The sequence below is a fragment of the Orcinus orca genome, chromosome 17, assembly GCF_937001465.1.
Source record: "Orcinus orca chromosome 17, mOrcOrc1.1, whole genome shotgun sequence".
NCBI lineage: Eukaryota > Metazoa > Chordata > Mammalia > Artiodactyla > Delphinidae > Orcinus > Orcinus orca.
The window spans coordinates 29,244,163-29,463,788 of NC_064575.1; the positions used below are offsets into that span (position 1 = coordinate 29,244,163).

The 219,626-nt window shown below is 36.7% G+C and overlaps 1 protein-coding gene across 1 annotated transcript; it reads right to left on the minus strand.

Annotated features, from left to right (window-relative positions):
• Positions 1–318: 318 nt before the first annotated feature.
• On the minus strand, positions 319–143,224 carry CNGB3 (cyclic nucleotide gated channel subunit beta 3). The gene is made up of 19 exons (XM_004276144.2): positions 143,114–143,224; positions 139,685–139,766; positions 125,098–125,224; positions 79,782–79,786; positions 76,567–76,698; positions 74,691–74,819; positions 73,602–73,810; positions 65,976–66,026; positions 63,162–63,248; positions 60,084–60,148; positions 59,229–59,351; positions 50,705–50,846; positions 46,105–46,264; positions 42,464–42,561; positions 30,832–30,915; positions 21,423–21,541; positions 4,491–4,637; positions 4,080–4,254; positions 319–1,561 (listed from the first exon to the last, which is right to left on the minus strand). Exons 1-19 carry the CDS (start codon positions 143,222–143,224, stop codon positions 1,301–1,303), a joined length of 2,307 nt encoding a protein of 768 aa, XP_004276192.2. The 3' UTR covers positions 319–1,300.
• Between the last annotated feature and the right edge of the window lie 76,402 nt (positions 143,225–219,626).

Below are 219,626 nucleotides of genomic sequence, written 5' to 3' on the forward strand. Positions count from 1 at the left end.
TCTAGTGATTAATTTTACATGGTTTGCTGAATGCATCTATGTTGTAGGCTTTTTGGCTAATATAATTTGTTAAAACACTCTGCAAAGTGCTGTTACAATGACCATCTTCTGGGACTTAGAATAGCCTTATTATACAGAATTTAATATTATACCCTAAGGGCATTTATCAGAATGGAATTCTATATGTATTATTACTTCTGACAGCAGCCTGGCTCTTTTAGCCTCTTCACAGCTTGAGACTTTGGTAATTATGCTAATGCTAGCTGATTCATGAGGACAACTTCCTAAAGTGCACTTAATTAACTCGGAGATTTTGTAAACAGCTGTACATGTAGTTTCTGCAAATTGCAGGGATATGTCAATCTGACATGTGTACAGTCTGCCTTCCTAACCTCGTTACTTTTTACTAAAGCTGAAAACAAGAAGCTCAAATCTGACGTCTTCTGAAGTGAATGCTTGCAAAAGTTTCTGAGAAATGTCACTTTAGCCTCCATGAAAATGGGGACAATCTGATTCCTCCTGTTTGAGTCTGTTGAGCCAGATGAGCCTTTTAAGTTGATATGAGGGAAAATATTAAAGTTTGTTTCTTTAGCAAAGGGTACAGTTTTTCCAACTTGTTGCTGCAATGTGATTTTGCTTGTGGATTTGTTAGTAATGCTGACCAGCAGTGCCCTTCAGGGGACTCCTCTGCAAGTTGGGTTTTACATCCATCGGCTCCCTTGCTTGCTTCCCTTCAGTCCCAGCTGCTGGGTTGATTTGATACTTGACTGACTCATCACCCTACCTCGAATGAAAGTCACCCAACTTTTGACATTTTATTAAGATCTCATACTCCCAAAGTAAGAGACAAATTCATATACATGGAACATTTAACCAAGACTAACAGTGCGATGCAAGACTTTAACACACACACACAATCACACACACACACACACACGCGCAATTAAGAGAAAAAGTTAGTGAATCATTTCAGAGCCAAGACCAACCTAATCAAAATGGAGAGAAGAAACATCATCAAGAAAGAACGGAAGAAAAATAACCTACTATGTGCAATTAGGAGAAATACCAATTGTGCAAAGCTAATGACAATGGAGAATAGGGATGGTTTTTTTAATAATCTTCTTATTGCCAATGCAGAAGATCACACTCTCTAGGGTAAATCCTAGAAACTAAGCTAGGGATTTGCCTATGGTTTCTCAAGGGTCCCGGCAAGGTCTTTTCCTCTCATTAGTTTAAGCTACCATCCTGACTACAATCTCTTTGGGAACTAACTAGATTGTATCTAAAGATAATCAAACATTTATGGCTTAGCCTTTTCTTTGACTTCAATCAGCAGAACCTCTTCCCCAGCCTCCGCAGAAGGAGCCATGCTGATGATGAGTGATTGACGGGTAGTTCCTCTGGGTAAAACTGCCCTTCTAATTGACTGGTGTGCTTCCTCTGCTGTAATAGAACTTGTTCGACATTTGGATGTTTCAAGTGGTTTCTCTGCTGGCTGTCTTCCTTTATCTTCATATTTTTTTCCTTTATCCTCTTCTCCTTCAGAGTTTTCACTTTTTTTCTAGAAGCAACAGTTATTGAAAAGAATTGGTATTGAAATCATAATCAAGGACATTGGAGTCTTTTGATTAATATGCAATAGCTAAGGATCACCACTAAGACAAAGACTGTCTGAATTAAGTTAATAAGGGAATCATGTCTGCCATTGACTATCATTTAACTAAGTTTTCTGATGTGCTGGAGAATGGGGCTGAGCTATCACATTTGAATTCGGTGTTAGTCTACGTCGCGTTTTTGTCCCTACCAAGGAATTCACTTCCTATTGACCCTCATGGTCTCTGAATTATTAGACTTAGTGCTCAGGACTCTTTGCTTTTTAAATATTTACTTATTTTATGAAGATGAAATTTTAAATATTTATCTTTTAATAAAAAAGTATTAACCAAATACCATATAAATACTCTAGAATCTCTGGTGTTCCTCCTGCATAAGTTCATGGGAGAACTTCAGGGAGAAATTCATATCTCTTTCCTAGTACAGTCTTCTCCATTTGTCCAATGGGCATTTGATATGGCTTTAGAACCTATTGTATTTAGTGTCATCTGTAGAAATTTCATAGTAAAAAATATACTATGCTCTTTACTGGTGATGCTTGAGATCAGTTTGAGAGAAGCTTGTACCAGGTATGAATGTGTACATATAAAGTTGAGAGCCTTACTTAACATACTGACTTACATAGTTCTTTAACCCCATAAGCCTTTTACACAAAGTATTATTTCCGTGCCGATTAAATAAGGCATTTGGTATACACTGATTTTCATTGCAGTGTTGTGTGTGTGGCAAAGGATGAGGCAAGTTTTAGTCTCTTGAGTGTGACTGACTTTTATAATATTTGCTTTACCAATTTCCTGAAAGAACCACAGCCTCCCATTTCCTACAGTTTTAGAGATAGCATAAGGACTAGATTCAGAAAACCTGAATTCCTGCTGTTTTTCCGTATCTGCCCTCATAAGCTTATCATGAGAATCAAAGAAATATGAAAAAAAAAAGAAAAGCAATAACATTTGAGTTTCTTGACATTTCTAGGAATTGGGAGACAGCTTAGTGTAGGTGTGGAAGTCTGAATACCCGAGTAATAGCTTTTGCTCTATCATTGATTGTGATCTTATCCAAATACATTAATCTGGATCTTAGTTTCTTCATCTATAATATAAAAGCTTGGATGCAATCTATGTGGTTATTTCTGACTTTACATTAGTGATAGTAATTGAATGAATATTAGTGAAAATGTTTATTGGCTTACTGGTAAAATGTCATATATTTATAGGTATATATGTATGTCTATACATATACAGTTGATCCTCATTATTCATGGTAGTTTTGTTCTGTAAAGCTGCCACAAACACTGTTAGCAAACCCTGACCTATCTCTCCTAGGGGTAATGCAGGTTTAGGTTCCTACAAGCCTCTGGCTACAACATTTTTGTCAGCTGCTCAATACATAGCCTTGTGTTATGTGCATTTCTGTTTAGAGACACCTTATTTGATATATATTGTTTATTCATTACACTGAACTCACAGCCAACAGTACTATGACTCATGCCTGAATGAAGCTTATCTAACACACATGTTTCTCTGTAAGGCACATCAGAGCATTTTTGTGCTTAGGAACACTAGGTGGTGCTTTGGCGATATGCTTGGGGGCCATTTTTTTAAAATTAATTTATTTATTTGTTTTTATTTTTGGCCGTGTTGGGTCTTTGTTGCTGCATGGGCTTTCTCTAATGGCAGCGAACGGGGGCAACTCTTTGTTGTGGTGTGCGGGCTTCTCATTGCGGTGGCTTCTCTTGTTGCGGAGCACCGGCTCTAGGTGCACAGGCTCAGTAGTTGTGGCTCCCGGACTCTAGAGTGCAGGCTCAGTAGATGTGGCACACGGACTTAGTTGCTCCGCGGCATGTGGGATCTTCCCGGACCAGGGCTCGAACCCGTGTCCCCTGCAATGGCAGGTGGATTCTTAGCCACTGCGCCACCAGGGAAGCCCCATGGGGGCCATTTTTAACACTGTTGTGGGGGGAGAGGCACAAAAATGCAAAAAACATGGCAATAAATAGACCATGAAAAGATCACTTGTTTACAGTGTGAGAGTTGAAACAAGAAGGCAGAGTGTCTCCTTGTTCAACCTCAGCTGGGAACATGTGCCTCCAGCAACTTAAATTTTTTGCTGCTCTGCACATGTATGTCTGTGAATGACCCCCAAAACACCATAATTATTGATTTTGAGGTTACAAACACATTTTAGTGAGTAGGCAGATTCACAAACACAGAATCCACAAAAATGAGGGTCGACTGTATTTATGTATATATACATTAAAACTATCCATAATAAACCTGTGAGGATTAAATGTGATGTTATGTAGGCATACAGTAAACTAATAATAAGTGCTGTATATAAAGTATTAATTATTTGCATTAGATGAACCCAGATTATCCCAGTGTCTGAGATGGAATTAAAGTAGGAGCTTGTCTGGTCTTTAGTCCAGTGGTCTCTGTTACAGCCCTCCTTTCCCTCTGCCTTATTACCAGAACGGTTTGTTCTCTCTTCAGTGCGAGTAGTCTTGCAAGACCTGCTTTTCCTGAGCCTCCCAGGAGAGCTTTAAACTTTTTGGGTGTCTCTTGTTTTGGTGGGAAGAGAAAGGCAAGTCCTTTATTTGGACAAGTTGTCTCTGTGCCTGGAGCCTTGTTCTTTAGAAGCACTCTGTGGACAAGACAGAAAGGCCATTTCAGATAGCACTGTGAGAGTTATGGAAAAACTTACCAGAAATACTATCATTTCTCCTAATCTGTGAAGTTTTCAATGTATAACTGCATAAACAGTTGTTTGTTAAGTGTATCTCATGGGTAAAGTTGATTGTACCCACCATAGCACAGTTCTCATCTTAGATTTTACGAAGTAAAACCAACTCCTCTCTAATGGGGTTTTAAAGGTTATACCTGGCTTTCTTCATGAGGAGCTTTTCAGAATCTGGATAATGCACTAGAATTTCTTGGAGGGTCCTTTTGTCCAGAGTTAAAAGATTGGCAAAGCCGTGGGCCACCACGTTGGCAGTTCTACGGTTTCCTCCTCTTGCTGCTAGAAGGCTGTAAGAGAGAAAAATGAATCTTTGCCACCAGTTTCAATCTTCCTCCACCAAAATCTTAAAAAAAAAAAAATCTAATATTAGAACCATTTATACTGCTTCAGAGATCATTCCCTGGATGTGAGAGTTCAGATGAGTGTGCAGAGAGAGTCAAGATGTGGTGGCAATAGAAGTGGCAACAGATTTCAATGCATTTTGCATCTAACTCCCACCTCAAATCAAGGCCTTGTAGCCATCAGAGCCCTGGGAGATTCTTCCTCCCAGATTCCAGAAGTGCAGACTCTCTTTGGACTGGGTATCCTCCATTTGCTCTTTCAGACTAACTTTTCATCCTTCCCGATCCTCTTTGCACTCCAGGAAGCTGACCTCTGTGGGCTTGATCTCTGATTTTCATTTGGGTTCAGCCAATGGGAAATACCAGTAGGAAGTCAGAAAGCAGGAAGAGAGTGGAGTTGGCACGTTTCTTCCCCCATACTTCCCTGCCAGGTCTTAAGTTAGCAATGGCTGCAGTTTCTACCAAAATCCACAGCTCCTGGCCATCTCCTGGAAGTACAACTCCCACAGATTTCTTTCTGGGCTCTGGTAATGTGCCCTGCCCTTGTCCCCTTGAGGCCTGGCTGTGGAAACAGCTCCCTTGTAGCTAGCTTCGAGATATATCACCATCTCTTGTTGGGTAGTCTTAGATTTTCCTTCTAATTTCCTTTGATTGGCTTCTGTCAGTAATTCCTTTATTAAAGTCTTCTTAGTTAACTTACTTAAGTGTACCTTCAGTTTTTTGTCTGGACTCTGACAGATCAAGCTCTGACATCAAATCTTAATGATACCCTGGTTACATTAGGTGAATTTAATCTCTTCCTATATGTAACTCCCAGATCAAATATTTTCTCAGTATCATAAATTGCTCTGTAGTATAGTCATTCTCATACAACTTCCCACTTGGAATGTTAGAGAATTCTGGACTTTATATCTCTCAGGGACATAGCTGGGGCATTTTGTGTTTGGGAAGTAACCAATAAATAGTTATAAAATAAATGAACACTCGAGTGAATAAAACAAATGAATATAACTTCTGTCATTCACCAATAATCCGGAAAATAAGGGTTGGTCTTTGAAAGCAAGACAAGAAAAAACACATTTCAAATGTGTAAAAAAAACACTACAGGCTCTGCAGTGAGATGGTAACACGAGATTCAGTCTCTCAGAGTCAACCATTTAGAAATGGAGAAAGAAGGCTCACATTAATAAAAAACAATCTCCAGAGGTGGAAGGGACCGAGAAAGCATTCTGGCAATAGGAATGTTCACGTTTTCACAGCCCTGCCTTTGGGGGCAATGAGATGTGAGAAGCTACGTGAGTGCTGTGCCTGAAGATTGATATCAGACCATGTGTATTTCTCCAGCCGTTGTTGCAGAAAAGGGAACATTTTCGCTGGCTGTTAATCATTAAAAAACTAACATAAGGTTTCAGCTCTGACATGTAAAGAGCTTGGAAGTTGTCACTCCTGTCCTTACAACACGAAAAAGTTGAACAAACTGAAAACCAGTGACTTTTCTCAGAACTGTCAAAGAACTGAAGTTGCAGGGTCAACTCCCATCCAAATCTGGGGAGACAGGTGAATGCAGAAAGCCACAGCCAAACCTGCTTGCCTGGAACAGAAGCCCTTGGAGCTGTAACTGGTAGGAATACCTAAATGGTAATTTCGACAAATTGCTGTACGTTGAGAGTGAACTATCAAGAGAGGGAGAAACTCTGAGGGCCACAATTATGGGGAAACTGATACTTTTATAGGTTTTACCTTGAGAAACTTCAGCAGATTCTCATGATTGAGAGCCAAGAAAGATCTGCTTGTTGCTCGGGCAGTAGAAGGGGATAATTAATCATTGTAAAATACACCCAGAATATATTTGTTCTCCATTACAAAGGTCTACTATCCAGGGGAAAATATTACCAGAGTCTTATCCTAGCTGGAGGAAGGGCATTTCTCTCATCCCAGGCACCTCTGGCCTTCCTGCCTAAGGGGATAAGAAACACCTGTGAAGATCACACCCCAGGGATATAGATCCATTAAAAGACTTAGATTTAATCATAAAGTTAGAGCTTTCCCCCATACCTGAGCACTATACCAAAGGGGCTTCTGTATGGTAACATTGGGTTATAACTGCAAAATGCAGACTTTCTCTGAAGAGCAGTACTGAGGGAAGGCCAAAGTCAACAGAGGAGATAGAAACAAGGTCACTAGAGAAATTTAGAAGCTCTAGCACCTACAGCTACAGCAAACATTAAACACAGCCCAACTCCTAGCCAGATTAATATAAAACCTCATTCTAAAGACCTGTTTACCTCAGTTCCTACTACCTATTACGTCATGTACAGCTTTCAACAAAAATTACAAAGTACACTAAAAAGCAAGTAAAATACAGGCTGAAGAGCTAAAGAAAGCATTAGAACCAGACTGAGATATGACACAGATGTTGGAATTATCAGACAGAGAATTTAAAATAACTATGATTAATATGTTAAAAGATCTATTGGAAAAAGGCATCATACAAGAACAGATGGGTAATGTAAGCAGAGAGATAGAAATTCTAAGACAGATTCAAAAGGAAATGTTAGAAATAAAAAATACTATAACAGGGCTTCCCTTGTGGCGCAGTGTTTGAGAGTCTGCCTGCCGATGCAGGGGACACGGGTTCGTGCCCCGGTCCGGGAAGATCCCACATGCCGCGGAGCGGCTGGGCCCGTGAGCCATGACCGCTGAGCCTGCGTGTCTGGAGCCTGTGCTCCGCAACGGGAGAGGCCACAACAGTGAGAGGCCCGCGTACCTCAAAAAAAAAAAAATACTATAACAGAAATGAATACTGACTTTAATGGGCTCATCAGTAGACTGGGCATGGCGAAGAAAAGAATAGATGAGCTTAAAGATAGGTAGTAGAAAGTTCCCAAATTGAATGCAAAAAGAAAAAAAAGGAATGGAAAAAAAGAAAACCAAAAATCCAACCAGAACAGAACATCAAGAACCACAGGACATTTTCAAAAGGTATTTTATATATATGATATATACATAAACATACATCATTCTCTAGTATTAGAAGAACCAGCTGAAGTAATAATGGCCAAGAACTTTTCCAAATTAATGACAGACAACAAATCACAGATCCGGGAAGCTCAGAGAATACCAAGCAGAATAAATACTCCCCCACCCCCATTCCTAGGCCCATCATATTCAAAGTGTAATAAACTAAAGACAAAGAAAATCTTGAAAAGAGCTGAGGGGGGAAAAAAGCCATACATATAAGGGAACAGGAATAAGACTTATAGTGGACTTTTCATCAGAAACACTGCAAATAAGAAGAGAGTGGAGTGAAATACCAAGTGTTGAGAAAAACAAAATCACCAACCTAGAATCCTATGTATAGTGAAGTTATCCTTCAAAAGTGAAGGGGAGATGAAGATTTTCTCAGAAAACCAAAAACTGAGGGACTTTAACATTAGCAGACATACCCTTAAAGATATTGAGAGAAATTCTTCGGGAAGAAGGAAAATGATACAGATTAAAAATTTAGGTCTACATAAACAGTGAAAGACATGGGAGAAGGAATAAGCAGAGGTAAAACGAAAGTCTTTTATTTTCCTTATTCTTAATTGATCTAAAATATGACTTTAAATAATAAAGTAACACTGCATTGGGTGATTGTAGCATATGGATAAGTGAAATGAATGATATCAGTGTCTTAAGGGTTGGTAGGGAAGGGCTGTTATAATGTTCCTGCACTATGTGTGAAGTGGTATAGTGTTAATGTGAAGGTAAACTTAGTTTAAAATGTGTATGGCAAACACTGAAGTTTTTTGAAAAGAATTATAATTGATAAACTAAGAGAAAAGAGAAAATGGAATCTCCTTTCCTGAGGTTCTCCCCAAGACAAGCTCTGCCTTCGCCCTTTTTTTAAGTAAGAGAAGTAAATTTTACTCTGTCATTCATCCATCCATCCATCTATCTATCTACCTACCTATCTTCCTGCCTATCTATCTATGAAATGGATGTTAATATTTGAAGGATAATGATTGGATGAGCCTATTTCATTCACATTCCTGTCGCCTTGGACATAGGGCAATCCAGTATTTAGGCAGGGCTGGATGGCACTGGGGAGCTTAATTTGGACCTGAGACTGTCTCTGTGTGTGTCAGACTATGAGAGCAGAACGGAAATAACATATTTAAATGTCAAGTTATTTTGAGATTTCTCAAGCTTTAATTAAACTTGCCTACAGGTTACACATTTGGAGTGCTTGATGAGTTTTTGAACGGAAGAAATAGTCTGTCTGCCAGATGGATTTTGCCCAAACTCTCAGCAGTGTTTAAAATAGCATCGTTTTTTTCCCTCCTGTCCACAAAATGCTTCTCCAGCATTCCACCAATGGAAAGTTTCACTCATTAAATAGCTTAGTAAGAAGATCCCTAAATATTCCCAAGCCCACATAGTTTCTGAAAGAGCACGTGCTGGAGGACAAACAGCCGAGGTTAATGGTAAGTGTCCCCAGGTCAAAAATACTGAACAGAGCAATGGCCCAGGAAACAAGGGAATGGATTCTAATTCTAGGTCCACCTTTGTTTGCTGTGACCTTAAAAAAGAACTTAAGGACCTTTTAGATTTTTACTCCAATCATGTATTTATTAAGTGCCTATCATGTATTCAGCAGGTAAAGTAGTGCAAAAGGAAAAATAGTAAAGCATGGTATGGTTTGTGGAAAGAGTACAGATTTTGGAACCAGATAACTCTACGATTTTATTTATTTATTTATAATGTTTAATTTAAAAGAATTTAAATTGAACTATAGTTGAAATCTACCATTTATTAAGTGTATTTCTGAGCAAGATACTTAATCTCTCTTTTGGATTAACAAGACCACCTTTTAGTACCTTCTGTACTATAGGTATCTGATTATCTTTAGGGAGAGATAGGTGTGTTGTTGTTTTTTTTTTTTCTGTACGTGGGCCTCTCACTGCTGTGGCCTCCTGCGCCGCAGAGCACAGGCTCTGGATGCGCAGGCTCAGCGGCCATGGCTCACGGGCCCAGCCGCTCCGCGGCATGTGGGATCTTCCCGGACCGGGGCACGAGCCCGTGTCCCCTGCATCGGCAGGCGGACTCTCAACCACTGCGCCACCAGGGAAGCCGAGAGATAAGTGTTTATAGACCCCTGACATTCAATTATGAAGGTGTAATTAGGTAAAACTCCTGGCTGAGAAGTTTTAAACCCTAATTTGGGGTATGTAACTGTAAGAACTAACAATAAGTATAATAAATTTTATTACACAGGGTTCTCCAGAGAAACAGAAAAAATAGGACATATACAGATATATATAAAAGGAGATTTATTATGGGAATTGGCTCATGTGGTTGTGGTGGTTATGGAGTCTGAGAAGTCCCACAGTCTGCCATCTACAAGCTGGAGGCCCAGGAAGCTGGTGCTGTAATTCATTCTGAGTCCAAAGGCCTGAGAAGGGGAGAAAGAGGAGTCTCTGGTGTAAGTCGAGGTCTGGGTCTGAAAGTCCAGAACCAAGAGCCCTGATGTCTGATGTCTGAGGGCAGGAGAAGATAGATGTTCCAGCTCAAGCTGAGAGAGCGAATTTGCCCTTTCTTCACATTTTTGTTCTATTCAGACCATCAGTGGATTGGGTGATCCCTACTGCATATAGTATACATATAGTACACACATATAAATATAATATGCACATGTGCACATATACATATAAACAAATGTATATATACATATAAACAAATGTATATGTATTTACATATACATATACATTTCTGTGTGTATATATCAGAAAGAGCTAGAATATTCAGATAGTCCCTAGTCAGTCATTCATTTCCAGCTTTTTTCCAGGGCTGCCACATACAGCATCATAAATTGTGCACTGCATACACAGACTATAATGTGACTGGAACACAATGTGCACAGCCCTTTTTCACAAAGCTAGTTTATCCAGAAAGCACTCACAAGGATAAGTAGAATACAAAAGAGCATAAGTTGAAAGGAAGAGCAGAAGAAAAACAAGAATGGAAACATAAAATGGGGTTCATGCAAAAATGCAAACTTTGTTACAAGAGGGCTTCGAATTTGGCTTTGTCTCCTATACCATAAAAATCGATGGATTCTTAGTTTTAAGACAGAAATATATGCTGAAGGGCTTTAGTAGAGAGGCCACCATGTAACCTGGTGGACAACATGTTCATATTCTATTATAGATGCAAAACTAAGTTTGCCAGCACTGTTTGTGATGTGGTCCTCAGTAAAGGCTGTGTGTCACTCCAAAGTCCAGTTCCATAGGAGCAATGCTGCGGGTGGGAAGGGCAGTCAGTACAGTGCATATCAGATACTCATCTCTCTCTTTGTTTTCAGTGGTATCTAGAATATCTAGAGAAAAATCATCCTCTTAAACATTACCTTCCTCAGCTGGACTTTTGATAAATAGTTTTTTTCTATGAGTTTGAGATTGTACAGACCATTTTACTTTGGAGGCCAATCATGCAGAAGCATATAAGGAATTCACTGTATAAATTGAAAAGAAAAGGAAAAAAAGAAATTAGTGATAAATTAGAAGTGTGTGGCAATAACATACTCCATAATGACCTAGATACGATGCCAAGTTCTGGGGCTATAAAGATGATTAACATCTGTCCTCAAGCCAAAAGGGAACCCTCCTACACTGTTGGTGGGAATGTAAATTAGTACAGCCACTGTGGAAAACAGTATGGAGTTTCCTTAAAAAAACTAAAAATAGAGTTACCATATGATCCAGTAATCCCACTCCTGGGCATATATCTGGGAAAGAGAAAAGATCTAATTTGAAAAGATATATTCACCCCAGTGTTCATAGCAGCACTATTTACAATAGCAAAGACATAGAAACAAACTCAGTGTCCATTAACAGAGGAATGGATAAAGAAGATGAGATATAGATATAGATGTATAAAATGAAATATTACTCAGCCATAAAAAAGAATGAAATAATGCCATTTGCAGCAACATGATGGACCTAGAGATTATCATTTTAAATGAAGTTAAGTCAGACAAAGACAAATATTATATCACTTATATGTAGGATCTAAAAATTAGTACAAATAAACGTATTTGCAAAACAGAAACAGACTCACAGACATAATACACAAACTTATGGTTACCAAAGGAGAAAGGGGGGAGAGATAAATTGGGAGTATAAGATTAACAGACGCATACTACCATATATAAAATAACAAAAGGATTTACTGTATAGCATAGGGAACTATTCAATATCTTGTAGTAAACTATAACAGGAAAGGATCGAAGAAAGAATATAGATATACACATATATGTATAACTGAATCACTTTGCTGTATACCTGAAACTAACACAATATTTGTAAATCGACTATATTTCAATAAAAAAAAAATCTGCCCTCAAGCTGTTTGTAATCTAGGAGTGGGATAAGCGTGGGCGAGGGTTGTCTAGTCGACTAGCAAATATTGATAATAACATTAGTAATAGTAGTATTACTAGCTAATATTTTTAAGTGCTTACCATGAGCCAGGTATTTTTCTAAGTTCTCTTTTGTATCAACACGTATAATGCTTTTCAATCCTATGAGGTAATTATGTATTATTATTACTCTGTTTTAATTGATGAAGAAATGAAACCTCAGTTGAGGACCTCACCCAGAGCCACACAGCTCATTGTTGTGGAGTTGGATGCAAACCTAGACAGACTTCTTAAACAGATAAACACAATTCAGAATGATTAATGCTTTGATAACTGTAAAAAAATGAGAATGTTTCCTAAAATGAAGAAGTTTCTTGTCTAAAAGCATACTCTCATGTAGAATCGTTTCCTATAATAGAAATAAAACTATGAATACTATCTATGGAAAGAAGATCAATCACATCCAATGCTGAGTGAGAGATTACAACTTCATATATCTGTTCTCATTAAGCAAATTTCCAACTGGATTATATTTGGAGTGCAGGAGGTTAGGTGACCTGTGTAGACTTCTATGAGATATTCTTTTACTCTTTTCAGTGTTATTGGAAAACACTTTGTTGCTTGAAAATTTTTACCACTTCACTAAATATAAATCCTAACAAAACTTTTGTGGGTGAGCAAATATCAGAGGATGTCCTCGTGTCACCTCTGCCCAGACTGCTCGCTCTTCGCAGATACTTTGATAGTCATAAAACCACTGCAAGGCAACACATGTTAACGTAGATTTTTGAGAAAAATCTCTATGTATGGATTTTTATCGGAGTTAAAGAGTTCAGATTTCACAGATACAAAACAGTCCTCTTTCCCCCAGGAAGTCTTGATTTCAGAGTTGAATTGGCCTTAGAAGAAGTGGATAATCAGGATTTCCCTGGTGGCGCAGTGGTTAAGAATCTGCCTGCCAGTGCAGGAGACATGGGTTTGAGCCCTGGTGCGGGAAGATCCCACATGCCGCGGAGCAACTGAGCCCGTGCGCCACAACTACTGAGCCCGTGTAGCAACAGAAGCCACCACAATGAGAATCCTGTGCACCGCAACCAAGAGTAGCCCCCGCTCTCCACAACTAGAGAGAGCCCACAAGCAGCAATGAAGACCCAACGTGGCCAAAAATAAATAAATTTATTTTTTAAAAAAAGTGGATGATCGATGAAGAATCTAGGTAAAAATTCTAAAGAAGAGGGGAAAAAAGGAATAACATGCACAGTTTATTCCTTGCCCTCTTTATTTATATCAAGTACCCAGGAGGATATATGATACTCTGGCTGGAAATTACTGTATCAAACAAACTAATATTCTAGCTTAACTATGTGTTTCTTTGGGGTCAAAATAGCTAACGATGTCATATATTAATGACCACATGAAACTGGTGAGGTAGGTTCTTACCTACACTTACTGACATGGAAATTGAGGTCCAGAATCTAGTGAAGTGACTTATTCCAGAACAAATACTTACGAGTTTCATTGCAGAAATTCAAATCCAAGACCAGAGCTGACTTCAAGTCATGGAGTCTTTTCTTTACACCCTAAACTCTAATGCTGCTAATGAAGCCATTGTTATTGTTCTAATGATAGAGATTTGCACATGGATATTAGAAAAATCAAGGAGGAAGCCAGTTGGGCTGGTCGTGATAAGCTCTACCAATGTCTGACAATCAGATTCTTTACTCCCTCTCTGCTATTCCAAATGGTGGTAAAGAGCCTTGATTTTCATAGAATTAGAGTCACCAGATGAAGTCAGTTTAGGAGGAGTCCTGAGAATATTTGAATACGTGTTTAAACAATGGTACTGATAATGTAGTGGTTCAGAGGAATATTGTGAAACTTAGGTGAGGTTTGCTTTCTGCTCTAAGCAAAAAATGCTACACAAACAGAGACTGTATATTAAAGAAGGTAGTGAAAAATATAAACACATATTTTAACACAGGTAGTATGCACAGGATTGAGCCAGAAAAAAATGGAAATGAAAAGTTTTCTCCCTCAATATTTATCAATCTTCTTACCCCTGCTCATACTTCCAATGTATCTACTATTTCTGTCTTTTAGGAAAGGCAGGGTAGTGGGTGAAGGAATAACAGAATTATTCTGATGAAGAATAAGAATATGGAATTAAAATAGTCCAAAAAACTAAAAGTCTACCTTGGTACTCTCATTTTGAAAACTGAGTACTCAGGGAAAATAGGCAAACATTGCTTGGAGGGAACAAAGAGGTTTAAAATTATTCTTCAAAATATTTGGCCTCTTCACAATGGTATAGAGAAAATATTTGTTAAATATGCAGAATGGGTGATTTGACCAATATAGCTGGTGAAAAGTCAGAACTTAAATACTTTAAATAAAAGCCAGATTATCTAAAACATATATCACTGCCTGAATTCTGCCCAATAACTTGTTATATATGATGAAAAAAGGATATTGTACAATGAAAGAAACGCAGAAAATAAATATGATCACGTTTGTGAAAATAAATAGGCCCAGAGAAAATTAATTGATTTATCAAATATTTATTGAGGACCTATTATTTTCTAAGCACTATTTAGAGAAATGCAAATTAAAACAACTATTAAAGTGCAAAACCAACTGAGAATAATGAGGTAATATCACTGGTACTAGAGAAAAATAGCTATACATTGCATGTTGTATCTTAAATTGGTTCAATTTTTCTAGAAAATCATCTGCCCATATATTCCAAGAGTTATAGAAATGTTTCTACCTTTTGACCCAGTTATTTCATTTTGGGGAATAAACTTCAAAGAAATAAAAGAAAAGCAAAATGGTCTTACAAAGATAAACGTAGCAGTCCTATTTTTTTTTTTTTTTTTTTTTTTTTTTTGCGGTACGCCGGCCCTCACTGTTGTGGCCTCTCCCGTTGCAGAGCACAGGCTTCAGACACGCAGGCTCAGCAGCCATGGCTCACAGGCCTAGCCGCTCCGCGGCATGTGGGATCTTCCCGGACCGGGGCACGAACCTATGTCCCCTGCATCGGCAGGCGGACTCTCAACCACTGGGCCACCAGGGAAGCCTGCAGTCCTATTCTTAATAATAAAAACTGACAAAAAGGGTACGAGGCTGAATATGCATATTCATGACAAAAATGAATGTTTATTAGTACATTTGCAAAGATAGAAGATAATTACGTTAATTTATTTATAACAATGACTATTTATTAGGCACTTATGTGCGCCAGGCACTCCCCTGAGGGCTGGGGATCAAGTGCAGATCGGGTGTGGCGTCTGCTAGGGACTGTGTCTGTGTACAAAATGGAAAAATACAGCCTCTCTGGCAAATGCAGTCCTATAGGTGTAAAGTTTGGCCAGAAAAATACCCCCTTTTGCAAAGTAAAGGGCACCTGTGCATGAGGGGGAGTGTAACAGCGGGGCTCATGCTCAGGAGTGGAGTGCAGGCTGCATTCCAGTTCTCTCAGGCCCTGCCTGGACATCCTGATGCAGAGCACAACTGGCACAGCCATACATTGTAGTCCTGGTGCTTATGAGTTAGTGAGGAAGGAAGAAAGACACTGAAGAAATAAATGCACCAGCAAGTGCGTGATTACAAAGGTAAGTGTTCTGAAAGATAGGAATGTAGTCCAACTAGAGAATATAGCAAGGAGACCTGGGTGGTCCCTATAATGGAGAAAAAGAAGTCCTGAAAGTAGGTGAGATTAGGTTAAAGGGGTGGGAAACCTATATGGGCCGAGGTAAAAACTCCCCATGGCTGCTATGGAAAACAGTATGGAGATTCGTCAAAAAATTAGAACCGCCATATGATCCAGCTATTCCACTTCTGTATGTTCATCCAAAGAACACAAAAACTAATTTTAAAGGATATATGCACTCCTATGTTCATTGCAGCTTTATTTACAATAGCCAAGATATGGAAACAGCCTAGGTATCCATCAGTGAATGAATGGATAAAGATGTAGTGTATATACACAATGCAATACTACTCAGCCATAAAAAGATGAAATCCTGCCATTTGTGACAACGTGGATGGACCTTGAGGGTTTTATGCTAAGTGAAATAAGTCAGAGAGAGAAAGACAAACACTGCATGTTTTCACTCATAGGCGGAATATAAAAAGCACAAACAAAACAAAATAAATGAACAAACCAAACCAAAACAAAACAAAAACATAGATACAGAGAACAGAGTAGTAGTTACCAGAGGGGAAGGAGGGTTGAGGGAAGGCAAAATGGGTAAAGGGGGTCAACTATACGGTGACAGATGGAAGCTAAACTTTTGGTGGTGAGCACACTGCAGTATATGCAGAAGTCAAAATGTAATGTATACATGATACATATAATATTATAAACCATTATTACCTGAATAAAACAGTCTTTAAATTCCAAAATTAGGAAAAAATAAACCAACTCTCCATGGCTGGATGGCATGTGGCACATTCAAGGAACTAAAGTCTGGATTAAGGAGAGCAAGGGGAGTGGGCTACACCCTACAGTAGAGAGGTAGGCAGGGGCTAGACTCTGCAGGATCTTGTAGGTCAGGCAAGGACTTTTAGATAAAAAAGAACATGTGAAAACATTGAGTGGTTTTAAGCAGGAGGGCAATGACATGATCATACCTGTTCGTGAAGGATCCCTCTGGCTGCTAGTGGGGCCTGGATTACAGAGGGTGTGGTGGTTGGAGTGGTAGACTTGGAGCAGCCCTGCAGTTGTCCAGTGAGAGAGGGAGGTGGTGTGGACGGAAGTGGGGTCAGTGGAGAAGGTAAGGTGCAAACAATTGGAGACACACTTTGGACGTGAAATTGATAGGTCTTTGAGGTGGACTGGCCATGTAGGGTGAGCTGAAGGAGTGTCAAGCAGACCTTTTCTTTTTCCCCAGTAAATTTCAAAAGTTAACAATGTAAAAAGGTTAGTATTATATTAGTTTCCTGAGGCTGCTGTAACAAATTACTGTAAAACCAGTGACTACCAACAACAGAAATTTATTCTATCACAGTTTTGGAGGCCAGAAGTCAAAAATCAAGTTGTTGGCAGGGCTGTGCTCCCTCCAGGGACTCTAGGAGAGAAGGCTTTCTTGCCTCTTCCAGCTTCTGGTGGCTCCAGGAGTTCCTTGGCTGTGGCTGCATAACTCCAATTTCTGCCTCGGTCTTCACACGGCCTTCCCCTCTTCTCCCTGTGTTTGTGTGTCTTCTCCTCTTCTGTCTCATGTGAGGACACTTGTCATTGGATTTAGGGCCCATCCAAAAAAAAATCAAGAATGAGCTCACCTTAAGATCCTTAGCTTAATTATATCTGCAAAGACTCTTTTTTTTTTCTTCTTTTTTTCTAATAAGGTCACATTCACAGGTTCCAGGAGTTCGGGCATGGATATATCTTTGTGGGGGCCAACATTCAACCTACTACAGGCATTATGTGAATACTCCTTTACATACACCCTTGTACAGGCTATCAGGACTGACCTTTGTGCACACATATTGTCTGCACACATTTTTTTCTCCACATGTCATTTGAGAAGCACTGAAAGGTCTGCCTTCAGTTCTCAAATAACCTCAAGCAGTTGCTCAATCTGAAGGATTGGTCCTTGTGAAGGCTTTGTACTCCATAACATCCTGCGTATGCTCCATCATTGAATGCAACCCATACATTTCACCACCTAGTATTGGAATCTTTTTGTTTCCTTGTCTTTTGTTTATAAGGCCCTTGAGGGAAGTGATTGTTTCTTGCTCACCATTCTTGTTCACCATGCCAGGCATGGCCTTCTTTGAGGCACTTCACATTATACTGTAAGGCATAATGAATATAATTTTCTGCTTTTTTTTTATCAAATCACAATTAACTACTTAATTAATCAGAAATTTCTGAATAGCACCTGCAAATTATTTTGAATGGAGGCAGAATATCAATGAAAATCAACACATTGTACAGTTTTTATATAGCTGCTGGTGACATAAAGATGGAAAGTTTTAGTTCTTACATTTTAATAGCTTAGTCTGTTGAGGAGATCCATTTGAATGAATTGATTATAAATTAGTGGTAATTCCTGTAGTAAAGTCACTAATGAAATACTATGAAAGCATAGAACAAGGAGCAACTAGTTGTTTGGGGGGGGTTGGTTAGAGATGGCTTCAGAGAGATGACATCTGAATTGAAGTCTTGAAAGGTGAATAGGTATTTTCCAGGGGGAGGACATTCCAAAGGGAGATGAAACCAGTAGGGATTTCTATTGAAATCATAATAGCACTAGCAAGGATAAAAATTCAGATGCATTTCAGGAAAAGTGAGATTTTAACAGATGAAGAAGGAGGATAGGAAGTGGTTAAATACATTCGGTGAATAAGACTTGGCAATAATTGTAATTGTGAAAACAAACAGTGGAGTCAGTACTGCTACAAGGCTATCCCCTGGCAGACCCTGAGTCTCTCTATTAAAAATGGGGTGTCTGAACTCCTCAGATGTTAATTGGAAATGTGGTCTGCGTTTTCTCCATGACAGGCTGTAAATTTATATTTTAGTCAGTGCTTTGCTCTTTTGGATTAGTATATAATGTCCTTGAAAGCCCTCAGTTCTTTTCTTTCTTATTTTTTCCTAAGAAAAAAGAACCTTCGTTAAAAAGCTACATGATAGTGCTGGATTTAGCTCATTTTAAAAAAGGTCACAGGTTTTTTGAGTAGTAAACACAATTACTAGATCTTTCCAGTATCTAGATGTTTGGCAGGCATGCCTCCATTGCTGGAATAAATAACTAGAGCTCCAGGGGCATATGACAGCTGTGGGCCTGTGAAGCCTGAGGGTATCTGGGAAGAGGCAGATGTATCATATTTCTCCTCAACCACAGCCAAGAAGAGAATCAAGGCAAAAACCTCCCTTTTGCTTGAATCAGCCAGATTACTGAGCGAATTTAGAGCTTGTCTGGTCTACTGGTTTCAATTTGGCCTTAGAAACCCAGTGGGTAATAGGAGATTTATTTGAGAAGCTGCTGTCAAGAATTTAAGATTCCTTTCAATTGCAACTCAGCAGCACCTGGATTGTATTCTTAGAATATTTCCTACTGTGATGATAATATCAGCAATTAACATATTTGTATTTATAAAGCTTTATTCAGGGAGTACTCAACCCTTGGGAGAGGTCAGCTAATTAATTTCTGCAATGTTTGAGATTAGACTGTTGCTTGTTTTATGACCTTGAAGATTACAGTGATTATTAAGTCACTAAAATATTAAATCATTTTTGCAAGTACTCCTAGTAAAGAAGCGATAGAAAATAGGCAAAGAACACACAGATCTGGACATTCTGAGAAGTGTTTCCACCACTGCCCCAGAGCAAGACCCTCACACAAGTGCCCACCCAGTTTTAAGCAAGGAGGAAAAATAAAAAAGAGAAGGCACATTATCAACAGAGAATTAACATGATTCAACATTCTAAGGAAACCCTAATTATGCTAATATAAAGTCATCTGAAATTATTCATATCTCTGGAACTCTGAAGATAACTTCTTAGCAGCTATGAAATCAGAGGTTGGATGAACCACCTTTCTTCTGTGGTGTGGTGGAAAGATCACTAGGCCCTGATCCATGAAGCTCGTGTTTGAATATTGTCCCTTTCACTTACTAGCTATGTTATCCTGGGCCAGATAATTGACACCTTGGAATTGCAATTTTTCCAATCATGAAATGGATATGTTAATAACTGCCTGACAGTGCACTCTTGTCTTTACCCTAAGAGACAGCATCCTAGTTCAAGACTCCATCATCTTTCACTTGAACCACCGCAACTGACTTCTAATTGATCTCTATTTCATTCTCGTTTCTTTACTGCCTCTTTTCCACATAGCTGTTAGAGTGGTCTTCTAACATCATAATTCAAATTGTATCATTCTTTTGCCTAAAATCCTCCATTGGTATCCATTGGTATTTAGAATAAAATACAAATTCCTTACCATGGCCTAAAAGGCCTGTACAGTCTTGTCTTTGAGCACCTCTTTGGCCTCATCTCGCCACAGTGTCCCTTAGTCTCTGAACTCCAGCCATACTGACCTCTATGATGTTCAACCAGATACGCTTGCTCTACCTCTAGGCCTCTGCCCTTGCTATTCCATCATATGGGAGGCTCTTCCCCCCATGTCTGGATGGCTGCTCCATTTACTCTCTCAAGTCTCAGTTGGAATATTATCTGTCCAAAGAGGTATCCCTGACCATTATATGTAAAGTAGCATCCCCAGTCTCTAACAATTTTTACCTCTATAGCAGTTATCACAATGTGATTTTATCGTCTAGTTTATTTATTGTTAGCTTTCTCCCTCAAGACTGTAAGCTCTTGTTTACTGTTTTCACAGTACATTCCCAGAGTTTAGAGCAATACCTGACCGTCTAGCATGTACTAGGCACTCAAAATAAGTGTTTATTGGATGAATACATGAATATGTTTAAATACAATAATACATATGGAATGTTTAGCCCACAGAATGCTTGAATTTGCTGTCTGTAGTGTTAGACCTTTGTATCCATGGCTTGTGCATTCACATATGGGTCGTGCAATCCAGTTTATTGAGTCCTGGTGTGTGGAACCCTCAGATGAGGGACCCACAGATGCAGATGGCTGACTCTACTACGCCATTTTATTTTATTTTATTTTATTGCGGTATGCGGGCCCCTCACTGTTGTGGCCTCTCCCATTGCGGAGCACAGGCTCCGGAAGCGCAGGCTCAGCGGCCATGGCTCACGGGCCCAGCCGCTCCGCGGCATGTGGGATCCTCCCGGACCGGGGCACGAACCTGTGTCCGCTGCATCGGCAGGTGGACTCTCAACCACTGCGCCACCAGGGAAGCCCTTCTCTTCTAATTATTAAGATGAAGGACAAAGCGGTCAAGTAACAAAGGAGCAAAGATTGTAAGTGGTGGTACTGGGGTTTGGACTCAGGCAATTTGGTCCCACAATGATAATCATTATCACTCACCTACTCAAAACTATTGTGTTAGCCTGGCATTCAAGTTCTCCAACAATCTGACGACTAACTCTCCCAATCTCCTCTTTCATCATTCATCCATTCATTTATTCACACATTCATTATTCAACATATATTGAGCATCTACTTTATGCTAGACACTGACCTAAGTCCTGGGCCTAAAGGGCTGAATGAGCTAGTTCTTTTGGGGAAGGGAAAGGATAAATAGAAATGTGAAAATCCTTATTTTATCAATGCTGTCAGCACAATCAAACCATTGGTGAATTTGAATGGGAACTTTACTTATTTTATGGCCCAAGACTTTTCTTTTATAACAAATGACAGACTTTAATATTACAAGGTGTCTTTTCGATACCTGATTTCTCCAAACACTGCTCCAGCTTTCAGAGTAACCAGAACTTGAGCGCCATCAGCTCCTCCAAGAACTTGGACTTTTCCTTGCTTAATGATATACATTTCCTTGCCAATTTCTCCCTATATGCCAAATGTAAAGAGGAAATGGTAGTCACTTTATTCTCGACAATTATGCCCCAAATTAAAAGATATAAACTCTTTTAGAGGAGTAAATGTAAATGAAAGAAGCAAGGAATAGAAGTGTAATAATAATTATCTTAAGACCTGAGGTAGTTATGGACATCAGTTTGACATAACATGTGAAAGGAAATTACAAGGAAAGTGATACCTTCTAGAACCTGAGCACTGTGTGCCATCACTGGACAGGCAAAGATACTTCAGTCAGCACATTGTTTTAAGAATGGGATTGGAGAGAGGAAATAACAGATTGTAAGCATATTCACCTTAGCTTTGGTGACGGCTGCTATGCTTTGAAGAAGTTGCTTAGTTTATCCAAAGAACATGGGTTACAGTCATCTAAAGGTGAACTCTACTCTTCTGCCTATAGTACTGAGGTCTGATTTTAGTAATTGGGGCGTATGAGACCCTTAAGCTATTATTCTTCTTCCATGTTGAGAAGAAAGTGTTACTGCAGCAGGTTTATATATATCTTTATTGGAGTATAATTGCTTTACAATGTTGTGTTAGTTTCTGTTGTACAACAAAGTGAATTAGCTATAAGCATACATACATATATCCATACATATGGATACATACATATATCCCCATATCCCTTCCCTCTTGAGACTCCCTCCCATCCTTCCTATCCCAGCCCTCTAGGTCCTCACAAAGCATGGAGCTGATCTCCCTGTGCTATGCAGCAGCTTCTCACTAGCCATCCATTTTACACTTGGTAGTGTATGTATGTCAACGCTACTCTCTCACTTTGTCCCAGCTTCCCCTACCCACCCCGTGCCCTCAAGTCCATTCTCTATGTCTGTGTCTTTATCCCTGCCCTGCCACTAGGTTCATCAGTACCATTTTTTTAGATTCCATATAAGTGCATTAGCATATGGTATTTGTTTTTCTCTTTCTGACTTACTTCACTCTGTATGACAGACTCGAGGTCCATCCACCTCATTACAAATAACTCAATTTCTCTCCTTTTTTGGCCGAGTAATATTCCATTGTATATATGTGCCACAGCTTCTTTATCCAATCATCTGTCGATGGACATTTAGGTAGCTTTCATGTCCTGGCAATTGTAAATAGCACTGCAATGAACATTGTGGTACATGTATCTTTTTGAATTATGGTTTCCTCAGGGATATGCCCAGTAGTGGAATTGCTGGGTCATATGGTAATTCTATTTTTAGTTTTTTAAGGAACCTCCATACTGTTCTCCATAGTGGCTGTTTCAATTTACATTCCCACCAACAGTGCAGGAGTGTTCCCTTTTCTCTGCACCCTCTCCAGCATTTACTGTTTGTAGATTTTTTGATGGTGGCCATTCTGACGGGTGTGAAGTGATACCTCATTGTAGTTTTGATTTGCATTTCTCTACTAATTAGTGCTGTTGAGCATTCTTTCATGTGTTTGTTGGCAATCTGTATGTCTTCTTTCGATAAATGTCTGTTTAGGTCTTCTGCCCATTTTTGGATTGGGTTGTTTGTTTTTTTGATATTGAACAGCATGAGCTGCTTTTGTATTTTGGAGATTAATCCTTTGTCTGTTGCTTCGCTTGCAAATATTTCCTCCCATTCTGAGGGTTGTCTTTTCATCTTATTTATGGTTTCCTTTGCTGTGCAAAAGCTTTTCAGTTTCATTAGGTCCTATTTGTTTATTTTTGTTTTTATTTCCCTAACTCTAGGAAGTGGGTCAAAAAGGATCTTGCTGTGATTTATGTCATAGAGTGTTCTGCCTATGTTTTCCTCGAGGAGTTTTATAGTGTCTGGCCTTACATTTAGGTCTTTAATCCATTTTGAGTTTATTTTTGTGTATGGTGTTAGGAAGTGTTCTAATTTCGTTCTTTTACCTGTAACTGTCCAGTTTTCCCAGCTCCACTTGTTGAAGAGGCTGTCTTTTCTCCATTGTATATTCTTGCCTCTTTTGTCAAAGGTAAGGTGATCTTAAGTGTGTGGGTTTACCTATGGGCTCTCTATCCTGTTCCATTGATCTATATTTCTGTTTTTATGCCAGTACCATACTGTCCTGATTACTGTAGCTTTGTAGTATAGTCTAAAGCCTGATTCCTCTAGCTCCGTTTTTCTTTCTCAAATTGCTTTGGCTATTTGGGGTCTTTTGTGTTTCCATACAAATTGTAAAATTTTTTGTTCTAGTTCTATGAAAAATGCCATTGGCAATTTGATAGGGGTTGCATTGAATCTGTAGATTGCTTTGGGTAGTATAGTCATTTTCACAATGTTGATTCTTCCTACCCAAGAACATGGTATATCTTTCCGTCTGTTTGTATCATCTTTGATTTCTTTCATCAGTGTCTTATAGTTTTCTGCATACAGGTCTTTTGCCTCCTTAGGTAGGTTTATTCCTAGGTATTTTATTCTTTTCTTTGCAATGGAAAATGGGAGTGTTTCCTTGATTTCCCTTTCTGATTTTTCATTTTTAGTGTATAGGAATGCAAGAGATTTCTGTGCATTAATTTTGTATCCTGCTGCTTTACCATATTCATTGATGAGCTCTAGTAGTTTTCTGGTAGCATCTTTAGGCTTCTCTATGTATAGTATCATGTTATCTGCAAACAGTGACAGTTTTACTTCTTCTTTTCCAATTTAGATTCCTTTTATTTCTTTTTCTTCTCTGATTGCCGTGGCTAAAACTTCCAAAACTATGTTGAATAATAGTGGTGAGAGTGGGCACCCTTGTCTTGTTCCTGATTGTAGAGGAAATGCTTCCAGTTTTTCACCATTGAGAATGATGCTGGCTGTGTGTTTGTCATATATGGCTTTTATTATGTTGAGGTAGGTTCCCTCTATGCCCACTTTCTGGAGAGTTTTTATCATAACTGGGTATTGAATTTTGTCAAAAGCTTTTTCTGCAGCTATTGAGATTATCATATGGTTTTTATCCTTCAGTTTGTTAATATGGTGTATTGCACTGATTGATTTGCATATATTGAAGATAAACCCCACTTGATCATGGTGTATGATCCTTTTAATGTGCTGTTGGATTCTGTTTGCTAGTATTTTGTTGAGGATTATTGCATCTATGTTCATCAGTGATATTGGCCTGTAATTTTCTTTTTTTGTGACATCTTTTTCTGGTTTTGGCATCAGGGTGATGCCTCATAGAATGAGTTTGGGAGTGTTCCTCCCTTCAGCAGGTTCTTTTTTTTTTTTTTTTTTTGCGGTACATGGGCCTATCACTGTTGTGGCCTCTCCCGTCGCGGAGCAACAGGCTCTGGACACGCAGGCCCAGCGGCCATGGCTCACGGGCACAGCCGCTCTGCGGCTAGTGGGATCCTCCCAGACTGGGGCACAAACCCACGTCCCCTACATCGGCAGGTGGACTCCCAACCACCGTGCCACCAGGGAAGCCCCAGCAGGTTCTTTTATTCAGTTCTTGTTTATCTCTGGGGACTCTGGAGCCAGGGCAATGACATTTGTTCAATGCCTTGAGAACTAAACTCCTGGAACGTTCTCATAGACACTGGTTAATGTTATTCTGTATGCCTCAGGCAGTGTGGCAGGATGTACCAGGCTGTCAACACTGTTTAATGTAAACACAAAGATTTATGGTGTGTGATTTGTATCTAGTTTGGAGTCTGAACAATGACTGGTCATGTAGCTATGTGACCAGCCCCATTTAAAAACTCTGGACTCCAAGCCTTAGACGAGCTTTCCTAGGCAGAGATATTTTTCTCTTGTCTCTATGGTCCACAGTAGGAGATAAAAATGCATTCATGTGAGCCTCTCAGAAATAGGATCTAGGAAATCTGCACCTGATTTCTCTAGTCTTTGCCTATGCATATCTTTTTCTTGCTGTCCCTGCATTGTATACTCTGCCTTAATAAATCTTAAGTGATAAATATAACTTTATGTTGAGTCATGCAAATTACTAAACTAGTGGGTGGTTGTGGGACCCTTGGAACACATCTCACTCCAGGATCCAAAAAACATAACTATGTTTTACAAGAGATCTAAATGGCACTTGGGTGAAGAAAAGCTTTTAAACTTTAAATAAGCCAGTTCTCATAATACTAGGCAAACTATTTGGATAACAGTACCTATATATGTCTTAGTGAGTTGAGTCTTGATCACCCTGAGCTATTAAAAATAGCATAAATACAATAAATTCTCTTATATTTGGATCAGGAGGGGGCTGGATTATTTGAGTTCATAAAACATTCTTGTCAACCATATTTTCAAAGGAGTAGAATACACTAAAATTAATTTAGGATTAAACAATGTTGATTATAGTTTATGCTCTGCAATGGCTGAGACAATGTCTACTTTGTTCCACTGCTGAGCATAGGAATTATGACATAGGCACTCATTTATGAATAATTTATAATTCAGCTATTCTCTGGGAAGTTTTGAAATTCTTTAATACCAAGGGTTATTCTCCTGAACATTACTTATTGTCATATTATAATTGTTAGGTTAAGTTTAAAGTTTTCAGACTCTACCTCTTAGTTAACATCTGTGACACTGAAATTCTCATTTTATCTCCCCATGACTTTTATGAGGAAGCTAGAGTAGGTATTATTATTTCCATTTTACAGAAAGAAAATAAAGGCACAGATTGGCTTACTGGCTAATATTTGGCTGAGTAACCGTTGCTCCATGATAGTAAATAGAAGCAAAAGGAAGCCTAGAATGCACATCTCCTAACTAAGCAATGCAAAAAGTATACTTAAATTTTGCATTGTGTATTTATACCTTCTATAAATAGATATATTTATTCCCAAATGTAGATTTAAGTAGAAATTCCAATACAGATAGATCTAATTATAGTTATTTCCACATTATCAGTGCTAATAATACATCTTGCATTTGCAAAGTACTTTTTTTTTTTTTTTTTTTTTTTTTGCAGTACGCGGGCCTCTCACTGTTGTGGCCTCTCCCGCCGCGGAGCACGGGCTCCGGACGCGCAGGCTCAGAGGCCATGGCTCACGGACCCAGCCTCTCCGCGGCATGTGGGATCCTCCCGGACCGGGGCGCGAACCCGTGTCCCCTGCATCGGCAGGCGGACTCTCAACCACTGCGCCACCAGGGAAGCCCTGCAAAGTACTTTTAAAATCATAATATCAGATTTTACATTGCTCCTTATTTTAACGCCTGTGTTTGTTTTATCAGAACATGCTACTTTGAGGCTTCCCTGGTGGTGCAGTGTTTAAGAATCAGCCTGCCAATTCAGGGGACGCGGGTTCGATCCCTGATCTGGGAAGATCCCGCATGCCGCGGAGCAACTAAGCTCGTGCGCCACAACTATTGAACCTGCGCTCTAGAGGCCGCAAGCCACAACTACTGAGCCCACATACCACGACTACTGAAGCCCACGCACCTAAATCCTGTGCTCCACAACAACAGAGGCCACTGCAATGAGAAGCCCGCGCACAGCAGAGTAGACCCTGCTCACTGCAACTAGAGAAAGCCCACGCACAGAAGCGAAGACCCAACACAGCCAAAAATAAAATAAATAAATTAAAAAAATAAAGGAACATGCTACTTTATAGCTGCAAGGTATTTTCATAGATATTAACTCACTTATTTCTTGCAAAAATCCTAGTGAGGTCAAATAGGAAAGATATCATTATTCTTATTTAAAAATTGGTAGTAGAGACTTGAAAAGTTAAGTGTCTTGGGCAAACGTACAAGGCTGGCAGATGATAGCATTAGAACTAGCAACACCTATGTCACCTGATTATATTATATGTACAGATCATATCTAATGAATCCAATATCAAGACTGATCTCTTTAAAACCAACACAATATCTATGAATTATTTTAAAAATGAGCGAAAGTGTCTAAAAATTAGCTTTTCAAGAGATACTCCAAGAAGTAATGATTAGGACAGGGTCATATTCCTTAATTCTCTGCATGAAGTAATTCTCAAGGAACTGGAATGATTTTTCAAAGGCAGTTATTACAAATGACTGGAGGTAGAAGTACATAATGGGTACTTAAATATAGTTCAGCACTTTTAATTATTTTTTAATGGTCATTTCAATAATTTTCCAAGGAGATCTGGCATAATCAACGAACCAAAACTTCCACTATTTCTTGCATATTTCTAGGCTAATTTAAAACTTTCCTGAAAGTGTAATTGGCATTCAAATGAAGTAGACATTCCTTAGAGAGCAACGTCTGACAGCATGTGCAAAATAAGATCAAACCAAGCTCTTCTGGTCGGTTTATGTACTAATTTGGAGAAAGTGTAGAAATGCAAGCGCTTCATGTAACCCTTAGTGAGAGAGCACTTCAAATTTTCGGGGTTCCTGTGTAGAAGGCTATTTCCAAGGCTGACGGGCATTATGATGCTCAAATTAATTCTTGCAAATTAATCCTGGGAAAATTCCTAAGTACTCTTTGAAGCAGTCCAAACTACCCACTTGGTAAGTTTAGGAGCCATCCTGAGGATTAGATAGGTCAGCAAACTCAGTCCTGAGCCCTGCCATTTCTTCAATTATTTAAACAACTGCTAATGGAACATGTTTTCTTTCGTTTTTTTTTTTCTTCTTCTTCCATTTTCCTACAATGATTTGGGGAAATGATAAAAAACAAAGCTGAACTTGGCTGTATAAAATCTGGACAAGTAACAACTTTTCACCTCTGTCTATGTCTACTCTTAATTAAATCCCTTCTTTAAAACAGAAACAAAGAAATGTGGCTTGGAGTCTCATGTCTTTTCATTTCTGCTCTTCCCCCTGCTTATTTTTTCCTTCCTTCATTTGTGTTCACTGATCTGTTTTTATTATTGAGTGATGGATGCGATGTGAGGAAGAAATTAGAAATGAGAACGCTGCATCTACTCTGCATTTCACACTTTGTTAAACAAATTTTCACTGATTGTGGGCCCAGATGCTAAAGTTTCTATGAGTTATCTCAATTTTCAGTCCCTGCTGCTATTGGAACAAATTGAAAGGCCATTTTGATGCATTAAGGTCATGTCATCCTAAATGCATCACTGCCCGAAAGGGGTCCTTAAACTGAGCTGTGGTTTGTATTTCCCATTTTAATGAAAATGATTTTATATCATCAGTATGCCCACATTTAATCTGGACTAATTTGTGTGGGATTCTAGATTCCTGGTTTCATTAATATCACAATCTCTATTTTTCCTCTTTACCTCTGACAGCTCCTACTCAGTTGCCCTCTGTGATTCTTCTTCATTGACCTCTTCCATAAATACTGGTATTCTTCAAAGTTACAGCCTTGGTCTTCTTTATTTACCTTTTCTTGAGCTTCTTATGATATCAGTTTCCATCATATGCCGGTTTCCAAAGATTTACCTCCAGTTCTGTCCTCTCTCACGGGCTAGACTGATTTCCACCTGTGCACTAGGTATCTCTACCTGGATGCCTTAAAGTACCTTCACTCTATTTGACTTTGTCTTTCACCATTATCCTAGTTGATCATTTGCTTCCATTCCTTAAACAAGTCAAGTTCTGTCCTGCCTCATGGTCCCAAGTCTTCATCTAAAATAGTGTCCTCTCCAGTTTTTTTTTTTTTTTTTAAACTAGAGAACTATTTCTCTTCAGATTTTCACAAAGTTCATGCCTGACAGCTTGACAATCTCTCCCTGTCTGAGTCCCCCAATCTAAAGTAAGTGCCTTTGCCACCACGCACTCTCCTGGCAAATTGTTTTTGCTGCATAGAAACTTAGCACATTTTGGAGTTACACAGTAATTTTATTTGTTTATTGTTTGTTTCTTCCACCAGGCCAGTGATACTCAACTTTGGCTCAGTTTATAATCATCTGGGAGCTTTAAAAATATTGATATGTGGTCTCCACCCAGACCAATTAAGTTACTGGAGATGGAGCCCAGATTTCTAAATTCAGGTGATTCTGATGTACACTGTGAATTGAATACCCTGGCACTAGACTGTAAGCCCTTGAAGGACAAGAACCACCTTTTTATGCTCACTGCTGAATATATCCAGTACCCAGCACAGTGCCTGGCCCATAGTATTTCAAAATTATTTATTGAGTTTCACTGAATAAATGATACTAAAATTTTCTAGCTTTTGACTTATTATAGTTCCATACACTCCCTCCAAAGACAGAGTCCCTTCCTTTCTGCCTTGACTCATGTGAATTCTTTCCTCTACCTGGAATGCCTGCTTCTTCTTTCTCCTGGTTCATGCTGATTCATTTTTCAAGACTTAGCTTGACCAGCATCTTCTCCAGGAAATCTTGCCAGTACCCCAGTGCAGAAGTGTCCTTACTCTGTGTCCTACCACAGCTTGTGCTTACTTCTACCATCTAGCACATTATTTTGGAATAAGTACTTCTTACCCTCACTCATGTGTGAACTCCCCAGGGTTTTGGATCATCTCTCATTTCTTTGAACTGTTCATCCTTCTCTACTTTTTATTTTGATTATTGCCTTCACTATTGATTTAATATCTCAAGATGTATCTCAATGTCCCAAGGTCATCATTCCTTCTCTCCCCCTTTGAGTTAGTAATCAGAGATGTGCAAAATTGTTTATTTTAGAGTTATTTGTAATAGCAAACACTTGGAATTGATTATGATATATTCATAGACTGGAAGATTATGCAGCTTTAAAAAGGATGTTGTAGATTACTTAATAATATGTAAAATGTTCCCATGATATATTGTGACATGACAAAACAAGTTTCAAACATAAGCGAGGTATGGTGCCAATTTTATAAAACAAGCTCTAACTATCCATCAGTCGATATAAAAAGATAGGTTGAAATATATTAATAATGGTTATTTCTGGGTGGTGGAGTTTTTGTCTTTGTGCTTTTATGTGTTTCCCATTTTAAAAATAATGAACATGTATTACTTTGTAATCATAAAAAGCACAGTAAAATTAAAAAAAAATGGCATTGATTATTTACTAACTGGGTGAGCTACATGGAGGTAACTGATAGCTTGCTGAAGACATAAAAAGGGCAGAACCACCTTTCACTTCTGTAACTTTTCCCTCCACCTTAAGTATTTGGAGTTAATGGGGTGTGACAATTGATGATTTACATTTACACAAAGCAACTTTTCAGACCACCCACACTTATATCCTATAAGTAATGAAATCCATATTGTCTTGTTCCATTTTGAACTCTGAGAGCACATTATAGTTTTACAGAATTGTATATCATGATTATTTCCATACTATGGAATTCACCCTGGACAAATTTTGTTTAAACTATTCTCTTGCCTTATATCTGAACTCCTCAGATGTATTTATTAGTCATGCATTAGAAAAATAGCATGAACTCACCTTTCTGCAGACAAAGTCACCAGGTAAATAGACAATGGATTTCAATCTTAGCAACATGTCATAAATCATCTGTGTATCACAACCCTAAAGAAAAAACAGAGAAAAATAATTCTCATAGACACAGCTAAAAGGCCAATATTCCAATTGATTTTAAAATGCAATGGAAATAAACAGTAATAGATGTTGTCTGTGTTAACATTAAAATATTAGTTGCCAGTAGATATGGACTTGTCTTGACCCAGAATTTAGAAAAAAATACCTATGATATGATGGCTAGAATTTAGATCCTGGTTAGATATATTCAGGTTTGAATCCTGTTTCCACTACTTATTGCTATGTATCTATGTATCTCATGCCCTCATTTTCTTAATCTGTTAAATGGGGGTGAAAATGTTACTAATCTCATAATGGTAAAATTTTACTCATATAAAACTTAACATAATGCTTAGTAAATGATAGGTATTAAAGATTACGGTAATATAGTGAACGATTGATTATTAATATATTAACACTGACAGATAAAAATCTTTGCTGAATATTTTTCTTTTTAATAACATCTTTCACACTATTGTTAGATATTATTATTTAACTTTGCAAGCTTTTATGTTTTTCTTCCCGAACTTAATTGTCATCTTCTTAAGGCAGAGTAACTGTACATGAGAGATACAAAAACAATATCTGTTAAACAAATGACTGTTCATCTCCACTTCAATAGTGTAAGAAACAAATTTGATTTATTAGAAAATGTGTCTATATTTGTTTTCTGTCTAAATAATTGTAATTTATCTATATGATAGGCTAAAGAAAAATCTGTAGATGCTTCAAAACTCTCACTTTACATAGCGATTTTGAATCTTCTGCTTTCATCAAATATTTTTATTTTTTCCTCTCAGAGCTGTTAACATGTAGCAGCTTTCCTTTTGTCTGTCCCTTAGGGGAAATTATTATTTTGCAGAGAACTAATCCTAATCAGTAGCAGAGGAAGGAGGCGGAAAAGTAAAGGACCTACCCCCAGTTTGTGGATTGGCTAATCATTCCTTTAGCAATCACAGGTTTCCATAATGATTTTGGTAGCAAACACTTGACCTAGATCCATATGAAATTTAAACCTTGGGGTTGCTTGACTGATAAGGAGAGTTAATGATTTATGATTGAAGTATTTTCAAGTAGCCATGGGTAAGAAGCATTCAGATGAAATTGAAGTTAGAATTTTAAAAATTTATTTGAGAAACTATAGCTTTTGGTTCTCTCGGATAGAAAGAAAGGCAAAAGCCAACAGGAATACCTTCTTAATACAGTCCAACAAATATTCATGAAAGCTGCTATGAGCAAGGCTTTGAACAATGCCCTTGGTGCAATCAGAGATGACAGAGAGTAAGTCTAATTGGGATAAGGTTTTAAGTATACAGAAAAGCTGTAATTTGTGGTAAAAGTTAATCATATCATAAGATATCCCAGGTAGGTATCCATACAACTTTCAAGAGGTGGGGCTATTACTTCTGTCTTGGAGTGGGGATGAGAGAGAGGGGAAGCATCAAGAAGGTGCTCGTGTGGGTGACACAATTTGAGTCATTTGAAGATGAGTATGATTTTTATCTGCCAAGATGCACAAAGGTCCTTTTAGGCATAGTGAAATGTACATTTTCTTTCCTTGTCATGTATTTGTTTTGTGCAAAGTATATAATTGTTATTTATATTTATTTTATCCCTACCATGTCTCATAGGTTATCATATTTGCTAAGGCAAATGACAAAGATTAATTTCCTTCTAAAAATTATTTTGTTTTTAGTAAAAATTCTCTAACTATATGGCTCATGTGCCCTACTTCTTTTAATGCTGTCATTGATTCACAGTAATTTCATTTCAGAAACTGGTGTTCTGATCACTCAGAACTCTCTTAGGAAAAAAAACAAACTGGCTTGATTTTAAGATTCTGCCCACTAAAGAAAGTTAGTGTCCTTGATATTTTACAGAAAATTCATTAGAAATATATTTGGAAGTTCTTAAGCTTAAACATGTCTAGAATATCATTGCAATGAAGGTAACTCTCAATCATTCATATCCATGGAGAATAATAGCATTATAAATGATCAGAAAGAGAAGATATTTTTTAAAAGCCCACTTACATTTACTTTCACAAGCACAGTTTGATGTTTTCGGCATTAACTTTTAATTATAATTTGTAGGCCAAAGTAAAGTTTTCATTCCTTGAACAATTCCTGCTGGAATGAACTTTGATGAAAATTCCCAACTGTATTAAATTGTATTCATAGGAATTACTAATGATTTTAAATGCTGTTTTCCTATGGCAATAATTCCATAAATGTACAAAGATGTGAGTGGCAGTATTATTTTCAGTACTGAAAAAACTGGAAACAACAAAATGGCAATCTGTGGACAGGTAAAAATATTGAAGATTTGTAGGTTGCAATACCATAAAGTGGTTAAAATCAATAAATCAGTTCTTTCTCTCTCTAGATGTGATTGAATTCAACAAATAATGTGGTCTGCACAAAAGCAAGCTATAGAATATATTCATTATGACTCCAACTATGAAAAAATCTGTACAAAATACTACTACCGGGCTTCCCTGGTGGTGCAGTGGTTGAGAGTCCACCTGCCGATGCAGGGGACACGGGTTCATGCCCCGGTCCTGGAAGATCCCACATGCAGTGGAGCTAGGCCTGTGAGCCATGGCCACTGAGCCTGCGCGTCCGTCCGGAGCCTGTGCTCCGCAACGGGAGAGGCCGCAGCGGTGACAGGCCCGCGTACCTCAAAAAAAAAAAAAAAAAAAAAAATACTACCTGTAATTGATGTTTATATAGATAAAAAGTAAAATAAAAATGAGTATTGGAAGGACATCCTTAAAATCATTTTAGTGGCCACCTCTGAGGAGGGAGAAAGGAGAATAGAACTGGCAAGAAGAATTGATGAGACTTTAACTTTTATTAATATTAATAAAAGTAAAGTAAAACACGCATCCCAAGATTGTTTGTAGGAACAAAATCCTCTTTGAGAAGGAACACATTTCATCTTTTCTCTTCTTTCAGGTTAGCTCACTGGCAGAAAGCACTCTAAAGAGACCCAATTAATGGAAGTGTTGGAACAAATTAGGAGATAAGTCTTAAAATAGATTGACAAACAATTAGTACTTTCGTCAGTAGAAATGCCCAAATACTTAAATGGAGAACTGTTAGCTTATGGCTTGGATTTCCTCAGAGAAAAGCATTTAAACCATTATAAATGTGAGTTTTTATCAATGTACTTGCATAGAATATGTATTAGCTATGTAAACAGAACATAGCAGTTGTATGTAATAAAAAAATTACAATTTAAGCTTCACCAACTAAGTGATTCTTTCCCCTAATGATTGCTTTGTGGATAGGTGCCACCAGCCTTGGGGCAACTGTGATTTATGACTAGATCCTTCCTTTCTGTATTTTGGCTTAGTGAAATCAAGTTTGCCTTATGAAGTCATTATGTTTTATGATGTATTTGAGAACAGTTATCTCCTCCCTCCCCCACAAAATGACTATTTTCTTGAGATACAGTGTGCTCCATTATCGTATGATAAAAAAGAATTACATCCCAGGGCTAGCATTTTTTTCTTTATAATGCAGCTCCATTTCCTTTATAGAAGTAATTAGGAAGACTTCTGATTCACAGAAAGAGCCCAGTCATTGTTTCATAAATGTTCCTTTTTTTTGTAAAGTGAGAGTACCTGTGTAAATGTCAATATTAACATTGTATCAACACAACATTTGTATTACATTTTATTTTCTTATTTTCATCTATTTAATTCTTTCATCCTTTCTGTGATGCTTGGCATTAATTAATATATTGTTAACACTCTTGGTTTTTAGATGAGGTAACAGAGGCTCAGGCAGTCTATTGACTATTTCACTAAGGTCACATATGCAAGAGATGTCAGAGGAAGAGACTCATGTGTGTGTGTGTGTGTGTGTGTGTGTGTGTGTGTTTGATCTACATTCTGAGCAACTCAAGGGCAAGATTTGTATATTAGTCGCTTCCATATGCCCAGGGTCCTGCCAGGGCATGGGGCATGCCAGGCACTAAATAAATATGGCCTGATGTATAGAATGAAGTTATTAGAAATTATTCCTTTTTCAACAATGGGAAATTCAGTGCTGTATAAAAACTGTGTTACAGATTTGAATAAGGCTTTTGGAGATTTGAATGAAGTTGGGAGAAATTTTATTTTTATTCAAAACATAACCTATACTTTAGATGATGGGTCCTATACCCAGGAAGTTCTTCTTTTAATACTTGCAAGCTCTGAATGCAATTGTAAAGTTGGTAAAATTTACCTTTGGATGTTTACTTTCTCAGTCCTGAAGGATTCCTTCATTTCTAGGCTCATTCCTCCTTAAGTTCTTCGGAAAAGAACTTAAGATATTATCAGTAATATATAACTCACTGTAACTTTAAGTCACCCTCAAGTATAAACAGTCTTCAGGGCTCTTCTCAGCTCAGCCTTGTTTATTATAAAAGGACATGCTTTGTCACATCTTAAACTCCATTCCCACTAAGCAAATGATGGGTAATATGTCTAGGGCAGGAATTCTGAATCCAGTTACCCATGCTAAAGTCAAATGTGATAAATAATTTGCAAGGTACTATGATGTCATAACTTATTGAATTCTAAGTGATATCAGACCCAACCTTATGCTTAACATTTGCAAACACAAGTAAAGTCATCTCCAACAAGCTTTCCTGAGAACTGACAATAATTCTATTTTTCTAGGAGCCTCAGTATCACATAGTCAAAGTGAGAAGTCACAAGTTGGATGAAACCCTGAGGATGAATCTAATCCATCTTCCTATGATCAAGCACAGCTACACACTGATTTTACCTGTGTGAAAACTCCCCTGTGACTGAATCAGTTTTATTTCTCAGTAATAATAGCAATAATAACAATATAACTTACTATATCCAAGGTATTGAGATAAACACTTTATATGTTTTGAGTCACTGAATTATCACAGAACAGCTAAGGATGTCATCTTATTTATATAGAATTTCCCCACACTTCTGGGAGGCAGTAGAGAGCAGGGACTATATGCGTGCAGTATCTGGGGTACCCCACTAGTGCTTTGGACAGAGTAACTGCTCAGCATGTGTAGTTGAATGGAGTTCATCTGGGTTATAAGTTTATTGTTCAAAATACTTTAAAAAGTCTAGACACAATACCTTATTATGTTTACCACCAGGGTTAAAAATAAAGTTAAAAATGAAATGTAGTAACCCTCCCTGTAATGCTCTGATTTCAGGCCCTTGGAAGGAAATATGTGATTAGGATGTCACTGACAGGGGACCCTTGTGTGAGGGGAAGAAATAATTTTGCCATTCCCATTTCATTCCTGGCTCAGTCTGCCACTCACATACAAAATTCTTTCTCCACATATTTCCTATCACTGAAGTCAAAGCCTTTCCAGGCTCTACTTGCCATATAATGACAATGAGTCACAGATCCCAGTGAGGTGTCCTGTTTGGGATGGGTTCTCCATTTTTACCAAAGCAGCGTATTGTGCTTTCCTTGACAGACTGGTGGTACCAACATTCCCATTTTGGTGTCTTTCCTTTCCATTAAGCAGGGCGCTCTTTTTCAGTTTCTAAAGGATGCAATTTAAATTCTAGACACTAGGTGGCGCAACAGAACTTTTATTAAATTTTCTCTTATTTCTGGTAATTTAGTGGTAGAGGCAAAATGTGATTTCCCTAGCATTTAATTTGATAAAACGTATTTAAAAATCAATATAAAAATAATAAATCATCAGAAATGAGGGGAAATTGCCCAACCTCATAGAAATGAATCACTCCTTGTTAGGTTAATACTTGAGCTTGGGCTGGAAAAACATGCAATCTGAAAGGAAGAGAATTATTTTTGTGAACAATTTTTAAAAAATGACTATTCATCTCTAAGCTCTTTAGAAACTCTGATCACCCCATGTAGAAGTAGCAGATCTTACTAATTAACCATAGTTGATTGAAGCAAAGTTTTGGTGAAATTCTGTGACTTTAATTCTACCTGCTTTGATTAAGAGGGAGGAAAAAAAAACACATGAGATTCAAGGTCTTTTCTTAGTAGGAGAATAGCACAGTCTGTGTGAAATTAGGTATCGGTGTGAAACTAACTGGCATGCCAAGTCTAAGTCTGTGAAAATCACCAAAGGATGGCCTTGAGCTTACATTGCTTTTTTTTTTTTTTTTTTTTTTAACATTACATTGCTTTTTGACTCTAGGGAAAATTCTCAGCGTCTTATCACTTATCCAGACAGGGCTGGTGGAGAACTGAAAGGTGGCTTCATTGAAGGGTTAAGACTGTAGACTGTAGCATAAGAAAAATCAGTGCTCAAACCCTGTCCCGTTGCTTCTAGCTCTTTGGCCTCAGTCAGGTAAGTAGTTTGTACTTTCTGTAAAATGGGGTTGGGGTTGGGGTGGGGGTGGGGTGTTCATAAACCTTTTCTCAGAGGCTTGCTGTGAGAATTAATTGAGAGAAGGTAACAAAGAAGAAAACACAGTGTAGCACACAATGAGAACTCAGTAAATAGCAGCTATTAGGTTTGAGAAGATACAAGTATCAATTTTAAAATTGGGGGGACTTCCTTGGTGGTCCAGTGGTTAGGACTTGGCACTTTCACTGCCGTGGCCCTGCGTTCAATCCCTGGTCAGGGAATTAAGATCCTAAAAGTCATAGAGTGCGGCCAAAAAAAAAAAAAAAAAAAAAGGAAAAAAAAATTGGTCTTAGCAACAGCTTGGTTTCTTTGACAATTATATTCCGTACAGCTTGACAGTGTTTGGGGGGCTGTGACGGTTAACTTTGTGTCAACTTGGCTAGGCCATGGTACTCAGATATTTGGTCAAATACAAGTCTAAATGTCATTGTGAAGGTGTTTTTTTTTTTTTTTTTTTTTTTTGCGGTACACGGGCCTCTCACTGTTGTGGCCTCTCCCGCTGCGGAGCACAGACTCTGGACGCACAGGCTCAGCGGCCATGGCTCATGGGCCCAGCCGCTCTGCGGCATGTGGGATCCTCCCGGATTGGGGCACGAAACCGTGTCCCCTGCATCGGCAGGCTGACTCTCAACCACTGCGCCAGCAGGGAAGCCCGTGAAGGTATTTTTTAGTTAAGATTAACATTTAAATCAGTAAACTTTCAGTAAAGCAGGGTACACTCCGTTATGTGGGTCAGCCTCATCCAATCAGTTGAAGGCCTTAAGAGAAAAAAGTCTGAAGTTCCCTGAGGAAGAGGGAATTCTGCTTCTAGACTGTCTTTGGACTTGAGCTGCAACATTAACACTTCCCAGGTTCTCCAACATGCTGACCTGTCCTGAAGGTTTTAGACCTGTCAGTCCTCATGATTGCATGAGCCAGTTTTTAAAATAAATCTCTCTTTCCCTGTCTCTCTCTCCCCCACCTTCTCTCTCTCTCTCTCTCTCTCTCTCTCTCTCTCTCTCTCTCTCTCTCTCTATATATATATATATATATATATATATATATATATACACACACACACACACACATATCTCACTGATTCTGTTTCTCTGGAGTACCCTGACTAATACAGGGGCCATGTGAGTATTGGGTATAGCAAGGTATATGGTGACAGTACTGGGAATGAAGGATCATGGACAGTATGGACCTCCTTCATGTAACATTGTCCATATTATAATTTGTGATACTCCAGCATTACTTATATTACTTTTGTTAAAGCATTAGGATACTCACTGTTCCACTAATACATAAACAAGTTTCACAAGGCTAAAAGGAAAGAAATATAAGCACATTGTCCTTTTTGGAGTATTAAAAATGGAATACAATGCACAATTAAAGTTACAGACATATTTCTGGAAAAACTGAAGCAAGTTTATTTAGCATAGAATTATTATCTGGTGCTGCATTGCAAACAAATTCTACTACATCTATATCCCTTCACAAATTTACAAAATGGAGAAAAGTCCTTGTGAAATTTTTGACTGAAGGTCCAAGATACAAACTTAAAATATTCTTTAGGACATCTTAAACTAGGTATTTGTGAGTTAAATGATTTTCAAGTACCTTTAACTTATCCTAATCCTGAAGATTGGGAAGACACAAAGCATGCCTGCTAGCCTCCAATCTTGGTGTCAGATCTCTCTGTCTCTTTCTCTGTCTCTCTCTCTGTCTCTTTTTTCTGTCTCTTTCTCTCTCTCTTGCTGCCTGCCTGCCTTTTAAAGATCTGGAAGATTCATTTTCAGGGAGAATTCAAGATATGGAGGCTTTCAGCAGTTGAGTCACCCTTCTTTATTATCCCTGGATATTCTGATTTATTCAAAGTGTCCCCATTTTTTGTCTTTATAAAACTGAAATCTGTGCTGTCGGTTTCCTCCTTTCCAGCTTCCTTGGCCTATAGGATTGGGCCCACACACTATAGCCTGGCTTCAGTTGACCTTTCTAGATTCATCTTTTGTTGTCACCCCATGTTTTGGTCCTAATGAGTGATAATGAGGCTCCTGCCCGGGAGCCTCCCCCTTTTCACTCTGAAGCTTCCTGAGCATCCTCTGGGCACACACGCTCCAAAGGTTTCCTCCTTTGTGCCTCAGCCCCTTGAGGCCATAGGTGGCTCTCAGTGAACGGTGACTGAATCAGAAGCAACACGAGTCAACTGGGTATAATTTATGAGGTAAGCATATAAGATCCCTAGTCAGCATATTTCCTCCCTAAGAAAATAACAAATTTGTACAAACCACTAAGACTGTCTTAGCAAGATTTAGAAAAGAAATAAATTTAGAAAGCTTCCATACCTGCTTATTTTCTACTTCATTTGGCTTTAGGTAAAAAAATAATTTTTTCATTTAACAGAAATATAAATGGAAATGGTTTCTTTCTGGAAGGAGCTACATCTTTAATGGAAATGTCAGGAAAGAATGAATCTATATTTATGTACGTTAGCAACATGTGAAGATTTAACATTTTTTTCTCAATCAGATGTTGCTGATTTTATGGATTTCCAAAAATATATGTAAAAACAAAGGAAAAAACTCTGAGGTTGAAAACTGATAACTTCCCAGATCAGAGATAACCCCATAAAAGTCACTGGTATATAATTTAAAGCTTTTATTTTCTTTAAAATGTAGCTGGTTCTCACTTATTCTCATTTATTCTCAATTAAGCTAGTCCTTAAGTTGTAAAAAATTTTATAGCATTTAAAAATACTGTTAATTTAGCCTTGTGGCTTTCATACCTTTTTTGACCGTAACTTGTAGTAACAAAGACATTTACATTGTGCCCAGTACACACATAGATATGTATATGTGTATTACAAAAATAAATAACTGAAACAAAAATTTTGTAATACAGTGCTTACCCTTACTTATGTGTGAGGCACTCTGATATTTTCTTGTCTACTTTATATGCTGTTTGTGACCCATTTAATTGAATTCATGATCCCTAAATGAATTGCAAGCTGCAGCTTGAAAACCATTTATCTAGATGAACCTGTTAACCAAGGTAGAAATCCCTTTCCCAGTCTCCCTGGTGGAAGAAAACTGTTTGAATACATTCCGTGGTGCTTCTACCTCACCAGAGCTTCCACTGTGGCACTCGCACTAGAAATTGGGAACCACTTTCCAATTAGGAAACTCCTTTCCTATAATCTCCAGGAATTGACCCCAGGGCATCCTCCCTCCCATCCCCTCTCTTCCTTCCTAAGGCCGTTTAGGACACTGTACGGTAACCTAACATCGAGGGTGACTCTGCCTAACCATTTTACCATACAGAGTCTGCTTCTTCATCTTGCCCAAAATGGTATCGATTATGTATTTTCAAGGCATATCTTTCTGTCTGGGTTACATAATAGGGGATAATATCTAGTCCCTAGCTTAAAATCCATCAATATGTTGATTTGCCCAAATTTATGGCTCCAGCTTGGACCTCTCCTCTAAACTCAGATTTATTTATCAAACTGCCTACATGACATTCCATCTAAAGTCTAACTCTCACCTCAAACCAACACATCCAGAAACAGTCTATTTCTACCCTCGTCACCCTACGCTTACTCTAAAATTTCCTATTTTGCAAATGGTATCTTTGTTCCTCAGCTTAAATCCTGAATCATCCTTCATTTCTGTCTCTCTCTCCCTTCACAAAATCAAACAGCAAAAACTGTGGGCTCTTCCTTTGAATACATCCAATATTTGGCCACTTTTTAACTCTGCTCCTACTATTCTGGGTCTGATCACCATCATCCCTATAGACGTCTAAAGATGTTATCCCTCTTTGGCCTCCCTGACTTCCATATTTGCTCCACAGAGCAGGAAAAAATCCCTTTCAAACAGATCTCAAGTAGATCATCTTCTGCTCAAGATCTTTAGTGGGTTTTGCATCTCAGAGTACAATCCAAATTTTATGCTACAGCCTCCAAAGCCCTCCATTAACTTGCCCCCTGACTCATCCTTCCTGTTTTTACTTTCCTCTGACTACTCTTGCTTTACATCACTCTGCCTTTGCTCCAGCCTCCCAGATCAGGGCTTCATCTTGTCCATCCTCCTGTAATATTCCCTCTCTGTCTATCCCTCCTCTCCCACTCCCAATATCTGCATAGCTCACTCCCTTGCATCCTGAAGTCCTCTGCCCAGATGCTCAATTGCACTTCATTAGAACAGACATTTCATGCCCAGTACCTCCCTCATCCTCTTTAATCTGTTTAATTTTGTTCATAGCATTATCACCTTCTCACATATTATATATATTTTTTTCATTCCTCTCTTTTGGAATTTAAGCCCCATGTGTGCAAGTATTTGTTTTTAGAAGTTGAATTCCTAGTGGCTAATATGGTGCCTGGAACATAGTAGGAACTTAATAAATGTTCGTTGAATGAATTAATTAAATAGACGAATCAGTAAATGCCACACACAGAATAAGTGTTAGGTGAGAAAAACTTCCATATAGTATAATGCATTGAGAAGAGGGCAGAAAATTAAAAACATTCAAAACATTAAAATTTTCTTTGCTATACATTTTTTCTTTTAAAAAAAACCCTCTAAATTTGAATTTGGCCATGTAAAAAATCTAAATCCTAAGCATTTGTATTGGAGACATGATTAGGCATGATTCTCTGACTGTCAGGCCAAACCAGAGCTAATCTGGGGCCTGATTTGCCATGCATTGCCAAGGCATATTCGTAAATGGGAGATGACATGTGTAGTAGCAAAGATATAGAGCTGTAGAATTTAATTATATTTAAATTAATGCAAGAAGACCTTGAAGAACTCTTCTTCTTTGACACCAGTTAGGAGAGAGAGGCTTCTAAACAAGTCATCTGCTGAAGAGAGATCCGTAGTTTATTTGATTCTAATTTCACATAAATTCTCTAGATTATTTTGATGTTGTAAACATAAAGGCAAAAAACCCATAAATGCTGTATTCAGCAAGAGCTTTTTTGTTTGTTTTGGGTTTTTTTCCAATAAGAATAATAGTTTATTTTATATCAGAACAATGGAGGACAGATGACAGGGAGACAATATAGTGTAAATGCTCAAAGAACAAATTATCAACCAAGAATTCAGCAAGAGCTTTGATTTTTACAGAGTAATTGATACGGTGCCTTCCTATGAATTGGAAAAACACTTGCCTTGAACAAGTCGACTTTGCTGATGATGCTGAAGTTCACATCAATGGTGAGGGCTAACTGCATTGTAGTTGGCAGTGTCTCAAGTAGGTCAGATTCATCTTCATAAAGATAAACACATCAATCCATAAAGGAGAATAATTAAGGAAAAAACATCAAAGTTCAAGGACAATTAAAAAAATAAAGGAAACAAAATATCAACTCTTTTTATAAACAGCTGCATCACAGTCTATATTTTCATTGCTTCTATTGGACATACATACTTATCATAATAGCACTATTACTTGCATGAAAGAAAAGAAGTATTTTCAATATTGGTGACATAATAGTTCTGAATAATTCCAGAATTTTGTGTTTGCTGAAATTTTAAAGCTTAGTGATGATGGGACAAAGGCTAGCGAACAAACTGGGATGGGAAAAGGATCTAGTTCCTATCTTCTGATTCTGCAGACCAGCCCTAACAACCTAAGGATGGCAAAGAATAATGAATACTGTGTAGCTTACAGAGTCCTGTCATGATCTTATTGGACCCTCATGACAACCCTAAGGATAAGTATTCTTACTCCTACTTTCTGGAAAGAAGAAACAAAAGGGGAACTGAAACTCAGAGAGGCTGTAAGTGATTTACTCATCTGTGCATAAGTGGTGGGTGGCTGAGCTGGGAGTGGAATCTAAAGAAGAAATCTGTTAAGTGAGTAAATTCAAATTATTGTTATTTACTTGCTTATTAACTCAATGAACTATGTGAATACATTAAAGATTTTTCTACACGTGAATTAAATGATGGGCCTTCAGGCTGATAAAATGGTCCATGAATAAAACTGCCCATTTTTAGTCTGCAGTATATTATGGGTTTCTGAGAGCTGATTACTTTTGATGTTTTCTTGCATCCATTTTAGAAAAGAAAAAAAATTTCTATACTATATCCTTATTTTGATTCCAACATGGGTTCTAAATATGAAAATCTTTTCTATAAAAACACAGCTCCTTGTTTCCAAGGGTTTTTTTTCTCTAGTTCCTTCCTAAATGAAGGAGTTGGAGCAGTGTCCACAGGGACAGAGGGAAGGAGCCTGTTACTGCCCCTCTTCCTCCCTGCTTGAGATGTCCGCAGGAATAGCTGTGTATGTTTAAGAAAAAAGTTTGTTGTTTTTGTCATTTAGATTCAGGAAGAGGTTCTAAACCTGTGGTTGGAACCTCTTAAGACTGGCAGAAAGGAGAAGATAAGGTCCTACCGTCAACAACCAGTGATTCTTACCTGCTTCTAAGAAACTTTGTTTTGTTTTTGTTTTTTGAATTTTATTTTACTTAGTTTTTATACAGCAGGTTCTTATTAGTTATCCATTTTATACATATTAGTGTATATATGTCAATCCCAATCTCCCAATTCATCACACCACCACCACCAGCGCCCTGCTACTTTCCCCCCTTGGTGTCCATATGTTTGTTCTCTACATCTGTGTCTCAATTTCTGCCCTGCAAACTGGTTCATCTGTACCATTTTTCTAGGTTCCACATATATGCATTAATATACGATATTTATTTTTCTCTTTCTGACTTATTTCATTCTGTATGACAGTCTCTATATCCATCCATGTCTCTACAAATGACTCAATTTCATTCCTTTTTATGGCTGAGTAATATTCCATTGTATATATATGCCACATCTTCTTTATCCATTCATCTGTTGGTGGGCATTTAGGTTGCTTCCATATCCTGACTATTGTAAATAGTGCTGCAATGAACATTGGGGTGCATGACTCTTTTTGAATTATGTTTTTCTCTGGGTGTATGCCCAGTAGTGGGATTCTGGGTCATATGGTAGTTCTTTTTTTAGTTTTTTAAGGAACCTCCATACTGTTCTCCATAGTGGCTGTATCAGTTTACGTTCCCACTAACAGTGCAAGAGGGTTCCCTTTTCTCCACACCTTCTCCAGCATTTGTTGTTTGTAAATTTTCTGATGATGCCCATTCTAACTGGTATGAGGTGATACCTCATTGTAGTTTTGATTTGAATTTCTCTAATAATTAGTGATGTTGAGCAGCTTTTCATGTGCTTCTTGGCCATCTGTATGTCTTCTTTGGAGAAATGTCTATTTAGGTTTTCTGCCCATTTTTGGATTGGGTTGTTTGTTTTTTTAATATTGAGCTGCATGAGCTGTTTCTATATTCTGGAGATTAATCCTTTGTCTATTGATTCGTTTGCAAATATTTTCTCCCATTCTGAGGGTTGTCTTTTTGTCTTGTTTGTAGTTTCCTTTGCTGTGCAAAAGCTTTGAAGTTTCATTAGGTCCCATTTGTTTATTTTTGTTTTTATTTCCATTACGCTAGGAGGTGGATCAAAAAAGATCTTTCTGTGATTTATGTCAAAAAGTGTTCTTCCTATGTTTTCCTCTAAGAGTTTTATAGTGTCCAGTCTTACATTTAGGTCTCTAATCCATTTTGAGTTTATTTTTGTGTATGGTATTAGGGAGTGTTCTAATTTCATTCTTTTACATGTAGCTGTCCAGTTTTCCCAGCACCACTTATTGAAGAGGCTGTCTTTTCTCCATCATATATGCTTGCCTCCTTTCTCATAGATTAATTGACCATATGTGCGTGGGTTTATCTCTGGGTTTTCTATCCTGTTCCATTGATCTATATTTCTGTTTTTGTGCCAGTACCGTATTGTCTTGATTACTGCAGCTTTGTAGTATAGTGTGAAGTCAGGGAGTCTGATTCCTCCAGTTCACTTTTTCTTTCTCAAAATTGCTTTGGCATTTGGAGTCTTTTGTGTTTCCATACAAATTGTGAAATTTTTTGATCTAGTTCTGTAAAAAATGCCATTGATAATTTGATAGGGATTGCATTGAATCTGTAGATTGCTTTGGATAGTATAGTCATTTTCACAATATTGATTCTTCCAATTTGGGAATCGCATTGTAATTTGCATTCTGAGGGCAGTAGCTTTATTGGCTTCTCAGTAGCACTAATTCCTAGTTTTATATGGTGAGGAGCAAACTAAAAGTTGAATCTGATTATTGTCAACTAGCACATTAACTTACTTTACATCTTTAGTAAACATTATTTTTAACTCCAGTGTTATAGTCCTAATAGTAGACACCATGAATGATTAAGGGACTATTAGAGGAGACCTGTAGCAGGTTGAAAATGGCTTGAAAGATTGCTGTTCTGAGTACTCACTGTGCTCTGGGAAGAGGATGATATCACAGAGAGAGCAAGGGTTTGGAGGAGAACAGGTGCATGTCTCAGTTCCGTTTAGGCCATTTGTCTAAGGACTCTGTGTCCTTGGCCAATTTTTTCAGTTAGGAGCTGCCATTTCCTTGTCTCCTAAGAGGGGGTTGATGACACCAAATTTTCCCCATTTTTTTTTTTGATGAAGATTATATGAGCTAATGTGTGTAATATCTAGCATCTGGTGGGCACTGAATAAAATTTAGCCTTTGCTCTTGAAGGATTTGCATAACCCGTAAGTTATGTCTGAATATTTAAGGAAAAAAAGCCCATGGTATTAAATTAATGCTTTAAAGATTATTTGGTTGTTTCCCAATCTTTTTCAAACCCAGTTAGTTGCCATTGCTGCCTTATAGGATTTTCATTATAGGACACGTTTTACAGGGTTTTAGTCAGTAATTTGCCGTGCTTACCTAGCATTCTTTGAGAGTCCCATGTATATTTATACCAAGTCCTGACCCGATTCTGCACAATCTTAGGAATGGAATAAGTGTTCATGTAGGCAATGGTATGATCCATGCAGGTGCGGAAGTTGCTCTGATTGGCTGTAGCTGCCCCAATTACATCTTGCATCTAAAACCACAAACATGGTCACTCCACACCCAGCAGAGGAAGTGGCAGAGTTACTATAAGCCCAGTTGAATTAAAAGTTCTCACATGATACATTCTATTGTAATCCCTGACTACTTGATTTTTAACACACTGATATTGGGTCCTACTTTCAGCCATTTACCTATAAAATATTGGGCAAATCGTATCCTCTTTCTGACCCAGTAAGGACAATAGAACCTGTTTTACCTACCATGTGAGGTTTCTGTGAGGATTCAGTCACATAATGCATGTGACTGCACACAATCTTCTTTGCAAACTTGTATATTACTGCAAAGATGTTAGTTGATATTTTAAAAATTATATAGCTGTGCTTATGCAAGAAATGTGCAAAGAAAGTTGAGCAATTACCTGGCAGAACGGCTAGTCCATTTTGGTGAGTCTCGCTTAGAAAGCATCCTTCATAGATTTTGCAGTGTGGCTGGCTATATAGACTCAATTCATCACGAAATTGCAACCTCTATACTTCCCTTTGTGTTGCTTAGACAGATAGAATCAAATCTCATTATGCTTAAGGCATAGTATTCAGCAGAAGTTGAAATGTACTGAAATTACTGAAGCATCATCTACTGCTGTGACAATACTTAAGGAACTGTCAGGTTTTAGTTCTCGGATGTTTATAACTCAGCCATGAAAACCCACTCTAGGTTAAAAGCTGATCTTTAAGGTCTCAGCACAGAAAAGATATATAGCTTGACTCTTCGTCTCACATAGAGGGAAGCAAGTGGTTGTAAATTTGCTTTGACTATGGGTTTATAATACAGAGGAAAACCTGGGCGTCACTTTCGCTCATTCATTCTAGTAGCTGAGCCTTTTCTGCTTATGGAAAAACTACTCATTTTTTGAGATCTAGATCAAATGGCTCTTTTATTGTGATGCCTTCCTCGGTTTCCATTTCAGAGTTAATAGGTTCTTCTGCTTGTCAAAAGTGTCTGCCGAGTAGCTATGCAGAGAGTCAAACTGGATACTTTTTCAGTTTCTAACCTACTCCTCGAGGGCTGTTCTTCAACAACCTCAGTTCCTAGATCTCCTTTTTCCAAGCCATTTCTGACAGATGATGAACATTACCCAATCACCTAAGGCCTTGAGAACTGGGAGATCAGAGATTGGGTTGGGAAAGTTAATAGAGTTTTAAATTGGGATCCAAGGACAATTAAAAGTATTATTGATCAGTGTTGGGGGCGGATAATTTGTAGTGACAGTAATCTGAATGTTTTATGTGCAATGCTGAATTTTGATGGTGCAGATGAAGAAGACATATATTCTATGATGTGTGTTCCAGATTAGAGGAAGAAAAGGTCACTGTCTCTGAGTTGTATGTGAGAATAGAATATTGCAGTTAAAATGAGATGATCACATCCAGGGTGTAGTTCTTGGCGTGGTTATATACGGGAATTTTGAACAAGTGGAGGTTTTGTCCAGGGCTTTCTTACTTTCATTTCTAACTGTTCTCCTTCTCAGCACCTTTATTTAATTCACTGTGAGAGTTAAGGCACAAATCTCTATCTCCTGCCTCAATCTTTCTTTTTGGCTCTAGTCCTACATGTTTAGCGGCTTGATATTTCTTGTTCCTTGGGTCCTCAAAGTCACTGTAGGGCTTCCCTGGTGGCGCAGTGGTTGAGAGTCCGCCTGCCGATGCAGGGGACACGGGTTCGTGCCCCGGTCCGGGAAGATCCCACATGCCGCGGAGCGGCTGCGTCCGTGAGCCATGGCCGCTGAGCCTGCGCGTCCGGAGCCTGTGCTCCGCAACGGGAGAGGCCACAACAGTGAGAGGCCCACGTACCGCAAAAAAAAAAAAAAAAGTCACTGTAAAGGCAGATGCAGTGTGGGGTATAAAGCTGCCCTTTCAAACTTTCATGTGAATATGAATCACCTGAAGATCCTATTAAAATGCAAATTCTGACTCAGTAGGTAAGGGGTGAGGCCTGAATTTTGAATTTCCCAGGTGATGCTTCTACTGTTAGTCCAAAGACCACTTTGAACAGAATTTTAACTGGAGCTGGACATAGTTTTTAATCTTGTAAAAATTTCCTTGGACATAGTAAGTGCTAAATACATGTTAGATTTTACTATTTTTATCAATATGATATGGCCTTATCATATGACTATGAATTACATGTATGAATTAGGGTTGCCTCTTAATCTCTTTAAACTGGGGTTGACTCAACAGCAAAACTGAGAAAACATTGAAGGGGGTCTGGCTACCTCACATATATGTTATAAAAATTTATTAAATAATATGATTTTTGCCATTTATATTCAAATTAATTGCATTTCTCTATAAACAAGCTTCCTATTTTCTTTTTAATATTTATTTATTTATGTATTCATTTGGTTGCACCGGGTCTTAGTTGCGGCAGGCAGGCAGGCAGTCTCCTTAGTTGTGGCATGCATGTGGTGGGAATCAAACCCAGGCCCCCTGCATTGGGAGCATGGAGTCTTATCCACTGCACCACCAGGGAAGTCTCCGCAAGCTTCCTATTTTCAATCACTGTTAATGTAATCTCCCCAGGCAGTAAGACTATAATTTGTACTTGTAGTTTTTAACTGCTTCGTGTTCATTTTCCAAACCTAAACATTTTCTAAATAGAGTTTCCTTTACAGTCTCTCTCTCTATTCGATTACCATGTTCAGGCTGAAGTTGCCATATCCCTGAGCACCATGTTTTTTTATTTTCTGTATTTTGATTCTTTGATTTCTGGGACTATCCCTCCCAGAGTTAGCTGATTCCTAAAGATAACAAGCTACTGGGAGTGTGCCTTTCATGTGCAAAATAGCCAACCCTGAGCCCATACTCCCAACAGCCTTCTTTATTGGGCTCTCATATTCTAGGCTACTATCCACCTGCCCCAATTACTCCAGGGCCAGGTACCAGACAACTAGAGACAGTCCCTACACCCCAGAGCCTGCTGAAATTATCCGAACTCACCAATCTTAAACCCCCTTACCCTGCTTGATCAGTTCCTTTCCTTGTGCCTCCCTATGTAGCCCTATTGGCAAGGTGTGACCCCCTCTTCTTGGATCTGTTTGTATAACAGACTGTCTTTTCAATGTAAATGGTCTCCTGATCTGTTGGCCTCACCATCCATAAATGATAATAAAACCTACATTTTAAAACTGTACGACCCTTCCAATTTATATTATATTTGATTAATCTTCCTTAAATCTCTTATTTGTTAAAAATTCTTCCCTGGCTGATTTCCCATTGCCCTTAGGATAAAGTTCAACATCTTTAATTTAACATTCAGAGCCCTTAAAATATCTTGTCCTTACATACATCTCTAACCTTATTTATAGGTGTCCTTCACTCCCATCGTTCCTTCCGGTACTTCTTCTATTTTCTCAAACGTATCTTGTGCTTCATCATTATCTTTCACACACTGTTTCTGATTGATTGAACTGTCTATAACTACTGAATCCTATCTGGTTTTTTAAATACATTCTCCTCTATGAAACCTCCTGGGAAGCTTCCCTTTTCTGACCTAATACAGAGCTTTCAAACTCTCCTCTGGAACTTACCAAGGATAGCAGCCCCTTGACATTCATGGATGTAGGATTTGAGTTATATTTGTTATCAGCTTCAAATATTATAATGAATAGTTTTCATTGCTAAATTTTGTTAAAACATGAGTTTTATTCATACCACTGTCAGTGTGGTGAGTGGGAACCGATAATTTATCTAGTGGTAATAATCATTTTGTGATTTTGTCTAACTATTTACCCCGTACACAAATCTCAACATGGCTTTTGCTCTCAGACATATAATATGTAAAGTACCTTACAAGGAAGTATAACGTCTAAAGATGCTATGCTGTGAGCTTTTTATTTCTTGTGAATCTGGGAATTTACAAAGGTGTTGGGCTCTATCCCTTGCAAATGGCATCTACCTTGCAATAGAGTTATTTGGGTATTTGTTTTACTTTCTTACTAGACTGTGATTCCTTGAGAATAAGGCAAGGAGATACCATAATAAACGTTTATGAACCAATGATGTTTTAATTAAATTAATTTAGACAGCGTTTGGTAGCCTCTGGTTTAAATGACTTTTGAAGTTGATTTTAAGCCAGGGATTTTATGACAATATTTGAAGTTTAAGTAAAAAAAGAGAGCTTCTAAAGTTTTCAGGAAACACCAAATAAGAAGTTAACTTAGAAACGTGACCCTCTGAGAGTCTAACGCAACACTCATTGTGTACAAGTCTTGTGAAAAATTTGATGGTTTAAAAATTGAAAGGCAATGTTGATCTATTTACATCCCCATTCAATTCATCAAAATAGATGGAAATTAGTGAAAAAAAAAACCCACCAGATAGATTTTTATTTTTTCTCTGTAAAGTTTATAAAGACTTGTTAGACTTTCAAAAATGACAGCATTGTATATCCAGGGATTCACATCTCAGTTTACCTGACCAATTAAGCTGGAGAACACAAAAACTCCAGAAAAAAAATTCAACAGTTGAAAAACAATTTCAAATGAAGTTTGTGGTTCTGGAAGGCCCCCAATGGTAATTAAAGTTCGAACTGCCCAATAATAACATCTCAGATACCTGTGAAAAGAGAAGATATACATTTTGCTCTTTACTATAACAGTAAAATGCCACTATGCTTGGGAATATAGATTACTACTAGATTTTAACATATTTCCTGCTAATCGAGATTTTCTTTCTGTAGGCAGCATTAGCAAATACCATGTATACTAATGTAAACTTCTTTTTTAATGTAAACTTCTTGATAAACATTGTGAAATGACTAAACAAACCCAAGGATGGTATTTACTAGCTGTTCCACTTATTTCTCGCTGCAAAGCAAATCACCCTAAAGTTTAGTGGTATAAAACAACAACTATTTTACTAGGCTTATCATATTGTGGGTCAGGTATTTTGTAAAAGGCCCCCCAGAGATGGCTCATCCATGCTCTATGATGAGTGGACCCTCAGGTGACTTGAATAGTTAGAGAAAACTGGGAGGACTTGATTGAGGCCAAAGTTCTGAGGCCTTGGTTCTAACTGTTGACGGGGTTCCTCTGTTCTCCATGTTATATCTGTTTGGAATGCCCAGGGTATCTTCTCTCACAGTCTAAGCCTGGGCTGGAATGGTTGGAACAGCTGGGGCTGGCTGGGTATTTTCATTCGGTCTCTCCTTATGACTAGCTTGGGCTTCCTTACAGCATGGAAGTCTTAGGGTAGATGGACTTTTTGTCTGGTGGCTGGTTTCCCCCAGAGTGATAGCAGCCCAGGCAGTAGCTATAAGGCTTCTTATAACTCAGAAGCCCTGCAATGTCTTAATCTCTTGCCATGTATATTTGCCAAGAAAGTCCCTAAGACCAGCCCAGATTCAAGGGAAGGGATATTTGAATATAACTCTCAATAAGAGGAACAGTAAAGGATGTGAGGCTACCTTTAAACTACCCCACTAGTGATTAGTGAGGAATATTGTAGACATCAAGTGTGTTTATGGAGATGGGAGAGCCCTTTACAGTTTAGAACCAGTTATTTTTTACTGATGGGAAGTAGAGCAAGTAGGTATATACTTCTCTATTTTCTACTCATATCTTATTATGTTATTGAATATATAAACCGTGGCAGAGACAGAGGAAAACTGAGTTATATCTTAAAAGGGGAATTACTCTTGGGTGTAATAGGTAACTTATCTAGAAATTTAGTATTGAAGAAAACCAATTATGGTCAGAAATATACTTGGTAAAGATTCTGTACCTAACTCGTGCAGTTGCAAATGGAGAGACAGATCATAATAGCCCAGATGGGAAGAACATCATGAACCAGGGCAACAGAAAAGAATATGATAAAGATTAGGACAGAACATATAAGATTCACTTAGCTATATTTGATCAAGGGTTTCATGTATCCAGAGTGAGGTGGGAATAGAAGTTAGTATTACAACCCCATTGTATATATATATATTGTAATTTTGGTACACAATTAGGTATACTACTGGGTATATTCCATACAGCTCTGTTAACATGGTCTGGATCAGACATTTCCACTGAATCCTTGAAGAAAAATATCCCATATATAGAGACCATCTTCAGATGTTGTTACAGAGAGGCATTTGGATTTAGTGGGTTCCAGCTAGCTATTCTAGTTTCCAGAGTAAACACAGAAAAGCAGCACTTTTTACAGAATCCTGCCCTAGTCAGGCTTTTATTTCTTGTCTGGGTGTGCGACATAAACATTTGCAATTTAAATAATGGTACATTTGTCTTTGAACAAGGATGGTCTTTTTCTTGTGAAAATAGATTACAATTTTCAGATCTTCAAATACTAAGAATTTGAGGTTTACAAAGAAAGAATCAAACTGCAGTTAAAGTCAGTATTCAAATAAAAACAGATCTAGAAAGAAATCACTTGTTTTGATATTCAATACCTTTCGAAGGACCTGAGTTTTTGTTTGTCTGTTTGTTTTACCTGGTAGATATAGGAACAGACAAAGAATTAACTCTTTGGTAAGGTTTGAAACCTCTGTGCCAAGAGAATAAAAATATTACTACTCTGCAATAGTTTTTCTAGCTGGCTTCCTTAGACTTACAAATATTATAGTGAACTTGATGTCAAAGAGAACCACCTTGAAGAAGTATGGAATGAATTTTATGGATTGCATTTTAACTTTTCAATTCCAATTTATAATTTCCTGTTACCTGATTTAGTGTTATCACAGGTCCTGGACCTGTGGGTCTCTTTGAATTAAGGAAATTTATTGACCCCAATACAGCCCAAGAGTGAGACAGGGACCAGATTCTCTCCCTACATGGCAATTCCATTTCAAGTGTTGAGATTACTATCCCCTACAAAGTCCCTCCAGTGTTAAGAAGAGCAAACACATGAATTACTTTCTCTCATTTTCTTATTTATGGATGTTAGAAAATAGCAATTAAATGTAGAACTTAGGCATTGATTTTCCAAATCTGAAGGGTTAGCCTCAAACTATTTTTTCATACTGAAACAGTCTGCTATGTTAATTGGAAGTTTTCTGCCCGGATGCTTTGAGGTTTATTTTGGGATTCTTTTCTCAGTCATGTCTTACAGCCAGACATGCACAACCAAAGGTAAGATTTGTAATTTAATTAGATGGCATCTTATTGATTTTCTAGGATTAGCTTAATTAGTCAAGTGTATCCACCTCTAATATTTACATCCTGGGCAGATAGATCTTTTCAAGGAGATTCTGTCTGGCCGATTTAATACATGAGCTGTCTTACAGGCTCTATATATACAGCCTCAAGTTAAAGCACTAAGGCAGAACTTGACATAAAACCATAAAAAAAATTTAGTGTGAAAATAGAAATTCTTCCTCTGTGAAACAAATGCAGCATTAAACTTTTCCCCCAACATTTTGTTTTGAAATATTTCAAACAAACAGAAAAACTGAAAGAATTTCACAGTGAGCACCGTATATCCACGACCTAGACTCTATTATGAACATTTTACTCTACCTTCTTTGTCACATATTCCTCCATTTTCCATCCATCAATCCATCTTATTTTTTGGATGCATTTCAAAGTAATTTGCAGACAGTAGACACTTCCTCCTAAATACAGTACTTCAGAATATTTATATATATATAAAACTCAGAATGTACTTCAGAATATATATATATGTTAGAATATACTTCAGAAAAAAAATATATGTACTAGAGTTAAGTATTGGTAAAGAGTTATTTTAAAATTTTGAACATACATTGAAAGCACAAATCTTAAGTATACTATCTGATACTATTTGATGAATTTTGACAAACCCGTACACCTGTGTAACCCAGAAACCCATCAAGACAGAGAACATTTCCATCACTCCAAAAAGCTCTCTTTTCCCAGTCAATCCCTGCCCGCACAGGCAACTACTGTTCTAATTTTTTTCTGTCTCAGATGAGTTTTGCCTGCTTTAGAATTTCACACAATGAAATTACACAGTATATACACTGTTGTGTAAGATGTCTTTCACTCAAAATAATGTTTTTGAGATTTAGCTGTGTTTTTGTGTGTATCAGTACTTTATTCCTTTTTATTGCTAAGCACTATCCCTTGAATGACTATGGCACAGTATGTTTATCCATCTTCCTGTGGATGAACACCTAGGCTGTTTCAAGTTTTTGGTTCTTGTGAATAGACATTCTATGAATATACTTATATAATTTTTTTAGACATATATTTTCAGTTCTCTTGGGTAAATATTTAGGCTTGCAATTTTTGTTTTTAAGGTAGGTGTTATATTTAGTTGTAAAAGAAACTGTCAGATTTTATCCCTCCAACAATGTATGAGTTCCAGTTCCTTCATATTCTTACCCCAAGACTTGGTACTGTCAGTCGTTTTAATTTTAGCCATTGTGGTGGATGTGTAGTGGGACATGCAACTTTTAAAAGTACCCAATTTGATACTTTATGAATGGACTTTTAAACTACCCCAATCCATCTTAGTTCTAGGTTTCTGTAAATTTATCACTGAAGACATCAAATATGGAGGAGAACGGTCTCATTAGAAGATAAACTCCTCAAAGACAGGTATTACACAATAGGAGTGTAATATATTTGTTAAATGACCTGAAAGAATAAGTGAAAGGTTATGCATACTTAGACTTAAGAACATAGGAAGGCTATATCCGTGAGCACATCTATGCTCCCCTTCTATACATGCTGCCAGCTGCCTTTCATCTCCCTTCTGGTCAACTGAATTCTGCTGTTCTGGAGGTTTTGTTACATTTTTCTAAGTGTCTAGTGTAAAGACCATTCTTTTTTTTTTTTTTTTGTCAGTGTCTGAACTGGAGTATCTAGGGGACCCTGAGTTAATACCTTCATCTACCCTGGTCTCATCTTCCTCCTGTGTAAAAAGAAGGGAGTAAGTTATCCTAATTTTCCCTAACACTAAGATATGGAGATTCTGACTCTTTCTCCATCCCATCTAAAGTCATGATTCCCATGACAAACTTGCTTGCTATTTTTACTCTTTCTTTTGACGGTCTATGTGTTAGGGATTGAGGCTAGGTATTTGCTAAGAGGTTTGTGCACGCTGGGAAATTTATGTCAGAAAATAAATAAATTGGGGTATATATGGATTAAGGGACATTGGGAACATTTCTGGGTACCTAATAACCTTAACTACTTATGTTTTCCTTTTGAGCTAAGTAAGCCATTTCCTACTTTGTCAAATTCCACAGTCAAATGAAGGATGCCATCTACTTAGTATAAATGAAAATGACTTCTTGTCTTCTATTGAAATGAACAGACATTGTTATTCTGATGAGGATTAATAAAATAGTAATAAATGACTCATTTTAAATGCTCACAATGCTCCACTTATGCCCCACAGTTGCTGCATAATTCTAACTAGGAGAAAGTTTACAAGTCCAGTGATTTCATAAGCAACCTTCAATTTATAGGTCATCAGAAACCATCACGAGGGTTAACTAAAAAAATGCTTTAAGCTTACATGGTCAAAGGGTAATATGGAATAATAGAAGGGGCAGGTGATGCTTAAAAACTGTGGGAAAATGTAAGTATGTTAATAACTGCCATTTGCAAATTATCTTAAAATACATATAAATGCTGCTTTTAAAGACATTTTATTTGTAAGGATGTGTCCCTGATAGCTGGTAACAGGATTATTGGACCTTTGGTTTTAGGTGAGAACCCTCCTGTCTAAAGCAGCAGAGAATGGGGGCTGTATCATACCAGTGCTATGAAATGTATTGAGGCTTGCTTTTTGGCCTAGAAAATGACCACTTTTTGTAATCTTTCCATGAGTAATTAAGAAGAATGAGTGGTTTCTTTTTCCAAGGAAGAAATGCAGATGGCCTATAGATATATGAAAAGATGCACAACATTGCTAATCATCAGGGAAATGTAAATCAAAACCACAATGAGATATCACCTCACACCTGTCAGAACGGCTATCATCAAAAAGAGCACAAATAACAAATGTTGGCGAGGATGTGGAGAAAAGGGAACCCTTGTACACTGTTGGTGGTAAAGTAAATTGGTATAGCCATTGTGGAAAACAGTATGGAGGTTTCTCAAAAAGTTAAAAATAGAACTACCATATGACTCAGCAGTTCCACTCTTGGGCATATATCAAAAACAAAAACTAAAACACTAATTCAAAAAGATACCTGCACCCCAATGTTCATAGTAGTGTTGTTTACAATTGCCAAGATATGAAAGCAGCCTAAGTGTCCATTAACAGATGAATGGAAACAGAAGATGTGATACACACACACACACACACACACACACACACTGGAATACTAAGCCATTATAAAGAATGAAATCTTGCCATTTGCAACAACATAGATGGACTTGGAGGGCATTATGCTAAGTGAAATAAGTCAGACAGAGAAAGACAAATACTGTATGATATGTGAAATCTAAAAAATACAACAAACTAGTAAATACAACAAAAAAGAAGCAGACTCACAAATATAGAGAGCAAACTAGTGGTTACCAGTGGGGAGAGGGGAGGAGGGAGGGGTGTTATAGGGATAGGGAATTGAGAGGTACAAACTATTATGTGTAAAATAAGCTACAAGGATATATTGTACAACACAGGGAATATAGCCAATATTTTACAATAACTATAAATGGAGCATAACCTTTAAAAATTGTGGCTCATTATATTGTACAGCTGTAACATATAATATTGTACAGCAACAATAACTCAATAAAAAAATTAAAAAAATTAATGAGTGGTTTCTAATTCTTGGGTACAAAGTTCCATTTGTATTTGTTAAATCAAGCTTTTTAATGGGTTCTCAAATCTTTTATATCTTTACTGATTGTCTGTGGTTGCTTGATCAGTCAATAGTTGTGTGTTGATGTCTCACACTTTGATGGTGTATTTGCAAATTTCTCTTCCTTCTAATAATTTTTGCTTTATGAATTTCTTTGATTCATCATAAGTACTTTGCATTAGGTGCATGCACATTTAGAACTGGTAAATATTGATAGTGAATTGAAACTTTTACCATTATATGATAACCTTATTTTTCCCTAAAATAATTTTTGTTTTAAAGTCTATTTTGACTAATATTATTTGACAGTCTCTTTTAGGTGGTGAATTTAATTCATATTAACTTTTTCTGCTTACTGATATATTTTAAGTTGTTTCTACAATCTTATCTTTTTTTTATTCTACTGATTCAGAAGTTATCTTCTCTATTTCTGTTCCTTAGTGATTATCTTACCACTCTACTCCAGCTTCAGTACCCACATTTGTTTTTTAGACTTTGGAGATTCCTTTTACTTTCTAGAGAGTTTAACAATCATTGAAAACTGTTGTGATTATAATTTATGTAGAAATGTATCTTATAACAAGTAATTGCGATAACTAATACAACAGAAATTTCAAGTAGTTTATCTTCTTGTATTTTAGTGAGAGGGCTTTGAATATCTGGTCTGCACTGTAGCTGGAATTAGACATCTAAAATATTAGAACAATGTAGCTTCAGTTTCTTATGGGTTGAAACTGAGGTTTCTTTCTTCTTGTTATAATACGGATTTGGTCATTCCTTCCTTTTTTCTTTACTGTCTCTCACACACTCACTATATGTTAAGTATTTAAAGAAGGCAAGTAGGAAGAGAGAGTAAAGAAACTTCCTTCTTGCCTTCTTTAAATACCTAACATATACTGAGTGTATGTTATATACTTAACAATGTTCTAGGCACTGGGAACAAGATATATTCTCTAGAAATGCTGCAGAAAGGCTCCACTTTTTCTGGATGGCAACTGTATATTATTTTGCTAATTTGATAAAAACACTTATTAGACCTATGGGTCTAATGATGTTGAATTACATACTTCTAGGCAATATTTAATATAGTTGGTATCTTACTCAGTTTTCTTTGTAGTTACTTATATTAAACTAAATACATATTTAATTCACATTCTAAAGGGAATTACTTATAGATTTGGTTATACACTTTCTTCTTGTTGTGTGTGTTCGTGTGTGTGTGTGTGTGTTTGTGTTTGTGTGTGTGTGTGTGTATTTCCCTGATCAGTGGGCCTTCTGACTTTAAATTTTTAAAATTAGTTCTGGTTAAAAGTTCAAGAAATGTTATAATCCCTCATTCAGATCCTGCTCACTCTAGCTAGGGTGTAATTTTGTGAGGTATCTTTACTGTTTTTGCTCTATCCTATAATTGCTTTCCTTCCCAAGGCTGCTGTGAGTTGCCCTTCAAAGTCATGCTGGGACCTGTTATTTTCCAGTAAGGACATTGCTTTATAATAGGCTCAAAGTCATTTCACTGGAGCAGAAAGTTAGTGGAATCTACTTTATGCCAGGCCTTTGTATCTACCAAAAGGAAATTTCACTATTAAATAACTCAGTTGCCATTATTGAGCCCTGATTCTACTGTACTAAAATTTTCAGATAATCTCTTATTCTCAGGGTACTTGCATATCTAATTGCCAAGTTTAGTATATGATCCTTGTTACTTTGTGTTTAATTGAGTTAGTGGTTATAGCTGACTCATAAACCCATAAAGCTCTTCAGTGGTAAACTAATTAGCCACTGCATCTGCCCTCCAAATAATTAACATTCTTCATTACTAACAATCATCATAGGAGTTATTAAAAGTTACCTTACCACTCAGCTGTCTAAACACAGGCTTTCAAACTTTTTTGTTCATGATCCTGAGTAAGAAATGCATTCTACAGGTTAATCCAGGACACACACACACACACACACACACACACACACACACACACACACGCACCCACGCACCCTACTCGGTATGACAGACTTGGATATTTTCTATTCTGTCCTCCTCTATTCTATCCTCTTTCACTTAAAAACATACTGACCTACTAATAAAGAGTTAATGGATTTTGATTTACAGTTTCAAAAAACACTAGCTTAAGAAAGCTCAAACTGAAACATAAAATTAAGAATAATCAATAAACGTTTCCTTCAAAATTAAAACTTACTTGTTTCCTTCACCATCATACACCCATCTGGTAGTTCCAATTCCTTCATAGTTTGAAGCCCAATAATACATACAGGCATTAATGTGCAGAGTAAAGAGCAAGTATCCAGTTGTTCGAATGCCTCTGGCAAGGAGAATAAATGCAAAGTAAGACTCATGTTGTTTCTGGAATACAGCCTATTTTAACATTTTATTTTCCTTAACGTCTCTGCTGAATCTCCTTGCTTTAAATTTGTGAACTGTTAACTCTCATTAGTACAATATAAAATCATGGTGCCTTCACATGTTTTCTGACTGCAGTGTCTTGACTGGGACTGACAAGAGTAGAAAAAAAAAATCCTCTCTTTTCACAAATGGTATGAGTCAACTCCCTGAAAGATATGCCTCCAGGGTCACCTCTCCACTTTGAGTCCCATAAAATACAGCATGCTGATTTCACTGGATATCTCTGAAAAGCTCATGGGATTTTATGCTACGATTAACTGACTAGAGGTCTCTGGGCAAGTTAAGTTCAGAACAGCAAATGAATGAAAATTCAGACTAGAATGAATTGTCATGAGAGAGATGTAAAAACTTGTGAAAGAGCACATTTCTCTGTCTTTGTTCTGACTGAAGCAGGTAATATATCCTCTTTTTCAGTCTTGTATTCTTCTAAAATCTAATATAATTTTCATACTTTTATCTTACTTCAAAATGTTCAAATCTACTTTAGAACACAGCCCAATATTTTACATAGCCCCAAATCTGAGATTATTCCCTTCTCTTTTGCAGGGAGGCCATATTCTTCCCAAGTCCTGTCTAAAATATTTCACCATTGCTCTCTCCCAGCCCTGAAGTACATTGAGTTATACTTTACCTGTAGATATATGCCTTGTTCATTATAGACTCTAGGTGATGATTAAACTCAAAAAATGAAGTGTACTATGTAGAAAACAAGCAAAAGAAATCCAAAAGTGCATTAGTCTTAAATACATCTATTATATTTAAATAAAACAATATAAAATAGACTTTATTTGTTACTGAAAATAATTCTATTCATGTCTTAAAAAAACTAAGGTCTGTCAGTGGTATTTTCCTCCAGGTAGTGCATTTTAACAAGGTGCCAAACTTTCAGAGCTTCTTGCTTTATTTTATTTCTACCCTCTAGTTACAGTCTTGTTTGTAATGCTTGTTGAAAATCAAGCTTAAAAACATTTCTTTCCTTTTTTTTCTTTTTTAAAGCATGTGGTAGAACTTTATTTTACAATAATTAAAAATCATACCTCCCCCCAAAACATAAGTAAGATAGTAAAAGCATAATAAAATACACTGAAATCATAAATAGGTGTTAAGGCCTGTTGCTCAACACTAGCATTGTTTTTAAGCAAGTTGCATTAAATGTGTATTTATTTCAACAAAATTTAAAGTTCAATTAATATTAGCATTTGTTATCTATTCTTGACATTGTTCAAAGACATAGAGAGTTTATATGCATTTAATCCAAACAGTTGTTATTTGCCTCAAGGTTTTCTTCTGCTTACACCCACTTCTATAGCAACAGATACTCCCTACATGCACTCTTACCCTCTACTTTCTCTTTTTAATCTATAGGCTGTAAAATGCAAGAGCAAGAGCATGAAATCCAGAGCCAAACACCAATTTTCTCTCTGCCATTTATTAACTGTGCGACCTTGGAAAAGTCACTTAATATTTCTGTACTTTGGTTTCCTCATCTGTAAATTGGGGACAATAAGAAAATGTACTTAGACTCATAGGATCTTACAGATAGGAAGGGCTGTTAGAGATTATTTAGTTCAAAGATTATTTAGTTCAAAATTTCATCCAATGTAGATAAGACTGTAATAGAACATTTGGAATTAGAAAACAGCTATAATAGCAATGACTATTTAACTAGAAATATACACAAATGATTTCTTTATCCAGAATTCCTGAGTAGGAAACATCCATTAAGCATTCAGATTAAGATAATTTCAATTTGTGGTAACTTGTTTATTGTGCTCTTAACAGAAGTTTTCACAAAGGCACATTTTAAAATTTAGCTTAAGTGTTCACTGTAGAGAAAATTTATATTCTTAATTTGTTTTCTCATATATAATTTGGAGATAGGTAAATGATATTTTCCCTAGAGAACTGCACATTAAAATGACACACTTATGTGAAGATGACTGGACTGTGGGGTTATGTAAAGAAGATTAATGTTGGCTTTCAGGATCTCCTATGTTATAAAAAAAACTACCTAATATAGTGAGTAGGTTTTTGGACACTGAAGGGACACAGAGATGGAGTTTGAAGAGTTAGCATTTTATAAATTTTTATTATAATGCCAGACAAACACTCAAATCCATAGGAACCTGAGTCTCTCTCAAAGTTGGTTACCTCTGAGCAGTGGCCTCCAGAAACATCCATTCTGCACTAGAAATTTGATGATGGATGGCCAGCCCACCAAGCTGCTGGGAACGTTAAGTTCTGCTCAGTCTAGACCTACATTCTGTGGTCAAAACAGAAGTCTCTAGAGCTGTCTTGGATGGACGAGAATATAGAGTAAGGTCCCTCTTGACTTGGAAAAATCATGGGTGTGGAAGGAAAGCTCCTTCAGCCTGAAGTTTATTTGCCCTTCTGATTATAGTAAGGAATTTGGAGTCAGAAAAAATATGTGATAGAATCCAGATACTGCCACTCACCAGAGTGTGTCTGGACAGATTTTTTTACTCTGCTAATTCTCATTTCCCTTATCTCTAAAATGAGGTTGTTTGGAGGAATAAATGAGATAATGAATACGAGGTTTAACAAAGTATGTAGCTACAAGTATGTATTCAACAGATATCAGCTGCAGCTGTGTTAGGATCCACCCGAGTCTCCAGATTATGTCATCTTGTTTACCCAAGGTGTCAAAGCGATAACCACCTAAAACTGATAAAATCTTTGGTGTTCCTTTTAAGAAGGCTGTCTTTGGAAATACAAGCTATCGTTGCTATTATTAAAAATTTATATGAAATTTCACATCCTGACTCTCCTCAGATTCCTCTTAGGTATCTGATAAAGCTATGAGTTATAAAATATTTATGTCTTAGAACCTTTTTGAATAGGTAATACATTCACATAGTTCAAAAACAATAGGAAATATATACCTTCATAGCCTTTTCTCCTATTCCTGCCCCTACCCATCCTGCTTTTCCCTCCAGCTTCCCATCCTTACCTCAGTTAACCATTTTTATTAGATTTTTTGGGTAGTCTTCCACTGTTTATGTAATATAGAAAAATAGAATATTTTCCCCTTTCTGTTACAAAAGTTAGTATTGTTCTATAAACTGTTCTGTAACTAGCTTTTTTTTTTTTAACTGAGCAGTTTGTCTTGGAGGTCTTTCATAGAAAACTTCCTCTTTATTTTTGCATTACAAAGTACTCTATAGATATACTGCAATGTATTTAACTATTTCCCTCTTGATGGACATTTGAGTTGTATCTAAGTATATAAATAATTTTGTTATGCAAAACTGTGCTTACATTTTTCTATAATTATAGAATTTTTGATGAGTGAGATAACTTAGAGGTCAGCTAAACTAATACCCTCATTTTACAGCCAGTATTGCAGGCATTCAGTGACTATGTAATAAATAGTGACAAGTGGAATAGAATAAAATTATAAAATATTCATTTGTAATTATAGCTGTATTTCAAAATATAAAAGCATTCCTATTTTAAGTTATAAAAATAGCTGTTATGAGATATAGACTCAAAACAACCAAAAGCAACTTCCATTAGTAGAAATAGGGATATTTTTCCTTCATTCAGCTTTTAAAATTCTTAGCATTGATGAGGGCATAAAAATGGAGGATAGTTTACGAAAAATTAAGAATATGATACTTTTAGGATATTTTAAAGTACTTTGAGATTTCCATTATTATAAGAAGACAGTTAAGTATAGTTATCTTACCTTTAACATCCTATTTGTCCTAAATATTGGATTAAACCCAAAGAAGAGGTAGAAAACATCAAATGGCATTATTGATGCCACATCCAACTGTTGGAAGAACACATTCACAATTATGTTGTGTTTACATGCTTTTTAGGACATGAATTTATTTATACCAATGTATGTAAAGGCTGACCAGTCACCATGATTTATTTGTTGCTTAATACAAAATTGCCTTCAGTTTCATATGCATGGTGTCACTGAAAGGTGTATTAGCACCCTGAAAACAAGAACACTACTTCATAGCCTACTTCCAATGAATTTCATTTCCAGCTTCATTCATCTGATCTTGGGTTCAGCACTGCATTTTCTGGGATTTTGTTGAGCTGTCACATATATTTAAGAGATGGCATGGTTGCTACTGTTAAAATACATTTTAATAGTGTTTTAAACTTGGGGCTTTTGGACTGAAACTCAAGCCCATTCTTGATTTTATGTGAAATAATTGGGCATTCATTGTAGTGATATATTTTTATGTTTCAGGCAATTCTCCAGTGTGGAGGGCTAATTATATTGTTGGTGGTTCATCCAGACTCTTCAGTTCTTTCTACTACTGTCTACTTTGTATCATATTGCTAACAATAAACTGCTGTGAACATATCTATCAGAGACTGTACAGGCTAACAGAGAAGAGAGGAAAGAAGTCAGTCCCATTTACAGTTATCAGTTCCGATGGGAGAAGGTATTGAAAGTACTATTATAGCTAAAGATAATATATCTTAAATTTGTGATGTATTTAAATTATTCTGGCCTTCCATTAACCTGGTAATTGTGAAATGACACATAACATTTGCATACTTTCCTGATTGCAATGATAACAATAAAAAATTCTTTTACATAAGACAATTATTCATTTTCATTATTTTTTACGTCATCTTGAAAAACAGGGTACATTAAAAAAACGTTTAATTTATTTAAGACAATTAAGAGGAGTTAAGAGTTTTGTGTAAGGCCATACGTATGAAATGGAAAGTTGAGATAATTAATTGTGTACTACAATTTCAAAGCCTAGTGCTATTGAAAAGGAATGGGACTTTCAGTTTGAATGAACACACATTGGCTACTATAAACAAATTACTTACTAAAATAATTGGCTTAAAAATTGCATAATATCATCAAACCTCATTGATTTTACCCTACAGATATTGAGCCACATAACAAGTTGAGAGGTACACAGAGCAGTTACTAAAATAATGTCTTATAAATAAGGAAGCAGGAGCACAGAACTGTTGATTTGTCTAGTGCTATTTCAGGATCCAATTGCTCACATACTCACTTGACTTTTCTATGCAGAGAGTTATTAATCATGTGTGATATTAATACATTAATGTGGATTTGTATAGAGATGATTTATTTCTCAATGAATTGTAGAAAATTGAATTAAGTACTGACCAACACTGTACTCTGTACAAGGAACTTTGCAAAGGCATGTTGGGGTTGAAATAGCAGTAAGATATTGTTTCTGTCCACAAGAAGTTAACAATCTAATGGTGGAATAACCAAGCGCAGAAATAGTGTAATACAATGCCATAAGACATACAGGATGTGCTAAGGAAATTCAAAAGGCACGCCTTCAATTAAATAAATTTAAAAGTTTACATTTATGAACCCAAATTAAATATATGAGTTAAGTTGCCCTTATTCAAATTCAAGAAAGTGATTAAGTGTTTGGAATAAGGTCTGTGGCACTTACAAAACTATTCATCCTCTTTGTAGAGTTCATCAAAGTAGTTTAGATCTTTTATGAATATGTCTAAGTATGTGGTAGTTTTTTACAGAGAAAATTAATTGGAGATAAAAACGAATTGAAAGAAATTTTAATCACCATAGATCGCCAGTAGGGACAATTTGGCACCTAAACCGAGATTTGTATTTTTAACAAAATTTGAGGCCACTAAAGTGTTGTCCTTGAAATGTGAGGTTGGAGTTCACTCATACAGATTAGGTAACCTTGGAACACCCTCAAATCTCTGCCTATTTCTCGGGGTTAGGAGGAACAATAAAAGATAATAAAGTACTTTGCAAATAATTATGGGTGAAAAAACTACACATGGGTGAAAAAATAATATTATACTGTTATTTGAGAAAAGGAAGATGCCATGTTATCTAAATAATTGCTTCTTTTTTTTTTTTGCTCTATGCCATTCTAACAATTTCCAGTGGTTTTATTTTTAAAATTATTTTATTAAAAATTTTTAAAAAATTACATATTGGAGTATAGTTGATTAACAATGTTGTGTTAGTTTCAGGTGTATAGCAAAGTGATTCAGTTATACATATACATGTGTCTATTCTTTTTCTAATTCTTTTCCCATTTAGGTTATTACAGAATATTTAGCAGAGTTCCCTGTGCTATACCATAGCATATATTTTGCTTATATGAACAAGAAAGAAATAGGAGTAGAAACAATTTTGTAGACTTTTACATCATCATGCTACATGAATTGGAGGCTAGAATTATATATGGACAAGACAAAGTACACCCCATACTCCTTTGTTGACGTTTAAATTGGAATTTAAATGTGGGCGCTAAGATTTTGTTCTGCCTAGTAAAGACCCATATATTGAATTACACATTTGCACATACTAGGAAGTATATTGTATAATTATTGAGAAGAAAAACTCTGCCTAATAAAACTTCACCTGTATAAACTTTGTTACAAGGGCTACAATTTTTAAAGGAAATAGATTTTTTTGGTAGAAATTTATAGATGGAACTTAAAGTCAAAATTGTAATGGATTAGTTGAACAATTTTGGAATTGTAAGTCACCTACCTGAAATTTTGTAGAACTCCAGTAGTGTCTCTTTAGTTCATTTGAATCCACCTGAAATATGTTATATTTATAATTCATATTAATTTTAGCCAATTTCATTAAACATTTTCTCACTTTAAAAATATTTATAGCTATTCCTTTCTATTAGTTCCTTCTAACATCAGCCTATAAATATGCTCTATCTTCCCATATCATAAATTTAAAAACCTTCCTTGGCTTTGTTTTCTTTTTGTATTGCTCTAATTGTCACACTAACGCTTCTTAAGAGAGTTATCTACCTTGCTTTGCTCCACATCCTTTCTTCATATTTATTCTTCAACTCATGGCAATTTTGGTGGTGATTTGACTTTTGCTCACTTCTCTTATTCCATCAAGACTACCATTGTGAAAGCCACCAATAACCTCCTAATGATCATACCCAGGGAATCCTTTATATACTAACATTCTTTTATGGCACTCACCACATTTTGAAATCATACATATATGTCTTGCCCCATTTATTTAAGATCAGTCTATTCCATGAAATGGTAATCTATCTCAGGACAGGGTTGATTTTGTTTAGCAACTGTATATAACTAGTGACTATAATATATTAAAAGCCCAATAAATATTTGAGTGGATGAATAGGTAAAGGCATGAAGAGATGAGTAAAACTTTTGAAGCATTTGACTTTTGGGGGACAATTTTGTCCTTGGAACTTTCTCTTTCCAAAGAATCTGTAATGCCATTCTTGGTTTACTTTACTTCTTCAGTTCCAGTTTTCAGGGTCCTTCTTTTTTTTTTTTTTTTTTTTTTTTTTGTGGTACGCGGGCCTCTCACTGTTGTGGCCTCTCCTTTTGTGGAGCACAGGCTCCGGATGCGCAGGCTCAGCGGCCATGCCTCACGGGCCCAGCCGCTCCGTGGCATGTGGGATCTTCCCAGACTGGGGCACGAACCCGTGTCCCCTGCATCAGCAGGCGGACTCTCAACCACTGCGCCACTAGGGAAGCCCTTCAGGGTCCTTCTTGCATCCTATGGCTAGCCATTTAAAATCAATATTTCCCAGGATTCAGCCCTCTTCTCTTTTCTCTTCATATTTACTTCCTGGGAAATTTCATTCACTTTCATTATTTCAAAGATCACCATGTATGTGGATGCTACCAAACCTCTACCTCCACTTAATATTAGTATCTGGAGCTGTTGACCTGTCCAACAACTGATTATTGTCTCCCTCACTTAGCAGTTCTGCTCATTTCAAATTTAACCTACAACAAACCTGAATTCATCATCATTCTCCATTTCCCCTAAAGCCATCCATGCTCCTCCTCTTATTGAGTATCATATGAGGATCCTCATCTACACTAGTCAGTGATCCTACACCACTCACTCTCCCTTAGCCTTCATCCAACCAGCAACCAAGTTCTACTGATTCTCCTTTCTAAAATTTTCTCATGCCTATTTTCTCCTTTTGGCTTTGGTTTCCTTGCCTTTATTCTTGCTTTCCTTGATCAGTTCTACAATGGCAGTGAGATGATCTCTCTAGATCAGATCATTAACAATTCTATTTATGTCAAATTCTATGACTTCACATGACTTAAAGAAAAAAAATCCAAGCTCCCTTTCATGATATACAAAGCTCTATTTTCTCTGTCTCACTCACCTCCTGAAGCATCTTATACTTATTCTGTTTAGCAGTGCATAGCAGAGTTTCTTACCTTGATGCCTTTACCTATGCTGTTCCCAGAATTTAGGACATATTTTTCCCTTTTTTATGGGGACAAAAGTGTGCAGATAATTTCAATTAATCCATCAAAATTTGGACCAGGTGTTCCCTCCTTTATCTGGTTTTCTCTGCATCAAATAGCACCAAGGGCTTACCTCTGTCATGACTTACATCACAAAATTGCACCATTTTTCTTTTGTCTGTCCATGCTTCATACTCTGAGCTACTTAAAAGGGTAGGGACAATATATTTATCCTGTGTTTCTCAGTTCCTAACACAATGTCTAACACACAACATGTGCTCAGTAAATGTGTGGTAAGAGATAGAGGAATAGGAAGGTATTTGTTAACATTCAGAATTAATGCTAATATTGGGATTATACTTTTCTATTTCACTTATAGGTAGGAGGAAATTGTCTGTGTACTATTAATTATTTGACCAAAGTATTATAACTTGGACACATGGAAGCAGCATCTTCTAATAATTATTATCCAGGCTGTCCATGTTCAAAAATTTTAAATTGCTGTTGAACAATGTTTAAGATTTGTTAGCCAAGTTCCCAATTCCTGCCCCACCACCCCATTTTTTTGGCTATAATTTCTACCCACGTGCACATACTAAATTTTACAGAAATACATTAGAGTATATATGACATGCTTATTTAATGATTCTTTTCCCTTAAACAAAATGTCTTACTGAGCCACAGGCAGATATAGGTATATGTACAAGTTTACGCTGAATCATGTACCAAGCTTGAGTATAATGAGTCAGCTCCTTCAAAGCTTATATGGAACAGACAGACATATCAAGTGCACATATCAAGTGCTCCTTCAAAGCTTATATGGAACAGACATATGGAACAGACAGACGTATCAAGTGCTAAGAAGTTAAGTTGAAGTATGACCCCATCCTCCAACTCTGGAAGAATGTTCTTAGCATATTTATCCCTTGAGTGGAGCTGGGTATTAGCATTGAGATGGAGATCTCTGGGAGAGCTTTTGCCACTTGATATTACGTGGAGCTGGGAGGTTTCTTGTGGACCAGTGTCCTGAACTTGGCTTTCCCACCTCAGAGGCACAGGCCTGACACCTGGCTGGACCACCAAGACCCTGTCAGCCACACAGCTCAGAAGAAAATGGAGTGAAAAAGAAAGAAAGAAAGAAAAAATAAAATAAAATAAAGGTATTAAAAGAAGAATAAAAAAGTTAGTAAAAATAAAAAATTTAAAAATTAATAAAAAAGAGAAAAAGAAAGAATGAGCAATGAAACCAAAAAACAAATCCACCAATGATAACAAGTGCTAAAAACTATACTAAAATAAAAAAAAGAAAACCCCAAAAAACAAAAATGGACCAACAGAACCCTAGGAAAAATGGTGGAAGCAAAGCCATACAGACGAACACACAAAAAGCATACACATACACACTCAGAAAAAGAGAAAAAGGAAAAAAAAAAGTATATATAAAAAAAGGAAGAGAGCAACCAAATGAATAAACAAATCTACCAATGATAACAAACTGTAAATACTAAACTAAGATACACATAAAACCAGAAACAAATTAGATGCAGACAGCAAACCCCAAGTCTACAATTGCTCCCGAAGTCCACTGCCTCAATTTTGGGATGATTCATCGTCTATTCAGTTATTCCAGAGATGCAGGGTACATCAAGTTGACTGTGAAGATTTAATCCGCTGCTCCTGAGGCTGCTGGGAGAAATTTCCCTTTCTCTTCTTTGTTTGCACAGCTCCTGGGGTTCAGCTTTGGATTTGGCCCTGCCTCTGACTGTAGGTTGTCTGAGGGCATCTGTTCTTCACTAAGACAGGACGGGGTTAAAGTAGAAGCTGATTAGGGGACTCTGGAGCACTGAGGCTGGGAGGAGGGAGGGATATGGAATGCGGGGTGAGTCTGTGGTGGCAGAGGCCGGCATGACATTGCAACAGCCTGAGGCACGCAGTGTGTTCTCCCAGGGAAGTTGTCCCTGGACCACAGGACCCTGGCAGTGGCGGGCTGCACAGGCTCCCAGGAGGGGAGGTGTCGATAGTGACTCGTGCTTGCACTTCTTGGTGGCTGCAGCAGCAGCCTTAGCTTTTCATGCCCGTCTCTGGTGTCTGCGCTGATAGCTGCAGCTTGTGCCCATCTCTGGAGCTTGTTTAGGCAGTGTTCTGAATCCCCTCTCCTCACGCACCCCGAAACAATGGTCTCTTTCCTGGACTCCCTCCCAGCTAGCTGTGGCACACTAGCCCCCTTCAGGCTGTGTTCACGCAGGCAACCCCAGTCCTCTCCCTGGGATCTGACCTCTGAAGCCTGAGCCTCAGCTCCCAGCCCCCACCCACCCCAGCAGGTGAGCAGACAAGCCTCTTGGGCTGGTGAGTGCTGGTCAGCACCGATCCTCTGTGCGGGAATCTCTCCGCTTTGCCCCCCGCACCCCTGTTGCTGTGCTTTCCTCCGTGGCTCTGAAGCTTCCCCCATCTTCCACTCCCTGTCTCTGCCGGTGAAGGGGCTTCCTAGTGTGTGGAAACCTTTCCTCCTTCACAGCTCCCTCCCACTGGTGCAGGTCCCATCCCTATTCTTTTTTTATGTGTGTGGTACACGGGCCTCTCACTGTTGTGGCCTCTCCCGTTACGGAGCACAGGTTCCGGACGCGCAGGCTCAGTGGCCATGGCTCACGGGCCCAGCCACTCCGCGGCATGTGGGATCTTCCCGGACTGGGGCATGAACCTGTGGCCCCTGCACCGGCAGGCTGTCTCTCAACCACTGCGCCACCAGGGAAGCCCCCGTCCCTATTCTTTTGTCTGTGTTTTTTCTTTTGCCCTACCCAGGTATGTGGGGAGTTTCTTGCCTTTTGGGAGGTCTGAGGTCTTATGCCAGAGTTCAGTAGGTGTTCTGTAGGAGTTGTTCCACATGTAGATGTATTTCTGATGTATTTGTGGGGAGGAAGGTGGTCTCCACTTCTTACTCCTCTGCCATCTTGAAGGTCTCTCTGTAGGCACTTATTTTTAGTATGTAACCCTATTTAATTCTCTGTCTCTTTTAAGTCTCATTATTATGCAGGCAACACTTATTCTGAGGAAGTTTACTTTAGAAAGGGTATGATAATTGCACTTAAATCTTTTTCAAACAGATAGTCTTTGAAGACCCTCATCTAAGGTATTATTATATTTATTTATTGTTTACCTCTTCTTTTAAATAATTCATAGAAAATCCATAATTTCACATAGAACAGATAAAAATGTTTCAAAATAATAATACTATATAATACTACTACAAGGTAAACTAAACTGTTATTCAAGGGAAGAAAATCCTTGAACCAAGACTGCCATTCATTCACTCCTTTAAACATTCTTTAGTGTACCCTCTGAATTCCTAGGATAAATAGGGAAATAAATTGAATACTGTTCCTACTCTCAAGAAACTTACTATCAGGTAGCAAAGTGAGCTACCTATGCAAATAGGAGACAAGAGGAAGTTAGTGTGTGGACATTCATTCATTTGATTCAGTCAGCAATTCACTGCTCATCTTCTAGAAGCCAGACCCTAGGCTAGGTGTTCACATTGTCTTACTTAATCTTCACAATAAGTTTATGAGGTGGGTGGTACTAGTTCTATTTTACGGATGACAAAGATAGTACACAATGAAAGGGTAAATTTTTTTTTCTCAAGTATTGCTGTAAGTTAATTTCAGAGGCGAAATTTGACCCTGGGCTATTTGTTTCTGCTACATCATAGTGAACTTAATTGTTATTTAACAATTAAATAACAGAAGTGTGAGTAAAATGTGCAGAGCACAGAGAAGGGAGTTGTTAATTTTCTCTAGATCAGTTTATAAATAGTAGCTAAAGGACCAAAAGCAGTTGACTATAATGACAGGCCTGATAGACGTGGTCACTAGAAGGCTCTGAGCGTTTCCATGGATCATTGTGATTGGAAGTCTTAGCAAAGTGTTGTGGGTGCAAGTCTCATATCTACATAACGTCCATGGTGTCATTCCCAGCTCTATTCCTGCTGTCTATAAAGGACATTTTAAATAAGAGACTCCTTTTGTTGGTCCTTGAATCAAAGTTCTGTTCTCTGTGCAGCACCATTCTCAGAAGAAAGATACTGCACATAAATGCTGTGGAAAACTTGTAAACCCTCCCAATTCCCTCTGTTGTGGCCTCTAGCACCTCGATCTGGTATCTGTTTTCCCTCAAGCCCTTGGGGAATTGATATTTCCATCCTCCAGTTCTGGAATATCTGTCAACTATAGGTATTTAATAAATGTTTGTTGAATGAATGAATGAATGAATAAGTTGATGGTGTAAAACAAAGTTGGCATAGATAGCTAAATGTAGTGAGACTTTCAGGTTGGATACTCAACTTGCATAGTCCTTTTAGCAAAATGTAATCAAGTTTAAAGGCTAAAACTACCTACTCTACATTAAAGAAACCATTAAACTTCATTTGAACAAACAAAGCAATTAGTTCCTGCTCTATATTTGTAGCTTGTGATAATGCATTTTAAATAGAGACCATTGAGTGTGTTTTTATTGGTTATTTTTCTTGGTTTTAACACTCCATGTGTGCAAAGACCTCTTATAAAATTGAAAATAAAAATCTCTCCTTACTGATTTTGTCATTTTCCATTTGTCAAATATTGATTTTCTCCCTCCTTTGTGCATCTAATGGAGGTTGAAATTAGTGCCCCCTTTTTTGGGTGTTATTTCTTATTTGTACACATCATCTTCATTCATCAAACTGCCAGTGAACTTAGGGGATCATGCTGGTGAGTTAACTAATGCTCTGAAGTCCACACAAGGAATATATTGAATAGATTTTTGCTATAGCTTTAGCTCTTGCCTTTAGAATTTCTTCCTAGAAAAGATTTCAAATATAGGGGGCATTCCTCAACAAATAATATATATATTATTATTATATGGCATATTATATGGCTCAGCGGCCATGCCTCACGGGCCCAGCCGCTCTGCGGCATGTGGGATCTTCCTGGACCGGGGCACGAACCCGTGTCCCCTGCATCGGCAGGCGGACTCTCAACCACTGCGCCACCAGGGAAGCCCACAAATAATATTTTTTAAAGAAAAAAATAACCGAAACTCCTTTTAGCTTTTTGATAACTTAAAATCATCTGGAAATTCAAAAGAAAATATTCAGGAGATTAAGGAGACTACCTCTCTTCTTCAAAAACATATATGAACCCAAGGTGCCATACAGTTGGTTGCTCTGCTCTTCCTACTTTGACATTGGAGGAACTGTTCCATGCAGCCCTCACTGCGACTGTGATGAGGATATCACAGTGGACATCAGTTGGAAAGGAAGCATTGTTCTAGTTAGCTGGGGAAGGGCCCGGGGGTGGGGTGCAGGGTATAAGAGGCTGTACGATTTGGATGTGTACTTGTGAAAACATAGTCTTCTCTTTCTGTCTTAGATTGATTGGATTGGCTCTGAAATTCCCTCAACAGTGAGAATAAATCCAGGGGAAGATGATTTCTCCTAAGGGTAAGAATGATATTTCTGAAGTGGACCAAACACTGCATTTGATGATGAGGAATGAGGTGTGATGAATCTGGAAAGTGAAGAGTGAAAAGAAGATAGGCACCAGACACAGTTCTAGGCACCCTACCTGCATTAATTCATTCAGTCTTCTCATCAGTATTATGAAGGTACTATTGTTATTCCCATTTTTAAAATGAGGAAACTAAGGTACAGGGAGATGCATGGTCCCCAGTACGTGGTGAGTGCTCAGTGGTTGTTTTGTTATTGTTGTTTTTATTATTATTGTTATTATACTGGTGGTTCCAGTGGTTAGAGACCCATACATGCAGACAATCAGTCAGACATTAAATAACACAATGCTGTTAATTTGTTTTTTTGTAGTTCAATCTGATATTCCTTTGTCAGTTTGTGCTTCTCCCAAACCCTACTTACTATTATGTCTCCTCTTCTAATAAACTGGAGTCTGGGCTGGATTAACAGCAAATCGAAAAGGTAGATGGTATCACATATGATGTCCGTAATAAGCCAGTAGCGTGCGTTGTTTGGTGTTTGATATGGGAAGATGATGCGCAAAGGTATAAGCCAGCAGTTCCAGTTAAAGGCAATGGTGACAAGAAAGAGCCACAGGAGATAGAATCGATCTAGAAAAATAGAGACTGGAGTAATCCACATGGTATGTAAAAAACATTAAAATAATTCTGTTGCTTAGTTTGGTAAAGTTGGGGCACTACCTACTGGAGATAAGCAATTTGTATAAGAGACTCTGTTTAAAACATTCAGCACAATTCTGCCCCTAGAGCCGAGGCACTGGGGTTTACGAGGGATAAGTCATCTTATCAGCTTTTCTGACATTAAAGAGTGTTCTTCCTGTCTCCCAGAGAATGGCCACTGAGTCTGTCCCCATGAGTGACTGTACTATTTAGATGAGGAAAGGGGAACCCAGGGAAAAGTCAGAGGTACCGTGTCCAGGAGAACTGACTCAAAGGGCTTTATGCTGGTTGGTAATTAAGCTGCAGGGTCACCCAGGGCTTGTGAGCCAAAGGCCACATCTTGCCCACAGGGGTGTGACTGAAGTGGGGAGGGGGCAAATCAGCCAGTGAAGGCAGTCCATGACCCTGTACACAGAGCTTTCTTCTGCCCAAGGGAAGCTGTAGGAGGGGATTTGTTCAATTGGATTAATTAACAATGTGAAGCCATGGAAGAAGACAAACATTTTATAATGATTTTTTTGGGGGGGTGTTCAGTGAACATATTACTTAATGCTTTGGGACTTCTTTTAGAAGTTAATTAGGGACAGGACAGGCCCTGGACTATTTTAAAAACACACAGGAATATTTTTATCTCTTATCTTCACTGGAAAGGGGAAAACTACCCGTTGCAGATAATACAGTTTAAATTCTGCTTTCTAGATAGGTTCAGAACACTGGCTAGAGAAAATGGAAGCTGTCTGTGACTTTGGGTTTCAGGGGTTCTTGGTAACAGCCAGCCCTCCCACTGAGATAATCCACCATTTGATGGTACCTGTGTACGAATCTATGCTTTTTGGAAGTCTGATTCGCTTTAGGTACTCTGTTAGAGGCACCTTCTGATAATGTTCTTCTTTTAGCTTAGCACTACTTTCTTGTGTTGATGATACAACTGTGGGCTTTGCTTTATAGGAAAAAAGAGATGAAAACATTTTTAAGAGGTTAGGTTAGCTTAATGAGAAAAAAGCTTGGATTTCTTGGAATCAAAACATTCCAAAATCTTCCCCTCTCAATACAGGCAGATGAGGCATTTCATGACATTTAAAATATTGCCATTTGTGAAAATATCCAAGTAATGAAAACATCAAAAGTTGGAAATAAATAGCAGGTTAAAGTTTAAATTAAGTGTCCCAAAGATGTTACAAATAGGATATTTTAAATACAAGTTTCATTCCCACATATTTTGGAACATAAATAGTTAGTGCTTTGGATTTACATTGAACAGAAACATTACAAATGTGCACCATTCCACAGGTTTCAGTTTCATGCTTCTTTTTTTTTTAAGTCTTTATTGAATTTGTTACAATATTGCTTCTGTTTTATGTTTTGGTTTTTTGGCCGCAAAGCCTGTGGGACTCAGCTTCCTGACCAGGGATTGAACCGGCACCCCCTGCATTGGAAGGCAGAGCCTTAACCACTGGACCACCAGGGAAGTCCCCTAGTTTCTTGCTTCTTTAGCTTCATTTATATCCTTCCAGTTATGGGTAAGTAAAGCTCAAAATATTCTTTTCAACAAATCTTTATCAAGCTATAATGACTATATGTTAGACCCTTCTCTTTAAAAAGAAACTATATATAATACATAGTTTATTTTGAAAATCCAGCTTTCTTCCTACAGAATTATAAGGAAATCCTCAACTCCATCCTATGTAATTAACAATTTTGTTTTTATTTATCTGTTATTAAACAACACACTTTCTTCTCTAATTTTTCTATACATTTATAAACATTTTTTATTAAAGATTTTTTTAAAATTAATTAATTAATTAATTAATTTTTGGCTGTGTAGGGTCTTTGTTTCTGTGCAAGGGCTTTCTCTAGTTGCGGCGAGTGGGGGCCACTCTTCATCGCGGTGCGCGGGCTATAAACATTTTATATAGATGTAATTATGATATATATATGTATATATACTATATATACATATATACACCATGTATCTATGTATATATGACGTATATATCACTTTTGTGCTCTACTTTATTGTACTTATTAATTTTTCATAAGCACATTTCTCTAATTATTAGATAGACTGATAATTGTCTCTCTTCTTATGTGACTAGTTCACTGATGTCCTTTGCTGTGTTGTGTACTCAGGTAGTATTCTTGTATTCTTATTATAAGTGCTTTATTTATTATGGGTATTATTAATTAATATTTACAATAAAACTTTCTATAACAGATATTGTTGTTGGCCTGTGCATATTCTGTGGGCCAGAGGTCATGTGCAGAAGGCTCCTGCATCTCTCTGCCTTGGGGATTTCTCCCAGCTGCCTTGCTTAAAATGCTGGAGTATTAGCAACATTCCCCAGCAGCAACCCTCAGCCAACGAAGGACAGGAGTTGATGGGTTGATACCCCAGCTTCCTCTTCCTTCAGGATAATTCTGATGTGTCATCCACACAGATTTTCAGCTGGCTCAAGCCCCAGTGGCCCACAGCAGCAACGCTTCATTAACACACCTTTATTGTCTTAACTCCCTTCTCTGTCTCTCTTGCCCACCCTCACCTCCTGGAGCACCCTCAATATAAAATATTTATAGTTAAATCATTGTCTTGGGGTTGGCTTTTGGGGAACCCCAAACTAAAACATTTGCAAAATACATGTCCACTCATAACCTCCTTCTTCCTGGTACTTTGAGTTCACACTGCTCACCAGTTTGGGGGCTGCCTTCAGGTGAGGACATATCACCTTCCACCAACTTTCTCTTGTAGAAATCTGTTCTTTGATGCAATCTCCTCACTAGGTTGTGTAGCTGGGCATCGGCATACTCATTAATAACAGGGGCTCCAAGCGGTTTGCTTTTTGGACTAAATGAGAAGAAAAAAAAGGTGACCGAGTTGGACCCATGAGGAGAAACATACAGGGAAGGGATTAAGTCTCTTCACCTTCCTTATATACCCAAGATTATTAACTGCTCCTTTCTGCAATTGGATAGAACAACTTAAGCATTAAATTTGATGGAAATAGTGCTCATGCAATACAGATTTTCCATTGAAAAATTAGAATCCAGAAATAGCAAAGGAGTATTCTTGACTGTGGTTCTGCCATTAGACTGTATAGTGAGAAGAAAAAAAGCTATAGTTGACAAAATAGGCAGAGTTGTAAGATGGCTCCTTTGTGTACATGTCCTGCATGATCCCAGGGAAAATTAATATGGTGGATTTTACTCCTGTAATTAGTTGTGTTATGTGGCTCAGTTGATTTTAAGATAAGGAAATTATATAGCTGGGCCTGATGTAACCAAATGAGCCCTTTAAAAGCAGAGAGTTTCTCCAGATGGTGACAGAAGAAAAAGTCAGAGATTTGAAGCACAAGCAGAACTTTACTTGAGAGAAATTCTCCATTTTGGGCTTTGAAGGAGAAAAGGGTCCCCTGATAAGAATTGCATGAGGCCTCTAGGAGCTGAGAGTGATCCCTGGCTAGTTAACAAGGAAACAAGGACCTCAGTCCTGCAACCATAAAAAACTGCATTTTGCCAATAATTTGAATGAGATTAGAAGGAGATTCTTCTTTGGTGCCTCCAGGTAAGAACCCAGCCAGGCCTGGCTGACACCTTGATATCAGCTGTGTAAGACCTTAAGCAGGGAACCCAGCCAAGCCCACCCAGACTTCTGATCTATGGAACTGTGAGCTTGTAAATGGGTGTTGTTTTAGGTCTCTAAAATTGCCATAATTTGTTATTCAGCAGTAGAAAACTAATATATCTAGTGTGCTTTAATGAACTTCCCTTCTAAGAAAACATATAAAGCATAACATAAAGTAAGTCACCTACATACAAACGAGTTCCATTCCAAGAGCATGTTCGTAAGTCCAATTTGTTCATAAGTCCAACAAAGTTAGCCTAGGTACTCAACTAACACAATTGGCTATGTAGTACTGTCCTGTATTAGGTTTATAATACTTTTTTTTCACACAAATAATACATTAAAAACAAACAAAAAATAAAGAAAACATTTACAGTTTTACAGTATAGTACCTTGAAAAGTACAGTAGTACAGTACATCAGCTGGCATCCAGGGGCTGGCATCGAGTGAACAGGCAAGAAGAGTTACTGACTGGAGGAGGGAGAGGAGGTGGGAGATGGTAGAGCTGAAGGATCATCAGCAACAGGAGACAGAGGGCAAGCTGCAGTTTCACTCATGCCTGCCATTGATGGCACATGTTCTGGTTCCTCACTGGATTCAATTCTATCTACCCTTTTGAAAAAATTATCCAGTGATGTCTGGGTAGTAGCTCTTTTTTTCTCATCATAAATGACACGGTAGCACTGGATTGCATTCTGAATGGCTGCTGCAACCTTCATGTACCGTTCTATGTTCGGGTCCTGTGCCTCAAAAACTAACAGTGACTCCTCAAATAAAGAAAATCCCCTTGCCATTCCCTGCATCGTGAATCTCTTTCGTTCTTCAGTTACTTCTTCTTCCTCTTGTCTCTCTTTGTCCTTCCTCTGGGCCTCCAATTCCACCAGGTCTTCATTAGTAAGCTCCTTGTGTTGCACAGCAAGGAGCTCAGTAAAATTGTCCTCTTGCAGATCTAGCTCCAGCTTCTCACTGAGAGTCACTAAGTTGCGAAGACCTCTTTGGATTCCTCATCCACCTTCTCAAATCCACAAAAATCATGACCAAACTGCGGGCAAAGGTTCTTCCAAACCCCATTCATGGTGACGGCTGTAACCTCATGCCAAGCAAAGTCAATGGTTTTTTTTATGGTCTTGTGGATGTTATTGTCCTTCCAAAATTGTCACAAGATTGTTCCTGATTTGTCACTCACCTTTACTGCCTGATGAAAAGTGTGACATAAATATTTCTTGAAAGTCCCTATAACTCCCTGGTCCATGGGTTGGATGAACGACGAAATATTCAGTGGCAGATTCACTACTTTGACGCTGGGATGAAAGTCGTCCATGAATGGGAGGTGGCCCGGAGCATTGTCCAGCAGCAAAAGAATGTTGAATGGGACATTCTTCTCCAAGCAATATTACTCTACCTCCAGGATAAAGGGTGGAAAAACTAATCCTGGAAAATGGCCTGTGCAACCTGGACTTTGGAGTTACTCTTCCACACAACAGGAAGAGAGCCCTTGGCTATGTTTTTAAGGGCTCCTGGGTTCTCTGAATGATAAACTAAGAGAGGCTTCAGCTTCATATCACCAGAAGTATTGCCACCAAACAACAGAGTTAGCCTATCCTTTGCTGCTTTATAGGGTGGCATCAACTTTTCCTCCTTATTGATGTAACTTTGGTCTGGTATCCCCTTCCAGCACAGTCCTGCCACATTCACATTAAAAACCTGCTTGGGCAAATACGTGCCTTCATCAATAATTTCTTGAAGCATTTCAGGAAATTCCTGGGCAGCTACCGTATCTGCACTCACTGCCTTGCCACTTACTTTTTTTTTTTTTTTGCCACTTACTTTTATGTTGTGAATGTCGGCTCTAGTCTCGAATCGATAAAACCAGCCATGGTTGGCATTAAAAGATGTGCCCTCTGATACTTCACTGTGTTTCTTCTTCAAGTCTTCATAAAGGCTTTTAGCTTTCTCTCGAAACAGCATTAAGCTGAGCAGGACTCAATGCTGATGCTGATCCTGCGTCCACAGGATGGAGAAGTTTCTCCATCTCCTCCATCACTTTTCCACGATTCTTCAATATTATTGTCAGCATCATTGGCACAGCAGACTTCACATGTTCCATGACCTTGTCCTTGTTCTTTAGAATCATGCCGATGGTTGAATGATTTATGTTATAAAAGTGAGCGATGTCTACCATCTTTTCACCTCATTCTCCTCTCTCAGTTATTTTCACTTTTGTTTCTATCATTATTGCTTGGTACTTCTTAGCAGTAACAGCTACATCACTGCTGCTTTTACGTTTGCTTCCAGACATCCTGGGCTTGAAATAAAGATACTGTACTATGTACTCTATATAATACTGTATACTAAAATACACAAAAGCACAACCACTTGTAGAGAATGCATGCATGTGACAATGTACGCCAGACACATGAACTAACTTAAATGATTGTACATGTGAACGTATGTTCATGTCTTTGAAAGTTTGCAACTTGAAAGTTCATAGGTAGGGGACTTACTGTATAAACTAGTATACTTCATAATGATCTAAGTTTCCTCACAGCTTTTCCTCAAAGCTCTAACTCACTCTCTACCTTCCTTCTGAGTATGACACTGGGTCTACACGGGCCCCCATAAGTGCTATACGTTCTTACCTCCTCAAATCCATATTTGCCCTTTCCATCTCACTTCCAAACTGGAACCCATGCGGTTCACATTGGAAATGGGTAACCTGTGGATTCCATTTAAAAAGCCCCTCTCCACTAATATCCATTTTCCACCAGGTCCACAAATATATCATAAATCTAGTTGTTTACAAATTCCCCAACCATTGGTGTCTTTCTCTCTCTCCTTATAATTATCATAGGATAACTTATACCTCTTTCAAATGTCTAAAGCCCTGCTTCAGCATCAAGATTCTTCAAGTGTGTCCGACTAAGACCTCTATAAACCATTCGAGAATGGAGAAGATGGAGCTGCAGTGGAAGAAAATCAGATACATCGTACACAATACAGAAATAGGAGGACATTCAGTCTACAAAACCAAGAAAACCTTTTTTTCTGAGTAAGATGTGTTGTCATTTATATCATTTAATAAATTTCTGCTTAAAAATCTTAGTCTGCTTAGAAGTTTATTCATCCATCAAACAGTTATTGAGTTTCTACTTTTTGTACTGGAAATAGAAAGATAAGTTAAACAGATACTAGCTCTATGGATGTTCATAGTTTAATGGGGGAGGCAAGGATGTAAATAAGTAGCTAATAATAAGTAATAAAAATATGTACAAAATGCTATGCTCACACTGAACTTGGCCTGCGGAACAAGGAGTGGCTTCACAGAGAAAGCATCCTTAGTCTGGAAGGATTAGAAGGTCTTTGACAGAAAAATGAAATAAGGGCCTTCCAGGCCTTGAGAACAATATGTTCAAAGATGTGAAAAAAATATGACATGTCAGCAAGTATTTTGGCGTGACTGGAAGACAGTGTGTATGTGGAGGGCACCAGGTGGTGGGGTGTGTCAGAAGTGATGGTGGTTAGGTCTGGAAAGGTGAGTGGGGTCAGCTTATGATGGTTCCTGTATGATCTGCTTAGGAGTTTAAACATTGACCTATGGGCTAAAGGGAACCAATAGAGAATATTAAGCAAATGAGGGGTACGAGCAGATAGAAGTTTTGGAAAAGTAACAATAATCCAATATTATATACTGTGTTCCAAGGCCACAACCTTGGAATTTGCTGACATTTAAGGAGTAGCACAAGTAAAGGAACTGAGAAGTAGCAGTGAGAGAGGTAAAGCTGAGAGAGAAAAATATCGCAGAAGTTGGGGAAGGTAAGAGTTTGACAAAAGAAGTCAGTACACAAAGTGAGTAAGATGGGGACTAGGGGAAGACTTTAATTTAGCAAGTAAGATTTCATTTTTAAGAAAATTGGTTGGGGAAAAGTGTAATGTCATCAAATTTTGTCATTTTTCTCTTCATTTGTCTTAACAAGTATTTTGTAAAAGAAGTACTTAGAACCTGCCTTTGTTCTCTAAATAACATTTTAGATTTCCATTCATTAGTTCCTAAATTCATTTAAAAGAAGTATTTATTTCTTATAATAAGATCTGCTTGAATAATTTTTGGCTTTTGCAAACTTTGCTAGATTCTTCTTAATTAATGCCTAATTAAGAATTAATTCATTTTTCAATGACTTAACTCATTTAAAAAATTCCAGTTGGTCAAAGTCTTTAAAACCTGCTATTTCTTTCTTGAATAACAGACAGGAATTAGGTAAAGAAAATTATACTCCAGGAAAGGTGTGACCAAAATGGAGGAGTAGGGAGACCCTGAATTCACCTCCTCCCACAGGTACATCCAAATTACAACTATCTATGAGCAACTATCTAACAGAGCAACTATGTATGAGGAAGACCTGAAGACTAGCAGAAATAATTTTCCAATTAAAGATATAAAGATGGGACCACAACAAGATGGGTAGGAGGGGTGGAGACATGGTATATTCAGGACCCACATTCCTGGGTCAGTGATCCACATATGGGAGGAATATCACAGTCACAGAGGTCCTCCCTAAGGAGTGAGGGATCTGAACCCCAAATTGGGCTCTTCAGACTGGTGGTCCTGCATTGGGAAGATGAACCCCTGTAGTGTCCAGCTTTGAAAACCAGTGGGGCTTATGTTTGGGAGAGCCAGAAGACTACAGGAAACAATGACTCTACTCTAAACAGGTGCATGTAAAATCTCACTCTCTACGTGTCTTAGCACAGAGGCAATAGTTTAAGAGGAACGTGGGTCAGATCCCCTTGCTCATCTTGAAAAGCCTCCTGGAGAGGCAGGAGGCAACTGGGCCTCCCCCTGGGGATGGAAATGCTGGCTGCAGCCCGTTTCGGGAGCTTGTTGCACTGTGTGGACACTGGTGCTGGAAAGTGTCATTTAGGAATCCTCCCTCTAGCATATTAGCACTGGGGGCTTACCTGCCTACCAGTGGACTGGCACCAGACCCACTGCCTCTTATCCATGAACGGATCTGGCTGTGACCACTGGCAGGCTGGTACTAGTCTTGTGGCCCCATGACCCCAGGCTTAGCAGCCAGGCATGAGGGGACACGCCCCACCTAACACTGGGCCACAGTCACTGCATGAAGCAAGGCCTTGCAGTCAAGTGGGCTGGGGAAAGCCTTGCTTAACAGCGTGCCCACAGAAGTCAGACCTACCACAACAGACGGGGGCTCACAACCCACATGGGGCACGCTTAGAGCATATATCTCTGGTGACCACAACAGTATAAGACTAGAAATCAACTACAATTTTAAAAAATGCAAAACACACAAACACTTGTAGTTGAAACAATATGCTACTAAACAACCAATGGGTCAATAAAAATATCCAAGAGAAAATAAAAAAATACCTGAAGACAAATGTAAATGAAAACACAACATTCCAAAATTAATGGGAGGCAGCAAAAGCAAGTTCTAAAGGGAAGTTTATAGAGATACAGACCTACCTCAGAAAGCAAGAAAAATCTCAAATAACACTCTATCCTTAAATCTAAAGAACTAGAAAAAACAAGAACAACCAAAGCTCAAAGTTAGAATGAAGGGAATAATAAAGTCCCAAGCAGAAATAAATGAGAGACCAAAAATAAATAAATAAATAAATAAATAAATAAATAAATAAATAAAATAAATAGAAAAGATCAATGAAACTAAGAGCTGGTTCTTTGAAAAAATAAACAAAATTGACAAACCTTTAGCCAGACTCATCAAGAAATAAAGAGAAATAAATAAAATCAGAATAAATAAAATAAAATAAAATAAATAAAATCAGAAATGAAAGAAATTTCCTTTGATACTGCAGAAATACAAAGGATCATAACATGAGCAATTATACACCAATAAAATGAAAAATCTGGAAGAAATGGATAAATTCCTAGAAATGTATGATCTTCCAAGAGTGAATCAAGAAGAAATAGACAAATATGAACAGACCAATTATCAATAATGAAAGTGAGTCTGTACTAAAAAATCCCAGTGATCCCATCTTGTCCAGGACAAGATATTTATGATAAAAACTCTCAACAAAGTGGGTAAAGAAGGAACATACCTCAACATGAAAAAGGCCATGTATGACAAATCCACAGCCAACATCTTACTCAATGGTGAAAAGCTGAAAGCCTTTCCTCTAAGTTCAGGAACACGATAAGTATACTCTTGCCACTTTTATTCAACATAGTATTGGAAGTCTTAGTCACAGCAATCAGACAAGAAATAAATTAAAAGCTTTCAAATTTGAAAGGAAGAAGTAAAACTGTCACTATTTGAAAATGACATGGTAATATATATAGAAATTCTTTGACACCAGCAAAAAACTATTAGAATTAATGAATGAATTCAGTAAAGTTGTAGGATACATAATTAATATACAAAAATCTGTTGCATTTCTAAACACTAATAATGAACTATCAGAAAGAGAATTAAGAAAACAATCCCAGTCACTACTGCATCCAAAAAAAAAAAAAATACCCATGAAAAAAATCCTACCAAGGAGGCAAAAATCTGGTACTCAAAATATCAATGTCATTTTTCACAGAACTAGAAGAAATCATTCTAAAATTTGTATGGAAACACAAAAGATCTCTAACAGCCAAAGCAATCCTGAAAAAGAGAAATGATGAATTTATCATGCTTTCTGATTTCAAACTTTGTAACAAAGCTAGTGTAATAAAAACATTATGGTACTGACCAAAAACACACACATAGAACAATGGAACGAAATAAAGACCCCAGAAATAAACCCACACGTATATGGTCAATTAAATACGACAATGGAAACAAGACTATACAATGGAAAACTCTTCCATAAATGGTGTCGGGAAAACTGGACAGCTACATGCAAAAGAATCAAACTGCACTACTTCCCCACACCATATACAAAAATAAACTCATAATATATTAAAGAATTAAATGTAAGACCTGAAACCACAAAACTCCTGGAAGAAAACATAAGCAGCATGCCCTTTGACATTGGTTTTAGCAATATTTTTTGGATCTGTCTCCTCAGGCAAGGAGAACAAAAGCAAAAATAAACAGATGCGATTACATTGAACTATAAAGCTTTTGCACGGGAAAGGAAACTAGCAACAAAATAAAAATTCAGCTTACTGACGGGGAGAATATATTTGCAAACAATATATGCAGTAAGGGATTAATATCCAAACTATACAATGAGCTCATACAGCTCAACATCATAAAAACAAAAAAACCTGATTAAGAAATGGGTGTAGGATCTGAATAGACATTTTTCTAAAGAAGACATACAGATAACCAAAAGACACATGAAAAGTTGCTCAACGTTAGTAATCATCAGGGAACTCCAAATCAAATCCACAATGAGATATCACCTCACACCCATCACAATGGCTATTAAAAAATTACAGGACTATGTGAGGATGTGGAGAAAAGGGAAACCTCATGCACTGTTCGTGAAAGTGTAAATTGATGCAGCCACTATGGAAAACAGTAAGAGGTTTCTCAAAAAGTTAAAAATAGAACTACCATATGATCAAGAGAATCCACTTCTGGGTATTTGCCCAAAGAAAATAAAACGCTAATTGGAAAAGGTATATGCACAACAATGTATATTGTAGCACTATTTACAGTAGCCAAGATATTGAAGCAACCTAAGTGTCCATTGGTAGACAAATGGATAAAGAAGATGTGGCATATATATATATAATATAATATTATTCAGCCTTAAAAATAATAAAATATTGGCATTTTTTACAACATGGATGGATCTAGAGCATTACCCTAAGTGAGATAAATCAGCTAGAAGAAGACAAATAATGTATGATCCCAATTATATGTGGATTCTAAAAACAAATAAATAAAACAAAAGTATAACAGGCTATAGATACATAGAACAAATGGGTGGTTGCCAGAAGGGAAAAGGTAGAGGTAGGTAAAACTGATGAAAGGGATTAAGAGGTACAGACTTCCAGTTATAATATAAATAAGACACATGATGTAATATACATCATAATAAATATGGTCAATAATGTTTAATAACTTTATCAGGGGACAGATGGCTACCAGACTTATGGTGGTGATCATTTCATAATTTATGAAAATGTCAAATCTCCATGTAGTATACTTAAAAATAACATAATATTGTACATCAACTATATTTCAATAAAAAAGAATATTATTTTCTAATTTGGGAAGTTTGGGATGGGGAGAGGAGCAGGTCAGTTTTTTCAGTCTTGTATTTGTATTAATTAATGATAAATTCAGAGAGATGTCCTCAAAAGTTACATTTGAAGAAAAGAAATCTGATTTGAATAAGTGAAAATTTTTGTAGGGTTAAATTTCTGAACAAAAATACTTGAAATTTGCACAAAATTCTGATTTTTATCAATGTATCTTGTGCTCTATCATAAAACCTACAAATTTTAAGCAAAAACTTGGGTCATTAATATATAACTTAACCAATTCTCACTTTGCTGTCTTCTCACATTTACCTCTAAATACTCTGAAAACTTTGAGTTGCTTGTCACATTTCATTTCTACATATGGTATAGTTTGTAAACATTAATTTGTACATATGATAATGTACATATGGATATTATGATCCACAAGTTCCTAACCTAAATTATTCTTGATCTGTGTAGGACAGCCTATGATACATTTATGGCTACAAACCTTGTTTGCAAACCTCTTCCAGCAGTCTACTGTCTAGATCTCTTCTTCTGTTAATCTGTAAGTGCTGGAGGTTGTGTACATAACACTTATTTTTATTGTTATGAATCACATTCTAATGGTCCATAATAAGTGTGGTGGTGCCTAAGTTTGTTAAAAGTTAAGTGACTACTTAAGACTAAAGTCACCAAAAAGTTACAAAAATATTGCCACATAGATTTTAAATTTATATCCGTAAGTCCCATATGTACACGTATATGCACACATATACACATACAAACACATCAACAACATAAGAAGAGTAACCCTTTCCAAATCTTTACCCAATTGGAAAGAGAATTTGGGTTTCTTTTATAGCATATCAATATCAACATGAAATAGTCTTAATACTAATACATTTCATTTTAATAAACATCTTAAATTCCCTAAAGAATTTCAGGTTTGAGAGTAAAGTAAGCAACAACTATATAATTTATTTTATACAATACCAGACTGAATGAGTCAAAGAATAAGTTCACAAATGTTCCTGAAAATTGGTGTCTTGGGGATGCATTTTGAATGTCACATTCATTTATGCTACAGATATTTTTGCACACTAGTTTTCATCAGGAAAGATACCATACTCTGTATTCACTTTGAAGATTCTTTAGTTAATAGCCCTCTCTTTCATTTTACATGTGCCCTTACATTTGTTCTTACTTATTAGCTTCCTCTGAGTAAATTGCTCTTTTCTTTAAGAATTGATCTGTTAGAATGTGCTATGGACTGAATATTGTCCCCCCCAAATTCATATGTTGATATCATAACCCCCAATGTGACTATTTGGAGATGGGACCTTTAGGAAGGTAATTAAAGTTAAATAGGGTCATAAGAGTGAGATCCTAATCCAACAGGATTGGTGTCCTTATAAGAAGAGGAAGAGACACCAGAGAGCTCTCTCTCTCTGTACATTTACAGAAGAAAGGCCAAGTGAGGACATAATAAGAAGGTAGCTGTCTACAAGCCAAGAAAAGAAGTCTTTACAAACTATGACAGTCCTTTGATCTGGACTTCTAGCTTCCAGAACTGTAAGAAAATAAATTTCTGTTGTTTAAGCTGCCCAGTCTGTGGTATTTTGTTATGACAGCCTGAGCAGACTATTACAGAATGCTTACACGTCTAGAAAAAAAAAGGGTAAAGCTATTTTAAGAAGCAGATAAAAAATTAGATCAAGAAAATAGGCTGAATGCCATAAATCTCTATAAATGACAGAAAAGGTAATTAAGAAAATCTACAGTGATGGAAAACAGGAAATTGTTAGCTGGAAAATAGGAAATGTGAGAAGTTTCTTAGTGACAGAAAGTACATGGCTTCATGTACTCATTAACTCATTTAATTCTCAAAAATTCTCACAAATTGTGAAGCTCTTAGAGCAGGCCACTGTTGTTATTATTAATGAAGAAAACCACTACCTAAAACACTCACAGATGTTTCTTGTAAAGTGAGAAGGGTTCTGGAAGTACTCTACCCTTGAAGAGGGTGGTTCAAGAGCCACAGTCTACCATTACGGTGATTATATGAGGAACAATGTTCACAGTAAGTGAAGTAGGTTGACTTCTTTCTCACCAAGTCTGCACGGAGTGGATGAAAGCAGAAGCAATTGTCTCTAGGGTGGGGCAGTACTATGGGCTTTGGACTGGAGAAGCAGAGCTGTATCCCAGGTGTTTGGCAAAACTCAGAGGGAATAGGGGACTATATGCCCAGACAATGAGTTAGTGTTATACCCTTAGCAATTTTTAAATTAAAGTATAGTTTATTTACAAAATTGTGTTAGCTTCAGGTGTACAGCATAGTGACTCAGGTTTTTGGCTGAATTAATTTCAGATATTCCATTATAGGTTATTACAAGATATTGGGTATAAGTCATAGTGTTTTACTGTAATCCTTGTTGCTTATCTATTTTTTTCTTAGCAATGCTTTCCCCCACAATCACTGTAGAAAGAAGACAGTAAATGGAACAGAATCCATAGCAATGGCTTATCACGTGGTGGGATGAATTGAGGAGGTAGAGTGAGAGAGGGTTTAGTGGGACTGATCTTCCCCAGGTGACAGCAATTAAGGGGGGCAATGTCTGCAGAGAATTAAAAAAAATATACATAACTAAAAGTCAGTCTTTTTATTGTCACTATGTGCTGATAGTAAACAATGTTGATTATAAAATACTTCCATCCCTAAGGTAGACCACATCTATTATCTCCCTTTGTATACAGCTGATCTACTGAAGTTATGGAGAATTTCAATACAATGATGATTACACAAGCCAAAGATTGTCAAACAATTGTGCAAAATCAGCACTATGAGAAGCATTAAAGAAAACAAAAACTAATACCTGAGGAAATGAACAAAACAGACAATAATTTTTATAAAAGATTTATATCTTCATGGAGATAAGAGAGGGAATCTATTTTATGTTACTTAGAATGTTAATTGTGAAAGACAATCAACTAGAGACTTGGAGATAAAAATTTTAACCATCCAAAAATCAAAAATAAAATAACAACAACAATAAAAACAAAAAAATTTATGAGATTAGCTAAATTACAGAATGGACAAAACTGAAGAGAGAATTAGTAAGCTGAAGAATTCTCCCAGAATATAACACAGAAGGACAGGAAATATAAAAGCATGCAAGACGTGGTAAGAGGATTGATGGTAAAAAAAGGTAAGTAAGACATGAAAGATAGATCTAGAAGTTTTAACAAAAGCTAGATAAGTTCCCAAAGGAGAGAATAGAGAAAAAGAAGGAGATAAATTAATTAAAACTATAGAGAAACCTTTTTTATAGAGCTGAAGAAATGCACAAGTCTTTAGATTTAAAAAGGTCACCAAATGTGAGTGAGATAAGTAAGAGAAAACCCAAACCTAGCAAACTGGTTAAATCTCAGAACATTAAGATTAAAGAGAAAAATACTAAAAGCTTCCAGAGGTGGAAAAAATTACCTATAAATAAAGAAGCATTAGATTGGCATGAGATTTCTCATTGGCACTACTGGATACTAGAAATTTCTAGAAAATATTAGAAGACTTAGCAATTTCTAAGGGAAAATGAATTTTTCTTGAACTCTATGGTGTCAAACCTTATGTAAGACCAGCTCTTTGCTTTGCTCAGGAAGACTTAACCTTCCAAGCATAGCTCTGACTTGCTTATAAAGCAGTAAATTCAATATTCATATCAGGTGTTGTATGGAGGCTTCTTCCTCTGATGCTAGGAATATAATTTAAAAGGTAAAATAGTTTAAAAAGAGGAAGCAGATGAAGGAGTTGGGATTTTTTCCTGGTGGAGAATATAGAGCTCCGATAAAAACTATGTTGAGAAATTCAGTTCAGGCCTTGAGACTAAAGTACATTCTCCAACTTTTCCCTGAATCTAAATTGAAGCCACATGCTGAAGAGAGATATGCTATTTCTTCAGGGCAGACTGTGGATCTACTCATCCACCTACTAATCTTAAGTGAAAATATTCCCTAAGTAGAAATCTGCACCCAGTTAGTTTTACTGCATCAGAGAGGACAAAATCTAGAGAAAGGACAAGGCTTGGCTTCCTTTCCTTAAGGCACAGTAATCCCAATCATTACTAAACAATGGAAGATGAATGTTTTGGGTTCTGACTTCTTCTGCTATGAGTAAATTGGGAATGAGACCGTGGATAGCAAGAGGCAGGTGTGACAAAGATAGTATAGAACAATTTCAACTCCCCCCTCAAAGATGTCAATTACCTTGAGGCATATTTGTAATTGTTTTAGCAGCAGTACATGTTGCTGTGGCCTGAGGATGGAACAGAAGCTCATGATGCAGAGATTGATTTCCTCCATAAGGATGCCAGTGGAGAGCTCCTGGCAGGAAGGGCTTCCCTTTGGAGCAATTCAATAATTTAAGTGTGAAGAAAGGTAATTTATAGAAAGAGAGAAACCAAGACTGTCTGAGTCAATGAAGCAAAATCACAAGAGAGCCTCAGAGAAACTGAAAATAGCACAGAAATAAATCAGACTAGGCAGACTAGGGAGGAGAATTCAGGGTGCTGATCATCAAATAAGTGGAGTTAGGTTATGATTCTGCACACTGGGGTACAGGACTGTTGAACAGAAGTCTGAACCCTGGTGGCTTGTGTGTAGTTTTGATCAGCTTTTTAAAAATTAAAGTGTAATTGACATACAATATTATATTAGCTTCAGTTGTACAACATAGTGATTCAACATTTACATATATTATGAGATGATCACCATGATAAGTCTAGTTACCAGATGTCACCATTTAAAATTAATACAATATTATTGTATATTTTTATATTTTTATTTATTTATTTTTTTTGCGGTACGCAGGCCTCTCACTGTTGAGGCCTCTCCTGTTGCGGCCTCTCCTGTTGCGGAGCACAGGCTCCAGATGCGCAGGCTCAGTGGCCATGGCTCACGGGCCCAGCCGCTCCGCGGCATGTGAGATCTTCCCGGACTGGGGCACAAACCCGCGTCCCCTGCATCGGCAGGCGGACTCTCAACCACTGCACCACCAGGGAAGCCCTATTGTATATTTTTAATACAATATATTCCTTATTCTGTGTATTACATCCCCATGACTTATCTATTTTATAACAGAAAGTTTGTACCTCTTAATCCCCTTCAATTATTTCGCCTATCCCCTTACTCCTCTTCTCTCTGGCAACCATCCATTTGTTCTCTGTATCTATGAGTCTGTTTTAGTTTAGTTTAGTTAGTTTTGTAAGTGAAATCATAAGGTATTTGTCTTTCTCTATCTGACTTAATCCAGTTAGCATAAAACCCTCTAGGCTCACCCAGTTTGTCCCAAATGGCAAGATTTCATTATTTCTTATGGCTGAGCAATATTCCACTGTATATATGTGATATACATGTATATTACATCTTCTTTATCTATTCATCTATCAATAGACACTTAGGTCGCTTCCATATCTTGGCTACTGTAAATAGTGCTGCAATACACATTGAGGTGCATATATCTTTTCCAATTAGTGTTTTTATTTTCTTTGGGTAAATACCCAGAAGTGGAGTTGCTGGATCATATGGTAGTTCTATTTCTAATTTTTTGAGAAATTTCCATACTGTTTTCCATAGTGGCTGTACCAGTTTATACTCCTACCAACAGTGAACAAGGGTTTCCTTTTCTCCACATTCTCACCAACACCTGTTATATTTTGTCTTTTTGATGATAGCCTTTCTGAACCCTCCTTGAGTCCCTGGAAGAAATCCCACTTGATCATAGTGTATGATCCTTTTAATGTATTGTTGACTTTGGTTTACTCATATTTCATTGAGGATTTTTGCATCTATGTTCATCAAGTATATTAGACTGTAACTTTCTTTTTTTGTGTGATGTTTTTATCTGGTTTTGGTATCAGGATGATGCCGACCTTGTTGAAAGAGTTTGGAAGCGTTCCTTCTTCTTAAATTTTTTGGAATAGTTTGAGAAGGCTAAGTGTTAACTTTTCTTTAAATGATTGGTAAAATTTATGTGCACAGCTGTCTTGTTCTGGACTTTTGTTTGTTGAGAGTTTTTTTTTTTTTTTTTAGCACTGATTCACTTTCTTTACTGATAATTGGTCTGTTCATATTATCTATTTCTTCCTGATTCAGTCTTGGAAGATTGTACATTTCTAGGAATTTATCCATTTCATCCAGATTGTCCATTTTGGTAATTTCTTATGATCGTTTGTATTTCTGCGGTGTCAGAGGCAACTTCTCTTTCATTTCTGATTTTATTTATTTGGGTTCTCTCTATCTCTTGATGAGTCTGGCTAAAGGTTTATCAATTTTGTTTATCATTTCAAAGAACCAGCTCTTAGTTTCATTGATCATTTTTATTGTTTTTTTTTGTCTCTGTTTCATTTATTTCTTCTCTGATCTTTTTATTTCCTTCCTTCTAACTTTGAGCTTTGTTTCTTCTTTTTCTTTTTGTAGTTCCTTTAGGTATAAGAATATAATGTTGTTTTTTGATATTTTTCTTGCTTTTTGTGGTAGGTCTGTATTACTATAAACTTCCCTCTTAGAACTGCTTTTGCTGCCTCACATTGATTTTGTAATGTTATGTTTCCATTTTCATTTGTCCCAGGTATTTTTTTTTATTGCCACTTTGCTATTTTTAGTGACCCATTGGTTGTTGTGTAGCATATTGTTTAGACTCCATCTGTTTTTTTTTTTTTTCAGTTTTAAAAATAATTGTAGTTGATTTCTAGTCTCATACTGTTGTGGCTGGAAGTGATGTTTCACATGATTTAAATCTTCTTCAAATTACTGAGATTTGTTTTGTGGTCTAACATGTGTTGTATCCTGGAGAATGTTCCATATACACTTGAAAACAATGTGTACTTTGCTGTTTTGGATGGAATGTTCTCTATATATCTATTAAGTTTACTGGTCTAATATATCATTCAAGGCCAGTGTTTCCTTATTGATTTTCTGTCTGAATGATTTATCCTTTGCTGTAAGTGGTGTATTAGAGTCCCTTACTATATTGTTTTATTGTCAATTTCTCTTTCTATGTCTGTTAATATTCTTTTATATATTTAGGTCTGCTATTTTGGGTGCATTAGTATTTTAAAGTGTTATATCCTCTTGTTGGATTGATCCCTATATCATTATGCAATATCCTTTTAAAAATCTCTTTTAGAACCTTGTTTTTATGTCTGTTTTGTCTGACATAAGTATTGCTACCCCAGCTTTCTTTTTGCTTCCATTTGTGTATAATACCTTTTCCTTTCCCTCACTTTCAGACTTTGTGTATCTTCAGATCTGAAGTGTGTCTCCTGCAGGCATTATATAGATGGGTCTTGTTTTTGTGTTCATTCAGCGATTCTATGTGTTTTGTTTTTTTGTTTTTTTTTTTTGCAGTACACGGGCCTCTCACTGTTGTGGCCTCTCCCACTGCGGAGCACAGGCTCTGGACGCGCAGGCTCAGCGGCCATGGCTCACGGACGCAGTCGCTCCGTGGCATGTGGGATCTTCCTGGACCGGGGCATGAACCCATGTCCCCTGCATTGGCAGGCGGACTCTCAACTACTGCACCACCAGGGAAGCTCTATGTATTTTTATTAGAGCATATAGTTCATTTAAAGTAATGATACATATGTACTTATTGCCATTTTGTTGTTTTCTTGTTTTTATAATTCCTCTCTGTTCCTTTCTTCTTCTCTTGTTTTCTCCCATTGTGATTTTATGACTATCTTTAGTGTTACACTTGGATTCTTTTCTCTTTATTTTTTGTGTATCTCTTATAGGTTTCTGAGTTTTGATAGCATATCTTACATCTTTTTATTTTGTGTATCCCTTAACTAATTATTGTAGACATAGTTGATTTTACTACCTTTGTTTTTTAACGTTCATACTAACTTTGTAAGTCATTGATCCACTATCTGCACTATATTTTTGTGTTTACCAGTGAAATTGTTTGTTTCATGTATTTTCTTATTGGTAGTTATGGCATTTTCTTTTTTGCTGAAAGTTCTTTTAACCTTTCTTCTACAGGCAGGTTAGTGGTGATGAACACCTTTAGCTTTTGCCTCTCTCGGAAACCCTTTATCTCTCCAAATCTGAATAATAACCTTGCAGTTAGCATATTCTTGTAAGTTTTTTCTTTTCAATACTTTAAATATATTGTTCCAGTTCTTTATGGCCTATAATGTTATATTCCTTATACATTACTAGTTGTTTTCTTCTTATTGCCTTTAAGATTGTGTGTTTAACTTTTGACATTTTCATTATAATGTGTCTTGGAGTGTGTCTCTTTGGTTCATCTTATTTGGGACTCTGCTTCCTGTACCTGGACATCTGTTTCTTTCTTCAGGTTAGGAAAGTTTTTAGCCATTATTTCTTCGTATAAGTTTTCTGTCCCTTTCTGTCCCTCTTCTCCTGCTGGGACCCATATAATGTGGATGTTAGTATGCTTGAAGTTGTCCCAGAGATTTCTTAAACTACCCTGTCTTTTTAAAATTCTTTTTAAATTAATTAATTAATTAATTTGCTGTTCTGATTAGGGGATTTTCACTACTCTGTCTTCCAGTTCACTGATCTGTCCTTCTGAATCAGCTCATCTGCTGTTAAGTTAGTGTGTTTTTCTTTCATTCTAGTTATAGTATTCTTCACCTCTAAGTGGTTCTTTTTTATATTTTCTATTACATTGTTGAAATTCTCACTGTGTTAATTCAGTTTTCTCCTGATTTTGGTGAGCATCTTTATGACCATAACTTTTAACTCTTTATTAGATAGATTATCTCAATTTCGTTTCATCCTTTTTCTGAGGTTTTGTCTTGTTCTTTTGTTTTGACCATATTTCTCTGTTTCCTCATTTATCCTACCTCTCTGTGCTTACGTGTTAGGTAGATCATCTGTGTCTCCTGGTCTTGAAGGAGTGGCCTTATGTAGAAAGTTGGGGCCTAGAAAAGCAATCCCTTCTTGTTAGTAGATCCTGGTGTTCCAGATGTGTCCCCCATGTAGCCTGTATGTGGCCTTTATTTTGGTGGTGCCATGATTGTTGGGGGTGCACTGGTGGGTAGGGTTGCCCCTGAGTTGGGAGCCACTTTGGAGAGGTGCCTGTCTGATCCAAGGATGCTAACTGGGTGTGGTAAGTTGGAAGCCACTCTAGGAGGGGCACCTATCCTGGCAGAGGTCACTGGCTGAGTGTGGAGAGGGAGTAGCTAATTTGAGGGGTGCTAGTCTGGTTCTGGGCCACCAACAAAATGTGGCAATGTGGGAGCTGCATTGGAAAGGTGCTGACTAGGGCAGGCTGGTTGGGTAGGGCAGGTCAGGAGGGGAATGCCAAGGTGGGGCAAGGGGTGCTAGCAATATAGATGGTGAATGTCAGAAGTGGAGCATGCCAGTGCCAGGCCAGCTAGGTAGAGGAAAATAAAAATGGCATCCACCAACACTTTGGTTCCCAGATAAATTTCCAGCAGACCCTTGCCTTTTTGGCACTTGCCCTAAAGTTAGTCAATAAATCTTCACTTATGGTCAGGTGCTTTTCAAACTGCTGCCTCTATGCTCAGATTTGTAGTGAGTTTGTATGTGAGCCCTTCAAGAGCAGAGTCTTGGTTTTCCATAGCCCACTGGCTCTTCTAGATGAAAGCCCTGCTGGTTTTCAAAGCAAGATATTATGGGAGCTTGTCTACTTGGTGAAGGTCCCCAGAGCTGGGGTGCCCAAGGTGGGGCTCAGACCTCTCACTCCTGAAGGAGGACCTTCACGTTTGTGATACCCCTCCTGCTTGTGGGTCACCACCCTGGAGGTGTGAGTCCTGACTCCTATCCATCTCAATGTTGTTTTTTCTTTATATCCATAGTTGTAGAAGAGCTGTTCTGTTAGTTTTCAGGTCATTCTCAGAGGATAGCTATTCTATGTGTAGTTATAGTTTTGGTGTGTCCATTTGAGGAGGTGAGCTCAGGATCTTTTTATTCTGCTATCTTGATCCCTGTCCTGTGGTCAGCCTTTAAAGCCCTGGAGCACCAGGTTACCCATCCCTGCCCATTTAGAAGTTTGGCAGTTCAGTGTCTGGCTGGGCAAACTTCTGGGATAGATTCTTCCTTAAGAGTGATTGAGTAGTAAATGTTAGCAGAGATACATTTCCTTGATTGGAAAATATTTGCCCAGCTTCTTTTCTCTGAAAGTATAGAGATACATCAATTATATCCCAGGTATATAATTAATAGTATCTAATAATGAAAGAGTAAAAAATGAGTATTCAGTTTAATGTTGAAATAAAGGAGAGAGTGGTGCATGTATTTAAGAGATACTCTGAATGTCCAATTCATTGTTTCTTCTTCCCCTTCTTCTTCTAAATGCTAAAAGAGACATCAAGTTGAACTGAAGCACTAAAAAGCCAAACTAAACATGTTAAAGCAGGAGGCTTTAACTTAAATAATTTTAGCATGTGGCTAAAACTTAAATAATTTTTGACCTTTAAACCACTAAATGAAAAGATAAAGTGGCTATTAGAAGTAGATTAATAAAGAGCAAGATGAAACTAAACAAGTTGCAGATAACTGCTGAAACTCAGTGAAAGAACTGTGCCAGTAGTCTGGCTCTATATTGAAACTTTCCTTAGGATGAAAGCAGGCCATAATAATTTTCCTTCTCTTCTAGTAATTATATTTTCATAAGGAAATTTGTACTGACTGTTTTACTGCCATAATCTTATTTATTTATTTATTTATTTTGGCCATGCTGAGCGGCTTGTGGGATCTTAGTTTCCTGACCAGGGATTGAACCTGGGCCCATGGCAATGAAAGCACTGAGTCTTAACCACTAGACTGCCAGGAAATTCCCACTGCCCTAGTCTTGATTGCTATCAGTTATCTATTGCAGGGGACAGACCTTCATGTTTGGGGACAAAACATTAATGCTACCATTAAAAATACACCAACTGATTTTTGACAAAGGTATGAAAGCAATTCAGAGGAGGAAGAACAGCCCTTTCAGCACAACATTCTGCCACAACTGGACATCCAAGACAAAAAAATGAACTTAATCCTAAACCTCATACTTTATATAAAAATTAACTCAAAATGGATCATAAACTGTGTGTTGAATATAAAACTATAAAACTCTTAGAAATAAAAGGAGAAATTCTTCTGTGTCTAGGACTAGGCAAAGAATTCTTAACTTTGACACCAAAAGCATAGTTCATAAAAGAAACAAATGGGTAAATTGTACCTGATTGAAATTAAAAACTTTTGCTCTGTGGAAGATCCTGTTAGAAGGATGAAATGCAAACAACAGAGTGGGAGAAAATACTTGCAAGCTACATATCTGACAGAGGTCTAGTACCTGGAGTACATAAAAAACTCTCAAAACTTACTAGCGAAAAATCAAAAGAATCCAAGTATACATTGAGCAAAAGACATGAACAGACATTTCACAAAATAAGATATACAGATGGCAAATAAGCACATGAAACATCTAGAACATCACTGACCATTATGAAATACAAATTAAAACTGCTGTGATCTATCACTACACATCTATCAAAATGGCTAAAATAAAAAAAGCAACATCGCCAAATGTTGGCAATAATATGGAGAAACTGCATCATTTCTTATAAAACTAAACGTGATTATCATATGGACCAACAATTGCACACTTGAGCATTTATCCCAGAGAACTAAAAACTTGTGTTCACACAAAAGCCTGTACACAGATGTTCAATAGCAGATTTTTTTGGGTCATAAGCCCAAACAGAAAAGAACTTAGATGTTCTTCAGTGACTGAATGATTAAACTATGGTACAGCCATATAATGGGTAAAAAAAGGAATGCATTATTTTTTTTAATTTCTTTTTTTTTTTGATTGGAGTAAAATTGCTTTACAATGCTGTATTAGTTTCTGCTGTACAATGAAGTGAATCAGCTATATGTATACCTATATCTCCTCCCTCTTGCACCTCTCTCCCACCCTTCATCTCACCCATCTAGGTCATCACAGAGCACCAAGCTGAGCTCCCTGTGCTATACAGCAGGTTCCCACTAGCTATTTTACACATGGTAGTGTATTTATGTCAAACCTAATCTCCCACTTCGTCCCACCCTCCCCATCCCCCCCGTGTCCACATCTCCATTCTCTATGTCTTCGTCGCTATTCCTGCCCTGCAAATAAGTTCATCTGTACCAGTTTTCTAGATTACACACATATGCGTTAATATATAGTATTTGTTTTTCTCTTTCTGGCTTACTTCACTCTGTATGACAGACTCTAGATCCATCCACGTCTCAACAAATGACCCAATTTCATTCGTTTTTAGCTGAGTAATATTCCATTGTATATATGTGCCGCATCCTCTTTATCCATTCATCTGTCATTGGATGTTTAGGTTGTTTCCATGTCCTGGCTATTGTAAATAGTGGTGCAATATACTCTGAGGAATGCATTATTGATGCACACAATAACTTGCATGAATCTCTAGGAATTATACTGATTAGAAACCAGTCTCCAAAGGTTAGATGTTGACAGTTCCATTTATATAACATTCTTGAAATGACAAAATTATAGAGTTGGAAAACAGATTAGTGATTGTCAGGGGGCAGGGAAGGGAGAGGGTGCTGGGTAGGGAGAGAGATGCTTGTGGTTATAAACGGCAACAGGAGAGATCCTTGATAGAACTCTTTTGTATCTTCATTCATGATGGATACGTGAACTTACACATGTGATAAAATTACATAAAACACACATGCACACACACAAATGAGTACAAGTAATACCGGGGAAATCTGAGTAAGATCAGTGGATTCTCAATGTTAATATACCAGTTGTGCTATTGTTCTATAGCTTGCAAGATGTTATCATTGAGTGAAAGTTATATGGGAGGTTTTTATATTATTTCTTATAACTGTATATAAATCTACTGTTATCCCAAATTAAAAGATTCATTAAATAAAAAAACAGCAAGTTACCTGCTCAGTTACATTTAGCATACTTAGGTAGAAACATGGAGTTTTATAACCTTGTCACTCAAAGGGTGGTCTGCGGACCTGTAGTATTGGCATCCCCTGAGAACTTTTCAGAAACCCAGAATATCAAGCCCCACCCCAGATCTATTGAAAAAGAATCTGCATTTTGACTAGGTCCTCAGATAATTTGTATGCACAGTAAAGTTTGAGAAATATTGTTCCATGAGAGTAGTCTTTCAAGCTTAAATCTGTAAATGTTGGCAGAAGTCACACTTTTTCTTTTGCTTAAGCACCCATTTTCTCTTCTTGAAGGGAAGGGGGAAAAGTCCTAACTTTTCTTGAATGCTAGCTGTGTCAATATCACACATGTTTCTCACAAAACTCAATGAGATGGACTTTATTATATCCCTTTCCTGATGAACTAACTGAGGCCCAGCCTATATGATTAAAAAACCATGTATGAAAATAAGGGATAGAAGGTTCTTAACAAATTTTGACAGAACTGTAGAAGAAAAAAGGAAATAATTAGAACTCAATGTTTGGTGATCTGTGAAAGGTAAGTATTTTGATTTTAAGAAGCCAAACTAGTCTTATAGTGAGTTACTTCTCTTAAAAAGTGGAGAATATTCAGAGTACATCAACATAACTGAGTAAGAATCTAGTCATTTGGTCCTATTTTAGCAAAATGAACTGGAAGGTGAACTTGTTAAAATTGAATGACACTAACTTAAAGTTAGTTTGCTTATATGTAAGGTAAAGGGACTATTTTACAGGGGAGAATAAATGATAAACTATGGGAATACATTTGGATCTTTAAGAGGAAAATGTGGAAAACAAAGAACACCATATGGGACAATAACATAAATTTCCAAGGCTTTTTGGAGAGGCAGCCCACTCTCCTGATGAACATTGTAATCAAGCTTTACAGTCAAAATTACTTACCATGGCATGTCTTGTGCAAATAATTTGCATAGTCTGTCACATACTGTACTACACTGAATATTCAATTCAAATAACCTAGTTTCTGAAGGGTATAACAGCACACAGCAGAAAATCTTACTCATAAATCATATGTGCATGGTTGAGGGAGCTCGCCATTTGATCTATTTGTAGTCAGTACAGATCTTGGATGTGCATCACAGATTTTTATGTAAATCAGGGACATCAATAGTCATATAAATTTGATTCCTCTTAGTGAATGTGACAGAATCACCTTATTGGCTACAAGCAAAATGCAGAAGTAATGTAAAAGAGATTATGGCTTTAAAATACTGCAGACTCCCTATGGCTCTGTTCTTTTTAATTTGATATTTGAGAAGAAGAGGTAATTGTCAGCAGAACTGTGTATGTATCCTTTTGGAAACAGAAATTTATGTTTGGCTTTCTAGCAATAAGCTGGACTCAGGGTGTCCTGCAATTGATAAGTGGCTGGGATTATTATGATTCCTGTCATGCTACCTGTAATACTAGGTTCTTAAACATCTTTCTCAGGTGGTAAGATTATTTGTCAAAAAGGTTTAAGTCAAGCACGGTGACTTTGAAAGCAAAAGAATACACCACCATAGCTGGAGATAGGGATATTTTTGTTATACTCTTGAACAGTAGATATTCTTATTTGCTTGTGTGCAGGGAGAATTCAAGTTTTGTGGGGCTGTAAACATATAATTTATAGGCCCCTTTTAATGAAAAAGAATAGAAAATTGAATTCTAATTTCAACACAGTCTTCAGTGAAGGACACTGAAACGTAAGATTTTTTAGCTTCACAGTAAATTTACCTCTACAGATGTTAAAAATGTGTTCAAAACCGTCCAATGTTTTAAAGTCACCATCCAGAGGTACCACTTCAAATCCAGTAGAGTGGTTTTAATTAAAAAAATGAAAAATAAGTGTTGGCAAGGTTATGGAGAAATTGGAACCCTTGTACCTCATACGTTATTGGGCATATAGGATGGTTCAGTTGCTGTGGAAAGTAGTTTGACAGTTCCTCAAAAAGTTAATCACAGAATTATTACATGAGCTCATAACTCCACACTTAGGTATATGCCTCAAATAGTGGAAAACAGTTAGTTAAACAAATACATGTACAAGCCTGTATAATAGCCCTATTCACAAGAGCCAAAAGATGGAAATAGCCCAAATGTCCATCAGTGAATGAGTGGATAAACAAATTATAGTATATATACATACAATGGAATATTATTTGGCCATGAAAAACAGTGACGTACTGATACATGCCACAACAAGGATGAACCTTGAGAACATTATGCTAAGTGAAAGAAGCCGGGAACAAAAGGTCACATATTATGTGACTCCATTTAGACAAAATATCCAGAATAGATAAATCCATGGAGACAGAACACAGACTGGTGGATGCTAGGAACTTGAGGGAGAAAAAAAAATGGAGAGAAACTGTTTAACGGGTAAAAAATTTACTTTAAAGTGATGAGAATATTTTGAAACTAGGTAGAGGTCGAGGTTGAACAACATTGTGAACGTACTAAATACTACTCAGTTGTTCTCTTTAAAATGGTTAATTTTATGTTGTATGAATTTCACCACAATCATTTTTTTAAAAAAGTCCACAATTCATTCAATGACTCAGTAACTGATTGTTACTAGTGTTGTAACATTACAATATTACCTTCTATTACAGTGTGCTAAGCTCCAAGGAGAACTGATTGAATGTTTATGGGGTCCCTATTATGAAATAGGTATCGTGGTATGCTAAAAAGTAAGTCACATTACTTGTTCTTAAATAAGTTAGTATAAAAATTAAAAAAACTATAATTGTTAACATATTTACAGAATTGTGTGACATTAACAATGTGTGATAAAGAAATGATTAGACAAGGCTTTGAAAGCAGATAGGCTTGAGATGATTTTGAAGAGTATGTGGTTTAAGTAATGGAGGAAACTAAGGGGGTAAAAGAGTGAGCAGAAGCATGAAGATATGAATGAGTGTGGGTCTCATGGGAGCTAAAGAGAAGACCAGTAGAGAAATGTTTTGGGTGGCACTTGGGTGTAACGTTTGTTAGTTACTATGGGGTTAGATAATAGAATTGTTGACCTAGCAGAAGGGAGGTGGTGAGGGCATTTTAGTGGAAGAAATAGCATGAGAAAAAGTATGGAGGTGGGAACTATGGAGTTATGTGCTCAGTATACTCCTGTAAAAGTTCTTAACTTAGTCTTCACTGATTATTTAAAGGTTCTTCTTTTGGTTTCAGAAATTCCTTGAAGCCCTGAAATTGCATACAATTTAAAAATGTGCTTACATACTTTTCTGGAGAAAATGTCTATATATTTTTAGTAGATTTTCAAAGGGTAGCACCTCAACTGTTAGGATTTAGCAAAGTTCACATGTTGCTAAAAAAATTGCTAGCAAACACTATTCTTCTTTTCACACGTTAGGAACTCTTGTTCTTCATAGAGCCAGAAGTTCTGGCTTACTGGGGTTAAATTTACTGTAGTTTTATCTACAACAAAAAGGGAAGATTTTTTAATTAGTAGATTTTATTATCATTATTTTTTAATAAAGACTCCATATTTTAGAGCAGTTTTAGGTTTACGGAAAAATTGAGCAGAAAGTACAAAGAGCTCCTGCCTTCTATCCCTCTCCCCCACCCTCCACCCTCCGTTTCCCCTATTATTAACATCTTGCATTAGTGTGGTACATCTGTTACAATGATGAATAAATATTATTATGAACTAAAGTCTATATTTTACATTAAGATTTACTCTTTGTGCTATACAGTTATGTGGGTTTTGACAAATGCATAATGATATGAATCTATCATCACGATATCATATAGAGTAATTTCATTGTCCTATAACTCCCCTGTACTCTACCTGTTTATCCCTACATCTCTCCCACAAATCCTTGGAAAACACTGATCTTTTTATGTCTCTATAGTTTGCCTTGAAGAATGTTGTATAGTTGGAATCATACAGTATGTAGCTTTTCAGACTGGCTTCTTTTACTTAGCAATATTCATTAAAGTGTCCTCTATGACTTTTAGTGACTACACATTTCTTTTTATCACTGAATAATATTCTATTGTATGGATATACACAGTTTATCCATTTATCTAATGAAAGACATCTTGTTTGCTTCCAAAATTTGGCAATTATGAATAAATAAAGCTTCCATAAACCCCTGTGTGCAGGTTTTTGTGTGGACATACGTTTTCAACTCATTCAGGTAAATTTGGGTAAGAAGTGTGTTTGCTGGATCATATATTCAGACTATGATTAGCTTTGTAAGAAACTGCTGAACTGTCTTCCATAGTGACTGCACCATTTTTCATTCCCACTAGCAGTGAACGAGAGTTCTTATTGTTCTACCTCATTGTCAGCATTTGGTGTTGCCAATATTTTGAATTCTAGCTATTCTAATAGGTGTGTAGTGGTATCTCTTTGTTTTAATTTGTATTTCCCTAATGACAAATGATGTCGAGTACTTTCCATCTGTTTATCTTTGATGAGGTGTCTGTCCAGATCTTTTGCCCATTGTTTTTTTATAATTGAGTTGGTTGTTCTGTTATTGTTGAGTTTTTTTTTTATTAAAGCATAGTTGACTTAATATAATATTAGTTTCAGGTGTACATAATAGTGACTTAATATTTTTATAGATTATACTCCATATAAAATTATTATAAAATGTTGACTATATTCCCTGTGCTGTACATTACATCCTTGTAACTTATGTATTTTCTAACTAATAGTTTGTACCTCTTAATCTTCTTCACCTGTCTTGCCTCTCCTCCCACCCTAAGGGGCTCTCCCTCAATCTGTGTTCAAGCGGTTGAATGTTTAAAACTTCTACTAGGAACTCTACATTTCTTTCTGGTATATTTCAAAAGAATATTTGAATTGCAGTTCATGATTTTAAAATGGTTTTTATGATTTTTTCCTCATTTGAATCTCACAACAACCCCATGAATGAAGCTACTTGTGATTACCCTCCTTTTCAGATGAGGAAACTGAGGTTCTAGCAAACTAAGAGATTTGTCCAAGTCTGAGAACAGTAAGTGAAAGTTTGAAGAGAAGAATCAAGTTCCTTTAGTTTCATTTGTTTTAATCTATTATTCCAATCTGTTATTTATTTTTTTTAACCCAATCACAATTGTATCTGCCATCCTGTCTTATTTTGTTTCATTTATAGATTTGGGACTTGTATCATTTATGGCTTTTTCCTAATCACTGAAAAAAAATGTTGAGCAGCACAATATAACACATGGAGTCTGTAGTTATGTTATTAGAGATCAGATTTATACTGGCTCATTTATTAAAATTTAGCAGGTATACTTTTTCAGAGAACTATGAATTCACTGAACACATTTCCCTATCTTGCTTGAGAAGATATAAAAAGAGACTGTCAAATTCTTTTTTAAAATGAGGTTAATGGGACTTGAGTTTTAGCAACCCACATTTGCTATCTAAGGAGCGTCATTTATTTTCTAAGTGCTAAAACTCATATTTAACAATCCATTCTAGAGTTCTGCCAGGGACCAACATAGAACTGTGTGGTCTATAGCTTCCACATTCTACATCATACCCTTCTTTGAAAATTAATACATGAGCATTTTTTTTTTTTTTTTTTTTTTTTGTGGTACACGGGCCTCTCACTGTTGTGGCCTCTCCCGTTGCAGAGCACAGGCTCCGGACGCGCAGGCTCAGCGGCCATGGCTCACGGGCCCAGCCGCTCCGCGGCATGTGGGATCTTTCCGGACCAGGGCACGAACCCATGTCCGCTGCATCGGCAGGCGGACTCTCAACCACTGCACCACCAGGGAAGCCCCATGTGCATATTTTTATATAGCAGATTCAAATCAGTTATAGTTGAAGATTCTTCTGAATGTTATTTGTTATTTAGATGTTCCTCGGAAATTAAATATAAATATAATTTTTATCAGGGCAAATGATACTTCTGAATCTACCTGTGTGTGAGCATTATTATGACCTTATAGTCAAGGGTAAGTAATTCTCTTTAGTGAGTGGAATAGAAAGCATACTTCAAGCTTGTTCTGGATGGAGGCTTTGATTGAGTCAAGGACATCTTTTTAGAAAGAGAGGAAAAAATTGCCTATTGTTTGATTCCTTTGTCCCCTTCCCTTCCTAGCGCTTCCCCTCATGTTCAATGATATTCAAAATTTCTTAATAGGGGAAAATCTTTCCATTCCACAATTAGAATTAGGGTCAACTTTTTTTTTTGGAAAAGAATTATATAATTTATGTTAAGATATAAATTACCAAGATTGTTTTATCTCCTGAAGTAGACTTAGGCATGGGGGTGTAGCTGATGGTGTGAGTGTTAGTGGTTAGTGGGAAGGGGTAGGGTGTTAGATGGAGAGAATATTAAGAGCTTGGGATTTTCACTGTGGTGAAGAGGGTGAAAATAAGTTTAAAAAGCACTACCAGGGTGAAGTCAAGAGCCTCTATGGACCATGATGATAAATTTCAGCTACTTCACAGTTTAACACAGGGTCACTCTGGACCATAGCAAGTTTACAACTAAGGTGATAAAGATAGTTTGTCATTGAAGGTATTGCTCTCTTCTCTCTTACTTCTTTTCCTCTCTCAAACTTTCTCATTCTGGGCTCTTCTGTGTTCCCTGCCCTCCCCCCCACAGTCCTTATTTATGGTCTCCTCATCTACTTTGGCATATAATTTACTGTCCTGGGTGCTGGGTTTATTTTTCTCAGCTAATATTAGTTTTTTAAAAATAAGTAATCAATGACAGGGGAGGTGATCATTTGGGTACAGCTTTGCATTTTGAAGGTTAGTGAAGTAGAATACTCCTGTAATTAATTTGTTTATCTGAAAGCATGTTTTAAGTTCCTCTCAAGTTGAACCTCTTTTCCTGTTCCAACTATTGCACTTTAGTGTCATATTGGAAATTATAACAGAATTTAAAAATCATCTTCATCATGATTTTATATTACTGTGTTAATAAGTTAAGTATAAATTAATTGGCTCTTATTAAAAAATAAACAATAGAATTAAGTCTATTTAATGTCAAAATATTGCATATGTGAACTATTTCCAACAGACCATATTTTAGCACTTTTTTGATTACTCTCAAGGTGAATGCTTTCACATTTACTTTTAACTCATTTTTTTACTTGTTAGTTGCCAGTTTTGAAGTCATATTATGTTTCTTATATTTTCGTATGAGCTTTTCATATGTTATATAAATGTAAACATTTTCTCTGCTTATTGTGTCCCTGCTAGTTTTTTTTTTTTTTTTTTTTTTTTGTGGTACGCGGGCCTCTCACTGTTGTGGCCTCTCCCGTTGCGGAGCACAGGCTCCAGACGCGCAGGCTCAGCGGCCATGGCTCATGGGCCTAGCCGCTCCGCGTCATGTGGTATCTTCCCGGACCGGGGCACGAACCGATGTCCCCTGAATCGGCAGGCGGACTCTCAACCACTGCGCCACCAGGGAAGCCCCCCTGCTAGTTTTTTTAAACAATGAAGTTTTAATTTTGATAGTTAAATTATCCACATTTTCCTTTGTCATTTCTTCCAGCATAGAAAGTTCTCCATGTATTTGATGAAAGTTCTCTTTAATTTTCTCATAATTTTTGAAAATTGATTTTGGTTTAAATTTCATGCATCTGAAATCTAGTTGGCTCCTTGGACTGATGTAAGGATCTAAATACACCTCCCTTTCTTCAGAATAGCACACCACCTACCACAATTCTTTGAATAATCTTTCATTTTTCTTGTGATTTATGATGTCATCTTCATTTTCCATTAATGTGTCATTTTTTTTCTATTAATCAGATTTCTATTTTAAGCAAGGCTACTTAATCCTTCACATACATCAAATATGTATAAATAAAATATAATTCTTAATTCATAGCTTTATTGCAGGATCCTTTTCCTTCTACTTACAGCCATGGTCAGAATGAAAAACAGTGTGTATGTGTGTATTGGGTTGGTAAAGAGAGATGGGGGTGGGGATGGGGTGGAGAGGAGGAGGAGAAAAACGAGAGCTTTTGATCATTTATTTTTCCATAATAGAAGTTCGCTGAGTGCACACGATTTAATTTCTTTTCTAATCATTTTCTTCTACCCCTTAGTCATTGCTTTACTTTGATCTTTTTTCAGCTTTGCAATTATTCCAATAACGCATGTTGCTGCATTACATCTGGTGGATGGGCACTAGAGGGCAGTGTATGTGCATGTTTTTGGGTGCAAACCTTGATGCTGCTCAAAGGCAGTTCTGAGGAAAGTTCAAGCTTTGTTGTGATTGATTGCTGCTGTGCCTCTTTTTCTTAACAATCCGTGCTTTGGTCCAGCAGCCCACAGTACAGTAGGAGCCAGTGCTAGGCAGACTATTGCCGACTGCCACGGACCTTGTACAATGGAGTAAAACCTCCTTTTGGTCTTACACTATGAACTTGTTCATTCATTCATTTGTATTTTTCAACAAAGAGTGAGTAGTTCTGGTGTTATATCTGACTCTTGTGATTATGAGTGGTTTTTACTTTTAGTTTGTGCTATTTTTCAGATTTCCAGCAGTGGAAATGTATAAAATATGAGAAAGAATAAATGTTATAAAAATTAAGACGCCTTACTGTTTCTAGCAGTGAAAACTTACTGTCAGTTATTAAAGGATTGTGCTTTAATGATAGAGAGAGGCGAAAACATCGTCAATCAAGCTGTATTTTCCTATATTGTTAAGCAGGGATACTGAAAACTTGATTCAGGCACTGAGCCAAGGAAAGTGTTGGTAGAGAAGAAAAGAAAAATGTAAATCACTGGAAATTAGGCTTATTTGAAGCTGCCCAGGTGGGAAGTTCTGCCTTCCTCCAAAAGACGAAAGCTTTGTCGCTTTTGCCACTTCCTTGAAGGTATTGCTCTGAAGGACTTTCTGCCCAGGCTTTCGAACCACATCAGGGACCTGGAGGCTACTCTCTAGGTGATTTGATCCACTGCAGGGAGTTGAGACAGGAGCTCTGTGTCGGGGGCACCCTAGCAGTGATGTGTTCCAAGTTGGAACTCAGAATACAATTTCTCATGATTAGTTCTACAGTCCTTTTCAAGTAGCACTGGTCTTAAATAAATGATGATCTAAATTGAATTCTGTAGGTCTACCTTCCATGTGTTACTTTTAACATTGTTACAATGGAAAAATGCATTAGGACTTTCAAAACACCATCTTTTTTTTTTAAATTTGGGGGATCATTTGTATGAGCAAATGACAAGGGTAATAAGTCTCCTTAATTCAGAGGTCACTAGCATTCCAGGAACTAGAAATATGGTATCAGCAGCTACATTTAAGGACATATTAGATTTAAAATTAGATTTGGAATTAATTTAAACTAGCCCATGTCTAAGCATTTAAAGCCATAGACGATAAACTCCTCCACATACCTCTCGAAAAGCATCTTGGAAGAAGCAAATTGCCTAGGAATTCTAATTATCTGAAGTTGTTTGCCAGTATTTTGCTTTGAGTAGAATTCTCATATGTATTTCTGTCAGTGAGTAGGCAGCTTTTTTCTTTGGCCAATTAAAACTCAGGTCTTGGAAAGATTTCATTGTCATTGCTTAATTTTTGTTCAGTCTTTTACTCTATTTGCCCACCAAAATTATGCTGAGGGTCTGTAAACTTTTTGAATTCTCCAGAGTGGATAAACCTCAGGTGTGAATAAAAGAAAAGGTGGCCCTTCCAAAGGTGTCCATGCTCTCATCTTTGGAACCTGGGAATATGTTATGTTAATGGCAAAAGGAATTTGGCAGCTTACAGATTTTAAAATGGGAGATTATTTGGGTGGGCCCAGTCTAATCACATAAGCCCTTAAAAGCAGAAAAAACTTCTCTGATTGCAAGCAGAAGAGACTGTCAAATCCAAATACTGAGGGCTGCGTTGATACCAGGGACATACCTGACATGAGCGTATGAGGATTCAGAGAAAAATTACAGCCTGAGTTTCTGGGATGAAGCTGCAGATGGTTTACATATGGCACCAAAGGTTTTGGCCTCCAGTGGGCAGTGAGATGGTGAAATGCTAGGCCTGCTAAATTTGTATTTGTCCCAATGCATGGAGTTGATCCAAATGCTGTGGACATAGTGAGACATGGAATAGGAACAGGCAGATGCAGAACCAGATGCTGACCTGAAGAAACCAAACAGAAGCTGGTTGTTCAACCCAGCTAAATTTTCACCAAGTTATTGATGAGCACCAAGTTATTGATGAGCTGATCTGAAGAAATCAAAACAGAAGCTGGTTGTTAAACCTGGCTAAATTTTCACCAAGTTATTGATGAGCAAGAGTTGTTAATTTCAGAACTTTATTGAAGCCCTCTATTAATGGTGAGCTAAGTACGGTAATTTAATTGTAGCTGCCTGCATAAATGGCCTGTTAATCAGAACACAGTTCCTTCCATATTGTAGTTTATATTCCTCAGTGAATCTTTTCAAAATTGTCTTTGTAAGTCGGGAGTGAAGTACTTTGTCAGGTTCCATTAAAACCAAATATTTGATCTAAGAAGAATACATTGATGATCGAGTAATGATTGCTGTGCCTAAGGGGGCCAACTAGGCAAACAGCCCCTCTTCCCCTCAGATTAATGTCTGAACAAGGCCTGTTTCAGTCTACACGAACCATATGTTACATTTCCAGTTCCTTTCAAAACACATGTTGGTACGGTTTAAGCAAAACATTCATTACTTTAAAAAATATCCCCTGATTCTAATTTTAAAAGCATGTGAGTAAATGCATTGCTCATTAGTGGGAGAAAAACAGTGCATTGAGCTCCAAGTGGGGAAAAGTGTAACAGCCTTGAGAGCTCTTTCATGTGGCCACCATTTGTATCTTAATCCTGCGAGAAGCACACCTTTCTCCAATTAGTTTTGCCCTGAGTAGGAAGCTTACTGTGTCCCATAGCCTGGTGCTTTTGTTACACAGAGAGATGCCTACCGAAGTCCAGACTTCAACCATTGTTTTCCTTTCATTTGAGTCTTAACTCATGTCCTAGACTCTGGAGGTGACTACCGAGTGCAATCACCTCCGGATTACCGTGCCTTCTCAAAATCTGGTTGTCACATGAGTCATTAGAATGATTGCAGTTGAAACCAACAATTGTAGAGAGGAAATCAAATGCATAACTTCTACTTCTTATACTTGTGGAATCAGTTAAAGCATGAGGGTCCAATTTTGGTTTTGACCCCAAATAGCTTAGAAGCACATTAAATTGTGAATTTGCTATGAGACATTGTAAAAAACTTGGTGGTATTTTGTGATAAAAATTTTGTGAAATCAGACATGGAGCTTGATCAAATATATTCATGGAGGAAGATGTGCAGTTACTTAAGAGAAATTAACTTGACAATAGTTTAGATTTAAGAATTTTAAGAGTGAAGTAAATATTTATGGGAAAAGCATTATCTTCCCTCCAAAATTATATAATTTGTGGATCTCAATCATTCAATTATTCATTCATTCACTTATTGTATGTCTACTATATGCCAGGAGTCTTCTGGACATTGGGAATATAGAAGTAAACATAATGAAGTCCTTACTTTCTGGTAGGGAGAGACAGACAACATAAACATTTAAAAAATACAGACTATGTCAGGTGATGGTAAATGCAACAAAGAAAAAAAAATCAGGGTAATGGAGTTGGAGGAGTGAAAGACACTGCTATTTTCTATCGGGTGGTCAGGGAAGGTCCCTCCAATAAGGTGAAATTTAAGCAGAGACTTTGAAAGAAGTGAGGGAGGAAGTTATGTGGAGATCTGAGGGAAGCCTGTTCGGGTGTGGCTGGGTCAGAGTGAAAGAGTGAAAGTGGTGGGAGCTAAGGTCAGAGGAGCAGTGGAGAGGTTGGTGGCAGGGGAGATAACGTAGGGCCCTGTGAGCCATTATGAGGACTTCAGCTTTCACTCAGAATGAAATGGGAAGCCACTGGAGAGTCTGGAGGAGAAAGGGATGATTTGCATTTCAGCACAATCACCCAGGCTGTTCTGTTGAACACAGATTATAGGGGGCAAACAGTGGAAGCTAGGTGACCAGTGAGGAGACATTGTTGCAGCTGTGTGTGAGATGCTGAGATGTGGTCAGATTCTGAATATGTCCCAAAGGAACAGCCAACAGAATTTGCTATTGGATTGGCTGTACTGAATGAGAGAAAAAAGAAGGTGAATTTTTGAGCAAATGGAAGAATGAACGTGCCTTCTACTGAGAAGAGGAAGACGTAGGAGGAACAGATTTGGAAGAAGTGAGGGAATTAAGGGACATGTCAAATAGACACCACTGTGGTGGTGGAAATATTAAGTAGGCAATTGGTATGTGAAACTGAGGTTCTGGGGAGAGATCTGGACTGGAGATATAAATTTGGGAATCATCAGGGTGTTAATGTTGCTTAAAACCATAGGACCAGATAAAATCACATACTAAGAGAATGTAGGAAGAGCAGAGGAGGGGTCTGAAGATTGTGCTTGGAGCTTTCCAAGTTTAGAGGTTGGGGAGATGAGATGGAGCCATCAATGAATGGTGAGGAGAATGTCCACTGAGATAGGGCATAAATCAGAGAGAGAGGCATCTGGCAAACCAAATGAAGATAGTATTTCAAGAAGGGAGTGAGGGATCAACCCTGAATTGCTTCTGATGGGTGGAAAAAAGCAGAACTGAGGCCTGACCATTGGCTTTGGCAACATAGGAGGTATTGCTGACTTTGGTAAAAGTGGACAAAGCCAATAAAAACGTTCATAAAAGTGGGAAAAAAACTAGTGGAATGAAGGAATAAAATCCTGGTTGAAACAGGGTCACAAAGACATGGGAGGAGGGGAAATAGAAAAAGTGAATATAGGTAATTGGTTTGAAGAGATTTGCTGTAAGAGGAGCAGACAAATAGGACAATAGCTGATGCTCACGTGGAACTAAGGGGGGCATTTTGTTGCTGTTGTTTAAATGTGAGAACTGCTACAACATGTTTAGATGCTTATAGAAATGATCCAACAGAGAGGTGGTGAGGGAGAGAAAGGGAACACTGCCCAAGTGACGTCCTGAGTAGATGAGGGGGATGGACACTCCTGGAGGAATCCGCCTTGAAACATGGTGTGTTCAGCTCATCCACTGTAATAGGAGCAAAAGCTAATTAAAACGGTACAGGCCCAGAGCATCCCTGGTGGCGCAGTGGTTGAGAGTCCGCCTGCCGATGCAGGGCACACGGTTTCGTGCCCAGGTCCGGGAAGATCCCACATGCCGCAAAGCGGCTGGGCCCGTGAGCCACAGCCGCTGAGCCTGCGCGTCCGGAGTCTGTGCTCCTCAACGGGAGAAACCAGAACAGTGAGAGGCCCGCGTAAAGTGTACAGATCCAGACACACATTACAGTTGGTGGTGGAAGCATGTGGAACTTCTGATGGCTTCTGTTTGTTGGCTTGTCCTCTTGCTGCTTTTTCCTTTTGGCACAGTTGTTTTTCTACTGTCTGTCAATGCCTTCCCATGACCAGCGTTTGGGAGGGCTCAAAACAGGCCTGTTTTTGTGAGCTGGATGCCCAGATAACGGCTCTGGTAAACAGTTGCATAAAAAAAGTTAGAATAAAATGAATCATTAGGCTAGGTAGAAGCGATTTACCTAGCTGATGGTTGGCACATAAACTAGTTGTGAAACTATTCCTTGCTTCAGCAGAATTAGGGTGAACATTTATTGGAATAGAATTATTAGACATTTAAGCTCTCCGTTGCATTTTTTACCACATTATATAACAAACTGGATATTATGGGATGCTGGAAAAGGGTAACAATAAACGAAAACATTACCTTTCATATAAAGATAAAGGAAAAACTGGCAAGACATATCATGATTAGTGAAAACAGCCATATTTGAAAAGATTCCTATATTTAAAATGAGAACAGTTTTCAGGCATTAAACTATATGTACTCATAAAATTTCTATCAGATATTTAAAATATATATATATATGTTTCACTTTGTGATCCCTCTTCTTGAAATCTACTTGGAGCAGAGTAAAATATACAATGTTTTATTCACAAAGCAATTATCTTCAGCTGCATATAATAAGTGCCAGACCCTGTGCTAAACATTTGAGATAAAATTGTCAACCTCTCTGGCAATTGCCCCACTCTAGTAAATGAGCAATTCCCCATAACTTTGCTGACTTGCTGAAACATTCAAGTACCTTCCTTCCTCAAGAAGGGTGGAGAGAGTGTGGGGGTGTCTGATAAGCTTCCATTTCCCATCCTGATTCCCACAGGCCAGCTTACTTTTAGGTTGCTTATGGGGTTGCTCCCCTCAGCTTATCTGCATAGCATTTTTGCTGCTTTTTAGAACCAATATGCTGCAAATGACTGTGCTAGTTTTGCTGTTCCCCATGGCTGAAATTGTCTCTCACTAGGTGGGAAACTCTTTTTTTTCCCTTTCTCAGGTGATTCAGCTCTTTTGTCTGCTGCTCTCACCAGGTAGGGAGGTACCCCCTCCTTCATCTCTATTCCTTTGTCTCATCATGCTCTTGTCTCCTGCTAATGCCAGTCCTAGGCAGACCCATCATTTTCCTCTTCCCAAGGAGATAAAGATTTAAAAAAACACAATGACTCATCTAGTTATTCTCTCACATTAGGGAGCTTCCAGTTTACCTTTTTTTTTTTTTAACCAAATCTTCCAACTTCCATCAGTCAATGAACTTTCAAATAGAATCATCAAAACCTCTTTTCTAGGCTCTTGCTATTTATGCTATTTGGACTATTATGAATGCATTAAAGAGACTGGCTATAAAAACATGCTGTTCAAATGGAAGACTGCTTATTAAATAATATCAGACAAAAGATATCTAAAATAACTAAAATATAATATCTAAAAAAATAATATAGTATAAACCCAAATCCTAAAAATAACAAAAATACTGAAAGGAAACGTACAGTTATTAATTATAATCCACAAAATATTCTTATAGTTTTGATTTTGTTCTCTATATGTGCTTCACATTGGGAACAGCAATAATGAATATTTTTCCTGTGGACCACATCTCTAATTTTATAATGGAATTATATTTTTTAAGTGTCAACTTGTTTAGAACTAGCCTACCCTTTTTTTTTTTTTCGCGGTACGCGGGCCTCTCATTGTTGCGGTCTCTCCCGTTGCGGAGCACAGACTCCGGACGCGCAGGCTCAGCGGCCATGGCTCACGGGCCCAGGCGCTCCGCGGCATGTGGGATCTTCCCGGACCGGGGCACAAACCCGCGTCCCCTGCATCGGCAGGCGGACTCTCAACCACTGCGCCACCAGGGAAGCCCTAGCCTACCCTTTTAAGGCAGAGATGGTAGCTGTGTTTTGTTTGGCCTATAGTTTAAAAGAATTTCAAATTATTTTAGTAGTATTCATTGTGGGGTTTTCTTAAAAGAATCAGATAATATTGGCATCACTGGACTCATTTTTCCCTATGGCATCTCTCAGCTGGATTGGCTCTTTAAGGGAAGGAGGAATCCCTGGGTGCACTCCAGTTCACCTCAGTATCCCCTCTTCTGCTATCTCTTATCATCTTGCTCGCTCTGTTGTTTCCATATCCCGTGTGCTTTATACATGGGTATTATTTGCCTGCCTCATAGGAATCTGAATTTGTCCACTTGCATAATTTTTAAAAACTTTCAAAAAATCCACCAATTATTCTATGGTTCCCTTCACTGTACTAGGTAAATAAGTAGATATATTTTTTTTTAGAAGTCACAATTTAGGTGCCATAAAATAATACAAAATTTGTCTATTTTCCTTCTCTCTATGCCCCCCCCCCAAAAAAAAAAAAGAAAGTAGACACAAATTCTGTCTGCTCTGGTTTTCTATGGCAACAGGCAACTGACATGTCAGAAGTGATTTAAATAGGGTCACAAACTGTGTCTGTAGGCTCGTTCCTCTCTCAAGGCAACTACGCATATTCATAAAATTTTTGTCTTCTGTCTGCTGACTCATGTCTAACTGCCTACTAGTAAATCACTCTTGATGTTTCTGATACTGGTCTGTTTCATCTTCATGTGCCACATATAATTTCTGGCACAATATTAATGACTTTTAAGAGTAGAAAGCACAGGTGGAGACCTTAGCAGGTAATTTGTCACCAAATATACTCATATATTATATGTATATGAATAATGTATACATAAGGTATGAATATTATATTATATATAATATATGCATATATATACACTACTAATAATTACTTTTTTTTGAGGTCAAGATGGACTTTCAGATTGCGCTGTATTGAGTGTCAGGATTATTATTTTACTCCTGGGATTACATGACATAGTGGTTTTGCTCTATGCTATTAGGTAAGTACATTGTACTTCTGGTATTAGATTTTAAAAAGAGGAAAATAAAATTGTGGTAGTAACATATCACAAAGATATCAACTTGATTGAGCCATTAACAGTTGTAAAGTATCTTAATGAAAAAATTTAAACGTCTGTTAATCCCCAAATAAAATCATCAATCCCCAAAGAAAATAGCAGTGAGAATTTTCATACCTGGATATTTTGCTTATTTTGTCTCTCTTTTTTTTTTTGCTTATCATTTTTTTGTAATGAAAAGTTTTTTGTTTGGTTGCTTTGCTTTTGTTTTACATAGTAAAATGTATTAAGCTCTTGCTTTTTTGCTTCTGAATTTTGAAGTTGGGGATTAATGTACCTTTCCAGGTTATGAAGGGGTTTGAACCTCTTTTCCTAGTACTTGTGCTGTTTCACTATTTTACATTTAAATCTCTGATTCATTGGGAATTTATCCTTGTGTACTGCATGAGGGACAGATCCAATTTCACTTTTTTTCTATATGGCTATCCAGTTACTCTAATACCACTTATTTAAATCTACATTTTTTGTACTGATTTTAGATGCCAACTTTATCATACACTACATTTTTATATGCAGTTAGATCTATTTCTGTATTCTCTACACTATTGGTTTAGCTATTCATGTGCCAATGCCACACTATTTTTTTTTATTACAAAGGTTTTTAAATAGGTTTTAATATTTGGTAGGACTTATACCACCTACATTACTCTAAAAACTCCATTTTCAGCGTTTTCCTTGCTATGTTTGCTTGTTTGTTCTTCCAAGAAATTTTATAACCAACTTTTCTAGTTAAAAACAAAAAAGGAAAAGAAAAAAAATAAAAGGAAAAAAAGACAAATACCTGTTAGTATCTTTATTATTCTATAAGTTTGGTGTGCAATATTTGCATTGTGTTTCCTTTCTGAATATTTTCTAATTTCACTAATGATGTATTTGTTGACCCAAGGGCCACTTAAAAGTGTGATTTAAATTTTAATTATGTGAGATTTTTCAAAAATTTAGTTTTAAAAAAATTAACTTCTAACTTTATTGCATAGTGATTAGAAATATATTCAATGTGAAATCTTTAAAATTTATTAAGACCTACTTTAGGTCTCAATTTATGAAATGGTCACTCCTAGTGAAATGGTTCTCTGTCCTGGATGGACCTTGGAATCACTTGAGGAGTGATTTTCAGACACACTAAGGCCTAGAACCCACCCCAGACCAATGAAATCAGTATCACTGGGGGTAGAACACAAACATTTGTATTTTTAAAGAGCTCCTGGGAGATTTTACAGTGTACCTTGTTTGTTCGCTTTTTTTGTTTTACATAGTAAAATGTATTAAGCTCTTGTAATGTTCTAATTTTTGTAATGTTCTAAGTAAACTTGAAATAACTGTTTATTCTTCAGTTACTGGATATAAGGGTTCTCTAAATTTCTTTCAGATTTAAATTGTCAGTTGTGTTGTTCAAATATAATATATCCTTAATGAATTTTTAAATGTTAAGTCTATGAAAAAAACAAAAAGAAGCATTTTAAAATCACCCATCTAGGAGCATGGAATCATCAGTTTCATTTTGTAATTGACAGAATTGCTCCGTGCTCTCTGTGTCTCTCGTCTATCATCTTATAATATTAAAATCATATATGTTTAGTGTATGGAGGTTAAATACTCTATTTTAATTAAATTAGTGTTCTTCAAATATATTTTAACATGCATGTTTAATTAAGAAGTTCTAAAATTGATCAAATTCTTAATTCTTTTTTATGCCAATCACCCTACTGTAGAGGGAATAGTTTAGTTCCATCTCACTTTTTACCCTCAATTTAGACATTATTATAATTATTTCATGGTGTTAATGTATATTTCTATTTATCCACATGCTTGCCATTTTCTCCACTCATTTCTTCTTGAATCTCTGTGCTGGATTGTCTATTTGCAATCAGTGGCATTTCTGTTCCTTTTTATACTTTCCCATGTTATTGCAGTGGCTGAAAGCCTGGGAACCTTATTTTTAAGAATCCCTTGCCAGGAGGGTTCTGATTTAAATTCCACCAATGAGACACATTTGTAGGTGATTTGAAAGTTAAAAGGAAGGCACAGTTCAGTTGTCATCTGGCAGAAGACCAGAGCATACTTCCTTAGAAGCAGAAGATCTTCTGAACCTTCTTCAGACTTTATATTCTACTGCCTGTCTCCAGCTTTGAAATTAAGGGGCAGCTGTGGCTTTGGCAGCTACTTTCTGCACTTTTCTAATTTCTGTGTTGCAGTCTCCACCCTTGAACTTTGCTCTCCTACCTCTTACAAAAATTTTTAAACTACAGAATCCCTTGTATTTAATTACTCCTCATTGAAATATTTAGAATAAAGTCTTTTTTCCTGACTGATCCCTGACTACCCCAATTTGAGTCTTTCCTCCTCAGATAATTTTTCTTTTCCTGAAGTATATGTTAAAAAACTTCTAAGCTCCCTTCAGTTTTGCTTGGCTGAAAATATCTACACTTTACCCTCTTTTTTGAACAATAATTTCACCTGGTATAGAATTCCAGGTTGACTATTACTTTTAGAATCTTGATAATGCCATTCTACTGTTTACTGGTTTCCATTGTTGCTGTTGAGAAGTCAGATGTTTGTTAGTTTACTTCTCCTATTTTATGTGGTCTGTATTTACTTTCTGGCTAATTAAAAAATCTTTTTCTTTTGTACTTTTAAGTTTTATTAGAATATATTTAAGGTTAATTCATTTTATTTATGCTGATTTGGATTTATTTGCCTTACTGAATTTGAGGGCTACTACGTTTTATCAATTGCATTATCTCTTTGAATATTGATTCTCCACCATTCTATTTATTATCTTTTTCTGGAATTCTGATTATCTGCATTTTGTACCTTTTCATGCTTTCCTCCACACTTCTTAATTTTAATCTCTTATATTTTCCATCTTTTTTCTTTATGGTGGAAGTTGGGGTGATTTCTTCAGATTTGTCATCCACTTTGCTAACTCTTCGACTCTGTGTAATCTGCTGTCTAACTCACTGACTTTCTAATTTTAGAGATTATACTTTTCATTTCTAGATGTTCTTCTCAGTTAACTTGCAGAAATACCTTGTCAATTCTGATGATTTCTGGTTTTTTGTTTCTTATCTTATTTTCAATCTTCTCTTTTATTTCTTTTAATATACATCACATACTTATACAGAATACTGTTTTTGATAAATTCATCATCTGTAGGTTTTCAAGAGTCTGCAGTTTTTGGTTTCTGTTGTCTTGTTCACAGTGATTTATTTCCTCATGTGTTTAGTAATTTTTGACTGTGAGTTCATGTTAATTGAAACTTTATCAATAGGGATATTTTGAGATGTGGTTTTAAAGTTTGTTTTCTTCCAGATTGTTTTGGTTTTTGGCAGATGTCTGGGCTCTCAAGTTTAATTGTTTTAAATTCTTTTAGCCTCATTTTTTATTCAAAATATAGATAGTATAAGAATTCTGGTTCTAGGTCTATTTGAATATTGGCTTATGGCTAAGAATTATTTTTCTTCCCCTTCCTCTTCTCCCCTTCCCTTTCTTCTCTGCCCCTTCCCTCCTCTGTCCTCTCCTCCTTCATTCCACACCCCCTGCCTCGCCCCCAATTTTAAATTTCTTCCATTTTTCCCACTCAAAGCCAGGACAAAGGCAAGTATTACTCAAGCTGTTTCCCTCTGAGAAGTAGTTTACCCTCCAGTGGGTTACCCTGTGGAATCCTAGTTTTATGAAAGAATTTCCAACCTGTGTTTTGCATCCAGTTTAATCCCAGGTTTTGTTTCACTAATGACACATTTCAACTCAGATCTAGGCTGTAGAGTTTGGAAAAATCCTCGGGGCAAACACCAGTTCTTGAAACTTTCTATCAGTAGAATTTATTTTTCACTAGCTCAGGCATGGATTCAAATGTAGGTTTTATATTTTACCTAGTAGTTTTAATTACATTCTCCCCAAAGAGTTTTCTACAAATGTTTAGTCTGCCATATTGCTAGAAATATAAGTTAGCAATCATTATTAAAATGAGATGCCAATCTGTTGTTAAAATTGTTTGCAATGCCTAATTATAAAAGTATTGCTTACCATAGAGGAAAATTCTAATTTGGGGCTAAAAATAATAGTGCTTCATTTTTTTATTATGCATCCCACAGAATTAGCACATGTGTAGCTGATTTTATTTTTTTACATGCTTATAAATTATTATAGTATAAATAGTATTTTATTTTTATAAAGTTGATAGCTGACATTCCTTTTCTATTTCAACTATAAAGTCACATATGGATTTTTAAGCATCTTTACGGCAGTGATTCTTGCTTTTTCTAGCTACAAGACAATATACGTCTGTGTTTATGAGTGCTGATAAGATTCTGAATTCTATTCTGCTCTCATTGTTCCTGCTGTGATATGACTGCCTATTTTAAAACCACCCAAATAGAGACTGATTGCTATTATGAACAAAGAAGGCTATTCATAGAAATAACCTTCCTTCTTGGCATTATGGGTAGCAACGGTGATGAAAAGCCATATACTATAACTGTAAAAGTCAGTCTTGCAGTGCACCCCAGTCATGGGCATTGAACTTTTCACTCGCTTGTTCATCATTTAACCACTTAACCTATCAGGCGTTCAACTCTGTCTTCTTTTCAGACACAGCTATTTGACATTTCCAGGCAAAACACATCTTTTGCTTGCTATTCATTAGTGTCCATCAAAATGCACTTTTTTATATTAAAAAATAAGAATGTGCTGAGATGGAATGCCAGAAACAGGCTGTTTTTCTCGGTAATGGACAAATGGCATCAATGGGACTTTCCAGGGGTGAACCCCATGTCTTTCAGAAGCTAAATGATTCATCTGACAAGATAATGAATTGATTGCTTTTTTCTGGGAAGATGTGCAAAGAATATTTTTCCCCTGGATAAACAACTTAGAGAACATTCTGAAAGGATATAAAAAAAGAATAAATAAATATATAAATAAATAATCTAGTTTAACACAAATGGATTCTAGTCAGAAATGTGGATATGTAATACTTGGATATCTTGAAAAGAAATCTCCTCCTGGGCTGACATGTATTTGAGATAAGTATTATTACTGTGGCCAGAAAATTAGTTTTAGGTTCTATTTAGAATCTTATTGAGAGTTGGATGAAAAGAAATCACAGAATCACAGAAGTGATTTTGTTTTATGAAATTCACATCTTTATAATAATAATGTCAACTTTACTGACCCGTTCTTTTTGTGTTTATATAAAGAGTTAAATAGACATAACATGTGAATTTGGCTTAGGCATATAACCGTACTCTTGTATCCTTACAAAACAATATTTGAGACAAGGAAATATTTTATAAACAGGATGCCCAACTTTGTAAATAGTTAACATTAGAATTTCTGTTATGTGGCATGATGAAGAAGAAGGTCATTATTATGTATGCCCAAGGGTCCTGAGGCTCTATGTTAGAGTTTTGGGTAAGGCTGGGTTGGGTGATGTCTTACTTGTTCAGACTGCTATAACAAATACAATGGACTGGTGACATATAAACAACAGAAATTCATTTCTCATCATTCTGGAAGTTGGAAGTCTGAGATCACTGTGCCAGCAGAGCTGGGTTCTGGTGAGAGCTGCCTTCTGTTTTGCAGGATTCTTGCTGTATTCTCACATGGTGGAAAGAGGACAAGAGAGTTCTCTAGGTTCTCTTTATAAGGGCACGAACTCCATGCATGATGGGGTCCACCTCCTAAAGATCCCATCTTCTGATAATGCCACATTGGGGGTTAGGGCTTCAAAACGTGAATTTTGAGGGAACACAAACATTCAGTCCATTGCAGGTGAGATGAGAGGACTGTGAAATGGTGAGAAAAGACTGCATTTTAGCATCAGAAAAACTTTCAGTTCCTTTATGTGAGTAATGGAGGTGGTGTGGTAATTGATTTTATGTGTCAACTTGACTGGGCCACAGGGTCCCCAGGTATTTGGTCAAAAGCTATTCTGGGCTCATGCAACTCAATATCAGAAAAACAAACAACCCAATCTAAAAATGGGCAGAAGACCTAAATAGACATTTTTCCAAAGAAGACATAAAGATTGCCAACAAACACATGAAAGGATGCTCAACATCACTAATCATTAGAGAAATGCAAATCAAAACCACAGTGAGGTATCACCTCACACTGGTCAGAATGGCCATCATCAAAAAATCTACAAACACTAAATTCTGGAGAGGCTGTGGAGAAAAGGGAACCCTCTTGCACTGTTGGTGGGAATGTAAATTGATACCGCCACTATGGAGAACAGTATGGAGGTTCCTTAAAAAACTACAACTAGAACTACCACATGACCCAGCAATCCCACTACTGGGCATATACCCTGAGAAAACCATAATTCAAAAAGGTACATGAACCACAATATTCATTGCAGCACTATTTATAATAGCCAGGACATGGAAGCAACCTAAGTGTCCATTGACAGATGAATGGATAAAGAAGAGATGGCACATATATACAATGGAATATTACTCAGCCATAAAAAGGAACGAAATTGAGTTATTTGTAATGAAGTGGATGGACCTAGAGTCTGTCATACAGAGTGAAGTAAGTCAGAAAGAGAAAAACAAATACCGTATGCTAAAGCACATATATGGAATCTAAAAAAACGGTACTGATGAACCTAGTGACAGGGCAGGGATAAAGACACAGTTGTAGAGAATGGACTTGAGGGCACAAGGGAGGAAAGGGAAGTTGGGATGAAGTGAGAGAGTAGCACTGACATATATACACTACCAAATGTAAAATGGATGGCTAGTGGGAAGCTGCTGCATAGTATAGGGAGATCAGCTCAGTACTTTGTGACCACCTAGAGGGAGGGGATAGGGAGGATGGGAGGGAGGCTCAAGAGGGAGGGGATTTGGGGATATATGTATACTTATAGCTGATTCACTTTGTTGTACAACAGAAACTAACACAACATTGTAAAGCAATTATACTCCAATAAAGATATTTTTAAAAAAGTTAAATGCTTTTACATGACTCAGATAATTGTTTTTTTTAACATCCTCTAGAAATTGTCTATGTTATAAGCAGAAACTCATTTTAACTGAAAATTACATCATAGCTAATCTTTCCTTGTGCACTTTGCAATGGTCTTTGTGCCAAAGCAATAAAATACAACAGATATGTAAAAAAACAAAAAACAAAAAAACCCCAAAAACCCAAGTATTCTAGGTGTGTCTGTGAGGGTGCTTTTGGATGACATTAACATTTGAACCTGTACACTAAGTAAAACCGATTGCCCTCTCTAATGTAAGTGGTCGTCACCCAATCAGTTGAAAGCCTGCCTGAATAGAACAAAAAGGCTGACCCTCCCATGAATGAGAGGGATTCCTCCTGCCTGACTGGGCAGCGACATGAGCTCTTCCTGCCTTCAAACTTGAACTGAAACATTGCCTCTTCTTGGGTCTTCAGCTTGCAGCTTTCACACTGGAATTAATACCATCAGTCCTCCTGATTCTGAGACTTGCAGCCTCAGACTGGGACTATATCATTGGCTCTCCTGGGTTTCTAGCTCGCTGACTGGAGATCTTAGGAACTTCCCAGCCTCCACAATCATGTGAGCCAATTCCTTATAATAAATCTCTTTATATATATAATCTTGTTGTTAAAAAAATATATCCTGTTGTGATATCTATATCTATATCTATATCTATCTATATCTATATCCTGTTGGTTCTCCTGGTATCTACCTCTGCCTGTCTTCTGTTGAGTGTGACAGAAACTAAAGGCATAATCAATAATATCACACTGCACTTCACACACAGAGACTGCAAAATCCACAGCATGCATTCTCCCCAATACAATAGGATGATATTGATCATCCTAAATACATAATTCCTATTCAAGCCATGGCTCAGGTCAGAGGATAATGTAAATGCACTTAGAATAAAAAATCTACCTTTAAATTTTATTTATTAATAGTTAACTTTTTTTGTTACTTCAAAAAGTTGAAGTGAGAATCAGTCGCTCACACAGCATCTGTATTTAGTGCCTGTAATCAATCAAATCCTTAATGTTTTTCAAGGAGAAAGAGCTTTTTAAAACCTGGCCTTGCCCAAGTTTAAAACTGTTTATTTTTAATAACTGCAAATACCAAAATCATCTTTACTCATTGAGAGTATTGTGAAATAACACTTTTAATAGAAAGTTATTTTATCATTGATATTTTCTAGCTATGTATAGAAACTCTGCTCTCTAGGATTCAAGATGTGGTACTACTGATACCCATGAAATCAAAACAGAAAGGCTTTGGTAAGTCCTCCATGGTATTGGAAATTAAGATTCCCAGTAATATTAGTCAAAAGTGACACTGGAACTCCCAGTGACCCTTTTAAGTTGCTCCTTCAATACAGCTGGTTCTCCCTCAATCTTGAGGAGAAGTGTGGCCAGCCATAAAGCTGGAGCTTTAAACTAACTTGGGTCTACTCAGTTTGTCAATAATTCTCAAGCGACTTTGCTAACTATATTGCAAAATGAATAATCAAACATTCCAGAGAATAATCAATTCATGAGTACAAGAGTCTGAAATAGGACAGGTATGACTAGAACAGGGAGATGGGACAACAGGGAAGGAACTGTGTGTTGGGGAAGACAAAGTAAAACAGGTGGGAAGTATACAAGGCTGTGTCAAGGAGTTTTGTGTTTTTGAGATATGACCCATTTTCTGCGTAATTGAAATGTTTGCATTTTCGTATTTCAGAAGAGTGCAAGTACTATACTGGGTTAAGAAGAATACATCCCTAAAAATGTTAGTTATGGCTTCTACTTCAGTCCTTTGAAAACCTATGTATCACCCTGGTTGTTACAAAAAATTAAATATACTAAAATAAATGCTAGAAAGAGAGATCAGTTCAGAAGGTTAAGATGTTGATTAAAAATGAGTGTATTGGTGGGAGCGAGGAAAAAGTTCCACTCAGGGATCTGAGTCTTTTGCAGTCTGATCTTGGCAGAGCTGACCTATGATTATAGGCAAACTAATTAACCTTTTTGTGCCTTGGCTGCTTATCTGTGGAGTAAAGATAACAATGACTCACTAACAGGACCGTAAATCATCTGTAAACACCAACAGTTATAGAAATAATATAATTACTTATCCCAGTTGTGAGAGTCTAATCTTTGCTTCAGAGTTTAAGTAACTTTCCTCTGCCTAAATAATATGTCAGGCTTAATTTTTGTCAAACTTTTTTTTTGTATGTGCGGTAGAGTGAGCTTGTGTTTATTTTCATATATAGTCAAATATATGCTTATTGAAAATGCACTCTTTCTGATGCCTATTGTTCAACCTAATACACCGGGTCCTAGATTATCATGGTGACACCTATTGGCAGCACACAGTTTAATACAGTAGAGCTGCTGAGAGAGAAGTGGGAATGGGGGGGTCAGGGGGAGGAATAGGTACTTTTAACTTCTTTATAAATGACAACTCTTCTTGCCTATTAAATAAGAAGGGTACACTTATTGCAATTATGTTAACTATAGTCAAGCAGTTCAAAGTGGATCAGCAGGCACATAAACATGCTAAGAAGTGGCCAGATGAAGGAGCTTCTCATTGGGCTTTATTGTGGATTCACTGATTCACACTGACATTGCCATCTCCTTTGTGGTATTTCCAGTAATTTTGTAGGAAGTATTTATATAGCTGTATTCCTTCAGTGGCAAAAAGATTATCTGCTTCTGTAATTATTCTTGGTTATCATACCACACTTTCTTTAGCAGATGAAAGGAAATAATAATCAATCTTCTGGGACAATAAAATGTTTACAGACTTGGAATAGCCATTTCTTTATGAATTCAGAGAAGAATCATACATTCTCTTCAAGTCCTTTTTAAAAAATTCATGCCTAGTAAATATGTAAGCTGTTTTCAAGCTGATACTAATGACTCACACATGTGACTACAATGTTTTTGTTGGTGTGCTATGGCCTACGGACAAATGGCTGCCTAGAGATCCTGGTTAGTGGCCATGGCAGGCTGGTAAGGAACAATGAACTGGACAGAAACAACCTTTTAGTTCCGGCCCAGGTCCCTTGTGTTATGTGACTATTGTAGTTCTCCTGACCTTTGCTCAGCTAAAATGGGGGATAGGTGTTTGAATTTTTGAGTGCAGTATTATGTGTTTTATTGAGTTCTCACCTGACCAGGCCTTCTTTCCCAGTCCCCATTTCCTTCTGCTCTGGCTTTGTTCCAGTTGATTCTGCTGGATTTTGAGAGTCAGGGTTTGTGGTCTTGTCTTCAAGTGTATTTTTCTCACAGATTTTATCTATGGGAAAGAAACAACATATAGATAGAAGAATATATGCCACTTAAAAAAAATAATTAATTAATTTAGTTTTGGCTGCATTGGGTCCTCATTGCTGTGAGCGGGCTTTCTCTAGTTGTGCAAGCGAGGGCTACTCTCCGTTGCCCTGCGCAGGCTTCTCATTGCGGTGGCTTCTCTTGTTACAGAGCATGGGCTCTAGGTGTGCGGGCTTCAGTAGTTGTGGCACATGGGGTTAGCTGCTCCGCGGCATGTGGGATCTTCGTGGACCAGGGATAGAACCCCTGTCCCCTGCATTGGCAGGCGGATTCCCAACCACGGTGCCATCAGGGAAATCCCTATATGCCACTCTTAATACAGCTATATTGGACAACATAAGTTACAGAGATGCTGCTTGTTTTTCCAGAATAGTTTTCGCAGGAACACCTCCCCTAGGATTCCTCTAAACAAAGTATGACCTTATGCAGGAGGAGTTAACCTGCAGACACCTTCACACTGATGAGAAAATATGCTTAAATTTGGTGTATTGTGCAACAAAAGTCTCACATGGTATATTTCTTTTTGACATTAGCAAGGCTGAGATTAATAAGGAGCCATTATTCATAAGGCATTTTTGATTCTGCTAAAGTATAATTTATGGCTGAAATTGATGCATCATAAAATTCAGAAAAATAAAATAGGCAGAAATGATGTCATTGACATTATTTTCAAATTTTGCATTCTAATTTTGTTTTTTGATAAAAATCTTTATTTTTCCTTTGATCATCTTCAGCTGTGACATCTTTTCTGAAGAAGCAATGCAAACTAATATGTACTAGCTTCATTTTCAGTACAAGGATTAAATTTTTTCCTTCAAACCTACAAATACAATTTCCAATTAATATTGTTTAAATTATAATTTACCCAGAGAATAATCAATTCACTGCTAAATATTTGGATTTTAGAGAAGATTTTAATGAAAATAAATAATATAAAAAGAAAATATAGAGGGAGCAAAGAAATACAATGAACACAATTTAATCCATTATCCACAGTTTCTAATTTATTTTTAATTGGATGTACTGTGCTTAGAAAGTTGAAATGAAGGCCCAAATCATAATTCTTATTTTATTGTAGTACATTATAATTTTTAAAACTTAAGCCAGCACAGTATCAAAAGTCTGGGCTTACAAAACTGATAAATCAGGGTATGATCCCTTACTTTACAAAAGTTTTCACCGTATAAGTCCTTTAATATGAAAATTTCTATGATCCATCTAAAAGTTTTCAATATACTGAACTTTTCAGGAACATGTTTCAAGAATAAAATGAATCATAAAGTCAAGTCATTACTTACCATTAAAAAAAATTTATGAATAAGAAAGAATAAACCCCTGAATTTCCCAAGACAGTTTTCTTCATTTTGCATCTCTTATCTACCTTTATTTTGGAATTATACTAATTTTGGCTGGAAGATAGGAAACACACACTTTTCATATGTCAGTTTTTACTAAGAGGCTTTTGATAGAAATGAGAGAATTTTCCCTGTGTCTTTGGATCAAACTATATTTTTCCATTTCTTTTTATCTACCCCCCCAATCACTTTTCAGATTTTTGACATTGTTCCACGTATTGCTGCCTAAGAAAGTGATAGCCAAATCTTTTCCCTATATCTACAAATATTGGGGGCAATCACTGTACGATATTTTAAAGCAGAGAGTTCTTAACCTCTGGCCATGGATGTCCTGTACAATCATGGATTGGAACATTTGAGACTGTATGCTGTATATGCATTTTTTTCCATGGAGAAGATCTAGGGTTAACATGAGCTCCTTAAAGGAGTCTGACCAAAAAAAAGGCTATGAGCCATTTTGTGCATGTATACATTTCTACGGACACCTGTCCTCCAAAGAATATTAGGATTTAAATAGAGCATGAAAAAATGAGTAAAATAATTCAGAAAAAACCCTCCTGAATATAAAACAGGCAGAATCTGTAAAACAGAGTATTCCTTAAGAGGCTTTTAGTGATGTTTCTTATAGAGGCACATGAGCATAAGCTGCATCATCCTCTTCCATCGCTCATTCAAGCCACAGCATAGGTATTACATTTGCTGTTACTTTTCTGCTAGTACCAATTACATGACCAATTGTTTTGCAATAGTTCTTTTCTTCCATTCTAATAAGTAATCTTTGTTTATTCTCATAACATTTGGATTAAACTAACTTTAAGTAGATCTTCACACCTTACCAGGTCTCTTCTAGACATTACCAAGCCCTTCTAAAATGATGCTCTATTATGACAAATCTAGGCTATTTTAGAAGTTAATTATAGCCTAATTTGCTTTGTGGATAAGCATTTTATTATAAAATAAATCTTCTATCATAGCTTTTTTTAAAAAATCACAATGCCTCATTCTGTTTTTTTTTAAAGAAATAATTTTTTCTCAAATAATTACCTGCCATACACCAATATTGGCTGAAGGTTCTGAGAATGGGCGTTTGAAGACCCTGCACATTTTTAAGGCAACTGAATTAACTTCAGTGAGATTATTTAGCACAGCGAAGGCAGCTGCCAGTGGGTAAACACAGGAGAAAAGGCTCACATAACCAAACTGCAGGAATAACTCCAAGCAATCATCAAAGGTGCCCGAGTAAGTTCCCATTTCCTTTTCCAGAACGACCTGTTCATATAATGTAGCATCTATGTCTGCCTTTAAAGCCTGCACCTTCCTCTTCACCTGCACATGTTTCTTCTTTTGGAACCAGTAAGAAAGAAGAGATTCTACAATTTGGTTAAGGATCTGAGAGGTAATCAGGAGAGTAGCCAAGCTCTGACGCAAAAGCTTCATATCCCTCAGGACAAAGGCAATGTAGAAGAGTGAGGCAAAGCAATTTAAAAAGTTGAACACTAACACTTTCAGAATTAGGTGATTCTGGTAGGCAGATTCCAATCTGTGATTCTCCCATGAAGTTAAAAACTCCCATGAAGATGAGAAACCAGTTATTTCCATTCTTGGATTCAAGGCAGAACAACTTGAAGAAATACCCATGAGGACCTAAAACAAAAGGATCTCCATCAACTATAGTCAGTATGGGTGTCTTTTTGTCCATGCAGCATGTTATTTGTTTGTGGGAACAGATGGTCAGATTGTTTGCATCATCCTCATCATGAAAGAGAAATCTAAAATACGTGGCAAATCTTGCTTTGGTATCTGGGTAAAGTTTTGTGAACTACGCATGGTACTCCCCAGCTTCACACATGGACAGCAGGATTCCCTTTTTTGCAGCTGCCCAAATGAATAGAATAAGTCTTTCTGCCAACTGTGCTCTTTGCACATTGTGTAGCAATTGCCAGATCACATCAGTGCACTTGGTCAAATTCTGCCCTGGAATGTGTGCCCGTGGCAGATATCAAAGGGTTCTGATATGGTTGCTTTTATTGAATGTGCAAGAGTGAGTACTGAGTTTGCTCTCCACACACCTGGCTGATTCTGTCTCCAGCCTGGCAGCATCTCACTCTGGGCCTTTGTAATACACTTTCAGACTGTTTGACCCCCTGGTACTGCGCATGGTGGAGGCCTGCACAGGTGTGAAACACATGCTTTCCTCTTTAAGAGAGGAAATAATTGATACAGAAAGCCATTGATCTTCCACATTTTATCACTGTCACTAAATAATTGCTGGAAAAGGAGGGATTCAAAGAAAGAAATTAATTTGGGAATAAGGTTGTTAATTAAGCATTGGTTCAATTGGCCCTTTTTTGGATGAATGTAAAAAGAAGACCTAAAAATGCTTTCATTGGTTGGAATACCTCGTGCAGGTGATGATATCACTTAGTTAAATTTCTAATTCTTAAAACACCAAATACATTGTGGGCTCTGTCTCAGAAACAAATCTCCTTTTATTAGACACCAACAATACCTGAGTGCTAGATGTTAGATGAATTATTAAAGACTAAGTCTGAGTACTTTCATTAGTTGCATAAATGATACTATTATTTTCATCTTAATGAATGAACATTTGGAGTTAAAAATGAATAACACAGTTTTAAGAAGTGTATGAGTAATGATTATTTTCTGGCACCCAAGATTGTATTTTTGTCTCAGCTTGTGATTAATTTTGTAGTTGCTAGAATATATGTTTTCTTAGAATAATTTTAATTACAGCACCTTGATCACACTTGAAATTTTATTACATCTTTGTAGATTGTCAAATGACATGGAGGAAGTTGACAAATATTGTAGCAGTGCATACACAATGGAATCTGATGGAGTGCCTTAAATGCCATAGCATAGAAAAATGGAGTACTTTATACTAAGAAGTGCTCATGCAATCTATAAAAATCTAGAAGGAATCAGAGTAGGTGAGAGTTCTGGAAACCATCCTATTAGAAGAATGGTTGAGGAACTTATATTCTTTAGCTAAGGTATTAAAGACTAGCTAGTGACCTAGCAGTTATTTGCAATTCTTTGAAGGGCTGTTACGTAGACAGGAAAATAAAATTATTTCATGTATTCCAGAAGGCATAAGAGGGATCCATCAATGGGATTTACAAAACGGAAAAACAAACAAAACCCCAAACATTCTAACAACTCAACTTGTCTAACAGTGAAACATACATTTTTGTGAGGCAGCAAAAATCCCATTGCTGGAGGTGTACAGGCAGAAGCCTGTGCCAAGAGAGCTAGGATGTGATCCTTGAACCTACTCAGAGGTTAGAGTTCCTCCAGGCAGCCTTAACATGCTAAAAAGTTCTGAAGGAATTTTTACATTTAGGCAGATTTTGCTTTAAGGTACATCATCACAAGTAAAGAAATGAATAACTGCAAAGCAAAAAGAATACAGATCCATCTAAGGTAACTTTGGTACTGTGTCAGGATCAAGGAATCCTGTCCTCTCTCAATGGCATGCTTGTTTTCAGAGACCTTTTGTTTGGATTAATTCATCTAGAAAATGCATTTTACATACAGGTATTAAGGAATGTGGTGAGTTACTGGTACTGGGTACGGAAGAGAGAGCTCTAATCCTAACATCGCTAATTCTCTGGGTGACTCTGGATAAGTCGCTTTTCTGTAACAGTTTCCTCATCCATAAAATGAGGAATACTTTTGTCATGGGGATTTCTGTGAGGAGTAGATAAAGACTCCGTTCGAGAAAAATGCAATATAAATACAAAGTGTTCCACCAGCCAGACTAGGGTAAATTAAAATGATCTTTTTTTCAAAAAATATACATTAACTCCTTCAGGTCTACACAGTATTGATGTATGTGGGGCATACAGGAACTTCTATTTACTTAAAAGAGTTCCAGGGATCAGGAAAGCAGAATGCAATTTCCTACAAATCAGATATATTCTTTAGCAGAAAGAAGACTAAAAACAGAGTTTGATGTAATTGAATTATGCAAATATATTTAAATCATGAAAACTGCAAAAAAAAAATGGCATTTTATCCTAAAAAAAAGAAAAAAGAAAAAAAGTGAAAACACCCACTTTGGTGAGTCTCAAGGTTTTAGTTTAAAAAATAAGTGGACACTGAGGTATTTTATCTTAGTCTCCTCTTCTGTTTGATATTTAAAACAGTGTATGATTTCTCTGCCTAACTTCTCCTATTAGCTGTTATTGCTCTCTCCATCTCTGCTGTATCACATGCAGGAATGGTTCCTGATTGTGCACACAGCTGGGCACCTGACCTGAAGAAGGTAGCGATCCATGCTGGCTGGTGACCGATATATATGGTCACCTTGAAGGCTCTGCCCTGTGGGAACAATGGTTGTTATCTAAGTCAGGTAGACTGCTCTCTCTGGAATATGGACTGGGAAAAGAGTAGATGGAAAGAGAACAGTCCAGAGTAGATATATATAGAGAAATACAACAGTCTTGAGAAATGAAGCCATGTTGACTGTGAACAAGAGTCAGAGACAGTAATTAGCTCCTACGGCTGCTTCCATCTCCTGAACACTTTTTCAGTTCCAGTTATCCACAAGTTTTCTTATGATGAACCCCTGCCACCCAAGGTGCCCTGATTATGCCTATGTCCCAGCATGTCCGCAGCATGGTTGGGAATTTTCTTCATCGTTTCAAACTGCAAAGCCCATGTTACTTATCTTTTTTCCTAGACTAAGTTTTCAGAAATTTCACATGCCAAGTTTATTCATTTCTCATTTCTTTTGTTCATCATCACATTAGGTATTAGTTTTGAATGAATATTTCTTATTGAGTTCTATAATTCTAATTGTATACTGTATAAGACTTTCTTTTGGGATGAAGCAGAGAAACATGCTTGAGTAATTTTGATAAAAAGTTTCATTCTTTTTTTTGCTGATGTAGTTTCTATATTCCCACCTTAGCCCTTGGCTGGTGAATAGGACCAATAGTCACAAAGTGGACTATACTGCTAAAATTAGCCATAGTAGTTCTTCTCATGCCTGCCAGTCTGTTTACATAGGGAAGCCTTTACTGATACTTGTAAATTAAATTTCAGTAGACAGTCTGCCTATTTTCCTATTCTACATAAGACAAGTTAAGTTGAATAAGTTAATTGTTACTACCAAGGACTAAAGAGTGGTATCTTGTTTAAACAAGCTAGGATTTTCCTTCCTTTTTCTCCCTCTATATTTTAAAATATAATATAATTTATTTTTTAGAGCAGTTTTAGCTCTAGAGCCATTTTTTTGTTGTTGTTTGTTTTTTTTGCGGTAAGCGGGCCTCTCACTGTTGTGTCCTCTCCCATTGCGGAGCACAGGCTGCGGACGCGCAGGCTCAGCGGCCATGGCTCACAGGCCCAGCCGCTCCGCAGCATGTGGGATCTTCCCAGACCGGGTCACGAACCCATGTCTCCTGCATTGGCAGGCAGACTCTCAACCACTGCGCCACCAGGGAAGCCCTAGAGCCGTTTTTTGTTTGTTTGTTTTTTAGCTCTCTGGATGTCTGTTCAAACTGAGTTGCCTGAGATGCAGGCTAGGTCAGTTTGGATAGATGGTGGGGGACTGGCAAGGCCTGGGATGCCTCTGCAGACCTGGAACTGTGCTGAACCTGGCACGCTGGGATCTTGGTTGTGGAGAGCGATTTGGCTCAGAAGGTGCAGGGAGGACCCCACACTTGTAGTCTGTTTGCAACATAAAGTCTGGGCTGGAGAGCATAACTGGAAAAGAAGGGAAGACTAAGAGGATAACTAGAAACATCTTGTCGAGTGTTGTCAATGTCCACAGGTTTTAACTACATGGAGTACCTACATGTGGTTGGTTAGAGGCCACAGAATGGTAGTATGGGCTAAATTTGACAAGAATTCAGTTTTCTTTCAATGATGTAAAATAAGGGAATATTTAAACATTAAAAAGTCAATGTTTAAAAACTGGGAAATTTCAAGTTAAGATTTGTATTTGCAGTCTCTCTAGACTGAAGATGAAATGTCTGGCAGCACTTAACCCTCTTCCCCGCATGACAGCTATTGGCCGGAGCCGAGTGATCTCTGGCTCTTTAGACAGGGCATACGTGATCCTCGTTTAAGCTATCTGATTTCTATCAACATTGGAATTTACCAACCTCGATGCTAAATGCTTTATGTATATTAATTAAATTCATACCCACAACCTAGTGATGACAGTATTATCCTTATTTTATACACAAGCAAGCTAAGAGTCAGAGATGTTAAATATCTTGACCAACTAAGGTCACACAAAACTAGTTAAGTAGCAGAGTAATAATTTGAATTCAAGGGTGTCAAACTCTGTGTTTTCTAGTACAAAATACTGCCTTTAGTATTAATTGTATGATTGTTTGGACTGAAAATGTCATTTTCTTAATTGTGACTTTGAAAGTGTGGAGTATTTTAAAGCCATATATGTTAGTTTTCTATTTCTGTAGCAAATTACCACAAATTTAATGGCTTAAAGCAACACAGATTTATTCACTTACAGTTCTGTAAGTCAGAAGTCTAAGACAGGCTGCATTCCTTCTGGAGGCTTTAGGAGAGAATCTGTTTCCTCATCTTTTCCAGCTTGTAGAGGCTGCCTGAATTCCTTGGTTCATGGTCCCTTCCCCCATCTTCAGAATGCATCAATCCAACCTCTGCTTCCATCATCCCACCTCCTTCTTCTGCCTTTGGCCCTTTTGTCTTCTTCTTATAAAGACCCTTTGACTACATTGAGGGCCCCTGGATAATGCAGAATAATCTTACCATCTCGAGATCTTTAATATAATCATATCAGCAATTTTTTCCCATGTAAGGTAACAAATTCATAGGTTTGGGGAGTTGGGGTATGGATACCTTGAGGGGCATTATTGAGCTTACCAAGCCATACAAGTTATGGGCACCAAACTTTGATCCACTTCCACACAAATAGAGTCACTTTACGGCATCATAAATCACTAGGTAAGTCATTTACATATCCTATGCTGGTACCAAAACATTAATTTAAAGAAACATTTAATCTAATATAAGTGAAGTGGAAGCCTAAGAAAAATGATTGTAATCAAAAGAGGACTTTAGTAAGTTATCTTTATTTGAATCAAAAATATGTTGCGTTCTTCATTTCTATGGCAGATATAAATTAAACCAGGCTCTGCAGAAGATAAGAGTTCTATAATCAGAAATCAACATCTGCAGATATTATGACATTGCACCTGCATGTTTTGAAGTGAAGAACACAGAAATACCAACCATGTATAAGAGGCTATATTTAAACAGTAATAATTTTGCTTTTTCAAAACAAAATATCTCAAATATAACTGTTATTCCTATTAAAGTTTCTGAAGACATGCTAAGTCTGCAAATTTAAATGAAACTATTTTTTTTCCTTCCCACTCAAATAGCTCCTCTATTAAATGAAGTTTCCATGAAAAAGCTTTTATTACCAGCCAGGAAATATTAAGATTACAAACACACTTTGAATAGAGTATAACAAGAATAAGAATAAACTTGTAATCCCATATATGTGATTCTTGGTTTCATGTCGTCAAGGTTGTATTTTTATGTGAGAACTACAGATTTGAAACCATCACTATTATAAAATAACTCATAATATTAAAATCTCATCAAAAAAATAAAGTACTTAGGAATGAACCTGATCAAGGGGGTGAAAGACTTATATGCTGAGAACTATAAAACATTGATAAATGAAATTGAAAGTGATTTAAAGAAATGGAAAGATATATCATCCTCTTGGATTGGAAGACTTAACATTGTTAAAATGGCCATATTACCCAAAGCAACCTACAGATTTAGTGTGATCACTATCAAATTACTTATGACATTTTTCACAGAACTAGAACAAATAATCCTAAAATTTATATGGAACCATAAAAGACCCAGAATAGCCAAAGCAATCTTGAGGAAAAAGAACAAAGCAGGAGGCATAACCCTCCCAGACTTTAGACAATACTACAAAGCTACAGTAATCAAAACAGTGTGGTATTGGTACAAAAACAGACATATGAATCAATGGAACAGAAGAGAGCCCAGAAATAAACCCACACACCTACAATCAATTAATCATCCACAAAGGAGACAAGAATATACACTGGAGAAAAGACAGTCTCTTCAGCTAGTAATATTGGGAAAGTTGGACAGCTGTATGTAAATCAGTGAAGTTAGAACATAACATCACACCATGTACAAAAATAAACTCAAAATGGTTTAAAGAGTTAAATATAGACACAACACCTTAAAACTCCTAGAATAGAACATAGGCAAAACATTCTCTGACAAAAATCGTACCAATGTTTTCTTTGGTCAGGCTCCCAAGGCAATAGAAATAACAAAAATAAATAAATGGAACCAATCAAACTTTTATACAGCAAAGGAAACCATAAACAAAACAAAAAGACAACCTACAAGACTGGGAGAAAATACTTGTAAACAATGTGACTGACAAGGGCTTAATTTCAAAAATATACAAACAGCTCATACAACTCAATAATGAAAAAACAAACAACCCAATCAAAAAATAGGCAGAAGACCTAAATAGACATTTCACCAAAGAAGGCATACAGTTAGTCAATAGGCACACAGAAAGATGCTCAACATTGTTAATTATTAGAGAAATGCAAATCAAAATACAATGAGGTATCACCTCACACCAGTTAGAATGGCCACCATTTAAAAGTCTACAAATAACAAATGCTGGAGAGGGTGTAGAGAAAAGGGAAAACCCTCCTACACTGTTGGTGGGAATGTAAATTGATGCAGCCACTATCGAGACCAGTATGGAGGTTCCTTAGAAAACTAAAAATAGAATGACCATATGATCCAGCAATTCTGGAAATAATGAAAACACTAATTCAAAAAGATACATGCACGCCCTAATGTTCACAGCAGCACTTTTAACAGTAGCCAAGACATGGAAGCAACTTAAATGTCTACAGATGAATGGATAAAGAAGATGTGGTATATATACACAATGGAATACAGCTCAGCCATAAAAAAGAATGAAATAATGTCATTTGCAGCAACATGGAGGGACCTAGAGATTACCGTATTAAGTGAAGTAAGTCAGAAAGAGAAAGACAAATACCGTATGGTATCACTTATATGTGGAATCTAAAATATGACATAAATAAACTTACTTACAAAACAGAAACAGACTTACAGACTCAGAAAACAAACGTATGGTTACCAAAGGGGTAAAGGGCTGTGGGAGGGATAAATTAGGTGTTCGGGATTAGCAGATATAAAATACTGTATATAAAATCGATATATAACAAGGTCCTACTGTATAGCACAGGGAACTATATTCAATATCCTGTGATAAACCATAATGGAAAAGAATATGAAATATTCTTTATTTTTGTATAAATATGTATAACTGTATCACTTTTCTGTACACTAGCAACTAATACAACATTGTAAATCGACTATATGTCAATAAAAAAATTAAAATAACTCAAAATAAAACAGAATTATAGTTTGAATTATCTTGACAATTCTGTGCTTTTTTCTTCCTTTGGATATGCAGAGTTGATTTCTACTGTAGGGTGTTTCTCTCTTCCTCAATACCTCCATTTGTTAACCAACAGTTCATTGTATGCAATGAAAATTCTTATATGATCTACAGAAGAACCTTCTACTCCTTTTGAAAAATTTGAAGATTAAATAATGCTGTTGATAAAAAGATGTCAAGAGCTGGAGAGGGTGTGGAGAAAAGGGAACCCTCCTACACTGTTGGTGGGAATGTCAGTTGCTGTAGCCACTGTACAAAACAGTATGGAGATTCCTCAGCAAACTAAAAATAGAATTACCATTTGATTCAGCAATCCCACTCCTGGGCATATATCCAGACAAAACTATAATTCAAAAATATATATGCACCCCTATGTTTATAGCATTATTCACAATAGCCAAGACATGAAAAAAACCTAAATGTCCATCGACAGATGAATGGATAAGGAAGATGTGGTACATATATACAATGGAATACTACTCAGCCATAAAAAGAACCAAATAATGCCATTTATAGCAACATGGAGGGACCTAGACATTATCTTACTAAGTGAAGTAAGTCAGAAAGAGAAAGACAAATAGCATATGATATCACTTATATGTGGAATCTAAAGTATGACACAAATGAGCCTATCTATGAAACAGAAACAGAATCAGAGACATAGAGAATAGACTGGTGTTTGCCAATGGGGAGGGAATGGGAGAGGGATGGATTGGGAGTTTGGGATTAGCAGATGCAAACTGGTATATATAGAATGGATAAACAAGGTCCTACTGCATAGCACAGGGAACTATATTCAATATCTTATAAACCATAAAGGAAAATAATATGAAAAAGAATGTATATATATATATATATATATATATATATATATATATATCTGAGTCACTTTGCTGTACAGCAGTAATTAACACAACATTGTAAATCAACTATACTCCAATAAAAAAATAAAAAAGAGAAAGAGACAACAGGAATCAGAGACTACAAGTATAGATAGCTATTTCAAGCAGCCTTACTCTAAAGGAGAATATGGGAATGAGGCAATAGCCAAAGAGGAAGTGGAATCAAGAGAGGTGTCTTTTGGTTGATGTTTTGTTTTTGTTGAGGTGGGAGGGAAAAAAATGTCAAGAACACATTTTTTTTTATTATATCCTCTTGGTATAGGAGTCTTACTGTCTGTGGAAGTAATATATGTGTGTGAACTTTTATCAGAAATGGAGCCTTTATGATTATTAAATGCTTCTCTTTCAGTGATACATCATTGTAAACATTTTAAATCAGATAATCTAACAATTGAAGAGCCTAGCTTTAGTAATCAGTTAGGAGGTAGTATTAAACTGCATTCATGTTGAAAAACATTGCAGAACATTTACTTTTTTTTTTCTTTCTCCTCAAGTAAGTAAATGATGACTGTTTAGAAGACACTATTTTGCTGTCTTCTTGGCTGAGATGAAAATGCAAAAGAAAGTGAAAAAACCCAGCTGATCTCTATAGACACAGTAAGTATTCTCTACATTCTAATCAGAACAATAAAAACCTAGATCTGTACTTCCAAATAAATAAGTAAATAAATAAATAAAATCAAGAAAACTAAAGTGAATTTTCTTCCCTTGTTTTTAAAAATATATTGTTGAAAGCGGGTAGAGAGGAGATCATGAAAATAGAAGTATGAATTATTTACAAAACTAGATCTGTATCTTTATAATGTTACCCTCCAAACTGGGAACATATTATTTTCCTCCAGTTATTCAAGATTATTCTATATTTTTCTGTTAAATTGTTATTTTCTTCACATAGATTCTTTGTTTTTCTTTTAAATAAGAGCAGTCAAGTATAATGACAATGGGACCATTTCTTCAGTATTTGATTGTGGGGATATTCCTATAGAGGAATTTGTTTACTTACAACCTTTCTTGTGATTTGCTTCTTTATTTACAATCTTGCCTGTAATTTTCATGTGTTTCTTATTTTTCCTCCTTAGAGATAGAAATTCTGGCTAGCAAAAACTCAATTGTGCTTCAGCTCCAAAATTTGTTCTAGTAAAAATTATCATACATTTACCTTTGTCTAATAGATGAAAAGCAAAAACATTTACTCTAGTTTTGTAACAATAATTGTATGTTTTCATTATTTAACAGTAGCATATTCTGTTCTAGTGATTCTTCTATCTTTTTATGTTTTATTGGTGATAATGTAGTGTTAATACTCAGGAGAAATAGGAGAGGAGCTGGTAATAGATTTCATTAGATCCTACCAAGTCAGATGAAGTAATTTAGATTTTGTCCTGCAGGCAATATTGAGGCACTTAAGGCTCTTTAGAAGAGACTAACAGAGACGTGAGATCAAAATAATGATTAATGGAAAGTAATCTGCTAATACTGTTGGGGCTGGATGAAAAGGGGAGAGATTGGGTGAAAGAGTCCTAATCAGAAGAGATCACTTAGAGCCTGGGAGTCATGTAGGCATGAGTTACTAACAAGGATGGCATTAATGGTGGAATTGGAAAGGAATGAAGTGGGTTTGAGGGCCATTATGAAAGGAGATTTGGTGACTAATTTCCTTTATAGAACAGCCTAGATAGAGGAATAAACATGAATTAGGTTTTGAGAGACTGAAAAAATAATAGAACCAGGAATAGAAATAAATCAGGAGAGGGAGCTTATTTGAAGGGGAAGATAAGGAATTAAATTTTGGACATGCTTTCTTTAGGATGGCAGCAGAACATACAGGTATATTTGTCCAGTGGTTACTTGGAAAATATTGGACAGGGTCTTAAAAAAGAAATTGGTCTGATATGAATTTGGAATCATCAATGTAGAAGTGAATGTGGTAGCCCTAGGAGTAGATAAGATTTCTAATGGAGTTTCAAGGGCGAAGAGAACAGAACCTTTAAACATGTATAACCCACATCTATTTTAAGGTTTTTATAACACTTACCTGAAATTTCATTGTTCGCTATACACTTACGTTAACACAAATTTGGCCCATATTCTTTACCACTGTATCTCCAACCCACAGAACAGGGCCTGGCACGTGGTAGGTGACAAAAAAGCATCTATTGAATAACTGACTGAATGAAGAAATAATTTTTATAAATATCCAGATCTTCAAATAATCTCAAGTGTGACCCTACATAATTTACCTAGTCAAGGACAGGTGTTTCATCAGACAAATTTTTCAGAGAAATATACATTTTTTAAAAAAATTTATTTATTTATTTATTTATTTGGCTGCGTTGGGTCTTCGTTTCTGTGTGAGGGCTTTCTCTAGTTGCAGCAAGCGGGGGCCACTCTTCATCGCGGTGCGCGGGCCTCTCACTGTCGCGGCTTCTCCTGTTGCGGAGCACAGGCTCCAGATGCGCAGGCTCAGTAGTTGTGGCTCACGGGCCCAGTTGCTCTGAGGCATGCGGGATCTTCCCAGACCAGGGCTCGAACCCGTGTCCCCTGCATTGGCAGGCGGACTCTCAACCACTGTGCCACCAGGGAAGCCCGAGAAATATACATTTTACTTTTTACGTTTTCTTTCTGCAGATTTGGGTTCTTACCTTGAATTTTGGTGTATGACTCTTCAGCTGAAACTGGAGGCATCTTGGTTTTGAGAGATTTCTTTTCATTTTTGTTTTCTCCCTTTGAGAAAAAAATAGAGATAGTACATGTGATTTTACATAAAATGAAGTTGAATGTAAAATATAAGAGTTTTTCATTCCATTATCAAGCCAGTCATTAAAATCGATCATTTGTTTATGATATACTAAAAATGATAATTCTTGCACTTAAATGAATGTTCATGGCTCTATTATTGAATAATCAACTTCAATCTCCACAGTTTGTTGACCACAGTCTGTTTTTTTTTCACTGTGGTTGCTGCATCTCCCAGGCACATGTTTCTCCCAGTTCTGGTTCTAACTTCCTACAGCCTGGTTCTAACTTCCTACAGCCATAGCATTGGTCCCAGTCTAGGTCTTTAGAGGTAGAATGTAAAATGATGGAAAGAAGAAAGTACCTTGGTGTCTTTACTCATAGCTCTCTTCCTTTTACATTCCATGATTTCATTTGCGTCTATCTCATCATTTATCTTAACATTTAAGCTTTCCTTTGAAATGTAAGTATGTCTCACTGGATGTGGCCAGTGTATACCTGAAGATTTTCCCATGGGGACAGGGTAAAATAAGATATAAGGTTAGAGCATAGAAAGTTTGGCTCCCAAGCTGCTCACAGCTGCATAGGGGGAACAAACACACACCAGTGCAACTGACATGAAATGTTATCGGTGATGACACAATGTTAGTAGATGCTAGAGGTGGGGCATAAAGGGGAGTGGTCAGTTCTTCTGGAGTTGAAGGGAAAGGAAGGACACTATTCAAAAGGAAGTGACTCCTGAATTTACAAATCAAGATGAGATTTTTGTTTTCCAGATGGACAAGGCATGGAAAATATTACAGGCAGTGGACGTATGTTTAGCAAAAGCCTAAGGTGTATGTAGGTGAAGGGAGATTACAGAAGTGCTTGGAAGGGAAAAAGGGTGAGAAGATGAGGCTAGTGAAGTAGGAAGGGATTTTGAGAGTCTTTTAAGCCTTGATGTGAAGTTTGACATTATTTTCAGACACTGTATGTCAGAAACATTTTAAACTGGAAAGCAAATTGATCAGATGATTTAATTTAAGACTCATATGTGTTAGGCAAGGCAGGTATTATTATTCTTATATTATTGAATAGGAAATTGATTAAGTGGTTAGAAAAGTATGGATCTCTGGATAGATTATGAAGTAGTGATAAAGCCTTCTGACTTCAATCAAATACTTTTACATCATGTTATTCAGAAACATTTCCATCATAGTTTTATTGTACATAAATGTAGTTTTATGTGAATAGTGTCTTATTCTGGAGTATGAGAGAGAGTTTGTACTAGTCTGAGTTTGCAGTTTTTGATTTCATGGTTATTGACAAATTTGAATTACATATGATATTTTGGTTTGAGAATTAACTATTTAAATGACACTTAAAATACAATGTAAATTGATTTATTCATTCATAGATTTTTATAGGACTCAAATAATCAATTTGTATTTCAGAAATATGTTGTTTAAATGTCATTTTAAAAGGTTATATTCTGTAGATGAAAAGAGGGTTTTAACTTTGTGTCATTTTTAACATTTAGCATATTTGAAACTGGAGAAAAACTATTTTTCTTTTACCAACATGTTACTGGAAAGAGTAGTTGCAAATAATTCCCCAATATGACTTTTAAGATATGTGATGTCTGCAGACTTCCTGATTAACATCCACAAATTATGGCTGTCAGGAATGGCACAGGATGTGTCTAAGAGCTGCCCTACTTGTGTCTAGTCTGAGTAGCTCTCCAATATTAATGTTTCTGAAGGAAAGACAACTCTCTAAGGAGTTTCTGCTCATTTTGCCTTCTGTTTTGTATCAATATAACCTAGTGATTTAGCTCTCAGGAACTAAAGTCAGATAGAACAGGGTTCTGATCCAGACTCTGCAATTTGTAAGTTGTGCGTAAGTAGCAAATTATAACAGGGCCCATGAGAATTCAATATAGCAGTTCTTGGAAAGGGATAGCACCTTGCTTGGTACATAGTAATTGCTGTTAGCTACTATGTTCTCCAAGAGAATAATGTATTAGCTATTTTTATGTGCTCTGCAGGAAAATAATCATGATGGTAAGTTGGCATACATCACTGTAATGACTTTCCCAGAGAAAAACACAACAAGGCTAGTTGAAGGGAAGTACCCAGCTCAACATTTGTGATAGTCTATAAGTTTTTAAACATATAAGTAACTTTTAAAGTATGAGATTATTTATTTTGACACAAGTATTAGAAAAGTCAAGGGCACTCTCATAAAGAACATTCTCCACTTCTTTCCACTGCAGAAACAGTCAATGTTAATCAGAAAAGGAAGGCAAATTTTCTAGGGCCAACATTAGGTAATCTTGGTATTTTTTATACTCTAGGCTCATTTAAACCTGAATCATTAGACCATGCTATGCTAGTACCTGAGGTACCTTCCTGTTTGTATTCGACATCTCTCATCCAGTTCTCCTAGATGTGAAAATAATTCTTGCTCTAAAAATCTTACATAGTGCTTTTAGGTAAATCTAGTGAGCAATTCATGAAAATTGTTCTATAAATAGCTGTAAGTGAATATTGATCATATAATTACCATTTGGACTTAAATCTGTCATAAGAACACAAATTATTAATAATGATGATGATAATAATTACCACTTAGGAATTCCCTACTATATGCTTTATCTATACTGTCTCTAGTTTGTATACCAAGGCTACAAAGCAGGTATCATCCTCATTTTATAGATGAACAGACTTAGAACTTGTGCAAATATTTGTCCAGAGAAGGGTTCCTCCACTTTGGCAATATTAAAAGTTTGAACTGGATAATTCTATGTTGTAAAGGGCTCTCCTGTTCATTCTAGGACATTTAACAGCATTTCTGGCCTTTCCCCTTTAGATGACAGTAACTTCCCTACCCCTGGGCTGTGACAACCAAAAATATCTTCAGACGTTGCTGATTGTCCTGAGTGCAAACTACTCCCTATTGAGAACTCCTGGTCTAGAGAAATTACTGTTAAAATGCAGTTTCCTAAGACCAGGATGTTTGACATTCTCTGTTGGAACTAGATCATATAACCAGTTTAATATTTGCGAAATGATTTCATTTTGGATGATGGTAGAAGTGAAAATCAGCAAGGAGAAGTCTTACTTTGCTTTTCCAAATCATAATAGGGTCTTCTAAACATTTATTATTCCATTCTAAAGCCAATATATGCAGTATGTATAAAATGATAAGGATAAACCCCAAAGACAAACAGTCCATGACCCAGATGGTAGCAAGTAAAACTGCAGAGAAATCACACATCATAGTGTTTATTAAAATCCCTCCCCAGACAAGAAATGATGAGAATCAAGACTGATTTAGGGACGTGGGGAGCATACCTGTCTCGTGGGTTGCTGTGACTCGCCGCTTGGATCAGAACCTTGTTTATTCTCATCGCTCCCGTCACTAGGCTTCACCTTGTTGAATCTTATTGTCAGGGATTTAAACATCTTTAAGGTGGTTCTGAAAACTTCTGTTTTTATGACTCTGTGTCTGGAGGTAGAGAAATGTACTTTGTTTTTCTTTTCATTAGTAGACAAGCCAATTAGTTGCTTAATCAGGATTTCGTTCTGGTTAATTCCTAGAGGCAACTCTCTAGCTAGTCAGGGCTTTGGCTTAAAAGCAGCAAATTACTTCTGCTTGGATGATTTGAATTCTGTTTACGAACTTTAGAGAGTCAAAATACCCCTGTGAATAACTTATAAGTGAGAATTAAACAAAACTTCATTGTTGATTTAAATTGTTTAAATGATTGTTTAAATGTGATCACATTACCCATTGGTTTATTTTTCTTTCTTTCTAATTACCCACCCACCTATCTCTTCTATCTAACTTTTGTCAAAGTAATACAGGCAAATGATGAAAAAACAAAATGTGCATAAAGGCTTATAATATAAAGCAACTCTCCCAAAGTCCTCACATGTAGTTCTGTACTGTGAAGTAACTACTTTTTCCTTTTTCTGTTCTTCTGGTGATTCTTTTTTTTTAATTAGTATTTTACAATTTGATTAGATTAATGATGTTCTTGGAAAATATAGTGAAAAATGAGACATAATGCTTTGCATTCCCAATAGCCTAAACATCCACCTCAGATTCATAATGATAATTACATTAGAATTAAGCAGAGAGAGTGTATTAGTTTGCTAGGGCTGCCATAACAAAGTACCACAGACTGGGTGACTTAAACAACATAAATTTATACTGGAGGCTAGATGTCTGATATCAAGGTGCCAGCAAGGGTAGTTTCTTCTGTAAGCTGTGTGTAAAGGAACAGTCTCTCTTCTTGGCTTGTGGATGGTCTTCCTCTTCCTGTGTCTTCACAGTGTCTTTACTCTGTTCATGTTTGTGTCCAAATTTCCTCTTCTTGTAAGGACACCAGTTATATTAGATTAAGGCCCACCTCAGTGATCTTGTTTTAACTTACCTCTTTAAAGACTCTATCTCCAAATAAGGTCACATTTTGAGGTAGGGGGATCAGAACTTCAACGTGAATTTTTGAGGAGATACTATTCAGCCCATAACAGAGAAACAGTATGTTTGATGAATATCACTTTGAGGAAATGTAATTCATTGCTCAGAAGCAATTTGTTCCAAAATTTCTTACAAGTTTACTATTTTCTTACAAATTGCTGAAATATTATGAAAGCTATCTATGTGATTACTAGTTTTCTAAGTCTAGATAATTCTGTTGGATTATTAATTTCATAAATTGTAAAAAAAATATGTATCTTTCTCCAGCATGAATTTTTTTCTCCGATTCACCCTTTAACCAATAAGCCTAAACTCCTTGAAGGAGGACACCATGCATCACTTATTTTACCCCCACAGCTCCTTTATATGGAGTAGAAACTCAAGCCTCTGCTGAATAGAATTTAGTTGAAAGCGCTTTAAGAGATCTGACAACTCTAGTCCTCACTTATATCTCTGCTTATTCAAAACTAATTAAATATATTACACTTGCAGCATTTAAGTTTATGCATTTCTTAATACTTGGCACCACAATATGCCATTTCTTTCACTAATGTTTTCCTATATCTGTGTCTTCTCCCTAAATAGATGGAAAGATCATTACCATCAGAACTTTGTTCTGTCATTTCTCTTAGTATCACCTTGTCATCTACTATAGTATCCTTTCATTGTATCTGTATCATTTTAAACAGGTATGCAGAATATTCTAATACTTCTTTCACAATTTGACTGGCTAACATTTAGCTGTTTTTGAAAAAAATATTAGAGTTCTGAGAAACTCAAAATCTTGTAAAAGGTCCAAGTCACCAGAGTCTACAGCAGAAGTCTATGAAATTGCAGTGAAGAACTCTTCTTTTTCTTTTTGGAAGCTCAAGATCAAGGGAGGAGTAGAGGAAGGTAGGATCACAGTCTCTAGGAGAGCCATGGAGCTCTCATTTCCATCCTGGTAGTGACATATCTACTAGATGCAAGGAGCCCCCAGTGTGAGACCTTAACAGCATTTTGATTATTAAAATACAGTTATCAGGGGCTTTCCTGGTGGCACAGTGGTTGAGAGTCCACCTGCCGATGCTGGGGACACGGATTCGTGCCCCAGTCTGGGAGGATCCCACAGGCCGCGGAGCAGCTGGGCCCGTGAGCCATGGCCGCTGAGCCTGCACGTCCGGAGCCTGTGCTCTGCAACAGGAGAGGCCACAACAGTGAGAGGCCCCCGTACCGCAAAAAAAAAAAAAAAAGAGATAAAATGAGTATTTCAATTGTAGAAATTTATTCTGCTCTTTTAAAAAAGAATTGAAGCAATTTACATAATAGAAAATGCTCTTTCCATGAAATGAAAATCTTTTTAAAGTGAGATCTTGCTTACTACATGGAGTTCCAAGGACATTAAAATACTAATGAATTAATTACATCTTACCTGTTTTTATGGATAATAAATATTTTATATAAATGTAAAAAAAGTTACTTAAAAAAAATCCAGGCTTGCAGTTGGGGGCATAAAAATACTTGCATATTTTGACAAGAATTGTCAATGTTTGGCCCTATTAATTGGTGGAATCTTACTCCTTAACTTGCCTTATTTTAAAAAGTAAAATTGACTTGAATTACTCCTGTTTTTCCCCAACTTTATTGAGATATAATTGACATGCATCATTGTGTAGGTTTAAGGTGTACAATATGATGATTTGATACACGTATATACTGCAAAATGACTATCACAATAAACTTAGACAACACATCCTTCCCCTCACATAATTATCATTTTGTTGTGTTATATGGTGTGAACGTTTAAGCCCTACTCTCGTAGCAGCTTAACAATACAGTATTGTTAACTATAGTTACTTTTGGTGGTTCTTTCTACATTGTTAAAAAACTCTGCTTATTCTACTCTTTTTGTGTGTGTAAATTTAGACCCCAAACCTGTGTGAGGCACAAGTTCAACATTAAGAATTGTTAAGGATAACTTTATTTTCCTACCCAGAGCCTGGACAAACTTCCTTGATGATTTGTGACATTGGACAGAGTTTCTTTTTCAGTCCAACAAGGATGCACTTTTTTAAGGGGGTCTTGTCTTTGTTTTTGTTTTTTTTTTTAATGGGACCTCCTCTCTTGTGCACTTTCCAAGTAAAACTAAAGACTTTCAGCACCAAGACCACCCTCCACACCCTCCACACCAGGGCAGCCTGAGTTAACTCATCTAATACTTCTTCCCTCTGTATTTCTGCAACCTGGGGATTTCCTTAAGATAATAGTTATGCATTTTAGGAAAAGAATATGAAAAAGAATATATATGTGTATAACTGAATCTCTTTGCTGTACAGCAGAAATTAACACAGCGTTGTAAATCAACTATACTTCAATAAAATTTAAAAAATAATTATGCATTTTAAAGTATATTTGTTGTAGAAAAAAATACAGAGGAAAAAATTTTAGGGAAGAATTTTAATTTAGTTTTTCATATTACCAAAATCGTAAGTCCTTTACTGATTTTTAAAAGAAATTAGAAGTTTTAATTTTAGATTCAATCCTTTCATCAAAAAGAAACATATAATAAATAACTTGATTGATTATGAATATGACTTAATTTGTATGTCTTGAAAATACAAAATTACTTTTGTTAAAATATGGGTGTTCATTGTTTTAAAAGGCAAAGTTTTCTTTTTTGTTACATTGTTGCTTCAGAAATAATTCTGAATGAATTATCAGATATGTATGGGGTCATTTTAGGAACTTCTCAGATAATCCTCTAAGCCTATAGTTGATTATATTTTCAAATTTAGGATATAAACATCAAAGGAAAAGTTAGCAGCAGGATTGTGACTGATTCTCTCCCTTCCTGGGACCCTCAGAGGAATAAAAGACCTCATCAGACCTCTTTGTAAATCTGATCATGGTATTTACTCATGGAAAGATACTAGGGAGTCCCTACATATGAAATGTGTTCAGTAGGACATTTTTGGTCTGTCTAGATTGCTTATTGCAAATAAGCCTGTAATTTACTTATTTATGTGGCATGGTGGCTGGAGATGGGTGAAGGAAATAGTATGTAAGCTTTGCAAGGACATGCAAAATGGAGATGTCCTCAATCCAAACTGCTTTCCTTTTGTGAGAAATACCTTTGCATACTATGCTCAAAAACTCCTTGTACATCTGAAATCAAAGTGTGCCAAAATGCAGGAGAAGGTGGACAGTTTTAAATGCTGTGTCTGATGGTTTTGGGTTTTTCCCAAAAAGGATATTTTATCTCTGTCTGACAGTGGCCTGTATCAATTGAATCATTAATGAAGTTTGGTGTGAGGTAAGCTCTATGATTTTGGGGGAGTCTGCTTTGACAACTCATCCCTTAGGATTTATCACAGGTCATAAGAAAAATGATACAGATATTAATTCAATCATCTTTATCAATGACTTAAAATACTTCCAACATCTTGATTTTTGTCAGTAGATTGGTATCAACATGGGCATTAAAATTACAGATGAATACTTTCACATTGTCTAGATCAAGGGCCTGAAAGTTCAGAAAATGGGCAACTGGAAAGAATTCTAGAATGAGAGATGTGAATTTTGGCTCATTCTTTTTTCACTGGATGGATGTGTGAGCTAAATCGAATCTCTTGCCTTAATCTGGATATAAGGTGGGCAAAATAATATTTAAGCTTCCTTCTAACTCTAAATTCTGTGATTCTGTGTTCTACAGAGAGGCTTTCCAGTGAGCAAGAAGAAGACAAGGGAAAGAAGAGGGTTTCTTTGCTGCGTGAAGTGGCTACTAGAATTTCACCAATTGCACTCTAAGTTTTTGTGCAAAGTTACTACATTGCTGCAGTAGTGACTGCCAACATGAATAAAAGCAATCATTCTCCAATATAAATCTGATCATGTGTCTAGATGAAGGCCCTCAGTGACTCCTCTTGCTTTTGGCATCATGTTCAAACTCCTACCATGACATTTCAGGCCCTTTATAATTGATCCTTGCCTAACTCTCTGTTTTCATTTATAACCCCCACTTCTTCCCACTCTCAGCTCTTACCATAATGAAATTAACTTGTGGTAACTTGAATTATTCTACTTTGTCTTACCTCTATCTATGTCTTTGCTCATAAGTACTTCTCCTGCCTAAAATGCTGTTCCACTCCTTGTGTATCTAGCTTAAGCTGGGTATTTTCTTCTCCCACCTTTTCCCCCTTTCCTCTCAACAGGTGTGTATTTAATCCCTTCTTTGTTGTCCTGATTGTAGCTTGTGCCATATGCACACCTGAATTTTATCAATCCTCATTTTTAGACCATTTCCAGATCTCTTTTTGCTATCAGAGAGTAAGCTTCTTCAGGCTGAGACTATGCTTTGTTCACCTTCATATCCCCTTTGTCTGGTTCTAGGTACTCCATGCATGTTGGTTGAATTAATGATGAGAGAATGATGGTTTAGACAATCTTTTAGTTCAGGATTAATAATAAAGAGATTCTCTGTGGCAGAGGCAGCATGTAAGAAGTGGAGAAAACTTCTCTGGAGGACAGAGATGTTATGGTCTTGTTAACTTTTATCAGTAGTCATTGTATGCAAGACTTCGTTTTAGGCTGAGAATGGGGTGGGTTAAGAGAAGCATGCATAAAATAATGGTGGATTTTACAATAAATGGTGTTTTAGATTCGATGAATATGGTTTATAAGTGGCACACAGTAATATTTTATATATAACTTTAACTTCTATGGTTTTGTGTTGTTCTGCACATGTATATTTGTATATATCTATACAAATATATGTAATTATAAACATGCACACAGATGGTAACAAAGCCATACTAAAATAAAAAGAATCATCAGGGGCTTCCCTGGTGGCGCAGTGATTGAGAGTCCGCCTGCCGATGCAGGGGACACGGGTTCGTGTCCCGGTCTGTTTAGTTTCAGCAGAACATTATCCATCATAGCAATGTTGTTTGCATTAATCTTACTGATTTTTGAGTTTTATGTTAAGTTTACAAATAGGTTTTAGCTTTATGGTTATAGAAAATATACAGGCAAATGGAGTCTATATCTAGTTCCAGGTTTGAACATATTTACATCTTATTCCTATAAAATTATTCAAATAAGCGATGGAGCATCCATAATAAAGTTTCCACTTAATAGATATCAAGTTTGAGTTCTAACTTTCTTTGGAATCTTTATTGATCAGATTTCAGACATTCCCATTGAAGAGTGATTTTGAATGAGGAGGCATTCCTAATAGTTCTAAGGTCACAGCTTCCTTTGCTCCTGAGAGGGGGATGGGTTGGACCTTCCTTCCTCCCTCCCTCCCTCCCTCCCTCCCTCCCTCCCTTCCTTCCTTCCTTCCTTCCTTCCTTCCTTCCTTCCTTCCTTCCTTCCTTCCTTTCTTTCTTTCGGCAGACTATTGGAAATAAACTACAAAATCAGCTAAGGTTGTATGGTTGAGTCCCTTTGTTGTACACCTGAAACTATCACAACATTGTTTATCAGATATACTCCAATAAAAAAAAACATTAAAAAAACCCCAAAACAGCTAAGGTTATATTTTCCATTATGTCTACCAAAGAAAGTAACATTTAGATATTTTTCTGAGATCATTCTGAATTAAATTTAAATAATCTGAGTATTATTGCAATAGGAGAATAGTAGCCACTAAGTTATAAAGGGAATGACTGGTTTACAGTAGATAGCCTCAAGCAATAACTTGAATGGAAACAACAATAAATTTTTTCTTTCCAGGTTTTGGGGGCTGTTCTATTTTTGGGATAGGATCATAAATTGATAATAAGTCTGAACTTTGACTAAGTCCTGAAAAATTCACTGTACTGAATACATCATATTTATTAAGGCAGGGAAGTAGATAAGTTATGAGCATTTTTTTCACTTATAAGACTTTAGAGGAAAAAATATTGGGCACATTGTCAGGTCACCTGTGAAGCCGGTTTTGGCCCTCATCCACAAAACAGAAGATAGAACAACAAGCTCTTAAGGATTTGGGGAAGATTACAAAAGATAATGAATATGATGACATATAAAAGGTACCTGGTAAAAATTAAAGTGCTCAACAAATATTTGTTAATTGAATAAAACAAATCGTGTTTCTGGAGAGCACTAAGATTTAAAATGCTCTGCTTACTAAAGTATATAATTTTACTGTGCAATAAACATTTGAGTTCTTTCTGTGTTTCAGGTACTCTGCTAGCTGCTGTGGGGTATATAGAGATGACTCACATATACCCTGTGACACACAGAGATTCTTGAGAGATATATGAACAATCTCAATTCGCCTTCTCTAATGGACGAATGTGAGTCATGTTATAGTAGCACAGAATAGCAGGTGACCGAGTCTGCCTAGGTGTAAGTGGGCAATAAACTGGAGAGTAAATCTTTTCAGAGGAGTTAATGCTCACAATGGGTTTAAAGGAGGAGGAATTCACTGACTAGAAGTGGAAAGATGAGACACTCCAGACGTAGAGACAGCATCAATTAATGAAGGTTTACAGTAAATGGCAGTTAATGTGGCCAGCACATTGCCCTTAGTAGACATGTAACAAAGCTTTATTAAACTACTGGTGAATATTAACAATAAATATGAGAGTATACACAATTTTTTTACATTAAATATTAGCCATAGTCCATATTATTTCCAAGGGGGACCAGAGACACTGATTTTATGTTCTTTTCATTTTTGTAGGGTTAGCAAAACGTTAAGTTAAAAAAATAAATATCCAAAGAAAACTTCCAAATGTTTTTCCTTGAGTTGATGACATTGACTATTTAATGATCTTAGAAAGTAGATTTATAACAACTTAATTTAGAGAAAATTTTCCATCATAAAAAATATATATAACACTATTTAGAAATATTTGCCAGTGTGATTTTATGTGATGACAAATTTAGAGTAGGTATTTTTCTTGATCACCTGTGGGTTTAATGCGACTCAGCTGACATGAAGAATTTCTCCAACTTAAGTGATTTGAAATATAGTATTTCAGTGAGTAGAAATGCTCTCTGTTTCTCTGATTATAGTATTTTCATTGCTTCTAATTTATAATTAAAATGCATGAGCAGCAAATGTAACAAATATTAAGGGTAAAAATACCTTCAGGAAATTGTTAATAACTAGTGACATCTGTGACTATTGAATGCTATATTGGTTTAGACTGTGACTAATAGAATAAATATTTTGAAAAAAATCCTTATTGTTAGTATTTTATAAACAGTAATCAGGTCATGATGGATTTGTTATGTGGATATGGATGGGGTAACTATGTGAAGTTTCCTCATTCTTTTACAGTCTTTTACAAAGTTGATTAGCCTGTTTCAGTAGTTGGTTCTAATTATGGACTATCATTGCTTACTTATTTATTTTTTATCATCAAGTGAGCTAACTGAAAGCACTTCAGTTGATTGAACATAATGATCTACTGTTATGTAAGGAGATTAATAGTGCGTTTCGTAAAGAAGATTGTCTATATACAATTAGCTCCCTAGCTAAGCTGGTTTTAACTGGATTTTTTGTTTTTTTTTATATTCTAAATTTATTGGTGATCTAAACTGAATGTTTTAGGAATTTTCAAGCTGTACTAGGATGTTCTTAATTCTAATAAAAAATACATCCAGCTACTAGTGAGGTGGGGGTTGGTTTATGAATAATAGCTGTTGATTACCTCAATAATAAAAGCAAATATATTAATCCTTGACCCAACATGAAGATGTTATTACTTTTCAACACTCGAACTTACCGACAGTGAAAACTTTATTGATTGCTTAGGTGTGAGGGATGAATGTAATATATAGCAATTTGAAAATCTTCTGAGAATGATTATTAGTTCTTAATTTAGAAGCCAGAATCCATTTCACGCTTGGGTCTTAGCCTTATGGTTCCTACAGTCTGCTGGATGTTTAATTTGAAATGCCTATACGCACTTCATGATCAACCAACTTAAAAAACGAATTTATCTTCTTTACCACCAAACTTCTTCTGATTTCCTGTTTTATTAAAGGCAGTATCATTATTTTAGTTCCTCCCTTATCCTATTATGTGAATTATTTATTTGTTTCTTTAATTCCTCCTTTACAATTTCTGCTCTTATCCTTTCTACTTCCTTCCCATTTTCACCATTCTATCTAAGCACTTAGAGATTGCTTTATTATTGTAATAACTTCTGGGTTGGCCAGTGGAAGCTGTGAGTAATGCATTTGGAATCCAGATGGTTAGCTTGTGTATGTGGAGGAGGGAGAATCTCACCGCTGAAAGGTAATGAGGAGTCCCGCAGAGCAGTTATTGGAGCAATGTTGTCCATATTTTTCTGTAATTTCAAAGAAGTCACTGGTTTCTTTGAATATAATTTCTAAAATTGATTTATAAATATATCTCATTGAATCTCCCAATGCAATCAGTAGAAATTTAAAAATGAACTTATTTTGAAATAATTTAAAATTTACGGAAAAGTTACAGGGACACTACAGGTAAATCAGTATCTGCCTCATTAACATTCCCCAACTGGAATATATTTTACTGCATTTGTTCCCTCTCTGTCTCAGTGTTTCTCTGTATATATACTAATTACCACATTCTTTTCCTAAACCATTTGAGTGAAAGCTGCAAACATGATACCTTATCACTCCTCAGTCTTCAGTACATGTTTCCCAGAGATTCTCCCCTACATGACCACAGTTCAGACCTCCAGATCAGGGATTCGACATTGATATAACATTGCCATCCGATCCACAGACTATTTAAATTTTGCCAACTGTCTCAACCATTTCCCCTTCCCTTCCTGGTCCAGGGTCCATACAGGATAATGTGTTGCAATTAATTGTCATACCTCAGAGGAGCTTCAAGATGACAGAAGAGTAAGACGTGGAGATCACCTTCCTCCCCACAAGTACATCAGAAATGCATCTACAGGTGGAACAACTCCTACAAAACACCTATTGAACACTGGCAGAAGACCTCAGACCTCTCAAAAGGCAAGAAACCCCCCACGTACCTGGGTAGGGCAAAAGAAAAAAGAAAAAAACAGTGACCAAAGAATAGGGACGGGACCTGCACCAGTGGGAAGGAGCTGTGAAGGGGGAAAGGTTTCCACACACTAGGAAGCCCCTTCGTGGGACGAGAGTGCGCGTGGTGGAGGAGGGGAGCTTCGGGGCCGCGGAGGAGAGCACAGCAACAGGGGTGCGGAGGGCAAAGCGGAGAGATTCCCACACAGAGGAGCGGTGCCGACTGGCACTCACCAGCCCAAGAGGCTTGTCTGCTCACCAGCCGGGTTGGGCGGGGGCCGGGAGCTGAGGCTCGGGCTTCGGTCGGATCGCAGGGAGAGGACTGGGGTTGGCGGTGTGAACACAGCCTGAAGGGACTAGTGCACCACGGCTAGCCGGGAGGGAGTCTGGGAAAAAGTCTGGACCTGCCAAAGAGGCAAGAGACTTTTTCTTCCCTTTTTGTTTCCTGGTGAGCGAGGAGAGGAGATTAAGAGTGCTGCTTAAAGGAGCGCCAGAGACGGACACGAGCCGTGGCTAACAGCGCAGGCCCCAGAGACAGGCATGAGACGCTAAGGCTGCTGCTGCCGCCACCAAGAAGCCTGTGTGCGAGCACAGGTCACTATCCACACCGCCCCTCCCGGGAGCCTGTGCAGACCGCCACTGCCAGGGTCCCGGGATCCAGGGACAACTTCCCCGGGAGAACGCACGGTGCGCCTCAGGCTGGTGCAACGTCACGCTGGCCTCTGCCGCCGCAGGCTCGCCCAGCACTCCGTGCCCCTCCCACCCCCGGCCTGAGTGAGCCAGAGCCCCCAAATCAGCTGCTCCTTTAACTCTGTCCTGTCTGAGCGAAGAACAGACTCCCTCAGGTGACCTAAATGCAGAGGCAGGGCCAAATCCAAAGCTGAATCCCAGGAGCTGTGCGAACAAAGAAGAGAAAAGGAAATCTCTCCCAGCAACCTCAGAAGCAGTGGATTAAATCTCAACAATCAACTTGATGTACCCTGCATCTGTGGAATACCTGAATAGACAACGAATCATCCCAAATTGAGGACGTGGACTTGGGGAGCAACGATATATATATATTTTTTCTTCCTTTTTTCTCTTTTTGTGAGTGTGTATGCTTCTGTGTGTGATTTTGTCTGTATAGCTTTGCTTTTACCATTTGTCCAAGGGTTCTGTCTGTCCGTTTTTGGTTTTTTTTTTTAGTGTAGTTTTCAGCGCTTGTTATGATTGGTGAATTGTTTTTTGGTTTGGTTGTTCTTTCTTTCTTTCTTTTAAAATGACTTAAAAAAAAATATATATATATATATATTTTTTTTTTTTCCAGTATGCGGGCCTGTCACTGCCGTGGCCTCTCCCGTTGTGGAACACAGGCTCCGGACGCGCAGGCCCAGCGGCTATGGCCCACGGGCCCAGCCGCTCCGCGGCATGTAGGATCTTCCCGGACCGGGGCACGAACCCGTGTCCCCCGCATCAGCAGGCAGACTCTCAACCACTGCAACACCAGGGAAGCCCTAAAAATATTTTTAAAATAATTTTTGTTTTTTAGTTTAATAACTTCATTTCCTTGTCTCCCTTCCTTCCTTCCTTCCTTCCTTCCTTTCTTCCTTCCTTCCTTCCTTCCTTCCTTCCTTCCTTCCTTCCTTCCTTTCTTTCTTCCTTCCTTTCTTTCTTTCTTTCTTTCTTCCTTTCTTCCTTTCTTTCTTTCTTTCTTTCTTTCTTTCTTTCTTTCTTTCTTTCTTTCTTTCTTCCTTTCTTCCTTTCTTCCTTTCTTCCTTTCTCCCTTTTATTCTGAGTCATGTGGATGACAGGCTCTTGATGCTCCAGCCAGGCTTCAGGACTGTGCCTCTGGGGAGGGAGAGCCAAGTTCAGGACATTGGTCCACCAGAGACCTCCCAGTTCCATGTAATATCAAATGGTGAAAATCTCCCAGAGATTTCCATCTCAACACCAAGACCCAGCTCCACTCAAAAACCAGCAAGCTCCAGTGCTGGACACCCTATGTGCAAGACAGGAACACAACCCCATTCATTAACAGAGAGGCTACCTAAAGTCATAATAAGGTCACAAGCACCCCAAAACACACAACCAGACGTGGACCTGCCCACCAGAAAGAAAAGATCCAGCCTCATCCACCAGAACACAGGCACTAGTCCCCTCCACCAGGAAACCTACACAACCCACTAAACAAATCTTAGCCACTGGGGGCAGACACCAAAAACAAGGGGAACTATGAACCTGCAGCCTGTGAAAAGGAGACCCTGAAAACAGCAAGTTAAGCAAAATGAGAAGACAAAAAACACACAGCAGATGAAGGAGCAAGGCAAAAACCCACCAGACCTAAAAAATGAAGAGGAAATAGGCAGTCTACCTGAAAAAGAATTCAGAATAATGATAGTAAAGATGATCCAAATTCTGGGAAATAGAATGGAAAAAATACAAGAAACGTTTAAAAGGACCTAGAAGAACTAAAGAGCAAACAAACAATGATGAACAACACACAAATTAAGTTAAAAATTCTCTAGAAGGGATCAATAGCAGAATAACTGAGGCATAAGAATGGATAAGTGACCTGGAAGATAAAATAGTGGAAATAACTACTGCAGAGCAGAATAAAGAAAGAAAAATGAAAAGAACTGAGGACAGTCTAAGAGATCTCTGGGACAATATTAAACACACCAACATTCGAATTATAGGGGTCCAGGAAGAAGATGAGAAAAAGAAAGGGACTGAGAAAATATTTGTAGAGATTATAGTTGAAAACTTCCCTAATATGGGAAAGGAAATATTTAATCAAGTCCAGGAAGCACAGAGAGTCGCATACAGAATAAATGCAAGGAGAAATACACCAAGACATATAATATTCAAACAATCAAAAATTAAATACCAAGAAAAATATTAAAAGCAGCAAAGGAGAAACAACAAGTAACATATAAGGGAATCCCCATACAGTTAACAGCTGATCTTTCAGCAGAAACACTGCAAGCCAGAAGGGCATGGCAGGACATATTTAAAGTGATGAAGGGGGAAAACCTACAACCAAGATTACTCTATCCAACAAGGATTTCATTCAGATTTCACGGAGAAATTAAAATCTTTACAGACAAGCAAAAGTTAAGAGAATAGAGCACAACCAAACCAGCTTTACAACAAATGCTAAAGGAACTTCTCTAGGCAAGAAACACAAGAGAAAGAAAAGACCTACAATCACAAACCCAAAACAGTTAATAAAATGGTAATAGAAACATATATATTGATAATTACCTTAAATGTAAAGGGATTAAATGCTCCAACCAAAAGACATAGTCTGGCTGAATGTATACAAAAACAAGACCCATATATATGCTGTCTACAAGAAACCCACTTCAGACCTAGGGACACATACAGACTGAAAGTGAAGGGATGGAACAAGATATTCCATGCAAATGGAAATCAAAAGAAAGCTGGAGTATCAATACTCATATCAGACAAAATAGACTTTAAAACAAAGACTATTACAAGAGACAAAGAAGGACACTACATAATGATCAAGGGATCAATCCAAGAAGAAGATATAACAATTGTAAATATTTAAGCACCCAACAGAGGAGCACCTCAATACATAAGGCAAATACTAACATCCATAAAAGGGGAAATCGAAAATAACACAAACATAGTAGGGGATTTTAACACCCCACTTTCACCAATGGACAGATCACCCAAAATGAAAATAAATAAGGAAACACAAGCTTTAAATGATACATTAAACAAGATGGACTTAATTGATATTTATAGGACATTCCATCCCAAAACAACAGAATACACTTTCTTCTCAAGTGCTCATGGAACATTCCCCAGGATAGATCATATCTTGGTCACAAATCAAGCCTTGGTAAATTTAAGAAAATTGAAATCATATCAAGTATCTTCTCTGACCACAATGCTCTGAGAGTAAATATCAATTACAGAAACAAAACTGTAAAAAAAACAAACACATGGAGACTAAACAATACACTACTAACTAACCACGAGATCATTGAAAAAATCAGACAGGAAATCAAAAACTACCTAGAAACAAATTACAATGAAAACATGATGACCCCAAACCTATGGAACGTAGCAAAAGCAGTTCTAAGAGGGAAGTGTATAGGAATACAATCCTACTTTGAGAAACAAGAAACATCTCAAATAAACAAACTAACCTAACACTGAAAGAAATTAGAGAAAGAAGAACAAAAATACCCCCAAAGTTAGCAGAAGGAAAGAAATCATAAAGACCAGATCAGAAATAATGAAAAAGAAATGAAGGAAATGATAGCAAAGATCAATAAAACTAAAAGCTGGTTCTTTGAGAAGATAAACAAACTTGATAAACCATTAGCCAGAATCATGAAGAAAAAAACGGAGAAGACTCAAATCAATAGAATTAGAAGTGAAAAAGGAGAAGTAACAACTGACACTGCAGAAATACAAAGGATCATGAGAGATTACTCCAAGCAACTATATGCCAATAAAATGGACAACCTGGAAGAAATGGACAAATTCTTAGAAATGCACAACCCTCCGAGACTGAACCAGGAAAAAATAGAAAACATGAACAGACCAATCACAGGCACTGAAATTGAAATTGTGATTAAAAATCTTCCAACAAACAAAAGCCCAGGACCAGATGGCTTCACAGGAAGTTCGGTCAAATATTTAGAGAAGAGTTAACACCTATTCTTCTCAAACTCTTCCAAAGTATAGCAGAGGGAGGAACACTCCCAAACTCATTCTACGAGGCCACCATCGCCCTGATGCCAAAACCAGACAAAGATGTCACAAAGAAAGAAAACTACAGGCCAATATCACTGATAAATATAGGTGCAAAAATCCTCAACAAAATACTAGCAAACAGAATCCAACAGCACATTAAAAGGATCATACACAGTGATCAAGTGAGGTTTATCCCAGAAATGCAAGGATTCTTCAATATACGCAAATCAATCAATGTGATACACCATATTAACAAATTGAAGGAGAAAAACCATATGATCATCTCAATAGATGCAGAGAAAGCTTTGACAAAATTCAACACCCATTTATGATTAAAAACCCTCCAGAAAGTAGGCAGAGAGGGGACTTACCAACATGATAAACGTCATATATTACAAACCCACAGTCAACATCATCCTCAATGGTGAGAAACTGAAAGCATTTCCACTAAGATCAGGAACAAGGCAAGGTTGCCCACTACCACTATTATTCAATATAGTTTTTGAAGTTTTAGCCACAGCAATCAGAGAAGAAAAAGAAATAAAAGGAATCCAAGTAGGAAAAGAAGAAATAAAGCTGTCACTGTTTGCAGATGACATGATACTATGCATAGAGAATCCTAAAGATGCTACCAGAAAACTACTAGAGCTAATCAATGAATTTGGTAAAGTAGCAGGATAAAAAATTAATGCACAGAAATCTCTTGCATTCCTATACACTAATGATGAAAAATCTGAAAGTGAAATTACAAAAACACTCCCATTTACCATTGCAACAAAATGAATAAAATATCTAGGAATAAACCTACCTAAGGAGATAAAAGACCTGTATGCAGAAAATTATAAGACACTGATGAATGAAATTAAAGATGATACAAATAGTTGGAGAGATATACCATATTCTTGGATTGGAAGTATCAACGTTGTGAAAATGACTCGACTACCCAAAGCAATCTACAGATTCAATGCAATCCCTATCAAAGTACCACTGGCATTTTTCACAGAACTAGAACAAAAAATTTCACAATTTGTATGGAAACACAAAAGACCCAGAATAGCCAAATCAATCTTGAGAAAGAAAAATGGAGCTGGAGGAATCAGGCTCCCTGACTTCAGACTATACTACAAAGCTACAGTAATAAAGACAGTATGGGACTGGCACAGAAGAAGAAATATAGATCAATGGAACAGGATAGAAAGCCCAGAGGTAAACCCATGCACATATTGTCACCTTATCTTTGATAAAGGAGGCAAGAATATACAATGGAGAAAAGAAAGCCTCTTTAATAAGTTATGCTGGGAAAACTGGACAGCTACACATAAAAGAATGAAATTAGAATGCTCCCTAACACCATACACAAAAATAAACTCGAAATGGATTAAAGACCTAAATGTAAGGCCAGACACTATCAAGCTCTTAGAAGAAAACCTAGGCAGAACACTCTATGACTTAAATCACAACAAGATCCTTTTTGACCCACCTCCTAGAGAAATGGAAATAAAAACAAAAGTAAACAAATGGGACCTAATGAAACTTCAAAGCTTTTGCACAACAAAGGAAGCCATAAACAAGATGAAATGACAACCCTCAGAATGGGAGAAAATATTTGCAAATGAAGCAACTGACAAAGGATCAATCTCAAAAATTTATAAGCAGCTCATGCGACTCAGTATCAAAAAAACAAACAACCTAATCCAAAAATGGGCAGAAGACCTAAATAAACATTTCTCCAAAGAAATTATACAGATTGCCAACAAACACATGAAAGAATGCTCAACATCATTAATCATTAGAGAAATGCAAATCAAAACTACAATTTAATATCATCTCACACTGGTCATAAAAGCCATCATCAAAAAATCTACAAACAATAAATGCTGGAGAGGTTGGGGCAAAAAGGGAGCCCTCTTGCACTGTTGGTAGGAATGTAAATTGATACCGCCACTATGGAGAACAGTATAGAGGTTCCTTAAAAATCTACAAATAGAACTACCACACAACACAGCAATCCCATTACTGGGCATATACCCTGAGAAAACCGTAATTCAAAAGGAGTCATGTACCACAATGTTCACTGCAGCTCTATTTACAGTAGCCAGGACTTGGAAGCAGCCTAAGTGTCTATCGACAGATGACTGGATAAAGAAGATGCAGCACATATATACAATGGAATATTACCCAGACATAAAAATAAATGAAATTAAGTCATTTTTAGTGAGGTGGATAGACCTAGAGTCTGTCATACCGAGTGAAGTAAGTCAGAAAGAGGATAACAAATACCGTATGCTAATACATATATATGGAATCTAAAAAAAAAAAAAAAGAAAAAAGTGTTCATGAAGAACTTAGGAGCAAGTCAGGAATAAATACACACACCTACTAGAGAATGGACTTGAGGACACTGGGTTGGGGAAGGGTAAGCTCGGACAAAGTGAGAGAGTGGTAGTGTATATGTGGACATATGTATACTACCAAATGTAAAATAGATAGCTAGTGGGAAGCAGTCGCATAGCACAGGGAGATCAGCTAAGTGCTTTGTGACCAGCCAAAAGAGTGGGATAGGGAGATTGGGAGGGAGGGAGAAGCAAGAGGGAAGAGATATGGGTATATATGTATATGTATAAGTGATTCACTTTGTTATAAAGCAGAAACTAACACACCATTGTAAAGCAATTATACTCCAATAAAAATGTTAAAAAAAAACCCTATGCAGCCAAAATAAATAAATAAGTTTATTTAAAAAAATTGTTATGCCTCTTTAGTCTCTTTATATCTGGAATGAGTTCTCTGTCTTTCATGGCCTTGACAATTTACCGAAGTACCAGCTTGTCTTTCCATAGAATGGCACCATCTATTTTATACAACACTGTCCAATTAGTATTTCTAAAAAGTTTAATCAAATCTCTCAGATAATACCAGTCCAAATCCAAACACTGCCTCTCTTATGCTTACAGTTGAGTTTGGAGGTCAAGGAGTTTCCAAATGTTGCTTTTGTAACTCATGTCATTTATTAGATATCACCACAAATTATGCTTGTTTTCATCCACTTGCTGATATATGGATTCATTTATTCAGTCATTAAATGATTCAGTAAACGCAATAGAGACATTGAAGGCCAGTCACTTTACATGTGTTATTTTACTTAATGTTTAGGATACCTTATCAGATAGGTTTTATTATTGGCCCCAATAATCAGAAAAAAAAATAAAAAATGAAACTTACAAGAATCAGGTAATTTGCCCAAAGTCATATAGTTAATAAACAGTAAAGCTGGGACTCTGATGCCAAAGCTATAATGCTTTCAAAAACGTATTTACTGAGCATTGGAGCTGTAGAAATTGAGACACACTCTTCTCCAAAATCTTGCAGCTTAGTGGAGGACACAGGCATGCAGATGAATAATGTAAGTATTTAGATGTGGGGAATATAATTCATCAATTTTTGAGCCCTGGCAGTACTTTCTAATATGAAGGCATCCAGTATACCCAGGTAAATAAATAAATGCATTAATGGGAAGAGGTTAAAAAACCACCCTGCTTAGTTACTTAATTATACCTAAGATTTGCAAATCCATTTTAACTTGAAGTATATTTTAATTTCAATATTCAGTGAAAATAGCCTACATTTAAAACTGTATGTAATTTTGAAACAATTGATGCTTTTATGAGTAGTTGCAAACTGTTTCTACACAGACAGACAAATGTAGAGAATTTTGGTTATTACTAGTAAATTTGTATAATAAATTATTAAATGAATCCTCTTGTGGGAGTCTATATTGTGTTAAATTATTGCATTTAATTCATAAAATACTTTCCAAATTCTACTCCTCACTCTATTTCTATACAGTAATACCAGCTATGTAATTTCAGTTATGTAAATTTATGTAAAGTTTCTGTTATGCCCATTTCTGATTTCACAGAATAGGTGTAACTAAAGGGTTTATGAATGTCAATTAGTCTATTCCTTTCTTCCTAGGCTGCATCCCAAAAGAAACTTGTCTGTATTATTGTGGAAATCTGTAAATCTATCTCGCTTTCTCTTAACATTTTGATATTCAGTACATATTATTTTCATAAAGTTGAAACTCCATCGTGAATCATTAGAAAGAGGCAACCTGACCTAGCAGGAAAAATAGAGTATTTGAAATTAGAGAACGTGGATTAAAGAGCCAGTTCGAGCAGTTACTGTGTAGATTTTGGCAACTCACAGCTTATATGAACTGTAATTTTCTCCTCTGTATAAAGTACATAAGTGTGCCTCCTTCATAATATTTCCATCCATAATTAAATATTTTGATATTTAATTAAATGTTTGTGATAGTAATCTGCAACTTTGAAAATGCTTGACAATAGAAGTTTTAATGGTAATTGTAAACAATAGGTTAAAAATAAAAATTAGCACAATATTGAGCACCTTATATCAGGAACACTAAAAATAAGTTATTCTGGTATATATATATATGTATATATATATATATATATATATATACTGATTAATGGATAATCTTGTTAACCCTTGTTATTATAGTACATCAAGATAATTACTTTAACATAATTTTCACCAAGATTTGCTCAGTATTTATTGAAGAACAGTAGCTTATTCTACAAATACATATTGAGACCACAGTGAGTTACCACTACATATTCACCAGAATTGCTGTGAAGCTGTGGACACTCATATATTACTGATGAGAGTGTAAATGTTACAACCACTTTAGAAAACTGAGTTACATATCTACTCTGTGCCTCAGCAAGTTTACTCCTAGGAACACACCCAAGAGAAGTGAGTGCTAGTGTCCACATAAAGACTTGTGTGGTAACGTTCAGAGTCCCTTTATTCATAATTAGCTCAAAACTGGAAATAACTTAAATGTCGATTATTGAGAAAATAGTTAAAATTGTGGCCTAGTCATACAAGAAAATATCTCAAAGCAGTCAAAAGGAATAGACAACTGATGTATACAATAACACAAATGTATCTTAAAACCATTGTATTCAAAATAATAGCGTAATTAATGATTTCATTTATATGAAGTGAAAGAAGAGACAAAGCTAATCTATGCTGATACAATTTAGAAGAGCAGTTGCCTTTAGTTGGTGGGGTGGGATTGGGGGTTGGGGGGAAGTTGACTGGAAAGGAGTAGGAGGGAGCTTTCTGGGGTGACAGAAATGTTCTCTATCTTGATCCGGGTGATGTTTACATGGGGCTATTGTATTTGTCAAAATTTAGCGGTCTACTTTTAATATTTATGCATTTTATTATATATTAATTATAGTTCAATAAAGTACTATGAGCTACATTTATATCTATATTGAGTGCTTTTTTCTTTGAGGCAACATTTCTGTCTGGATTAATCAGATAAACTCCTGCACTCTGGTCACATCCTAGTGGAGGTGGAGAGTGAAGAAGCAGCTGTAGATATTCAATTATACTAATCCTTCAATGGTGGGATGTATACTGTACAGGGACAGCACAAGGATGGAACGATTTACTTATTTGTTACATGATGTTTTCAGAAGGTTTCCCAGAAGCTGATTCTAGATGGCTGAATAAAAACTTGTGGGGAGGTCAAGTAGGGGCAAGGAAGAGATGTAAAGAGAGATTCTATTGTATGGAGGTATTGAGGGGGAGCATTCCAGGCAGAAGAGGGATGATTATGAATTGTGAGGGACTGAGCTGAATACAAATGAAGATTAGACCAAGCTACCCTCTAGAATTTGTGTTTCTGGGCTAAATTTCCTATTTGTTTTTTGGTCCTATTAAGGAAAGCAGATTAAATCTCTGAATTAGTTACCTTTTTAAGGTGATACAAAAATCACCTTAGCACTTAGTGCCTTAAAACCACAATCATTTAATTATCTCACAATTCTGTGGGCTGGTTTGACTGATCTCTGGGCTCTTTCATGCATCTATGGTCAGTAGGTGGTCAGCTGGCCCTGGCAGCTGGTGGATTTAGTCTGATGGTTGGTAGGATGTTGATCAGGCTCCCTTGATTCTCTTGCATGTGCCTTGTCATTCTCCACTTTCACTCTGTGTGTGTCTTTAGCTCTGGAGTGAGTTTCTTGTAAGCAGCATATAGTTAGGACTTGTATTTTCATGCAGTCAGCCACTATATGTCTTTTGACTGGATCATTTAGTTCATTGATATTTAAAGTGATTATCGATAGGTATGTATTTACTGACATTTTGTTATTTGTTTTCTGGTTGCTTTTGTAGTTCTTCTCTTTTTATTCTTCTTTTAGTTTCTTCCCTTATGGTTTGATGATTTTCTTTAGTGGTATGCTTATGTTTCTTTCTGTCTAGTTTTTGTTTATTTGTTGTAGGTTTTTGATTTGTTGTTACCGTGAGGTTCATCTAAGTTAAATTATAACTATATCTACTCATTTAAAATTAAGAGTCATTTAAGTTTAAACACATTCTAAGAGATCTACATATTTTACTTCCCTCTCACACATTTTGTGTTTTTGATGTCATATTTCACATCTTCATATTTATCCCTTAATTGTTTATTGTAGTTATATTTGATTTTATATTCTTTTGTCTTTTAATCTTTGTACTATTTTATTTAAGTGGTTGATTAACAACCTTTACTATATATTTGCCTTTACTAGTAGGATTTTTCCTTTCCTATAGATTCTTACTTCTGGTTGTATCTTTTTCTTTTCCTAGAGAAACTCTTTAACATTTCTTTTAGGGTCAGTTTAATTGATGAACTCCTTGTTTTTGCTTGTCTGTGAAATTGTTGATCTCTCCTTCAATTCTGAATGATGATCCTCCTGGGTAGAGTATCCTAGTTGGTAGATTTTTCACTTTCAGCATGTCATATATATGATGCCAATCCTTTCTGGCCTGCAAAGTTTGTGCAGAAAAATCAGCTGATAGCCTTATAGGACTTCCTTTGTATGTGACTGTTTTTCTCTTTCTGCCTTTAGAATCCTTTCTTTATATTTAACTTTTGCAATTATGATTATGATATGTCTTCATGTGGGTCTTTTGGGGTTCATCTTGTGTGGGACCCTCTGTGCTTCCTGCATCTCAGTATTTGTTTCCTTATTCAGGTTCAAGAATTTTTCAGCCATAATTTCATCGAATATTGTACATTTTGACCCCTTTTTATCTCTCTTCTCCTTCTGGGACCCCTATAATATTAATGTTGGTATGCTTGATGTTGTTCCAGAAGTCCCTTAAACTGTTCTTATTCTTAAAAATTTGTTTTTCTTTTTGCTGTTCTGATTGGGTGGTTTCCATTCTTCTATCTTCCAGATCACTTATGCATTCTTCTATATCACCTAGTCTGCTATTAATTCTTTCTAGTATGTTTTTCATTTCAGCTATCTTATTCTTCAGCTCTGACTGGTTCTATTTTGTATTTTCTATTTCCTTTTTAAAATTCTCAATGCATTCATCTATTGTTTTCCCTAGTTCAGTTAGCATTCTTCTTACTAAGGCTTTGAACTCTTTATATGGTAAATTATTTATCTCTTGTTTCATTAGTTTTTTTCCCAGGTTTTTTTTTTTTTGTTTTGAAACAAACTCCTCTGTCTTCTCATTTTTCTTAATTTTTTCTGTTTTGGTGAAATTAGGTGAAACCATTACCTATCCTGGTCTTGGAGGATTGTCCTTGTTTGGGAGCATCCTTATGCATTCTGCATGTGCCCATTGGCTTTGGTGGGAGAGCTGGATCTGATGTGAGCATGAGTCGTGTCTTCCCCCAGGGTGTGCTGCCAGCTATCTTCTAGGCAGGCGATGTGGCTAGAGATAGAGTGGCTAGAGCCAGAGCCGGGTATGAGCCTGGGCTTCTCCTTTGCTCAGTGGCAATACCATCCTGTCAGGGGTGAGGTCAGGTCCCAAGTTGCTGGAGCAGAAGCCCTGAAGTTTGAGTCTGAGCTGACTTTGTTCCCTCTAAGGTGTGTATTTCCCCGCTTTGAGCATTGGCACATTTGCCCCAGTGTAGAGTAGTGCTGGAGCAAGAGAGGCCAGAGCAGGTGCCCTGTACAGGCTGCAGTGCATGTTGGGGTATTCCTAGAACAGCAGTCAGAATTCCAGGCTGCCCCCTGTCTGCTGCTTCCATGAGCACCAGTGATGTCTGTCCTTGTACCATTTGGATGCTATGCCAGGTCCAAGATGTCTCCGTCCCTCACAACTGTGCACTCTCTTTGTCCATGGTAGCCTTCACCCTAGTGTGGAGTTGCATTGTGGAGGGGCCAGACTAGATGCTTGCCTTGGGCTACGGTGGGTGCTAGGGCAATTGCAGGAAACTGCCCAGGGCCACAGAGCAGTTTTAATCTGTTTCCTCTATGTTTTTTGGGGGAGTAAACCAGCACGTGTGTACTCTTCATGAGTGTAGCCTAGGTTTTCTAAAGCCCCACTGTCAGTCCCACTGGTTTTTAAACCAGATAAGAGGACTCATCCTCCTGGCGTTGGACCCCAGGTCCCCAACCCAACATATGGTTCGAACTGCTCGCTCCCAGGGAATCTCTGAGCCCGTGTAATCCCCCTCCTCTTCTGTGTCCCCTTCTAGGGACACAGGTCCTGACCTGATCATTTCTCTTCTTTTCCTACCTGACTCTCTGTGGATCTTCTTATAGCCTTGGTTGTTAAGAGTCTTTCTGCCAGTCTACCATTTGTTTTCAGTGAGAATTGATCCACATGGAGATGTCTGTTTGATGTGTCCATGGTGGGTGTGTGTGTGTGTGTCGGTGAGCTCAGCATCTTCTTATTCTGCCATCTTGATCTCCTCTCCTCTCTTATCCTCTTTCTTTCTTTTTTTTGCTTTGTATAATATATATTTTCCTTTCATATACATCCAACTATCTGAATCATTATGTTTTAGATGTGTCTCCCATGAACAGCATATACAGTAGCTGGATATTATTTTTTATCCAGTCTTAACAATTTTTATCTGAACCATTTAGTGTATTTATATTTAATGTAAATTAGCAACATACTAGTTTGAAATGCACCATCTTGTTTTGTGCTTTCTATTTGTCCTATTTTGTTTATTTACCTATTTCTTTGCCAAGGGGAAGGAGAGTAGCAGGAGCAGTTTGCTCTGCTGGTGAGGACCTTATAGATTATTATTTAGCATTGTCAGTATATGATAAAAATAAAATTATTATTATTTAATTATCTAAAGACAATACAGCCCTCTTGTTCCCATAAGAGATTGTCAACTTGTATCACTTCTTCCTCCTTGATACATCCATTTACCTTGTAATATTTTTTAGTACTATTTTTAAATTACATTCTTCTCCTTCTTTCTTTTTTTTCCACTAATGGTGTGGATGATATTCACTGTGTTTCTATTCATTTTATGGTTACCCTAAACATTCCTGCATTTATCCTCAATCTACCAAACTTTGTTACACAATGCTTTCACTCCTCTCTAAGACAATACAATGACCTTAGAATATTTAACTACAATTACTCTCTTCATGACATAAATGTTATTGTTGTTTTAGCTCTCATCTTTATATTAAAACCCCATGAAACATTATTCATGTTATTATTTTGCATAGTCAAAGTTCTTTTTAATTTACACACATTATTTATCATGTTTGGCCCTTCAAGTTTTCCTACATCTTAGATTTTTCATCTGACATAATTTTCTTTTTTTCTGAAGTATATTTATTGAAGTTTCTTTCATGAGAGTTTGCTAAAGGCAAATTCTCTCATTTCTTTATTTGAAAATGTCTTTATTTCACCTTCATTTTTGAGAAAAAATTTTCTAGATATATTCTTTCAGCACATTGACAGGTTATTATGCCCTGGCTTCCAGTATTGCTTCTGAGAAGTAAACTCTTACTCTAAATCTTGCCCTTTGAAGATAATCTTTAAAGATCTTCTATCTCATATTGTTATTCTGCAGCTTCACCATGTGGTATCTAGGTGCACCTTTTTATTTATTTTTATGAGATTGTTTGGGCATCTTGAATCTATGGATTAGTGTCTGTGACAGACAACATCCAAGATGAGTCCCAGTGGCCCCTGCCTCCTTGTATTCATGCACTTATTTAGTCCTCTACCACATTTACCAGGTTGGCTTGTGTTGGCCAATAGAATATGGCAGAAGTGATGGTATGTTACTTCTGAGATTATGTCTTATCCCCTCTCTCCATATCATTCTTTCTCACTCTTGGATCATCTTCTCTGGGGAAGTCAGCTACCATATTGTGAGTAGTCCTCCTGATAGATCCATGTGATGAAGAATTGAAGCCTTTCATCAACAGCCATGCTGATGATCTTGGAAACAGAGTCTCCACCCCAATCAAGTTTTCAGATGCCTGCAGCTCCAACAGACACCTTGATTATAACATCATGACATGTTGTGAGCCAGAACTATCCATCTAAGACACTTTTGGATTCCTGATCTTGTCTTTGTGACATAGTAAATGTTTGTTGTTTAAGCCACCAAATTTTGGAGTGATTTGTTATACAGCAATAGATAACTAGTACAGTGTTTTTCATAATTTCTGGAAAATTCCCAACCATATCTCTTCTAATATTCCTGTTTTGCTCTGTTCTTTTGCCTCTTTTGATCCTCTCATTTAAAAATCTGTTTCTTTCCCTCTTTATTTTCCATTTTGTTTTGTCTCGTGCTGCATTCTAGATAATTTCTTCTGACTTACTGTACCTCATGAAATCTGACACCATTGATTTTAAAAGAAAGTCTGACAAAATGTTTTCTTATCACATTGATGAAATGTATATACAGTTTCAAAGATATTGAAGTGGAAAGTATTTATTTTAAAATTAGCCTATAATTTTCTTTTTTTGATGAATATACTGCAAAATTCTCAACAAAATATTAGCAAACCAAATCCAACAACACATAAAAAAGATCATACACCATGACCAAGTGTGATTCATCCCAAGTTCACAAGGATGGTTCAACATATGCAAATCAATCAATGTGATAAACAACATCAACAAAAGACAAAAACCACATGATCACCTCAATAGAAATTTTGTCAAATGCAGAAAAAGCATTTGACAAAATTCAATATCCATTCATGATAAAAACTTTTATGAAAATGAGTGCAAAGGGAACATATCTCAACATAATAAAAGCTAATTTATGACAAACCTACAGCCAATATAATACTCAATGATGAAAAGCTGAAAGCCTTTCTGCTAAAATTTGGAACAAAAGTGCCCATTCTCACTATGGGGTTCCTCAAAAAACTAAAAATAGAATTACTATATGATCAAGCAATTCCTCTCCCTTGCATATATCTGGACAAAACTACAATCCAAAAAGTTACATGCATCCCTATGTTCATAGAAGCACTATTCCTAATAGTCAAGACATGGAAACAGCCTAAATGTCCATTGACAGATTAATGGTACATATATAAAATGGAATACTACTCAGCCATAAAAAAGAATGAAATAATGCCATTTGCAGCAACATGGATGCAACTAGAGATTATAATACTAAGTGAAGTAAGTCAGAAAGAGAAAGACAAATATCATGTATGTATAACTGAATCACTTTGATGTACAGTAGAAATTAATACAACACTTCAATAAAAAAATAAAACATAACTCCATTAAAAAAATAAAGTATGTCAACATTAAGTTCACAAATTCCATTTTTGGCTGTGTTTCATCTGTTTTTAAACTGAATGATCAAAATATTAATTTTGCTTATTAAATTTTAATTTTAGAAGTTTTATATTATTCTATTTTCAAGTATGCTAGGTCACTTGTTATATATCCTTTTTTTCTGTAGATATCTTTTTTTTTTTTTTTTTTGCAGTACACGGGCCTCTCACTGTTGTGGCCTCTCCCGCTGCGGAGCACAGACTCCGGATGCACAGGCCCAGCGGCCATGGCTCACTGGCCCAGCCGCTCCATGGCACGTGGGATCTTCCCGGACTGGGGCACGAACCCGTGTCCCCAACATTGGCAGGCAGACTCTCAACCACTGCGCCACCAGGGAAGCCCACTGTAGATATCTTTAATTTTGTATTTTATTTGTGCTATTAGTATATATGTATTATTATAAGAAAAACTATTTTATAGTCTGTGCTGGAGGTTCATTGAACCACCCCCAGGTTCAGTAATTCACTAGAAGGACTCTCAGAACTCATCATATAGTTGTATTCATAGCTAATATTTATTACAGTAAAAAGATAAAAAGCAAAATCAGCAAAGGGAAAAGGTGTATTGGGTAGTCTGGAGAAAAATAAGCTCAAGCTTCCATGGATCCTCTCCCAGTGGAGAAACACAAGACGAGATTAATTCTCCCAACAATGAGTTGTGACAACACATGTGAAATGTTGCCAACCAGGGGGGCTCATTAAGGATTCCATTCCCAGGGCTTTTATTGGAGGCTGATCATATGGGCACCTTCTGTTGGCAAATAATCACACTCCTAGAAGAACAGGAGTTTGGCATAAACCATATTGTTTACACAAACAGTTTAGGCACAGTGAGTTCCTCTTATAAATTAATGGTGGTGGGAACCCTTCTAAAATCCAAATTCCTGGACAGGATCCAAAAGCCAACCTTGTAAGCAGGTCTTCAGAGAATTGCACTCAGGCCTGCTATGTTAACTATTTTTTGCGTGTACTCAATCTCTGAAGACTTTGTGTATTATTTTAGGTACACTGTTTCTTGATTTTGCTGCTTCTTGCTCATGGGATCTAGTTCCCTGGTTATCTTTTTGCTGTTCCTGGTTATCTGTGGGTTTCTTATTGTTTTTGAAGAGTACATTGTAGGACTAATTTGAGGCCCATGATGAAATTACTTCTTTTAGAAAAGACTTGCTTTTGCTTTGCTTCTGTCCTGGACCATCTTAAACTAAACTCAAACCTTGAATTCTTTGGATGACTCTGGTGACTGGAACCTGAGAAGAAGAGCTATTCTACTTCTCGTACCGACAAAGATTCTCTCCTTGACCAAATTTTAGTCAGTCTCCTTTGAGCTCTTTTTTAAGTAGGCCTAGGCCTTAGGTACGTTCTCAAGAGCCCAATTTTAGCAAGAATCCTGCTACGTCACTTTAGCCAGAATCCCCCCACCTCCAATATCTGATCATCTTTATATCTGATCATCTTCCTCATCCCTCACTGTCCTCCAGGTAGTATCTGATCACTCTGGCCTTCCTTCAGCAATAATCCTGTTAGATCAATTAGCAAGAATTATCTTACCCTCTTAGTAATTTTCCATCCATTGACTCCCCCAGCCTGGTCCTTGACTATACAATCCCCACTTTTCCTTGTTATATTTGGAACTGAGCCCAATGTCTCTCCCCTACTGCAAAACTCTACCTATCATGACAGTTCCTTTGAACAAAGTCTAATTTACAATTTTAACAGTGTCATGAGTAATTTTTTTCTCTAACAGTTCACCTTTACACCAAGGCATGTTCTCTGTGTCCCAGTTTATTGTGGTTCCTGGGTTCTGATCTTGACCTCCCAGAGAAGCCATCCAAATGAAATTTCAAATTTTCTTGCATAGACAAATACCTTCAAGGTAAAGGTATCTTCTGAGTTTGTTTACTCTTCTAGATTCCCATTTTCTCCTCAACCTTGGCCTGACAATTTCCCACTATTTGTCAGCTATTTTTCAATACTTCCAACAGAGTACTTTTCATACGCTAATCAGCATCCCTGGTCAAATTCATTTGGTAGGGTTTGCTCACTTACCTTCAGTTTTCTCTCATATAAAATGAGAACTAAAATGAGAACTATAATAGCACTTTTACAATGTTGTAACAATTATGAGACAACATATTAACAAAAAAATATATTTTTCAAGCTTTTGGAGTAATTCCTAGTGTAGACCCCCAAACGTAACCCCTGCCATTTGTTAACTTAGCTTCTGTTCAGATGGATAAGAAGGTGCATAAGGGATTTTATTTTTTAGCTGAATAAAGACAGAAGAGATTTTGGTTGAGAGAAAGCGCTCCCCCTACCTCCACTCTGCAATGATAAAAGAGAAAGGAAAAGTAGAAAAATGGGGAAGTTGTGGAAATGCCTCTTGGTCTGGCCATATGAAGTAGAGATGATCATCTGTTGTTGGCTGGGAGGGACAGAACCTGCTCTGTGCAGGAGGTTCTGTGGGACCGGTACAAAGAGGGCTATGCTGGGGCCCAGGGAACAAAGTCTGCTTGATTCCACATATGAGCTCTTTCACCTTGAGAATCCAGAGTCCATCCATATCTGAGGCATGGACAATGCAGTTGTCATGAAATGCAATGGCAGAGTGAAGCAATAAGAAGAAATAGGCAGTTTTTGTAACAGTGCATAGGGGAAAGGGCAAACCAGAGCAGGAGATAACTTATAAGGAGTAGGCTGAATTACTTCTGTTGACAGTCTTGATTATGATGTACCACTTTTGGGACAATCAGAGATCAAGGAAAGGCCTTTGAGAGGGGCTGAGATGCTGCTGTGACACTAGAGGGGGCACTTGAGTGTTATACAGTTGACATACTACTAATAGCAAACGTTTATGTGGCATTTGCCACATGCGAGGGGCTGCCCTAGATGTTTATATGTATTTGAACCCATATAATCTCCACGCCACTTTATGAGGTAGGTGTTATTTTACAGATGAGGCATTTATGAGGCAAAGGGAGGCTGAAGTGAGGTCTGAGTCTATGCTGTTAAACACTACGCTGCAGTGAGATTCATGAATTCACATAAAGAACTCAGGAACCTCAAAGTCATTTATAGATGCCACATCCAGTGATGGACTACATTCAGGTATTGAGCTAGGTCCATCACTGTTGCCCAAACTCTGCAAACTGACCTTTTATTAAAAAACGGTTTAAAAAATCTTAAAATGTATGAAAGATGGGACTTCCCTTGTGACCCAGTGGCTAAGAATCTGTCTTCCAATGCAGGGGACAGGGATTTGATCCCTGGTCAGGGAACTAAGATCCCACATGCTGCGGGGCAACATGGTACAACTAGAGAGAAGCCCACACACCGTAACTAGAGAGAAGCCCATGTGCTGCATGGAAAGGTGCTGCAGCTAAGACCCTATGCAGCCAAAAATAAATTTAAAAAAAATATGAAAACTGGGACTCCGCCCCTCAGAAATCATGATTTAATTAGTTTGGGGTACTTCTCAGGAGATCTATTTTTCAAAATTTCCCCAGAGGATTCCAATTTGCAGTCAGTGTTCACAATTGCTGTCTTAACAAGACTTTTTCCACTAAGTTAAATACACCTTGAATGATTAAGTTAGTGGTTCTCAAAGTATGGACCACCGACTGCATCAGCAGTACTGGAAACTTGCTAGAAATGGAAATACTTTGACACTACCCAGGCTTACTAAATCAGAAACTCCTGAATGGGGCCCAGTAATCTGTGTTTCAATTGGTAATTCTGAGGCATGTTATAGTTTGAGAACCACTGATCTTAGGCAATTACCAAAACTCATTTGTATATAAGTTTTATTTTGAAGTCATTGATGTTAAATATTAGATTGCCCAAATGATTTTCCCCCTTTTTTGAAAAGTAGTATTGTTAGGTTACATTTTGTATTTATTTCTGTATTTTACCCATCTAATTTTCTACATTATTAGATAAGTTCTCAATATGTCCCTTGTAAATTCACGCTAATAGATTTGGTTTTGGACAAGACTGCATCATCTTAAGTGTTATACTACATTTTCCCTTGATGAAACACACATGGGAATTATGAATAATTAATCATCTACCAATAGGCTGATAATATTTTAGCTAATTAACCTAAAATGTAGGAAAACAGGATAGCTTTTGATTAAGAAAATACCTCTGGGGAATAAGTCAGGAGGTAAAAACAAGTATATAAAATCTAGTCTCCTGTTACTTTTCTGACTTTTTTTGTTATGTGAATTATAGTAATTGTTGCAGTTAGGAAGATAAACACTTGGGAAGTTAGCTCGTGGCTTAGGCAAGGTTGGAATCATTATTTGATAAAGTCACCACATTACCAGGTCTGGTTCTTAGCTCTGCAGGCTGAGAAATTAATTTTTCAAGCCTGCCCTTTGGTGACATCCTCTGGGCATTCTTACCACACCAAACTTCTAAGAGACTAGTGTGTTGTCCAGAGTTCTAACTTATTAACTTATCATTTTAAATATTTAACTTTCAGGCAGGGTAGGGTGAATTCTCTTTCCTCTCAGCAAAGCTACAAGAAAAGACAAAGTGTAATTAGAAGGATGTTTGGTGAGCAAGGAGCCAGTCCAGAGGGAAAGAATTGAATGATAAATGTCTATTATATCTTTCTTTCACTTGGGGTATGTTTATGAGGGGAACTGGTACTTATTTCTAAAATCAGGCTATGCCCTTCTCTGGATCATCCTGGTTGCTTTCTCTTTAGAGTCCCCATCCTATTCTGCCTTTTGATCATTCACTTTTTATTAATATATTTTCTCTTCTTAACGGAGACAATGAAATTTGTTTTATTATATGTTCTAATAGTCCTTGTCTGCTGAGGCTATATACTAATCTCAATGAATACAATCTGAAATTTATCTAACTCCCCAATCACCAGTTTTTAGGCTGTTTTTTAGGGTGGATGATGATGATTTTTACAGAAAACTATTCTAATTTATTTCATTTTATGTTCAAAGTATACTTTGAATGTGCATGTGTGTGTGTGCACACTTGCTTGTGGAAATGGAGGTGAATAAGATATTTGACTGTCATTATGCTGTACTTTATCAAATCTAGGACACTGTTATCGAGAAAAAATGTACTGTAGTACTAAGGAAAAAAACTCTGCCTGTCATGACACAATGCTTTAGCACTTAGACCCTTTATTTTATATTTATAGAAAGAGCACTTTTAGATTCATTTAAACATAATTGAAAAATATCATATATAACTCCTTTCTGTACTTGAAATAATATAAAACATAAATTGATTAAAATATTTTAAAATGAGCTCAATAATAGAATCCTATTCTTCTGAATCATTTTTCAACTTAGAGTTATTGACAGGTGTGTTTTCAATACAATATCATCTTCAGTGCCATCAAAAACATCGATAATGCAGTGTTTATTTAAAAGGTGCTCCATTGGTAGTCAGTTTGTGTTTTTTTAAAAAATTTATTTTGTTGAAGTATAATTGATTTGCAATGTTTCATTAGTTTCTGCTGTACAAGAAAGTGATTCAGTTATACATATTTTTTCATATTCTGTTTAATTATGGTTTATTATGGGATATTGAATATAATTCCCTGTGATATACAGTAGGACTCTGTTGTTCATTTTATAAGTTTTGATGCTGGTCTTTTTCTGACTACTCATAATTATACTTTTTTTCCTCCACTGAATCACAAGTAGCTGGAAGGTAAGGGCTTATCGTCAAAGACAGCAGGAAATTTTGTTTTTCTTCCAGTTTTATTAACATATAATTGACATGTAGCACTGTATAAGTTTAAGGTGTATAGCAAAATGATTTGACTTACATACGTCATGAAATTACTATAGTACGTTTACATGCATCATCTCATATGGATAAAAAATTAAAGAAATAGAAACAAAACTTTCCTTGTGATGAGAACTCAAGATTTACTCTCTTAATAACTTTCATATACAATGTACAGCAGTATTGATTATATTTATTATGTTGTACATTACATTCTTAGCACTTATTTATCTTATAACTGGAAATTGGTACCTTTTCACTGCCTTCATCTAATTCTCCCTCCCTTTAGCCCCCACCTCTGGTAGGACAAATCTGATCTCTTTTGCTATGTTTGTTTATTTGTTTTTGAAGTATAATTAACTACAACACTATGTTAGTTCCTGTTAAACAACATAGTGATTTGATATTTCTATACATTTCAAAGTGATCCCCATGATAAGTCTAGTTACCATATGTCACCATACAAAGATGTTACATAGTTAATAACTATACTACACACTGTACATTTTATGCCCATGACATTTATTTTGCAACTGGAAGTTTATACCTCTTAATCTTTCTCACCTATTTCTTTCCTTCCCCCCAACCCCTTCCCACTGGGAAGAATCTGTTTGTTCTTTGTATCTATAACTCTGTTTTATTATGTTTGTTCATTTGTTTTGTTTTTTGATTTCACATATAGTTGAAATCATACAGTATTTGTCTTTGTCTCAGCAGGAAGTTTTTGACTAATGATAGTCCTATACAACATATAAATTGATCACACCACCTTTCTTTCATTGCTTTGAATTTTTTCCATTTACTTGGAGGGAACTGGCGATTTACCCCACCTTCAGTTGCACTGCATGGTATGGAGAGAGGGAATATAGCACTTTTCAACATTAGCATCACCTGTGAGCTCATTAGCAATGTAGGATCTCTGGCCCCACCCAGACTCACTGAATCAGAACCTCCATGTTTAACAAGATCCCTAGATGCTTCAAGTTAGCCATGCATTGCAATGCATTACAACTTTATCCATTTGTGGGACTCTTCTTTTCTTAATTTCTGTAATGTTCTTGATTGCTCCTTTGCAAGAAAATATGGATTTGCAGTAATCCCGCCAACAATGATTATTATTTACTTAATCATTTCACCCACTCCTCTATTTCTATGTCTTTCGCACACGTAATAAGTTAGTTTTAGTGATAAATCATAGTCTATTTTTTTAAGACATTTAATTTAATTTATTTTTTTAACATCTTTACTGGAGTATAATCACTTTACATCGTTGTATTAGTTTCTGCTGTATAACAAAGTGAATCAGCTATACATATACATATACCACAGTATCCCCAACCTCTTGTGTCTCCCCCATGGCCCCTGACATCCCACCCCTCTAGGTGGTCACAAAGCATGGAGCTCATCTCCCTGTGCTATGCGGCTGCTTCCCACTAGATTTCTATTTTACATTTGGTAGTGTATATATGTCCACGCTACTCTCTCTCACTTCATCCCAGCTTACCCTTCCCCCTGCCCATGTGCTCAAGTCCATTTTCTAGGTTTGTGTCTTTAATCATGTGCTGCCCCTAGGTTTTTCAGAACCATTGTGTTTTTTTTTAGATTCCATATATAAGTGTTAGCTTACCGTATTTGTTTTTCTCTTTCTGACTTACTTCACTCTTTATGACAGTCTCTAGATCCATCCACCTCACTACAAATAACTCAATTTCGTTTCTTTTTATGGCTGAGTAATATTTCATTGTATATATGTGCCACATCTTCTTTATCCATTCAACTGTCAGTGGACAATTAGGTGGCTTCCATGTGTTGGCTATTGTAAATAGTGCTGCAATATACATTGTGGTACATGACTTTTTTTGAATTATAGTTTTCTCAGGGTATATGCCCAGTAGTGGGATTGCTGGGTCATATGGTAGTTCTATTTGTATTTTTTTGAGGAACCTCCATACTGTTTTCCATCGTGGTTCTATCAATTTACATTCCTATAAACAGTGCAAGAGGGCTCCCTTTTCTCCACATCCTCTGCAACATTTATTGTTTGTAGATTTTTGGCTGATGGCCATTCTGACCAGTGTGCATGGGTTTATCTCTAGGCTTTCTATCCTGTTCCATTGATCTATATTTCTGTTTCTGTGCCAGTACCATACTGTATAGATAACTGTAGCTTTGTAGTATAGTCTGAAGTCTGGGAGCCTGATTCCTCCAGCTCCAGTTTTCTTTCTCAAGATTGCTTTGGCTATTTGGGGTCTTTTGTGATACCTCATTGAAGTTTTGACTTGCATTTCTCTAATGATTAGTGATGTTGAGCATCCTTTCATGTGTTTGTTGGCAATCTGTATATCTGCCTTGGAGAAACATCTATTTAGGTCTTCTGCCCATTTTTGGAATGGGTTGTTCTTTTTTTTATATTGAGCTGCATGAGCTGCTTGTAAATTTTTGATATTAATCCTTTGTCAGTTGCTTCTTTTGCAAAAATTTTATACCATTCTGAGGGTTGTCTTTTCATCTCATTTATGGTTTCCTTTGCTGTGCAAAGGCTTTTAAGTTTCACTAGGTCCCATTTATTTATTCTTGTTTTTATTTCCATTTCTCTAGGAGGTAGGTCAAAAAGGATCTTGCTGTAATTTATGTCATAGAGTGTTCTGCCTATGTTTTCTGCTAAGAGTTTGATAGTTTCTGGCCTTATATTTAGGTCTTTAATCCATTTTGAGTTTATTTTTGTGTATGGTGTTAGGGAGTGTTCTTTGTGTTTTTTTATACACATATATATAATTTTAATATATTTTTCCATTATAATTATTTACAGGATGTTGAATATATTTCCCTGTGCTATAGAGTAGGACCTTGTTGTTTGTTTTATTTTATTTTATTGTTTGTAAACATCTTTATTGGAGTATAATTGCTTTACAATGCTGTGTTAGTTTCTGATTTATAACAAAGTGAATCAGTTATACATATACTTATGCCCCCATACCGCTTCCCTCTTGCGTCTCCCTCCCTCACTATCCCACCCCTCTAGGTGGTCACAAAGCACTGAGCTGATATCCCTGTGCTATTTGGCTGCTTCCCACTAACTATCTATTTTGTGTTTGGTAACGTATATATGTTCATGCCACTCTCTCACTTTGTCCCAGCTCACTCTTTCCCCTCCCCGTATCCTCAAGTCCATTCTCTAGTAGGTCGGGGTCTTTATTCCCATCTTGCCCCTAGGTTCCTCATGACCTTTTTTTTTTTTTTTTTGGATTCCATATATATGTGTTAGCATATGGTATTTGTTTTTCTCTTTCTGACTTACTTCACTCTGTATGACAGACTCTAGGTCTATCCACCTCATTACAAATAACTCAATTTCGTTACTTTTTATGGCTGAGTAATATTCCATTGTATATATGTGCCACATCTTCTTTATCCATTCATCTGTTGATGGACACTTGGGTTGCTTCCATGTCCTGGCTATTGTAAATAGAGCTGCAGTGAACATTTTGGTGCATGACTCTTTTTGAATAATGTTTTTCTCAGGGTATTGCCCAGTAGCGCGAATGCTGTGTTGTATGGTAATTCTATTTTTAGTTTTTTAGGGAATCTCCATACTGTTCTCCATAGTGGCTATTTCAATTTATATTCCCACAAACAGTGCAAGAGGGTTCCCTTTTCTCTACACCCTCTAGAGCATTTATTGCTTGTAGATTTTTTGATGATGGCCATTCTGACTGGTGTGAGATGATATCTCATTGTAGTTTTGACTTGCATTTCTGTAGAGATTAATGATGTTGAACATTCGTTCATGAGTTTGTGGAAATATGTATATCTTCTTTGGAGAAATGTCTATTTAGGTCTTGTGCCCATTTTTGTATTGGTTTGTTTGATTTTTTGATATTGAGATGCATGAGCTGCTTGTAAATTTTGGAGATTACTCCTTTGTCAGTCGCCTCATTTGCAAAAATTTTATCCCATTCTGAGGGTTGCCTTTTTGTCTTGTTTATGATTTCCTTTGCTGTGGAAAATCTTTTATGTTTCATTAGGTCCCACTTGTTTATTTTTGTTTTTATTCCAATTTCCTTAGGAAGTGGGTCAAAAAGGATCTTGCTGTGATTTATGTCATAGAGTGTTCTGCCTATGTTTTCCTCTAAGAGTTTGATAGTTTCTGGCCTTACATTTAGGTCTTTAATCCATTTTGAGTTTATTTTTGTGTATGGTATTATGAAGTGTTCTAATTTCATTCCTTTATATGTAGCTGTCCAGTTTTCCTAGCACCACTTATTGAAGAAGCTGTCTTTTCTCCATTGCAAAATCTTGCCTCCTTTATCAAAGATAAGGTGACCATACGTGCATGGGTTTATCTCTGGGTTTTCTATCCTGTTCCATTGATCTATTTTTCTGTTTTTGTGCCAGTACCATATGGTCCTGATTACTGTAGCTTTGCAGTATAGTCTGAAGTCAGGAAGCCTGATTCCTCCAGCTCCGTTTTTCTTTCTCAAGATTGCTTTGGGTATTCAGGGTTTTTATGTTTCCATACAAATTGTGAAATATTTTGTTCTAGTTCTGTGAAAATTGCCAGTGGTATTTTGATAGGGATTGCAATGAATCTGTAGATTGCTTTGGGTAGTATAGTCATTTCACAATGTTGATTCTTCCAATCCAAAAACATGGTATATCTCTCCATCTATTTGTATCATCTTTAATTTCTTTTATCAGTGTCTTATAATTTTCTGCATACCAGTCTTTTTTTTGCCTTAGTTAGGTTTATTCCTAGATATATTTTTTTGTTTGTTTGTTTTGTTTTTTGCAGTACGCGGGCCTCTCACTGTTGTGGCCTCTCCCGTTGCAGAGCACAGGCTCCAGACGCGCAGGCTCAGCAGCCATGACTCACGGGCCCAGCTGCTCCACGGCATGTGGGATCTTCCCAGACCGGGGTACGAACCCGTGTCCCCTGCATCGGCAGGCAGACTCTCAACCACTGCGCCACCAGGGAAGCCCTATTCCTAGATATTTTATTCTTTTTGTTGCAATGGTAAATGGGAGTGGTTTCTTAATTTCACATTTAGATTTTTCATCATTAGTGCATAGGAATGCAAGGGATTTCAGCCTTAATTTTGGAACCTTCTACTTTACCAAATTCATTGATGAGCTCTAGTAGTTTTCTGGTAGCATCTTTGGATTCTCTATGTATACTATCATGTCATCGGCAAACAGTGACAGCTTTATTCTTCTTTCCTCTTTTGGATTCCTTTTATTTCTTTTTCTTCTCTGATTGCTGTGGGTAAAACTTCAAAAACTATGTTGAATAATAGTGGTGAGAGTTGGAAACCTTGATTTGTTCCTGATCTTAGTGGAAATGGTTTCAGTTTTTCACCATTGAGGACAATGTTGGCTGTGGGTTTGCCATATATGACCTTTATTATGTTGAGGAAAGTTCCCTGTATGCCTACTTTATGGAGGGTTTCAATCATAAATGGGTATTGAATTTTGTCAAAAATTTTCTCTGCGTCTATTGAGATGATCATATGGTTTTTCTTCTTCAGTTTTTTAATATGGTGTATTACATTGATTGATTTGCATATATTGAAGAATCCTTGCATTCCTGGGATAAACCTCACTTAATCATGGTGTATGATCATTTTAATGTGCTGTTGGATTCTGTTTGCTAGTATTTTGTTGAGGATTTTGGCATCTATGTTCATCAGTGATATTGACCTGTAGTTTTCTTTCTTTGTGACATCTTTGTCTGGTTTTGATATCAGGGTGATAGTGACCTCGTAAAATGAGTTTGGGAGTGTTCCTCCCTCTGCTATATTTTGAAAGAGTGTGAGAAGGATAGGTGTTAGCTCTTCTCTAAATGTTTGATAGAATTTGCCTCTGAAGCCATCTGGTCCTGGGCTTTTTTTTGTTGGAAGATTTTTAATCCCAGTCTCAATTTCAGTGCTCATGATTGGTCTGTTCATATTTTTTATTTCTTCCTGATTCAGTCTCGGACGTTGTGCCTTTCTAAGAATGTGCCTTTCTAAGAATTCCTTCCAGGTTTTCCATTTTATCGGCATATATTTGCTTGTAGTAATCTCTCATGAACCTTTGTGTTTCTGCAGTGTCAGTTGTTGCTTCTCCTTTTTTCATTTATAATTCTATTGACCAGAGTCTTCTCTGTTTTTTTCTTGTTGAGTCTGGATAATATTTTATCAATTTTGTTTATCTTCTCAAAGAACCAGCTTTTGGTTTTATTGATCTTTGCTATCGTTTCCTTCATTTCTTTTTCATTTATTTCTGATCTGATCTTTATGATTTGTCTCCTTCTGCTAACTTTGGACTTTTTTGGCTCTTCTTTCTCTAATTGGTTTACGTGTAAAGTTAGGTTGTTTATTTGAGATGTTTCTTGTTTCCTGTGGTAGGATTGTTTTGCTATAAACTTCCCTCTTAGAACTGCTTTTGCTGCATCCCACAGGCTTTAGGTCGTCGTGTTTTCATTGTCATTTGTTTCTACATATTTTTTGATTTCCTCTTTGATTTTTTCAGTGATCTCTTGGTTATTAAGTAGTGTATTGTTTAGCCTCCATGTGTTTGTATTTTTTACAGATTTTTTCCTGTAATTAATATCTATTCTCATAGTGTTGTGGTCTGAAAAGATACTTGATAAGACTTCAATATTCTTCAATTTACCAAGGCTTGATTTGTGATTGAAAATATGATCTATCCTGGAGAATGTTCCATGAGCACTTGAGAAGAAAGTGTATTCTGTTGTTTTGGGATGGAATGTCCTATAAATATCAATTAAGTCCATCTTGTTTAATGTATCATTTAAAGCTTGTGTTTCCTTATTTTCATTTTGGATGATCTGTCCATTGGTAAAAGTGGGGTGTTAAAGTCCCCTACTATGATTGTGTTACTGTCGATATCCCCTTTTATGGCTATTAGCATTTGCCTTATGTATTGAGGTGCTCCTATATTGATTGCATAAATATTTACAATTGTTATATCTTCTTCTTGGATTGATTCCTTGATCATTATGGAGTGTCATTCTTTGTCTCTTGTAATAGTCTTTATTTTAAAGTCTATTTTGTCTGATATAAGTATTGCTACTCCAGCTTTCTTTTGATTTCCATTTGCATGGAATATCTTTTTCCATCCCCTCACTTTCAGTCTGCATGTGTCCCTAGGTTGAAATGGGTCTCTTGTGGACAGTGTATATACAGGTCTTGTTTTTGTATCCATTAAGCCCGTCTATGTCTCTTCGTTGAAACATTTAATCCATTTACATTTAAGGTAATTATCAATATGTATGTTCCTATTACCATTTTCTTAATTATCTTGGGTTTGTTATTGTAGGTCTTTTCCTTCTCTTATATGTCCTGCTTAGAGAAGTTCCTTTCCTATTTGTTGTAAAGCTGCTTTGGTGGTTCTGAATTCTCTTAGCTTTTGCTTGTGTGTAAAGTTTTTAATTTCTCTGTCAAATCTGAATGAGGTCCTTGCTGTGTAGTCATCTTGGTTGCAGCTTTTTCACTTTCATCACTTTAAATATATCCTGCCACTCATTTCTGGCTTGCAGAGTTTCTTCTAAAAGATCCACTGTTACCCTTATGGGGATTCCCTTTTTTGTTATTTGTTGCTTTTCCCTTGCACTTTTAATATTTTTTCTTTGTATGTAATTTTTGACAGTTTGATTAGTATGTGTCTTGCTGTGTTTCTCCTTGGATTTGTCCTGTATGGGATTCTCTGTGCTTCCTGGACTTGATTGACTATTTCTTTTCCCATATTAGGGAAGTTTTCAACTATAATCTCTTCAAATATATTCAGTCCCTTTCTTTTTCTCTTCTTCTTCTGGGACCCTATAATTTGAGTGTTGTTGCATTTAATGTTGTCCCAGATGTCTCTTAGACTGTCCTCAATTCTTTTCATTCTTTTTTCTTTATTCTGCTCTGTGGTAGTTATTTGTAGTATTTTATCTTCAGGTTACTTCTCTGTTCTTCTGCGTCAATTATTCTGCTATTGATTCCTTCTACAGAATTTTTAATTTCATTTATTGTGTTGTTCATGATTGTTTGTTTAGTCTTTAGTTCTAGGTTCTTTTTAAACGTTTCTTCTATTTTCTCCATTCTATTTCCAAGATTTTGTATCATGTTTACTATCATTACTCTGAATTCTTTTTCAGGTAGACTGCCTATTTCCTTTTTATTTGTTTGGTCTGGTGGGTTTTTACCTTGCTCCTTCATCCACTGCATATTTCTCTGTCTTCTCACTTTGCTTAACTTACTGTGTTTGGGGTCTCCTTTTTGCAGGCGGCAAGTTTGTACTTCCCATTGTTTTTGGTGTCTGCCCCCAGTGGGTAAGGTTGGTTCAATGGGCTGTGTACGTTTCCTGTTGGATGGTACTGGTGCCTCTGTTCTTGTGGATGAGGCTGAATGTTGTCTTTCTGGTGGGCAGGATTGTGTCCAGTGATGTGTTTTGGGGTGTCTTTGAACTTAGCATTATTTTATGCAGCCTCTCTGCTAATGCTTTGGGTTGTGTTCCTGTCTTGTTAGTTGTTTGGCATGGGGTGTCCAGTACTGGAGCTTGCTGGTCATTGCATGGAGCTGCATCTGAGTGAGACGGAGATCTCTGGAACAGCTCTCGCTGATTGGTATTATGTGGTTCTGGGACGTCTCTGGTGGCCCAATGTTCTGAACTCGGCTCTCCCACCTGCGAGGCTCAGGCTTGACAGCCAGCCAGAGCAGCAAGACCCCGTGAGCCATACAGCTGCTAGTGCTGGAGGATCTCCTGCAGAGGTGGGAGGTGGCTGTGGCTCACTGTGGGTACAGGGACACTGACAGCATAAGTTCTGGGAAGTACTCCTTGGTGTGAACCTTCTGGGAGTCTGCCATTGGCCCCAGTCTAAGACGTTTTAAATTTCACTCGTAGTACCAATAGTGCACATAATTCAGTTGAAACAATAACAATATGCACAATTATGTTTATGATCTCTGGCCTAGAGTGATTTAAAAATGATGTAACTCACTTTCAGAATGTTAAAATATGAACAAAATGTGTGTGCATTAAGGTTAATGAAATATGGTAATTATTTCATTAAATTCTAGGTTTTTCCTACCCTTTGCTTTTTCACTCTTTTATCCTGAAAGAAAGGAGATGACAGTGGAGTTGAGATTATAAGTTTAGTGTTATGTTTAGAAGATGAGAGTTCTTGCACTCTGCAGAGATAGGAATAGGGAAGACTGGAGAAGACTTCAGGATGGCAGATCAAGCCTATGTCTTCAGAGCCAGTTTGTGAAAATAATTTTCTTTCAAATTTCATTCTCAACACAGCAATAACAATTTCCCCTACTCTCTTGGAGTCATAGGTCTCACTTTTCCAGAATCTCCATGGCTCTTTGGATGGGCTTCTTACATTTAATATTTGCACTGCCATCAATGCCATCAGGTAGAGTCAGTTACTAGTCCCACAGAGTGGCTCAGGGTCTAAGGCCAGAGATAAAAACCTCATCAAATTAATTTGGCTGAAGTAAAACAGGGATGTGGATTCAGCTTAGTGTAGAGCTGTTGGATTGCTTACCTCATATTTTTTTCTGGGCAGATTCTCAAGTGGTTTGTGGCTACAGTAAAGTCAAAGCACTAAAAAATTGGAATATTGAGCATAGGAAAATTCAAGTTCATCCACATGAAAGCTTCTAGATCTTAAATGCCTCTTTAATTTTCATGCAATCATTTTTCCCCTTTTGTGTTACCAAATGCCTTGCTCATTGAAATTCTGTAACATTTCTGGGCAAATTTGACCTGTACGTCATGCATTGATGAAAAATGTATCCTTCTGAACTTTACTATGTCTTTCAACATCTTTAGGATAATATTTGTGCTGAAAGGTAACCCATATAATATTTACTAGATTTAATTTTCTCAAATTGACTGGAAAATCCTTGTTAATTTATTTTTCTCTTCAGATATTTTTATATTTAGAGTCAGCTATTACTGGGGGAAAAATACATATCCATTTTGTGGACAGGGTCCTGTAAGCCTCAGGGCTCTTACACATCAAAGAAAGAAAAATAATGTATTTTTCTTTCTGTAGAGAATGAAAATAGGAGACCTGTTGTTTGCATCGACCTTTAGTAAACTGTAGCTCCCTGGGTAGCTAAAATGTGCCACATTATCAAAGAGATGTATTCCTTAATGCTCTCTCGTTGTCTGCACTTCACCAATACTTCTTTATTCTGCATTGACACTGACTCCAGTTCTTTCATCGTGAATATTTAAAGCTTGTCACTATAAAAATCACATTAGCTAGTTATAGGTGGTACTTGGTTGTCAAAGGGTGGAACTGGGAATAGGTAAAATTAAAAAAAATTAAAGTAGTTCATTCTCTACTACTAGAGAATGGACTTGAGGATATGGGGAGGGGGAAGGGTAAGCTGTGACAAAGCAAGAGAGAGACAAAACAAAACAAAACAAAACAAAACAAAACAATCAGGTGATCATTTACATATGAAATTCAAAAGTTGAAAACTGTGGATTTATTGTAATTACATTATTAAAGAGTTAGGCAGCTTTATTTTAGCCCAAATCATTATCTTTTTGAAACATTTGGATGGAAACGTATCTGTGCATCAACTGGGACCCTACTTGGATATTATTTGCTTACCTTAATGTGTAATGTTACACTAGTGCATTCAACTGGTTCTCTTGAAAGTTGTCTGTGAAGCTTGTCTGTTGTATAATTACAAGGTTACAGGAAAGCAGGTCTTTTTGAGATTTTAGCAAAAGGCCAATAATATACTTTTACTTCCGTTTCATTGCTGTATTTTGGAACTAAATTAACACAAAAATTTGAGAGTTTTTTACAAGGTATAAAGCAGGCAGCTTTGCAATATGGCTTCTTAAATAAATAGCATTTAAAGTGAATTCAAAAGCATGTTTAGTGCTTAAATACATGTGAATATTAGAAACACAAGCAAGTAGAAAGGGCTATAACTAACTCAGGCTTCTACTCATCAGAGCTAATTCCTATAAAAATCTTAGTTATCGATCTCTCTCTCTTCATATGGGTAGATATGAATAAACATATCAATTGATAAATAGATGTAATATTTGGGGTTGTATAGTACATACTTTATACTTTTTTATTTAGTAATAATATATCATGAACATCATTGTGTCAGTAAATATTACACTACAACCTTATTTCCAATGTTGTAATAATTGTATGAATTTATCAAATTAATTAAATTCCTTAATGTTGAACAATTTACAATGAAATGAAAACTTACTAAAACAGGTCCTGGGCTTCCCTGGTGGCGCAGTGGTTGAGAGTCCTCCTGCTGATGCAGGGGACACAGGTTCGTGCCCTGGTCCGGGAAGATCCCACATGCGACGGAGCGGCTGGGCCCGTGAGCCATGGCCGCTGAGCCTGCGCGTCCAGAGCCTGTGCTCCGCAACGGAAGAGGCCACAACAGTGAGAGGCCCGCATACGGCAAAAAACAAAACAAAACAGGTCCTAGTTACCTTGAACTTTGATTATTAGACTTTGTTTACACAAACAGGATTAAAATGTGTGGAGAAAGAAAAGTTTCAGGGGTTAATCATATGTTGCTTATATGCAAGATATACTAGAAAATAAAGAGTGCTCAACTTTCAGGTTAAAGAATGAAGATGGTAATAATATATAATGGAATACAGTTTTCTTCACCACTCATACAGATTTAAGGAAAAGAACCCCAAGGACCCTTGTCACCGACTTGTTCTTAGGCAAGACTCTGAAACATACCCACTGTGTATTTTTCTGCCTTTTGGGAATCTGGAGATATTAATAATTCTAGAGAAATTTAGACTCAAAAAGATTGTGTAAGGACAAAAGAATAAAGATCAGATTTTGAAAGTTGTTTAATCTTGAGTCTATATAATTGAATGGAGTTGTTGACAAGTAAGTAGTTCATACCATTCATGAACTAGAACTAGTTCGTGAACTAGAACTAGTTTAGGCAAACATGATATACCATAAGTAGATGGTGAAATGCTTTTTTTTCGTTTTCTTTTTTTTAATTGAAATATAGTTGACCTCTCTTTCTTTCTGAACTTCCACACTTAACTTCCAGACTTAAACCTTTTCCCCCAGTTTAAGTCATTTTCTTGAGGTCTAGACCTATATATCTACTTATCTACTCTTACATATTTCTATTTGGATTTCATAAAGAAAACACAAACTCAATCATAAAAACTTGAACTAGTTTTCTTTTCCCAAATTACTCCTTCTATATATTTTCTATTGGAGGGACTGGAACCCTCCTCTACCTACTGCCCAAGTCAGAAGATTACCATTTCTCACCCCAGAAAAACATCTGTCTATTCACTGTGGTTATGAGAGACAGAATCAATGTAGCTTCAAAACATTATGGGGATATTTATATGAACTAAGAGCATATTTGGTGAATACAGGAAAATTAACAAAAATTCAAAAGTTTTCTTAGAAATAAGATATTTAAGAAAAGATAGCTGGTGCTCTTGCTAAGATGTTATGGATTTAACACTTAGAGAGCAAGGACTCTGCTGATCCTTTACACTATTATTTCCCCAGTTCTTAGCATGGTGCCTGGCATATAGTAAGGGCTCATTGGAGATCAGAAGACACTTGGTAAGAATGGAAGGAAAAGAAAGTAGATAGACCAGTGAAATATTTTATTGAGTCTATTGTAAGAAGAACTATCCTATGAAAGCTAGTGGCCCTACTCACCAAAATTCTAATAATATCTCAAAGTCAGAATCTATCTTGCCTCCAGCTTGCTTCTCTCCCCACTTAGCCACCAACATGGATGGGTTAACCTAAGTAGTTCATGCTTTTCCATTCTCTACTTCATGTTTTTCCATACCTTACATTAATGATATTTGACTGTTAATGATGAGCTGTTTGGGTATCCTGCAATTTCAGCCCCTGACTGGCACATTCTCTAACCAGAGGCAAGCTCCACATGGAGTCACATTATACCATTCTTCCCCCTATGTTAAATAGTTAAAGCAGCTCTAGGGAGTGGGTGATTTATAACTTTAAAAATTTTATCAGAAAATGAGAAAGATTGAAAACAAACCAGCTAAGCATTCAGCTCATGAAGTTAGAAATAGAGCAATAGAGCAAACCCAAATAAGCAAGAAGGAAAGAAGTAATAAGGGGCAGACATCCATGAAGTACAGTACAAAAATAACACCAGAAAAAACAATAAAGAAGCTTTCAAAATGGATCTTTGAAATTATTAATAAGATATGGAGATCTCTGGCAAGATTGATAAAGAAAAAAAGAAAAAAGAAAATGACATGCAAATAGACAAAATACAGAATGAAAAAGGGAAAAGTTATAATCACACAGAGATTGAAACTAAAAGAAAATTAAAACAACTATACTCTAGCTACTTTAAAATTCAATGTGAAATATATACATACTCGAAAAAATATAAAAGGGCACAAAATTGGAAGAAATGGAAAATCGAATAGACTAATAAACATGTAAATAAATTGAAATGGTAGTCAAAGACTCCCCTTTCTAAAATCTGGGCCAAAATTCTACCAAACTTTCAAGAAGCTCTTAATTCCAAACTTATAAAAGTTTTTCCAAAATATAAAAAGTAGAAAAAGATGCCAAGCCTATTTTATATAGTTAGCTTAAGCTTGATTCTAAAACTGGGAATGATAGCACAAGAAAAGATGCCCACTTTACTTACTAACACAGATGTGAAATTCCTTAATAAAAAAGCATTAGCCAACTCAACTCAAAAGTGTATAAAAATAATACATTATGAAACAGATTTTATCTAGAAATGCATGGATGTCTGAATATATTAAAACATCTAAGAATTTAATTTATCCATTAATTGACCAAAGGTAAAAAATCATAGTTATCTTAAAATTGCAGAAAGATACATTTGATAAATTCTATATATTATAATACCCTTAGGAAACAAGGAATAGAAGAGAAAGTCCTTAATTTGGAGAGGTTATATATAAATTCTTATTGCAAGCACACCTGATGGAAAAAATAAACATATTCTTTTGAAGATCAGGAATAAGATGAGAATTTCTCCTCTCACTGTCACTGTTTTACACAATATTTGATGTTCTGACCAATACCATAAATAAAGAAAAAAAAAAAAGAAATGAGTTGTAAGCATTGGTAGGAGAGAAATTCATGTCATTATTTACAGATATATGATTATCTATTATATTATTTTCCTGGAGCTGGCATTACAAATCAACACAAGCTGGTTGGCTTAAAGCAACAAAAACTTATTCTTTCACAGTTCAGCAGGCCAGAAGTCCAAAATCAAGGTCCAGAATCAGCAGGGTTGATTCTCTTTGGACATTTTAATGGTGAATCTGTTCCATGCCCCTCTCCAAGCTTCTGTTGGTTGCCTTGACATCCCTCGGCTTATAGCTGCATTGCTCCAAAATCTGCCTCCATCATCACATGACCTTTTCTTCATCTGTGTGTCTTCACATAGCTTTTATAGAAGGACAACAATCATTGGATTTTGGGCACACTTTAATTCAGTATGACCTCATCTCAACTAATTACATATGCACTGACATTATTTCTAAATGAGGTCACATTCTGACGTTCTAAGTGAATATGAATTTTTTGAGAACACTAATTCAGTACATCTGAATAGAATAAAAAATCCAACAGAATCAAAAGATGAATTTAGAATGAATATAAAATTTCAGCAACATTGTCAGACACAAAATCAATATTTAATAATCAATAACATTCCTCTACACTGTATCTAGAAAATACAATCAGAGATAAAATATTCACAATAACAACAAAATTCATGAAGCTTATTGAAATAAATATATGAAAGAATACACAAGACATCTAAGAAGGAAACTTAAATGTTTTTTAAAAGTATGTGAAAAAGATCAGAATAAAAAGAAATATTTCCGTTTCCTTAATAGGGTGGCTTAACATTAAAAAGGCATGTATTTTCTCATTAAAGTATAAATTCAATACAATCATAATAAAAATTCATCTAGTTTTTTTTGAGGAACATGATAAACTAATTCTAAAATTTATGTGGAAGAATAGAGATCTAGGAATAGGAAAACTAATTGTCAGAGAAAAAAGAAGGGACATTTTATATTTTACACATACAAATAAAAAGGTATGCATTAATTAAGCATATTAGATTGGATACTTATGCGAAGTTAGGGAAATAGGATTGAGAAAGGCAATAAGTACACAAATGAATGAAGAGGGACATTGTTCAGACAGATGTGTAAACTGTAAATAAACTGAGGCTTAAAATAAATTACTTTGAGGGCATAGAGTCAGAACAATGGCATATTTAAGGGGATTTCACTCTCTATAGAAGGGATAATACTTTTGTCATCATTTCCATGTATTAGGTATCTGTGCCAAGTCTATACATCTCTGCAAAGTTTCTTCCTCCCTCCCTCCCTCCCTCCCTCCCTCCCTTCCTTCCTTCCTTCCTTCTTCCCTCCCTTCCATCATATCTATCTATCATCTATCTATCTATCTACCTATCTATCTATCTATCTATCATCTATCTATCTATTAATCTATCTATCATCTCTCTCTCTATCATCTTTATTTCAACTTTAGGTGGCACAGTGTCCCTATTTGGTAAGTATTCTTTTCCAGCATTTAATAGATGACTAACTGTTGCTCAGGGAAATCTTGTGTCTTTCTCCCTCCTCACCTAGTGCAATCTGATTTCTGCTTCCTTTATTCTCCTGCAGTTCTTAGTTGCCTTGTCTGTTGTGTATTTTTCAGCCTAATTGTTACTGGGTATATTTGCACTCTTTATGTTTTTTCCCTCTAATTGCTTACTTCTTTAGGCCAGGATCTCCTACTTGTCCTCAGAGCTCTCTGAGTGCTGCTTATTTGTGTCCCTTGCTATTCCTTCACCTTAACTGTTCGCATTCTTTTCACACTTTTCATACTCTCCTCTTGGATTTGAACATATTCTCCTGAACTACTAGCTGTCTGGATAGATATAGAGATCTGGTAGTTATACTTCTCACAGGGTCCACTCTTTCTCGCCTTCCTGATATTGCTTATCCTCTCTCAGACTGGACTGCCTTTCTCTTCAAACCCTCTGCTTCATGACCTTCCCTTCCCCACTCTGTGCACTCTCCTCCTGCTCCCAGGCAAACTCCTGGTTCAAAGAAAGCATTCCATAAATACAGTCAAATGAGGAAAGGGAAGGGACAGAAAGGAAAGGAGGAAGGAAGGGAGGCTCTCCCAGCAGACCACACAAGTAGGAAATGACAGAGTTTCAAGTTCTAATCTAGAACTTTCAACTGCAAAGATTGGCCTCTCCAGTATGTTTTTGTTTTCCAGTACAAAGAGCAAGGCCTGCACATGCCATTTTAGGGACTGGGTAAGGGTGAGGTGGGGCCATGCCTTGCTTCTATATATGTCTAACATATGTATATGTATAGTCTAGTATGTAGATATGTGCCCAGTATTTGTTCATTATTGACTTTAGCTTTGTAGAGTGACATTTTCTATACTTATCCTGAAAGTCTGAGATTAATTCTTACTTGAAACCTATAATCTGTTGTCAATTGAATAGATTTGGTACCTCAACAAATCATGGCTATGTCTCTTAATCCTAACAAATATGTCTTCTTGTGACTCTAGCCAGTTTGGTTAGTTTTTTATGCTTCAAAATAGTCACTTATCTCTTTCACATTCATTCATTGAACAAATATTGTACACTTGCTGAGTGCCAGGGAGTCACCGGACACTGGGGATATTGCAGGGAACAAAACAGACCAAATGTCAACATTTAAGTAGTTATGTGGGGCATTGCTGGGGAAGTCAGGCAATAAATTAAAAATACAATGTAATATCCAATAGTGGTAACTGTCATGAAGAGAAATAGAGCAGATCAGAGGATGGGGATGAGGGTAGAGTAGGAGGCCGCTAGTTTAGATGGCATAGCAGAAGACTCCTCTGAAGGTAACATTTGAATTGATACCTGAGTGAAGTGACGGAGTGAAGTCTGCAGCTCTCGACAAGCAGGAGGAATAGCAAGTGTGGGTAGGAGTGTGCTTGGTGTGTTTGAAGGTGCCGAAGGAGGCCAGGGTTACTGGAATAGAGTGAGTGAAGGAGAGCGGTAGGAGATACATTTGGAGGAGTATCCAGATCAAGCAGTAAATTGTAGGTCTGGTAAGGGCTTTGAACTTGAACTTCAAAGGGAGTATAATTTAAGGAGTCACTCAGTGTTAGGTTCCTGCAGCTGATACCTCACTAGCCTCATCCCAGACCTGGCTTGCCAGACTGTGTCTCCAGCCTCATCTTCTGTGTCTTTCCCTTGTGCTCACTCCACTCCAGCCACACTGGCCAATCTGTTGATTCTTGAGCACGCCAGGCACAATCCTGCTTTAGTGCCTTTGTACTTGCTATTGCTTCATAGCTCTGGAACATTCTTCACCTAGATATTGGAATGGCCTAATTCCTCACTTCATTAAATCTCTGGTCAAATGTCACCCTCTCTGAACAGGCTTCCTGATGATCCTAGATGAAATATCAGCCTCCATCATTTTTTATCCCCTTCTTACCCTTTACTGTTTTATTTTCTCCTCCTAGTACTTATCACTCTTGACATCACATCATTGTTCATTTGTTTTCTACTTTTTCTGCTAGAATGGCAGAGTCTTTGACTTCAATACCATTTATCACCAGGTGTAGAAGTGTCTGGCATATCAAAGATGCTCAATATACACTTGTTAAATGAGAGGATCTTAGGAAAGACTTGGCAAATTTTCTTCTATGAGTCACCCAGTAAACACTGATCAAATACTTTCTATGAGCCAGACATTATTCTAAAAACTCTAAGTATTTTAACTCATTTCATCCTCTCTATATTTGCAGATGAGAAAACTGAGGCAGGGAGATGCCAGGTAACTTGAAAAATTCACACAACTAGTAGCATCAGAACTGGTCTGAATCTAGTTAACGTGGCTCCAGAAGCTGACACTCACCCACGTTTAAGCTCACATTGTATTTTTATTTTTTTTATGCTTACTGAAGGATGTTGAAAATTACTATACACTATAGTATGCTATTAACTTTTAAAATTTACTACTGCTCTAAACATGATAACAAGTTGTTTACTTAAATGAACTTTAATATTATTGAAAGTTTTATTAGGAGTTTCGGGATTAAATTATGGGAGAGGGAAAATTTACTGAGCATTTATTAATTCATCTAGGTCAGGTTGTTAGAGAAGTTAAATATTGTTTCCTTTCTGGTGCATTCATTAGGAAAGAAGATTCATTTTTAACTTGATTATTCTTTTTTTTCCAGTAAGTCCAGAATGAGAGAAAAGAAGGGAGTAACTCTCATGTGGATAAGCTTCCTAGGGTGGCACAGAATGAGAAATAGGATAAAGGCTAGTTTTATAAATTTCTAAAAATATGAACTTGGGAAAATTATTCTTAATAAGCAAGAGTGTTGACATTTAAGAAATGTGTGCCAGATGGTCTGATGGAAACTCAACACCATTCTTCCCCTCCTACGCTTTCTCCTGAATTCTTGGTAATAACATTTTCCCAAATCTATGCCAACAGGGTTCTGGATTAGATTCCACTGATGAGAGGATCTTGTGCAAGATTTGGAAGGTGGAAGAGCAGCAGAAGCCATTAATGCTCCTGCAGGCAAGTTCATGGGCTTCAGCAGAGGGACATATGTGAAACCCTGCCAGCCGCTTCCCAGCATCCTCCTGTGAATCACCACTTTGAGGTTGCGGGCAGTTGAGCTCACTGGTGGTGGTAAGTCTGCACTTCCTCATCTCCTGAAAATCAGCAGAGGCTTTTCCTGACCTGCACTGCCCCAACCCTCTAATTGTTTTGTAAACCTCATTTTATTAAATTTATTTCTGCATGAACTACTTTAGACTGGCTTCTGGTTTTCTGACCTGACTCCTAATTGCTCTACACACATTTTCTCAGGAAGAATATTTTATTTGATATGGGTTTTATAATTTGTTTCCTTCCACAAGATATTTAATGGTTAGAAAATGAATGAAGACATTAGTGTCAATTACTGCCTTAAAATGTTTCATTTGGGTCATTAAAATGGGTAAGTCAAACCAGTTATTCAATAATTTATACTTATATAATATTTATAACTTTTTTAGTACTCTTACAGTTTTTACAATAAAGAAGTTGGAGATTTCCTTGGTAAGTAAGCACTGGCAGATTTTCAATACAAAGAAGTGGAAGAGCTTTTCAAATACTGTTTAAAATTATTTGGATGCAACTAATCTCTTCTTCAAAGGAAGATATTTGCACTATCTCTTGATTCTTCTGGCCACTCTTACTTTCAACCATGTTCTATGTCGTTAAACTAAGGACAGAAATAAAATGACTCATCTTTATACAGGGCTTTTAGTTTACAAAGCATATTCCATATATGATAACATTGGATCCCCACATGTTTAAGCTCACTTCCTCTATGTTTCCACAAATGTATTGCATTTACATTTTTATGCCTCTTTCACTATCTCTGTATTTCAAACATTTTGAGAACAGAAATCATGTGCTAATGATCAATGTGTGCCTGATGATTAGCTCGGGGCCAACCTCTGAGCAGATACTCAGAGGAGGTATATTTAGTGGATGGATGAAAGAGGCTGAGTTTGAGTTGATCCAAGGCATTTTGGATTCTGAAATCCATGACCTTTATATGATGTCACTTTACTTCTCATTCAGAGTATATTTATGATACCAAATAAATTGGTAAAATAATTGAAAAAAAACCCTCACAACATATTTCAAGGAAACTACTATAAAAAGAGAAAGCAGTATTTGGCTTTATTGTTATTTTTAACTTGTATTAACCCCAATTTGCCTTTTCACATATGTCTCCCTGATCCCTGCAACATAAATATTCCATGCCATCCAATAGCTGTGAATGACAGGGAGATGGTTAACAAAAATAATTCACGTTATGTGCCTAGAAAACTTGACAAATGCTTCAATGTCTGAGAAATTCAGGGAAGCAGAGAAAAAGCAGTGACAGATGGGGAGGTTTATTTTGAGCCAAGTTTTAGGCAATCTTTATGTTGATGAAGAGTTATTCATTCTGGAACACTACTATATGCAAAGAGTTATACAAGTGCTTAGGAGAAGAACATGTGTTAGGCATGGTGTCTATCCTCAAGGAGCGTAACACCTTGTGGAAGTGCCAGGTATTCAACAGGTAAAATAAAGTGTGACAAGTGCTGAGTAGAAGACTTTATGATGGGACTTTATATTAAAGGATGCTCTTCACACTCGGATTATGCTGGAAGAAGTATCCACTTGATGCCAAGTCAACAGACACAGAATCAAGGAGTAGGAAGGACTGATATTACCTCTACCAATCACCTTCTTCCAAGTATAAAGTACAGTCTACCCTAGAGGCCATTGCCTTGTTTTAGAACAATTGGTTGGGAACAAAGTGTTCCAAGCACAGAAAAAAATTAAATAATTGCTAATGCTTTTACTACTACTTTTTAAGGAAAAGAGAACTTACCCAACTACTTTTTAAGGAAAAGAGAAATTAATGTAAGTCTTTTCTCCTTCTTGCAGGTCAGGGTGAAGTCATATAAAAACTGTGTATCTTCATTTAAATGTTTAATTTGAAGGAATAGTGCCCAAGAACAGGCTTTGGAGTGAGTGGGAAATGTAGTTAAAGTGAAAGTGGACTTGGATTAAGGAATGGGGTTCCTTCATGAATGCAAGGTAATTTCACAGTTCTATTTTGCACTGAATTGAATTCTTGCAGGTGTGTATACTAATGTTACGTATTTTGGATTGTATATCCATAGTAGGAAATTTTTAAAATTATACATCATCTTAATTATAGCCAAAAGATTTCACATGATTTAATCCACTAATTTTTTTTTTCCCAAAGCAGAGTGACTTTTTATTTTGGTAGACATTTCTTACCAGATAAAGCACACGTTCATCAAGAATTACTGTGATTGCCTAACAGAGAGGGGAAAAAACACTAACCTAAATTAAAAATAAGACTCATCTACTTTAATTATAAAATGAGAATGATTACCACTATTACTGATTAATTAAATATTCATGAGAAAATGGCTCTGAATTTAGATGGCTGTATTTAAAGATAAGGTATGTTTACATTTCTTATAAAGGGAATAGTTAATCCTTTTCCCCATGGTGGAGCTCTGGGAGAGCTATGGAATATGTCTTTCTTGCTTTTTGTACATTTAAAGGTAGTGAGTGGCAGTGAGGGAGTTTTTCCCCTGAGTCAAATGGAATGGATCATGATGCTTTGGCCTTAAATGCACAAAAATAATTTATTCTCTTATTCTTTTTGATTGCACATAATGCTTCAAATATTGAATATCTGAATTTTGAAATTTGACATATCTATTTTTAAAATATGCACATAGAGTGAATAGAATATTGCCTGGTGCCCAGGGGAGTTCTGTGACTGCCTGGTAAATACTGGAAGATCCCACACACCCTGGATAAACTGTTGTTCCAATGCTTAAATGTGAGAGCTGGAATTGACTCTAGGAATAATCCAGTCCAGGCCATAATTTTAGTGATAATGAGTTGAAGAGATAAAAAGTCAGATTTAGTGAGAAATGAGATCAAAATCCAGGCTTCCAGAGAACCTGTTTAATGCCATTTCTGATGTTTTGCAATTTTTGGGCTTTCTTAGACTTCAGGGATAAGCATTTCAATTCCCACATCTGACTTTTCCTCCAAGCAAGATTATCAGTTAGGAAATGTGTCTCTGCCCACAGTATCTCTCCCTGTGACCTTTTTCCCAGTCCACTTTCTTACTCTGTTCCTTGTGCTTTGTCTTGTTCCTCTTTGCCTTTAAAAAATCTGCTATGCCATTAAAGGCTTACCTTTGAGACTGCCATCTAGTTAATTTGTTGATATGATGGGATGGGATGAAATGGTATGGATGAGTAAAAAGACATTCTATCTTTTCCTTGACATTCTCTGAATGTTCTGTCTTGTTTTGATCAATATTTTTAATGAATACTACTATTACTTCCCCTACTAGGTTTTGTGCATCTGGAGGGCAAGGGCCTCAGCATTTTCTCATTTTTCTGTTATTTGGCAGAAAAAGAAGAGCCCAACAAACATAGCAAGTGTCAATACATATGTATTTAAGCGGTACTTTAATCAAAGCAGCAGAAGAACACATAACACCACCCACAAGCTCAGTACCAAAGCTTTGTGACATAACCAAATGTGATATGAATGATATAAGGCTAAGGACACATTTCCATTAATTCTTTTTTGAACTTATAAAATCTGCTAACAAGCCATATGTCATCTCAGAAAAGTATAGCATACGTTGTCCAAAGTTTGGTCATGAAAACAAAAACCACTCAAGATATCTCAATCAGAAAAGGATTCAATAAATCAGATGATAAATTGAATTAAATTAGATAAATTTAATTTAATAGATTAGGCTAGATAATGAAGGTAATTAGATGCTTACAAAACCATTAGCAGAGCTGGAAGAGTGAAAGCCAGAATAGGACCATTTACTCCCAGGTGTTATAGTTTTCAGAAAACCTCTGGAATTACAGGAAACTACAGGTTATATTCACAGCTGCTTCCACAGCTGACTCGGTGATTCCCAGGAAAACACCCAAAGGCAGATGTAAAGTATCCCATCTACTGAAGCTCTGCGGCTTTGTCTGCCTCCAGTGGATAAACAATAACATGGTTTCTGCCTTTCTTTTGCCTCTCAAATTTTATGCAAGTGATCCTGGCTGGCACTCTCTAGCTTGAGATCCTGCTCACAGGAATTTTGAGAAATACAGCTTCCGGGCTTCTAGCTTTGCAACACCAAGGAGAGCGTGGGGCAGGTGGGTAGAAATGGTGCCAGGAATCTAAACGACAATCTAATACATAACAATTTCCACAGCTTTTAATTCCTTTGCTTTCACCAATTATTTTAGATTGCATTAATTAAAAAAATCCTCCCGGGTGTTTTATTCATCTGGTGATTTGAGTATGTAACTCATCTATGCATAATGCAGTTCTGATTTTGCCAAGAACAGTAGTTTGAGTAATTATTCATTAGACTGTCCTGTAGGAGAGAACATGATATTTGGACCATTGAAAGAATTCTTCAAATGAATAAAATGGTGTGGCTGTACTCTGACAAACACTCACCTCAGGGAAATATTTTGGCTTGAAAGAGTTTTAGTTTTGAAAGGAAAGTATGATGAATGCAAATCATTTTTAAAACTATTCCTTTTGCTTTGGGGAGAGACTATAACTTTGGGATCAGAACGTTGAAATAACTTACTAGTGTTATTTACAGGCATATGATTCTTCTTTGCTTGTACCAATGATGGTTTTCCAAGTATGACACATACCTCAAGAACTTTCATGGTAACATACAGAACTGCTGATACTTGGGGGATAATAAAGTTCCTTTTGTAGAAAAAAATACTATTTTCCTGCCACTGACCATTATTTAAATATTTAATAATTTACAAATATTTAATAATTTACACTTGTCAAAGCTATCAACATATGGAAGTTAAATATATTTTATTTCCCAGAGAAAATATTATTTCCTAATGGATTTAGAAAGAGAGTCACAAAAAAAGATGATAGAATACCTGTATGAATAATAGCTATCTATAAATAGATCTTCCCACTATTGTTCTTGGAGGGAAAATTGTACTTTTGTGAGTGTGATAGGCTAAAATTTGTTGATGTTGTACCGATCATAGTTTATTAGCTTTGCTGACCCTGAAATTGTCAGTACCAGGATAGGGAGAAGATATTTGTAAACACTACATAGGGAGTCTAGGTAGAAGACAGAGTAAGGAAGTGTTTGGGAGAGAGAGGAATTGACAAACAGGAGTCTCTGGAGCGTGTGTGGGGAGGGTGAAAAATGTTGGAACAAAAAGGATTAGTGAGCGACATGACCTGTGTTCCTTTAATGCCTTTGGAGAGACACGAGGGAGACTGAAATTCTGCTTTATTAATTATTGATATTAGTAATGTTATTATTTGCATCTTTGGACTGTACTTCTTTAAATGTAATATTGACCCTGAATTGAACCACGGGGGTTATGGCTCAAACAAGTTTTATGAGTATGTGAGGTTTATAATTGGAAGACCACACATGGACAGGAGTGGGCCTAAGAGAGCAAGAGAATTTCTGCTCCTTACCTACTCGGCTGGTCAACTTCTATGCATCCTGACACTGGGGCCAGATTTTGGAGACTATGTGCTCATGCAATGAGCAAGTCTTCCTTGTGGTATGAAACTTCAAGGACTGCTCATTTCATGTTTTGTGGTTGGATAGTCCCACAAAGAAGAGACTGACTTCCATAAATATCAAGCTCGTTAGTCAGGTAGCTCAAGAAAACCTAGCTTTTTGTTCAGCCATCCTATTTACTTTGTGTGTATGAACTTGTGTTTGAATACCCCATGAGTTGATATCCTGGATATGGGGTCTCATTGTCTTGGCCTTAAGGGCCATCCATACTCTTAGACACTTTTCATATGTATCAAGAAGTAGGCTCAGTTTTGGAAATACAATAGAGAAAAAGAAAGGTGAGGTCCCAATCTTCATGGAGCTTTCATTCAAGAGGGAGATATAGACATTTAACAAGTAAAAAAACCTTAAGATACTCACAGACACTGATAAGTACATTGTAGGCAATAAGCAAGGTGATGAGATACAATAGGAGAGGACAACATAGGCCAAGAAAAAACTCTCTCTGAAAAGACATTTCTCAATAATGAGAAAGATACATCTGTGGGAAAAGCTTGCTGGAGAATATTTTAGGCCAAGGGATCAGCCAGTATAAAATTCTGCAGCTAGAATTTGTCAATATGGCTCCCAGTTTGAAAAGATTTACTTTGGTGACTCTCTTCCTTCTTTCTCTTCCATTTCGTAACTTTGGGAAATTTTACTTAATCTTTCTAAGACTCAGTGTCCCTATCTTCATTGCAGAATGATAACATATTTTAAGATTGTTATGTAAATTAAATGAGACAATAAAACACCTAGTTTGGTCTTCAGCACCTAATAGGTGTTAAGTAAATGATCACTTTTATCATCATCATCACTATTATTATTAGAAAAATAAAAATATAAACTAAAGGTGATGATAAGTCTTCCAGCATTCTGTCTATATCCTTTTGGTTTTATCCAGCTTTTAGAATGGCTTAGGTTGCAACTGATGTTGACTAGAAGTGATCTTAGAGCTGTGTAACTGGGAAAACATCTGGGCAGAAACATTACAGTTGTTGCTATGAACCTCTCCCTGCTCAATCATTTTTACTGTATTCATTGAAGAAGTTTTAGAAAATCACTGCATGAGAGGGAAACACTTTTATCCCAAACCCACGGCTGCCTCAATCCATATGCCATAAAAAAAAACCCAAATTGACTCTTTACCAATGGTTTGGGAAATTGGGCTCAAGATCTGTAATCATGGATATAGAAAACTTAATAGTACTTTATAAATAAGTAATTAATTACCAGTATTTTCAGTTTGATTGTCTAGACTGCAATGACTAAACTGAGGACAGATTTTATACTTGGCATGCTGCCCTGAATATTTCCATGAACTTCAAAACAACTCCCCACTCAAATCAGCTTCACTGGAGTGTGCAGTTAGATAAGCTGATTTCTTCAACTGTGAAGTGTGGATTTCTTCTAATTCATTTCGCTCATGAGACACACTTGTGGAATCCTCATTTATTAAGAAGTACTTTGTAAGAAAAGTAAAATGTACCAAGTTTGTATTTAAAACCCATATGTATGCAAGCCCTGCCTTACCTATCTATCCTTCTTTGAATATATCTATCCTTCTAAAGATAGCAATACTAAGATAGCAATATTAAATAAAGGAAATATATTTTAAAAGAGAATTTTCCTGAAAAAAGGCAAGAGTTTCCATATGGCTACTGGAAGCGGTTGCTGCAAACAGTATTGACTTCTGCATCAGATGACAGTTTCAGTCAGTTTTCTTTTGCAAAAGGTAAAGTATGCCAGATATAAACTTGGAATAATAATAGTTTACCTAACTTGTGGAGTTATTGGAGGGTTAAATGCATGTGAAGTGATGGCACATAGCAAATAAAACCACCATGACAGACCAGGAGAGAAACTATGGAAGAAAGAAAAAGGTTTATGTTTCAGTACCTTTAATGACACTTTTCCCCTGCTTTTTTGGACACGTGACCCCACATTTTCATTTATCACTGAGACCCCCAACCCTGTTCATCTCCATTCTTTCCTTTCTATTGCTATTACCAGTATCTCTCCTACACAGGCCTTTGAAGTAAACTTCCAGATGGTCTTTCTTACCAACATATTAGTTTCTTCTCTCCATCATAGATACCATTTGTCATTTGCCATTAATATCAGTAGATGATTATCATAACTATTAATAGGACTTTCAATAATATGATAAAAATATATAACATTAATAATGTGAACTGACTTGTATAAATTATAGCTTTAGTAAAAATAAGTTAAATACTGTTATGCTAATATACTAATGAGGGGTTTAGAATGAATGACTTTCTGTGCAAGTTGGTATATACATGTAAAAATGTATAAACTGAGATTACTCTGAACAAGAGCTTCAATATTAAGAGAGTGCTTTGAATGTTGCTTAGGTGCAAGTTCTCTGAACTCAAGACATAAACTGAGAAGATAACTTGGTATCCAAGGAACGGCAGTATAATATAGTAAGAAACTAACAGGCTTTGGTATTGGAAAGAATGGAGTTTGAATCCCCTGCTGCACCATTACTAGCAGAGGGAGATTGAAAGAGTTACTTAACCTCTGAATGTTAATTCTTTCCTAAAAATTCTTTTCCTAAAAAAAAGTGTCCTAAAAATTCTTACTCTCTCTCTCTCTCAGGAGGCTGTTTTAAATGCTGTATCAGTTAACACATACAAATTTACAAATATGTTGTTAGGGAAGAAGAGAGTCAATAAACCATGGTTATTAACACAGCAATGATGTGATATGAATGATATAAAGAATAACTGGTAAAGTTTTGCCATTTTCCTGGACGTTGGGATGCATCAGTATGGAATCATTTGTTAAAAACTGCTAATTGGATCTGGGTAGAGGGAGAGCTGGATTACAAAAGAGATGGAAGAAAATTTAGAGAGAGAGAAATAATTGTGAACTTGATTATGGTGATAGTTTCATGGGTGTATACATTTGTCAAAATGATAGAACTGTACAATTTACATATGTGCACTTCACTGTAGTTCAATCATACCTCAGTTAAGTTGTAAAATTAATACACTTTGTCTAAGAAAAAACAAAACAGAACACTGCTAAGCAAAGGAAATCTTTTCAAAAAGCAGGTAATCTCTGTGTGCAAAAAGGAAGATATGTCACATCTCTGGATTATGAACAATGGAAATGGAATTTGATGAGAGCATGCTATTGAAACTACAACTGGAACTTTCTTTCTTTTCTCTTCCTAAAATACCCAGCCATTTCAGTGCATCCACCAATCTGTGGTAATTTATGAATTGAATGTATGAACTGTATGACTAGGAAGGAGTGTGTGAGTTTATGTGTGTCTGTGAACATTAGTATTTCTCCATTTGGCCTTTCCCCTCTCCCCTGTGATTTTCTGCTCTTCTCTGTTGGACCTGCAATCCTTGTAGACTGAACTTTAAGCACCACATTGCCTGACCTCCTTTGCCCTTTAGCTTTTATTTGGTTCAACTACTGGCAGGAGATGGAAGAGCGGGTGAGAACGAGGTTGAAGTATTGATGTTCTCCCCACCCCGTTCTCTTCTTGCAGAGTCTCTGTTTGTCAGGGCCTTTCTTCTTTTACCTATGGACACCACTCTTGTTAAGCTCCATTCCTATGGCGATAGATCTCACCAAGTTCAAATAACCCGAATTCTCCTTTTGCCCCTTCAGGACTCTGCGGATAATGCCTTTCTTCTGTTGCTGGTCCCTGGGTTCCCTTAACCTTGCCTACACTCTGGCAAACAGTCCCTTTGAGGTCTATTTATACTCTCTGAATGTGTCATCTGTGGAACCTGACTGATATATTGTTTGTGTGTGATTATGTAGGTGAATTTCAGAGAAGAAGAGAGAGGAAAAGGGTGATGATTAACTCCTCCATAAACCAAAGTCTGTGGCCTTTTGCAATTTGCCTTGATCACTTCGTACCAATATGTCATATTGCAAAGAAGGTCAGTGAGGGAACAGGGAAGAAAAAAAGATATAGGAAAGAGAAAAAAATAAATGGAGGAAAGAAAGAAGTTTTAAATTCTAATTAAATTAAAAAGCACTATTTTTAGAGTGGATTCACTAATGGTTAAAGTAGTAATGAGAGGATAATAGATGGAAGGAACACTAGCTCTATTCATTGTCAGAGGAGTCCCAAGAAGTAGAATTTGTGAATTGCTATCTTTTTCTAGAGATTACCATTAGTAAATATTATCTTAAAAAAAAAGAGTTCAGCCTTTTCATGATTGGCGCAGAAATTCCATGGTTGAAAAGTTGTGAGTGAAAATGACAATAATCTTTAGTTGTTTAGTTTTCAGAAACAGCAGGAAAAATCTGGATTTAACTCTTCAAACCAAAGTTGAATTTATTTGTTCTAGAGACACATTAGCTCAGATAAAAGAGCATGAATTAGGGCTTCCCTGGTGGCGCAGTGGTTGAGAGTCCGCCTGCCGATGCAGGGGACACAGGTTCGTGCCCCAGTCCGGGAAGATCCCACATGCCGCGGAGCGGCTGGTCCCGTGAGCCATGGCCACTGAGCCTGCGCATCCGGAGCCTGTGCTCCGCAACGCGAGAGGCCACAACAGTGAGAGGCCCACGTACCACAAAAAAAAAAACAAACAAAATAAACCCCAGCATGGATTAATAAGGGACTTTTAAATAGTAGGAGCTCCATTTGTTAAGAGGATCATGGGGAAACAAAAATGATCTATAATGTATTGTACCTACACCCTGCTGCCAGTGGTTGATTAGAAAAAACTGTATGCATAAACAGGAAGTGAATATTATAATACTTTGCCTACTTACCTTTGATGATGGGAAAAAATTATTTTGTGTAGGGATACCCTTCTTGAAAGACAGATTCTAAGAGAATTCAAGTAAACAGAATCAGATTTCTCTTTTAGCACACTAAAAAAGAGATAGACTTACATAAAAATATTTTGAGCCCAAGATAAAAGATATTTTAAAATACTGACTTAGAATAATTTATAATATATAAATGTTGTGCAGAAATTATTTTGAGTCTAGATGTTTTGGATAGGGGAATGAAACTCTGGGTTTGTAAGATCTTTTGTAATCAAACTTCAGCTCTTTGTAAATGCTCCCTAACCTTTAAATACTTCTGTTTGAAATGTTTATTTTAAATGATATTTTCTAAATTATGAACCTACTTAACAGTCCTGGGTAAGATTATTCAGTGGCTAGTGATATATTTTGATTTCATCTTTGATAAAGTCTGACTTAGAAAAGGAGAAAATATATTGTTGAAAGGAGAGAGATATTTGTCACCAAAGACACTTTGTTGAGAGGATTTTGCTTTTTTCAGTAGGAAGGTAAGAATTTTGCTCCAGATACTCTTCATTCTGCTTAACATCCGCTAAGATTTGGCCTTTAGATTCATGTTGATCAAATTTTAGATCAAATTTTGGTGGAAATGGGTTCATCAATATGACACTTGATTAACAATTTTTTAAAAGCTTTTTCTTTCTGTCTTGCAGTAGAGGTTGGTGGAGCAGAATTTACTGAGGCTGGAGTACATCAGAATTTGGTGAAAAAGTTAACAATTACCCTACCTATTCCCTTTATGATTTTACAGATTTTGATCACACTTTTAAAAATCTTTAATTATTAAAATTAACTTTTTGGTCTCCATTTGTCCAAATTCAAAGTACTCATTCTTTGGGGAAACATAATTTTTATGGAGTAATTTTTATTATTGACTTGAAGGTCTTAGTAGATCTTCTCTTAATTTTATCTAATTTATTAACATCCTAGCTATGTAGTATTATAGGGTGTTATAATAATATGTTTCCTTCTGATTGTTACAGTTTTGGAAAGCTTGGATTTCTGGTTTGCTGGTTTCTTGTGATTGGAAGAATATTTCTATATGAGATATTTTTCACCAGGGGTTAATTGAATATTATTTGCTGTGTATATTTCTAAAGTATTGATCACTTCAATAATATACTGCTGTATATTTTATATCATAATCTATTAAAAATCAGGAAATATTTATTTAGCTCTAGTATACTGTTTTTTGCAAGTATATATTTTAACTACATGTTAAATAGGCAGTTATTTTGCATGTCAGGATTATATTGTAACATCAATGTGAAGGTCTATTTACTTCTATAAAGGAAAAGATCCAATTTGAAGAACTTTTCTAAAATAATTCAGCTCAAGATTTACTTCTAGTTAGATTGTTTAAAAAAATCTCTTGCATATCTCTTCAGTTTTGTCTGTGCAAAAGTAGATTCAGTTTGAGAATTTTGGTTCTACCTTTTTTCTAAGTCCTTCCATAATTTATATACTTACAGCAATACAAAGAAGTTACAAAAATATTTTCTCCTTATGTGCCTATTGATGAAAAATTAGAAATAATCGCAAGAGTCTGATTTTCAGAGACTGTGTTGTACAATATTTTTTTATTTGGATATAAATCAGTTTGTGTGTGCAAAAGCTTTTCTAAACCTCTATTCATTACTTGTTTTGTTTCTAGAAATGTTTGTTTGTTTTCCCAATTTCAGACACTTTAAGACTACTTACCAAACTATATGAGCATTTTCTAAAATTTATGATATTTACAAAGGCCAAATCTTGAAGATATTGCAAACCAAATTTGTAAGCATAGGCACTTTAAAGATGAATTGTTTTATCACATCCTTTGAGGAAGAAATTTTAGTTTCTAAATAATTGTTTGAGAAGAACTTAGCAACCATTTGAAACCTTTTAGTTAATCCCAATTATCTTATTTTTCATTTTATTTCACATGAAATTAAAATTGTAAAACCACTTTAATTTAATGCTTAGTTACATTTAACAACATCTATTTTAATTCATATTAGATGAATCATGTAGCATTAATTTTATTTATTTTACAACTTTTCTTCATTAAAATAATACACATTCATTGTAGAAAATTTGGAAATAAAGGATACTGAAAAAATAGAAAATTAATAGCAATTAAAGATATTTTAATTGAACATTTATTTTAAGGAAAAGTGTTTATGCTGTGGGTTAGATTTCAGCTTTTTGAGATGAATGAGCATTTCCAGGCATAAGAACACTGGTGGCCTTTTAAATTTTCTATTGTTCCTCATGTGTTTTATTATAATGGCAATCACAAAAATCAAATGTTTCTGCCTTAGTTTGATGCAACTATAACTTAGTAAACTTAGTTTGAGAAAAAGGTATGTAATGAAAGAAAAGGACTGCATAGCACAGGGAGATCAGCTTGGCACTTTGTGACTACCTAGAGAGGTGGACTAGGGAGATGCAAGAGGGAGGGGATATATGTATATGTATAGCTGATTCTCTTTGTTATAAAGCAAAAACTAACACACCATGATAAAGCAATTATACTCCAATAAAGATGTTAAATAAAAAATAAAAATATTAGGAAAAAGAAAAACCAAAAAAAATGAAAACAACCTTTATTATGTTGGTAAAGAAATCATAGACTTTACATGTTCAAGACGTTTGATGTTTTAAAATTAAAGAAACATTTTAATTCTATCATTCATAGAGCATTATGTAAGTGTAAGTAAATATTCTGTGTTAAGTTTTTAGAAAGGAGATGAGGACAAATATTAACAAGAGGAATTTCTTTTTCTTTTCCTAAATGACAAAAACCATACAGTTCCCAAGTCCATTAAAAAAGAACAGGAAGGGGGAACCAAGATGGCAGAGTAGAAGGACGTGTTCTCACTCCCTCTTGTGAGAACACCAGAATCACAACTAGCTTCTGGACAATCATTGACAGGAAGACACTGCAACTCACCAAAAAAGATAACCCCACATCCAAAGACAAAGGAGAAGCCACAATGAGACGGTAGGAGGGGAGCAATCACAATAAAATCTAATCCCATAACTGGTGGGTTGGTGATTCACAGACTGGAGAACACTTATACCACAGAAGTCCACCCACTGGAGTGAAGGTTCTGAGCCCAACGTCAGGCTTCCCAACCTGGGGGTCCGGCAATGGGAGTCGGAATTCCTAGAGAATCAGACATTGAAGTCTAGTGGGAATTGACTGCAGGACTTCAACAGGACTGGGGGAAACAGAGACTCCACTCTTGGAGGGCACACACAAAGTAGTGTGAGCATCAGTACCCAAGGATAGGAGTAGTGACCCCAGGGGAGACTGAACCAGACCTACCTGCTAGTGTTGGAGGGTCTTCTGCAGAGGCAGGAGGGGGGGGGTCTGTGGCTCACCGTGGGGGCAAAGACACTGACAGCAGAAGTTCTGGGAAATACTCCTTGGTGTTAGCCCTCCCAGAGACTGTCATTAGCCCCACCAAAGAGCCCAGGTAGGCTCCAGTGTTGGGTTGCCTCAGGCCAAACAACTAACAGGGAGAGAACCCAGTCCCACCCATCAACAGTCAAGTGGATTAAAGTTTTATTGAGCTCTGCCTACCAGAGCAACAGTCAGCTCTACCCACCACCAGCCCCTCCCATCAAGCCTCTTAGATAGCCTCATCTACCAGAGGGCAGAGAGCAGAAGCAAGAAGAACTACAGTCCTGCAGCCTGTGGAACAAAAAACACATTCACATAAAGATAGAGAAGATGAAAAGGTAGAGGGCTATGTACCAGATGAAGAAACAAGATAAAACCCCAGAAAAACAAGTAAGTGAAGCGGATATAGGCAACCTTTTAGAAAAATAATTCAGAATAATGATAGTGAAGATGATCCAGGACCGTGGAAAAACAATAGAGGCAAAGATTGAGAAGATGCAAGAAATGTTTAACAAAGACCTAGAACAATAAAGAACAAACAAACAGAGATGAACAATACAATAACTGAAATTAAAACTACACTGGAAGGAATCAATAGCAGAATAACTGGGGCAGAAGAACGGATAAGTGACCTGGAAGACAGAATGGTGGAATTCACTGCTGAGGAACAGAATACAGAATAAAGAATGAAAAGAAATGAAGACAGCCTAAGAGACCTCTGGGACAATATTAAATGCAACAAAATTTGCATTATAGGGGTCCCAGAAGGAGAGGAGAGAGAGAAAGGACAAGAAAAAATATTTGAAGAGATTATAGTTGAAAACTTCCCAAACATGGGAAAGGAAATAGCCACCCAAGTCCAGGAAGCACAGTGAGTCCCATACAAGATAAACCCAAGGAGAAACACACTGAGACACATAGTAATCAAATTGGTAAAAATTAAACACAAAGAAAAGTTATTGAAAGCAGGAAGGGAAAAATGAAAAATAACATACAAGGGAACTCCCATAAGGTTAATGCTGATTTCTCAACAGAAACTCTACAAGCCAGAAAGGAGTGGCATGATATACTTAAAGAGATGAAAGGGAAGAACCTACAACCAAGATTACTCTACCCGGAAAGGATCTAATTCAAATTCAATGGAGAAATCAAAAGCTTTACAGAAAAGCAAAAGCTAAGAGAATTCAGCACCACCAAACCAGCTATACAACAAATGCTAAAGGAACTTCTCTAAGTGGGAAACACAAGAGAAGAAAAGGATCTACAAAAACAAACCCAAAATAATTAAGAAAATGGTCATAGAAACATACATATTGATAATTACCTTAAAGGTGAAAGGATTAAATGCTCCAACCAAAAGACACAGGTTGACTGAATGGATACAAAAACAAGACCCATCTATATGCTGTCTACAAGAGACCCACTTCAGACCTAGGGAAACATACAGACTGAAAGTGAGGGTATGGAAAAAGATATTCCATGCAAATGGAAATCAAAAGAAAGTTGGAGTAGCAATACTCATATCAGATAAAATAGACTTTAAAATAAAGGATGTTACAAGAGACAAGGAAAACACTATATAATGGTCAAGGGATCAATCCAAGAAGAAGATATAACAATTATAAACATATATGAACCCAACATAGGAGCACTTCAATATATAAGGCAACTGCTAACAGCTATAAAAGAGGAAATCGACAGTGACACAATAATAGCGGGAAATTTAACACCTCACTTACACCAATGGACAGATCATCAAAAATGAAAATAAATAAGGAAACAGAAACTTTAAATGACACAATAGATCAGATAGATTTAGTTGATATTTATAGGACATTCCGTCCCCAAACAGCAGATTACACTTTCTTCTCAAGTGCGCACAGAGCATTCTCCAGGATAGATATCTTGGGTCACAAATCAAGCCTCAGTAAATTTAAGAAAATTGAAATCATATCAAGCATCTTTCCTGACCAAAATGCTATGAGGTTAGAAATGAATTACAGGGAAAAAACCGTAAAAAACACAAACACATGGAGGCTAAACAATATGTTACTAAATAACCAAGAGATCACTGAAGAAATCAAAGAGAAAATCAAAAAATACCTAGAGAAAAATGACAATGAAAACACGACGATCCAAAAACTATGGGATACAGCAAAAGCAGTTCTAAGAAGGAAGTTTATAGCTATACAAGCCTACCTCAAGAAACAAGAAAAATCTCAAGTTAACAACCTAACCTTACACCTAAAGGAACTAGAGAAAGAAGAACAAACAAAACCCAAAGTTAGCAGAAGGAAAGAAATCATAAAGATCAGAGGAGAAATAAATGAAATAGAAAGAAAGAAAATAGCAAAGGTCAAAAAACCTAAAAGCTGGTTCTTTGAGAAGATAAACAAAATTGATAAACCATTAACCAGACTCATCAAGAAAAAGAGGAAGAGGACTCAAATCAATAAAATTAGAAATGAAAAAGGAGAAGTTAAAACAGACACCGCAGAAATACAAAGCATCCTAAGAGACTACTACAAGCAATTCTATGCCAATAAAATGGACAATCTGGAAGAAATGGACAAATTCTTAGAAAGGTATAAGCTTCCAAGACTGAACCAGGAAGAAACAGAAAATATGAACAGACCAATCACAAGTAATGAAATTGAAACTGTGATTAAAAATTTTCCAACAAAGAAAAGTCTAGGACCAGATGGCTTCACATGTGAATTCTATCAAACATTTAGAGAAGAGCTAACACCCATCCTTCTCAAACTCTTCCAAAAATTTGCAGAGGAAAGAACACTCCCAAACTCATTCTATGAGGTCACCATCACCATGATACCAAAATCAGACAAAGATACTACAAAAAAAGAAAATTACAGACCAATATCACTGATGAATATAGAAGCAAAAATCCTCAACAAAATACTAGCAAACAGAGTCCAACAACACATTAAAAGGATCATACACCATGATCAAGTGGGATTTATCCCCGAGATGCAAGCATTCTTCAATATATGCAAATCAATCAATGTGATACCATATTAACAAATTGAAGAATAAAAACCATATGATCATCTCAATAAATGCAGAAAAAACATTTGACAAAATTCAACACCAATTTATGATAAAAACTCTCCAGAAAGTGGGCATAGAGGGAACCTACCTCAACATAATAAAGGCCATATATGACAAACGCACAACAAACATCTTTCTCAATGGTGAAAAACTGAAAGCATTTCCCCTAAGATCAGGAGTGAGGCAAGGATGTCCACTCTCACCATTATTATTCAATATAGTTTTGGAAGTCCTAGCCACGGCAATCAGAGAAGAAGAAGAAATAAAAGGAACAAAAATTGGAAAAGAAGTAAAACCCTCACTGTTTGCAGATGACATGATACTATACATAGAGAATCCTAAAAATGCCACCAGAAAACTACTAGAGCTAATCAATGAATTTGGTAAAGTTGCAGGATACAAAACTAATGCACAGAAATCTCTTGCATTCCTATACACTAATGATGAAAAATCTGAAAGGGAAATTATGGAAACACTCCCATTTACCATTGCAACAAAAAGAATAAAATACCTAGGAATAAGCCTACCTAGGTAAACAAAAGACCTGCATGCAGAAAACTATAAGACACTGATGAAAGAAATTAAAGATGATACCAACAGATGGAGAGATATATCATGTTCTTGGATTGGAAGACTCAATATTGTGAAAATGACTATACTACCCAAAGCAATCTACAGATTCAATGCAACCCCTATCAAATAACCAATGGCATTTTTTACAGAACTAGGACAAATTATCTTAAAATTTGTATGGAGACACAAAAGACCCCAAATAGCCAAAGCAGTCTTGAGGCAAAAAAACGGAGCTGGAGGAATCAGACTCCCTGACTTCAGACTGTGCTACAAAGCTACAGTAATCAAGACAATATGGTACTGGCACAAAAACAGAAACATAGATCAATGGAACAAGATAGAAAGGGCAGAGATAAACCCACGCACCTATGGTCAACTAATCTATGACAAAGGAGGCAAAGATATACAATGGAGAAAGGACAGTCTCTTCAATAAGTTGTGTTGGGAAAACTGGACAGCTACATGTAAAAGAATGAAATTAGAGCACTCCCTAACACCGTACACAAAAATAAACTCAAAATGGATTCAAGACCTAAATGTAAGACCAGACACTATAAAACTCTCAGAGGAAAACATAGGAAGAACACTCTTTGACGTAAATCACAGCAAGATCTTTTTTGATCCACCTCCTAGAGTAATGGAAATAAAAACAAAAATAAACAAATGGGACCTAATGAAACTTCAAAGCTTTTGCACAGCAAAGGAAACCATAAACAAGATGAAAAGAAAACCCTCAGAATGGGAGAAAATATTCACAAACAAATCAACAGACAAAGGATTAATCTCCAAAATATATAAACAGCTCATGCAGCTCAATATTAAAGAAACAAACAACCCAAGCCAAAAATGGGCAGAAGACCTAAATAGACATTTCTCCAAAGAAGACATACTGATGGCCAAGAAGCATATGAAAAGCTGCTCAACATCACTAATTATTAGAGAAATGCAAATCACAACTACAATGAGGTATCACCTCACACCAGTTAGACTACGCATCATCAGAAAATCTACAAACAACAAGTGCTGGAGAGGGTGTGGAGAAAAGGGAACACTGATGCATTGTTGGTGGGAATGTAAATTGATACAGCCACTATGGAGAACAGTATGGTGGTTCCTTAAAAAACTAAAAATAGAATTACCATATGATCCAGCAATCCCACTACTGGGCATATACCTAGAGGAAACCATAATTCAAAAAGACACATGCACCGCAATGTTCATTGCAGCACTATTTACAATAGACAGGTCATGGAAGCCAGCTAAATGTCCATCAACAGACGAATGGATAAAGAAGATGGGGTACATATATACAGTGGAGTATCACTCAGCCATAAAAAGGAACGAAATTGAGTCATTTGTTGAGATGTGGATGGATATAGAGAGTGCCATATAGAGTGAAGTAAGTCAGAAAGTGAGAAATAAATATTGTATATTAACACATGTATGTGGAACCTAGAAAAATGGTACAGTTGAACCAGTTTGCAGGGCAGAAGTTGAGACACAGATGTAGAGAACAAACGTATGGACACCAAGGGGGGAAAACCACGGTGGGGTGTGGATGGTGGTGTGCTGAATTGGGCGATTAGGATTGACATGTATACACTGATGTACATAAATTGATGACTAATAAGAACCTGCAGTATAAAAAGACAAACAAAGAAACAAAAAAAGCAACTGATACTAAACTTTCTTTGGGTTATTTGTGTGGAAATATGTTAATATAAATGTTTCAGACATTACATGAAATTTCTAAAAATATTATATATTCTGGTATAATGTTATAAGTCATAATTATAGTTATTACTTTAAAATGTATATCTCAGAAATAGCTAAATTTCCTTGTTAATTGCATTATTATGAACTTCCATCAAATCTTTGTGGTCATTTTTAAGTCTTTTGTCATTTACAGACAGTTCTTGGTGTACTCTGATGTTTTTGCAAAAATGTTCCTATAAAAGGGTTTCATCTTCAAGGAATTCATGGAAAAGACTCTGACAAGTACAGGATTCTGGTAACTGACTATACTGCTGAACTGAATGAATAAGCATTTTCAGAACTCTAATGGGAAACTGATGAATTCATAAAAGTGCTAACAAAAGATCAAAATGAAAAAAAAATAATTACATGGTACTGAGTCAACTGATGAGGATGATTATAATTTTTGTGACTTTCTGTTTGAATAAAAATAAATAAATAAATAAATAAATCCCACAAAGACTCAGAAGCAAAAAATATACAAATCAATTTTCACTGCAAAGTAAAGGAGCTGTTACAGTGGAGGATTACTGGACTGACTGTCAATATTATGACATAGTATGAGTGTGTTTCGTGTTTTGTAATTGCAATCATTGTTGCTTTTGTTGTGTTGTGGTCATCCATTTACAATACTTGGTGTCAGTTCATTTATCTCTTGTAAAAATAAAATACAATGTGTGTGTGTGTGTCTGTGTGTGTGTGTGTGAAAAAATATCTACAAACAATAAATGCTGGAGAGGGTGTGGAGAAAAAGGAACCCTTATGCATTGTTGGTGGTAATGAAAATTGATACAGCCACTATGGAGAACAGAATGGAGGTTCCTTAAAAAACTAAAAATAGAACTACCATATGACCCAGCAATCCCACTACTGGGCATATACTCAGAGAAAACCATAGTTCAAAAAGACACATGCATCCTAATGTTCACTGCAGCACTATTTACAGTAGCCAGGACATGGAAGCAACCTAAATGTTCATCAACAGAGGAATGGATAAACAAGATGTGGTACATATATACAATGGAATTACTCAGCCATAGAAAGGAATGAAATTGGGTCATTTGTAGAGACATGGATGGACCCAGAGACTGTCATACTGAATGAAGTAAGTAAGAAAGGGAAAAACAAATATTGTATATTAACGCATATATGTGGAATCTGAAAAAATTAGTATAGACGATCTTATTTACAAATCAGAAACAGAGACACAGACGTAGAGAAAAAAATGTATGGATACCAGAGGGGATGCTGTGGGAAAAAAAAAAAAAAAGAGCGGGACATTTCTTATGTTGTAGATTTTGGTGGGTTTGTGCTCAAGGTTTAAATCTTCATTAAAAAATAAAAAATTCTAAGTCAATCCTGAAAAGGTACATAAAAAGAAGTTAATTCACAACTAAAATTAATATGGAACAATGGAACTTTGCTATCAAGACTCCATCTAATATTTATCAAGATAAATCATTTCTATATCTAAATGTGTATATAGCTAGCAAGATGTTTAATAAGTTTTTTTTAAAGTTGCCTATGAAGATGGCTAGAAAAATTAAACTCATATATAAGCTCAACAAAGTTTTCCCTGGTAGTAATCAAAGACAATGAATGAAAGACTGAAATTATGGTCAGTAACATATTAGCTGATGTGTTTTAAATGCTCAACATTGTGCTAAAGAAGAAACTATGAAGATGCTATATTCTATTAAAAACTCAAGAAAAACTATATAAGCAGAATATAGTTATGTTGTTACCAATGTTGATTTCCTTCTTGATTTATCTTCACCATGGAGAAACAGAAAAAGAATATTTTCTTGAGCGGAAAATAAAGAGTAAGTTAAAGGAATGTATATGGTCATCAATAATTGTGGTTATTTACAAGGGGATTAAAGGTGAATTTTCATAAAATGTGAAGACAAATTTTCAATAACTTCTAAATATATTTTTGTTACAATGGTTACTGTGGGATATTTCCTGAATTTTCTCTGCTAATCTTACAAGGACACTGTGAAATATCAAACCAAAGAATTATACAGTAAATGTAAACATCTTTAGTAATAGCACATCTAGAATGTAAAATCTTTGATTTCCTTTCCTTTCCCTGTTTGATTAATTTGTAGTGGAGAAATTTGTTTCCCATTATGAATTTAAAAAAGCAAGATGCTCTATTTTGTTAATGGAGAACATTGAGTGTGTATTTTTTTCACATTGTGGTTGTAATATTTTTCTTACTTTTGATCTGTCACTTTACCTCTAAAGATTAGTTTTGGTCTTTTTTTTATTGTGTAAGTTTCAGGTGTAAAGCATTATAATTTGATATCTGCATACACTACAAAGTGATCACCCCCTAAACTCTAGTTACCATCCTTCATAGTTTTGGTCTTATTTTCCTTCAGAGATTCATCAGAGGCAAAATAACTCTATAATAATCTTCATAGGAAATCACAGATACATAAATTTTTAGAATCGGATGCAGAAGTACTACTGTGCTAGTCATCAAATATATAAATCCTCTTCAAATGTTCACTTTAATTCATATAGTCATTCAAAAATATTTATTAAATACCTTTTCTGACCCAGGCACTTGTGAACCAGTTAAGATATGATCTGGTCCTTAACGGGTTTACAGTCAAGTGGGAGGACGGATATACTTGCATATATAATAAAATGTGCAGAGAACAATGATAACATTAGTTTTAGGGTATTATGATAGCATTTAGAAAGTTACCTAATACCCATGCTTCTGGTGATGGAGAGGCCACTTCACTGTATAATAGTTTCATCTTCAGGCAGCTCTTATAACCAGAAATGTCTTCCTAATTTAACTTAATTTAATTTAATTTAAGTAATTTATTTTGGGTACCTGCATGTTGGTTCTCAACCTTTTTCCCTTTCTTATCATTCTTGAAGTATACTGTCCATTTCCATTAATAAAAATTATTTCATTAGTACTCAATGGGAAGAGATAGGAGCATATATCAAATAGCGGGTGGGCAAGTTATGTACTTTGTATCAGGCTACTTTCCCCACTTAAGTTGAAACCCATAATGTCAGACAACTTAGACCTCTACAGTACCAGGAGAGGAAGAGATCCAATATTCACCCATTACCTGAGACCCCTTGATTGAAGAAAGCTAACTGATGTTCTTTCTTTCCACCAGAGAGGGTTACAGGACTTGTTATGGGCAAAGATAAGGGGCCTATTGCCTGAGTTATAGGTATGCGACCCCTACTCCAGTGATTCTGATACGTCTCCTAAAAAGTGAGGTTCACTGGCTTATCTATTTATGGTACTATGTTAGGTGATACAGAAAAAAATATAAGAATATAAAAATGCCTTTAAATATCCTAAAGAGTATCGGATGTCAACTATCAAGTTGTGAGATAATTTGCCAGTGGCTTGTGATTGATATTACTTAGACTAATGAAATCTCAAATTACTTAAAGTATCAGGGTAAATTAAACTTAATTCCGTTCAATTCTCTACCTTTTTTCCCTGATCTCAATTTGTTTTCTTGAGTGGGAGAGAAAGAAATAGAATGACAGAGCCCAATGACATAGTATTGCACATGTGAACATCATCTGTTTATAATTGCTAAGGAATAAAATGGTGATAACCCACTGTGACAATGAGAGAAGACAAAACCATAGATGGGTATAATTTAAGGCTAAATGTTTCAGGGGTCAGGAGTGAAGTAAGAACAGAGGAAAATGGAAATTCTTATAAAAAAGCAATGACATTGTGTTGAGTAATGGGAGAGTAGAGAGAATCCAGAAGAGCTTTAGGAAAGGAAAAGAGGAAAAAATTCAAGATACATCTTAGATATTGATAGGACTTAGACAGTTGAGGTAATGTGGGCATGATGTAGGATGGTGAACCAGTTTGCTGCAGGCACAGACAACATAAAGGATTGCAAGATAACATCAAAAACGGAAGCTGAAGCCTGATCAGGGTGGAAGAAATCATTTAGATTTTACAGTCTTAGCAAGAGATAATCATTGAGGATTTTGGATTTAGGGAGCAGCTTGATTATAACTGGAAATCACCTTAATTTCAGCCTTATTTCTGCCATCTACCCCTTTCTGATGTCCCCAATCTTTACTCTTTAATTTGATAAATATTTACCGAAGTCCTGCTATATACTGGATATGTTCTAGGCATTGTGACAATTCAGCAAACAAAACAGACAGCAATCTCTACCTTCCTGAAGCTTACATTCTTTCCTTTCCCCGTGGATCCCTTCTTTCCATTGTTAACTTTGTTCCCTGAACACACCTCACAATTAAAAACCTCTTTAGGAATTTAGGAGTAAGAGAGAGCTGGGAAGAAAAAGAGATGAGAAATGGCAAGCAATTGGTAGAATGCTGGAGATTGAGTAGGTAGGTAGAATTGACTGAAGGGTGTCGTTTTGTTTCCTTGTTAAGAACAGAAACGTTTAGTCTTTACTCTTCAGTCATTCAGGTTGCCATAGTGTAAGCTCCCTACATTTCTGCTAATGTTCAGGAAGGCACATGCAGACGACAGCAAAGGAAAAATAACAAATGCTCAACGGGAAACCTATAAGGCAGCTGAGTTTTTCATACCCCACCGAAGCACTAGTGAGGTTGTAGGTTTTAACAGTCAGTGCCTGACAATTCTATTGCCAGGAGCAATAGAATTTATAAAGTTTTGGATATACTGGATGTGAAAGAAAGGAACTTCAAATAAGAGCAGTTGATGGACTCTGCCACCACTGTAAATACTCTAAAATGCTGTGAGAAGATGTCAATGTTTCAAATATTAGTCTTTGAGAGAAGTGACAGGATGCATAGTAAATATAGCATGGTAAATATTTAAAGTCTAAATTAAACTTCTGCTGAGAGCTTTTTCCAATTGAATTTAAGTTCACAGTCCTTAGATTCTGAATGATTGGCTTAAACTGACTGGCATGCTGCTGTGTCTGCTATGGCCTTTGGCAAAAGTAATGACTGTATATTGGACATATTCTGCCTGAGATAATTGTCTAGGGCTTGGGGACTGGTTACTTTCTAAATTTCCAGGATGGGACCTTTGCAAAATGTGTTGTAGTAACTTTTTGGATTTTTTTAAAGTTAAGCATGTTAGTGACTTGGTGTTGAATGGATTCAACTGCCAATATCCTGAGGGTAACACACTGAGCTGAGTTTCCCTTAATTTATGTTGTCCTAGAACATCATCTATTTCATACAGGCTTTTGAATACATATGAGGGAAGTAACCTCTAATCTTGTCTTTTAGTCTTTTCCAATTAATGACTCCTCATTTTGTGCTTTTGTGTGCTCCTTTTCTTTTCTCCTTTACCCTTGATTAGTTTATCTAATGACCTGTCTGCTAAAACCTTTTTTTCAAAAAATTATTTCTTGCAATCATTTTCATTAATTTATATTTTAATTTTTATCAGTTATTTTTTCTGCTAACATTGTATTGGTTTTCTTTATTTTTTTCAGCTTCTTGAATTGGATGCTTATTTATTTTTGTTTTCTTTTTTCAAATGTAAGTATCAATATTTGAGGTTGTGACTGCTCCTCTCAGCACAACTTTATCACATTGCTTCCAACACAAATTAGTTTTCTTATTATTTTCCGGATGTCTTTTCATAGATTTTTTTATTTCCATTTTGAATCAACAGTTTTTTTTTAAACCAGGTGGTATGTTTTTCGTTTTTCATTTTGTTATTAATTTCTAGTTTTATTGTTTTGTGATCCAAAGTATGTTGCCCTCATTGTTTCTACTTTTTGGAATTTGGTTGAGTTCTTTTTGCCTACTAAGTGGACAAATTTTGTTAATGTTCCATGGACATGTAAGAAATAGGTATAGTTTTTCTTTTTGTGATGTAAGGGTTCAAAGCACAGTGATTACATGCTACATTATTAATTATGCTCTTTAGGATTCCTACATTTTTACTTATTATTTCTCTACTTGGTATGTCAGGGATGAGAGAGGTAAATTAATATTCCTTACTACTAATGCATTTGGCTGTTTCTCCTTGTATATCCTATATAGGCATACCTCGAAGATATTGTGGGTTCATTTCTAGACCACCACAATAAAGTGCATATCTCAATATAGAGTCAGACGAATCTTTTGGTTCCCCAGTCCATAAAAAGGTTATGTTTATACTATACTGTATCTTATTAGGTGTGCACTAGCATTATATCTAAAAATTGTATATACCTTAATTAAATAACACATTATTGCTAAAAAATTCTAACCATCCTCTGAGCTTTCAGCAAGTAGACATTTTGCTGGTGGAGTGTCTTGCCTGATGCTGATGACTGCTGACTGATCAGGGTGGTGGTTGCTGAAGGGTGGGGTGACTGTGGCAATTTCTTAAAACAAGACGACAATAAAGCTTGCTGTATCGAAAAACTCTTCCTTTCATGAATGGTTTCTCTGTAGCATGCAATGCTGTTTGATAGCATTTTACCCACAGTAGAACTTCTTTCAAAACAGGA

What these genes read in the sequence shown, in the direction of transcription:
- CNGB3 (XM_004276144.2), bottom strand. Translation starts at nt 143,224, where the DNA reads ATGTTTAAATCCCTGACAATAAGATTCAACAAGGTGAAGCCTAGTGAC. An exon ending in TATGATGGTGAAGGAAACAA is followed by an intron (nt 50,847 to 59,228) that starts GTAAGTTTTAAT and finishes CTCTTTTCACAG; the next exon opens with GTATCTGAGATGTTATTATT. An exon ending in CTCCTCATGAAGAAAGCCAG is followed by an intron (nt 4,255 to 4,490) that starts GTATAACCTTTA and finishes TCTTGTCCACAG; the next exon opens with AGTGCTTCTAAAGAACAAGG.